General features: G+C 33.0%; 7 protein-coding genes across 12 annotated transcripts in view; 2 read left to right on the top strand and 5 right to left on the bottom strand.

Moving 5' to 3' along the window:
- Window positions 1-76417, bottom strand: part of LOC123705536 (probable cationic amino acid transporter) — a 109750-nt gene extending 33333 nt beyond the window's left edge. Inside the window, exons 1-4 of the mRNA XM_045654364.1 lie at window positions 76290-76417; window positions 12832-12973; window positions 3994-4147; window positions 274-401 (exon numbers count right to left, since the gene is read on the bottom strand). Coding sequence (XP_045510320.1) covers window positions 274-401; window positions 3994-4147; window positions 12832-12973; window positions 76290-76417 — 552 coding nt within the window. The remainder of the gene's footprint in view (window positions 1-273; window positions 402-3993; window positions 4148-12831; window positions 12974-76289) is intronic.
- Window positions 76418-87969: 11552 nt separating this feature from the next.
- On the bottom strand, window positions 87970-96643 carry LOC123705472. Of its 3 annotated transcripts, none has more exons than XM_045654251.1 (4): window positions 96608-96643; window positions 89751-89835; window positions 89272-89433; window positions 87970-89097 (listed from the first exon to the last, which is right to left on the bottom strand). In XM_045654251.1, the coding sequence occupies exons 3-4, from the start codon at window positions 89421-89423 to the stop codon at window positions 88224-88226; spliced, it is 1026 nt and encodes a 341-aa protein (XP_045510207.1). In that variant the 5' UTR covers window positions 89424-89433; window positions 89751-89835; window positions 96608-96643; the 3' UTR covers window positions 87970-88223. The 3 variants fall into 3 exon arrangements, with proteins under 3 accessions (XP_045510207.1, XP_045510206.1, XP_045510209.1); XM_045654250.1 differs by lacking the exon at window positions 96608-96643 and adding an exon at window positions 91645-91680; XM_045654253.1 differs by lacking the exon at window positions 96608-96643 and adding an exon at window positions 91410-91429.
- Window positions 96644-115766: 19123 nt separating this feature from the next.
- LOC123705395 lies at window positions 115767-123036 on the bottom strand. The gene has a single exon (XM_045654141.1). It carries the CDS (start codon window positions 122514-122516, stop codon window positions 119358-119360), a length of 3159 nt encoding a protein of 1052 aa, XP_045510097.1. The 5' UTR covers window positions 122517-123036; the 3' UTR covers window positions 115767-119357.
- Window positions 123037-140403: 17367 nt separating this feature from the next.
- LOC123705418 (neurocalcin homolog) lies at window positions 140404-217500 on the bottom strand. Of its 3 annotated transcripts, XM_045654175.1 has the most exons (6): window positions 217357-217500; window positions 149070-149163; window positions 148797-148949; window positions 148041-148159; window positions 147730-147918; window positions 140404-147379 (listed from the first exon to the last, which is right to left on the bottom strand). In XM_045654175.1, exons 3-6 carry the CDS (start codon window positions 148864-148866, stop codon window positions 147185-147187), a joined length of 573 nt encoding a protein of 190 aa, XP_045510131.1. In that variant the 5' UTR covers window positions 148867-148949; window positions 149070-149163; window positions 217357-217500; the 3' UTR covers window positions 140404-147184. The 3 variants fall into 3 exon arrangements, with proteins under 3 accessions (XP_045510131.1, XP_045510132.1, XP_045510130.1); XM_045654176.1 differs by lacking the exon at window positions 149070-149163 and having other exon boundaries at window positions 217353-217500; XM_045654174.1 differs by lacking the exon at window positions 149070-149163.
- LOC123705419 (neuronal calcium sensor 2) lies at window positions 149211-217106 on the bottom strand. 2 transcript variants are annotated; one of them, XM_045654178.1, is made up of 5 exons: window positions 216894-217106; window positions 154583-154701; window positions 154354-154497; window positions 154024-154152; window positions 149211-153406 (listed from the first exon to the last, which is right to left on the bottom strand). In XM_045654178.1, exons 2-5 carry the CDS (start codon window positions 154691-154693, stop codon window positions 153230-153232), a joined length of 561 nt encoding a protein of 186 aa, XP_045510134.1. In that variant the 5' UTR covers window positions 154694-154701; window positions 216894-217106; the 3' UTR covers window positions 149211-153229. The 2 variants fall into 2 exon arrangements, with proteins under 2 accessions (XP_045510134.1, XP_045510133.1); XM_045654177.1 differs by lacking the exon at window positions 216894-217106 and adding an exon at window positions 184410-184798.
- Window positions 217501-219936: 2436 nt separating the features above from the next.
- Window positions 219937-259654, top strand: LOC123705619 (activated Cdc42 kinase-like). The gene is made up of 26 exons (XM_045654504.1): window positions 219937-220109; window positions 220207-220285; window positions 220503-220680; window positions 220774-220953; window positions 230820-230969; window positions 231585-231733; window positions 231859-231999; window positions 232207-232366; window positions 233227-233358; window positions 233593-233690; window positions 233948-234044; window positions 234878-235111; window positions 238156-238339; window positions 244163-244263; window positions 244605-244706; window positions 245623-245685; window positions 246101-246181; window positions 248681-248718; window positions 248797-248931; window positions 249977-250104; window positions 250280-250326; window positions 250496-250680; window positions 252031-252079; window positions 252173-252779; window positions 253410-253522; window positions 254139-259654. Exons 1-26 carry the CDS (start codon window positions 220106-220108, stop codon window positions 254343-254345), a joined length of 3642 nt encoding a protein of 1213 aa, XP_045510460.1. The 5' UTR covers window positions 219937-220105; the 3' UTR covers window positions 254346-259654.
- LOC123705620 (uncharacterized protein K02A2.6-like) lies at window positions 240925-243339 on the top strand. The gene has a single exon (XM_045654505.1). The coding sequence runs from the start codon at window positions 241026-241028 to the stop codon at window positions 243003-243005; it is 1980 nt and encodes a 659-aa protein (XP_045510461.1). The 5' UTR covers window positions 240925-241025; the 3' UTR covers window positions 243006-243339.
- Window positions 259655-288358: the final 28704 nt, after the last annotated feature.

The raw sequence follows: 288358 nt of genomic DNA, 5'->3' as shown, positions 1-288358 counted from the left end.
TATTAATTTTTTTTCCCTTATTTCGAAGTCACTCTCATTGTCATATTATCTACCATAGGTAGATACAGCACCCGGCAAACTTCTTGGCCAAAAAGTAGCGTGGTGGAGGGAAGTTTTCGCATCATGTTTTAGTACATTTTATATGCGCAAGCTTCCCCCACCACGCTACTTTTTGGCCAAGAAGTTTGCCGGGCGCTATAGTATGTAATAGGTAAAACTAAAATTACTAAAAAATAAAATTTCCAAAGTCACAAATAAAAACAAATAGCTTACCAGATATTCCAAAAGCATGTTCCAGCCAATGATGAAAGCGATGAATTCGCCGACGGTCACATAGGAGTAGGTGTATGCGGAACCCGTGGTGTTCGGGACACGGACCCCAAACTCAGCGTAGCAGACACCTGGGATTATAAATTATGTTTTAAAACATATTTAAAAAATTACAATTACAGTGAGCCATACGAGAATTTTCTTTTCCTGTAGTAGAATATAGATCGTACAAAACAATTAGGTACCTATTTTAATTCTGAAGTTATTAATACATATATCATCTTAGTTGTTAGAAAACCATACAAACTATTATTTAATTTATGGTAATCACAGATTTTTTTTCACTAGAACTTTAGATTTAATAACTCGAATTCATCGGAAAAATGTCATAAAATGTTTACTATGATCGAATATAAAACCTTATAGTTTATTTTTAGATACGACACTGAATACTGAGTAGACGTTTAATTACTGTACCTGATAACTTGTTATAATAATTCGTAATTATAATGGCCTATGTGGAAATGACATGAAAATAGAAACCCCGATAACCGGAGGCAATTGTAGTCTGAATGTAAAACTTGTGGGATGAATGGAAGGGCATTACAATTTTGAAGCCTTTGTCGACTAGACTGGGTACCTACAGACAAAGGCGTCGTATTCAAGCACAGATAATACATTTTATCTGATAGAACACGAAGCTTTTTTATTTACTTTATTTGCAATCTTTTCTGAAATTCTTATACACGTATCCAGGTCAAAATTGACATCGGTGTGTATAGCAAAATGCTTTCCCATAAACGTGAAATTTGTAAAGTTTAAGTTTTGCAAATTTTATTATTTCGATGCAATAGAAAACTTACCTACCATGCAAAAGAGTTTCTTGCATTTCCATGTGAATTTATTTTAATGTAATAGAAAGTACTAATACAACACCTTTTATTATCTAATTTAGAAGTCTGAAGTTCATCGGAAAAAATTCTAATAAACTGATTAACTAACTGTTAATAGAAGATATTTTGACACTAGCAATAAAATATCTGTGTACCGTGCGTGTAATATATATTGTTAGAAAATTTATCTATTGATGGATGTGACGGTTAAATACAGGTCACGACTCACGACGTATTCCTGGATACCCATATTGAAGGAAACCTTAGCAAATATGTTCTCGGTTAGTCTTGACAACACACGAGTTGTATTGTTGGTTGCGTTACCGACTGTATAAGCATTTCAAATACTTCCCCTTTAAATGTGTCACGGCATTGAATAGTGAGGTGTATGAGCAATACAGGTCAGGCTTCTGCTGTAGAACTCTGAACCAAGATATCGTGTGAATGGAATAATATTTGAACATGTGACGGTTATGATTAAGATGGGTATAGACACAGAACATAGAAAAAAATGCATCAATATACGCAAAGGTTTTTTATGGGTAAAAAATACAAGTAGAAATATAAAAAAGTATTTACGTCTAAGATGTAAGCTAAGTTTTGTTAGTATGTTGTATCGCCATTTAAGCGAAGTGAAACTTCAAAACAAGATTAGAGCCAGCGCTAGGGAAACAAGCATTCATTAAGAAATTATTGAAAATATCCAGAATATTAAAAGCGGCAATATGTGGTTTTATTGATATGACATGATCGTTAGTCGCTCTACATGTCACGTCACCGGTATGAAAATATATTTTTTTCCATTTTTTTATCCGACAACGGTACAAATGGCTTTTATCACCCACTTTGTGTCGCATGTTTTACCGAACATGAAAATAGAAAACATGATTAAATATTGGACAAAGAAATAATAAATATTCAATTTCAATATTGTTCTGAATGTTGACGACACAGCGGGAAATTTGCAGTTGTATTTGCCAAATCGGAATATTTTCCTATTTATATTGTATTCCTATTGCCTTTGACATGTGGAAATTGATTGTATTATTATTTTTCTTTGAAGCAGCATATTTAAACAATCTACTTTAAAATTAAAAGGTACGAACAAGAGAACTATAGGCAACCTGCAATATTCAGAAAGTACGCACACAGAAACAAATTTGTAGTCTACTGTCTGCGAAATATTGAGATAGTATTCAAAGAAATAAAATGAAGAGTCAAAGCAAAGATGTAATAAACGTTTCAGATAAGCTCATAAAATGTTGCAATTTGTTAAATTAAAAATTTATTGGTTTTAAACGATTTAAAATTAAGATCCGTTTTGATATTTGAGACTAAGTTATTTGTAGCAAGTTAAAAATAATATTACAAGCAACAGGAAAAATCTGGTAAAATTTATGAAGAATCAATAACTTAATTTAAAGAAGACGTAAAAATCAGAAAACCAGAATCAATCACTCAGTTTGTATCCAAAAATAGGATGTTTGATATTATTTCTAATTATACGTCAATACGTGGCTCACAATATTCTTTGGCTATTCACTAGTTCCTTAGAAAATACAACAGATTGGGCATCTTCTTTATGGTCATCACAAATCAAAATTCTGTATTGTGCACTAAACCATTACAGTGCCTCTTGTAATGGTTATCCGTTATTATTATTTAATTAATGCCTCTTCTTGCCTCTTATCCATACATTACACAATGCGCAGCGTTGGCTCAACAAATGATGATGTTTGCTGCAATTATGGTGATTATGAATAAAAATATATAATGACAGTCAATCATAGACATTTAGGCCCTCTACACTATCGTGATTGACTCTACTCGCCAACTCTGCCCAATGTAAAGAGAACCCCAAAACTGATAAAAGTAGGTACCACAAATCACATCGTTCGAATTGTCAAACGTCATTGCATATATAATAATTTCTCCGAATATATAATTATTATTCACGTAGCGTGACTTGCTGCAAAATAACGTCTGGAAATAGGATTCTTTATTAAATATATTGATGTCTATTTTGAATTACAGCACGTCGTAATACGAAACTCAAGTTTATTTCCATTTTAATTGTTTGCCTTCCTTCTCAAAATGAAGGAAAATAGCCGCAAGTTAATACAGTATAAATTTATACTGTCTATTTTTTCAGGAAATCAATACTATTCCAATATTTTTTAAAACAATTCATGTGACCTTGAACTACTATCCAGCTCTAACTCCAAGTTCCAACGAAATTACTCAATGATTCTTAGTAATTGAGAACGGAACAAAAAGAAACGTGTCAGTATTTCTGACTCAATGCCTCCATTGTTTTTTAAGTACATTTTAGCAAGACGTAGCCAGAATTACTCTTATTTACGTGAAGACGTCTTGACACCGCCTTTTCTTTTGCTTGAAAGTCCCGATATTGTGATATCAATTTCTCTTTGCATCTAAAAGTAATTCTGTGAAGCATAATATAGTAAGATGTATTAATTCTCGGATTAAGTACTATTATTTATACTAATTTTAATTCATACTTTAATTGATGCAAAATATAAACCTTTATTGCCGGCACCGGCAAATTAAAATCTTAATAATGATCTCTACAGGTGAAAGGTGTTGAGAGGTACAGGTCAATATTATCAAGTAGACGTTTAATTACAGAAGTTTGGAATAGTATCTACTTAACTAATGAAGTAGAAATTTATGTCCCTTCAAATTTTATTAACTTTCATGGTGAACCAAAATCCCAAAATTCTTAAAAACTGAATGTTACACAGTAACTTAAATATTAAACTAACGATCTATTTTCCGTTAACAGCTTATAATAAACAGTGACATTTACCAGAAAAGATGCTCGCCACCGCTGCTATGATGAAACTCAAAGCCGCTCCCGGGCCCGCAAACTTCTGCACAACCATCCCGGCTACTAAGTACATCCCCGTTCCAACGCACGAGCCGACCCCCAGCGAGGTCAGGTCCGTGGTAGTGAGGCATCGCTGTGAAACAAGAGCTCAATTTAAATTTGCCATCGCTAATACCTCCAGCGTAACTGTTTGTGTTCCGATGCGACGTGACTGTCGCACTACCAGTGGACTTTTATATTTATCACTAGAAATGCATAGTAAATTAAATGTAAGTCATTTGCGTCTTAGTTCATATCTCTCGCAGTGGTAGTTGAAGCATGCTTCGGCACGAATTAGGTCAGCTGCGCTATGGTGCATCATCCTCGAATGCAAAATTCTATTTACGATGGAATTTTCATACAAATACACGTTTAAATTAATGATATGTGTGCTTTCAATTACATCGATACGAATATAATTGATTTGAATTTAATAAACAAATAGCGAACATTCTAGTATTGCTGGATACAGTCGAGCGCTATATCTGTAACCAACTCATAATTTGAATTACCCTTTGAACCAAGTTCTCAATATTGCTTAGAGTTGTTGCATCAAAGCAAACATATAGAGTGTTGCTGTGTTAGCAAGTATTAATCCAATACACTCTTGTTACGGATCTTCCATTCCCCTAATCTAGAGCTATATGTACTGATAATTATAACTTACAACAGCTTTAATTAAGGAATTTATAAGACACTTAAGATCTCTTTGAAAGTTCATAATCATCTGTTTTATCGGGATCTATTATTAAGATAAAGATTCGAAGTGATATAAAGGAAGAGATTTATAAATGTTTTTATTTTAATACGAAAGGTATCATGTTGATACTGTAATTTCATACCTGCTATAAGCACATTCTAGATAATATTCATATAATTATATTAGTCCCACTAATAACTAATATTTATTTGCAGGGGTAAGTTGTGTCTGTGATTGTTAATTGCAAATATAACATTACTTTATGTGAAACAAATAGGTTTTGTTCACGACTGTAGTTTGCGGTTCTTTCTTTCGTTTTCATGACTGTCAGTTGTTTGCTATAACGAATAACATGATTTTGAGGCGGTTTCGGCGAAATTACATTTCAAATTATAACAAGAATGGATGTTAAGTATTTACAATTTTTTAAATTTTGTCTCATTATTAAAAAAGGAATGTTCTTTAACAAAACGAAAATGTCAGATAATTTTTTATTACGTTGTTAATCTGAATCGGAAATTTTATCCATAGATAAATATTTAAAAAGAACTAAGTTTAATATTCCTACGTATCATTATTTGCACTTAATTGGATTCGCATGGATTGATACTATTATACATATACTGTTAAAAGCACGTGAGTCTAGGAAATCATTATAAACAGGATCAAAGGATGGTGCCGGGAGGGACTTAAGCGCAAATCCTCCAAATTAGCTTACCCTTTCATGGACTGGCCTTCCGCAATTCTTATGAAATCCCGTGGAATAATATTTGCAGAGTAAATATAAAAAATCTCAATCTTATCTCTGTAAATGAATTTCATTATTTCCTACTGGCTATTCACTATGACGTTGTTAACAGAATATTGAGACGAAATGGTGATGTTGTTGAATTGAAATAATTCACGGACAATATACAATATATACCCATTGATTAAAAAGGGGAACTCATGTAGGTATTTTAGGTACGTTTAATAATAAGATAGATTCAGTAAGTAATACAACAAATTAAAATATTAATTTATTTTATATTATCTATAAAAGTGGATACCTAGTTCACTTTCATAAAACTACTACGTACCGAATTTAAGAAATAGCTCCTTCGATGTTAATATGCAACGCTTCTATGAAACGTTCACAGAGGGCTTTGTACAACAGTCGACGTCTTAAAGTTGTAACGACGCGGACGGCGAAATATACATAAAGACTAATGAAATATTAAAAAAATGCTATAAATTTATAAATACCAACGTTGTTAATTTTAAGAAAAAAATTCATTATTATTTTATTAAGCAATTCATAAAAAAATATTTTTATTGCCTTTTTATTGGCTCTATCAACATATAAAGATTTAAACGAACCGTTTGTATCTACACTTTGTCAACCTTAAATGATCTGAACATCACAAATATTCATTTATATTTATCCAGACTATAGCTAGACAATAGAATGCTTGCGGTTAATGTGGTTAGTAGCACAGGCGTAACCTTCACCCCGGAGTCCCGACCAGCAGATTTCATGCGTAATTTAACCGACATGACTGTACTATTCAACAGGCCTTGAAGCGCATCCATACGACCCTATATACAGGCTGTTCCACCGTTAGTGTACTAAGCTCAAAGGAGGTTATAGTTTTACATACGCTGAGTACGTAAAAAATACTTATAAAATTCCAGACGCTTTTTTTTCAAATAGATGAATTCTTAAAACTCTATGTGTACACCACTGACAAGTGACAAGCAGCCCGCCCAACTTTGCCACCTGGCACTTGAGATATCGTTGAAGATTATGCTTTCATGGACAAAATGCTCACATTAGCGATATGCCTGTTGCGCGGAGCTAGAGAAGAAAACATGGATTTTAAGGAAAAATTTAGCAAAAAATTTTTGACGTACTTAATTTTGTTGTTTAAGTATTTTTTAGGTGATCAGTGTATGCAAAACTACAAGTCCCTTCGCGCTTGGTATACTAATTATTATAGTGGGACACCCTGTATACATAGTCACATATTATGAAGTACCGATCTATTTTGGGTTAATTGAAATATAAGGAAGACTTTTCCTCTTTGTGAATAGAATACTAAGGGTTAAATGAGAGGAGCATTTTATCCAGTCAGATATAATACATTTTGACAGTTATTAAAACGTTGATAAGTATTCGTATTTCAGAATGTAAAAATATTTTTAAATACGATTTACCTACAAGAAAATGTATTAAATACATGTACTTAATAGTTTAAAATACAATAGTCAAGCGTTAAAAATTCATAGAATAAAAAATTATAATACATATTCATATAAATTATTTATTCCTCGAACTCTCCTATCCACGCCTATATTATTATCACGTCCTATTACAGAGAAAATTGCTATGCAGAAAAAATTATATTCGAACAACGTCACTTAAAATATGATTTAATAAAATGTTTTATGAAAAACATTTTTTAAGTATTTATTTCATTTTAAGATAGTTTTATCAACACTCGATCATCAATTTCTTTTCGAAAAATTACGACTCATACCTAGGTACAATGTACAGGAAATATCCATATGATTTACATACGGTTAATGTTCCTGTTAACAGAACACGTCAGCCTGAAGCAACGTGGATTAAAAATGAAAAGAATTTGCAGAAGGCAGAACAAAAGCCAGCTTTTTCCTTAATCAGTTAACTTTCTAGAGATAAATGTGTTTTTATCATGTTATGCATCGAAATCGAAAAATTGTATAGTAACCATATACATTAGTTGATAAAATATGCTTAGAGTTATTTTTTTAAATACAATTATTTAAGGTATTGTTTATCCTTAGTACACATATAGAACGATGTAAAAACACTATCACCACACATGTTACAAATTAATATACCCATGAAATAAAAATGCGTTCCTAAGCTCACAAAGCTCCTACTTCTACGAAAATTAGTGAAAAAGAAATATTAGTACCTATTATAAATAAATACCAAAAGTAAGAAAAACACAATTGCCAAAATATTTTCCTAACTGTAGAGATAGAACCTAAACCATCTGTCTGCGAAAGTCATTAAATCACTACGCCATCTGCGTGTTTGGGGTTTATGCCTAACTATAATATAAGATCAAATAAACTACAAAATTATTATAAACCTTAAAGCACAGACCTCTATAAAATTGTATTCTGTATTTATAATTCAAGGAAATTAATAATTTACATTTCACATATAATTTAGTTTCGCTGGGAGTAAATTTAATAGGAAATTATAATAAATGGGTTATCATTTTAAGTGTGAAAACGACGTCGATTTTAGTTATTTTCGTGATATTTTACACGAGCAATGAATTCCAGAAATAGATATTACGTAAATTTAATTTGTTATGCTTTTCTACGGAAAATCAGAAATTAATTAATAAGTAGGTACCACAAATTTGCCGAAAATAGATTTGACAAATTAGCTAGAAACCATTTTTGTGTACATAAATGGACCAAACGTAAAGTAATTATTTAAAAATATTTCTCGATGAATCACTTTTACAAAAAAATAATAATTTTGGTATATTATCTACTAGCTTACCACCCGCGGCTTCGCCCACTTTGTCTAAAACCTTATAAATTATATACTAAAACCTTCCTCTTGAATCACTCTATCTATTAAAAAAAACCGCATCAAAATCCGTTGCGTAGTTTTAAAGATTTAAGCATACAGAGGGATATAGGGACAGAGAAAGCGACTTTGTTTTATACTATGTAGTGATGATAACGAATGTGGGTTGTTCTATAAGATTTCATCTGAAAATAATGAAACTCCTACGAGGAATTCTATAAAAAACGTATCCCACTCTGTTTTGCCAATGTCAGATAACTAAACATATTGTTTTTCAAACGTAAGTAATCAATTCGGAGACGACCTTCAAACCGTTATTCAAAGGAAATCAAGATTGTTATAACCTAATCAATAAGAACAATTCAGTTCTGATATTTCATTTCCAAAGCTCACTTTCGGTAAAGGCAATGCGGATGCGAGTGACAGATAAGTGGAGGCTTCTTGGCATAGCTATTAAGTTCATGACATTTTCCATATTACGTTATTTTACTCGTGAACGCATTTTAACACAGATGAAATTACTTACTAAATAAATCTCTGGTTTAATTAAAACTATGCGCATTTGATTAAATGTAGCTGCAGTTGACGATTGCATGTGAGTTTTTAATAAAATATTTTCCCATGATCATATATTTTAATGGCTTTTGCTTAAAAACAAACGTATTTTCCTAATTAGGTGCGAAAACGTTTCAAACAGAGAAGAATGTCGCCACTGCATGTTCTTTAAAAAGAAAATATTTTTACACCAAGAGTTTTCTACGTAAATAAGTACAGTATATCACTATAAAGGCTTTTCTTTGATATGGTTCATAACAAGTTTACAAGTATTTAAACCGCCACTTCAAGACTTTAACTTTAAAGCGTTTATTTTATGACTTTATAAAGGAACACAGTTTTTATACACGTTTTAAAGAAAGCTAAGATGTAGAAGAGACTTCTTAGATAATAATATATATAATATAATAATAGTGACAAAAGCTAAACACAATTTTCTTCTTTACAATCTTAGATAGGTAATTGAATAAAACATGCCCAAAAAAAGCTACCGTATTTATAATTCACTACGTTAAAATGTTTTTACAGTACAATTGTAGAGAAAATGTAAACCAATTTATATATTTTAACATTCGAAAGAACAATACTAACGCTGCAAAGCTCTTAAGTGTTTGTGTATCGGAAATAAAAATCTACATACTGTATTATGTATATATATTACTAGCTGCTCCCCGCGGTTTCACCCCCGTGGCTCCGCTTCCTCGATAATTATGAGCTTTCTAACACCGAAAGAATTTTTAAATCGGACCAGTAGTTCCCGAGATTAGCGCGTTCAAACAAACAAACTCTAGAGCTTTATAATATTAGTATAAATGAATGTGCCTATTAAAATGTATATTCTGTGGCTGTAAAAGGTTTACAATTGCTGCACGTGCCTATCCAGGATCCAGGAATTGTCGGACTTACAATATTAAAACTAAATAACATGTATGCTTCACTATACAGGAAGTTCTTTTTTATATATAATTGAGTGATCAACTAGTTTTTTAACAAAAAACTAAAAAAACCGCGTTCAAATTGTCAGAACTAAACAAAATTTAAATGGGACCATTTGACAGGAACTAGCCCATAAAAAAAAATCAAAATCAAAATCCGTTCACCCAGTCAAAAGTTGGGAGATAACCAAGCCAAACAAAAATACAGACGAATTGTCTCCTTTTAAGTCTCCTTCTTTTTGAAGATGTTAACAAAATTAATTCTCTTTATAATCATATTTTAATAAAACCACATAATACAATCCTTATTCGAAATATCTTATTGAATCACAATAAAAAAGAAGATAGTTTAGTTATCTTCAACATTATAAATGCTTCTTCAGTAAGGTCAACCGCAGGTATGATATCTCAAACGCTTAACTCATTACGGAACATCCTGTATAGTATGAATAGTTCTGTTTATGTTATCCGGTTAGAGGCGCCTTTGAACGCGCAAGGAAAGCATCTTACTTTCTACTAACTCTTTAAAGTTATTAAACTTTAAAGACATGAAAGGGGTAATTTAAAGTAAGTGGCACATCAAATTTGAAGTATTTCATGCTTGGATGATATCACATACACTAAACTTTGTTATCTTGTCTTGACATTAAGATATTATACAGGTAACTTATAAATATTTTAACATTCACAATATCGATTAAATATTCTAAGAAACTGAATTCAGCACCTTATCTTCATTTAATTGTAGGAATTTAGAGCTCGCTTAACACAAACAGAACAAAGAAACTATTATGTAAATGACCTTTCGAGTGTTTAAACGTATTTTCCTTAACGACCGCATTTGTATGGACTGAATCTTTCAACATTTGGATAGCTACATTCCGCTACACTCAACGGCTTAATACTAGCAGGACAATCCGGTAATCGCGTACTATTTGTCTATCAGCTTTCGCATACGTGCTGCCACATGCATAAATAATATGTGAACCATGTCCCAATTACACAGCTTAATGCGCCGTTATTACTAGAACGAATTTTCAGTGAGTGCAATTCGGAGGCATTAGAATGATAATAGCGCGCTTGAAATTCACTTACACGGGCATTGTGATTGGGACAATCACCCAATAGATCTTATATATCTAATAATATCCTTCTAATCAAATTCGCTGTAGACAACCTTCACTTGGCTAACAAGCCTTGCTATTAGTACTAGGAATGATTAGAAATCTTAGATAATATTATCATACTACATAATATTATTATATTGTATAACTTTACATTTTAATTGTTGTAGAACTCTCATTGACAGAAAGGAGAGATTATCTGTTATAATTGGAGAGGACTCGGCAGTCTGGTACAGTTTTTAAAACTTTATGGATCACAGGTATATTTTAACTGTTCGTAACTGCAGGTAACGTATTTTTTTAACTGTTAGCGTTTGGTGAGCTTTTTGTAAAACTTTTACGTTTTCATGTTTTTCAAGTTCAATAAACGTAGTTCAACTACGGACTTTACTGAGCGTTGTTGAAAAGAAACAACCATGTTTCTTTTTCATTGCCATTTCTACGGTTATTTTCATTGATATAAATACGTCTTCTTTTAAATAAATATTAGCTAAATATATATAAATTTATGCTCGATAGTCTAGTAACGATATAGTTATACAATTCCTAATTTTTACGGTGCACGTGGTCGCTACTCGCTAATACACTTTATGAGAACTTCGCAACATAATAGTTTTACTTCGAATTTATTATCCATCGCATCGGAGTACTGCGGTAATAGAATCATGGGCAAATTGTTTCTATAAAGGTATTTGTAACTTATCGATGTATCATTTTCTACCAGATTTTTTTTCTATTAATGTAGTTAAGTGCAGAAAATACGTAAAATCTTGATAGCCTTGTTTTGAAAGATATATTTAAATCTATAATAATACTAGCGGTTCGCCCCGACTTCGCCCGTGGTACCTACATGTTTATGTTTTTTTTTCATAAAAACTATCCTATCTCTCAAGTTGGATCGGACTGCACATGGTGTGCGAATTTTATTATAAACGGTTAAGTGGTTTAGGAGTCCATTGAGGACAAACATTGTGACACGAGATTTATATATTATATTAAAGATGTAATAATATCCAAGTGCATAAATCCATAATATATATCTATAATTCGTTCCGTTGGTTAAACATACATCATAAAACGCACACTATTAAGTTCATAAGTCATAACATAGAAAGTATTTCAAGCTTTTGAAAGGGATATAAACCCGAATGCAATCCATACTAATATTATAAACTAGCTTCCGCCCGCGACTCCGTCCGCGCGGATGTCGGTCTTCGCGTGGATGGTTTATTTCTCCATTTTGAGACCTCTGACAATAACATCTTATAAATATCTATATTCTATTGGACCCAATTCCCAAATACGGTTAGGTCTATAATAATACGCAACGTGTGTTCGCGGTTCTCCGGAACAACGTCTATGGATAAAACTGAAAAATTAAGATTAATTTTTTTCTACGTATTTTTCCAGGATAAAAAGTATCCTATTTTACGCCCAGGATAATAAGGTATAATTATACCAAGTTTCATCGAAATCGAACCGCTAGTTTTCACGTGATGCCTTCACATACAGACAGACAGACAGACAGACAGACAGACAAAATTTTTTTAAATCACATATTTGGGTTTGGTATCGATCCAGTAACACCCCCTGGTATTTATTTTTTCAATATTTTCAATGTACAGAATTGACCCTTCTACAGATTTATTATATGTATAGATGCGAAAGTAACTCTGTCTGTCTGTCTGTCTGTTACTCAATCACGCCTAAACTACTGAACCAATTTGCATGAAATTTGGTATAGAGATATTTTGATACCCGAGAAAGGACATAGGCTACTTTTTATTGCGAAATATGTACCACGGGCGAAGCCGGGGCGGACCGCTAGTAATAATCATAAGGAAAGATGCACGACCTATATCGATATATAAATAAACATAAACTCACCGAAAGTCGCTGCTTCCCCGGCCCCGGCAGCTCCTGACCCTCGATGTCCTTCGGGTTGCGAGTCCGGATCAGCTTAGTGAAGATGTTGTGTCCATCACGGCGGACGGTGACCCAGTCCACCGCCCTCAGGCGGTGTAATGCGCTGTAAAGAAAATCATACTATATCATCATAATCATCATTAGCCCATGAGTTCCCACTGCAGGGACACGGGCATTATGCATTATTCGATCGAGTAATTTACTATATTTAGTAATATAGCTTCACTCAGGTTGGCAAGAGATAAGAAAACTTACACCTTGTTAAAAGTCATAATTAATATAAACTCGTGAAATTAAGAAGACCATACTATAGTCTATATTTTTAGTTACCAGATAATAAATTTAGTTTAAAAAACACGCTTTATTAGGAACCCATTAAATTATTTTATAATCACCGATAATTGATAAGTGTGCGAACTGCGAAGTCGAAGTTAAACCTGTTAGATTAAAATGGGTCAAAATCGAGTCTTACACGTAAGATTCGATCGTTTACATACAAATATACATGTCATGACGATTTGAACATAGACATAACTTGAAAACATACAAGTGAATAAGACGTACCTAAAAACCTACCGTATTTATAATTCACTACATTAAAATAAAAGCATCTATGTTATTGGGTAAAGATGTTTCTTAATAGCAGCGCTTGTCTTAAAATCGATCGAGCAGTTTTTAGTTAAGTCAAGTTTTAGTCAAGTCACACAAATATGAACTCAAACTCAATGGCTGTTGAAGATAAGAGGAGTTACTAACAAATATCACTCAGCTCCATGAAAGTTATTTGTTATTGCAATTGTTTCTCTCGATCGATTTTATATCTACTATGTATTGTTCAAGACAACTTGTAATTTTAACAATTAGTATCCTGCGTCTTTTTGTTCTTAAATAAACTTTCTTATCTTATTCCTTGATACCTAGTATCATTTCCACGTGTTCTCGTATGTATGACATCATATAATTTGTTTGTAATTGTCACAGAAGCCCTTGATTTGTTTGATTATTATTGTTTATAATTTATACCTTCATGTAGAAAACAAAGAGCTGAATAAATAGCAGTTTTATAATGATATAAAATTACCGTGTCGTAATAATTTTCCAACAGCAACGTAGGTTATAATTTACCTATAAAAAAAAACAATCTAGAAGGACAAAGCCCAGTAATTACTCGTGAAGAAAATCGATTTATGAAGTTGATGTAAAAGCATCCACCCCTTTTTTTTTTTATAGTGGGGAAATCTTCCAAAGATACCCACGGCCCCCGGGGAAGGAGCCGTGGGTTATGTCGGATTCTTACCGACTAAAACCCCACTGTGTTCCGTCGAGCTGCTTTAATGATGGGGCCGCGGGTATTGATTAACCCCTGTCGTCTAAAGGACAAATCACAAAATAAAAATTATATAAAAAATAGATAATCCCCAAAATCATTTAATTTCTTCGGTTAAAGGAATTCTAAACTATTGTCTATTGTTTAACTAGTCTTACTGCATTAATAAATCTAATTCTGATGATTTGGATTCTGGAACGAAACGCTGAAAAATAAGCAGTTTTTACCTTATTACCAATTTAACGTATTTCATAAACCGGAGTAGTAATTTTACTGCCAAATAAGGGTTTAGAAGATAATGAGACTTAAACACGTAAGATAAAGCTTTGGATAAAGAAGTCATATCAATGTATCATCGTAATTATCGTAATATGGAGCGGTGAACTCAGAATCTATAACAAGTCGCCCATATATTAACATTACTTTTACCTATATGTCCATCCTTTAGAGTTTAGAGTCTGCAAATTGAAGATATCGAATACCGAAAAACAGAATCATCTCTTACTTTCACATATTATATACTATGTGCTGAAAATAATAGTTATTTTTATATACTACTAGAGGTCCGCCCCGGCTTCGCCCGTGTTACATATTTCGCAATAAAAGGTAGCCTACGTCCTTTCTCGGGTATCAAAATATCTCCATATCAAATTTCATACAAATTGGTTCAGTAGTTTAGGCGCGATTGAGTAACAGACAGACAGACAGAGTTACTTTCGCATTTATAATATTAGTATGGATTCTATTCAGCGATGTTTATGCGACCAGTCAGTGTAAAGTGAAATTCTTTTTTATGAACTGTAACTTTCAGGAGGTCTGAAACTTTTAGAAGTCTTATAAATGTGATACAAAAATTAAAAGTGTCGCAAGCGAGTTTATATTTAAAAGAAACCTGTTTAATGTAGAAAAGTATTTATCAAAGTGGCTGTGGCGTAAAACTTCGATATCGTTAATATAGGTAATTCTTGTAATTACTTTAATACCAATATTGAAATAGAAATATCCATTAAATAAATTAAACACGAATTGAATTTGTTAAACTTATTGATAAATTAACAAATATTTATTTTCGTACTCGTCAATATAATTTACTTTTGTGAACCATTAGCGTTTATTGTAGCAATTCATTTGCATCTGAGTGACGTTTATAATATTAATTAATATGGTTCAATTTGTTTTATTCGATTATAGAAATTATCGTTTCATATGCATAGATACATGCGGCGCAGTGCTTAGGTTTTTGTTCTACATAGTGTTTTATGCGTTTGACCGCGACATCGAAGGTATATAGTAGATAAGGTAAAGTAGGTAAAGTATATATATTGATTGTTTATTTATTTACTCATATTAACAACAAATTACCTGGCAAACATGAACTTGGTATACTTAGGTATATTATACTTTATTAAACACTTAAATGCAAAATACTTTCAGTACGCGACCACCGGTATTATATTCGCACATCCGATTTCGCGTGTTAGCGCGCAAAACACTATTTAAATTTCGTTGATTTTCACTTGAAATACAATTTTAATGCTGGATGTTGGACACCGATAAGTTTTAATTAACTTGTCCATCACTTTATATGTAGTTCAATAATTAACGTGATGGCTCAGAAGCTATAGGTCAAGTTGGAGTGTATGTAATATCCGCTAAGATGATTGAGATCTCACCTGTACACATGTGGCAATATACATATTGCTATGTATATTTGCTTTCTATGTATTTTCTTATAAGAGAATCTTTTTAATACCAATCTTCTTATATTTGTTTAAAATGATATAATATCATCTAGCACGTAATGCTTGTTTTAAAATAATAGAATGATGTGGGTACAAACTTTACACCCACGGTCTAACAAATTACGTATCAATTACTTTTAAAACGCAGAAAGCGTAGATAAATAAATCAACTCGTTTCAATAAAGAACAAAACAGATAAGGCAATAATATATCCACTGAACCGATAAATGTAGAAAACTAAACCCGTTTGAATACCACATTATTCTCTCAATCTAATGTTCCCACAATTTCTTGAATAAAAACAAAAAGAATATTTTTATTCACTAACAACGTACCTCCTCTCGCTAATAATTGAATAATTTAGAATGTCTAAGATTTCAAATCTACTACTACTACATGAGGCAGTTATAAAAAAAAATCCTTCAAATACCTGCTCATTCTTTTGTTCCGTAATTGATTTGTGGAAAAGATAAGTTATTTTCTTTTTATTAATATTAAAATGAAAACCATCGATAGCAAAGAGCTTTATCCGGCGATACATTTTTATATCGCTGCGTTCATCCTCAATAATATACTTTTGTCTCTATTTTACCTCCCACGTTGGAAAGTGCTATTAGTCTGATAATCCCTTCAATTCTCTATTCATGTTACAAGGTAGCCATAAGCGATGATAGCTTTCATCCGAATGATCTTCAATGGAAGTTTAGTGCTTTGACAATTTGCACATATCGACTTGATGCGAGCCAATACGATTCTCATTCCATGAAAGCGTTAGTTAGCTTTGTATACATAAAATTGTAGCCGTCGTATCTCTCTCTATTATCCTATATAATGGACAAAGACTATTAGCCTAAGAGGACTAGACTAAGAGGGCTGACGGGGTGTGAAAAAGCTTTTAGATAAAATATACGTGGAAAACAAATCCCACTCGCACCGGCACCAATTAGTCGAAGTTGGGTGACATTAAGAAGAATTGACGCAAAGGTCAGGTGTGCATTGTGCAGGATACGTAGAGGTAGACGGAAAATAACGGTTTGAGACTAAACGAATTAGACTTATCTGGAAAACTACTCCAATCCGAACTTCAGAAGCTTTCTCGTTATCCATTCGTATGTTTATTCAGAACCTTTTTGTAAATATATCCTATGACCAGAAATTTTACTTCCGTAAAATAAATGAAATGTAATTTTACTATGATGTTATCTGACTATATTTATAATCGATCCTAGTTTAATTCATTTCAAGTAGGTGCCTAGGTACTTTAGTATTGCGATATCTTTTTTCTCTTATTTCTTTTTTTATTTCCATTCCTTCATTAAGCTTTTAAGAGTACATAGTATATGGTAATATTTGAATTTTATCAAATGCAGAATAAAAATATGCAAATACTGTACAAATCTATAGTTGGAACAAAATATCATTTGAAATTTTAATATTTAACAAACGTTGAGAGGGTTGTTTTTGCAAAATCGGGGCAAATGTCGCCAAATCCTATTATAACCATTTTAATGGTCAGCTCTGTCAATTTCCATTACTGGGAAATATACTAAATCTGTATTTATTCATAACATTTTGAACAGTATAGTGGCAAGAATTATAAGTTTCTCGATTGACGAGACGGAATTGAGGTGTCGCAATATAGTTGAGAAATCGTTAATTTTAATTGTTTAGGATTAATTTTATTGTGAATAAAAGTAAATGCGGTCACTCTTAGCCACACTGACGCCCATGTCGTATGTCCACGACAATGCACTAAAATAGCCTTGTCGTTGCTTGCTGACACGCCCGTCGAATGAAGTCGTTTGTTGTTTTAGGTTCCAACTGCTCGTTTCTCAAGTAGGGCTTGGAGCGGATATATTTCATTTGCTTCAAACATCTATTGTCTCACCAGTGTTCCGAATCAATATTAATTCTTTTAATTCCCTATGAAGTGACGCTTTCGCATTAACGAATAGAGCGGAGGGCCTTTTCGATTAACATTATTCTGACATTTATTATTCTATTTGCACATCGGTATGTATGGACACTACCCATAAATAGCTTTTCATCGTTATGGAGGTATAGGTGACGTGAGGGTCAGGCTCGATACCTAATGACGTGTCCGTTTGCTTACTTTGCCATTTTATAATGACAATACAAACTAGATAATTCAATGTCGATTCACTTGGCACTATCGCATTATACCGGAATATACTATTAGTGTTGGCAACAAAGCAGTGTAATAACATTAATACTACATGTAGGTCACGCATCCACGTAATAATTATAACATCGATAATTCTAATTGATATTCATTTACCGGATGACATTATTACGCTTCAATGATTAAGGGCACACGCTTGTTTACTATGGGTTTAACGGCAAAAACGAGCTTCTAAATAATTCATGTTTAACTAATGTAAATGATGTTACGTGTAGTCACATTATTGAATCCGACGTGAAGGAAAGGACATATTCTTGAAATTTGTGTTTGCTCAAAGTTGTATATAAAAAATATTCTATAACTAGGTATACACTATACAGTCTGTCTTTGAGTTTCGTACTTGTCATATTTAAAGTACAAAAATAGACTTGTGTAATCGAATATCCCGCTTTCAATTAGTGAAAATACATTTTTGAAACCATTCCGAGTTACGGTAACAAGAGTAGGTAACAGCACCTTTTTTAATTTATTATCTACGTACCTTCTCTTAGCGCTCCAAATAATCGTGTTGTTTGTATCAGGACACGTATTACGGTATATGGTTAAAAAAAATCTTAATTACAATATTCATTGTAAATTAATTCTTTGAGTTTTATAGACGGACTATAACCTGAAAGTATTAAAACCGTAAAATTATTATCTATTTTGTATACCTATTTAATTTAGTACATTAATTGATTTTTCTGTAAGAATACCTACAAAATTAATTCCGTAAATTATAAATTTTACCAATAATTACAAAGAAAATATTTACAATGCAACTAAAAAAAACTATTAAATTAAAATAATTAATGCAGGCTACAGCAAAAGAAACAGCGTATACAAAGAATCAATAACTAAGGAGCATCTGGTAGATACAACCTGCGACATGGACAACCAAATATTTGCCAGTTTTCCTTAAGTTTGTTTTGTGCAGCGAATTTTCTGTTTGGACTTTTATTAAATAATAAAATATATGCATTATAGTACCAAAAAAAAAACAAACCTTTTTATAACCTTTTTAAAGATAGAATTCAATGAATTGTTAAAAACAAAAGCTTTCCATGTTTAAAAGAGTGTATGATTATTACCACAGATTATTACGCAGTTGATAAAATTATTTTGTGAGAAATTGAAATAGTGTCATAAGAATTGATATATTATGTTGTTGAAATAAAAAGCAATTTATTAGATTTTATTTTCTAAAACTAAAAATACATAGATTTTAACGAACGCACCTCTGCTAAGTTCGTTTTATTTTCTTCACCATTTCGTAATAGAAATGGAAGAGCTTTAATGGACACATTCCTTTATTAATTATCGACTCCTTTTATGATTATGATTATTGATTAGTTAGCTTATAGGTTTGTATTATTATAGAAATATAACTAATGGTGTGAAAATTTTCTGAAAGGTAAAAAAGAAATGTTTGAAATATAACTCCAAGAAAAGAAATATATGAGATAGATTGGTCTGGTAAAACTGTATATCGAATTATGTAGCTATTACAACAATATATATTTATATACTACTGAACCAATTACAATGATATTTTAGCACACATATAGAGGGTAACTTGGATTAACACATAGGATAGGTTTCATCCCGGAAACCCACGGGAACGGAAACTACGCGGGTTTTTCATTCAAAACGCGGGCGAAGCTGCGGGCGGAAAGCTAGTGTTTTATAAAAATAACTAACTTACATCTATACTTTTACATATAAGAATTAAATTTCTGAATATAAACGCAACTAATGCGCCACATTCCATGGAATGCACATTAAGTTATAACTTACAGTTAACTTGGACATGTTCACGGAACATGCCTTACATACAAGATAAGTTAAGCAGTAAATTAGCTTATAACATTTGAGTTGTATCTTACGGCTGATTAGTTTTGATAGACTTTATGAATTATGTAAAATCTATACTACATAATACTTAACTCAAACTGCTAAAATTTATATCTCTATACAATTATACATTTACAGAAATCAGAGCGCTAAATTCATTTATGAAAATGTATTCTTAGGCTGATAATATGTAAAGTAAGAATAGCAGTATTTGCTATCTTGCTATTAATATACATTTTTGTACTGCTTATATTAATAAATCTTCTTATCGATATTTTAAAAAATAACAGAAATAATCTAATAGCTTTATTATATTAAATTTATTCATAATCACGCTATAGCAAATTATTTTTAAACTTATTCAATATTCATCTCTACGATATTTCAAAAACACTAAAGCTTACACGAGCATAATATTATAACGTTTTACCAGTAATTTTATCGAATACATACGGCTGAACAGTTGAATATAGAAAAATAATTTCTTATCATGTAACAAGGAATGCTTTTTATTCCAACACAGCGAGCAATGTCTTAGAAAACTAGTAGAAATACAGACTAGGAAGAAATACATTCTAGCATTTACTTAACGTAGCGGTGTTTTTTATATTGCAATTGAATAAAAACATGAATCTTTCCAATACACTTTTTCAAGCGTTATGGAATATTTTTATTGAATGTCGAGGTAGAACAGAATTTACTGTCAACCGAGAAGTCGCCGGTCGGTTGATAGTTTATTTGACCGGGCTTTTTATACAATTGGCATATTATTTATTCTTCACATAATATTCAACAATAATAAATTCTGTGCAAAGAATTCTTACTGACAAATTCAAATTCAAATTATATTTATTTCCAAGAATGTAGTACAAATTATAGATGTAATTACAATATTATGACGTTTGTTGAATAAAACCTGACAAGTATATGAGTAATTTTTGTCCTCCATATTGTATAGATATTATACCTTTATCCAGCGCTGTAATCACTTTCGTTAACTATTAAATAGCTATGTTTGGATAGCTTACGCAAATTGGCTATTAGCATTTGGTGTGAAGCAAATGGAACCGGTAAAGAGCCGGCATGGTCACTAAACTGACGGACACAGGGATATAGATGATCTAATATAAAGACCATTAACCAGGAGCGTAGCTACCTTGATGGAATCTATGAAGTGTGAGATTAATCGTGGACCAATCAATGTAGGAGCAACTTACTCTGTCCCATCTAGTTATAGTTAATAACTCGACGAACAGATATCGTCAAAACTTCGTGTATTATGTAACAAATGAAGACCCAGTCTACCAATATTATCCAATTATTTCAAGTATAATGTCGATACGATTTAATGTGAAAAAGACGGCCCATCAAGACGGTATATGAGGATGATTTGGATTACAGTCTTGTTTCTATTTCTTTTTTTTTGTGAATTATATGAAGGTCTATTTTTATTACATTTAAACTATTAAAAATTAATGACTTGTGGGTCTTAATAAAGTTAGTTATGTTAGTTAAAATGTTAATACTGTATAATATTATGATCATTGTAAATGTGCAAAATCTTCATAATAATATGTCATGTAAAAATATGCAGCGAATAGAATGAATGTACGTCTTTTAAAATATTATGCAAATACGATATAGTCCATAAACCAACGCGTCTATGACAAGCAAATTTATGTAAATACACCCTGCTAACAAGTTAGCACCCTCGCTCCACTTTGGCTCTATAGTAAAAAGAAAAGTCATTAAATATTACCAGTAAACTGAAACCTGCCCGAGTATGTTAGTGCGTTTATATAAATCAACGTATTAATTCAGAGCTATTTTTGCAATACGGGTTATATGATCCAGTTTGTAAAAGGGACTTAGGTATATTGTTCTAAATTTAATTAATAAAATAATCATTATCAAAGGGTTTTATCACTTCGGTCATAATGCAATTCGCCAAGTGCGGGTTATATAAGTAAGTGCAATATATATGTGACACCGGACACGTCATCGAACTTTTTACTTCTTGAAATTGGTTCTGGTTTCCATAAGACTTCTGCATCGATTGTGCAACGTTGAAAATGTGCAGATAAATCAATTTAGATTTTGCACGTTCATCTTGAAAGTCGAAACTTTCGATTTAAGTTACAGATTCTAGCCACCATTGCTTCCAATGTTTAATGGTGAATAAGTTTAATATGATAGTTCAGTAAATATTGCAAAATAAGCTTCAACAGAAGGTTTGGTAAAGGTAGCAAAAAAAATACCTTAAATCCAGTATAAAAGTGGATCAGATACGTTCCAGCAAAGAAAATCGATCAGTGAAACGGATAAGATACACACCCATGAGCGGACACTGGATTCTCTTTATAGAAGAATGAGATGATATATCACGCTTTTTTAAATTAAACTTAAATTAAATTTAGTATAAATACGAGGTAATTTTAAATTTTTAAAACTTAATCCGTAGAACGACGAAAGTTTGTGTTTTATAGTAGAGGATTTTCCTAGATTTACTGTTTCGATTTTCATATTAAGTAATGTAGTGAAAATTGCAAGTGTATAATATTATGTACATTGTTTTATTGGAGTAAATAATACTCATGTTTGAGTGTCAATTCATAGATTAAATATTAAATCACTAATATAGATTCATTAACTATCGAATATTTAACGATGACAAAAATAGCAACGTCACTAAGCAACTTGTTGGGCATTAATATTAAATATAGGCTTATATTGGCTTAATCCAACAGCTTGTACGAGTATATTCAAATACAAAGGCTATCTAATACTGTTGATGTCATTCACCCCGATTGTATCACGCTGTACAATATGACTGTAGCCAAAGTTCTGTTTGTCTCAGTCATCGATTTACACAACAAGGGTTGTATCTCTTACGTACTTGAATAAACGTTAGATAAACACTCGCTAATATAAATTAAATGGATGTAAGTGTTAGTGCTTGTTGCAACCACATTGTGTACTGACTAATTATATTATTGCTTAAATGTCTTTTACCTATATGGGAGCTAATAAGTCTTTGAAATACGACATAATATAACTACAAATTTTTCATTCATTCATTTTTTCATACAAATATTCCTATTCAATAATTAATCGCATTTGTAAATTTTCACCGGCTGTGGAGCTTTTAACACCCTATGAATAATATCTCTTATATTTCCTTGAAGGAACATAAAATTTTATATAATTAAGGCCTTGCTAATCTTTTTTCGCTTTAGGGAAGACTCCGAGAAAAAACAGACAGTGACTATGCATTTTAGATCAATAATTCTAAAATCTAGTTATCCTACTAACATAAAGCGGTGCTGGATGGTTCGTAGTATTGCCTAAAAATACCGTAGTGCTGTCTAAAAATGCTGTGTCAAAGCTCAAACTCAAAAGTGCAATAGCCCCCCGAAGTGTACGAGAAAATGCATAGAGGGATAGTGCACTTTGCTAGTACAGATAACACTGCTGTAAAAAAGGCTACAATATTTTTAACTATATAGAGTAGCATTCTCTTTTTGACTATATAATAGTAGAAGAATAGTTAAAAATAGCGTAAAGGCTTGAATTTCATAAAACATACCAAAAGATTGGTAAACTGAGGTTAAAATTATATTAGGGCTAGCCGTTCAATTTCCGCTAACCCATAGCTTTCGATACAACAAAAACGACTCAGTACTTTATACTTTGTATATGTTACCTCTAAATCCTGTCCAAAATTCCAGTCTATTTTGCCTCACAAAGGATGTTTATCCTCATCAACAAAACAGTAGAGCTTCAACGTATAAACTGGACAAAGGCAAGTAATTTGTTACTTTGAATGATTTATATTATTTTATCCTCATATTATTTGGCGTTTAATTACCCGAGCTTTAATAAATATTTACAATTTGATCCGACGTACTTAATTAGACGCTTTATAAAGATTACAGGATTTTTTTTGTTTATTTGTATAAATTGATGTAGTATTAAGTAATAATTATAATTATAACAAATGGTATCAATCACTCGCCTTAGATGCATTAATTACTCGATGCAATTTCGATATTTTATAGGTTAGCCTATAATATCTTTCAAATTGCTCAAAAATATAATAATAGCCAAGTAAAGAAGCTCTTGAGCATTAATATACATAAAACCCGGCCTCATATCCGTTCGGTTTATTCTAGATTTACTTTGTATTCCTCGGATATTGTTTGGAGCCAATTTAACGTTAAAATCAAGATAGATAGGTTATCTCTTTATGTAAATTAGTCAGGAATAAAAATTATTTTCTTAAGGGCCGATTTTTCAATTCTTGGTTCAATAAAGTATTACACGAACATTTTAAAATGTCACCTGTAAACTGTCATATACGGACAATTAGAATACATTTTTGAAATGGTAGTTTAATACGTTATTCGATGAATATATTAATTAACCAAGGATTGAAAAATCAGCCCTAAGAATATAAATATGAATACTTTTCATTCAATTCTGCGATTCTTACATGCTTATTGCTTACTGTATAAAATTAAAGTATATACCAGTTTAATTCATAATATTTAAAAAATGTTACAATATAATTTCTAGTGTTGCTTCAATATACTAGATGTGATTATCACTATATACCTAGTATAAATAAAACAAAGTCGCTTTCTCTGTCCCTATGTCCCTTTGTATGCTTAAATCTTTAAAACTACGCAACGAATTTCGATGCGGTTTTTAATAGATAGAGTGATTCAAGAGGAATATTTTAGTATATCATTTATTAGGTTTTAGACAAAGCGGGCGAAGCCGTGGGCGGTAAGCTAGTTTATGATAAGATATGTTTGACTAATTTTTGCATAAACAAGTGTTAGCTCTTCAAGACCTTTAATGAAGCATTAGTTATGCCTTATGTAACTGGAATATTATTATAGAATTACACTAATGGATTTCAATTAAGTATAGAATTTCTAAACGAAGTATAACCTTGTTTTTAGAAAAACTCTCATTTTTATAACATTAAATCTTAGCTTTTAAGATGAAAAAATGAAATCCTGTTGTTACTTTGGGTGATTATTTAATTCCGTAGGAACTTTGTTATGTTTAATTATTGTGAGGAAAAAAATCTATTACGCAATTGGCCTGACTTTGAGGAGAGAGGCGAAGTTTAATAATTCTTAATGTGATTGGATGGAATGGACATTATACAAATTAATAATATATAAAAAATCATAAGCAATTAACAATATATTATATCTCCTTTGTTATCAGAAATAAAAACACATACACAAACAAATATACAGGAGTATTTTTTAAAGGGAAATTAAATGCCTTGTAAATGATTTCTCTAGTCCCTAGACATAGGCTGTATAATTCTTTATGTCCTAAGATGACCCTCAAGATTAATGTTACCGATTAGGAAACACCCACATCAGTTTTTCTTGGCAAATACTGATCGAAATGTGACACAATTGAATAACGTGACCTTCTAAAAGACAAATTAATAGGCAGAAGAATTGGGATTTTCGTATTAAATTATACAAATAAATAAAGAAGATTATAAGGACTTCTCACTAATTAACATATATCCACTTATTGTATTTTAATTTTCCCCAGTGTACATATACAGCTATATTGAAAAATATTCTTGTCCAGTTTATTTTTAGTCTCAAAATATATTTCATATAATATGATAACCACATTTTCTTCTCACATCTTTCATACTGAATTTTGTTGCTCAGCAAAATATTTGATCCTCTAATCAGACGTTGCTATAATCCGTATTATTTCCCCGGACTGTAGCCTGCGGTGCTTGTAACCTATGCAAGACTGTAGGAAAGATTTTATGTTGGCTTCAGACCAAGCAGAAAATGCAAAATGAGTAAAAATACCGTACTTTTATTAATAACTAGCTAGAATTCATTTTAACATGTGTGATATTCATGTAGTCGGCTCTTGTGATTTTAGAAAATCGTTTGTTTTTTTGATGTAATTGAATTCTTCAAGGTAAATTTACGTCGACTTTTCTTCATTAAGCAATGGATAAAAAATGCATTGTAGGACCATTTAACTTTCATGGTCAGAAACGATAATGTTCCGTGTTTAAACCAACTAGCCTTTGTTCAATATAAAACAACACAAAACTTAACCTATCACAATAATTATTACCATTAAATCTGTAAACAGAGACATCACATGCTATAGAAGGGAGATTAAATCTATAATACCCTGACTCTAATAAATGAGAGAGTAATTACAAGGTGTAGTAATTGCTGAAGCAAATATTATGCATCGGAAGTTGCGAGCTTATAGCCTCAAATTTCTCGCTTCCCCGTTCTACATTAGAATCAATTTAACGTAGTTTAGGTACACGCTGTTCACTGCGTTGGATAAAATAGCGGTAAATGGTCTCTTTTGAGTTATACGGTGTTTTTGATATCGATTCTTCCAGTAGTTTATGGTCCGTTTAAAATAGGTCACAATGAGTTATAGTGAGTGAATAAATACTTTTCAACATCATAACGTTAATTTAAATACGTAAACGTATAATATTATAATAATCTTAAATAATTAATGAAATTCTTGTTGGTTTAACGTACCTAAACAAACCATAGTAAAGTGCGTGTCAAAGCGTTATACTGTCTTTACAGATTTACAGACATAACTCAATATCGAGTTTTGGATGACACATGCAATCGATAAATCTGTGTTGTAATACGAAAACCATATATATCATAGCGATACGTGCAGTGGACCGCAGGCAAGAGTCGTTAGAATGCGAAGGTCGAATGTCGACCGTCGATGGGCTCTATATGTATACAACCCTCCTTTAGAGAGATATAGAGACAGAAAGCGTCTTTGTTTTATATTATGTAATGATTTAAAATATAATAATACAAGAGTTAAGGTAAATATAATTAGAATAATATTGGCTCAACCATAAAAATGTTCTATAATATCAGAAACAGAGTCCGCTTAGCGAGAATTAAAATAAATTCATTAGTGTCGCTCCCTGTTCATTTGAACCTATTTAGGTTCATGCAATTTACGTCAAAACTCGAGAACTAACTACCAAGTGTACAAAGCACTATTTTTCCGCCGCAAATTTTAATTAGCCACGTTTTTTGACGTATAATGTAGGTATCTGTTTATTTTCTACAAGTTTTCGACGTATTTTGGGGTTTACTTTGGCAAATAGGATATAGATAAGAAAAAATGTCGTGTCTAGAATTTCAACCGCTTCTAATAATTAGCTATTTCTGTAGTATTTTACTTAGATGTCTTTTACATCTAATGTGTCATTCGAAAATTAATAATTATTTTTTTATTACTATTACTAAGAAAAAAATCAATGTTTATTAGTTACTTAACATAATAATTAGATATTTAATGCTCTTAATAATGTTTCATGTTCCTCTGTCTTTTATATGCAAGGATGTATCTCGAATTTTTATGTTAAAATGTTAGCTAATTCGTAAATATTTGTTTACGGTTTCAAATCTGCCCTCATTTTTAAAACATATTTATTTTCTGGTGAGTTGCTGTTTAATACTGTACGATTAAACTCCAGTTTAATGCAAATTTATTTAAACAATAAGCTATTTTTCCAACACTTTAATTAAATTTACTAACGAGATATTGAAAGTTAATGAAAAGCTGGATGTAATGAATTGATTCGCGCCTACAAAATGTTCGGAGTTTATTAAAGAGAGGAGTTTCATTGAAAGAGATGAAAAGGGCATCCAGCAAAGGTAGAGTTCAGCCATTGTTTGATCATAGGTCGAAAAATTTAAAGCGCCCGCTTTTTGAAATATCAACCGTGTTCGTTTGTTGTCAGACTTGAGAACGAAAACAACTTCTCACGTACGATAGTTACAGAGTTTCAAAGCACTGAGGGTGTATGATGCTGAGATAACCTTTTTAGCGTTGTTTGTGAACTGGGCATTGAAGTATCACGACTGGTATAAGCAGGGCCTCTTTGATCGTTGTACGAAACATGCTCAATGTATTCACATATAACATGAAACTTTTAACTGCTGAACAAATTGACTTACTATTCTTCCGATACTAGTAACATATTCATTTCATTTTTACTTGTATAGAGACGCGTCGGGTTACACTCCACACTAAATAAGAATAAACTAATGTAAATATACTCCGATGTTCAACAAAATGGTAATCCGAGTGATTGAAATAGACCCACGATTTTACGTCATTACTGAAAAAATGCCTATCAAATTGGACTGCTGGTCGGTAAACATGAAAATACTTTCTTAAAAAGATTACCATCGTCATTAGAAGCGAACAGCAACAAGTGTTGAGAATGTTCATTTTTCACTGGATATTATATTGAGGTTCATAAGAATAAATAAATGATTGGATCGGGTGAAATATTACCCTATTATTTGTGTCCGTTCTGTAGCGATCCTATAAATAAAACGACTCGAAGGTGATATCGGCTTTATTGACATCGTATCACAGTTACTATCTTCGAGTCGTATCGTATAAAACAAATATTTGAATAATATGTACTAAAATGTATTTGTATGTCTTCGTATAGAATATAGAACGACTGATTTAGATGCGAATACTTTCAAGGTAAATAATGCTCTAAAGGATGTATTTAAATAATAATAATATCATATTATGTTTATTTAAAAGAAATATGCATTGACATGTATATAATGTATATTTTAATGACGCAATAACAATAACGTACAAAAAATATGTTCAATTAGTTTATGTAAAGTTCTAAAATTTTAAAATTTGTGCATCGATTGGGAGCTGTGGAGCGTGGAGGTCTGTGGGTTTACGTACGTCAAATAAAAAACAAATAACTTTACCCGCGTACCGCGCGTAATATGGGCACACATATAACAAACATTTTTTTTAATATTGCAAAAAAAAATTATATTGCAAAGGTTCTCCAAAAAAAATCTTGATTAACTGCTAGCTTGCACTTTATTTGAAAAACAATTGTAAAAGCTCTAGCCTCTGTTATTTAAACAATTAAGCAATTTAAACAGTATTTTTTATTTTTCAGCATGGCGGTGTGGTAACAAACATTTGTTAACTACATTGTGTTTGTATCTATGAACTAGATTCAGTTCATTTCTATTTCGAGTAAATTATACCTCACACACAACGAATTGAAACCATTACCGTATCAGAACTTTCTTGTGTTTTGTACCCAAGTTTGTACCACACTAGCAGGGATTGGTATCATTATAAATCCAGTTCATACTCATACATTTACGACTTAGGACCTTATTCAAGGGGCGTTACTAAAATAGTAAGCGCGCTTAATGTTGCTTTAATATTTTTTCCACTAATGTAGACGGTAGAGCTTTGTTTCATCTGTTATTTTAACTTGTCAATAGTAAAATGGATGAGTCTTTGCAATATGACGTGGTGCATTAGCGTGAATGTAAGATTATATCCTAGTCTATCTCGAACAAAGGAAAACTCAATTAGAGTGTCTTTGATTAATTGATGGATATTCACGTGCGAAGAAGGAATAATGGAGAATGAAAAATATTTCGTACTAGCTGTTGCCCGCGACTTCGTCCGCGATTACGTCGTTTTAGGTCATTCGTCGTTTAAAAAAAATACGTGACACTATATTTTTGAATGTTCTTAATTGTCTCTTATAAAATTTAACTACATTAAAATTGAAAACTCTGATAAGAAAATCTTAAAATCGGAGAAAATCGAAAATCTGAGGAAAACATGAATGAATGTGATTTAAATTCTACATTACTTAGTATTTCAAAATATAATAATCTAAATTAAATGTAGATTAACAGTTTGAGCGCACCGATATAGAATATGTAGCTAAGTATTAAATTACGTTAGTTTACATAGTAACAAAACAAAAAAACGATGACTTTCTTTCGCGATCGGTACCACAAACTAAGCATGTTAATGGTACGTGGCCCGCGTCACTTGACCCCCCGCGAGTTCCCCTCCGTTGCTATGCGAAAATACATTCGTCGCCCTGCTGTTCCTACAGCATGCTGTAGGAAAAATTGTAATACTGCACTGTGACCTAGGCGTTATAACACGCCCAGGGAGTTCCTGAGTACCGATAGACGTCCGTCTATCTATGCACCCTATCATTTGTCAAACGGTCTTCATATTGAGTAAAAGTTTCAGATTCAGAGTGTTATAGACAAATATAATCAGAAAGCTTCGAACTCCTAAGCTATCGGAAGTTACCGTGTTATTGTGAGTCAACCATAAAAGATAGACATTTATGATGTCGGGAGATATTTTTTTATATAATAAGGAGAACATTTCTTTCATACATGATTTCTGTGTAGCTTTATTCTGTGTACCATAAAGGTTGCACACGCGACGAAAGCTTAAAAATGGAGTTACTGCTCTGCTCAGGAGTATGAAAAATAATTGTACCAAGTTTCGTTTAAATCCGTCGAGTAGTTTTTGTTTCTGTAACGGTTATACGGACAGACAGACGGACAAAAATTTTACTGTTTGCTTCTTTAGCATCAGTGTCGATCCCTAATCACCCCGTGATAGTTATTTAGGAAATATATTTCATGTACAGATTTAATATAAGTATACATAATAGGTATATTTAGATTCCAATTTCCATGTACCTAACGTTAAATTCGACTATACAATAACTAACAGACAACGCAGGTTACTCTCGTTTCCGTAGGTAAGTTGAGGCGGCTACATATTCGGTCCTCATAACATCACTTTTAGTGAACGAAACGACAGCGCGGTTTAATTCGATGCCAACACCATAAGAAAAAAGGAAATATTTTTAATTGTGAAAAAATATTATGATTTACACTATTAACACTATTTTAATTTTTAATCTATATTATATTATTACATATAATAAATCTGTTGAAGGGTTAATTCTGTACATTGAAAATATTGAAAAAATAAATAGCAGGGGGTGTTACTGGATCGATACCAAACCCAAATATTATGTGATTAAAAAAATTTTTGTCTGTCTGTCTGTCTGTATGTGAAGGCATCACGTGAAAACTAACGGTTCGATTTCGATGAAACTTGGTATAATTATACCTTATTATCCTGGGCATAAAATAGGATACTTTTTATCCCGGAAAAATACGTAGAAAAAACTAAATCTTAATTTTTCCGCGCGGATGGAGTCGCGGGCGGAAGCTAGTATAAAATATATGGCTGTGAGTGTGTAAAAATAAATCCAGCTAGTTTCACATCACACTTATGTTTATAATTAGCTATACGACATGAAAATATACATATTAATTACCAAGCAATAATCATACAGGTAAATACTGAAGAAAAGTATTAACAGTCAAAGTTTATTTTAGTAATAACATTTAACAACATGTCAATGATGAAGAAATAATAATTATCAACGAACTAACCTTTTCTATAATACTTAACACAGCACATTTTTTAAATTATCTTGCTCAACTCTGCTCAAAAATTTGAGGGTTTTGTTGGAACTTTAATGTGTCAAAACTATGATATATCTAAACTACGATACAACTTGCATGCGGAAATGCTCATTACAATCAGTAAATTTAAAGAATAACTAACAACATACTATTCAATTTTATTGAGCTGTTGAATATCTTTTGCCTGGAAGAGATCACCGCCGCCAAGCCGCCGCCTAATAAATATACTGTGTTTTCTTATAAAATCGTAACATACTTAATTTCTTTTATCTACTAAATTTTAATAAATTTATAACTAAGTTCTTTTTATCTAAAAATGAGCTTGAGCTTATATTAGGCAAAAGTATACATTAACTTTTTATAATTTCAGGACCGCACCTTAAATGGGGCCTCGGAAAATATGCCTACGGGTTATTAATAGAGAAATGATACACAACAAAGTTATGTTGGTTCCATTTTATTTATAAAATAATATAATAAAAATGGACAAATATAAAACATATTATGTAAAATGATTAAAAATAAATAAATGAAGCAACTACGATTCAAAGAAAACATCTTTTTCAGTGTGAAAATGCTCTAAGCAATCCTGGATGATGAGTCATGTACTCTCATCCCAGTACGGTCGGTGCCTCGATAGCCTAGATAGCCTAGATAACGATAAATATTATAATCAGATAACAGCAAAGTCAGAATAAAAATCATAACTTGTACAGTTGTGAGTGCAAAATTTATGTTTCATTTGGCAATAACATTTTTTTCGGTACTAAAACGTAGTATGTAGTTTGATATATGGTTGGCCGCCCCTTCTCTCCTTCCTGAAAAATATCCTCCAAAATTACCCGAGATACTTCCAATGATTGAACCATACGTTGGAAATTAACTTCAGTCAAAAATTGACGAAGCGGATGATTACTAATTTCCACTTAATCCTCGCTGCCACTATCTTCATCATCAAATCATCAATTTTCAAGTGGTGTTGTAAAATTGTCAGCAGAAATAGTCTTCCAAAGGTGATATAATTTTATGAATATTGAATCTGTAAACAAAAAAATCAAAATTTAATTGTAAATCTATAAAAAAAAGCTACTTACAAATAAAGTTTTATCAACAAACTACTGTTCCCAACGCACCTCAAAATCTTGTAAAAGTCAAAAAGAATTCATCATTCTATTATTTCATTCTAAAAGTGTAATAAAATACTTTATAAAACCAATAAAATACACGAATTGCTATCATTATAAAAAATAAATACCTATAAAAGTAATAACTTACCTTTTGTATGGTGAAAATTCACAAAACACGAAGATTGAATTTGATATTTTTGGTTTTCTGACATTCAATTTATAAAGAATAGAAACATTCGATCACGAAATTATGCGGGTTCGAGTCCCGCCTCGTGATCGAATTTTTTCTATTCTTTATAAATTTATAAAACTCGAAGATTTTAAAAATGTAACCAATGAACACAATCAATGTTAGATTAATTGTAATGGTGTCTAGTTTGACTTAAAATAATAAACATCTACCTACCCTCACTTTTAAAAATGTAGTATATTCACACGTAATATAAGCGCACCTTATAGGGAAGGGAAGATATGGGTTAAAGAGTTAAATAAATATTAAATAACATGATTATATTTAAATTATTAATTTTCAACAGTATGTTCAGTAGTGATAACATGTAAATTGATTTGATTTTTACGAAATCTCATAGATGGCGCTGTTTCAAATTTGTCTTTATTATACTACTAAATTCATTAAACTGTTTCTCTGCCCAAATTACGTAAATGACATAGTTTTTATTTTGTAAAGCTAGATAATAGCATGGCTTACTCGAAACCAACATTGAAACATGAGTCTTTAGATTGTACGCTGTCGTAGTACACGTAATATGTAAGAAAAATAAAGGTTCACTGCTCCTCCCCCGAAGGTGATATCATGATAATATGTATAAACTATCCTCACCCGACCTCTAAGGAATATTCATGCAAAATTTGAAGTAAATCTATTCAGTACTTTCTGAGATTAGCAAGGAAATACATACAGACAAACAGACAAACAGACAAACAGACAAACAGACAAACAGACAAACAGACAAAAATTCTAAAAACTATGTTTTTGGCTTCTATATCGATTATAGATCATGGATTATGTATTCTTTTAAAAAAATATTCAATGTACAGTTTTGACTTTCCTACGATTTTATTATATGTATAGATTTCGGTAAAAATCTTATTGAATTTCACATAAACTCCAAGTTAATATTATTACGAATATACACCTTACATTGAAGGCTTAACGTTACAAGGCGTAGACGTAAATAAAATAAATCACGCAGATAGAATTTTCGATACTGAGCATTACTGAACAGATCGAGAATAAACCCTGAAATATCGTAATAAAGAAAAGTTCGTGTCGAATACAAACGTAATACCTACTACGGGTTTTGAATAAAATAAGTCTCTTTTATATACAAACTGTTCACATTTTAATAAAATGTCTTGACACGGCATGTTGATACATAATATATTAAGTAGCGAGATGAAAGACTGAATTTGAGTACATAACTCCACAATGCCTCCCTATGGGAGTGTTTTGTCTGGTTTGCGGTTAGAAAGCGACGGTTACATAATCTACTAGACATCTAAAATATTGGAGAGGCACACAAAAATGGGTCGTCTTGTACGTGACCAATTTTCAATCATTGTTTAAAACACTTGAGTTCTTGGACGTTCTATTCGAGCAATAATCAACATAATACACGTCCCCTTTCCAACTTTAACTTTCGTCTAAACTTTGACTTATCAAGTATACCTTTGCTTCGTAAGTCAAGATGTTTTCCTTCACTGTTTTGCTTCAAAGCAAGATAAATTCAAGTTATAGTATGACAGTTTTCTGATACAACGATTCTTAAATATTTTTTAATTTTCAATGCTTACAGATTGTAATTATTTTTAATACGATCCTACTTTATTAAATGTAACAATTTATATACAACCTTATTCTTCTTATATTCATTTACCAAAACAATGAAAAATATAAGTAGGTCCTTATGTGTGTTTATAAATATTAACAAAAAATTGTTTGTTTCAATAATATTTCATCTATGTTGTTTAATCTAATTATACGGTACTCATATGAAACGAAAACAATAATACACATAAGAAAATAAAAACAACAGTGGAATCAAATATTATTATCTCATATATTTGTAACATGTCTACATTAAACCCATGAGAAACATCGGCCTAATAAGGGTATTTTCCACCTATTAGTTCTGTATTAATTATGATTTGTTACCAATTATGGCACGACAAAAATCCGCTGCTTATAACATTTCCAAAATATATGTATCTATATATCGATAATAGTTGCTATTATCTTTTTCTCTATAATAAAGAATGTATGGGTTGGATTCTGGAGCTATTGAGGGTCAGCCTACAAATTAAGTTATTGAAGGAATGTAATTACTTGAATACCACGGTCCAACGATATATGTTAGTAATATTAGGTTTGCTTGCAAATAAACTTGTTAGTTGTAAGTTTGGTCGCAAAGCTTCCCTTTGGTATATTTAGATACGGTACGGTTCTCTTCCCAAGATTAAACTCCAGTTTAACTTTTTTAGCCTCAAAGAGCTTGAAATCTCATTTTCCATTAAAACTCCAGTAAATGACGTAGGTATATCTCTATTTTTCGGTGGCTGGAATATTGAGAGTTACAGCTAGCATGGATTTTCAGAAATGAGATTTTTTTACAATCTGTTTCAAAATTAATATTTATCTGAACCGTAACGGCATAACTATCTTATAAACATAAAATATAACTAATCATTGCCAATTTAAATCTAGTTAGTTTTATTATTTTGTAGTAATCATATTTTGTAAGTTTTTTACATTCGTGAAACGTTGTTGTTCTAAGTACCTATTGGACCTAGTGGCTAGTACCGAATCTATACCATATAAGAATGGTCAGAATCCTCAACACTACGCCAATAAAAGATTCAACATATCAATAAAATTTTAGATAAACCTTAGAATAGACTATTTCAAACTAAAATGAAAACAGGTGAAACATTTTTCGCGATTCGCTCAAATGTCCATCAATCTAGGTAAATTCGTTATCAATTTTTCAAGCACTTGTCGGCATTCTATGTATCGGATATTGGGCATAACTTGGTTACGTCACCCATACCATTGACAGCAGTACATGGATTTTATATATTTTTGTCATAGAAATCTGATAACGTTCGATAAAAATGAACTTTCAATTTATACCTATTGTTGTCTGTATTGATGTGGTGTACGAGAAAGATTTGTAAAATGCAAACAAATCAAGGCGCTTGTCTTATTATTAAGTGACTATATTGGTTTGCGTTTTTTTTTATTAGAAAACAAAATTTCTCATTTATTTAAAACACAATTTTGCGATGCGAAACCTTACCTACGAGGTTTGTAGCAACGCGAACGCTCACAGTCTTCATTACTAACAAAAGTTATAATATTAACTCAATCGCGGTATTTATTAGGTATTCAGTAACATAGAACAAAACGTTTTAATATCAATATTATAGATATTATATTTGAAAAATGTTTTTGAAGTTCGTTTACCTAATAGATTGTTGATTTTGTTAAAAATACGTTCCTAGGATATACTCAATTCAATCTATTATACAATAATTGAATCTACTAAACCTGATAGGTTCTCGCCACAAACAGATGGGATTGGAAAAGAGACATAAAATTAAAAGCATTGATATACATTCGCGCGAATTCCAATCTACTACTTAGATGTTGAAAGCGTCTCTCATAATAGGTAAAGGCGCTGTCTCTTTGTCAAAATAATGGTAAAGTGGTTTATTTTCCAATTATTATGTTAGTTTCCTTTTAGGAAAGTATATTTGTAGAATATTTAAATCAGTTTTGATATGGTGTTCGCAAGAACTTTATACAATTCATAAATAATAGATGTTTTCCGGGAAGGTGTTTTATAACAGTGGGAGGTAGGTATGTAAATGATCAACCCTCTCCGAAAGCGAGATTTCTTTCAACTGCAAGATAATACGTATATTCACTCTGCAATGTTAGAACTAATGAAAATGATTCGTGAGCACGTAATGACGGCGCTAAGTAGCTCATTTAGACTGCTAACCTCAATCCCATTCAGCCTGAAAGAGATATCTTCCTATTCCCACTCAAAAACCGTATTGCTGACTATTTCAAATATTTCTACTTTAAAAGAAACTATTATATTTCTCACAATCATTTATAAGATTTTGTTGGAATTGAAAGGATATCTGAAATACCTTTTATCTCTAGACAATACTGACGTGTATATTTGATGAATGATACCAGACGTATAGCATTATTCGTGTAAGTAAAATTCAATGAAATTTACAGCGCATTATTTTCTTCTCTGCGGTGAAATTATTAAAACGAAAATCATTTAATCTTTGATGTTGTTTGATTTGGCGACGAACTACCGTATTTTTCGTATTTATTTGCGTGTTATTTGAGCTGGTATAATCAACAGGTTAGAAAAACTGAATGGCTCGCGAAATGTCGACACTCCGAGCCTCTTCACAGCGTAGCTCAGCGAATCTAGTGTTAGTTAACTAGTTAGCCCTTTCCATGCAATTTTATTCACCCTATCGTCATTCACACACTGACCTATTTTAACAACTCCGCTAAGTGTAATGTTGTTTTGTTCCTCCACTCTGTATGCAATGGACATGCTTCTGACAAATATTTCACGATTTAAAGCTGTCGTATCCGATTTCAAAAATAACGGGTATCCGGAACACGATGTGATTTTTGCAATTCAAAATGTCATGTCAAATGGAGTTTTCATTTAAAATCGAACGGTTTTTGATAAGTTCAGTTATCTTGGCATTTGTGTATCGTTCATCAAAAATTTTATAACGGTATCCGTAAAAAATAAGGACCAAAATAAATTACTATTTTGGTCCTTATTTTGGCTATTGAAACATGTGCTAAAATATTCATGATATTAACATGGGACAAAGAGTTTAATAGGAACATGAAAACTATCTTATTCCAACCTTAAAACTCACATGCATAGAAATTTATAATAATCCCTAGTTTCAGCTTGTTGCATTGAGATATAAGAAGCTTTGAAAGCGATAGATCATCCTATTCATTGAAACACGTTAAAGTCTGGCATTGAATGAATCGATCGATATGTTAGGAAAGTAACTATAGTGAATCTTCTTTTGCGTCTTGAATTTTTAACATAATTCCTTTCCTATTCGTCCGATATCTTACGTAGCGATATCGAACCTTGTTAAGTTTGAAGGCGTTGAGAATATAGATTTATCTGATTTTGTTTATTGCGGTATAAAAGAGATGACTAAAACGTATTTATAGCAAAGAGCTTCACGTCACCACTTCACTTTAATTTAAAACGGCCAGATAAAATCTTTTAAAAATTACTTTAAACTTAAATATATTTCAAAACTATTGTAAAATTTTAAATATCACTGGAGTAACATTTAATCTTACATTACTCGAATATATTCCTTTTTTTTTTTTTAAGTGGGGAAATCTTGCATAGATACCCACGTCCTCCGGGGAAGAGGCCGTGGGTTATGTCGGATTCCTACCGACCAAAACCCCACTGTGTTCCGTCAAGCCGCATCAGCGACAGGGCCACGGGTATGTGTAGAATTCATCCGTGACACTCGAATATATTCCTAAGTTTCTGCTGCACTGGTAGTAATAATATTCAAAACTGTTTGATATGTAAATCTTAAGACTTATACGGAGATTAATAATTTATGATTTGACAAAATGCAAAGTCAAGACATCTACCAGTTAAAGGTTCATTAATATTTATCATAATATTTTTATTTTACTGCTTTATTTTATTATACTGATTTTTGTTTTCATAACAGACTTCTGTCAAACCGCAGGCAAAACAGTACATTAATGATCATCAGAATTCCACGAACATAATATTATCCCACTAATATTAAAAACAGATAACATTGTTGTGTTTGTTACCGAAACAAATTGTAATAATGTTTTTATGAAACTACATTATCCCTATTAATGTATAGGTACATATCTGAAAATTATTTGTTTTATTTGTAATAAATTTTCAGAAACAACGCGTTAGGGATAAATCGCAGGATTGAGTAGTGAGTAGGTAGGTACCTAATATTATAATAATAGGTTAAAATTGAATTAGTAAAATAATGAATCTAATAACACAGTTGAACGTATTTTTTTATATAAAGTAGGTTAATTTGAGTAAAACTAGTAACGAATAGTAAAAAAATATAACTAATAAAACACCTCGCAAAACGATTCGCGTATAAAGTTGGCCAGTGAAAGAGCAATATCCATTTGCTTCACTTTAAGGATAATTGAGTCAATTTTCATGTTTATTTCAAATATTAAATACTGTTACTATATGTAAAGTTCAAGAACCTAACTTTTTGATAAAATGTTAAAAATATACATAAATGTAGTTTTTTAAAGGTACAACAATAGGTAGGTATATAGTCAACTGTATTACATCTTATTTATATGTCATTTTGGACTTGAATACTTCTAATTCATAGGCTAATATTATAAATGCGAAAGTAATTCTGTCTGTCTGTCTGTTACTCAATCACGCCTAAACTACTGAACCAATTTGCATGAAATTTGGTATGGAGATATTTTGATACCCGAGAAAGGACATAGGCTACCTTTTATTGCGAAATATGTACCACGGGCGAAGTAAACTATATAAATATATTATTCTTGTAAATACTAAAATTGAGTTTCCCGTAATTTAGTATCATGCGTTAATGGCTTGTTAGCGGTACGAATATCACAGATTTCATGTGAATTCAGTCATATATAAGAGTTCATAATTAACAAACGGCAAAGCTAGATATCATAAAGAGCGGCGGAAAGCGCTGTGGCATTACCACAAAACGAATTATTACCGAATTTACATGAAACGCGTCACATTTGAATTGAAATCTGATATTGTATAATGTTGTTTATACACAACTAGGATTCCGTCCGCGGCTTCGCCCGCGCAGTCAAATAAAAACCAGCATAGTTTCCGTTCCCGTGGGATTTCCGGGATTGCGTCATTTTCCCGGGATAAAAAGTAGCCTATGTCCTTTCTCGGGTATCAAAATATCTCCATGCCAAATTTCATGAAAATTGGTTCAGTAGTTTAGGCGTGATTGAGTAACAGACAGACAGACAGAGTTACTTTCGCATTTATAATATTAGTATGGATTAAGTCATTAGATCGCCTAGTGTTTGAAATTCAACGCAATTATTATAACGTAGGTTACGTTCCTCTGCACGTATAACGATGAAACATAACATCGACAATTCTGCATTTCACGTTAATTTACGTACCTATAGAAGACACAATGCGTGTTAATAAATTGATATTCCGAGAAATTTCATTCAACTCTATTTGGGCACGAAGCAAAGCTTGTACAATAAATTGAACAGTTGTTAAACACGCTAAAACATGTTTGCAATAACGTAATTATAATATGTTTTTGAACATCTGAAAGATAGAGAGACAATATTTTTCAAAAAGTGTTGATTGAACCAATACTCCTGAGAATCGAGGTCAGCATCCCTTGTTCCACTCAGATCGAGTATTATACGTTTAAAATACTTTATCCAAGTAATGAAAATGATTACATACTTTATTCAAGTAACGAAATTGAAAGTAAAAGCCATTCAGTAACATAAGCATCTATTTGTAACACAAAGGCTTGGGAAATTATTTCTTTACAATACTGAACGTTACGCACGAGCATTAAGCACGTACAGTTCACACGAAAATCGAGTTTGTGTGATAATTTTCAATATTCAAGTACGTATTACGTACAATTATTAATAACTAGCGGTCCGCCCCGGCTTCGCCCGTGGTACATGTTTACATTTTCTCTCCATAAGAACCATCCTCGTACTTCAAAGAATATAATAAAAAAAGAATTATCGAAATCGGTTCAGCCGTTCTCGAGTTATGCGCTTACCAACACATTTTGCGATTCATTTTTATATTATAGATGTAGATACCTTTAGTACTTTTAATTACCTCTCATTTTATTTTCTCTCTTTAATATGAACATAGGTGTCCTGTAAAAGCGTGTTCCGTGTACTTTTAATCAATTACGTCACATTACGATAACATATTATTATAATATAAGGGTAATTTTTATATTCCATTAAATTTTTAATAACATTTAATATGGACTATTTTATATAATAGAGAGCGCATTTAAAAAAAATATTTTTTATTATAGGTTTATGTTATAATGGCTTTTGTCAATAAGTATTTACTATATTTACTGAATCTATGCATTAAAACAATTGGCAATGCAGGCATTGTATTTAATTATATAAATAAATCAAATGAAGGAATTAGAAAAGATTAATCTTGCGAACCTCACATAGGTAATATAATTTTATTTTACTTCAAAATTTAAATAATATAGGTATTCTGTTAGTGAAATTTCTATGTTAGCATAAATGATTAATACCATTTACCGCTTTAATGTACAATCTGCTTGAGACATGGAATTTAACACATTGCCCCAAGACATTGCCATTTGTCCGCCATGACAGTAAAGAATGCTGCTGGCATATTGCCGGATTTGCCGTATCATAGACGAATTACTTGGTAATGTGAATAGGTTTGCACATGAATACAATAATAACGTTTAATTGTAAAATATATTTGAAGTAAAACCGAGAAAAAAAAGTCGAAAGTAAAAAAGGTCGGTCGCGTTGCAATTTCGTCATGGCAATATCGTCACGTCATATAGTAAGGCAAGGATTTTGGTATCTTTGAATCTTGCCAAAGAAGTTTCACTTCTGACTAAGTGCTCGGCAACCTTTTTAGAATTCTGATTATTATGAAAAAAAATAAAAAAATATCGTATTTTTAATAATTGCAATCTAGTACGACTGTCATTGGTTTAAAATGTACCAGTAATTATTTATGCAAACAGGTGATGTTTCACAAAAAGTAATGGCTCCCATTACTGGAGGTTTGTATGTGGAATAAAATGTTTATATTAAATTTATATAACATTTTCAACACTAATTTGTAGCAACTAAATACGGTTATTAAAATGATGCAGTTTAAAAAAGAGACTAGGCTTTTAATTAAACAGCTGATTGAGTTACTATTGCGACATATTTATTTGAAAAACACAAAACCCAATGTTAATATCAATTATCATTTCCATACAACGAGGAAACTAAAATCTCTTCTATCTCTCTTATTGTTTCAATAGCTGACTAACAGCTAACTAAAGTGGTCTATCGTTTTCTGGATAGTTGTCCTTTTAGAATGTATTTTTAAATTCAATTGCATGTCGATTTTCCATAAAATGATTCGTGAAACGTGTTCAATTTAACTAAGGGGATCTCTCAGTATATTATAGGTACTTTTTATCAGTTTAACCAAATATATGAGTTTACTGGAGTAAAGAAGTTATTTTTTTAATTATATGAAGGGTATCCATACCCTTTTTAGTAACTCTATGAAAAGGCATGGAGATAATCTTTTAACAAAAAATTAAACGACATCTAAATGGGGGCCACCGCTTTCAAATAAAAAAAGAATATTCATAATCGGTTTATCCAGTCGAAAGTTCTGAGGTAAAAAATAAAAAAAAACACACAGAATTGAGAACCTCCATTTTTGAAGTCGGTTGAAAAAATATGTAGTTTTATATAAAATTCAAATGCGATTTGTGGCAGTATTCAAGTGACAAAGGCCAATGAAAACTGTGGAATTGAACCAACGTACGAACGTGACCTGACCTCCATTTTTCAAATACAACCACCCTTGTGTTCGTGTCAGGAATAATAATTCAACGTAATTACGGCATGCAAATAAAAATATATTTATCTTAAACGCTTATATGTGGAGCTGGGAAGGTCGGGAAAGGATCTCTCTCCTTGTTACTAAGAAGCTATAGGCTCTATGTCTCTACCATGCCAAAAATACTTGCAATAATACCCTAAAAGTTTACTTTCATGTCACCTTTAAGAAAATATTTCCATGGTAACTAGTACACAATTTGTTTTGCATAACATTTTTTTCATAGCGTTTCCAGCTAACACAAGCATATAAACACACACACACTGTGTGAGTCTACGTGTGAGCACACGTACGCACATAAACTTCAGCAAACCAATAAGTTACCTTAGTATATCAGCAGGTAATTAAAACAGCTAATCTGTACGAGGTGTCGCGAGTGTTTTCCTACTTACGTCGTTTATAAACGCCTATATGAACGAGTGACCTGAATTACCCACAATAATAGATTAGACAAAAACATTATGCTACAGTAAGGTCCGTTCCATTTCCTTTGACGTATATTCTACATTAAATCGAATTCTAACTCAACTTTTGTTCCGAAGTAAAATAACTAAACATAATATTATTTCACATTGTGGTTTTCAAACTAGGCGATTCATTGAGTTGCAACCCCATCGTGTGCATAGTTTGCTCTTTGAAAGACGTGTTTTATAAATAAAATATAAATGGACTTAAATTTCTGAGAAATTGAAAATTCTAATGAACATTTAAGATTAAAATATTATGTAATCAAGCTTGTTTGTTGTGTTTAAAGCGTATTTTATGTTGCTGTTCAAATGCGGGCTTTTAATTATTTCGTCATTATGAAACTTTTAAAATAATGGGCCAATTCGGACATCTTACTTTGTATCCATGTCAACGATCTAAGTGTTACTAAAAATAATTGACATGTTAAACACCGTTGTCCGTTAGTCTTAATGGGTTTTATAAATTAATTAAAAAAAAGAGAATAAACAAGGACAAATGAATCAGTTACCTTTTCCGAATGTAAAAGGTACAATGTAAAAATCATTTGTTTTTTTTTCTATTCAAAATATTTTAGTAGAAAGGAAAAAACTTATTGCTTACCATGAAATGTCTAAGATAAAAATAGACCATCCTAAAACTTGAAAATCTACCACTTGTAAGAGGTTCTATTTTACGTGTTCATTACTTTAGTAGGTGTAGTAGAGTAATAATTGAGTAATATGTAATTATAATATTGAAGCATTAATGTATCTGAAATATGTGACTTGTCGTTCAGAGATGTGAGATTTTTCTTGTGGTGCTAATTACCAGCTAACAAGTGAAACTTGTTAAAAATGTTTGTGGAAGTTATGAGGGCTAAATGTTGCTTGTTCACCTAATTCCTAATAGGAAAATAATTACTTCATGTACGCCCACACATGTACTTTTGCTAATTACGTAGTCCTTAGAGGGATTATTTTCTCTCGTAAAAATGCCCAACAATGTAGCATAAACTGTGAAACAACAAACAATATTTTTCCATGCGGAGCGAGAGTCATAAAACAAATTACTTTGCCCAGTAAGCGTTTAAAACGATGATATTTTTCATCGGTTACTTTTAAATAGTTATTCTAATTCTGTTTACATTCGTTCCATTTTACGGACGACAACATGCCAATACCTTTCGTGAAAACTAAAGATACTTTGACCCAGTTCTAATTTCCAAATCTTTTATAGATAGACTGTAAATTCTTTAATTGATTTAAAAGATACAAATAAAGCTGGGTCGAAAGACGCTTTTAAACGTGTCCTTTGTCACATTCTGTTGATTAATATTTTATATTGGTAATCGGTTTTATCGATACGTTGTGTTTTATTAAAATTAATTTTATTTTATAGCAAAGTTGTCCCAAATACGCGCAGTAAACTATTGTAGAGTCGATAGAATTGTTTCTCAGATAGTTATATGTTTCTCCAGTAAAAAAATGCGAAATAAATTGATATGTTTTTTTTAATATAATATCTATTTTGACGAAATATTAATTTAGTAAAATTATAATTTACGGTAGATTCAAGGATAGAAAGATAGACGGATTTTAGTTTAATAATATTCTCTTTAGATACTAGATAAAGTTTAAGTTATTTGTAATTCGTTTGCGGAACTTGAAAAACCGCTGACTGTTTACGGTTGAGGTTTTGCGTGTTTTCAATTACACGCTGTATGGTCATTGGTCAGTATCCTTGTTCCACAGTAACCGCACGATCCTTCTCGACTTTAATATTTTCTTCCCGAGATAAATTGAAATTGTTGCATATGTTCCAATTAGAACTTTTACATAATTACTAACCCATATTTCCTGAACATGTTTGTGTGTAACGATACTACGTGTTTGATAGAATCGATTAGTAATTTATTAAACTAACAACTAACAGTATTGAATGGGACTTCAGAATGTTCGCACTAGTTAAAGTTTAAGAGTTTCTGACAGGCTTCAGCTTGATTTTGCGTTTGTTTTTATATTTCTAAAGCAGTCTAAAGCAATATATAGTAAAACTAGTGGTCCGCCCCGGCTTCGCCCGTGGTACATATTTCGCAATAAAAGGTATTCTATGTCCTTTCTCGGGTATCAAAATATCTCCATACCAAATTTCATGGAAATTGGTTCAGGCGTGTTTAGGCGTGATTGAGTAACAGACAGACAGAGTTACTTTCGCATTTATAATATTAGAATGGATAAATGGTTACAATATTATGTAATACTATCCCCTGTGAATTTTACGATACCATCGTTTTTTAATATACAATCGAAAATTTACGTTAAAAATATTAATTTCCGCGCCTTATAACGTTCACCGCAACCAATTTATGTAGAGACTAGCCGACTGAAGAAATATATATGAGGAATATTCCTGTTTTATTAATTGAAAACATATATTAAATTTTGTCAAGCTTATACATATAAATACAGGGTGATTAAGTGATTGCAATACAGCTAGCATCGTTAAACCCGCCGCGCGCTGTGCGGTTTCATCATCTTAACTTGCATTTAAACCGTCCTTATAATCCCTAGTTTGAAATTTAATCAACAGAGTTTGCTTTGACTTGTTAGAGCTATTTAATTTTAACGTATAATATTTGTATTTAATCAGACCTCCATGTGCGAGTTCTTTATAGATCACAATTAAATTATGACTGCACTAGACTCTCAGCTCATTATGAAAATTTTACTTTTTAGGTTTGTTTGTGAAAAATAATTATTCTTACGTACATAGATTCAATAGACATTTAAAACAAATTATTTGTACTAATTAAATATTCTGAGAAAAAAAGATATTTATCGCCCTTTCACGCTAAAACTATAGTGCTATTTAATAGGTACCTACTAAAGTTTACCTTTAGTATGAATTACATACAATATTTATTTTTAATAATTAAAAATAAAATATTGTATGTAATTTATTTTTAATAATTAAAAATAAACATTGTATGTAATTATCCTACAAATATTTTTTAATAATTTTCTGGTGAAAGTAAAAAACGAAGCTAAGTTACGAGTTTCCTTAGACTAATACATTTTCAAAATATTTTCTCTCGTTATGTTTGTCATTTATTTCCAATCAATGAAGCAACCAGTATCATCTATAGTGTACATAATCTCCATAGTTTTCGTTGAACAACTATTCAATTAACCAACACATACAATCGAAGATTTACAAGCAATTCGGCTCAAAACCAAAATCAAATTCTACTAAGCCGGCGTAGATATTCATTGCTTTAACTCTCAGTAACGATGAAGCTTCAAGCCTATTCAGAGTTATTCTGAAGTGCGCTGTTAAATGGTTTTCAAAATGGAGAATATCTTATCTTAATCTTAATATATATCTATATATATAAAAGAAAGTCGTGTTAGTTACTCCACTTATAACTCAAGAACGGCTGAACCGATTTAGCTGAAAATTGGCAGGGAGGTAGTTTAGAGCCAGGAGAAGGATATAGGATACTAAATACGTACCACGGGCGAAGCCGGGGCGGACCACTAGTATATATATAAATCTCGTGTCACAATGTTTGTCCTCAATGGACTCCTAAACCACTTAACCGATTATAATAAAATTCGCACACCATGTGCAGTTCGATCCAACTTGAGAGATATAATAGTTTAAATCTCAAATCGGTTTAGAGAAAACGGGCGAAGCCACAGGCGGTAAGCTAGTACTTTATAAATGTTAGATGATATTTACATTACTCGTAATGGTTCCCCATTCTAAGTTTATTTAATGAGACATATCTCTAGGCGTTTGCGTGTTGCTCTTTTCTAATAAACCTTGTCTCTGTATGCGAAATACTTTTAATAGAGGGGGAATTTGGATTTGTTCTTAAAATGAAACCCGTTTTCTTTAGTCATGGCATCACTAGGGAATGGGTGGACCGATATCGATAATTCTTTTTTTATTATATTCCTTGAAGTACGAGAATGGTTCTTATGTAGAGAAAACGTAAATATGAACCACGGGCCATGCCGGGGCGGACCGCTAAATAATCATAAAAAGACAGAATGAAATGAATTTAAATTCTTATGGTGCGGGAACTAACTTCTCTTGTAAATTATTTCAACGATCTTCGTAATATGAAGTTCATTCGAATTGATTTCAGTATATTATTTCGTATTACTCTACAAGTACATAAAAAGAGAAAGGTGTACAAGAAGTATCGATATTATTCAACGAGCCATATACAGTCTAAAGCTCTCTCAAAATGAAGTAATCTTTGAATCATCATCATCATCATCATCAGCCCATATACGTTCCCACTGCTGGGACACGGGCCTCCTATGAGGGTACAGGCCATAATCCACCACGCTGGCCAAGTGCGGGTTGGCGGATGACACATGTCGTCGAACTTTTTAATTCTTCGACATGTCGGTTTCCTCACGATGTTTACCTTCACCGTTCGAGCAGTGGTGATGTTACAACATGCGCAGATAAATTGAAAAATCAATTTATTTCCTGCGCGCTCGCCTGGTCACGAACCACGGACTTATCGATTCGAAGTCCGAGGTCTCACCACTGAGCCATCTTTGAATATTCCAAAGTTAATACCCCAAAAAGTTTATATTTTCCATCCAAGAATCTGAGCGCTGGTAACGAAATATTTTCGTGTTAAAATTTTAGTGTATATAAAGTTTATTTCGATGGTCTAAGTTGAGCATATTTCTTAATTGCTTCGGCGCCCTGAAATCGAATACGTATCTATATTCAGTCTCACCAAAACACTTGATCATTTAAAAATTAACGGAGCAAAATTTAATTTATTGGGTCAATTTTGTGACGTAATTGGTAATAGGGATTTATTTGGTTTACATTGTTGATTAAACCGTAGGATGATATCAAAAAATTATATTGATTGCTATGACCACCCCTGCGTCGCCCAAGACCCGTGTATAATCAAATTTCCTCCATTTACTCTCTTTAAGTCGCCATTCCCTAAAAACCGTTATAAAAAAGCTACGTTGTCGGCCTTCTTTACTAACTTTATATTTAGCTTCATTCAATCACGATGAAGGAAAAAATTGTAAAGAAAAAAGTTACTAAAAATAAGTATATCGATTATTGTATTGAATCAACGTCTTAGTTTTTGTTGTCTATAATTTGAGAGAATCAGAAAAAAAAATCAATAGTCATAAAGTATTTGTAGTTAGAATAATATTATTAAACTTAAACACACATAATACAACTAAAGATAGGTGTTAAGCCGTATCCATTACGATCGAATTCCTCAACTTGCGGTTCCGATTTGTGGTTATATTCGTACTAATATCCGATCCTAGATACGGTGAGATTCAGGTAAGCGTAAGGTAACCAAGACGTATTTCCGATAATCATATCTATAATAATTGAAGATGAGATACAGTTAATAATAGACAATGTTATGAATTATGATAGTGAAGATAAATAATTGTGTACAATAAATTCATTTGCGAGTACCTAATCTACCAAGTTTTTAATGAGGATGGGTTAATTATAGAATAATAAAATACCGCGTAATTATATAACCTTATACGTCACAGTTGGAAAGTGTAAAAATAACTCTGAAATTGTATATTTGAAATGATTAAGTCTATCCAGACTTTAACGTGTTGAGCCTAAAATAGTTAAGATATCAATTAATTAAATTACAAGAATTAAATCATAAAGACGGTTCAAAATAGATGAGAAATTTCACGCAGAGAGGCGCCGTAATAATGTCTACAGAATAGCTATCTAGGGAAGGCTTGCAACGAATAAATGACATTGCCTACACGCTTGGTTCTGCAATTCTCTTGCTCTGTTTTTATAATCACTGATAAGGTACTAAATCAATTTCCATAGTCTTTTTATAAGTATTAATTAGTATGTTGTTTCATACACGGCCATTTATATAGTAAGGTATCGATTTATAGACAGGAAACTATTTTTTCCCTAGCAACCTCACATGATACATACGTATTTCTCAAAGAGGTTAGCAGAGGCTTCATAATTCTTGTACATGAGTTGAACTCAAATTTAATTAAAATTTATTAGATTCCATTTATATACATCCCATTTCATCATATGCACCTTCATAATTAAAACTTTTAGATTAAGTTCAAAAAATTAACATGATTTCTTATCAACTGACCAAATTAATGCTTGCTTAGCGCTAAAATTGTATTGATCTCTAAAGGTTCTATATATTTTAAAATAACAACTTTCCTTTAATTTATATTTGTATTCATCTTTAAAATGTTAAAATCTATATAAATTTTTAAAACATTTTTAACTGCCATGTAAATCAAAACAAAAAAAGGACTAGAGCAAGCGCAAGATTCAAGTATAACATTATTATACTAATGAAAGAATTGCTCTTAAACTTTTACTTGCTACTTCAGCTCCTTTCTATACTAATATTATAAAGCTGAAGAGTTTGTTTGTTTGAACGCGCTATTCTCAGGAACTACTGGTCCTTTCCGCAAAATTTCCAAGAAGTATTTAAATGGATAAACCGATCGCTATAATTTTATCAAATAAATTTTTTATTGAATTTGAATATAATTAATGATGAATATTTTTTTCAAAATCAATGAATGAATTTTCTTCTCAATTGTTCCTTCAAAGAATTAAATGAACTATTATTATATCGCTACTAAATATTATCCTATAACCCTAATACAAAATATTATAAGTTTCTAATGAGAAAATTTCAGCATTTATCGTTTAACGCTATTCTTCTATTTCTTATTAATTACTAGCTTTCCACCCGCGGCTTCGCCCGCGCAGTCAAAGAAAAACCCGCATAGTTCCCGTTCCCGTGGGATTTCCGGGACAAAACCTATCCTATGTCCCGGTGTAAAAAGTTGCCTATATTCTTTCCTTTCCGTCCTTTCTCGGGTATCAAAATATCTCTATATCAAATTTCATGCAAATTGGTTCAAAAAAAGCGTGATTGAGTAACAGACAGACAGACAGAATTACTTTCGCATTTATAATATTAGTATGGATATAGCTCTTATAATAAGTTAGAAAGAGTTGCTCAAGACATTTAAAATTGTATTGATTTAATCATATTGGAAATTATTTTCGAAGTGAAATAAAATCGGGGGCATTAAATGTCGTCTGCTTAAATATATTGTCAAACTTTCAAAGAAAAGCTCTTATAAACAAAGAGTCATAAAACTGTCTTACGAGGTTTCCCTTTCTCTTACTGAAACTCGTAACCCTAGAAATGATTTGGACAATAATATAATTGTTGATTGTACCAAAGTTTGGGACTAGCAACAAGTCATTGTACCTAGCACTTACTTTTTTCTAAAAACTTTGTAAAAATTAAGATTTTTTAATTGTGACTAATTTTCTTTGTAAATATATAATAAAACTAGCTTACCACCCGCGGCTTCGCCCGCTTTCTCTAAAACGATTTAAGATTTAAACTATCCTATCTCTCAAGTTAGATCGAACTGCACATGGTGTGCGAATTTTATTATAATCGGTTAAGTGGTTTAGATTTCCATTGAGGACAAACATTGTGACACAATATTTATATATATTAAGATGTTGTTTTATTTTATTATGTATTTAATATTTCTAAATGGTCTTTAATTTTTTTCCATTCGATTTATAGCACATTATCGTATTTATATGACTAACAAACGTAATTTTTCTATTTTGTCTAAGTATTGATAAAAATTATTGAATTTATTGGTAAATATGATTTTTTAACGTTTCCTTAAATACAAAAGATTCTTAGTTACTTAATAAAATGGTAAATATTTATTACATTATGATAAATTGAAATAAAACTCAATATGACGCATATAAAAATCGTAAAAGTTAAATAAAAACGATAATCAACATGACCTATAACAGTGAAAGTTGGCATTGAAATTCTTCATTGTTATCCGCATACATTCTGTAAACATGCGGCACGCTGCTGGTACTGTAATAAAATAACGTAGTTTAAACTGAAATCAAGACTCAACATACCATCGTAGGTTTAAATTTAAATATCGCCTCCCACTCCTTTTACTTACGCCTTTGTCGAAGAAAGTAAAAGTAGCCCAAACTGGGTGATCCTTCGAGCGTTGCGGTGAAATATTAAATTTAATCTCACCCACCAGACCATCAGCTAAACGTCGACGAGACCCTTAAAATTATTTTTAAATCTAAAACTTACTTCTGCATTTTTCCGCGGACGAAAACTTATCACCGATGTGCAATAATAAGATTCGCGGCAGAGTTCGGAACGCGCGTCGCAGACGTCCGTCCGAGCTGGCGTCGTACGTACGACTAGCCACTTCGGCTAAACGCTTCACACTACTTATCGACCCCGCGCGCGCCGCACCATCAACCCTCACTGGAACACCGCGCCGCGCCCGCCCATCGCGCACATTGCCAAAATATAAGGAACCACTAAACAATTCATCTGTCATTATTCTCGCTGTCTACTCGATCGATGACCATGTGACGCTGATTCACCCACTGAGCCACCTGAATGTATCGGTAGTCATAATCCCGCAACGCGCCAATTTCCATGATCGATTTTTTTTGAACCAGAATAAGACCTCTGAACCCGCTGACGTAAATATAATTAAGCGAATAAAATTACTATAACGGTAGCATGGCACAAAAGATAGAACTGTGGAAATGAGATTCATAAAACTGAAAGCAAAAATCTGAAGTCGATTTAGTTCTAAGCTTCCGCTTTACAATTTACTTATATTTGTAGAAAGATTTAATAATAAAGTGGAGATTTCATTTTCCGTGCCATGGAAGTAAAGTTACTTAATTTTAGAGGTGTTGGACTTAAGAAATAAAAATGGAAAATGAATTTTTATAATTTAAGATATATTTGCACGTAGAAGATAATTTTAGTAAAGTAAGTATCAAAATAATTCAAACACATAAAAATACATAGTTAAACACATTGTGCTCTACCCTACTCTAGCCCTGGTTAAGACCAAATAGTTGAATGTGAAGCTATGTCAATAGTGTTTGCTTAAACATTTCCTTACGCTTAGATTACGGGTATTGCGGTATCGGAATAAACACACTAGATGCTGTAGTCTTAGTTACGAACTATAGTTTGTTAAACTAATTGCTTATGACTAGAATAATGAGGCTTAAATATAACAAAATATACAACACACAATATTTCTGCATCTATTTTAATTTAAATACAATCATTTCATTAAAAAGTTTCCTCGCACACTTATTCGACAAAGAAAGTATTGTTACGAATATAAAAGGATCACTTAAAACTGTGTGAAGTGCAATCAACAGCTTCCAGTAAAACGATTAACGCACGTAATTAAGCCTCAGTGTAACACAGTATAACTGCGAAAGATCACACCTATAAACCTATTTTCATTTCATTCATACTCTGTTTACTGTCAAGCCCCGTTTGATAGGTTTCACCGATGGGAAAATAATCAAATTGTTAAACCGCTTTTTGTTTAAATGTGGTTCTGCGCGATCCGTGCTGACCCACTTTTCTTGTCAACTGCGTGATCGGGTTCCAGTGTCGTTCCGAAATTTTACACCTACCTTTTTAATATACTGCATATTTCTAACGGGTTCAAATATATCTCACGCACGTAAATCATTTTTAAGATGTCTAGAATCTTCGACGTGAGTCGAACTCCACACCTGTAAGGGGAGAACTAACCAGGGACCTCGAAACCACAAACGTGGTCACTATGATGTGGATAATTTCATAATTAATCAGCTCCAAAGTGCGCCTCAGCCACAACCTAAATTTTCGATCCAGTTCAAATTTACGGCTATTTGGCGATATTTATATCTTTTCTACTGTAAATCGATTTCTGAGTATTGGGCTCACAATTAAATATTAATTTGAATCTATTTTAAATATACCAATATGTGCCAAATAAGCTTTGTTTAGACTGACCTACCTGAACTATGGCTATGACCTGAGTCACCTGAGTGACCTATCTAGAATACTAAAATGAATCTCTATAAAAAGAAAATATAATTTTTAACACCTAGATCTAGACGACGAGTAGCTTTATTAGATTGAGGAGATTAGAAATTTATAACTAGTGTAAAATTTACCATATATTACCTAATTTACTCTTGTTGTTTCTAACACATGTTATACATATTGTATTAAAGAGTAGTTCTCAGTCATCACGTATATGCCGGTCGATTGAAGAGTTCTATTTAAAGGTTTAAATAACCGTTGAATGAAGCAAACCAAGAAATTAAAAATATATAATACTTATCGTCTGAATATTAAGGTACACAAAATTAAGATGATATTTAGGTTTTTCATACAAAAACAAAGAGGACTATAGTTATTGTACTATATTTAATAATAATTTATAATAATTCTCTGAAACATAATTAAAATAATTCGTACAGGAAATGTGTTATATCTATCTGAAAATTGATAAAACAATATTTAATTGAGACATTTTCAAATTAAATTAAATTAGGCACGGCATTTTCATAGTAATTACAGATATTTTACATTTACAATATTACATCACTTAACTATTAAAAAAGGAACATTTTAAAATAAAATCAAATAAATATAAATATATATAAATAAAAGTAAATAATAAAAGGTATCAATCGCTAAGTACCTTCTTTTGTAACATAATCTCAGTATTAACTGAACAAAACCCTATTATAAAATTCAATCTAGCGAAAAACCTTATTCTAAAAATATTATAAGGATAGTAAATCTCGATATTCATGTAACTTATTATCGATGAAAAGGCTCGTAGCTTTATCCATTATACCCCTTTTATACTCGTATTAATTCAGCTCATAGCTATTGTGTGTAAATAATGCTAACGTCGCATCTACGCCGTAGCTCACCGTAGTATTTCTAGCTACGAGCATCTACGGCGCTTTATATTTCTTACTGCAATTAACGCAATCACGGTTACGTGCCTACGATGTTTATTTTATTAAAAAGGTACTATTTTACAGTTTCATTTTTAAATAGTACAGCTTTGTTTACTTAGCATATTCTTAAGGAATAAGTTTATGGAATAAGAATAATAATTAATTAAAAATATATTATGAACCGTACTTATTAAATCTAAGTCTACTAGTAAACAGCTAAATGAGTATTTTTCCTTTTTACTATAAGATATTTTAAATTCTTAAAATTAAAAATACTTACAACACACCTTTCCACACAATTAAAATAAGTCTCTATTCTGTTTATGTAACTTCTTAATAAATACTACTAAAATCTGCCAGATAAAAGTTAAACATAGCTCAGTGATTATTTTGAAAAATTGGACAAATCATTCAATAGTAATTAACCTATTTGATACACTTTTACATATTTAACAAAGACGTTATGGATTATTAGCGCGTTCAAACAAACAAACAATCAAACAAACAAACTCTTCAGCTTTATAATATTAGTATAGATTTAAAAAACATACGTGTTCAAAATCTTTTACCTTCACAAATTCTACCGTCAGTGAGATCAAACTAAAAGAATGCAAAATAAAGTGAGGTTAGAAACTATGCAACGAACATACGAAATACACTCGAAAGAATTCTGCAGCGATGAACTAAGTAGGACGAACCACATATTTCTGGCTTTAAGTTATGTTCTCTAAGAAGACGACGTTTAAAATTTACTCCACGTATAAAATGTGCAAACGCGTATTTTCAAACTACATGGGTTTTCCATAATTCACGATTGAATTCCATCGAGACAGAAATAGTAATAGAATAGTAAAGAGTTTAAGTCGCTTATTTATGTAATAAAGTCACTAAAATTCACTTTCATAATACTTTAAATAATATTAATCTTCTTATATTATATAAAAGCTTCGCGATTAGCAGCTATTGTTAAAATAACTCACTCAGCGTTGAAATTTATTAAAATAATCAAAATAACAGTTACGTTAAAATTAAGACAATCCCTGCAATGTTTTAATTGCCCGTCCTTGTAACTACAAACCCACAACAAGAACAAGCTACTTAACGCGGCTGTATCTGTATTTGCAGACATAAAAACAATTTTTAAAAATAAACATTTACAATTATAAAGCTAAATAGCAATTGATTATACAATTGTAATTATTTATGTAACAAGAAATTTATAAGATCTATATTTATGATTCAATAATTTCATTAATAAGTAATAAAATATTTAAAATAAAATCAGTGACAGTAAATACGTTTTTTAATACTTAAATGCCAAAGTAAAACTTATTTAAAAAAGAGCGTGTGTCAGAAGATAAACTTTTTTGGCAAAATTCAAAGATACCAAAATCATTACTCCATGACGTGACCGTCTTGCCATGACCTTGAAATTTTACTCTCAATGGGCCTAAAAAAGTTTCACTTCAAAAATTGCGTCTTTTTCCTTGATAAATCTGTCAGTTAACGTAACGCGTCGAATAAGACAATAAGCCGGTGTTAAAAGTGAAAAGGCTCAAAGTTAATACTTCGTAATTAACATTCCTTTGTTTAGTTAACAGCTATGAGCAGCCCTGCTGTAAGAGATTACGTTATGCATTGAATGCCTGTATATTATAATGTTCGAGAAATCCTTTATAGCTACGATCGATCATAAATAAGTTATTTAGATCTCAATTGGAATATAATTACAACTTACAAAGGTTAATCACATAAATAAGAAGGTTTTGTATTGAGTCATAAATCACACATTTTTCAATATATCAAAAAAAAAACGTAAAAATGTCTTTCTTTTAGAACTAGGATTGTTTAGTTCTTTTATTTCACAGAAATAAAACAAATATTAATTCGGTTTGGCCCTTGAAAATGACTTTAAAATAGAGTAAAAGTAAAACCAAACTATAAGTTTTCTTAAAAACTTATTTATATTAAAATGTAATCTTAATCTTAACACGTTCACTGCGGCACAGAAATATCTGTACTTTCCATTACTGCGTTACGGGTCGTTTTAAACCTTGTCCTATACCAGAGATTGTGGCGGCACGAGGCATATTAAACCCCACCGCCCGTAGGAGACCAAAATCGTTTTTTTGGCGCCAAATAAGACAAAGTGTGCGGCTTTTGTCGTGATTATTATTAACAATGAGTTCATTAACCTAAATCTACCGTCGCCCGTGGTTAGATTAGTTAGTTTCGATTCTAGGGGTAAAATAAAATGTGGGGTCTGATGTACCCCATACCGCACTGAACAATAGCAGTTTTTCATATAATTTAGTGATGGGAAAAGAAATATCGATTTTATTTAATTGTATTTATTTATCAAACTTATGGATGTTTTTCATTAAAACAGGCCAAACAATAATATTGTTTGCAACCAGTGCATTCTATGAGAATTTTCTTTACCTTTTTCGGCCTCACGACTTCTTAAGAAGGTGCGGAGTTTTTCGTAACATCCTACACATCTACCTACTCTTCTTTGATCCCTTTAAGAGATGATGTGCCTTGTTTGTTGGCTTGTTGACTTGGGCAAGAGTTAAATTTTGATGAGCCATACACCGATTGCCGGGTGTTTTGGATTTGCCGCTAGTTGATTCAATGAACAAACACACTAATAGTAATCATGATTATCAACCTATTTGAAGAAAGTTACTCAACATGTCACATTCACGTTTCTATTAACGATATTTATTATAACGAGTAGTTAGGATGTTTGAAAATTACGTGTAACATTCAAGTCCTTATTTGTAAAAGCTTCAATAAGTTGTTCCACAAATAGTCTCGAATGCGTTGCACAACACTAACCGCGTGAAGCTAGCTTAGGGCGCGGTACGAGGTACGTGGTGGTACGAGGTGTTCGCAACCTCGGTCCGCACTGTGTTAGAATTTTTATTTGTTCAGTGCGGCACGAGGTCTAAGAAACCCGGTATTAAGGTCGGTATACCATTGAACTAGAAATCAATAGCACATCTCAGATATATAGATATCACTTTCCTACACTGAACCAGATGGAAGTTATGCCTCCCGCACGACAGAGAAGTTTAAGTTTTTTCCAACCGCTATAACGACGAGACACGAACAGGGTGTTTCAAGCCCTGTTTCGCAGCTAACGTGTTAATATATATAAATCTCGTGTCACAATGTTTGTCCTCAATAGACTCCTAAACTACTTAACCGATTATAATAAAATTCGCACACCATGTGCAGTTCGATCGAACTTGAGAGATAGGATAGTTTAAATCTCAAATCGTTTTAAAGAAAGCGGGCGAAGTCGCTGGCGGTAAGCTAGTATATACATATAAATCTCGTGTCACAATGTTTGTCCTCAATGGACTCCTAAACCACTTAACCGATTATAATAAAATTCGCACACCATGTGCAATTCGATCCAACTTGAGAGATAGGATAGTTTAAATCTCAAATCGTTTTAGAGAAAGCGGGCAAAGCCGCGGGCGGTAAGCTAGTAATATAATATACTAGCTGTTGCCCGCGACTTCGTCCGCGATTACGTCGTTTTTCGTCATTCGTCGTTTAAAAAAAAATACGTGACACTTTATTTTTGAATGTTCTTAATTATTGTCTCTTATAAAATTTAACTACATTAAAATTGAACACTGATAAGAAAATCTTAAAATCTAAAGACAACATGAATGAATGTGATTTAAATTCTACATTACTTAGTATTTCAAATAATAATCTAAATTAAATGTAGATTAACAGTTTGAGCGCACCATTATAGAATATGTACCTAAGTATTAAATTACGTCAGTATACATAGTAACTTTACTAAAAACACGATGACTTTCTTTCGCGCTCGGTACCACAAACTAAGCATGTTTGTGGTACGTGGCCCGCGTCACTTGACCCCCCGCGAGTTCCCCTCCGTTGCTATGCGAAAATACATTCGTTGCTCTACTGTACGAAAAATTGTAATACTGTGGCCTGGGCGTTATAACACGTCCAGGGAGTTCCTGAGTGCCGATATCACCATCTTGAGGAAAAGCTTCTAATGTCGATTTAAAACTGCATACATACGAATTAACCTGTTCTAAAATAATTGTGAAATGAGTTCAGTTTTAAATTTGAGAAATATTGATTTCTTGTATTCCACTATTCGTTGTAGTCGAATACAAAATATAAGTATTTAAACAAACTTAGGTTGGCCTTCAGGCAAAAGGGATCCTATCAAATGGTAAACTTGACCTTGTTTCTTAAAAGTAAGCATGAAAGGACCTTCTGATAATTATTGAGCACCAAAGGATCATTTGAAACGCACTACTATAAGAGCGAATATTGTCTAATAACAGTTTAGATTGCACAGTATGTTCCTCTAAAAGTAGTGATTTCAAAGGTTCCGGTGTATCTTCAAACGAAAGCCGTCTCCTTACTACACTTTAAAGCATGTAAAGCATGCAAAGAACATACTACGTTAATATCGCCTATACAGAAGATGATCTGTAATAAATTGTGAGGTTATAAGCAAACCCACTTTTATATTTGTCGGACCACACCACCGAATTCGTAGATTGTTTACCTCTAAGTCATCAAGACTATGACGAAATCGTCTGCAGTAAGACGGGCCTCTCGCTATTCGTCCGTTTTCAGAGACTGAATAATTTCAATTCTTAATCTTTCATTATTTGTTTAATGAAAGATTAATCGTTCTTGTCTCAAATAATTGTAATATTCGCGTCCCTACTCTAGTCATTGCTTATGCTCATGTTCATCTTCAAGAGATCGAATAATATTATGATACACCCTATCATTTGTCAAACGGTCTTCATATTGAGTAAAGTTTCAGATTCTCGAGATAAAATATGACTGTCGTGATCAGTAGTGAGACGTAATTCCCTCTCAGTGAGGGTTTCGGTCTAACGGGATAATAGGGGAAACCGGGTTTGTTTGTCTCACGGGTTGGTTGTCACAGCGGTCTTAACACAAAACTGAACTATCGAATAAGTCTGTTGAAAAGCGTGGCAAAAGCGATACAGTGACAACGCTGTCCCCACTTCGCGTCAGACCGCCCCGATCTGCCGTGAGGGCCTTTTTTTTTTAGTGGGGAAATCTTGCATAGATACCCACGGCCTCCGGGGAAGAGGCCGTGGGTTATGTCGGATTCCTACCGACCAAAACCCCACTGTGTTCCGTCGAGCCGCATCAACGACAGGGCCACGGGTATGTGTAGAATTCATCCGTGACTGCCGTGAGGGCCTCACAAGTGTTTATAGTTTTCGCACAGATTTTTAATGATGACCGAATATGGTCCTCATAACATCACCATCAGAAAAAAGGAAATATTTTTAATTGTGAAAAAATATTAATATGATTAACACTATTTTAACATAAAATATTATAAGTCTGTGAGTGTGTAAAAAAAAGACGGGTTGCACTCCGGGAGTGCCGGCAGAAGTGAAAACTTGATTATTAACGTTCAGCATGTTTGATATTTTGGAATGGTATCCGTCTTACGCATGGAATATAAGGGCTAAAAAAACTAACATCCGTCTTACGCTTTTTCGATGGTCACGTGTCCTGACGCGAGTTTAAGATTTTATACCCAACGCCGCTAAAAAAGTTTTCTCTTCAATAAATCCAGCTAATAACACATCAAACTTATGTTTATAATTAGGTATACGACATGAAAATATATTAATTACCAAGCAATAATAATACAGATAAATACTGAACATAAGTATAATAGTTAGTATTAAGTAGTATTAGTTAAAATATACTTTGACTGTTAGTCAAAGTTTATTTTAACTAACAACATGTAAATGAAGAAGAAATAATAATTACCAACGAACTAACCTTTTCTATAATACTTAACACGGCACATTTTTCAAATTATCTTGTTCAACTCTGCTCAAAAATTTGAGGGGTTTGTTGGAACTTTAATGTGTCAAAACTATGATATATCTAAACTACGATACTACTTGAAATAACTTGCATGCGGAAATGCTCATTACAATAATTGTGAATCTAAAGAATAACTAACAACATACTATTCAATTTTATTGAGCTGATGAATATCTTTTGCCTGGAAGAGATCACCGTCTCCTAATAAATATACTGTGTTTTCTTATAAAATCTTTACATAATTTATTTTATTTAGTAGTTTAGTTTTTGTTATTTTTATGTAAAAATGAGCTTGAGCAATGAGCTTATACATATTTGGCAAAAGTATACATAAATTTTTTATAATTTCAGGACCGCAACTTAAATGGGGCGCTCGGAAAATATGCCTATGGGTTATTAATAGAGAAATGATACACAACAAAGTTATGTTGGATCCATTTTATTTATAAATAATGAAAATTATATATTTATAAAATATTAGTTATGTAAAATGATTAAAAATAAACATTATACAACTTACATTCTTTAAACTATGTTTCTCTTCCCAAGTTACTTAAATGGCATAATTTTTATAGTTTCAATCTAGATATTGTCAAACAACATTTATATATGCGTCATTTAATTATTAATTTCCAATAGTTAATGTGTGTTTGATTTTTATAACACTGGCTATAGATGGCGCTGTTTCAAATTTGTCTTTATACTGCTAAGATTCATTTAACTGTTTCTCTGCCAAAATTACATAAATGACGTAGTTTTTATAGTGTAAAGGTAGATAATAGCATGGCTTACTCAAAAACAACATTTAAACATGAGTCTTTAGATTGTACGCTGTCGTAGTACACGGAATATGTAAGAAAAATAAAGGTTCACAGCTCCTCCCCCGTAGGTGATAGCTTGATAATATGTAGCCTATAGCCTCACCCGACCTGTTAGTAATATTCATGCAAAATTTGAAGTCAATCTATGCAGTACTTTTCGAGATTAGCCCAGACAAACATACAGACAAACAGACAAACAGACAAACAGACAAACAGACAAACAGACAAAAATTCTAAAAACTATGTTTTTGGCTTCTATATCGATTATAGATCACGGCCCAAGTATTCTTTTAAAAAAATATTCAATGTACAGTTTTGACTTTCCTACGATTTTATTATATGTATAGATTGATTATAAAGGTCGTAGAATGATAATACATTAATCTCGGTCGCAGTACAAAACAACGGATATACATACAAATAGCATCGATACGTGTGCCCAAGGGTAATTTATTGCTTTTGCCTTGGAAATGTTTTGCTATTGTATAATAATAGTGCTTTCAACTTCCAGCAACTATAGCTGCATCTGATTTGTCTCAACTTTGATAATACAAAGACGTATACTTTGTTATAGCAAAGAGTGCGAATTACATGTATTATATAATAATTTACAAATGACTACAAAAATAGAAAAAGGTTCAATCTCAATTCGACTGCTATTTTGTGTTTGTTACCACAGTACTTTTAGCTGAGTGAACCGATTTCGATAATTATTTTATTTGTAGTGGCTTCCAGTAAATCCCATTTTAATTTTATCTAGTTCTGAATTAAAAAAAAAAACAAACCATAAAAAATATTAATTTAAATAAAAAAAAACAGTTTGATACTGCTAAAGCCTTAATCCTTAAACTTAACTATATTAGGATATTTTATTAGAAAATATTGATCATGAGGACTTCGCTATCAGACCGATTCTCATGCCAGTAACCATGTATGCCTCTTAAAGCGTAAAGCTATCTTGTAGCGTTCCACCTAATTTCACGAAGGCTTATCAGTTTCCATTTCATATGACTGCAGAGATTTAACCTATGTATAACAGACAGTACAGTTTATGTTTACAACTAGCTTACTTTTACAATCACTGTATAGTATAAAACAAATTCGCTGTCGCTGTTTGACTATCCCTATGTAAGTATGCTTAAATATTTAGAACTACGCAACTGATTTTGATGAGAATTTAAATAAATTGGGTGGTTCTTGATTAAGGTTCATAATAGTTTATAAACCTATATAATTTGTTTAGTATTCTACAAAGCGGGCGAAAGCTAGTAACATATAAACATAGTTTACCAAAATTTAATTTCAACCTATTTGTTACTAATTTATTTGCATAACATACTACATTACATTAGATTACAGATTATAATTCTTTCTATTAATCGTAATTCGTTTCACTGTCCACCCACGGGCGTGCATTAAAGAATTTATTCATTTAGCATCTCGCTCTCGGCTACCCGCCTCCGCACACTTCAAGCGTAATTCCTATAGACGAAGAAACGCAGTTTTATCTTAATGAAAAAGATATATGTACATGTTACAAGACGTACATTCAATATTTGTAATAAATTTAATTCAAATGGAAAAAAACGAAGCTTATTTTTACTAATATAATATTATGTTTCAGCACCAACATGTTCAGAGTACATACGTCATGTCCTGGTCAGACAAAAAAAAAATTAAAGAATACTTCATTTCAACAAACAAATAGACTCTCCAGCTTCATACACAAGAGACATATACGAGGACTTTATCATCCATTCTCTACGTCGTAGCACCCGAACCGACGCGCAAAGCTCAATCTCAGTGTAGTCTATTAAAGAATTGATGGTAGACCACGATGAGAATTCAACGAACAACAACTTACTCGTCAAATACCGTGTGAGTAATATAATTCTCCCGAATTCAGAAGCAGACATGGGACGACAAAGCAATACCTACTGGATAATTTCATTAACCATGAACTGTGTACCATACCTATTATCAAATGTCATCCATATAGGATATAAATAGAATTGATATTAGATCTATTCATCTGTATTGCGTAGGCGCTAAAATTGCCTACAAATTTGTCGATATACATTATTAAAAATTGAATGAATATAAATCTGGGTAAAATGAAATAAAAAATTCTGAGAACTACAACAGAGAGCACTCAAATTACTTCTCTGTGGAACGGTTTTTTTCTCTTTGCAAGATTATTCAGTTATTCAAGATATTATTTCCAAAAATACAGGGTTAAAGCCGATTATTACGCAAAAATTGAGTGACCTGCACGCCTGCAGAGTAACTGAATAGTCGTAGAATTTACGCGTGCTTGCTGTAGAACGATAACGGACTTCAATGCGGCACTTAAGCCGGATATCCTTCTCGTATTTTACCCTACAGTCTACACACTTCAGAAAATATTACGTCAACATACAATTCCACTACAATCCATCCATACTAATATTATAAATTCGAAAGTAACTCTGTCTGTCTGTCTGTTACTCAATCACGCCTTAACTACTGAATCAATTTGCGTGAAATTTGGTATAAAGATATTTTGATACCCGAGAAAGGACATAGGATAGAATACGTTATCCCGGAAATCCCACGGTAACTTCTTTGACTGCGCGGGCGATGCCGCGGGTGGAAAGCTAGTTTTAGAATATTTTATTTTTATTTTTTCAATACATAATATTATCCATTAATTAATCGAACTCCATTAGTATATTTCTGGACATCTTGTTTAGAGTTAGCGATCTAAAAGTAACTTATTGGGTTTGGAGTTAAATAAACATTACCGTTTAAGAGTTTTTTGATATCTATTTTCCTTTTTCCGTGTTTATTTTTAGCCCTTTGTTATGATTCAAAATAACAAAAGAACAAATAACGTTAACTCGAGTCCATCTGTTGCTCTTAACGGGAAAATAATCGATATTTACATTGTAAGATGCTACAACTAATAAAACTTAAGATTGTAAACGTATTAAAGTTAGTCTGCAGCATGTCAGCGTTCACGTAACAAATACAAAACTAATAAATTACTGGAAATATGTTAAATTGTGTCACATATTATAGCTTCAATGTTCTTATATAAATTGTTATAAGACAATTTATTAAATACTTTTCCTTTTGTAATCAAAAGTTATTCAGACATCTATATCGAAATACGATGTAACTTTATTTATTAGGGGTACCATACAAATTCTTGTTTTCATTCTCGGATTGATATCGAGTTACTTAATCAAAATCGTACTTAATCAAGAGGTAACGACAATGCGTCGAAGGATAAGGCTTCAAATTATTTATTACACTTAAAATATAGAAATTATGAGCTTAACTATAGACTTCAAGTAAAGAGTTCTTGGATCTATCTGCATCTCACAAACATCACCGAATTAAAATAAAACATTACAATAATTATAAGTTTTAAACTAATCTTTGATGATTCACGAAATATACAATAGTCCGAGGACTAAAATATGACTGCAACTGATAGGGATAATACTAAACAATTAAACAACAAACTGATATAAACAACTTTGTTGAAAACACGGAACCAATTCGTATTTATTAATTCACCGATAGAGTTATTAAAGTACGACCTTATACTTGATAAAAGCACGGTATAATTTTCTATCAGCGAAAGCAACAGGTGATGTTCAATAAAATACACAATGCATAGGGGACGCTGTGATTATAGCTACATGCAATAGTGGCCGTAGACCGTCGGCTAGTAATAGTCTTGTGGTTACTATCTTAAGGTTATCGGATGACATATTGACAATTCCACGTATTCTACAAGATTCCTGCTATATCGTCGGTCCAATACAAGGCTAATATATTGTACACGGCTTATTAATGTCATTATTCCTATTCTAGTTATTCAATTGCTAGTATAGCGTATAATTATTTATTGACCTCTGTGTTATTTTCTTTTACGTTTTAAAGGACGATATAATATGTGAAGAAAGTCGTGTAGCATAACAGTTTTCTAGAATGTCGAATCGATTTTAATGAACTTTGCTTTGATGGGTTTGTCACCACTTGTACTTGTATTATTTAAAAATTTAAAATAAAAAAAAAATGACTTAAGTTTTTTATTAACGATAAAAACAGATGTTTCTTATATGGTAGATAGTAGATACCCATATGTATAGATAAGATATGTAGTTGAATTAACGTTTATGTAAGTAGATTTCTCTATACATACCTATAATTTGTCTCATTTTTTAAATTCACCGGTAAATGTTTTTTTTTTTTTATGTATCAACTAACTTTACTTTCATTGCTTTTACGTAAGAGACAATAAATCGGAGTGCTTTTCGCACTAAATACTTAAGTTAACTGCTCACCTCACGATACTTCTTTACCCTTATTTTAGTTAATTTTAAAGTTTTAAGGAATGAATTATAAAATTCTATGAACTTTCCGTATACAGATGGCGACGAGATAAAGATTATTTCAATATTACGATTCAGAAATGGAAATCTATAGAAGAGTTCGGCAAGAATTGGGTCACGCTCACACTAGAGGAAGTTTCAGCTTAAAGTCAGGAATATAGTGAAAATATGTTTTGCAGTATGCGTATGCAATATGCATGCATGTTATATAGATTTTTCTATTATATGATGGAGAGAGATCTGGCTTACCTTGATGGGATCACCCTTCACCCTCATCTTTGCTCTTATACAGAACGGCTTCGATTTAATTTAACTTAAATTGCAATTCTACAGTTCTACAGTTCAAATGCACCGTTAATCACCAAATAGAAGCACTGTTTATATTCCCGAATATATACAAAATCTAATAATACGGCTGCTAATTTTAAATATATCAGTATTAACGTCCAAACGTTAATAATTATTATTGATTTACTATCCTGACCGGCATTATCTAAGAGATTGATTTAATTTGTCCGTAATTAGTTGGCTTATTTTGCCGTTTCCAGGGTGTTGTTGTTACAAATGATATACATATTATATTTGTTGAATTAATCTGATACCTAAAGATTATTTAATGCGTACATAGTAAAACACTGGCTGTGGAATGTGGATGTAAACTTTAATTGGCTTCGTCTCTATTAATCTACTATGTTTCGAATAACATCCCGAATGTTTCTAGGAATACATAGGCACAAATATGATGTCATAAGATTTGTTTATTAATTATTAGTAAGATGAAGATAAGCGTTAGTGTGGAGGTGGTTAAATACCTAATGCGTCAGTGCGTAATAGTCATGAGACGTATTTAATTTAATAGTTTATCAAATAAACTCCACACTTTTGGGACGGAATCCCAGAGACATCGTCCGTAACATTGTCTTAGAAACTGAAGTTTCGGCTTTTCTTGTGTTCATAGTTAAGGAAAGTTTGGCTAAATGTAATTTAAATACAAATAGCTTTTACTTTTTTTTTTAATATAAATAGTAAATGATAGTCTTGTTTACTCCACCAAAGTCTAGGTAACTAACTAACTAATACCTAGGTACCAACGTGTATTTTTAAAAATACATAGAATATTTAATGATTAAAAATTATTAAAGGTACAAATTCTTATTCATTTTCGCTGGTTTTGAGTAACATAATTAATATAAGTTCAATTTAAATAATGCAAGTTTTATCAGCACCGTATTTAAGATATATTGCAGCAAAATAACATCAAGGTCTCGGGGTAAACTAATAATAAATAATTATATTCATTACACTTATTAGCGCTGGTAAGGTTGCAAATCCCTAAGCGAAGCGTGGGAAGGTATAATTATGCAATTTATACATAGGTGGCATATAGTGTATCCTTAATAAACTTATAATTTTTTGAAAATTTAATTATTTTGACTTACTTCATAAAGTACTTATATAATTTTAGCTTTTTTGTTTAGCTTTTTCTTTAAGCATTCACACAATATTCTCGATATAGGTACCTATTTATTAGTATACTAGCTGCTCCGCGCGGTTTCACCCCCGTGGCTCCTCTCCTGTTGGTCGTAGCGTGATGATATTATATAGCCTTTCTCGATAAATGAGCTATCTAACACCGAAAGAATTTTTCAAATCGGACCAGTAGTTCCCGAGATTAGCGCGTTCAAACAAACAAACAATCTCTTCAGCTTTATAATATTAGTATAGATTGAGAAAAAGCTTTGTATCATTCGGTTATAAAGTAGTTTACAGGATTAAGCTTTAAACTATTCCTGGTGATGTTTTATTTTTCTAAACAAACCAACAATATAAAGTCTATAATTATAAATTCCAATACATAAAGATACATATTTATAAGGAAATTTATGAAAATAAACGCAAAAATTGCACGCTATATGAGAAATATTTGTATGCGACGACCGTAGTGTTACTATATATTCATAAGTCATAATGAATCCGAAAATCCTTGACCCTTCGGGCTTCGATCTACAACCGGTGGTAGGGTCACGGTTAATTTTGCGCTGCATCACCAACGCTCATCTCACGTGTTGTACTTTCTTCTCGAAAAGCATTCCGTAACCTGAAATTCTTACAACTATTCAATGCTCGTAAATAAAATCCCTTCAATGTTGCTAGATAAGATACTAACCAATTAGCTTTCATAATAATCTTGGAGAGAGTTCGAGTGTGGTTCGAGGTTACTTTCAATAAGTAAAAGCGAGGTTTTACAAGTTTCAAGAGTGTATTTTGTTTACCCATAGCGGCCAGTATGAACTGATTTCAATTAAGATTATTGTGAATGAGATTCTATTTAGCATTTAAGTGTGTACTATTTTATTCTTATGAAACTGTTCTCTGAATAAGTTGATACTTCCTAATTGGATTTATTTTAATCCCTTTATAGGTTATGTATTTAGGACAAGCCTAAATATATATTAGGTAATCACTTTGCTGACCTGATTTGAAATAAAACTGAAAAATGGGCCAGTCAATATATTCCAGAAATATCGGGTCAGATGATGGAACTAAAGTCGTTATTGGATAACAATTAAAGTGGATGCATTTTAAATTCTATAGTAAATAAATAAGTTAGGAATATAATTCGATATTCTTAAGCTACTAGAAACGCGGACAGTATGCTCTTTTAATTTAAATACTTTGAAAGGGTCTGATATCCTTTTCAACTTTCAAGAAAACGTAGAGTAGAATTTACCTACAGAACAAAATCAAGTGAACAAAGTGTATTGGGTTATATTGTTGGAACTTTGAGACATTCGAGTATAAAGTAAGGACATTGAAAAACATTTACAGGAAGTCTACACTTATTCACTGGCGGATTTTAATTATTTATTCAACAATGCGTACGTTTTTAATTAACTAATATTAGGTATCTACGATATCCTAAACTTTTACATTTCGAATTAACAAAATTACTACATATTTTTATTTAGACACTTATAATTATTGAGACAATTATTAGTTTTCTTTACTTATTATCCTATAAAGATTAACCATTTGAATGGAGAATGGTCTCATTTTCCAATTAGAACAAGCCAATCAAAAACTCAAAAGTTTTATCCGTTTTTTATATTTATTTCATCCATGCAACCACGTGTCACATAGAGTGCATTGAATCAGGACAAGGATCAATTGTATATAAGTAATCTTAATATATATAAATCTCGTGCCACAATGTTTGTCCTCAATGGACTCCTAAACCACTTAACCGATTATAATAAAATTCGCACACCATGTGCAGTTCGATCCAACTTGAGAGATGGGGTAGTTTATATCTCAAATTGTTTTAGAGAAAGCGGGCGAAGCCGCGGCTGGTATATATTATAATTAAAATATACTGCAATTGTTTTCTCACTATTTATTCATATTAGAACAGACAGGTAAACAAAATGCACTAAAAGCACAGGCTTTCACACACTGTACCTATTCCATCAAAGACCTTACTTAGTTTATTTAAAAGCATACTTGATGTGTATTAAAATGGAGCACAATATTCAATAAATAAAATTAAGTGCTCTGGTATAAAGTAGGTAGGTGCATAAGCTTTATGTGAATGCACAATAACGGTATTAAATTTTTCCAACATAGCGAGTGCATTGAAGTTAAGGTTTGCTAATAGAGGAACGATGTCGCTCACAAAATTGACTATAATAATATTTAAAGGAGAGTAAATAAACCTGCCTAGTGCCTACGAGCTACATCTTACTGCCTACCTGAAGGTCTTAACATGTTGGACTTCAATTGAAGACGTTTCATATTTCAACTGATCATGATAGATATTATTATGCGTTCTGCATCCACTGTATTTTTATTTTCAGTTTTTATGCATTTTTGTACTTGCATATCAAATAATTCATTAAATATTATATTGTTTTTATTCTAATATTTCTTACAAACCACTTTATTATTACCCGACTACGGCAAAGCAAAAGGAGGGTTATGATTTTGACAGGCTATGTATGTATGTATGTATGTATGTAATATGTATGTATGTATGTTCATCTGTTCCCTCGTAACGTCTAAACTACTTATCAGAATTTGACAAATGACATATCATTAGAAGCGTCTTAATTGTCCGCTGGTTATAGGCTATATGGGGTTTCACAAAATCTAATGTGGCGTCCTCTATCGGACAAAACATACAGAGTAAAAAAATAAAGTTAAGATAAATATCCCGTGTTTGGTATCATTTGAAAGCGCTTTCCTTGTACATTTTGAATATATATATATATTACTAGCATTTGCTCGTGACTTTACCTGTATTCATGGGCTGATTGCATATAACATTCACATCTTTTCGTCCATAGCTTCTTTATTAGTTCATCAGTTTTACTTTTGTTAATATTATGCCCCCAAATACACTTTAACACCAAAATAGTACAAATAATATAAAGTGAAAAAACTAAAACCCAACTACGACAATAACCGGCGCTGAAAAAGTATAAAACAAGATTTCAGAATACTGAACTGAACAAAGTTGCTAATGTAGTTGCAAGTAAATGGACACAGTAGACTCTACCAAGATGCCTTCGTTGTAAATTGACAATAATGTCATACAATACTATTCTGAAGTATGCAATATTCCACTATGTAAAGATAAATTTTCATGTTTGGAAAGGCGTAGTCACACGTTACATAATATACCTATCTACCGTAGCACTTCAACAACGTGTGACTACGCCTTTCCAAACATGAAAATTTATCTTTACATAGTGGAATATTGCATACTTCAGAATAGTATTGTATGACATTATTGTCAATTTACAACGAAGGCATCTTGGTAGAGTCTACTGTGTCCATTTACTTGCAACTACATTAGCAACTTTGTTCAGTTCAGTATTCTGAAATCTTGTTTTATACTTTTTCAGCGCCGGTTATTGTCGTAGTTGGGTTTTAGTTTTTTCACTTTATATTATACAATACATAAATATGTAATTGTAGCATGTATTGCATCTAATAATTAATCATACTATTGTACTGAGAAAATGTATGATAAAGCTTACTTCTAGTATAGCGCCATCTATCGACGGTTGTACTAAGCGACAAGAATCAACACAGACAAGCGACAAGAAGTAACTCAACTTGCTTACTGAGTTTACGATAGATACGTAGATCGGCCATTGTTTCATAGATGGCGTAGCGTTAAGTGTTTGTTAAGTTATTAAAGTTATTAATGAAAAGGAGATAAATAGGAATCGTTCATTTTTTGCTCTTAAGAATTTAATTTTCAGAAAAATGTGTTCAATAAATATTATTGCTAATACTTATAACTTAAAAATATAGAGAAGCTTGTGTTGTACAATCATGTATCTACATTGAAGTAAGTCGGTAAAGTAATTGAATTTACATCACATATTTTCAGTTTTAATACAATACTATTATCACAGACTAATAATAATATACTACGTATACAACTATTATTATTATTACTTTTCATACCAATTTATAACCATAATTATTAGAACCAAACAAAAATATTGGGTATTGCATTATTAGTTATTTATAGTTATAATAAATGTAGGCGACTCTGAATATGTTCCTCCTGTGTGCCCTATATCCTCGACTATAGAATAAGCCATTATAAATTCCATATCAAATTCTGTAACCTTTACACATAATATAATTGATGTATTCCGTAGAGCAACCAATGCGAAATTCGAAACGTTTTCGTAAATTTTCCCATCAATAAAATATTCATGAAAATCATGTCTCCTTGACCGTCGAGAACAAAATATCACTGCATAGTCAATACGCGTTTTTTACAAACAATAAGTTCAAAATACAATCCACACACGTGCTATAGGTACGTATACACATAGGTACCTACATCAATGAAAATGCTGCATACGGAAACCTTGAATTTAATATTGACGTCGGATGTGTCTTTCATGTGTTCATTATTTTTACTTTAAAATCACTGCTTCTTATACATATTTAAACGATTTTTTAGCAGCGACGGAATCTAACTACGATACACCAACTTTATTTGAGGATTGAAAAGAATTTTTAAATAATATAAATTATTATTACGTAAATAAACAGACAGAATAGCGACAAGTAACTAGTGTTAAGTGCCATTCAATTCGTTGAACGTCTTTATTAAAAAATTCCATCTTGTCCGATCTCTCTGAAGTTCGATATAACTAAGCTCGGATGTTCGTTTAAAACAAGATTTTGCTTTTCTTGAAGGTACAATTCCTTTTTTCGGAACTTAAAATACACCCCTTTCGTCACTTTTCCAAAGTTTTCGCCCTGTTCCGAATCGTATCTACTTCGATATTATCAGAGTTTTATTCGTTTTGTTTGATTAATTTTCATCGCAAAAAACATTTAACGAACTTTTGGAAATTTGCGTACAACGCATTAAGAAACCATAACACTTTTTGGACAATTATTTTGATGACAATGTCGTTTAAGCGTTTTATGTAAGACCTTTAGATGAAACAGGCATTTTACGGCGTATTATTACGGCGTGAGTATAAAAATGTAATCTACTAATCCGAGCGTTGTGATGTGTGAACATAAACACTTAAAGCTCGTACGACTCGAATGAGTTTTGTGGGCAGTTTTATATAGGGGAAACTACCGTAATGAACGTCACCGTGGATCGCTATCTAAATCAGTACCAGAAAAAGTTATAAGTGTGTTGTGAAATTAAGTTTAATCGCTGCCAAGTAGGGGGTCAGTTAAAAAAGAGACTCAGTAATCAGGTCCGCGCGAGCACGCGTTACGCACTTACATAATGAAAGGGGGAAGTTGAGGCGTCAGGGGGAGACTGAGGCCCGTCATCTGCGTACACCCTGTCCGGCCGCCCCGATCGATACCTATACGTGTGGACTTTATGTAAAAAGCCTCCTGTACACCCGGAGGATGCCGACCATAAGTGTCGAGAAACGAGTCGCCCCCGGGGAGGAAGGCACGAAATATCTTCAATTTTCGAGAGAAAATTTTCCAATGCGGGGGCGAGTGCCCGCGGCGGAAGGGCTGGCTCGCTAGCCCCGGACGCCTATGTCCGAAATGTGCGCCCCTTAATTGAATTTACAGATTTGCCTTTCGGAACGCACGCCTAGCAATGTTTATTGTGGACGCCTCGTTATTGGTCTCAACAGGGAGAGTATGCTCAAAAGGATTTTCGATAAACGCACACAGTGGACAAAGAAACTTCCGCACAATCAATAGACTTTCATAAAAACCCCATTTATATTTGTAATATCACGTAGATACTATTTATATAACATTTATTGGGTACACAAAAATAAAATTATTTCTTTGAAACTATGAATCAAGTATTAAAACAATAACCATCTCGTAACAAAGTATTTTAAATAGGCTAATAAAAAGCATCATAGATTTATTCAGCAAGAGATAAAGACGCGTAATTACACAAGTGTATCGAGATGATTTATTATCACTAATCGTTGGCCGACCGAGATTGATTCTTGCCAGGAACAAAACTTCATAATACCTATTTCTACATACTTTTATTGTTTTTGTTTCATGAGACTTTTTCGTGTCTATTACAAGTAAATAAACATTTTTTTGAGTACAATAATATAAATGGTCAAAGTATTGAGATTGGTAGATATGGTTTTATTACATTGGAAAGAAAAAATTGAAATTTAATGTATTATTTAAAAGAGCTTACTTACAGGGCAAAATAGCTTCTATGCCATCTACTTTTAAAGTAGAAAATGGCTTAACTTTCAATATAACTGGACCACGCCGTGAAACCTAGAGTTGGTATAGCTTATTCATAATAACAGGTACATATTATATATTATATACTCAAATTTAGCCTTTTCATACGTTTTTCTTTTCTGCACAACTAATTGAAACTATGGATAATGAGTAATATACCTACAAATATTACACATACAAACCAACTGTAACACAGAAATTTTATAAAATGATAAATTTCACTTGAATAAAGTTTTATGACAGACTAGTTTTCCGCCTGCGGCCTCGCCCGCGTTTTCAAAGAAAAACCCGCATAGTTCCCGTTCCCGTGGGATTTCCGGGATAAAACCTAGCCTATGTTGCTCAGTGAAGATGCAGCTTTCTAATGGTGAAAGAATTTTTGAAATCGGTCCAGTAGTTTATACGTCAAAAACCATACATACATACATAATTACAAACCTTCCTCTTTATAATATTAGTAGATATAGATAGGTAGATACTTTGTTCATTTAAATTTTGTTACTTACAATCTAATTGAAGTAATAATTTAATCTAATAATTAATTGAAATATCTAACTAATAACTAATCTTTAATCTAATTGAAATATCTAACTTTAACACTTATTCCGCATAACGTTTTATGTTTTATTCTTTAGTATAACAATAATTAAAATGTAGGTTCCTTAAACTTTTAATTCAAAGATCCAAGTCGCTTTCTTTATCAAAAATAGCAAATAAGATCGCTTATAAGAGGTTCGACAACATCTAAATCTAATCATGAAATAATGGCTGATTACGAGTTAGAATGGAAATTAAAAAGGAGAACAATAACAATAAATAATATAGATTTGCTCATTATGAAACAAGAAACTTGAAACTATTTATAAAATAATTTACATAAAGTTCTAATTAAAGAAATCTCAAAAACATCAAGTAGGCTCCTTACAAACAAATTATTGCTTTCAAGAGTTCAGCTTTTATTTATAGAATGTAAAGTACAGCCACATCATCACCACATAGAATAAAACAAAGTCGCTTTATCTGTCCCTATGTCCCTTTGTATGCTTAAATCTTTAAAACTACGCAACGGATTTTGATGCGGTTTTTTTAATAGATAGAGTGATTCAAGAGGAAGGTTTTAGTATATAATTTATTTTATTATTATGAGTTACAAGACAATTGAATTATTTCACTATTTCAACTTTAAAGGAGAATTCAAAGTCAGTCCAATCAAATAAATTAATTCATATAATGAATACATTTTTCTACAAATATTATCGACACAGTGAAGAATAAAAGTACATCTTTTTAATGAGGGACAGAATATTATGTTATTGCTAATATAATTTACAATAAATCATAGCTAATAGATAAAAAAAATTACTAGCTAATAGAATTAAAAAAAATATAGCTTTTATACTACTTAAAAATAATGCACTTTTCTACTATAGATAATAACATTTATGGAAATTTTCGAAAACTGTTTGTCTTCGAATGTTGGATTATTTTGAAACTAGATGGCGTTGGGTGAGATAAATAATCAAAGAGCTATAAGTTTACTCTCGTTTGTTTCGATATGAATGAAAACAAAGACAAAATTGTAGGCACTTAGCGCGTCACACACGGTGAAGATACTATAATATTTTATGTTAAGATTCTCTGATATAAAACGTTATAGTATTTCGGGTCATTTGTAAGAGGATGGCGGTTCTACAGGGGTCTTAGTACGCAATGACAAAAAGAAAAATGATGGTCAGAACGCTGATACCGGATACCTTAAGATACTATAACGTTTTATATTAGAGTATCTTAACATAAAATATTATAGTATCTTCACCGTGTGTGACGCGCTTTAATCTTCTTGTAATATAACAAACAAAATATCCTTAAAGATTTATAGAATATGTCAGTGAAAAGAAACAAATAATTAATTATTAATCCATACTAATATTATAAATGCGAAAGTAACTCTGTCTGTCTGTCTGTAACTACTGAACCAATTTGCATGAAATTTGGTATAGAGATATTTTGATACCCGAGGAAGGCTAGGCTACTTTTTATCCCGGGAAAATTACACAATCCCGGAAATACCACGGGAACGAGAACTATGCGGGTTTTCCTTTGACTTCGACTTCGGTTCGGACTTTGACTTCGGTTTTTCTTTGTCGAGCGAAGCTGCGGGCGGAAACCTAATATTATATAGCTCAATTGTAATCGTAAAGGCATTTACCAAAAGTAACCGCTATTATTTTAAAAGCTGAAGTTTATATTTAGGGTGTTAATATAATAAGAATTTAAATTAGACTACACATTATTTACAACGTAAATAATCTAATTGAATATAAATAGCAAATTAAACAAGCGCCTCAATGAAGGACAGAAAACAAAACCTTTTGTTGATAAAAGCTCTATATTTGAAACAAACATGGCCCATTCCAGCCTAAGCCTTACAGAAAATTAAGACTGAAGGTTTACACGTATTGTGTGATGTGTCCTAGCCCTATTTGAAATTTATTATATCTGCGATATTTTGGATTTGGGTCTATCGTAGTTGATATTTTTAATACAAAATTAAAAAAATATGAATACCGTATTATTAGCTTATATTTAAATGTGAATATTTAATTGTTCTACATCATAATAATGTTGATAAGGTTTGATTACGAAATTATTGATTTATATCATAAAAAAAGTATTAAATATAAGACTTTTAAATCCGTTCATTAAGTCTAATTTATTAAATATTTATTTATTTTCGTCCAATATCTATACGCATGCCATGAAAATAATATAGCTCCATCCAAAAATCAATAATAACGACGTAATCGTAAGCACAAGTGGCAAGTGGCATCGCATTAAAATGCCGCTCGTAAATGACAAAGCATCAACTATCCAACAAATTGGCGTTTTAAAAAAGCACTTTCCCCGTACGTAGGGAAAATCGAACGTGATTTAAAGGAAGCCTTGGTAGAAATGGAGAGTGTTCCTATTTCGAGCAACACACCGATCTCACAAAATATATTCAGCGTCGCCGTTGGTTACCTAACACTGCCCTACCTACCGATAGGGCGGGCAGCTATAGGACGCTAGCCGTGCACATGTAAAATAGCTTTCACTTTCGTTCGACGTGAAGTATACTCTACTTTGGTATTATTTATTTATTTAAAGTGTACTGTTTGATATAGATACATATTATATAAACAAGTAAATTGTGTGTTAAATTTTGGCTTTTAAAGAAAATAGAACGTATAATACGTGCATAAAAATATTATAGTAACGCAAAGTTTAAACGTACAATCCGATTTCTTCTGACTGACTCACATCTGACTTTATAATAATGAATGTGATACTGCATCAAACAAGACATAACAATCTTTGTTAAAAAAAACACACTATCAAATATACGAATATATACCTGCATACGATTAATTTTCGTAAATATATAATAACATAATATTTCATTGTTGGGGAAATAAATCAATTTACATAATGTCGAACAATACCGAGCAAAACTTGGTCATCCAATCACTTAAAAAAAAGGTAATACCTACATAATATTTTCCTTTTTGTTTCTTCAGTAAGTTAATCAGACAATTAATATTGGTTCATTATGATGATCCATTATTTAGGACAAAGATGTAGATTTTGACAATTATTTTTGTACACACATCTCCCTGCTCTATACAAAATTGTTAGATTGCATCAAATGTTTAGTAATTTATTTTTTAAAAGTGTGTAAATAATCAGCAGATATGTGTTGTCATAACCCAGAGCTAAACAGAGCTCAGCACACTTACATTTCTAAAAAAAACAATCAATATCACACCATAAATACAAACTTTAAAACGAAGTAGAGCATCTTTCCCGCCTGCTTCTAAACTGGATTCTGGGGGCTACTTCTCTGTTATATCAGCCCGTTCAAGATACATGCCTCGCATAGGCGCACTCGTATTACCGTCCGCGTGGCCAGCGGGAGGGGGCCACCAATCCCCACCGCCTCCCACCCGCTGCCCTCCCTGCGTCATCTAGTGCGACTACTCTGCTAGGGTTAATTCAAACTACAACCCTATTTAAATATTTTAAATTTATAATTTTTTCACAAAAACTATTTGTGATTACAATTTTGTGGAGTGTTCTGAAAGTGCATTATGGGCGACGTATTGAAGCTTTGTTTTGATTTTAATTTACGTGTAATTTAAACATTATTTTACTTTTAAAATATTTAAACATTATATTCATACGTTAGATATATCTGCAACTATAGAATATATAATAAGTGGAAGGTATTAATAGTTTTTAATTTAATTTTATTTTTATATTTTATGAAAATTTTAATTGATCTTGCAAATAAGCAATTGTTTGGCAAACTATGTTATATTTTGGGCTGACTAAATATGAATCTAAAGTGACGAAATTTCTTGAAAATATTGTAGTTAAGAAATCGAATGTACACAATATCAACAGCGAAATAAACATATAACTATCACATGTTACACATGACCATAGAGAACATACGTTACAATTGTTTAATTATTATAAAATTCATAAGAAATAAATTTTAATTTGTAAAACATAGCTTGTGCCAGCCCTGCGTGTCCGGTCCACAACCCTGATTCTGTAGAACGAAGAACAGAGCCGCGTGCGTGCCTCGTCCGCTGTAAACAGCCTACCCTTGTACGTATGTAGGGCGGATGGACGTCCCTTGCCCCCTACCCCCAGAGAAAGGGGTGCCCCCGCTTCTTCCTTGTTCCTCCTTGTGCAAATTCCCCTGACGATGGAAATGTGCTCAGCCACATTTTATACAATTTCTACTTAGTGTATTCAAAGCCTGTCCAGTTATAACATAAAATGAAAGAAAGAAAGAAAGAAAAGAAATTTATTGCCAAAAAAAACACAGCCAAACACATTATAAAATTTATCTTACAATTAGGCAAACGGATACAGCCTCAGCAAAATGCTGCACAAAAGCAGCGCTGATTTTCAGGCTGTACCGGCGATTGCGGTTCGTCTTAGTATTAAAAAAGAATTAAGTCTAGGTACTTAAAATAAATATATACATAAGGAAGTATATAAATATTAATAATAAAAAAAATAAATGCATATAATTTATATTACGGCAGAAATATATAAATAAGAATAATATAATACCAAATATAATAGGAATATAAAATAATGTAATAGGTATATGAAAAGGCATATAATGTGTCATATATACATATACAATAAATCCCAGGAAAGTCAAAACAGTACAACATGTGATACGATATGGAAGCCAAGGTTATATAGGTATATCATCACGCCAAGATCAACAGAAAGGTAGCTATTGGGTTGAAGCACGCCAGTCTTCAATTTGCTTCTTTAACAAAGTCTCTTTTAATTTCCTTTTAAATGTTAAGAAGGAGATATCCTGTTTCAATTTTAAAGGTGGCGGTAAGTCATTCCAAATTTTGGACGCGGCGTACTTAAAACTACCCTTGAAGCCTGAGGTGTTATGCTTCGGTATTACCAACTGACTGTTATTCTTACTACGCGTATTGAGAGCGTGATAGTCGTCTATCCACGTGAGTTTATCGTAGAGGTATGCAGGTCGTCTTGCTTTAATCAGTCGAAATGCGAGTGCCGCTAGATGCAGTGTCCTTCTTTCTTTCATCTTAACAATTTTTTTGTCGTTTAGATACGGTGTGATGTGTGCTCGCCTGGGTATTTTGAAACAGAAACGAGCGCATGCATTTTGTACTCGCTGAATGGCTCGTTCTGTTTTCCCGTAAAGGCGTGGACCGTACACAACGTCACAATTATTGAAGAGTGAAAGAATTAGGGACTCGGTAAGTAATATTCGCACTTCTTCTGACAGATGCTCCCTGAAGCCATACAGAACCTTAAGCCTATAAAAAGCATTTCTAATTAATCCCTCAACATGTTCCTGATACCTTAGTTGGGAATCTAATAAAATACCTAAATTCCTCGATACATCTGCCCTACCCACTGCATTATTGTCAAGGACGATATGGACATTATTCATTAGTATTTGTTGGCATTGTTGCTTAGTTCCGAGTACCATGTATTTTGATTTAGCGGGGTTTAAGACTAAGGAATTCTTCTTCGCCCAGGAGGAGATCAGTTGCAGATCTTGGTTTACCTGATCTATAGTCGGTTGAACATTTTTAGGATCCACATCGTAATATATTTGTGTATCGTCAGCGTAGAGGTGCACCTTGCCATATTTAATTTCATCAACAAGATCTATTGTGTAAATAATAAATAAGAGAGGACTTAATATCGAACCTTGCGGACATCCGCGGTTTACCTCCTTTATTTCCGACTGTTTCATTTGGCCCTGCGAATCAATACTGACGTATTGTTTTCGGTTAGATAGGTAAGAAGTAAACCAATTGCACGCTTCTTCGTTTACACCATAGTGCATAAGTTTCGCAATCAACAGGTCGACGTCTATACAGTCAAAGGCACGAGTAAAGTCGAGTAATATTAAGAAGCTGCCCCTACCCTTATCACTATTTGACAGTATGTCGTCGGTAACATGGGCCAAGGCCGTTGCAGTCCCATGCCCTCGCCGAAAGCCAGATTGAACCTCGGGAAGAATACATTCATCCTCCATAAACTTGGTAAGTTGCCTACAAACTACCCTTTCTAATACCTTCGACAGAACGGGGAGTATACTGATGGCTCGTAGATCGCTATAGTCACTTACTGTAGACTTTTTAGGCAGTGGTTTAATTTTTGCTAATTTCCAGGTGTCTGGAAACTTCTGTTCTACGAGTGAGGCGTTTACAATTGAAGCGATTATTGGTAATGTTACCGGTAGTGTCATTTTAATCATAGCAGATGTTATTGTATCATGGCCTGCAGCATTTGTATCAATATCTAAAATAATTTTATTCACTTGATCCGCTGTGCAAGGCTGAATTTTAAAGGTGGCATCACTACGTCGAGAATGTTTAAAGTGATTGATATAGTTATAGTCTTTTCCGGTTTGACTTGGGATCCGCGTAAAGAAGTCTGCAATTTTATCTGGATCGCTCACATGATTCGGTAGCATGTAAGAATTTGAATCGCCTTTCACCGCAATCTGTTTTAGATATTTCCACAAAAATTTAGATTTTTTATAATTTTCGTTGATGCATTGAGAAAAAAATGCTGACTTTTCTCGATGTATCGCAGTATTCACCGTATTTCTCAAATCTTTGTAGTATCTGTAGTGTATTCCTAATTTAGTGCGACGCGCTTTTGCCAGAGCCTCATTACGGAGATTGATCATGGCTTTGACTGTCTCCGTAATCCAGGGTCTAGGCGATACGTTAGCTATTATTTTCTTAAGCGGTGCGTGCTTATTAAATAGCGTAACAATGAGACTGTTGAAGTTGTTCACCATTTCGTCGACATTTATTGCGTATTGGACAGTGTTCCACGGAAGAGTTCTTAAGTCTTTGTCAAACTCTTCTTGGTTAATTTTGTTCAACAGCCTTGCATATCTGTATTGGGGTTGAGGTTTTAGTTTTTTTATTGAAAATTCCGTTATAACCAATGCATGATCACTTAGCGATGGGTTGTGAATAACATTTAAACTTTTACATAACTCCGGGGCATCAGTTATCACTAGATCAAGAAGTGTCTCCGATGTACTCGTCACTCGCGTAGCTTCCTTCACCAGTTGATGTAAAATCGGTTACTTAAATCGGCGAGCCTCTACGCCTGAACATTAAGGCGCCCTATGAATGGTTTTCTCGAGTTATTAAGGTTGTTTGTTGGGAAGAAATTCCTCGGCCGTTGACTTCTCGTTTCATTCAGTCGACGCTTGTCTATTCTCACGAGTCTCGCTATCGTTATTAGGGCACCAGGTTTCGGCACAATGTTACACTCAGTTCAAAGAATTTTTCTTATTAAACAAATTTTCTATTTAGCGAAAGATTCTAAAAGAGAACGATGTTTCACATGACTACAATTTGTATGTGAATTTTTGTTCTGCATATATAATATGTTCTGCATAACATTAAATAAAACATTCGATAAAATAATCTGTATAAGTTAACAGCATAGGTTGGTATATTAGTGAGAATGTAAGGTTTATTAATCTATAAATTGAATAAAACACATTTATAAACATTAAAGTATACATTGTATTAGAATTTAGCTCATGCGAATCCAAATTTCTAAGAAAGATAACATCTTCGGCCTATTTTTTCCCCCAAACTTGAGTAACCTAAAAAAACTCATATTTCAGAAAAAAAAATGATTGGTAATTTTAATTAAAAAAAAAATCGATGAATAAAAATATTCGACGATTTTCTTTAATTGTGAAGAGCGAAGAAATATCTACCTATATTCACAATCTATGATATTCGACGTTCCGAGTAATAACCATTTTTATACTGTAATCAAATATTAATGTGAATCGTAATTTTATCAGAGCAATTTCTTAATGTTGTGATCTTTTAATAAGTTATACTAATATTAAATCTTATAGATAATTTATAATTATTTCATCTAAAAATACTCGCATGCACAAAAATAACTTACTATCCATCATTCCTCGACTATTATTCTATTACCACAGATAAAATATAATACTATACTAGTACTATACCTTCATTTATAAAATAACTAGTGGTCCGCCCCGGCTTCGCCCGTGGTACCTACATGTTTAAACTATCCTATCTCTCAAGTTAGATCGAACTGCACATGGTGTGCGAATTTTATTAAAATCGGTTGAGTGGTTTGGGAGTCCATTGAGGACAAACGTTGTGACACGAGATTTATATATATTATATTAAGACTTCTATGGAGCAAAACTTTAAAGCAAAGAGTTATTACGTCATGCCAATCTATTTCTAGAAGCTTCTAAAGTTAAAACATTTAAACCGAGCCAAAAACTTTCTGCATGCCAAGGATAACCTTCAAATTAAACCAATTTTGAAAATCAACCTTTCACAGCATCACAGGTCATGTACAATCTCTCTAGAGACGTAGGGGATAATATTATTTTCGTCTCTGGAGATATCTAAACGCATGAGAAATCATTTTTGTGGACATTAGGTACTCCTAGGCTTTCCTATGATACAGTATAAAATACCATTTATTTTAAGTGTTAATATGCCAATTTTTGTAAACACTAATATAATATTACATTTTTAAAATCAATGCCGAATTTACAAAGCGTAGCTTATATTAGCAATTTACTATTAACTATACATCATTTAAAATATATATTAATAAAATTAATCATCTTGATTTATAAAACGCAATTTGAATAGCACTCCAATGATATTTTTTTCATTACTAATTATCTAAATACAAATACTAAGAAAACGATTACCTAGAAAATTCTTTAAAAAGGTAGAAAGATGATATTAAATTTTATTCATTTAAACACGTTAGCGGACATTTTCATAGCAATTACATTTAATTATGAACTATTATTTATTTGTATCGGGAAAATAACATAAATTATACATATACTTTCTAAATAAAGTAATTACTGCATGCTAAATAATCTCAAATCTAAAGAAAAGATCTGCTCTTATTTTTAAATCTATGATCATTAAAAATTCTCATTAATATTAAATTTTATTTTCAGTAAAACCTGAAAGCCTAGCCTTGATTTTAACATCTGTCAGGTGCGCTAGAAATAAACAGTACAATCAACATGCCAGTAAAATAAGAATACATTTCTCAGTCTAATTAACACAAACAAAGGAGATAAAATTGTTAATTTACAGATATTCCATTACGTCGACCACTTTAAACACATAATATGAAAATACCCAAGCAAAATTTTAGTCTAAAACGTTTGGACTAAGCAAAATTCAGCTAGCACTATCAGAGGTCATAGCGATCGTTGTTGGAATACTTGTCATGTACAGCATTGCTGGGCTTTTAATTAAAGCTCGAGTAATTTAGAGGGCCAGGGAGAGCGTAGCAATGTATTAGGAACAGTATTCTGCATACTCATTTGGATATGTTTAAAGGTACCTCGGTGGTGGCGGGCGGTGGGCCGGTTAGTTCGGCTATAGATAAATTAACAATACCTACTGCTTAGATATGCGTGTAACACGCATGTCCGTATATAGAGGACGTTCAATGTTCATGGCGTTATTTTATGTAATAGTTTATATTCGCTATAATAAATAATTGTTATCTAAAATGGGAAGGCACGACAAAATATTACTTCGATGTGGCATTGATATTTTGTAACCGAACGTAGATATGTAAGAAACGTATGGATATTTTTATGAATTAATGTAGTAAAGATTATAATTCTACAAAACTTTTTCTTAAGATTGCTTCGTAGATTGAAATGAATCACTTTGTGTCAATGTTTATTTCCAGAAGGCAAGGTAGAAATGTCAGTTAGTTTTTCTCCGTACGGCGTGTACGGTAATAAATTTTCGTGTAATTGTAATAAACGTGTAATTGTAATAATTGGTAAATAACGTGTAAATTTTCCTTGAATATTTAAAGATCTGGAATATAATAAGTGTTCCTCGAAATGAAATCATCTAATTAATTCTATGCCATCTGTTAGCATAAAGATTACCTTAGATTGTAAAAACTTCTAAATGTGGTCTACACAACCCGACAAAAATGTAAAATGAATATTGAAATGATTCATCTAAACTCAATTAAGAGTTGTGTAAGACTTATATCCTTTGTTCTAAACAAAAGCCTAAAAACACATTCCATTTATAATTATAAATTCTATGTAGCATTATAAAATATCATCCTATACATCTGAGATGTGAAATGTAAAATTTGAGCCGAGTACGCTGCCTATTATGAAATTTGCACACATGGGAGGGGCACACACACATACACAACGTTATTCGGACTTGGCTATCAGGGAGGGTTCTGCCCGGCTTAAATTCTACTATTAATATGAACCTACTTTGCTTTGACTTTACAAGTCCGCAATATATTTCGACAAAATTCTTTGTTTAACATGTATTTTGCCTTGCTCATAATTCCCTTCGTATTTAATATTGTTTACTGAGATTGTGGAATTATACATTTGATATAAACATATTTTGTTCACTTTAATTTTCAATTATTATGTAAAACACAATTCTTAATAGCCTTTGTATTTAATATAAAGCATTATTTATTTCACGAAGATCTATTTTCAGTAGTTAGAAAGTAGAAAACTATGTAACTATATTCTATTGATTATTATTTTTTAATCCAAGCAGAGAAAGCTAAGAAAATTTGATAAGAAATAATATGAAGTGAATTTAAATAAAAACGCAATAATTTGAAGGTTTTTTTTGTTTTCCTTACGTTACGTACTTTTTACCACCGCTTTCATCAATCCTCAGGCAAGTAGGTACCAATTACCATTCCTCGAATTGAAATATGATATATAACCAATTGCAATAATTTGATTATTTGCATAGCGAAATATTAATTTTTTTGGACCACTCATCATTAGTAGTCATATTAATTACCTACCTTAATTCAATTCAAGGAGCTTTCATTTATAGACCAGTTATTATTTTCATAATATTAAATTCTTTGTGTGAATTTAACAATAATTGCAGGCATATAATAAAAAAAACGAAAACATACCTACTATAGTTCATTCAAAGTAAAATAAGAATTTGTTTTCACATTTACCTTGTAGCGAAATAATCGTCAAATAATAAATTATTTGTCGAGTGCAATTCACACTTTGTCATGAGTCACGACCTAATGTGGGTTTTGTTTGACATAACAAAAGTTCATTGCACCTCCGACGACAGGTATATTATTATCTATACATATAATAAATTTGTAGAAGGGTCAATTCTGTACATTGAAAATATTGAAAAAATAAATAGCAGGGGGTGTTACTGGATCGATACCAAACTCAAATATGTGATTAAAAAATTTTTTGTCTGTCTGTCTGTATGTTCAGGCATCACGTGAAAAGTAACGGTTCGATTTCTATGAAACTTGGTATAATTATACCTTATTATCCTGGGCATAAAATAGGATACTTTTTATCCCGGAAAAATACGTAGAAAAAAATAAATCTTAATTTTTCCGCGCGGACGGAGTCGCGGGCGGAAGCTAGTTAATAATAAAATAGCTGTTTTGCATCAAACAGAGCATAATACGTATGCAAATTAGTTTAATATTTTTACATTTACTGCACATTATTAAATGTCACGACAGTTGTTTAGGTGGAAAGTTTTGTATAATAAAACACTATAATATTATTTACTTTCGGTAAAAACACAAAGTTACCCTATGTAAATTATATCTGAATGAATATGTCGTGCAATTAATTATTTTAACCATTTAAATCGTCCTTAACTTCGAAAGGTACTAACCATAAACTACGAAAGTTTGCTACGAAAATATGATTGTACAAATAATTAAATCAATTATGTATTTTTTTTTCAGATATAATCAATTCGGATTTCGACGATCCTGTGCACCAGTTTTCGGAAAGGTCGATCTTCTGTCCCATCAGCCTATAAAAGTGATAAACCGATCTTGTTAAAAGTTTCACTAATCCAAAAAATTAGTTATTTTTTTAAAATACTAGCGGTCCGCCCCGGCTTCGCCCGTGGTACATTTTTACGTTTTCTCTCTAAGAACCATCCTCGTACTTCAAGAAATGTAGGTAATAAAAAAAGAATTAACGAAATCGGTTCAGTTGTTCTCGAGTTATGCGCTTACCAAACCAACACATTTTGCGATTCATTTTTATATTATATTTTAAAATATTACGACATACTCGTATACGTTTTGAAAAGTATTACGAGTGTTTGATAATCCAATATATGTAAAGTGATAAAATAATATTATGTGTGAAAATTGGAAATCGTCCACCTATTTTATGAGGAATAAATAGGAATGTGAGCATTAAAATGAACTTTGAAATTTCATTTCGACACGCACAAAGAAATATGTACCTAACAAAATCGAACCAGTCAGTATATGAAATCACACCCTTACACTCTCAGATTTTTTTTTAGACTTACTCAATTACATAATATTTTTTACTAGCTGTACTCCGCGGTTTTACCCGCAGTGTTCCGCTCCTGTTGGTCTTAGCGAGATGATACCTATACATATAGCCTTCCACGATGAATGGGCTATCTCTGTGGGCTATCTAACACCGAAAGAATTTTTCAAATCGGACTAATAGTTCCCGAGATCAGCGCCTTCAAACAAACAAATCAACTCTTCAGCTTTATAATATTATTATAGATAGACTTTAAATTCTTAAAGGAATGTCGTTTTAAGTTCCACCATAGGTACAAAAAGAGCATGGATTTAGAAGTCATGTGAAATAAAACAGGATTCATCTTTTAATATATAATTTTCATTGCATAATATAATGAAATCTACTGATAATAATTATATTACAAATTATTAAAAATTCAATTCTTAATATTACTGAAGTAATTTTTTTCTTGATTGAGATGTTTCTAAGTTTTCCTCCTACATCAGAACTTATAGATAAAATTCTTCTTATTTTCAAAAATGTATTACAAATTAAGTTGAATACAATTTAGGAATTGTTTAGATAATTTTTTGACCATATAGTGTGGTAAGATATATTCATATCAATTAATTAATTAATCCTATTGTATATTAATATTAAGAAAAATTAAAAAAAAAACTCGTATCTACATGTCAATTAAAAATGCTGCAAAACATTTGAGCACTTAGCCACGATGTTACGAATTTGCACACACGTCTAAATTAAGAAATTTACGTAAATAATTAAACAACGCAAAAAGGATTGTCAGCAAAGCTTGGACAGCAACCCCACTTTCAATGGGTAATTGAAAAGGGTTGTGCCAGTTAAAAATTCAGTTGGTTACTAACTCAAAGCCACGCGTCTATCTATTTCCTATTTAGGGATGATCATGCATTTCTTATCATATAACCTTTTTTAGACTTTGCTCAATCGATCGTTATTTATTTTTCATAGTGATATGTTTTAGATGCTCGCGAATATTATGAAAACTGTCTTCTCTGTAGAGTTGGTATCTAGGTACATGGTACCTACATAATGCTTTATATTAAAGGATTCAAGGATATTGTTTTAAATTGTAATTTATTATAATAACTTTAATGATGTCAACTTAAAAAATATTTATTTAATATATATAAGTATTTAAAAAACGAGGCTGTATTTACCGCTTCTTTATTATAATTAAGTAATGTAGTATAAATATGTGATACATTTAATTATCAAAGGTCTTAACAAAATATAATATTACCTAGTAACAAACTCATAAAGTCTTGAAGACAAGCTATCCAATCTAAATACACAAGATTTCATTAGAGGATCCGCAGGATATTTCCCTTTAAAAACAATAGTTTCAATATTGGAGCAAGGGATGTAATCCTTAATTTCTCCGAAATCACGTTAACGCTTAGGCCTGGTGTGCTGTGTGGAGACTGTTCGAATCCATTTACTGCTCTAAATTATGCGTAAAACGTCCATTTGACGTTCTCCCCTCTTCCCTCTTATCGCTTGGACAGAACGGGAGCCCCGGGCGGGGGTGCCGGACTAGGGCGAACCGGGGGAGCCCCCTAAGTGTGGGGGCCAAAGTCCACCTCACCCTTTAGCTACCCTGAAGTTCCATCTCTCACACCTATAAATTCAGCACACACACCCTATCGGGGGCGCCCATGGCGTACCAATCCTTTCGCTGCGGCCGTGTCACATTTGCCAAGGCTCTAGTGACCTCAACTACAAATTAATATTCAGAAACGTTTCCATTTTGATCGTTAATCATTGCTACTTGTAGCCTGCCCTGCGACTATGAACGTTGATGAATGTTTTCTTTTCAGTTCGATGCAAGTTGATTAAACTTCAAAATTTTACCGTTTATTTTAAGAATAATTATGAACCTAACCTAACACCCAGGTGATTACAGAATATTATTTAGGTAATACTTTATACAAAATAAGCAGAATTTCTCTTTTCATATATTTTATCGCACACCATAACATGCAATGAAATATACTTAAGTCGTAAGAGTTTTGCTCGGACCTTTATGGTTGTAATATAAACTATATTAAGGTACTTATAATACTTAATGTAAAACAAATTGATATACCTATAATTCGTATTGATTTTACAGTATAAGCTTTTTTCGTAACGTATTTATAAGCACTGATCAATATCAAACACCTAAAACTTCTATCAAGGAAAATTATAATAATAGTCCATTTTAATGAAACTATTTATCACTGACCATTTTATTACTCCTATTTTCAGATACAAAACTCGAGATTAAACGATACTTAAACAAACTAGATTGCGCATCGTCGCACTAAATCACAGGGTACGTGAAAAGTTTACGTCTAATTTTTTCTTCGAGAATGTACTCGATTCTCAAACTTTTGCCCAACTTTAGATCATTTATACTTAGATATACTTATACTAAACTTTAAAAAAATAATGATATAGCATATACATAAACATTTTATATTTTCAGGAAATCTCTTGAAAAATATTATATAGTAGGTATCTATATAACGTTAATTCGCATTGTAAACCATTCTCACAAAATAAAAAAAAATTGAAAACTGTAGGTACATACATTTAAACTACAAATTACAATTTGTATTTTATTTATTTAGATTAAATTTTCACATTCGTTAAATTAATATTGTTTAGAATTCACAGAAAAACGTTGAGAGCCGCATGTAGAAAGTAAGGGTGGCGCCAGGAGGGCGCCAAGATTCGCTCGCAGGTAATTTAAATAGACGTCACATCGGCACTATTTTGAAGAAAAAAATAGATTGAATTCTCTAAAAAAATGTAAGAGTTCTATTCGAAATGGAACTGTATGTATACAGGAAAAATTATTAGAAACGTTTTGGAGATTTATTTCTTAAAACATTTTTTAAAGACTTCGCTTTCCTCTCCGTTAATATTCCCGACCGGTCCGCCAACTTGAAAGTCTTACAAAGTAATGTAACTCGGGCGCCACCCGCGTTCTCATCAAGAGTCTTCACTGTATTCGTCAAAAGATATTTATTTGCGAAATGTGACTGTTTAACGTTAACAATTTCTTGTTTATTTTCTTCTTTCGTTTGTTTATCTTCGTAGTCTGACATAGTAGAACTAGAACTGTAATTGCACACGACGTCTACCCTAATGACTTGAACGGTAGCTGGGCTTTCTGTCCTCGATATTGTCAAACTTTTCCTTTTACCGCTTTTTTCATAAGTAATTTTTGCATCTTTTATAGTAGTTTTGGTTGCTCCTACCATTTCTTTACCTTCATCCTTGTTACGCTTAAATGGTTTCTTAAATTTTGTATCACTTTTGGAGGTTTTCCTCGAAACATGTTTTAGCTCAGTCTGTACCGCCTTGCTCTCTTTAGTTTTATTGTCCAAAGTATAAATGAACGTGTTCGACTTTCCTGTGGAAGGTCTAGAGCGGTCGTTGCTTAGTAAGTACTTGGCGTAATCATCTAAATAATAGCACGTAAGTTCCGAAAAGCGTCCGCCGTCATTCGAGTTATCTTCGAGAAGTTCTTTCACAAACATCCTGTGTTTTCGGTTGCCCGGTAAAGTTTTGTATTTAAAGCTAGTCCGTGGTCTTTTCCTTTGCTGAACTTCGCCTTGAAACTGTAAGTTTTGTACGGACAAAAATAAGTCCTGCGCGTCTTGTTGAACTCGACCGTGGTCATAAATCTGATTGAGGTCGCAGTGTTCGTTTTCATTACAATAAAACCTGTGAACAGGAAATGGCGCTAATGCTACAAAAAAGAAACATCGATAACTTTAGATTCTCAGTAATCCATTATATATAATTAAGTTGTACGGTCGTTTTTATTGAACTTTATTGCTGAGTATAACTTTTAAAACTGAAATAAGTATATTTATTTTATATAGTTGAAATAAATACCTTTCTAAGGCTTTGCCCGTCCATCTTTGATCCTCTTCGTGGTCCGGGTCTATCAGTCGTTTTTGACAAATTCTACGGGGCTTCTCAACTGATGCGTTTGGTTTGACTCCAGACTTTGTTCTCTCCTGAAGCTGAAGTTTTGCACACTGCATCTTATCTGAACTATAAGCATAAATAATGCTATAAGCATAAAATCAATATACCTCTAAACGTAATAACAATAATTGTTTTTATTTTGCGACTATAATATTGTACATACTCTAAAAATACTGATTGTATAGAAAGTTTCAATATAAAGTAAAGTAATAAATAAGCTTAAAACATATTTTCTTAATATTGTTATAGAGTATAGTCTAACTTATATTGTTTGATACAATAACTGATTAATAATTATGTAGTTAAAAATATTTGAATTAGTCTAGGAATTATATTCTTATTTATAATAATATACATTTTCAGCAATTTCTATAATATATTACCATTCACGCCCTCAGGGTTAAATGAATTAGGGATGAGAGTTTATAAGAAATCGAAGTCCACGCGTGTGAAACTGTAGATAAACGCCTGTAACATAAAAGTTATAACACTGAAACAAGAGTCAAATATAACTATATTTATATATTTTTTGTCCACTGTTTGTGCTTTTCCTGCTAGGTTTACAATCCACTTAAATAATAATAAGATACAACCATCGATATCAATTCGCAACAATCAAAAGGTAAATCAAGGTCGACAAAGGAAATTAGCTTAATTCAAAATTGTCGTGATCCAATTTGTATTCGTCTATGTATAAGTGCTCAGAGCTGTAAATTTATACTTGGCTTTTACGACTTTAACAACAAGGACATAAAAAGCCTTGCACATAATTTCTAACAAACTTCCAAGGAAACTACGTCTAATAACCTTATTAATCTGTTGTTTTATTACTTAAGTTTGAAAGCTGAATCGCTGGTTTAAACTATATTTAAAAAAAATTCATTTCTAAAATAAAAATAAAGACAGTTTCACAAATTAGTAATTATCTCATGCAAAGCGTTTGCGAAGTGTTTTGTCATTTCAAAGTGCATTGTCTAACGCTTGGTCTAACGTCTATTCATTTTGAAAGCGTCTATGTTTTGAAGAAGCTCTTGTGTCTTCTCACTCTAGCATTAGCAATGCCAATTTGAAATTAGAGGGAGATGAATAAAATGTTTTTTTGAAAGCATTGATATAGGAACTACAATGCCGGCAGGATGGTGTATTTGATCTAGCAATGTAGCGGTCCACATGTTCTTGGGAATAGCTTCGGCAACGATGCAAAAAATGTTTCCCTGTGAAATTTTGTGGTGCTCGAATAGTTTTGGTACTTTAATTGTAAACGTTGTATCAATTTTAGGGTCGAGTAAATGAATTTTTCAAAGAAATAATTTATTTAGTTTATTATTACACTTAGGCAATTTAAATCATTTATTATTATCTTACAAATGTTATGTACCTAATAAAAAAACATAATAATTGAAATTTTTATTATTTTGATGAATTTCCTTTTATATATTTTGATCACCCTAATAGATGCTACACGATCCATGGCACCATTATTTTTATCGATTTCTTTTCAGCATTGACAAAAAACTTCAACGAAATGGCTTAATCGTGACTTGGCAGTTTCGGTGGTTTGTTTTGCATAATTACTGGAACAAAATAAAAACACATTTCGCTACGTCTTGTGAGCCGCCATCAGCTATATTTTGATGGAAGTCAAATGTCAACCGAACACGCAAACCTGTAAATTATATTTTAGGATAGTAGTGCTATTTTTGGTGAATTCTATCGAACTTAAATTGAATGTTTGTGCGCAACGAATTGTTTAAAGCAATTTGTTTCGAATAATATTAATTTAGTTACCCTCACGCAATATTTGTATCGTAGATCATAAGAATTGTAATTTTAATAGTTTATTTTACCAAATTGTAGTTTAAACGAAGTAAGCCATTTAAACTAATTGGTAAAGAGAATACAAACTTAATCAATTGAATAAAAATGAAAACATAATCTGAACCAGCTATTACTTTAATTATTTAGTACATATTCATGAATTTGTGTTATTTCACTAAACTTTAACTATCAAAATGTGTTAAGTCATAGTATTATACACGCACACAATGTTAGAATAATAGGCACAGCTGCTACGACTAGATGAGCACACAGACAAACATCTTGTTGCACCGCACACGGACATCTTGGATAACAAAAAATGCATTATTATTATCCTGGAACCAGGACATCAATAGTTGCCACCGAAATATGTTCCATGACGTCTTTGAAAAAGGCTGATAATGGTATAACACTCCACCTGTAAACGATTAACTTAGATTTATCCTGTGTTAACAATACCATGAACGATTTTAAGACGTTTTCCCAAGGAGATAACCCTTCAGCTGTGGCGGCCATTTTGCACGGTTTCGCGCATCTGTGAAGGCCATTCTGCGTGGTCAGCGCGAAACCGTGCGAGTTATAAACAATGACGATATCTCTAAAATTTTGTAGGGAGCTACTTTGTATAACTAATATCGTTCGAATCGTTATGAAACAAGCTAATATATAAAAGATATCTTAGTCATAAATTACTTTGCAATAAATAAGTAATTCTAGCTTGAAATCAGGGTGAGCAATTTTTTTTAGTTCATTGTACAAAACTCGTTAAAAATAAATAAATAAATAATTATTCATACAAAAAGGTTTTATTGTATTTACAATAATACATATACAAACTCATTAAATAATAAAAACCATTCATTCCTATACATTTTTTTTAAAATACAAGGCTTACAAAAACATTAGCCATTCCGAGCGGCCGAGCGCCGGGCAAAAAATAGGGACCGTTAATTATTCTTCAATCCAAGTGGTTTAGGTTATTAACTTATATTAAAGTTCGGTTCTTATACTTGACTACAAAAGAGTTTTGGCTGTAAGAAGTTTTTATGTTACGAGAAATGAAACAACAAAAAAAGCACTTGAAAAAAGTACCTCTTGAACTTTGGATACCTGACAGGATGAATTCTGTTACATTTATTTGATGACAGATGTCATGATAAAGCATAGTGTTCATTTACGAATCGTTAAAACAATAAAAGACATATGAAACCTTTGTAAAACATTCCTAAAATCGATGACTAAACCCAATGACGCTGTCGGCGCTGCGCGCGAAATCGAGACGTTGGACGGTAACTTTTTAAAGCGCTAGAGACGCTCGTAGCTACGTTTTTGTTATGTAAACATGTGGATGTATGCCATCCTTGTTCTTCTGTTGATATTTTGTGTTAGTTTGAGTAGGAAAGATATAGTTTACGATATACAATTGTAAAAAATACGACAGAAGGTACGTCACGGTATAATCAAGCTCCAGGAGCGGGGTCCACAGATGCGATTTTTTTGACATCATTCTTCTAAAGATTTTATAACAGACAAGGGGATAAGGTATTTTGTCCTGTGCATCAAAAGGAATTTAACTTTTAATAATATTTGAAAAAACACTACGTATCTCACTAGGCGCCAAATGCACGTTGCACATCGAATATTATGAGTTTTGTGGAATATTGTAGCTTCGAACGTGATGTTTTATTGCGCATCAGTTATTATCGCAGCGATAACACGTGTTTGTTTCCTGTGTTTATTATCTGGATTTATTTTAAGATAATTCCGTGCTATGAGCGGTTTTGTTGAAATACTTATTCTATAATTATTAACAGGGCAAAAAGAACACTTACCAAATACTTACGAAATGTACCTACTGTCGGTATTTTAAAATAATTGTCTCTTAAGCTTTATAATAAATGACTTTGTAAGACACAACTTTTATTATTTTATTTATATTATTGTCGTAAATGATCATGTTATTCGCTAAGATGGCTTTTATAGTACTTAAGAATACGAAGAAAGTGATTCTATTTAAAACAAAGCCTCCGTGCCTCCGTCAGTTGTAAAAATCTCTTCTCAGAATTTTCTTACAACTCTTTCTATTTCGATGAATATAATAATGAAACAAAGGAAGCTTACTCGTGGAACAATTGTCGAATTAGATAGGATGTTAAACTTATTTCAGCGAGTTCTTTAATAAAACTTTGTTTTTGTTTTATTCTAACATTTTTCTTAGTTTACTTTTACTGGTAATTAAAACACCCTCTCAAATTTTATAGACTTTGGTCGATAAAAAATGTTAGGTAAACTAATTTTTTTTGTTCAAAACGAACTAGGTAAATCAAATGAAACTTGATAAAATATTTTGAACAAAACTTTACCCATGATTCGTAACCAATTCGAATGTTGTCCGCCGTCGTCTTTTGTGTCGGAAATCGCAAACCTTTGACCTGTCAAAAGGTTCACTTGCAGCTAACCAGCTCGTCAGGCAAGGTGACCACGACAATACAACCTGCCAGTGGGTCAAACGCGACAAAAGAGGGTCAGTGAGAGCATGTATTGATTACACTACCGCATCCTAATCTTTCGGCCGGCCGGCTCCGCATTACCATCACAAAAGCCGGACCCCCCCGCTGTTTTAAAGAAATAAAATCGCTCAGAACACGCCCATGCCGAAAATTATATTATGTTTGAGGCAATTTAAACAGTGACTGATTTATTTGCTCTTTTTATCTCGAGACAATGGAATCTTAATAGCGCTCCGTTATAATTACTGTTCTCTTCAACGCATCACATATTATTATTTATCAAAAGTTCCCATGCTGAAGCTCGTATCAATCTCTTGTATGGAAGTTGCAATGCTATTTCAATAGAAACGTGCACCGGCTGTATTCACGACCCCTTTGCCCTAAAATCTATCAAGAATCGGACAAAGCCGTGTGCGCGAATATGTAGCAGTGGATAAAGAAAGGGATGATATATTGTTAAGTCTGATGTTATTAAAAAAACCATTTCCCTTAGTGCTGTCAAGGTGCATTATCACTAGTGATGTAGGAAAGATGTCGGTAATTTTTATTCTTGTAACAAAAAGTTGATAATTTAAAATTTTAAATGCTAATAATAGCTATAATCAATCAAGAGATCTTGTTTTTTTTTATAATTCAAAATTTTAGTGTCTACTGACAGTGTCTTCGAGACATAATATTAAACATTACCTATAACAAAAGTTACTTACTTATATTAATATGATTTACTAGTGGATTTAATAGTAATTAGTCTCTTCTTAATTAATCAAATTTAAGCATGCTAAATAAATAAACTAAACCTATTTTCCGATCCCAGCCGTTAATAACTTCCCCGTTCTCGATAATATTAGTAGTATAATGTTTACAACTTTAAAGGAATGTGAAACTTTTGTGAACCACAATCACGCCAAGTATAATGGTGAAAACTATGCAAACTCCATAATAATAAATTTTATTTTCAACGCACTTGACGTAACAGAAAAACTTATAAATTCAATTGGAATACTCCTATTCCGTTTATCGTATTATCGATTAAAATAGAACATCACTATTGGCTTTCAGGTGAACGTAATCATTGTGGGAAAGAATGATTCTATCTCATTCAAAAATATATCCGTTCTATTCTAAAATTGCTCCCTAGATGATATATTTTAATATTGAATGCGATAGTCAATAGATATGCTATTATGTGATAAATGCATGATCTTAATAATAATAAAAGTTAGCTATGTTATGAAAAATTGTGTCTTGTATTGATTGCCTAGTAGGTATGTAAGGTGCACAAAGCAATGTAAGTTTAGGTCATTTTTGGGGTGTTTTAAAAATAAATTAACCGTGGTATTTGTATGAAGGTACCTACAAAAATGAAGTTAAATATTATTATTGACCAACGATCCAACTGAACCAAAGAGGATTTTAATTAGGTAAATGTTCAAGAAAATGGGTACCTACAGACACACAGGTTTATTTGTAAATTAGACAAAGTATACAATTTTACATGTACTTTCTATAAAGAGGATGGTAAGAAATAGATAAAGAGTAATTATCATCTTCATCATCAAAATTGTTGTGACTGATGCTTATGGATTTTACCTATATATACATAAATTGAAACAACTAATTGGGACAATTTGACTGTACATTATTAAACAAAGACGTGATGTTAATATACTGTAGTATAACCACATATGTTTTATTTTTTAAATAGGACTTTTGAAGAAAAAGAGCACTTCTTTCTTGTGCGCCCTTTCAGGCTATTAATGGTAATAGATTATGATCAGAATTGGCTGTGGACTGTGGACATATCGAGAAACTAAAAACCAATTTCAACAAAAATGTTAATAGTGAAATGATTGACCTATATTTTACTGAAAAGATGGTTTTATTTTTATTGGAAAAGACAGCGTAATGTGTAGCGAAAAGAGAATGGAATTTCCAAAATAATAATACAGTTTTTTGAAATGCCTTTCTCTATCTTATATGATTATTATCTTTTTAAAAAAAAATTCAAGATATTTTACTGAATATTATTGCGAGTAAATATAGATTACACTGAACAGAGACAATACGCTTTACAATGGGGCTAATTGTTGGCATAAACTTGTAGTTTGCAGTGTTTAGTGCTGTCAGTTATATCGGCCCTTTTGTCGGTTCTCTTTGTTCAACTCAAAGGTGCCGCTCGATACGCATGTTTCCTTGGTATTAAAAATCGATTTCTATGTAAAATATATTAGTTGCAAATTGACCTTCTTATGGAAGTTGGTAGCGCTTTTTGAACTTTTTGAAGCTTTCGTTATTTTTTTTTTGTATTTTTATTATTTTGTACTCAAGTTTTAAGAGCATGCAAGAGCATGAGCAAGGTACATTCAAGATAGCTTTAATACAAAATAATTGGAAATAGAATTACCTAGAGATTAATTTTAGTATGAAAAATGTTATTAATGGGTGGTCCTTCCTTACCTTTAGTAGTGTGCAAAGAATGACTTCAAAGTTCATTATTTTTTAATCAGAGCTCTATATTTATTGTGTTATAATGAGATGAATAAAATAAATTATTTGCATTTGATTACCTTAATGTGCTTGTAGATTTTATTGTAAAGCTTCCAATTTAATGCCAATTGTTGAATCAATAATTCGATTTACAATTTTGACTATTAATTTGTTGCGGTTGCAATATCTATGCAACCACATAATATACCATACTTATATTACGTACACAATCTACAGAACCCACAGCTTACTCTGACTCTTACTTACTACTTACTCTTGACGTACATACATATCTACAAATTGTGATACGGTTGATCTCCGAACAAGCCCAATAAACTCAACATTTATACGCAAGTGACAATAAAAGCAAAGCAAAGCAACGTGTAACGTGTAAAAACCGTGAGTAAAGAGGAGCAATAAATTACCCGTATTCAACCAGAGAGGAGGTGCGCCGCGCCACGGCCGCCGTGCGACTACAGACAACATCGTATCATAACATTCATTTGATTCTTGGGCCGCGGTTATCATGCTCCAATTTTAGTCTACTGTAAGTCAATAGTAATATATTTCTTAACTATAAATTAGGATACATAGAATTAAAAGCTACTCGTTGTTATACCGACCAAATGGTGGTAATGTCATTGGAACTACGCGATTCGGTTGTTACCTATGCCTTAGTTTTTCTACTTTATTATTTTTTTATATGATTTGACTATTTGACTATTTTTTCTAATAATATTTATTGTACCGATAATGAATAAACCACATAGGTGGTACCACGTAACCGTTTATAGATTAGTTATTATGTAGGTACCTTAACTTTGAATAAGCTGTTTAACAATGAACCCGAATGTTAAGAAGAATCGGTAAGGTAAATCGGAAGAATCAGATTAAATAACATATTAGTTATTATTTAATCTGATTCTTCCAAAGTTGATAGTTATAATTTTTTGTGAAAATAGTTTCCGAATATTCATGTGTCTATAATGATTCCATAAATACGGCCATAAATTATAAGCAAAAGAACTTCTGGAATATCAACAGTTTTATATGCAGGTGTAGGTATATAAATGGAAGTATATTTTAAATCCAATGTTATATTATAAATGTATATAATTCTGATACTTACTTTTGGATTGATCCACATCACCCAGGGTCAAATATAGTGAAGTGAAGCCAAAGCTACTGTGAAGCCTTAAGTGTTGAAATAGATAATGAAAGCTTTGTACGTAAAGTAATGATTTTTCTAATGTAAAATTTTCGTTTCTATTGCAGTAGATATTTATGCGGCGTGGAATACAGGAATTTCAGATATGGCATATATTATTCTTTTAATATTCACCAAACTATAAATTAATTACCTACAAACTCTCGTTCATACTACAGAACATTATAATTATATCTCTTTGTCTAAAATATAGTCACAAATGAATCCTGAATGTATCAAATGAATGTATTATAGTATAATTATTTAAATCAACCGTTTTTTACTCGGTAAACATAGGCCGACATTTATTGTGAACAAGCCTTGATGTTGTTCGACGCATTGTACTTAGAAGTATTAGCCCCTTTTACTTATAAGTAAACTTTTACATAAGAATATGTATTTTTTTTAAATTATATCAAGGCTATTTTGTAAGTAGGCATTATAGGTACCTACTAAACTATCTTGTGCTAGGGCACCATATGGTCTTACCCCGGATGAACCCGTAAGCAATACCTAGCTATTTCTAAAGAATATTCTGGCACAAAAGCTAAATCCCATAATATCTTGAAATCCATTTAGTAGTTTTCGCTACAAAAAGTAACAAGCATTCAACCCTCAATTTTACGTTTTAAATATTTTAAATGAGCTCGGAAATATAAAGTATGGCAATTAATACGAATCATTTACATTATACCGATTTAGAAAAATGGTTAAATCAAAATAAACTCTTTTAAAAACACACTAAAGTTCTAAATATTAATTAATGATAATAAGATATGCGTGGTTTCTACCGACTCCTACCATTATTATCTAATCTAATTGTTAGATCAGTCCAAAACACTTAACGGTTTATATAACCGTATATTTTCGAGCTCGCATATTACCAACAGCGCAGTGGAGTATCACAGATCGTTGCGATCCTGACGGCTGACACCCATCATCGCTGACCTCTCCGTAATCGATATTTCGAGAACACCTACACGCGATGATACGGACACCACTGACTGCATATTTGCATTATTTAACTTACATGCTAACCTTATCACGCGATCAAAACCAATCGACCGCTGTGTGACGTGAAAAGTCTATCGAACACCAAACGGCTCCGAAGAAGTTGTAAGCCATAAAAGTATTCCAATTGAAGGTGATACGAAATGCGGATTTTGTTTTTTATATTGTATCCAACATGGCACACATGACAATTTTACGACACGCGGTTTTTTTCCTGAATCATACGTAAGATTTATGAAGTAATAAAATAAAAGGATTTATTACAAACTTTATAAACAAAAAAGGTAACAACTCATTTACTGAAAGTTTCATCCGTGCGAATGAGTCTATTAATAAAATTAGTTAAAAATAATATACCGTATTGCTAAAGAACTGGTGACTCGGTGGGAGTTCCTGTAATTGTAACTGACCTTAGGTAATATTAAATATACTGACCTTGATGCCTGATCTGACCGAGCTTTGTTTGACCGCGGCTAGCTCTGTAACATATTGCCTAATGTTAAGCATGTGCCCACCCGACTGCCAATTATTTCAACAAATATACATATAACACAAAGACTGTATGTTTAGTATAATTAAGCAGTACTTTAGCTATTTTAGTAAGTATACAATTTTAATTAACCTAATTTTAAATAAGATAATATATAAAAGAATTCATTAAAATATCGTTGTTTCGAACTGATTGCAGCCGTAAATTGCGAAAAAAACGACACATTCGACCACCCATAATGCTTAGCAACAATATTCTGTCTCTTTTCAGCTTGTCCATCGTGTATCCCGCCTCTCTCTTTCAGCAACAAACTGTTTTTTCTAATATTACCATTGTTGTTTAGGGTGGTCTTGCAAGATTTAAACCGAATTGATGTGACAGAATCTTTATGAACTAATTTTTATTTTTAATTACAAGTTGTATAACTACTCGCCTTGTGTATTTTTTGCCCGCCTTAATGCAAATGACATTATCGGCACTCGTTTAAAATTATAAGTGAGCGATTTGTTTTATTTGTCTTTATTAGCTGTCGATTAGGTCGGCTGTCAAAAATGTACAACGACAATTAAATGAAATATTATTTGCGACTTGTTGCTTGTGATATCATCCGGTTTCGATTTGTGGCCATTTTGTAATTTACGCAATAACCTAGTAGAGGAAAAATCTATTGTCGATACAATAATAAAATAATAATATGGGAACATATTATAGACATATTGTAATGGCAACGAAGTTTTTCTTTTAGTTTCTCGTAAACTATTAATCTGCTACGAAACATTAAAATTGCAAAATGCATTTTAATCGCTTTACAGTTACTAGCGAACAAAAACAAAATTCTTTGAAAGTTGTTACAAAGCTAGCAATTATACCTTTGCAGTGAAAAGCCAGCGGTTTTCACAATAAGGCTACAAGAATCACGAGCTTTAATTATTAAGCTGAGAACAAATGATTTTCAGTGAATATTATTTTTCTATATAAATAATACAAGTTCCTGATAGATGATTGTCTTTTCTTATAACTAATTTTAAAATTTACGACATTTGCATTGTCTAGGTTAGTTTTCGAAATTCGATCAGATTTTAATATCGTACCTACTTGTTCAAAATTTTTACTTCAAAATTTCTTCATTTGAACCCAAACCTGAATTCAGTTAACAAGACGCGTTAACTAGGTAACTGTAACCTAATTTAAGCTAAGTGTTAAAGTGCAGTTGATAAATGTTTTTTTACAAAACGGAGCTTATTAGTAAAGACGTAAAGTTCATTATTAATTGGTGTTTCTAGACATTAATATAGTGGTTTGAGATTATGAAACGTAGGAATATGCCTTTAAAATCTGTGAATCCGTAAACCATCCGAGTGGCTGGTCATCTGAGAGGTAGATATAGAAAAATATAATATCTGATAAACAGTACGGACTATCATTTTTTACGTAATATGAGTAATTAGAATTACAAAAAAAATATAGTCTTAATAAGTCGGTAAAGTTTTGCGTCTAATGGTAAAAATTAAAACCGTTAAAAAATTTAAGAGTTTTAACTTACAGAAAATATTTTTTTTTATAATAATTATAGTATAGATAGTGTGTACTCAGGTTAAGCAGTGGTTGGCACCAACCTACCCCTTCGTTTTAAACCAGCTCTATCTAGACTACAGCTAAGTGTACAATATGCAATTTCAGTTAATTTACCCCGTGCTAGGCAAAGTTCATGCACATCATTTATTTATGATTTATACTCTGTATTAATGCTGCCTGTAACTTGCACCTTGTTACAAACAAATAAGGTTTATATTCTTTGAATATTTTCAATGCTTTCTAATTAAAGCATAACGCATTCAGTTTTCATTCTATATAATAAACACATAGATTTCTATATACTAGAATAATTATTCTTCTGACGAAATACGAGTTTCCAGAAGAGAAAAAATTGCATCCATTTCAATTAACACGCAAACTGCATTAAATAAAATAACTTATGAAAATATTTTATTGCTTTATAATTAGGTAAATGTTAATGTCAATGACTTCTCCGTGTACTTTAATATGGAATAGAGGTCAGATTTTAATAAAAGCTTAATCGAGTTAGCCACCGGCTCTGTTACTAAGACATTTTTCACCCCATCGATTTCGATAAACACGGATGAGAAGCATCAAGCAACTTATTTCTGCACCATTGCTTTATATCTCGTTTAATGTTGCGTCCACACAGATCTAAGAATATCTAAGATCTAAGATTATCACTAAGGTATCGGATGAACTCTAAGACGCTTTGTGCACAATCGTTTAGTAATTGCCCTAACTCCTTCCTGCGCACCGGTATATGTCCTAATAGCATTGCATACTTAACATTTTAGACAATATGACGTCAATAACAAATGAGGTCTTTATTACTCGTGTAGCCTGTTTAGACATGCCATGCTACCCCATGTTGCTAACGTATGGCTTCATATTGTGGGTGCTAATGTAATTCTCAGCGAAAAGCTATCATGAAAATTTCCTATAAACAACGTGTTTTAGTCACACAGTACACGCGCGTGTATGACGTATATTATGATGATCTTCAGGACTTGTGTTGACCTACCACAATATTACCAATACTAATGATAATTATACAGTATTATATTACACATCATATCAATGTTCTAAATATTAAACATTTGAGGTTTTGTGCAGTGCTTAAAATTTATTTTTTGTGATTTATAATAATGATTAACTGGTAAAAAATAATTACTACATGATTAATCATACACGCTTTTGAACTTGGTTTCCCACAGTTTTAAATGACACTGCTGTACAATTATTTTAATCACTATTTTTTAAATTAATGACGAATTTGGTTCTGTTTAATCTATTTCTATCTTACTTGAGGAATATGTATAGAAGAGCTTAAAAAATTGAAAGTTGAATTTAAATTTTAGGTCGCTTGTCAAATATACTCTTTATTATGAAGCTAGGTGATTTAAAATAACAAAGAAAATACCTAACGAATTCATTAATTCTTCAGAATTCTTAAATCCACACATAATAACGTGTAATTCAATTTATTAATATAATAATATAATTATTATCATTCCCTATCAACGCCTCGCACAAGCTATAGAAGTCCAACTTTTGGGTACGTTATGCAAATTTAAATTATGCGTGTGATTGTCGGATTAGACCCTCTAAATATGACGAAATATAAAATGCATAATTTTTTTTTAACTTTATATAGGACATGATTTATTTCCAGTTTCATTATTAAACTTAATTATGTACCTAATTATGTACATTCATATTTCATACAATATGAATCTATACTTATTGTTGTTTGCAATATTATTTATGTTTTTAAATTGGAAGCAGACCAAACATGACTGTTTTATTTTGAGAAAAATATAATTAATTATTGCGTTAAATCTAAGAAGCTTCTTGGTTACTACGCCAAAATGTAAATTTTATGTATACCCATAGTTTACATTATAAAAAATACATCTTAATAAATATTATATAAACTAAAATGACTGCATAATTAATTGCATAGATTATAATGCATATTTAAATTGTGTTCTTTAATAATAGGCCAATTATTTTTAATTCGCGTAGGAAAGATTATAGATGTGTACTTTAAAAGTTGTTTGGGATTATAACCTTAGACATTTAGCAAAGTCAAATAGCGGTAGAGATATGACTAAATAATGTTATTTGAAGGTGATTTTAGCAAGAGACAACCACCTGTGTGGTCCGAATATAGTGCTAATCCAGATTATAATTTCAATCACTATAAGCAACCGGTATGCTTTTCAAATAAATATATTTTTGTCGTGATATTTTAGCCAAATTTCATTCGCCGACTATTTAACATCGTCATGCACCAGGATCAACTGGCCTTTCATGAGAATTTAGTCTAAAATAGACAACGCTGGTCAAAAACAGACTGGTAGATATCGCAAGCATGAGTCCATGTTTATAGTTTTAGGTCCCGTTGATACCTTGACCATTTAAACTGAATCGTAGAAAATATAAGCCAAGGAAACTTGTACAGATTAGTAAAAAAGAATATTTCTTCTCCATCGCAAGCTTACCCTTATATTCTGGAATGAAGTTGGAAGCATTTGGTCTGGTAAAACGCTGCTAGGATAAACTTTAAACATGAAGTATTAAAAGATAGATAAAATATGTACTTATAAACGTTTAATTTTTTTTCCTAATATTTGTTCTGACCTACGATTTTAAAGTACCTTTAACCGAAAACGTTGTACCGAAGTTTAAGGTACCATTGTTTTGTTACATAATCATCATCTTTAGCCTTTTTATAATCCAACATTTTTATGGAAAATATGTTCCAAGATTTCCATATGTCAATATGATACATCGTATAAATTAATACCACTGTATCAATATCCAATTGATAATTACATATTCGTCCACCAATCGGTATCCGTTTGATCGCTAGACTAATATGCAAAACTTGTAATAAAATAATTAAACTTTATATCAGTACCTAAACAGATTTCTCGCTCCGCAGTTTTGTCGCTTCTTTTAACGTTGATTTATATGCTTACATAGGTATCGACAAAGCATTCCTTGTGGACTTCAATGACCTATGAGTAATCGCGATTATTCGCAATAAAAAAAGAACACAGTGTACAAACACCATGTCTTTAAATTATTTGGGAATAAACAAATGACACGAAAACAAAAGTTTATAGTTTGGATACAAGTGTGGATACAAGTAAGTAAGAGAAATAATCAGATACATCTTTCAGGCTAATGATAAATTATTAAAAGCACATTTTAAGTGGCATAGATAAAAAAATAATGAAGATTATTTCACAGGAACACAAGAGCTTCTAATTTATTCTATAACGGAATTGTTCTTTCATTTGTAAACAATTGGATAATTCATTAGCATATTTAGTTGTAGCTTAGCCCAAACTTCACAGTCCAGAAAGTTTGAAGTCTCCATCCTCTGAGCCTCAAACAGTACCAAATTGATAACAAATCAATATAATAATAATATAGTCCTCATATTTATTATCAACCAACAAATTTAGTTTTTTTTTTGTAGCTACATGTCAGATACAAAAAGTGAAAGATCTTTACGAAAATAATGTCATTATTGTACCCAATGATACGGACATGTTTACTCAACTCAACGTTGAGTTCCTGAATGAAGCTCAACCATCCAATTTCTGAAGACTTCAAACCACTAGCGAACCCAGGTAAAAGTCCAAAGTTAGACATTAGAGTTATTGTTATGTATATAGATAAAGCAATATTATATCTCAAATATTTCCTACATCATGGACAACATATTCCCGAGGAACTTGCTCCACAAACAGCTTACAGTATCGGCATCGGAAACGAACGAGTGCCTTACCGTGCTTTTAATAAGAATAACTTACCTCCAGGCTCTTGAACAAAGAAACTAATTAGAGTGGATCAAACGAATTGTGATACAAATCGAAAAAAATAATATTTACAACATACGTTCACATTTATTACATGCAAAATTTTATATTTCTCCTCTCAAAGTTTGGATAATAAACATCGAAAATTTTAAGTCAAAAACCAAAAGAACTCTCCCTACATTCTTTTGCGGTTACTTACCTAGTTCTCAGCTACTTTTGTTAATTGGAAATAGGAATGTCGTTTCCAAACATGTTAAAAACGACGGATTAGATTAAATGGTAGAAAATAAAATATTTATGTTTGAACATTGAATAGTAAACAATGAGAAAATGAAAAACAACGAATCGTATTTTATTGTCTAGACAAAACAGTGCTCTGAATTAATAATTGTCTGTTTATGACTACAAAAAATATGACAATTTAATTAAAAGATAATGCGGTTGTGTCTTGGTTGTGTGTTATATTTGTAAGTATTTCTGTGTTGCCTAGTTGGTGTAAACGAGATTTATCATTCATATTCATAGCCAGCATGTACCTAGATATACATGTAGGATTAATAACATACCTGAATATTTAAAAATTCCCCGATACATAGTTTTAATAGGATCCACTAAAAAGCAAAATCACTCGAACAAATATATCTAATCTTAGGCATTCAGCTTAACGAAAATAAGACGAAACAAATTATTTATATCCTATTGTTCAATGTCAGACTGGAGCAATGTTACTGGGAACTGCAGAGTTAGTAATTAACATCTATGTCCTTGAATATCAGACGACCTTAGAACACGCCGCTCGAGTTATGTATAAGAATCAAACGTTAAATTGGAGCTTAAATAAAAACCGGTTGAGTCGCTTCTACGGTGACGTCATCATCCTCAGCTTCCGACGAGCCGGGTTATTATAGAAAACGACAGTATTACAGTTCTATAAGAGGGCCAATGACTTTGTTTTCGAAGTGCATGGATTCAGCTCTGTGACGTCACAGTGAACTATCCACTTCCTTGGGGGTCTCGCCTTCGAGTTTATCTACAATCGTATTTTAAATTAATTTACCAAAAACATTATTTTATATATCTTATATATAAAAATTATTGTATATTATCCTAAAAAACTTGGCAACAACAGAAATAAGTCCGACGAATTATTTATTTTTGAAAGAAAATCGAATGCCACAAGTCTCAAGGTAAGGTGAGTTATATTGACCGCAAATCTGAATGGTATTCGGAAATACCACCCTTGCGATTATATTGTATAAATTAATTGTGGCGAAGAAGTTGTTCTAATAATGGTAATAAAATCATGAATTGGCTGCAAAATTAAAAGACTACCTAAGTACTACATGTTTGTAAAAGAGACCTATTTTGTTTAGTCTACAAATAGTATTCTGAATTATAAACACTGGGTCATGATATTTGTAAGTATTATAAGCGTTTATAAATTAATATTGAACAACCTTCAGTCATTCAAACGATCAGCACCCTTTATTTATAATTATTCACTCACAACATTTTATAGTGCATAAAAAATGACATTCAAATAATCTAATTCTAATTAATACAAAAACTCTTATAAATAAGTTTTACATGCATACAATATTTAAAAATATATTGCATATATTGCATCTTATTTTACACATTGAAACACGACATAGCTATGTTCAAAAAAGTGGATAAATGTCAACTTATAACATCTAACCTTTATGTCCCAATAGAGAAAAAATCATCTGTCATTAAAGTTATCATCATCTCCTTTAATTAGAAGTTAGTAACAATAAAAACAAGCAGCCGATCGAAACATTAATGCCATAACATGATCACAATAACCCGAACCTCACACTTAAGGCAATCAAAACAAGAAATACAAGTGTTTTATAGTTAAAACTTGCAATATATCTCGCAACGAATAAAATAAACGATTTACAGGAAAAATAGAAAAGCAAGAATTGTCACCATATACACAAATACAAATTGCGTGAGATGGTTGTGACTCTATATGGGTCAAGGAACGTTTCCCCTTGCAACCTCCTTGACTTGCTGAGGCCAATCACCATCAGGCGTGCTTTTTTTTTGTTTTTTTTCTTCCGAATGAAAATCATTTTATATTTTCGTATCGCTTGACCACTTTTGTTATCTTGTCATCAACAGGAACAAATTTAAATTATTTTAAATATAATATATAATATTGTCTGTAATAGTACTCTACGTAGTACTTACCTACTAAACAGATTTTAAAGTAAAATCGACATCGAAAACCACGCTATCGTTTTGTGAAAACAAAATGGAAATCGATGAAGTAGTTTTCAGGTTTATCGCCAACTAGAAAATTAGAAAATAAAAAAATGAACTTTACTAGCTTTAATTTTTGAACTAAAATCTAATAGGTATACAATAACGATGTGTTTGTAGTTAAACTCCTCCAAAACGGCTTGACCGATTCTTCTGAAATTTTGTGTGCATATCGGGTAGGTCTGAGATATCAATTAGGTATCCATTTTTCAGACCATTATATATAAGTGTAAGTCGTAAGACGGAACTACATTTGTCGGGACAGATAACACATATAACAGTATACATAATATCTTAATTTTTTCTTCTATATATTCACACGACAGCAATGATTTTATTTACTTATATTATCGTTATATTTTAAAGGTATCTAAATTATTATAAATAAAAAGTACATTTTTATGATCGTTTAGTTAATAAAAAAATGTTGTGTGGTTTTATGAAACCACGGTAAAAGTGAAACTTTTTCACACTATAGACATTTAACTAAAAATTATCGTATTTGTACGACAATTATCGTACTTATCGTGCGTCACGCGACATGCGCTACACAGACCCAAAAGTTTGAGACGATGTAATAAAAGTTTCACTTTAAAAATATATTTAATATTCAAAATTAAAACTTAAATGCAACACAATATTTGCTGATTTCATTGACGTTTCGCGCAAAAAGCGATGATGAAAAAACTGCAAACTGCAGTCAACGCTCGGCAAAGTTAAATGAAATAACGGTGAATTTAGTAAAGGATTCATTAAACTTTGGAATACACATTAGCATGTTGCACTTCCGTTAGAGTACTCTTAGTACATATCTGATAATCTGACGTGTGTTTTCCAATAATGTTTATACCTATACTAATATTATAAAGCTGAAGAGTTTGTTTGTTTGTTTGAACGATCTAAAACCGAAAGAATTTGAAAATTCGGTGTTAGAAACAGGAGTGGAGCCACGGAGGTGAATCCGCGCGTAGCAGCTAGTCTGTAGTATATATGTATAATAACCATGGACTTCAGAAAAGTCAAAAAAGGATTTAATTACCAAACAGAGATAGACTAAAGGAATAATTTTACTATATTCCATTCTTAAAAATACTATATTCTTGCGTTTATAGTAATTAGGTATATACACTTGCACGGTAAAATACCTACTCTTATTGTTATGGCCAATCAAAAGCTTTCTTTGCTTGTTCGTGACCAAAAGTTCATTTATGAATGATTTCATGAGGGATTTAACATACATTTGCAGACGAAAATTGGGACATTATTATGGATTTATAAGTTAATAAATAATAATACACTAAAAATCAATTAAGTTCTTTTTTTTCATGCCTATGAATGTTTCAGAAGCATCTTTTATTATTCAATCTATCTTAAATAAGTCATTGGATTCAAAAAACATTAACTCCCTCTTTGTAAACGCGTATAAATAACACTGAAATGTAAACGTAAAAATCCATGAACAATAAGATTGTTCAAGGTCAAGAAAAAAGAAAACTCATGTAAATTCGATGTTCGTACTGCATAAAATTTAACTTTAAAAACAGATCCTCGCTTTCTCGTTCGACATTGATTTTCAGTAATATATTTAAAATAATTGAAGTGTCGCGTAAAACTGCAATAATAATGAAAGATTCATGAAAATCCAGGGGCATACGTCATTAGGGCGAATACTGGAGCAATGTGACGGCCATGTACGGGCGCGTGACCACGCGTTACCGGGGATCTTTGCTCGGTTAGTCTAGGAGATAAAACGATTCCAAATAGCACAGATTTTAATACGCGACTTTAATGAATATTTTTTACAAAAAATGCTAATCAAAAAATTACTTGGAACAATTTTTTTTAAGTAGATCTCTCGCCTCAAATGGATCAAATTTTTTATTGTTATTTTAATTTAGATTAGGTATGCTTAATTAATTCAAGTCATACAATTAATAGGCAGGTAATTGCATACTAATAGCATACCTAATTCATACCTTATTATAGAAGATACACATTTATACACATATTCTGATAACAAATTAGTAACAACTCGAATCGATATAATATGTAATTACGTAATTTATATCTCATCCTTTAAATTACATAACAAAGGGATCCGCTAATTTGTATACTCATAACAATGGATACATGAACATAACAAACATAATACAAAATTGTGAAGAAAAAATAGTTATGTTCATTAATTCCACACAAAAAATTGCATCGATTTACATTCCGAGCAGTGTCTAAAATCGATATTTAGTGGTGAAGCAACCAGTAAAGTATGTTGCATACCAATCGAGTATCAAAAGTCGCGTTCTAACATAAAGTTGTTGACAAAACTGGCCATCTACTGGTCTATAAGTTGTAATTGTAAAGGAATGGCGTCAGCGACACTGACCTCCGCTGTCTCAAGTACGATGGGTCGTTACCTTTGCAATGCACTTGAGATGCAGAAACTAGTCTTTAAATTAAAATCGTATTAAAATATTTTATATGTATATTTATGTCCAATTATTTTATTTACGATTGGCTGTAGGTGTTTTTTAACAGAATGTGTGACTTATATGTCGTATAATTGTTAACTTTTTGTTACACTAATTTAATAAAGAACTAGACAATCATAATGTGGTAGAATTATTGTACCAAGTGAGCGCCAAAATAAGCTTTATCGGTTTCCTCCTACTTTAATAAATCCAGAAAAAAACACTGATTACCAAGTAAATTTACTACTCAGAGGCAGAGGAAATAGATTTTTTAAGGAATAAGCAGTAAGTATTCCTTGCAAATTTTTCACGGAAGAACCAAAGACTACTTAGCTCTAAATAAATGAAAAAGTTCAACAGTTCTTCAATCTTAAATTCACCCTTATATTTTGTTTCAAAGGTACTTTTATAATAATATACTTACCTACCTCTTTAGTCCTTATATACGGGAGGCCAGAATTTTTTTAATCTACATGTGAATACATATATCTATTAATAACATATCGCATGAATCATTATGAAATTTAATAAAGATAGTTTTCCTTCTTATAAATGTTATAGCGTGTTTTAAACTTTTCAGTATAGGTATCGTGTAATCGTCATCGCTTATAAATAATTATAAGTCAAAGAATATCAAAATCAACGACCTAATATTGTCTAACCTTGATAAAATACCAATGACCATTTAATAAGGCCACCGACCACGTTATTCACAATTATTTTTAAAAATTTAACATGCTCATGAAATGCATAATAATAATATGATTTATAAAATAAACGTTCATTTTAGTAAATACCTAATACAACGTGTTAATATACATAATATAATTTATACACATTTAATTGTAAGTAGATTTTGTGGAATGAAAATCAATGATTAAAGTTGTTATGATAAAAATTACATATAAGTAAGTAAATATTATGTGAGCATGAATAAAATAATACTATGAAATTAGCTGAATAATGAATATGCAGAATAATAAAAAAGTAGATTTCTAAACAAAACACCACGTTTTTATTTAAGAATCTAACATCTTGTATCTTCATATACTTATAGGTTATAACTAAGTACAGCATAATATAAGTTGTATAAGTGTATTTTCTAGGATTAAATTTTTTTTATATTCAATATTTCAAATGAATATCTGCTATCTATCTTCTCCAACCGTCTTAAATCTCACTTCATTCATAATAAGTAAAACTATTATCTGAACGAATTGGAAGTTTCACAGAAACGTAACCGCATCAAAGCCTCCGTCCGCGTCGCCCACACAACATGCGAATTATATATAGTTATACAAGACCACGTGGGAACGGAAATTAATTAAATTCCAAATGCATTACTTTATGAGTAAAAAAAATGTTTAAAATTAATGATGTGGTCCTCTCGGTTGTGAATGAAAGCATGGAGTGTACTTTTGAAAAGCAATATTTTTCCTACAATAATTTTAACAATCCAAATGTACCTATTCTTAACAATAATAATTAGAACTTATATATCACTAGCTTTCCACCCGCAGCTTCGCCCGCGCAGACAAAGAAAAACCCGCATAGTTCCGTTCCCGTGGGATGTCCGGGATAAAACTTATCCCTATGTCATTTCTCGGGTATCAAAATATCTGTATACCAAATTTCATGCAAATTGGTTCAGTAGTTAAGGCGTGATTGAGTAACAGACATACAGACAGAGTTACTTTCGCATTTAAATAATATTAGTATGGATTACTATCTTGGATTATCCTGATTTTAACTCATCTCTTTTCCTCTTTCTCTTAATAGAACACCTAAGTTATATTTTAAGATATTTAGCATAAATTCGAAGAAATCATTAAGACAAAACCAACTTGTTTGATCTGAAAACTGATAAGTTTTATTAATGAATACTAATATACTTAAATTAATATTTCAGTCTTACACATTTATCTCGGGAGGAAGCCATCGATGTATTTTTATAATCCCTGTTATGTTTTTAACTCGTATAACTTTTTATAAAGAATATTACCTAATTTAACTTCATTTGTCTAATAGAGTTGTTGGTGAATAAGTAGTTGTGTGCAAATTGCAATATGTGCAAAAAATGAGTTCTACACTAAGTGATTTGTTTCATAATATGGGGAATGAGGTTCACAATTGTCTCCTCCCCCATATACCTTACTTTCTTCTAACATTAAGTTGAAATGATACGTCATACAATTTTGCAAGGTTAGCTTCTAACCCTTTCGCATGTTCCTTTAAAGTTTACAGCAATCGGGATGTATTTACTCATGGTATGAAAGTGAATGTAGCCGCGCAGGCGCGTCGCGTTGACCCACACCGGTTTTACTTTCGTTCCAAGGTCATGACTGAATCTGAACCAACGCGTGCCACGCGAGTTGTTACCAGCTATCCATGCTAATAGTTACATCCTTTGTTGTTTAGTAATTTGCTGTATAATTCTGGATTTAACAATATACATTATACATACTTGGTTTTAAAGTTATAACTTCATACTTTTAGATGACGAACTTCAAAAGTGCGGAAAAACTTGAATGATTAAAGTTATTGCATTTTATTGATATATCGCTATATTTTGCTATACCAAAATCACATTATTATCACAACATTAGTGAATATTAAATTAAAGCAAGAAAAATATACCTTAAATATTATATATCCGACACCTTAAATATATAGACTCGTGTTTTGATTAACTTCTTGGTTTGTATAGTTTAATTGGCCAGAAAGTATAAGAAAGTATAAAGTATAAGGTATTATTTTCAATCCAACATATCTAAATCAGTCCAGTAGATAGACCAAGCAAGTATGTTCGATATCTTCAAAATATTACGTTTAGTAATTCTGATAAACATCATAATGTATTAGAAATCCGCTCGCGGCTTCGCCCTCAAAGAAAAACCCGCATAGTTCGCTGTGGGATTTTCGGGATAAAAAGTAGCCTATGTCTTATTCTATTCATCAGCTACCTACATACCAAATTTTATTGTAATCGCTTCAGTAGTAATTGGTGAAATAGTCACAAATATCCATCCATCCTCACAAACTTTCGTATTTATATTATTAGTAGGACTTTTTCGTTTTATTTTGGTTAGAATGCTCGTGATGCGGCGATCAATCTTCCACTGGCGTCTCTGCACCGACCCGAGCAGTGTATTGTAATATAAATGATATTATGATAGAAAAGAAAGCTTAAAAAGCAGAAATTTTCCTACACAAAGAAAGTTCTTCCTAAGGAAATAATATTTAAAAAGAATTTCTATAACGAAAAATTTTCTTCTTCTAAACCTTACTATTATAATAAATATGAAACAATATTATCAAGTAGGTATATTATATTATTTTGTCTTAATATTTGTCTTGATCAAAATTTAATGTAGAACCGATTCTTTCTTTCCCTATATTGTCTTTCAGTCAGATTCATATTTGTATTATATTGTAATTCGTAATATATATCACTTGTTGCACCTGAAGATGACGAAACGAAACCGGTCGTAGATTTTCTTAAAAAAAATGAAATAAACGTGGAACAAGTGCATTTTGTATTTCTTTACAAAAACTAAATTATTAATAAATGCAGTTCCATCAAGAGGTAACAATTCAAAGTATAAAATATTATTTCTATCAATTCTAATTACGAAAGTTTAATGATTGTTCTTCTATTTATTTCAAAATACATAATATTATAAATAATCATTCAGCTATACACACATTATTTTCTTTCACTTATAATTGAAAAATAAATACTTCAAATACCCAACTTTCTTTGAAAACGTGTAATATTTTAAAAACGCTTCCTTCATGGAGATTTTCATGGGTGCCCCAACTACTAGATACTAGGTTTCCGCATAGTTCCCGTTCCCGTGGAATTTCCGGGATTGCGTCATTTTCCCGGGATTAAAAGTAGCCTATGTTCTTTCTCGGGTATCAAAATATCTCCATACCTACCAAATTTCATGAAAATTGGTTCAGTAGTTTAGGCGTGATTGAGTAACAGACAGACAGACAGAGTTACTTTCGCATTTATAATATTATAGTATGGATTATCTACCAAGTAGCACCGCGTTGATGTCTTTTATACGTCATGTCTACAAATACTTGCAGAGTATTATAATTTAGAGTTTCTTGTGATTTACAAATATTTTTACATCAACTTTATGGTGTCATATTCAAGTTAATCATTTTTAAAATAAACATTAATTTGAATGGTGGTTTTGAAGGTAATGGATTACATACTCAAACCTTATTGATTACTCATACTCAAACGTTTTGGTAAAAATAAACAGTTTAACATTTAATTGTTATTGATAATTGGAAAATTTTGTATTTGTTGTAGTAAAATTCCTAGTATTTCTGACTTTAAAACTAATTGTACCTAGTTTCTCTGCACCAAATAAACCGATTTTAACGAAAATTTCTATAGTTAAAGAAATCATAATCATCTTCTCAAGTGAATTTCATTATTGAGTATAATATGTTATAGACATGTGATTATTAATATACCTACATTAATAAATTAATGACAGGATACGTTACCTACTCAAAGATAATGTTACAAATATCAAAATAATAACTTTCTTTTGTGATCAACTAACTACGTATGAGATAATTGTTTAATATTCACCAAAATCTAAATGTATTTAGTTTCTTAGTCTAATTAAGTATCTACTTATGTATTTTTTTATACTTAATAGTTTTTTTTATTTCTTTTATTGCAATCTGTACTTACGTTATTTATTAACTGGAAACTGGACCTCTGCATTGTGCCGTCGTGTGTGATAATAGTCAATTATTATTGTAAATAAAATGTTTCTTATTTTTATTAAAGAGTTATTTTAACAACAGTGAAAGGTTAATTGCTTATAAAATAAAAGACTGCATTATAAAATAAAAGACTTATTTTATTTTCAAATAATAATGGTATTTACCTTTCACTGTTTACGTATATATTATTTTCTCTTATTGATTTTTTACTTTGAAAATGTAATGCCATTGGACTTGAACATTGTATAAATTTGTTTGTAAAAGATAATTAAAATATTTTTGTAGATATTAGATATTCGTACCACGTCGGCTTATCTTTACTTTATTAGTTTTAATTTTTAATTAGAAATTTTTAAAGAATAGAAAGTATTCGATGGATTCGAACCCGCGTCTTCTGCCTAATCCTGCTTCGTGATCGAATTTATTATATTCTTTAAAAAAATAATATTAATAAGGCATTCGAATACCATAGAACAAAAATATTAAATTCAGTTAATTTTATATACAGTAATCCAAAATTAATAATGCGCATGCAAATCTTCGCTAATTGTCGTATTTCCGAAGACACTCGAATCATTGAATCGTAAGAGCCCTAAACAACGAACTTGCATTTTACACCTTGTTCAAAAGAAATAGAAGTCAATTCACAATCAAAAACAAATCGGGCGGTAGGTGACGGTAGCCTGTCAGTCAAAAAACTAAAAAATCCGTCAGTTGTCTTTAAATATTGGTGGTGACTGCACGTGTTTTCTCTGTGTGGAATTATATAGAGCTGCTATTACGTACCCTTCTTGGTTTTGTTTTTAAAGGTGAATTGAATTAATCGATGAAATGATTTACACAGGTGATGGCAGTAGGGAAAGTGAAAATGAAGAAGAGTTCCGATGTATCTAAAATGTCAGAAATAAAGATAATACCTGATTTTGATTGTTTTTATTTTTTTTTTTGTAATTGTCATAATATTGAAAAATGATCAGTACTGTAAATACTTTTGAACTGAGATTTTAATGATAAGATTTACATATATGGTTTAAATATAAACCTGTGTTTGAAAACCATACTTTATCTACACTAATATTATAAAGAGGAAAACTTTGTTTGTTTGATTGTAATGAATAGGCTCATAAACTACTGGACCGATTTTAAAAATTCTTTCACAGTTCGAAAGCTACATTATCCACAAGTAACATAGGTTAGGTTTTATCCCGGAAATCCCGCGGGAACGGGAACTATGCGGGTTTTTTTTTGAAAACGCGGGCGAAGCCGCAGGCGGAAAGCTAGTACAATATAAATTTTGTGTTATTTTAACCTTCTTTTCTACCATTATTACACCAGCTTCAGTAAGACACTTTAAAAGTACTATAAAATTTTCCAAGTAAATCAATCCAACAAAGATAATATATTCGCAATCGTGGGGTTATACTCGCTATTTACTTACAAGGAATTATCGAAACAAAATCCTTACTTACCTACAAATACATATTAATCTCTTTTAGCACAAAACATATAATTTGACTTAATTATGCATGAAGAAAATGCATTTAACCGCTCTATATAGATATCATCTTCGGACGCTCCGAGAATATGACAGTTGCCGAACAGTGACGAAGATTTCTATGCGCATTATTACTTTTGGATTACTGTACCTATTTTTTGATAATATAGATATAAAATTGTACATACAATGAGCAAGCCCAGAATTAATAAAATTGCCTATCGACAATTATTACTTGAAACATCGTGTCATTCATTCTCTTGATTCGTGTAGAAACAATTCTGTATTTAATTAATATTCATTGATAAAAAGCCTCAAAAATCAACCTATATGTTATATTGATTTAATCAAATATATAAGATATTATTAAGGATAGGTGAAACAGGGTTATTAAATAGGTACATGATACAATGAAATGCAATACAAATATATTCGCAAAGGCAGGCAGGGGGTAAAAAAAACAACAATTATTTTTTCACATTAAATTTATATTGAATGACAGATCTGACACCGGATACCATTTTTGCCAATAAACATCAATAAGGACATAAAATGCCAAGACTTTTAAAATGGTAGAAAGGAATGACATAGGAATTTCAAATCTGGCATTTTAGTCACTGGTAACATAAAACACAAAATATTAAAAATCGCTGAGCAGTTCACATATCAATTGACATGTTTGTGTAAAAATATAAAAAAAATAAAACACACATATTGCATATATTAATAAAATACATTAAAACGGCATATTATTTTTTTTTCGTTTGTAACAAAGTGAGCGCTGCTAGACTAATTCTCCCTTTGCTTTATGAGAGAACTAATCTAGGAACATTTGTAATGTTAGAGATTATAACGCTAATCTTACAAATGTATCACGCACCCTTTGTTAATTTTCTCCACAAACATATCAACGCAAAGCATATTATATGGAAAAATCGTTCGCTTGAGCGATGTACAGACCTGTCACCTAAACCTATGTATAAGTAATCTATGAGAAACCTTATTCTAAGTCTAGCTTTACCCATGTGATTTCCGAGGTTTAGTTTAGATGTCAAAAACACACACAATACCAAGTGATACCTGTTAAAGCAAGAAAATCACTTGAGTGAAGTTAGCAACGTTGTGATTTCGCACTAAGCTTATAATAAACAAATAATAAAAATTCAACTTATGCAAGCCAATGTTGTCTGCCATAAAGTTTCACTGAAAAGGGAACAATCTTGTAAAAAAAACAACATCTTATCATATTTAAACTGTTCCGATTTTACTCAACTGAATGTAACAGAAATCGTATGGTAACTGACAATAATTAAATTAACATAATATCATACACAAACAAAATCACTGGTTACAGTGTCTCAAATCTTATAATTAATATTAACTTGTATTACGTAAAACTTATTAAAAATAAGTCTATCGATGAATATAATTGAATATGATAAATAACAAAATTTATCGTAGATTTTGTATTTACATTAGTTAATATCTAAATACTACTAGTGTGTGCTTTAAACAGTGTGAGGAGACAAATGTCCGCTAAAATATATTAGAAGACGGGCGTCGGACCGCGCAACTCCAGGCATGTCAGTGTAAATAAAGGACATAATATATAATTATCTTTAAATAAAATGTGGAAGGCAAGACGAGGTATTCGGTTAGTTCGGCGACAGCCTCGAGCCCGAGGTCCGCGCCCTCACAACACATTCTAACCCTATTACTCGTTACTTGAGGTAGTTAAGTTTCATACTCTTAAATGTTTTACTATTACGTTATTGCTATATTGAAAATATGTTACACAAATAGTTCCTAATAGTATAGATCTTAAGTTTATTTTTGCATCCATATTTAATTAAATGTAAACACTGTATAATAATGTAATAAATTTTACCAAATGGTTCGTCAGTCAACTCGTTTATTACATTTATTTTGTACTTATAGTTCAACAGTCTATTTTGTTATTAATTCAAAACATTTAACCAAAATTAATGTGAGGTATTGTATATATCTTTTTCTATTAAATTGACTGACGAACTACAATAATTACAGTAAGAATCATCAACGATCAAGTCAAACTGGCAGTATTTTTATATTAAAATATTTAATATTATTATAAACTTCATTGAAATAGACGTGTATATACTTTATTATCTTTTTGATATGATAAAATATAGTCGCTGATGAGGTAGACATGTGTAATTCTATTTGTATAAAAATATTTCTGAAATATAATCAACATTCAAATACAAACATTATCAAAATTAAGTCAATACAATGTTCATATTGCACAATGACTCCATAGTAAACGAATAATCAGTATGGTAAATAGACAATCATAGGGTTTCCATCCACGAGAAAGCGAAACAAAATATTCTACTGGTTAATTATATTTACTAGCAAAATAAAAAATTTGAGGACATAAAGCTCTGTAATATATTTATTTGTAATAAATATACATAAGATTAGTTGATCGCTGCATTGTGTTTGATATTATTTATTCAACAACGAAAAAGAAATGAGACTATATCCATTGCCAAAAACTCAAAAACACTCCAGATCACAACCATTTGAATTAAATGTGAATAAATAACAAGACGAATATTTTGTAACGCCTGTGCCAAGGGGCCTTGAAATGTTTAATACATACTGTGTATTATTGTATTATCCTTTCGTATATTATATACAAAATGTGTATGTCTCCCATACCGCTCTCTACACGTACTCAATATTCGAAATATTTTATTTATTACTAGATATACAAAAAGAAAACATTTACATTATTATATTAAATTATTGCTAGAGAATTTCATTATCATTAGGCTAAATCATTAAAAGTTAAATCGCTTCGCAACAGACAGTTGGCGGAATTAATTTGGCAACGTTCAGGAAGACTACTTTCCTACACTAACGAAACAGGAATGTATAAACTAAATTCGTTCAAATAACATATTGGTAACTAAATAGTGGCATAAATACTTTTCAATTCCCAAAAGAATCAGAATTTTCAAAGTAGCTAACTAGCCTAACATTAAAACAAATTTCAACAGATAAAATAATAGGAAGCACCGGAAAATACAACAAACAATAATTATTACCACGATAAAAATTAATATCTGTAGAAGTTGGCTAAGGAGTGATGTTACGCACAATCGGCCACTATACATCATATTCAATTAATCGTTACAGAAATCCACTCATTAGTAGCAATAACTACTCACTCTCGATAAATTCACTAAAGACGTGCGTCTCGTTCACGCAATAAACCTACGTATTAATGGTGATAATATGATGCCAATACACAATTTTTAGCAATTCGTTGCCGAATTATTTGAATAATAGGTATATAATAATTTTTATTTGCAAATAATCTTTCAAAACTATCCAAATATTTTATCTTGTCAAACGTCCTTTATCCAGCCCCAAAAATAGAATTATAGTGGTACAATTACATAATGATATTATTATCTTTATCTTGTAGTATATTTACACTGAAAAAAATACTCTATGAACTCTCAGATTACACGCATAATTCTATCAACATCAACAATCAAAGGCAAACATATAATTTTAACTAAAATAAAACATTTAGAGTAAAAGGATATGTAATTAACATTAAAAAGATAGTCACTGGAATGACCTAACATATTGAATAAAGTGGTTCATATACAACTAATTATTATTTAATACTATATAAATTTTCATATGTAAAGTGATATGGATCGGTCTAAAATATTGCGGAATATTACTCCAACGTCATGTAATTATATGTTTTGTTTAGCGCCCAGACAACCAGACATGTAAAGTCACCTTGCACCGAAGACAAGGTTAGATTGAATGAACAACAAAAAATAAAACTGACGGAATGAACGCGTGCATCGGAATCGGCTCCCGGCTTCTCTATAAGGACATAACAGATATATAACAAAACATCGCGCTTCAACGTCCTAAACTATACATACATATATGAATATAATCAAATAATGTTTTATTTAGTATTGCCATCTAGTTATGATATGTGTATACGATACGCATAACTTTTATTTTTATCATCTATTTCAAAAGCGTGTTCACGAAGTCGGGGATGATGTCGATGAAACTGAGGATGAAGAGGACGATGAACGCAAATTCTTTTTAATGTGAGTATCGAAATGTTTTATCATGTGATCTTTTCGTATAAAGCCTTTGCCGCAGTGATCGCATGCAAATGGTTTGCAGCCCGAGTGCAAGCACATATGACGACGCAAATCTGTTTTGTGATTGAACGATTTCGGGCATTCGTGGCACTTGAATGGCTTGTTGTGAGCATGCTTCAAGTAGTGACCCTCGTATGAAACATCGTCAGAGAAGCGCTTACCGCATCGATCACACTTAAAAGGCTTAGCTCCTGAGTGAAAAGTTTTATTGTGTTGCGTGAGATAACACGCTTTATTAAATAATTTATCGCATTCGAAACATTTATGAACGGTGGTAGGTACACTCTTTTTCAATTGATTTCTTTCAGTCAACGGTGTACTTGGTACCGTTGATGATATAGAAGGAGAGCCATGGCTTTCATTTTCAGCTTTAGCACTCTCTGGACTAGCAGGTGACTTCATTTGTGCACCATAATTTTCTTTGTTTGCATAATCCATAATATCTTCAATTTTTAGAATTTGAAGCTCACTAGAGTCACTTCGTAATACGTCATCTTCCCTTTTAATAGTTTTACCCCCTACAGCGTAACCATACGGATAAACCTTTATGTTATCGGTATTATAAGTAGTAACGCTGTCTTTAATAGGTTTGGAGAAATAACTATATTCATAATCAATATCTTGTCCATTAATATCAATACTGTTGTACTGAGGAGAAGAATGGACAGGATCAACGATTATGTAACCGGCGGTAGACTCGTCGGTAATAACTTGACCCCCCACGTTAGGTGATGTGACATAGTTAGAAACATAAACGCTGAAGCTCTGCGTTTGGAGCTGCGAAAAGCTAGGCAAGCGTCCACTGGCAGGCTGAATAGACGTTTCTTGTTCCATAACTTCGACTTCTTCTGGTGTTGATTCACCAAAAGTAGCCGGATTGGCTATAGGCAGATTGTTGATAGCCATATCCATAACGTGGGGGGCCATCCCGTTTGGGTAACTCGGTGCTATAGTCTGCTGAAAATTCTGACCCAAATATAATGGGGTGTGCGTGGGGTCCGGTACCGAAGGCCCCAAAGGATCCGTAGACCTCGGACTGTATGGGTTGACACCCAAATGACTGAACGGCGGCAGGGTGTGCGCCGTAAGCGCTGGAGTACTCTGGGTTAGAGCTGGAGTTGAAATATTGCTGGTTGACACTGATAGCAGGCCCCTCATATGGTGATTTTGAGAAACAGAGGGACCTGCTTCCCCGTTTGGGGGATTCGCACTAGAAGATATTGATGCACCTTTGGACCCCTGGCTGTCACTCGGATTACCTATCCCTGGCGGTTGACTACCTATATTTATAGGATGAGAACCTACTTGATGTTGTAAAGGATGGTTTACTAAAGGATTATTACTGAAATTATTATCTAAGTTACCCTGTTGAAGATGTGTGTATGGCGGCTTGGACTGCATCGCGGCGACACGATGCGAGCGATCAAAACTCTGCGATGCGTAGGGTGATTGCAGTGCTCCGTCGTCGACGCCCCGGCTGTCGTCTGAGGGCACAGGACTCTGCGTGTTGGAGTCTGCGCTTTGCTGTTGCGCACGAGCTTGAAGAGACTCCCTCGTGGGATGATGATGACTCGAAATTGGCATTGTAGCTGGATCTGGCTGACCTGATGATCGTACAGCATTTTTGTGTAAGGTTGTATTGTAATGCCTTTTAAGATGCCCTGAACTTGTAAACCATTTGTTACAAGCTGTACAGTTGTATGTTTTTGGTCTTCTCGCTTCATTTGATTTCCAATTTGCTCCCTTTCCACCGATTGACGGTAATGCAGATGATGTAGGATTAGCAGGTTGTGTACTTGTTATCTGCGGTGCGTTCGGTGAATCATAAGGCCGGTACGGTGGTTTCATGTCGGAATTGGATGACGCTACGGGTCCTGCGTATTCAGACAGCGGTGGCATTTGCACTCCGGAATATATTTTTTGTTCAACGTGCATAAATTGTTTTTGATCGTGATGTACTGGCAGGAACTTATCTTGTGTGTATGCAAATTTCTGTTCAGGGTGAAACATTTTTACATCTGACGGGAATGGTTTTTGTTCTTGAAACATTTTTTGCTCCTTAAAGAGAGATACATCTCCATTTATTTGTGGGTTGTTGTATAATTTTTGCGTTTCCCACGGCATCATCGGGACCGTTCGTGTATTTACTTCTCTTCCTTGTGGTTGTGTTTCTTCATATTGATTGTTTTGTGGCTCGCCTTCGTTACCTTGGTATACCACCTTTTGTGAATCTAAATCCAATATGTCTGAAGACTCTTCATGCTCTTCTTTTACTTTGACGTTTTCGTTTTGATAACCAGAGCTGTTAAATTGTTTACCAGCAAATTGTTGGAACGGCATTGCTGCTGCCGTAGGAGTAGAGCTTGATCCTGCATGAGCTGAGTTGCAATGCTCATTGAGTTGGACAGCAGAGTCGCATACAAAGCCACATTTGTCGCACTGATTTGGAGATGGTGAGGGTGTAGGCTGATTTAATGGCTGGCCATATAAAGGGCTAGAGGAAGATACTTGTGATACTCGATCTTGTAAATTATAAGGGTGGAAGCGATTTGATTTATGATAGTCTTGATTATATTGAGATTGATCCCAGTTAATTTGTTCTGAATGTTGATTCTGAGAGAAGTTTGAATGAGAATAATTATTACCATATTGTGCTCCAGGTGAGAAGGTGGTTTGATCTGGATTCTGGTATGGTGATGGTGCACTGTGGTAGCTCTGTGGTGTGGCTGGGTGAGGAAATTGCGTGGACGTCTCCGGCGTAGCACGTTGTTGAAATTCAGGACTAGGTTTTGTAATCATGTTGTCACTGGAGTCTGCTGGGGCTGACACAGTTGTTTCGTTTTTTATTTTCGTGCCGTTGTTATTTTCAGTATCATTTTGTGAATTTTGTGTACCCCACTTCACGTATAAATTTTCTTTGTGATATTGTAAATGCACTTCTAAAGAATCAACAGTGTCCAAATAAAGATCGCACACCTTACAATGATAATCCCTCGACGGTAAGGTCGACGACACGGTATTGCTGTTAGCCATTTAAACCATTAATCCAAAGGAGAGCACCGCCTCCTCCAAAGAAAAAAATAAAATAAAAAACGGCACTCTGTTCTTCCACGCACATGTAGTCGTTGCTGCACAAATCAAGCGCTACAGGTTAAAGTCATGGTCGCATTCGCGGCGTCTCCCTCGCGGTCCAACTTATGCCACAGTAATGTTTTCAAAGAAAGTTTTTCGCGGCATCGCGCGCGGGCGGGCGTCGGGCCACGTGCGCGCTGTAAACACTGCCGCTGTATTCGTAAACAACACTAAACTCCGCTCAACTGTCCGAGTGCACAAATTTTAATTCGAAGTTTTACACAAGTAATATAGTTTTTAAAGTTCCAAAATAAATGTTCATCGTAGTTAATTAACGAAACTAAATTGTAAACTTTTATCGTTACTTTGTAATCACAGTGAATGTTAATTGAATATCTTGGCACTTATTTATTAACAAAATCGCGACGTGTTATATAGTTTGTAGTAAAGCGCGAATACGACGGGTCAGCCGCCGGGTACGGACGCTATGAACGTTTACTAGCAACTGACAGCCTGAGCCTTCCCGAAGTCGCCTTCGGGGGCATGACTTCAATAACAATTCGCAACGTCGTCCCCCACCGAGACGCGAGTGTGAGCGAGAACGGCACGCCGCGCGCCGTGATGAAGTTATCGCTTCTTCGTCCTTTTGTTCGTCCTTGGCGGAAGCGAGAGAGCTGCGTGGGGGAGGGCGGGGGTGCGGGGAACGGACCGGTCCTACTCTTTCTCAAAATTGAAATGCCCGGTCGAAATGTCCGGTGAAGCTGCGTCCGAGTGGGACAGCAATAGCACCCACCCTTATAATGCGGGCTGCCAGAACCTGCGACTAAATTTTCTAAATTTTAAATCTCGTTTTTTTTTTCCAAGGCTCCAAGGAAGTAGTTTTAATAGTTCAAAAATTTAATGATATTATTTTAAAAGTACTTAATTGTAACATAGCAATTATGATGCAAAGTTTATGTAAATATTGTTTTGAATAAATTGTTGATTTGAAGGTTGATGCAAAACAGGTTATATGAATTTAAAGATCGTATCCTACTATTTCATATTAGTACTTATAACGCCGATGTTGATTGTTTTAAAGTAAACATCTACTGTACCTGCATGCACTATGCAGTGTCATTGACCAAATGAAATATAAATATATAACCACATATGTACATTAAAATAATTAAAAGTTTAAAAGTTTAATTCAATTTTTTCAACTTCATACAAAATTTAATTACATAACAATAATAAAAGGGTTTATTTAATAAGTAACTTAACGTTTAATAATCGATATTAGTTCAGTACAACTAACTAAAATTATGAAACTATAGAATAAACACTAATTAAAAAATAAATCCGATCATTTAAATTTTTAGTCATATTATTAATAATCTACCTAAAGCAATTATAGCTGAATGGAAATTGCAATTCTAGGTTCCTTTTAACATTTAAATTGTAAGAATAATTTAAAAGCGGTTTTTAAGCTGAAAGCTGAGATGTGTATTCTGTGGCCGGTGGACGGTCATGCAAACTATGGGGAGTGTCGTCATCGATTTTCTCGGACGATGCCGATCACTTCGTCTCCCCTACCGTTTTACACTCGGACTTTCTTCCTATCTATACTATACTTATGTTTACCGGAGATTATTACGCAGCTTTGTAGTGGGGTTATACCTTAATATTGAGATTGAAAATGTTATATGGGTGATTATACAAAAATGGGGTAACTCAATGTCACCAGCCAATTTATACAAAGTCTTATTATATATTAATCAAATAACAATCTATTTTAAAACAATAAAGCGTCCTTTATTTGGTCACTCACTTTCACTTCTTTATTTAAAATACAAATTGATAAAAAAACAAAATTAATACTTAAATAATCAGTACTTTGGCATGTCACAACTCCGAAAACCAACAATCAAGTGACTATCTTATAAACATTATCATTGATTTGAGAAAACTTACTAATTCAGGACAATCTTTGATATGCATAGTATTATAAAGTATAACTTTCATAACGAAATGTTTAACATTTTATTTAAAAAATAAAAATAAACTTTGTCATCGTTTTTATTGGTCAGTCCGTTGTGTGTTTTTTAAATTTGAAATTCTCGCTTAATATCACCAAGTCGAGGTCAAATCCTTGTCTAAATACTAATGTTGGTAATGAAGTTACTTGTGCATCCCATATTTTGACGGCCGTCATAACTGTACCAGCGCTAGGGTTGTGTTTGTCCTCTAAATTCGTGCTGCGCCAGTCAACATTTCAGTCCTATGGTGAGTCGTTATTTTATTGTTAATCTGATTTTTATTTTCATTCATACATGGTTAACTATGATTTGTAAAAATATAGTTTGTTGATATTAGAAATATGGCAAAAAAACATAATTTGTGATTGTAATCTCATATTAAGTCCCTTTTTATCAATCCGCTGGCATCAGTCCTATGTCAGATATCGCGTCAGTGGACTGACGCGACCTCATAGTACTGACGATTCTATCGTTTTTGAGAACTTTTATCTTGATTGCTATTGGTATAAGCATTTCTATTTGATATTTCAGTTTAAAACATCATGCGCCAAGCTAAAAGAAACTGAATTTGACTAGGGAAGAAACATTTAAAAAAGAGTAGCAAAGAAAAGAGCTATTGAAAATAATTTTATTTAAAAGATCTTATTTTATTTTTAGTATTGATTTTGATGCTTTCAGGGCATATAGCTTGTTATATTTATTAGATAAATACGTATACGTATAATATTGGAAGTAAAATTACCTCAAAATAAGTTAAAAGTTAATTAATATAATAACATTATAAAAATGTCAAAAGGCTCTTATGAAAACTCAGATGAGACTTTCATTCAAGCCTTTGGTTTTTAATTTTATGAAAATTAGTACTTTTCACATAAATAATGTTAGATTTTTAGGGCTCCGAACCTCAAAAGGAAAAAACAGAACCCTTATAGGATCACTTTGTTGTCCGTTTGTCTGTTAAGACGTTTTTTTGAAGCGCATGGAGGTATCAATTTGAAATTTATATTGAATACTCAAGATTAAGAACCCTTGGGGCTGTAAAAAAATCAAACTTATAACGCAACGCAATTAAAAAATACCTACATCCGTTAATACTGCAAATTTCCGCAAAATTAAATATTCGCAAGGGAATAAAAAATACACAGGATGCTTGCTGTGTATACAGTCTTAAAATATGGTAAAAAGCAACGTCTTATAACACAGATAAAGGAAAAATAGCTAAAAGTGTAAATTTTAAGTTACAAACATAATAAAAAATAGGTTTGTTAGGAGTCCAACTCGCACTTGGCCGTTTTTTTTGTTTCTATTGTTTGTGAATTACTTGAAATATTAAGTAAAACTAAGTCAAAGTAGTAAGTTAAGTAAGAGAGTAAGAAAATTCACGTTGCGTTAAATGTCAGAAGGCTGTTTTGAAAATTGAGACATTATTTTTTCCCAGTATCACAATATATTATTAATTATCATTTTAAAATGAAACTAAGTGATTTTAATACTTAAAAGACATGTGCCATTATTAAAACTGAGAGATTTGTAGTAATTTTCATTGAATTTCTTTAAGAATATTACAAAATTGTGTTTTTTATCAGTACTATGTTAGCCTTGTCAGTCCCCTGGAGGCCAAATCCAGAAAATTTAAAATATCTCACAATCTACTTAAAAAAGTGGCTGGCCCGATTTGGAACAATATATTCATTAGATTAGCTATCATATACACCCTAATTTGTAATAATCTGATATAAAAAATATAGTAAACAAAATATCCTTAAAAGTTACCCCATTTTTGTATAATCACCCATATATATAAATGCAACATGAATTTTAATGAGGGTTAAAAATATTTAACTAAAATAGATTTTAACAAAACTTGTCTTATGTCTATTGTATCACAATCCCCTTGCAAATATATTATTAGTAAATTATTTCATTTTTTAATTTTATTCAGTAAATTTATAAAACACCGCCAAATATCATTTTTCGTTACGTTTTAACTTTTAAATAATGATAAAAATGTTTCAACAATTTGTTAACACTTTCTATGAATTTAAAACTGCGCATTGGTACTGAATGTAAGCATCAATATCCTAGAAGAAATTAACCATAAACAAGACAAATTATTTTTTATAAAATTAAAATACGAAACTAGGGTAAAAGATCATTAAATTGAAATGGCAATTTTAACATTGTTTTATTAAAATCTTTTAAAAATTAGTTATTTATGTGCCTAATAATTAGTGGTAATATATAATTTTTTCAGAAGACTCACATTAATTATAAACTTTTTGGAACTTATGATTAAATTACTATTTATTACGTAGAAACTCGTAATAAATAGTTTAATTTATTTATCAGGAGAAGCTTTTTATTAAACCCCATTGCTTTTATCTTATGACGGATTAGCAAGAGGTAGGTATTTAGGTCAAGAAATGATCGCATCTTAACAATAAAATCCAATAAATTTCGACCACATGATAATAAGTAACGGAAACATATAAGTATTTAAATTTATTTGACAAACAAAATATGAAAATTGGTGTTAATTTATTTAATCTGATAAAAAGTTTTAAGTTATCAAACAAAGTTCTATTGAGACTCAAAATTAAACATTAATTCATTCAACTAGGCTTCTCACGAAAGCAATCTGGTGACGTCAATTATTAATACAATAATTAAGTGCTTATCACCAATTCGGAAAGCAGTGCCAAAGATATTAATAACTTTTTCACCCTCACTGTCTGACAACAGGAATCTTGTTGTTTAGTCTGTGTTGACTGTTGATGTTTGTTGATACAGGAAAATATCCTTATCAGTTGAGGTATTTCAAATAATGAGTGGTATACGCAGATATAGATATTAGATATCCAGAAAAATTATGTTCGATCTACTTATCTACATAATTTTTAATTGTGACCAAAGTTTTGCAAATGCAAAATGCTCTCTAAAGTAAAGTAAAACCCATATACCTGACTATTACTTGTTTTATTTTACTAAATGTATAGAATATAGATTATAATGAGTCCTAATTTAATCAAGTATATCTAAGCGACACGTCATACTTTTTAATATCATTTTTTACTTAAATAAGTTAGTTATGGTCTATTACATTTATATTTATTAAGTTAATAACTTAGTAAATACAAATAATTACACTAAATACAGTAACTCAAAGGTCTGATAAGAATATAATATTATTATAAATGCGTACCTATGCACAGCATGTGTTTATGTATCAAAATATCTACATACCAAATTTCATGCAAATTGGTTCAGTAGTTTAGGCGTGATTGAGTAACAGACAGACAGACAGAGTTACTTTCGCATTTATAATATTATTATAGTATGGATATAGGGTCATTGCGCCTGTTCGCGTCCACATGCCTATTCGCGTCCATTTTGCGTCCACGGTGGGCGCAAACTATACCTTTAATGCATAACAATAGAACAATGAATTGTTTGTTAAAATATGCAATTTAAAATAGATTGTAAATTTTTGACTAAGACTAAAAGTTGATAATTTAAATTTTCATTCAAATTAACAAAATTTTATGCTATTTTTTCATTTTAAAATGGGTATTCTACGAATGAGACTAGTATCTTTGAGATTGTGAGTCAATAAGTCTGTGGTTAAGAAAATAATATAAACAAAAAAGAAATTTAATTCTAATTCCATTAGAAACTAAAAAAAATAGGGTAGGTAGGTAATTTTAATAGAACTAATTATTATTTATTTACATTTTAACGTAACTTTGTTTTTTGTTAATTTTTAGTTCTATTAATGATGAGAAGATTAATATAAATAAGTTTTTCCAGTTTCCTTACAGTGAATTATATTAATAATAATGTTGATTTTAGTGTTCCGAACCTCAAAAGGAAAAACCGGAATCATTGTAGGATCACTTTGATATCCGTCCGTCTGTACCTATATGTCCGTCTGCCGGTCTATCTTTCTGTCAAGAGACTTTTTCTCGGTAACGAGTAGTGGAGGTATAAAGCTGAAACTTAAATTGAATACTCAAGTCTACGGTCCCTTGAAGCAGTAAAAAAAATCAAACTTATAAGCCAAAGCAATCAAAAGACACAGCCGTTTATGCTGCAAATTTTCGCAAATTTCGACATTCGCAAGGGAATAAAAACCTACAGGGTACTTTACGTGAACACAGACACTTAAAGTTTGGTACAGAGCAACGTCTTATAGCACAAATAAGGGGAACATTGAAAAAATAATCATTTACATTTAAAACATATGAAAAAAAAACCGGTTAATGCGGAACTCTCGGTGTGCGAGTCCCACTCGCATTTGGCTGGTTTTTATCAAATAACTAAGTATATTCGTAAATAAATAATATATTAAAATTTAATTTTTATTTGCATTTATCTGATAAAATATCACCCAATATACTCTAAAGTCCTTTTCTAAGCTGGTGGACGCGAACTGGTCCACGCATACTGGAATTTTTGGACGCGAACTGGGTAAAACGCCTAATTCTGCTATTTTTCTAGGTTATTAAAACCACATGATATTTCCAACACAATTGAAAGTAAATCATAAAATAGACTATGTAATGAACACGTTACATAAATTTTGCGTTGAAATTTGTTCTGGAACATTTTTATTTTCTCCTTCAAATTTTCCAACTGCATATTCATCAACAGCTACATATTTCGCCGAAAATCAAAGTAAAATAATGCTCATAAAATAATAAAAAATGTAGAAAAAATTAACTGAAAATATTTTAAGGTTAAACAAAAATACTAAGCCCTTTTATTGCTTAGCATTTGGCGCTTTTGTTTCTGAATGCACTAAACTTAACAAAGAGAAGTTATATCGCTAAATCGCTTATCGGATTACAAAGAATTCAACACGTTGTAGTGGCGTTCATATTCTAAGTAAGTAATTAGTAGCGATAAGGGCATCTATACTACAATGTAACTATATAATTATATGGTAACAGTGCTTATCTTATGATCTATATTTTAAAACTATAAGCGTGAATGGCTTAGGCTTAGTAGTAAAGCCTTTCTGAGGCAATAAAAAAGCGCGATTTTGAAAATTATTAGATATTTTTTGTATAATTATTTTTACTGCAATTATGAAACAACACAAGGTACATAAATTGGATAAAATTGCATATGCAATGGGTACCTACATAATATTATATATCAAATGTAAGCAATAGTCATATTTTGGGCGTTATTATCTGCCTATTCATGTTCAATGAAAACTTATATTCAAATAATTTCTGATAATTGTTTTTATATTATAATGTCCAGATTAATTAAACTATAATTTGATAATGACGCGTAGAAGACGCGTAGGGAACGGATCACAAATAAATACCATAGAACCATTTGATAGCGTAATGAGTAAGTAATATAATATCATAATGAGTGTAATATAACTGCAATGAAATTTACTATTGAGTGATTCCGGAAACAGCTGATATATTTGGAAAAATCCGTAAATAGCCCTTATGTTGTTTGAAAAAGTCATAATTTTGAAGAAGGGATTAAAATCTATGGATTGACAATTTTGATTGTCCCGCTCGCGAATTGAGAAATTATGAATCGATAAATATGTACCTATATATTTCAAACTTGGTTTAAAGGAAGAGGGAATTTCAACAATATACACGCATGCATACCTACTGTATTCTATGGCCAGCAAAGCACTCTTTTAATGTGTATGTTTTATTGTTTATAATAAAATAAAAAAACAAGTGTTGCGTCCCGGTCTAACAGCAAACTGCTGACTACGTCCGCGTCGCTCGCATGGGAACGGAATGCGAGCGTGGTTTAGCTGTGTTATCTTTTAAGACTTCTTTAGAATAATTATTAAAAATGTACTTAAATTGATTCCTTAACTCCGGTCTGCACCGAGCAGACATGTGTGTAAAAGTTTCATTTTAATTATGAAATGTAGTATACAAAGTAAATCGAGTTTCATTTGGGGCCTCCGGCGCGGCTGTGGGAAATGTAGGTAATTCAAGTATAAATAATTAGGTATGTGCATAGTTTTTCGTTACTTGAAATAATGTTATTTTAAGCTTTGCAGAGAGTTGCACATTTTACAACATTATACCTACTGTGTACCTAACTATTTAGTTTTTCTAATAATTCTCACTAAATACTTCTATAATCTAATTAAAATTATCAAAAATTACAATTCTTCCTTGCGTTTCAGATTGTTTGTTATGAAATAAGTGAAATGTATCTCACCAGCACTTTTATCTTGTTTAACAGGATTGCCCATTGTTACCTTTTAGTCGCCGAAGTTGACCACGCTTCACCTTTAGTCCGGGATCGCTGAAACAATTTATAAAAGACTTTCTTAATCTCATTCCCGTACTCCAATGAGATGTTTTGCGTAGTTCTAGACGTTGTTTTATCAAAATTGTTGTTATACTCGGAGAAAGTTACCTTTAATGTGAGAAAAATGCTATATTTCAAATCATTTAATAGTTTTGATGATTAGTGTTCATTTAAAAAAAAAATAGCTCCGCCCGGCTTACTAGACTACAGGCCCATGTTGGATAAGTTACGGGCCATTTGAACCACCAGGTGACCTATCTAGAACGATTTATGAGCATAAAATAATAAGATTCAGCACTATGCCGTCACTTGTAAGCTGTCCAACTGAGTGCAGATGAGAATTCGAGAGTACAGATAGAGTGAGACATTTTATTCACATATTTTTGTACGGCATTCTTACCACCGATAGATCCATTAAAAACAATAAGAAAACGCACAGTGCCGTACAAAAATGGTGGTCCACAAAGTCGGAATATTTTTTTTATTTTCCGATAATGACCGGGGTAAAGGAGAATGGCGAAACTGGGCCTAACTGTTACAGAAATCATAATATATTTAAAATTCATTATGTTATTTTTAGTAATTCTTGGTAAAATATTTACTTCTGATTCTATGGGAAAACAAATCTTTGAAAAAAAAGATAATGTGTTCACTACCGGCATTGTTATTTAGATTTCTATGACTACCGGTCTTATCAAGCAGAGATTGTCAGTGTTGTCAGGAGTAAAAAAGTCGAATATATCGATTAATACGAATGAATGTCTATATTTTATTTTTAATTTTATTGAATTCAAATGCTTTATAAATCAGAAGCAAAACTTAACTTATTTTTAACACATATCTTAATTTATTTAGATCATTCTATAAAATATAAACATGTTTTACTTAATCAATAATAATTATAACATTTTATTTAGGTAGCTGGCCATTAATAAAATGTCAAATTATTAATCATAATTGTGTCAGTTATGTGTGATTTGTTTATGTTTGTTGTTTGACATTTGAGTGAAGTTTTAGGCCCTTCTCCCATTACGATACGCATAGGCGATTCAAGTATTCTGCAAGTCTCGGAGACTAGTCGCCGCGGAGTATCTCACATACATTTTTATGTAGGCTCGCACACTACGCTACTGGTATCCTACACGTCCGCGACTAGTATAGCACTACTCACCGTGTCGGTCGCTTTTGCATCGCGTCTCGACTCTCGCGCGTATCTCTTCGTTAGAAAGATAAAAATATCTAATCATCATGTTGTAGTTCTCGTTCGGCTACAAAAACTCTACAATTTATGTTTCTTTCAATATATGGATGAATCCAGTACTTCTTACTCTTACGTTGACGTCTTCTATTTCTATAAAAAAGAAAAACTGCAAGAGCTTCTTCGTCACTGGAATTGCTGATTGCTCGACATAACGACGTAACTGTTGTTGCAATAAATAAATGAATTATTATTATTATAACGTCGGTCCACAAAAACGAGGCACAATAATGATGAATTTAGTTATTTTTCAGTCGCATAATATGCGAGCATCGGGTAGCCAGCAAATATCTAAGTAGTATTCTACGCGAGTATCGTATTCTAGAAGTATCGTACCTAATGGCAGAAGGGCCTTAGTAACGTTATATTCAAAATTGATCTTAATCAATATCCCAATATCTCTGCTATCCCATAGAAAAGATCTATAATTATTATATTCATAAAGTCTGTATATTTTTATCTATTTAATCACCCATAAATCATCAGTGTAACGATCAGGCCCAGAGTCCTATGGGAGTTTGCCATTCTCCTTTGGTCATTTGATTGTGTACGGTATCTGTGTCATATGCCATGGTATGGCATGGTGATATGGTATGGTGATATTATAACACAAGTTATCAATGCATTCGATTCTAGATATTTCTTACTAAGCTAATGCTTTATAAATGAGAGTTTTTTTACGAATGGAAAAAATTCGATCACAAAGCGGGAAATTTCCCATCCCTAAAACTGTCAGATCCAGGTGAACGGCACCTTCCATCTGGATCACTACCCGTTGCACAGCTGTAAGATCTGCACATCATTTTTTCTAGCCTAAAATATTAACTCAATGCCCGTCGTATGATACCATAACAAAGTTTCATAACAAATAGCTTTTATAGGCGAGTAGTAATTAGATTCAGTCACCGTTTTGACTTTAGTGCTGAGGTCACATTGATGGAAGTAAATTCTGCGAACGCTCCCGTTTCAAGTCCGTATTCGAATTGGCCAGACGTGTTATTATTTAGCGATTACTAATCTTTATTTATACACGATGCTTTATTGATGTAATGCGGAGAGGTTTGTAATAGATAGCGTAGATTACGTCCTGAATTCACGCGATAGCTCTGACTTTTTAGCTAACGCATGGTGTCTGAAATAAAAGATAAATGTTTAAATTAATAATTAATTAATAATATTTTATAGCAAAACTTTTTGAAATTGGGCACTAGATGGCCCTCTACTGAAATTAGACAATAAAAAACTCCATACCATCTACTTATACTACAGATACTATAACTAATACTAACTAAAATATAATATAAGTAGCTAGGTAGTTACTACTAGAATTCATTGATAGAAAAATATCTCGTAGGATCACAATTCACACTGCCATCATATTGTGGCACTATGAATCGTTGTTTATGAGTTATAAACCAAAATTTTATTTATTTATTTCTTATAATACATACCTACTTAGTTACTAAGAAATACAAAACAAAAAAGAATTAAATTTTAATTGCTTTTTTATGTTAGGTAACTAACTATGTAAGTATGTATAATGTATATATATATACTAGTGGTCCGCCCCGGCTTCGCCCGTGGTACATATTTCGCAATAAAAGGTAGCCTAGTTATGTCCTTTCTCGGGTTTCAAAATATCTCCATACCAAATTTCATGCAAATTGGTTCAGTAGTTTAGGCGTGATTGAGTAACAGACAGACAGACAGACAGATTTACTTTCGCATTTATAATATTAGTATGGATTATATTTCAATAAAATTATTTTGTCAATAAGTGAATAAGTTTGAACTTCATCACAATAATACACAATCGTAATAAAATTCGTGTAGGGCAGCAAAAGAGAGATCTTGTGTCTAAACTAAACATTTGAAACCCAAGCGAAGCACCCAAATTGCGCGACGTTGTCAAATTTACCCGGTGCACAAAAAAATACAAATGCATCTAGCAACATCGCATTATCACGCACACAGACGCGTTTATAGGCAGTCACGCAGTATAAACGAAACGCTTCTTAGAAAATCACACTCACACAAAGAACATTTCTATTATGTGTTATAGAATAGGTGTCTATTGAAAAAAAAACTGAGTCGAGCATACAGATCACGAAAACAATGCAGCGTCTCTGCGGACGCCGCAGTCACGTGCAATTTAAAACTTTTCTCTGAGCGTGTTGGTTCGAAACATTAGAATAATCCACGTTTATGAGCTAAAGTATTTTTACATGTTTTAGATTAATGTTTCTCTACGTTAAGCATTTTAAGAGACGAATAAATTTTAGGTACTTACTAAAAACAGTGAAAAAAGTTTCGTCATGTTACCTAAAGCTTTCATTCTACAAGAAGTTAATATAAATATGCGTAGAATAATATTTTCTATTGGTTTTGTATACTTAGTTAGGCACATCGTCTTAAACTTTACAACGAATAAAACCTTTCTTTTATATCTCAATACAAGACCCGCGTAATTCATAACATCTCAAGACTGAGTCGTTTCCTTTTTATTTTTATTATTATGTCGTGTAAAGTAGGATTATATTAACTGGCAACAAATTATTGTAAGTAATTTCTAGCTTTATGTTTGAATAGTAGTGTACCAAATAGGAGCTTAAAAATATTTCGATTGATTCAATACAACATTCTCCATTTTGTGGTTGAAAATATTTAAAATACGAAATCGTGAATGCTCTCGATTAAAGAATTCGTTGCTTATAGTTAGATCTACTCACGTATAAGGGATGGGGTGCATAGGAATGCAGCAGATAAAAAACGATTTACAGTTAGCGGGGGTGCCGGGTGGCGCAACCGGTTTCTAAACACAACCACTGTTATTTCATCTCAAATGTTTCGTTGGGACCATGCGAACTATTGTTTTATTTTAAAATCAAACTTACAAATATGTGATGATAATTTGAATTTCATATAAAATCACGCGTTTTAAAGTTTCGTTGTGTAAACTATCGTTTCGTTGTGTATTACCTATCTAATATTAGGTACCTTAATTAACTTTACGTCTATACTAAATAATTATTTTTATATTAACAAGATACGAAGCATTAAGGCTTAGATTGTCTACTTAATACGATATATTATGTTAAATTTAAACCGATTTCCATGCGAGTGGCTGGTCATCAATTTACTGAGGGGTGGTGCGGGACGGGCGAGCTCAGCCTCATCTAACCCCTTATTTTACATTTCACACTCCGGGAAAATCGTTAGAGAAATCTGCGTAACGTACATGTCCGAGACATACGCACACACGAACAGCACCGCTGTAAGCGCGCGTCCGAGCCACCCCTGCTTACCCCCTTATATCGATCAAACTTCAAGAAATCCTCTTACCTATACGTAGTATACTGATTACATGTAAATTGAAATTTGGTATTCATCTGCGTACATCTGTAGGTAAAGTAGGTGTTTGATAAAATGCCGTCGTTATAGTAGGTCATCTCACACGTGCCAACTGCCAATTACGTTATTGCAAACTCCTAAAGCTTCTTTTATTAGCTATGAAACTTCAAAATATTTTTGTGAACCTAAAATAATTAAGAAGTAAGTAATAATATTATAAAAGTCTTTAAGAAAAGTTTCAATCTAGGACGTGTCGGTTGCAAGTAGGTATAATAAAAATAAGAGGTAATCTTATTTGTAAGCTATAAAACTGGAACGTGTATTCCGCAAGAAGACTCGGGGCGCAATCTAGGAGCCCAGGCGATCTATTGAAAGATGTCAGCCCAGGGAGCGGCGAGCCGAGTGGTCACATATATTATTACCGTACAATGTCACTATGCAAATGTATGTAGGAAGGCTTTGTGTGTACGCACTTACGCATACGGGGAGGCGGGTGTCGTCTCCACACAATCCGCTTTCCCCGGCAGGCTCGCGCCGACTCGCGCCAAAGATGGTTCTACGCATGTGAGTGTACACACGCGGCACTTTCTCTTGAAGCTCGCCACTGGCTTTTAAAGAGGGTGGAGGGTGGCAGGGGGTGGCCAAAGGGCGAATCGTTCCGAACGGGTAACCTCGGGGGGCAGCGGCCAGCGTGGACTCACGTGCGCCACGTACAATTGAAACCATGGCTTGCTTTTGCAGCGTAAGATCTAGCACTCTTGAGGGCTGCAACTTTGCGACGAGCTTAAATCGCAATGTCAGAAGCAACAGGTCTCCGACGAGAACCTAGCTATACCTGCAGCATCACCCGAAATACGATCGTATTACTCTTGTTTTACGATCTCCTATAAATAAATATTAAATTTACTCGATTTGTTTAGGCTACAAGCTATTCACCAGACTATCGAGAAAAACATGGTTGCAGTATTGTGCGCCAAGTGAGGGAGGTGAGGGTTTCGTTTTATTAAATGTACGCAGCACCCTCGGCAAATGATAACAAGCTTCCAAAAATACCTGTAATAGATGTTAATTAGCGCCGCTCCGCACACTGCAAGAAAAAAATAATAATTTGAACAAGTCGTAATTAGAGATGTTTACGTAACTGTTAAACAAATATTTACTTAATTTTTAATATTTTTTCCTCTTTCCGGCAGAGGGTCGGGTTTAAGCATATTTATTTTTCTCGAGGCAAAGGAAAAATTCTGAAATTACATCTGAACGTTGAGACTCAAAGAGTCGGATAAAATGTTGCGGATACCTACGGTCTTTACATTAATTTGTTAATATCGCCTTCAAATGTGGAAGTTTAATAACGTACTTACAAATAAATATCAGTAGGTCAAATGTCTTGCGAAAATAAGTGCGAAACTTTACATCTAACAAGCACAAATTTAAGAAGATTTTACTTGGTTTAGTTAGTATTTTAAGCCCATTGTTTATTGAGTGGGCATATACATATATATGTATATTAATTCAGGGATAAATACCTGTATGTAAATATCCATTAGGTATAAATTCATAGGAATAAAAATAAATTTTGGAATATTGAATACGATTTGCTAATATTAATTACTAGATGTCTACTACGAGCAAAATTCATGCTCATTACCGAGATTTTTGTTTTCAGGTAGAACTCAAAGAAGTTTAGCCGCACTGCGTCACCCCTTTGATAAGGCTGATCCACACACTCCGGTCGTATGACTTTCTCGATAAAACTTAATTAAATTCGCTCCCCTTCGCGTTCGAGCGGCTCTCGTAGTACCTGCACAACTTTCATGCCGGACTTACAAATAAACAGTTTAAACAAGATAAAATTAAATGATTTTCCAAGGGAGATTAGGTACGCTTTTTGCCACACTAGCGTAAGAAATAAATGTTTTAGTATTATGTGCCAATATGTAAGTGGGTATATTTATCCAAATATATTTTACTAGCTGCTCCGCGCGGTTTCACCCCCGTGGCTCCACTCCTGTTGCCCGTAGCGTGATGAAATATAGCCTATAACCTTCCTCGATAAATGGGCTATCTAACACCGAAAGAATTTTTCTAATCGGACCAGTAGTTCCCGAGATTAGTGCGTTCAAACAAACAAACAAACATACTCTTCAGCTTTATAATATTAGTATAGATATCTGTGTGCTATTACCAACTTTATCTAGCTGAGTTTGCATTTTTTGCCTCCCTCCACTCTTTTGTCCCTTATTGAACCAGCATACAAAATATTCTATGTTTTCCTCTATATTCAACCTTCCTTAAAATGTCAATAGGTAAAACTAGGTTTATTTTTATAATGCGATTTGTTTCGTTTTTAATATAAGTAATAAGTATAGAATTCCCAATTGGATTACCATACTATAGAAAGGATAAGGGTAGGTAGGTATAGTTACGGTCTACCTACCAATAATTAACATAAATACGCAGCATCATATACCTAACCTTTTAAGTGATTTCCTCCAAAACGGTGTAAGAGTCATACGTAATTAACAGCAAGCTGAAACAATAAAAGATTTTCCTTTCTGCTGGAGCATTTTAAATGAAATTTTTTTATTGCATTACTTAAAGTATTTTAAAACAAACGGAACGGACTTGGTGTTTTTCAATGACCTACTTAATTTTGCCGTAGTAAAATACTTTTTTTACTTATATAGTTATTCAAAAGTATAACTGGAGAAAACTTTAACATTACTTTCACTTAAATCAATTCAATGTATTATTATACTGCCATTATCTCAACCTTCAAAAAGTTATAATTTCCATATCATCTTCAATTACCTTCGTCCCAAAATAAAATCAATAATCTAGCTATAACGAGATGTCCAATATGTAAGCAAATTTCGAAGCGCCCTCAACCTGTTCCATTTCCTATGTCCGCATAATAGATAAATGTATACTCATATATGTAAATAAGTACCTCGAAAGCGTACAAGACCCGATATATAGTTTAAAGCTATACAATATACATACAGGCTTGACAATACTAGCCTCCCCCACACCAGGATATTTTACTTTATCTGGACGTGGCCCCTTAGGCGCGTCCTAAACACCACCCAGGAAGGTGGCGCACCCCACCTCCCTGCCCCGGAACCACCTCATAGTACACACCATACACAGAGAACTAATTCTGCGAACCTCCATAAACTCATATGTGTATATAGACTTATTTAAATACAATTTAGAGCGGTACCTCTGCTCAAACAACTAGCCGAGTGGGGCTCAAATCAATTTAACGAACGTACCTATTAGTTTCGATTAGTAAGTACGTTATACATATTATATTTTAAAAAGATTGACTGAAGTTCCTTCAATTACAAATACAGAAAACTTTACAATTTAAGTATTTAATAAATTTAAACCTCTTCCTAATTAAATCTTTTGCATAGTCGTAACTACATAAATAGTTAAGGATTGTTTAATATATATTTGATTACAAACCTAAGCATTTATTTATTTTAATGATTTTCTAGCTTCCTATTTTTATTATTTCAGGCAGTTTAGTTCAGGATACATCGCCCATTTTTGCAAGTGACTACTATTAAGCTAATTTTCCGTTTGTAGCTTTATTTTGATGAGACGCCCAATAATTTCGTGTACGAAAGTCTCGATTGTGGTAGCTAACAGAGATAACAAGGATAAAAAAATTTAATTTGATGGTTCTCAAATATTTATTACTAAGTGAATGAATTTTTTTTTGTTCAATCTCAAGATAATTACCTAAATTATTCGAAAAAATATTTGTCCTACAAAATCTATGGTTTGTTCAAAGAGTCCCCCTTTCCAAAGTGTATCGATAACGAGGTCATCACAAATGATTACTAACAAGCTGATTTGTTTGTTTTCACTTAGTTAATGTTTATATCAACAGACATATTGTCCTACAAATTGCGTAATAAATATTTCAGAACCATCAAATCAAAAAATTGTATCCTTGCTATCTCTGTTAGCTACCACAATCGAGAGTTTCGTACACGAAATTATTCGGTGTCTCATCAAAATAAAGCTACAAACGGAAAATCAGCTTGATAGTAGATAGTAGTCACTTGCAAAAATGGGCGATGTATCCTGAACTAGTTGGGTTACTGCTGGAAATAATGGAAAAGTAAAATCTTTGTTAATGTAAGTACCTACTTAACTAGGTGCGTTAGTATTTCCAAAAATCAATTTTAGCATTCAGCAAAAAACTTTTTCTTGATGTCCGGCAGTTCGTGCAATATGATAAGGAAAACAAGAAAATTACTAAAATAAATAAATGCTTAGGTACGTAAACAAATATTAAACAATCCCTCCTTCCACCCTCCTCTAATTCCGTATATTGTAACGGTCTTGTACATTCAACGGAATCTTACTATCCTCCATGGGTAATATGATTATGAGCACCTTTTACTTTTTAAAAGATGTAAATTGATTTTTCGCGGAATTTATTAATTGTAACTACCTATTCCCTGAACTCCTAGCCTGGTAAGGCTTATGTCTTTTAGCGAATAGGCGGGTCTCCACAGACCAAATTGCTTCTCGCGAGGTTGCTCGCTCTGTAGTGACGCGCCCATGTCGATACCTAATGTTATTTTATATATTTTGTTTCAGATTGATCGATATAATCGATTTATAATCGTTCGATTGTTATTTTTCAGTGTGCAATTATTTTTTGGCAAGCACGCCAAACAAAATATAAACATGGATCTAAATAACGCAGTTTTTTAGGCACTTCTCGATCAGCCAGATATAAACTATGAAAATCTCAAATTGGTAGCTGAATAATTATCTACTAATCATGTTAATAATTGGATAAAAATTAATAATTATCTACCACCCGTATAGTAGTTTTAATAAACTTTATTCAATAACTCTATGATCTATAGGTTATGGAAATAAAAACACATTTGAGAGAAGAAAGATTTAATAAATAGATACAATAACTTTACATCTAAAACAGTATCAGATCAAGGTCGTTTTGAAGAAATTAGGAATCACGAATTGACTACACAGAACAGTAAATTTATATAGAATTTCAAAAGTGACATCAGAAATGTAGAATCCGAATAAAAGGATTAATAATTTACGACATTTACAACACATATTACGGTTAAGTTCAAATTGCAGGGTGCTATTAATATGTTATCAAACTTCACAAAGTGAATATAAACATCGACTCACAACGTATATATATAAATTATTTAATAGTCCGAAACATTTATTAAGTAATCAGAATTGATATGTACCTAATACACAAAAATGGTGTCACTAGAAACACGAATAAGTAGATATTAATATTTAGAATTTAGAATTAGTTGTAGGTACACATTTATTGCTTATATAAGTACATGAAGTTACCATGATTTTGGTCCTTTAGAAAGAAAGATACGCTTGTAAAGATAATTTCAAATGCACTCCCGCCTGCTCCCCTATACAAAAACCAACCGACAATTAACATGACACTAGAACCACGAATAAAGATACTTTGGTCAATTGTCGATTGGTTTTTTCCAATCTTCCATGAATTGTTAAACTATAGTGTTCGACAAAACGGCTTCCATCAATACGCATTCGGGAGGCAATAGCACCCTGAGTTAAACGTAAACGCGTACGAAAATTCTATAAATAATAATAACCGGGTAATTCATACATAAACCTAAGAGACAATATAACTAATATAATCTCGCGGGGTATTCGTCGCACCATAGATTTAACATGTGTAATATTTAAAAAACAGTGAAGAAAAACTTAGCGAAGAGAAAAATATTATTTAAGCTTATAGTAGTGGAGCAAAATCATATCTATCTAGGTGTTTAGAGATAAATTGAAGCTATAGTTTGTAACTTGTAAGATATAACCGTTTAATATTATTGGTAATATAATAGTCTATGAATATATCAACTTTAGAATATGTTAATGAAGCATCCTCTATAGTATATTTCTTTAACGTAATTAATCAGTGATAGCACCTAAACATAGGTACCTACGGGATAACAAGATACTAGAAAATTAACCTCAAAATGTTCATTTAACTACGATACGAATAAAGGCCAATTAAAGTACTCATTAAAATGTCTACAGCTTAATATACTGGAAGACAAAAAATTAAATTTCCTTAATGAATCAAAATACTGTTAAATTTTCTAGCAAACGGCTTAATATAATGGCCTGGTGAATTTTGTGAACATTTTTATGTACTTACGAAATATTATCATAATATTACAACGTAAGGCGATTAGATGTATTGGCGAGATAAAATATTTTAATGGTATATTTCTTGATTATTCATAATAATTTGTATTATAAATTTCAACCGCGTTTGTATTTTTAGAATAATATGATTTTATTGGTAAGCTTTGAAATATTTTTAACGCACAGAATTTTATCTAAGTTGCATGCGACGTTGCCACGCTTTGGGTACAATGAATCTATTCTTCAAATCGAAATGCGCTGTTGCCAAACCGTATATACCATGCTTTTGTGCGCAAAATACGTACTTCAGTCTTCAGTCAACAAAATGTTACACAGACAGAATTATTTATTAATTTCAATCTCGCCTTTACCGCGTTTGTACGTATAAGCGTTTTATGTATATATAGTAACATTATTAAAGTGTAAGGAAGTTTAAACCTATTCTCTAGGTTAATTTTTCCTAGTAACTAATATAATTTAGACGTTGTTTTCGTGAGGTAAAGTTAGAATATTAGAAGTGAGCTCAAGAAGTGAAGTAGTGATACTTTAGAACCATTAAATTGGAAAGTATTTAGAACATTCTGATAACTATAATATTCATAAAATTTATCACGAACATCTAACAATTGATACGCGATTAAAATTATCTATTAAAATATTGATCTCTTTTACATTATAACATTAAATGATTTATATCATTTAACTAATTCGAATCCGTGGGTGAATTGAGATATTATAATACAAACAACACGCAAAGCTTTTTATAGCAAAAGCCTTTAAATGTGTATTTACTTAATTGTTTTGAATAAGTGATGTGAAGTATAGGGTCGATTATCATTTTAATTTCGTGTTAGGCTTATGTTGTTTTTTATCACATTTTAATAATTAAAGTATGAACCAAAAGAGAAGGTACGCTATATTCCGAGAGACAAAATTTAGAAAAAGCGCCCTCTAGGTAGTCGTCAAACAATGTTCAACACACATTTCTCTACACCAATTTCTGCGTTACACTATAGTTTATTAAATTTAACATTTCATATAATTATACACTCTTAACACGGTCCATTTTTCAATACATCGTCATATTCGTTTTAAAAGTATACTTAGCTATAGATACGTATTGTAAATATTTTGCTTGTAAATATAAATACAAAATAAAGTAACGGCTTATTATTTTTCAATACCTAACTTAAGAAGGATCTACTTACATTATTGCTTATAATAACAATGTACTGACATTTATTGCATAGTTTCAGCTATATTATATACAACACGTATAAACCATAATATTAAAAATAAATTTAGTTATTACTTTATAATAATTAAATTTAATTGTTACAAAATAAGATCAAATGAAACGTACGCAATGGCAGTGCAAGTGTCCTTTTAATCATAATAATCATCGAAGTGTTTCCAATTGAACCCTATACTTTACCATCATTTTTTGCCGAATATTTTTGTTAAGGACTAGATAATAAGATAACGCAATAGTAAAATGATATACACAATAACTAGAAAGACGCGATATTATGGAATTTAACTTTCAAACTTATAGCTATCAACTAATGTATCCATTGTCATAAAAATCGGCGCAAATACAATCGATAAACATGAAGCTAGAAAGAAATTATGGCCATTATTTTATTTTATTTTTTTTGTTTTATTTTTACATTCAATTAAATTGACATACTACCATGATATTTGAAATTTATACTATCGAATATAGATGAAACCTTTAATTATCCTTTTTTGGAAGAAAATGTGAGACACAATTTACATTTATCACATTAATCGTGTCTATATTACCTTAATAGAAATGAATTTATCGATGTTTTTAACATGTTTATTTTTGTGTTTATTTTAGTTAGGTTTGCACTACTTGATTTCTATGCAAATAATGAAACATAATTCACTTAAAAAGAATGACCTCCACATAATATATTATTTAAACAATATAACTCAGCGCTACATTATTATTAAAAAGAACTCATAATAATTATATTAGTTGTGCGAAAAATCAAATTGTGCATTACAGTACAATATAAGATTAAATAATTATAATATTAATAAAAGCGATGATAGAATTCATTTATTACATGGTTACTAGCTAAATTAAATATGAAAGCAATTAATATTCATAAGTTCTTTAAATTGAAATTATTTCTCGTCAAAACTTAAAAAAACAGCATACACGCAAAAAAAACATATTTAAGTACTTCTTGTGATATTTAAAAATCATTTTTGAATAAAAACTAAAAACGAAAATATTCAAATGCATCTACATAAGCTATTTAGGCGAAATCATATAAAATAATTGTAAAATGTGTCAAAATTGTAATTGATGAATGATGATTTTACGAGTCGACAATCACCAACAGTGCGCATATGTCAGGCCTAGTCAGAGCATGTCGCAAAGCGTTCCAATACATGAAACTGATTATTAAAATTATTATTAGATCTATTATATTAAAAAGCAGATCTAGAGCAAAACGAATAATAAAATAATTTATAAACATACATAATAATCGTTAAAAAATATTCATTAATATAATTATTAATCGATATTCTAAATAAAAAATCAATATATATATATTTTTTTTTAATTTTTGTAGTATTAGTGCCGTCGGACACAGCAAAGCTACGAAATTTTTAATTTCTTCAAGAAATGAATAATTACAAAATTCACACTCATAAGCAAGTCTTATATGCTTATTAAAATGTCTTTCTTCAATAAACGTTTGATAAATAACAAACATTAATAATACAAAATGTGAGCACATCAAGTCTATTCAGAAGACATTATTTAAGTTTGTATAAACGTACTTATTGTTGTTAGATTATCATTTTAATATTCAATTTCGGGTTTTTAAAGATCAAGGGTTTCGATATTGTTCAGATTTTGTCTGTTATGTATCTTCCATGTGATATGCCGATTTCTAAGCTATGTAAAATAACTATAATTAATAATTCTCTATACAATAAAGTATATATATATATATCTACGGCATCCAATGTTTTTTATCAGTTTTTAAGGCTCACATCGCGATGTCTACTGCAAATAAACGTACGATGTCGTCACGAATCAAATCTATACCTATCTAACTAATAATCGTTCAAAAATACATTTCAGTAAAACGATACTATCTTTATACATTTAATATTATACAGTCTACAAAAGTTTGTCAATACAATTTGTACTAAGCTTATTATCAATCAATTGTATATCTTTCGCGATTCCCTCGACAAGGCCCTACACAACAGCCTACGCACTATTCCCTCGATCGACGACTCACTTTACCATTCTTAAAATATATTTATAAAACTTATCGTACGCAATATTCTTACAAATCAAATTACAAATAATCGAATAATACTCAGGCTGACTTTGATTAGATTTAAACACATTAAAACTAAGCCTTATAATATCAGCTATGCGATTGAACGTCTCGGATCATAAATTAATATATTATATTTAACAGTATACTAATATTTGCATGTCATAATGTAAATTCAGGTCGTGTAGAAGGATCTGATTATATCCTAAATAATGTATAATTATTGTAATTCTGATGCATAAAATTTGTGTAAATTGTCAATTTAGTTACATTGATGGTATCGGTTATATACCAGGCACTCTTTTGAAGACTATATAATTAATTATATAGACCATAAAGACTAGCAAGATAAAAGCGTATTTATCAGATCCACGTGATGTATATCGTTACCAGTGAAAACAGTTGGCATGTACCTTAAGGAAGCTAAGGAAAGGAATCTTGTAAATTATATTTATGGACGTCGTGATAGTGTATGCTTATTTATATAATGAACACGCCCATCTCTACGCCGACACTAAGACACTAGTCTAACCGTGCCAACTGGTTTCACACAGGGTAAATACTTGCGATTTGGTATAATGTACCTATGAATGCAATATAATCCATTCATCGAATACGAAACGATTCTAATATTACAATGTATATAGAAAAATTACTCGAATTCTCATAAGAACATTACTAACTCTATGTCTATATATTGCTGACTCGCTTTCCGGAATACATTTGCCTCCGTGTTTAAATCAAACTCTGATAACACAGCATTGATATATTGTCATAAGTGTTAATTAGATACTGCATTGCCAACACACGCGGACACGCGGACACGCGCAGACCGCTACGTTATTATTTGCTCTGAAACTGCTACTTTAACGCAATGCACTTGTGTACATAATCAAATAAAATAAAGGTGCAACTCGTTACGTCGAGTTTAGAACTTTATTGTCTTGCTTAAATGATTCCGAATTTTCATATTATGAATATAACAACAACTATAGAATAATATTCGTTTTATGCAGGATATATTTCCTTTACTAAATTACAGATACGTAAGAAGCATCAATTTCAGATCTTTGTTTTGGTATAACTAAATAGCACAAGCAGTATATTATGATAACTTCGTCATCTATTGATAATATATCATAAAAAATATGAAATAAATCCTATAGTATTGTGTATATAAGCACTCAAAGACAAACACCGAAGAAACACGCCTTTACCTATTTTGACCGTCCTTCAGACTCTCGCCCAGATCTCCCATCATAATATACAGACTTCATCGAATACGCTAAAACAATTGCATCATACTATCGAATAATGTAATTATGAAAGAAGTATCGAAGACAATATAACGAGTGAACTGACCGAAAGATAAGCTGCGTTCGATAATGCGGGCTTTTAACCCAATTTTAGACCGCTAAATGTGGACAAAATGGTATCACTATCCTAACTACAATAATAATAATTGGGAAAAACACATTAAACATAGTCGCATTTCCTTTGTCCTGTTGACTGGTTGTCTTTTACTTAATTATATTATACTTAATAATAAAAATTACTAATGATATACAAGTATCGAGATATACTTTGCGATTCAGAAACAACACAAAAGCCGACCACGCCCTTCATTTGCATCGATTCACACTAAACCTGCACCTTTTTATTATCCCATGGCTAGAAGGGGAACTCCCTTCGATTCGATTACAATATTTTCTTTAACGAAAGTACTTATAAAGGAAATTAGTATTCAGCAACCACTTCAATACAGCAAGCACCGTTTGAATACAGTACCGTAGGAACTACTTTCTTATATTTTTGTTTAACTTTCCACGTACAACATATTTCATTACTCCTGGAACACAGCTCCTGCGTCATGTCCGAATCGCAAAAAGAGATAGTATAGCGTAACACGTAAAATTACTATATTTCACATTACCTAAAGTAAGATATGAATAAATCAGGCTTTAGCCACGAACACAAAGGAAGAATATTTGAACAGCCAAGCAGCAGGACAACGATCTGAAAAGATTTTATATGCAGTAATGCTTTACGCCGCGCACTAGCTCTTACAAGCAGTTAAGTGATCATGTACAATAGATTTGCTTAGCAATGGGGACCGAGGTGGTTTGGTTTGCTCGGTCGAATAGGTTAATATTTGAGGTATCACTGTGACTGCGGGTCGCACTGAAGAAGTCGTACAATGGAAGGATCGCTCTTGGCGCCCTCTATGAACTCTTCGAGCGACAATTTTCCATCCTTATTTCTATCCATTTGTCGGAATATTTTGTCCGTTCGTTTCTCGGGCGTGGATTCGTCTTCGGGCATTTTCATCACGGAACCCACCATTTTATAGATAGCCTGAAATTAGAGATATAAAATTCATACATTTAGAGTTTTGAAAAGATTGTTTAGAATTTAGATATCCGTTCTTTAAAAAAGTTAGGCATAGTTATCGTTACAATAATTTTTAATTATTTGAAAATGTTTCATAGAAAGAAAATTGAAAATGTTATGTTAAAAAACAGATTATTTAGTTCAAGAATTTATTATTTAATATGATTACGTGTTTCTTTTTTAATAATTCCTTTTAGTAAATAAAAGTCATAGTGAAATAGCTTACAATTTATAAATTGTTTAGTTTCATGAGAGGAAATTTGAAAAGGGAAGAAAATGAGGTTGTATAACAAAAAATAACGTATCATACGTACTGTGACAATTTCAAGCATTTCCTGTCGTGAGATGTAACCATTTCCATCCAGATCGTACATAGAGAATGCCCATTTGAGCTTCTGCTCCAATTTGCCCCGTGACGTCACGCTCAAAGCGCATAAGAACTCCCGAAAATCTATAGTCCCGTCGCCATTTGCATCAAACGTTCGAAAAACGTGTTCAGCAAACTGAAACATAAAGCTAAACTTATTAAAATTCAATCACAAAATATATATATACATAATACATATATTATACGACCAATATCACATGTTACATGAAAATCCCCAGAAAATTTGGTCACTTTTACCTTACTAGCATCCCCGTACGGGAAAAAGTTTCCATATATTTTCTTAAATTCCTCCACCGACAAATGCCCACTGGGACAATCCTTTAAAAATCCTTTGTACCACTCCTGTATCTCGGCATCTGAAATAATTTGGTCAGTTTCAGGACATTGCATGCTAATTACTGCTAGCCAGTAGGGGTCAGTGGTTAGGACTTAGGACCTCGGACTTCAACCGAGTCGTGGGTTCGAAACAAGACACATTACCCACATTACTGGTAACGCTTAAGGGACAATGTTCTGATGATGATATTGTTGTACTACGTATGATTTTATTTATATTTTAATGTCATAATTAAGCTGGCATATAGATTTATAAGGCTTTTGTTATAATTTAATATCTAGCCGAGCAATAGTGAATAACATAATTTTCAAGTACAAGTTTCCATAATATTAGAAACAGTAAGATTTTTAACTGAAGTATTTGAAAGATGAAGAAAGATGGATATACGTGGAATCAACTTTGAACTAGTATATAATATATAAAAATTTGAATACTCTTGTCGTTCGGGGATTTTCCTAATGGTTTTAATCTCGATCACAAACAAATACAATTTGTATTTGTGGTTTAATCTAGCGTGATCTAACTCACAGATTTTTAAATTATTGACAAATATTGACAAGTACCTTACTGTCTTTAGGATATTTTTTATATCCATGAATTACTAATAATTGAGGATATACATAATTCTAAAGACTAATAACTCTTATGTGCATTACCTGAAAATTCTGTGTTCTGTTTCAGATCTTCCAAAACCTCGGGTTTCAGTTTGCTATTTTGTTTTCCCATTTTGAATTGTAATGTTTCTACGCAGCAGAGATAATATGAGTTTTAATCAACCTTTCGTCTTTTAGTTAGCCAAATATTGTGCCCTAAAATATAAAATGGTATTATAAATCAACTTGTTATTGTCGTGTACAAATAAACTCACAACGCTTAAACGACACTTGCAATCTTTATCTTGAAATCAAAAGAATGTTTTAATTACAAACCTTGCTGTATAACACATGAAAAAGAACGCTCGTAATCATTACGAGAATACTTTTCACTTGTTCTAAATGATGAGCAAAATGTAAATAAAATAAACTGAAAAATACGTAGGATGGTAGTTGATTGTGATAAAAACCAGAAACTATTTTTATAATTTGTATATTATACATGAATAGGCAAAACGTGAATCATTAAAAATATGTATTCTTAAAAAATACATAGAGAATTGATGAGGAGCGATGGTAGTTTCCACCTATTAGAAGTGCCTATTACATTAATGACGCTCGTAAGAAAAATCCTACAACACCGCGAGTGATTCATTAAACAAACTGGTTTCAGACTTAGAGATTCATTGGAAGTATGTGCCTATAGTTTTGTCAAGACATCGTACTAGATACATAATAATTGAATAAATACTCATTTCTAGCTAGATGACGAAGCTTTTTTAACTATGTTTTCAGCAACATTGCCTTTATATCCAAGGTCTTATACTGTTTCATCATTTAGCTATATTCACCGAACCATTGTCACCTAATAAATAATTTAATAAATAGCTCTGTGTTACAAATTGACAACTCACTCACTGGTTTGGTTATTCTAAAAGAATTACAATTGTACGCGTAAATAAATTTCTCGTAATAATATACACAATAATTAAGTGACAATGATAAATTAATATCATATTCTACATATTGACAGATAATAAACTATGAACTGAAATATGTTATTTTATAAATAAATGACAGATAATAATTATTAATTAAAAGATGAAAAATTATTCTTAACATTTTTAAATGCGACGAACCAAACATGTGTTCGTTCTCTTTATCAATGATGCAATATTACGAATGTGTTCGATAAGAATAATTCCTTTAACATAAAATAATGCGACTTTTGAAGTACACGTTTAACCTTACGGTATACCTATTCTATGACACGTACTACATAAATAATATTATAGGTGTATAAAAGAATTGTGCTTGAAACTTCTATTACAATAGAAATTTATAATTCCTTATAAACTAATACATACAAATCAAAATTGTTAGATATTAATAGTGTGCTATTAAATATATTCGTACATGAATATTATAAAAGTTTAGAAAAGGAGGAATGTACGTTAGTTGTGCTAAAACACAGATAGACAGAGACTGGTATAAAATAATTATTTTCTTAAAATAGCATTTAGAAAAGTGATATAAAATATATGACTTTAGCTTAAGGGAGTTCAAACAATAATGCAACAATATTATAACATGGAAAAATAAAAAAAAAACAATTATGGATACAGATCTTTGGTAATTAATAAATTAATTCGATGGCACTATGTTCCTAAAGAAAATAATAATAATAGTTGATAGTTTATTCTCAGTTTGATGTAAACAATTAATGATGTAGTGGTCGAAGAAATTGATACAATTCCTTTTAGTCATTGAAACATTTTTATTTTAGTAATTTTAGTTCGTAGTTAATATGTATATTTAATACACAACTACAGAGATATTTAAGCAAATATGAAAAATGAAAGTCGATACCACATTCGATTACATGCCTAAATGTTTATATTTAATTTTGTGCGATTTTTTGTGACAGATAACTCTATTACTTTAGCACGTATATCTATTGAGCTACAATTACTTTCAATGTACGTTAAATTTGTGCTTTTAATTTCATATATTATCATTTAATATCCAAATTAGTTTATACTCATAACAAAATAAAGGAAAACAAATTGCGACCTGCTCAGCTACATCTGTAATTTTAATTTTAATTGAATTTCTTAAATGTTGTTAAACCATCTTCTTGTAAACTTATCTATTCCTGTCAAACATACACAAGGTTTAAGGTTGGGTTTGTTGAGAAAATTCCTTTTGTTGATATGTTTAACGACACCCTGTCTAACTATATACAAGAATTCGAATTGATTATTTTGATCCCTTCTTAGGTTGATTTGTATCACTCGTTGTCTTTCCAGCCAATCATTCTTATAATAAAATAAGGAAAAATAAAATTTAAGAGCCATTTACTAAACAAGAATAAAGTATTTAATACGTTACATTAATGTTTAAGTGGTTAATTTAATTTAATACTGATATTAGTCTTGTTCATTATTATTTACGATTTATTAAATAAGGGCGATGTTAAAGATGATAAATAAACAATATTTTATGATCAACATGAACTGAATAAATGCAATAAAGATATTAATAAAAATTCTAAATTTAATATTGAATAAAAATAAAAATTGTTTGTTTCTAAATTTGTTTTAGCTTATATATTCTACGTTAATAGATGGTATCAAATGTGGAATGTATTTAGAAAATCGTTGAATTTAGTTTCCAGTACACTATAGTTAGATAAATTACAATAAATGACTTTCACTTACAAAAATTCATTGTGCGTTAAATATTGCACTCAAATGTTAATATCAAAGTCAAAATTAAACATCTCTGTTCATGTATAAATGTGTTTAATTATTTATTATTTGTTTATTTTATAATTTATTTATAGTAATTCATTTATTTAAAAGATTCGGATTTTAAATTCATAGTGCACAGAAAACCACTCCAAATAATGTTAATGATTCGACCGCTATTATGTCATGTTTAGGTCAATCGACAAAAACAAGTTTTATTAATAAAAATATACTCTAAACTATACAAGTAAGGACTAGGGCACACTAAATTATTGGTTCTGTGTTAATTTTGTTAAATAAGGAGCTTATGGAATTGGAACAAAATTTACAGAAAACGAAAACTTAAAACTAGGACGAGTAATGAAACGAAATGAATGGAACAAACTATTTACAAATGGATTAGAAGGCACAGTAGGAAGAGGAAAGGAAAAGGAGTAACTTCTAAAGAAATAGAAGCTTAGTTATTCAGCTTCGAAATTGATAGTAATAAATGGAAATGCCTACATGAGAATATAGAGAATACCTTATACAAGTTACGTCGATCTACGAAGTACAACACCGATATCGATTGAATGTATAATGCATGTAATGTAAATTACTAATTATCCTTACATTAATACAGAATAGATCAGATCGTTAGTATGAGATCGAATGTGGGCCAAAGTAGTGTTAGGCAGATCGCTGGATGACCAAATCATTTAGAATTCCTTTGTGAAGTACCTTAATACCAAAATGTCGTTTAATATAAATTCATCTGTTATGTCTGAGAAACAATTGAAATTATAATAAGGCTGTTTGTGACAAAAAGCATTATGCCATTAAAGTGTTCATTGCATTTGCGCAGTGTTATTTTTCTTCCGATAATTGATGTGATAATTATGCCCAGGCTATGAATAAACAAAGCTCTCATAAAGGCGTGTTAAGCAAATATTTATCGACATAATCCATCGCTCTGTATATAGATCTTTACCAAATCTCCCCGTTAGGAACTTCACGAATCACTATTATTCACAATCTGCCTTAAAATTGCATCCACGGTTAATCAGTGCCTTTTAAGATTGATCAATAAGACACTTGGTTGGTCGCAATCTCATCGATTCTGTTTACACTAAGCTAAATGTATCTATATTAGTAATTAAATTAAGATTGACATATATTTTGTGCAGTACATTATATAATCGTACGTACTTGTATATCAGACAAAACTTTTCTGAGGGAGTAACTGCCTAATCGTGGATGGTTCGGATACAACACTTACAATAGAATAGACAATCCGACAGCGACAAATGCTAGTTAAGGAAATTATTTAATTAATATTTTAAGTAAGTATATTAAGTACGCCTATACCTACAAAATTATCAAAAATTCGGAAGCTTGAAAGAAAGACATTCGATTTGGACGTGTAAAAGCCTATTGGCACTAATTTAAATAAGTTGCGTTTAAATAAAGTCGTATTGATTGCCGCCCCGACACAGAAACGCGGATCTGTCGAGGCATGGGAGCGCGAGACGGGGTAGACTCGGCCTTATTAAAACTTTCGTACATGTAATGAGACAAGATTGAGGTCGCCAATCAATAGTTGCCGGCGCTCATCTTCGATAGTAGGAAACGTTGCGAAGCCAATTATAATAGCCGAATGGGTCTCAAAATGGCGTAGAGAAGCTAGGGGGCTACTATCGACGCCGTCGGGTTATCGTGTACACAACATATAGGTGAAAGTGAGCTGACGACTGAAACTGGACGCGCTTAAGGCGCGAGCATCTTGGAGAGCTCCTCATCCTGGAGGCATCCCTTCAGGAACTCCTCTTGCGTGAGCTGCCCGTCGTTGTTCTCGTCCATCTTAGCGAAGATGTTTTTGGCGCGCTCCTCCGCCGAGTCAGCTGGCCTGTTACTTGAACAGGCGCCCAGCATGTCATAGATTGCCTGGAATACGCGAATATCATCGCTTTAATCCTGATTTAAAAGTCTTAAATCGAATTCAAAAACTATTTACTGCTTGAAATGATCGTAAAGAAAATACAGAAAACATTTTATATTTTAATATTTCATCGCTGATATTTTTTTCCTCTCCGATTTAGAACAAGTAATTGGCTCGGAAGATTCTAAGACACGCCTCTGTTTATTGAATACGGAAATAACGTTAAGAAAAGCACTTCTCGTTATAGTTGAAATGGAAAATACTTCACCCATTTGCTAAATACTAATAATGAGATGTTTATTTTATAATAATATACAATTTTCCGCTGCAAAACATCTGATGGGTACTTCAAGTTAATGATGGATTTTCGTAGAAAGCGTAATGATATACCTATTGTTATCAATATGTTTTTGTTGAAAATATCTCAAAGCTTCTATAAAAATATATAATAGGAAAATTACGTCGAGAAATAAAATTCTATAGAAAACCTAATAAAGCTATTATATGATAAGCCTTCTGCGGATAGTAGGTACATATTATAATAACTTCATTGTACCGCTCCATCTTGGCTGATAAAGGTTTAAAAATAACAGTGCACCCGATGGAAATACATTATGCATACCTGAACTATTTTAGTCATCTCCTGAATATCGATCACCCCATTTCCATCCACATCGTACATGCGGAAAGCCCACTTAAGCTTTTCTTCTGGGGTTCCGCTGGACGTAACGTGAATCGCCTGCAGGAATTCCTACAACAATGCAAACACCGACGTGTACCAACACAAGCTTACTCCCCAACAATGCATACGAGGGAAGCCTTGTTGGCTCTTCGTAAGCTCAAACATGGTTATAGACAGGTTCATTCGCAAAATACGGAGCGTCAATCGCAATTGCATTAAAAATAATATTCGCAAATAAGCTCTCACATGTTACACCTTTCGTTAAGTTACCTTGAAGTCAATGTATCCATTTTTGTCCATGTCGAATGTGCGGAACACGTGGTCGCAGAATTCGACCGCATTCCCCGAAGGGAAGAACATCTTGTACATGTCGACGAATTTCGCCGGCGTCAATCGCCCGTTAGGACAATCTTGCTGCAAAATGGGAAAGATAATAAAACACTACAATCATTTCTAAAGGCATTACCAGACGCTTGGATAACATATCGACGTGTTTTACCTTGAAGCCTTTGTACCACTCCTTGATGGTGGTTTCGTCGTACGACGTGTGAGTCTTAAGGAAGTCCATGTCTTCCTTAGTGAGTTTGTCCTTGCTAACAAAGCAGCCCATTTTGTCTTCTGGAACAACGGAAAACATAACTTTAAATGCAATTCTTTTTAATTAGGTGTAACAGTTTTCGTTACAGAAAATGCAAAATTAATGATAACGCTGAGCTTCTTGACAATTTGTCACAATTTTTATTTGCAAAATTACACATAGTTTAAATAATTGTAAAACATGCAACTGTCGTATTAATCTGGATATTAATAAGAGCTACTTTTTGTTTACCATTCGCAACCTAGTGAATGGTATGTAAAATATTTATATTACCTCTTATCTTAAATGAACAAATGCAGATACATTGAAAGATAAAAATCGTATTTTATTTATAGTTAAGAGAACAAATCGCAAGCCTCCATACAGAATAATGAAATTGAAAATAAAAATGCCGTACAAACACATGTTTCCAAAGCTTTTTGCCATTGAATTAATCATCTTTTCCTTGGCTACCGCGTACAATACACCGCAATCCTAGTCAAGACATCTAATTTCATAAGAAACAAAACATGTAACCCAGAAATACGATATATTATACACGTCACGTTTTCTTGCGGCAAATAAACTTATCACACTGGTAAATACTAACGATAACCGCAAGGCAATACGTATGTTTTAATTTGACGTAACAACTTACCTATCAGTGTATATATTCGTTGCGTTATAACTAACAAATAACAGAATATCTACAATTATATCAAAATGAATAGGTACTTATAGAAGGAATTTTAAAGAACCACCAAAAGAATCGATTTCCAGTCAGCATTGTGTCCGATAGAATGTTGGCCTATTTCTTATTATAACCTAGTATTGGCTTGCATATAGCCCGCTATTAACCTATTTATTATTCAAGATTTGTATGCCTCGCTAAGGTCAAAGTGGAACCCTAACTGTGAATAATATAAAGTAATTTATATCGCATCCGATAGTTATGTTGCCGCGAAGTTGGAAAACATGATATATAAGCGTCGGAATGTGGCATCGGCTTCAAAGTAGTGCTGATTTACGAGTTTCTCTTCACAATTGGAAGTGGAGTATTGATGGCACATTTGACGCGGCTGACTTGGGGCGTGGAAATGTCACGGACGGAATGGCGATAAAGATAAAGAGTGAGGGCCCGCGGTCCTTGGCATCAGCACCCATGTTCCCAATACGTGACACGATAACACCTGAAGCTTTTATTCAACTTTTATTATTTGCTTCGTCTATTCAAATCACTATTCTTTCAGTATTGATTCTGCGTTTGCTAACTAAAATTTGGGTATCTGTAATCTAATGCCAATTCGTAACTGCCCGTTTACGTAATGCACGTATTTGTTATATTTAATATCAACGTTAAAATAATATTTATAATTATGATTCCATATTTAACTCTAACGTATGAATAGATTAAGAATAACTAAAAATTAATCATTAAAAACCATTATTGTGTAAGATAAACCTTCGAAGGTATAATGTAAACTCCAATTAAAAGTATTACATTAAATAGAGTGAAATTACCTCTACTTAGGATAAGAATGAACAGAGAGGTCTTTAAATAAAAATACCCTTATCTTTACGGGATTTCATTAAGCTAAAACGTTCGTAACAATTTATTTAGCTAACTTATAAAGTTCCCGATTGTCTCACTGCTATAGAACAAGAACAAAAGAGTACATTCCGCTACAACGTGACGCTTTAACGAGATCATATTTATTTACCGAAAGCTTTAATAATTCCCCGGATTTTAAATGTCACACTTGCGTAATGGACGTCCACTCCTGTGCATGTCCATTGATTGAATTTTCGTGTACCGCACACTAACCTAGATACGTGTAGGACGTAGGTATAAGCCAGCAGATTCAAAATTGAGTGATGTGTAAAAATAGAACATAGCTTTACCGCCGTAACCATTTTATATTCGACTTTTTAACTCTATTCCTAACAGGTATTAACTACAGACGAGAAACGTTATTAACAGGGCTGGATTTATTATAGACTATTCTTCATTTCTTAGAAACTCATTTCTTGCATCGTAATTATGATAAAGCCTTGAATTGAATTAATAATTAATTCCAATCAGTTCGTTCTTATGCTAAATAACTGGTCTGCATCTTATGATGATTTGTTATAATAGAAAACAAGATACCAATTAGCCTTTGAAAAATCGTAATTCAACAAAGATAAAACATCTGCAAGTTATCACCCGTCGTCTCGATTCAACTTAGTTACATGTTCGCTTTGTATTTTGTTAATTGGGAAACGAAACTGATTTATATTTTCTCGTAACTTGGAGATGTAATCCTTTAAAGTTAAATTTGGAAATTTGCACCAGTTGGGAAAAATAATAGGAAAAATAGCAATTGCTTTTTCAACGGAACTGCATTAAATCACCTCTCAATTTTATTTAAGTCAAAAGAGAAATCAGAAACGTTGGTCTGTCCGGCGAACGCTACCCGTGTCCAAACAGCATTTTACGCGGCTAACAGTCTTGACAACACAAAATCCTATTTGCGTTATTCCGTCAGCGCCAAAACTGAATTTAATTTACCTTTCAGCGACACCGAGACATTTTATTAAATGGACACTTTATTCAGAATATTGAAATAGCAGAGGATTGTTGTTTATAGAGATTTGCAGTCGACGATTTCAAAGAATTATTGTAATTATCACAATAATTTATAAGTAGTTACGCACCTGATGTCATTTGTTGAGCTTGTATAGCTACCTATCATGAATGGCACACTTTTATCTCTATATTTATCTACATTTAGATAACAATATACAAATGAATATTCCTTAATTAAGAAACATTAAACACGCAGTTCGCAGGTATTTCTATTGTCAATATAAATCAAAACAACCGGTAGGTAGCACATGTGCGACTGGAGTAAGCGCTTGCTATTATTTAATATCGTTCACATTAATCTAATGAAGCCACGCTTCTGATGGGGTAGTAGAAAAGGAAATTTGATAAATTTATACCCGACCATCGGCGGCTCTTTATGCACCGTCACGATAACACTATTACAAGTATATTTATCGATACAGTAAGTATAAGTCTGAATAATTGTAGCATTATCAAAGCCTAACGTGAATTAATAGGGTAGTGATTTCAATAAAATCAAGCATGCCAATCAAACATATTTTGAAAAGGCTAATCTTGATTTATCAAGTCAAATTGTATTTACTTAAATCAACTAGTTCAATGCGAATTGATTACATCCAGCTTATTTTTGTTAATCAATATCAACAAAGAGTATCCCGTCAGATTACGTTCCGTGCTTGTGCTTGAATAAAGGGTCTGTTTTATTAATTTTCCATTCGAGAAGTCACGCTTTGATACTTACGAACATACATACAACAGTACGAAACATAGCGGGGTTAGTGACATAAATTATGTAAACAAAATGAAAGACATACAATCTTCTTTAATTAGCAGAGATAATATTATTAAAACATGTAAGGCTACGAACTTTTAAAATGTTGAATAATGCTATTACATACTTCAATTTTCGCTCACTAATGCAATCATAGCCGACCTCCATACAAAAAGGGTAGTTGCACAAAGGCATTCAGCGGAAAAGTATCATAAAGGGTGACAGCGTCAGTGGAACACTTTGACCTGAATGCAGCCGACGGCTACAAGCAAATCGAATTACAGCCAATCACGTCGCCCTCACGAATTTCCAACACGTCGACACCTATAGCCGACACAGATGCGGCTATCGACGATCGGGCTACGTCATAGAAACGATACGTGAACAGTTATTTTCAGGCGCCTTTTCTGACGATACGCAATAAATAGCTTAAGTGATTTATGTACATTAAACAGTTGGGTTGCGATCGACTGAAATAGTACAGAGGAACGGTAAGACATCCTCTGATTACCTATTTGTTAGCCATGATAATACCGCATATCTATATTGTTACTTATTATTCTATGTTAGTATGACTGATGTCGTGTGATACATTTAATAAAACAGGTTAAATTTGGGATGTATCACCAGAATTTTAGTTATAACTAGCTTTCCTCTAAGTCAATTAAGCATAACTGACTAACGTTATTATAGAGGAGGGCCACACCAAAATCCTGATCGCTTATTATAACTGGCTAACCGTATTATAGCCTTATTAAACTTTGTGCACATCATCGACGCTGCGGGCTGTCGCATTAAAATTAGTTTCCTTTATGACGTCGCTTCGTGGCGTATTTTACTTAACAAAAGAAAATAATGCAATAAACTGCACTTACAGCTCGTTATTTATAACGTAATAAAATAGGAATTTCAATTGAATTGACAATAAAATTATTTCTGCGTGAATTATGTTCGCAGAACTAATTTTAAACAAGATCTCGCATAAAATAGAATAAGACGTGTAAAAAAATACAATAGGTATTACCTAGAAATAAATGCATTTCAATTACTTTTTATTTGTCGACTATCGGAAATATGGGGTGATATATCTTGGAATAATAAAACGAAGAAGCTGGTATGTTCACCGAATGGAACTGAAAGGAGAATATTAAAGTTAGGGTCCACTCATGTTCAAACAGTTACATTCACTTTTTAATTGTTATTTGAAATATTACCTACAAATCTATCACGATGATAAATAGTCACCTATAATGTTTGTGTTAAGTTCTAGGTACACCTCCCTATAGCTTGGATAGTTGTTTGTCGTATGAAGCAGATGTTTTAATTTAAGGTGAACATATCAAATTCGCAACAAATTGGTAATTGGTATCAGATCCACGTAGAGCATGAAGGCCGGCAGCCGCCAGCCGCTTTACAATTGAGGTCGACACCGTAGAATTGCAGGTCACGTCGCACCTAGCAGTCACAAGTAATCGTTGCAATTTAGTGAATGGACTGGACTGAGCCAATTACTAACTAACTGAATAGCGCCTGTTTTAAACTCAATTAAGGGATGCGGTTGATCCAATTATGAGCAACATAAAAAATATACTGGAGAGCGGCACAGCAAGTAAGTTCTGCAAAACATTCGATACTGAAGCCACACAAATGAGCGAGATTGCGCTAGTATTTATGAAGCGAAACAACTGATTCACTGAGATCTCAACTGAGATCATACAAAAAAAATCAGGTCTGAAACTCGTTTTCAACTTTCAACGGTTTTACTAGAAAATAAGTTTTAAACTATTACTCGAGCTAGCCATCAATTACCTCGCGTATTACACGGCTGAGTGCAAAATAAAGACTTAAAAGGCATTTTTCTCTTGTTGTTTTTTACACTTTCCGAAAAACAAGCTTCACGCCGGCGCGTTATTCAAAGGTGATATAAATTAAAAATATCTCAAAGCTTCCGAGAGTTGGATGAAATAAAGACTATATTATTCTTGTTTTCAACGCTCATAAAATAAGAACTATGAAAGATAATTTTCAAAGGTGATGGAAAAAAGTATTCAGAATATGTCAGAAAAGTAATATTGGAAGTACCTTGAAATTAAGTGCAATTTTATTATGGATGAAAAAGATGTATGGAAAGTTAGTTAGTTATTAGAAGATTTGTTACAAAGATTTTGTGTGCACAAATATAATTTGTACCTACCTAGTTATTACACGAGCATATTTTGAAGGATGTAATTATAATAAAAAGCTTAGGAAAAAATACACCAAAAATATCCAACGAAACCAAAATAGGAATGAAATATTTTACATATTATATTTCACAACAAAATAGTTGAAAAGGAAGAACCATAAAGGAAAAATCTATTCGTATTGAAATATAGCTTTACAAAAGCAAAGGTTTTAATTAAACATTGCATGTCGAACTGAAAGCATTCCGGCTTCTTTTAAAATAATTGAAAGTTTTCCATTTCAACACAATAAAGAGAGATAAAAATTCGATTAAATATTTCTCCCGATATTTAAAAGAGTGGAAACGTACCAGGAAATTTGAGAAAATATTTCCACAATTCCGTGTACAACAAACAACTGCTTAATTAATATTATTTTAAGAGGAAGTAAAATGAGGGTAGATACTGGGTTTATTTTTAACTGATAATGAGTTGATACTGATAGGTATCGCGTGTAGAATTAAGTACTTGCTATGATCAATATCCATCTCATAGTGTAAGTAAGCAGGTACTTTTATCGTATTTCTCTATACCTACGTATTTTAAATTTTAATTTGGAGGAGAAAAGTCCCCTAATTCCTATACTTAGTAATTGATTTAATAAATAGTTTTAAAAACATTCAATTGCAATTGTTTTTATTGAAATGGGGGTGGAATTTACCTACTAAAAATATTGTTAACAATAGGTATCTTAATAGGATTCTGGGAACTGGATAGTACCTACTCGAACGTTATTAATTATACCAACCTTTTTATTTAAAAATATGTTAATTTGCAAATGGTGGATACAAGAGATGAAAGTTAATTTTTGTAATTTTCTTACCAAATTACATTTCATTAATTCCTTTGTGCTGAATAAAAGTAAATCAATTTGCATACAAAATTACAATCGTATTGTATAAGCGATGATCTGAAATATCGTATTGAACATACACATTGAAATGATTAAATACCTACTGTGTTAAGTTGTTTTAATCGTCAACATTATTTTCAGTAGGTAAAATAAAGAATATAAAACCTATCTATTATTAATAATAACCGGGTCGGTTTTATAATACACTTAACTTTTCACGACATTAAATGAAGTGCAGAGCGCACTGCTGAATTATTAAAATCATATGAGAAACAACTTTATACATTTCGCTTGCGAATATTTTGTGCCACACTAATTAAGAGTTGGAAACAGGAGCTGCTGAAATAGTGATACTATATTTTCTTTTGTTTTTCAGCGCAATATGATTTCATTTAACGTGTAAAATCTAAAATTTCCTTGTACTGTCGTATATCTACCGTCCCTTCCTGTGTTAAAGAGCTAATCTCTTTTCCTTTTAAGCTATTGCATAGCTTCTATCGCGGGCCTTGAGCGCGGGGACCGAATCCAGAAATTCCGTAACGAAAAACCTCACGCTCCCCACTCCGACGAGCGCGGAGGTGTGGCTTGAAGGCATAGCATGCAATAGCTTTACCGCGGCAGTCCCCGAGTGACACACGTCTTTTTTTAATTATTGTAGTACATAATATTATAATTGTTTTTGATGTGTCATTTTCGTGTTAAGTGTCTGATGTGTCTACAACACAGATGAACGAGCAATTGAACAATAAATTGTTTACTTCGAGCTACGTTCAATTCAAATTAATATTGACGCATAACATTCTCCTCCGATTGTAGCAAAGTATCCTATAGAATTCATGTATTCATGCATTCATTATTCATGAGCTCTGGATAAACTGTTACCGTGAATACGAAGCTCGAGCCGACGGAGATTTTAGTGTCGATTTCAGTCACTTCAATATACGCTGGTAAGGTTTATCGGGGTCGATATCTAGGTGGCACACCGTTGCGCTATTTTTGAATAGAAATATCGCGAATATCCGGATATTCCAAATATTTATACGTAGTGCATGTGCAATTGCACGTCATCGTCAGTGAATGGAGATTTTTAATGATGAATTATTAATGCCGACTGCCTTTTCATAAAAAAATGTACCTACAGCATAGAATGATGATGAATTGAAGGGATTTTGTGACATAACCTGCAGGAATTATTATAATCTAAAAAGCAGCGCTGCTATAAATACTTTCGAGACCTACAACGGGTTTATCCATTAAAATTCTCTTTTCGTCCATAAACGTTTTCATAGTCAAGTAAGGCTTTATAGCTGAAATTGTGTGGTTTCGGTTTCAAGACTACTCCACTTTAAGCCGTGTTTTGTTTTTACATAATGCACTTTAGCGTTCGACTTTCGGCTATACAAACGATCTAATCGCTTTTCGGTCATCATTGTTGGGGAGCGCGTTAGTGCTTATTGTTGCTGTGCTTATTCAGCAGCTTTGTTTCGTACGCTAATGTCAATTTGGATTCTACCAATGACGAAACTGATTTGATGTTTTTACGTAACCGTATAAAAGATTGAGAATAAATTAACATCTATTTTCGCACTAAAGTTTTGCACGACAATTAAATTTCTCCAGATTCATTCATTCTACCGGATGAAAAAGAAACGTATGAACGCTGAAACTCTCTCTTATGTCGAACTGAAACCTTTGTTTCTTCAAGGTAAATGGGAATAGATATGCTTTTTCTTGGCAAGCGTGCCTCTTAGATAAAATCGCCACTCAACTTTATGTGAGAACACAGGCCGCCAATGACTCATAAAAGAGTTTATGCAATAGTAAGAGATTTATTATTTATTGGTTTCATAATTCAAATCACGTCTGATTTTTTTATATCAATATATAAGAGTATTGTTACAACAATCCATACTAATATTATAAATGCGAAAGTAACTCTGTCTGTCTGTCTGTCTGTTACTCAATCACGCCTAAACAACTGAACCAATTTTCATGAAATTTGGTATGGAGATATTTTGATACCCGAGAAAGGACTCTTTTATCCCGGGCAAATGACGCAATCCCGGAAATCCCACGGGAACGGGAACTATGCGGGTTTTTCAGATTTTTCTTTGACTGCGCGGGCAAAGCCGCGGGCGGAAACCTAGTATTATATAAGTTTGAATAAATTTTAATAAATGCAACGATTGTATTTGCTAGTAATATTGATTGTTATTTTTGAGTATTGATAGTTGTGTATTGATTGTTATTTTTGTCGTTTATCTTTCAGGTGAAAAAACGAAGTGAAAAATTAGAAGTATGCGATACACTATAAAATTTCATGTTTTAATTATGTCTCCTTATTGCCGAATGCAGCTGAAATTATACGTATACACTATACATATCTACACCCATCGTCAAAAAAACTGTTATTAAAAACAAATTAATATGTAAATGTACTACTAGATACATTAGAAATTGCTACATGATGATGATGGCTTGTTACCACAGCCTGTACCTACATCATGTGATAAGTTATAAGATTGCTCCAACTCGTTTACAACCTACTAACTGTAAATGTATTTCCGGTCCAGTGGTCTGCGGCTCTCTTCCTCTATCAGGATGTAGAGAACAATGGAACGTAGGTACCAAACATCAAACATCATGTAACAGTAGAACGTAAACAAATCTATTCAATAAACAATACTAGGTACACATACCTAGTGCTCACCAGGCTCCGAGCTGCAGGCGTACTACAATGAGAAATCTCAGGAATCTTTCACTGAATACGAACGCGTTCTACAAGGAATAATTTATATGGAGCACAGAGCACTGTATTCCTAGGCAGACGACGTCTGATTGAAAATACGACGAGATTGGTAGCGCATCTCTGTTAAATTAAATAGTATATTGCAACGGAATACCTATATTAATTCTGAGAATATACGGATTCGAGCTTATATCTAGAAAACTGATTACAATTCTACCTACCAATGCGGTTCTTAGAAATTTCATCTTATGGACAATTTTAATAATATTAATATAATATTTTCTGATTAGAAAATATGCTAGCGGTAAACTTTTGTTAAACTAAATAATTTTAAATTTCATATTGCATTTAAGATATATGTACGAAGCTACATAATCATAAACCGCCTAACATTCCACTCAAGGGTGAATTTCTGACTTAATCACTTACCTACTCAAAATTTTTCCATGCACTCATGGAATATTATTACCTAATAACTGTTGTGTATAAAACTTATACTTTATCTGAAATTGCGACACTTATAAATATTATTATTTATGTTATAATCCAAAGCCTCTTATTCAGAAAGTGAATTGTACTGAAAATGACAGCACACAATGCATCGTTTGAAAACCGTATTGACACAAATAAGTGAGCTATTTACGTTTTCTTTCTCTCTTGTATCGCAGTTACTTTCACTACCTACATGTTTAAAAACCGAGATAGATTGCACATTAGATGGGTAATTTACGATCGCTTAAGGGCAAGGTCAATGGTAATAAGAGGGAAACGTTTCTAACAAAGATTTAGATTTTATCGAGGAATGGAATTTTGTATTCTTTGTATTTACAATATAATATATTGATTTATTCAAGTAGCGATAGATTAATATAAGATTATTATTTTTTAATAACCCTGATTTAATTGCTGCTTCAGCGTCAGATCAGAAATAAGGTATAAGTTAATAAATTGTAAAATAACGCGTAATATTAAGGTGGACGTCAAAGAAGTTTTAATTCGTCGCTTCAGCCGTGGGATGTCCACTGCTGGACATAGGCCTCCCTCAATAATTTCCAGTACGACCGGTCACCGACGGCCTGCATCCAGCGGCTCCTTGCCACTCGGACCAGGTCGTCTGTCCATCTTGTGGGAGGTCGTCCCACGCTTCGTCGTCCCGTTCGTGGCCTCCATTCCAGAACCTTTTTGCCCCAACGGCCATCGAGTTTTAATTAATATTTGCAATTTTTTTTGCTTCAGGGTACCTATATTCATTGGGACAGCTATCATGTTTGATGGGGGAAATTGTGGGTAGCAACTGTGAGTTTATTAAGAGCAATGTTTCATTGTATTGGATATTATAACGTCAAACAAGTAGATATTATTACACTGACACACCTTCAATAATAAATACAGTAGGTACAACGCATTTTACCAACGTTTCTTAGACTATATTACATCATTTGTAGTATATATAGTACTTACTTACTTACTTAATTACTTATATATACTACTCGCATATGTAATACTTTTAATGATCTATGTAAGTCGCTGGGTGGCATAATAGACATAAATTTTGATTCAATTATAGTTTTTCGCAAAAAAATTACAAATTTCTTGTTTGGCACAAAAATTCGGTAGAAGAAATTGTGTTGAACGATTTATTTTTTCTATTCTTGTAATTAAATTTATTTAAGCACTTAAAACAACAGTAGGTAACGTAATTATATTATAAGTTTTCTTGTGGATACGTGTAATTGGTGTATACATCATATTAATATTCGATAGTTGTTTAGTTTTAATTGTGATAATTTTCATGTGTGCTCTGTTGGTATGTGTAAATTAAATAAATAAAATAAAATAAAATAAATCATTTACATGCATTTGTAAATAAAATTTCTGCAGCTATGCAATGACGTTATACGGGCTACGTCAATACTCTCACGTCGATGCAAAGAGTACTCGAACATTAAACTTGAGCCTCATAAGTACTTGTCTGTTTTCAATCTAATAAAAATAGCAATCATTCGATACCGAGTGCGAAATCTGAAACTTTTATTTAGCCGACTTCTACCCTTTTACTGCGATAGCAACGCAAAAATGATGCTTCTCTTTTTGGCGTTCCGTTGAATTCAAGGCTTTCACAGTTCATTAGTGTTACAAGGATGGTGATTAAGCTGATTCGCATACAAAAATAATGATTAAAGCTAGAACCGAGCGTTAAGCTTGCAGGTCACGGCAACTTAGCGTCTATTAAATAAATTTACATGAAATTATAGAACGTATAGTACCCATTTCTTATAAAACTGTAGTAAACTTGCGCACATAGCATAAAATCCGACTTTGAAATTATTGTAATATGCATACAATAATAATAATAAGATGAAACTCGGAAGATGTTTGTATGCATAATTGCTGTTGTAGGTTGAGATAAAAGCTTTCGCATGGAATCTTAACCTAAAAGTTTCTAAGTAAGTATAGTTATTTTTAAATTGTTTGGAAAAACAAAATAGAATAAGGGTGTTTATTTATGAAATCGTTTGAAAAAGGTGCGCATGTGTAACACTGTAAGTGTAACAAGTAACAAGTACGAACATTTTATTGGATAAAACATCTCTGCGGGAAATCGGTGGCCTTTCTCTGAGGCGTTCCCTGTTAACCATCAATTTGCAAGCTAATCACGAGCAAATTGAGCTCGAATATTAAACACGTGTCAAACCTTGACCGATAAAGTGTCACCTCCAGTAAAACGGATAAAAAGGTCGTAATACCTGATAACTTGTCACCGTCTATCGCTCGCTCGCCGGTTCTTTCCTCGAACCACGGCCATGAATGTCGCCGAGAATTGATATTTACCATCGTCACATGCTTGACACATAAACCGGCAGTAACAAAAGCTTATATTGCAAACGTTGTAGATACGAGCAACAAAGTTGGAACAAAAACGCAATTTACGCCATCACCCAAATACTAAAGCCGGTAATACAATGTAACGGAGCCTCCTAAATTGGGGTTAGAAACGATGATCACGTTATCGTACAAAAGCAAGAACTATGGCACGAATAGCTAGGTAGCTGTAGTAACTCAGCGGACGACCCAAAGCGGAGCTGCGGGCGTTTATAAAATTGTTAGCATGGCCTTTTGTGTAAGAAGGAAAACTTTTGTCTCTTGGTCGTTAAGGTCAAGACGACATAATAGCAGAAGTAACAAAGTATTCCAGTAATACCTACTACTGTGAATAAATTATACAATCTTAACATTTTAAGGCAAAAGGCAATTCTACCGAGAAAATGAAAACTCCTAAAAAAATATTGCTGGATTAATATCATCTTTATTGAGATACCTATTAAAGCAGCATTTTCTTATTAAGTTTGAATTTATATCTAACAAGCTAAATTGAAATAATTTTCCATGGGTCTTTATTTTTTTTTTTTTGTAACAACAGGAACATTCATTTCTCGTTTCATCCTTCATCCTTTGAATCATTATGTAGGTAAGTCACGTAGCAACCTAAAATTGTAACGGCAATGTGCGGTTTTATATACCTACTTTTGCTTTTAGTCGTCTGATGTTATAATATTTATATTATACATTGCTATTTAATATTACTGGTGAGAGAATTAATATAAACGAAAAAACATATTCGCAAACTGCAAAGCTGTATAAATTAGTAAGCCACGTGTATGTGCTCTAGGCGTTATACCAACACGGAAACCAGTAACATGGTAAACGTTGAGCCGCACGTAATTGCACGAACTAATAGCGTGACACCGAAACGCCGCTGATGCATTACAATTACCAACCCTTATACAGGGTGAACATTTTCAATGGGCCCTGGAGGGAAAGTACTGGAAATACTGGAGATAGAAAAATGTGCTGAAAGGAAACATTCCTTTATATCTTTAAAGTTAAATAGAACTGTAATTAAGGATTTTCGAAAATTCACTTGATGCAAAAGGGAATTGAACTTACTAAAAATTAAATACAGAACTTACTACAAATAAGGGAATGTTTCTTTTCAGAAAAATTTGCTTTCTCTATTAGGTATTTTAAGTGAATACTTAGGAAAGTTTCCACCCTGTATGAACATTTATTTATACTATACAAGCTATATAGTTTAGTACTAATGTTACTAGGAGACTAGTCTACACTTAGTGACTAGTCTCACTAAAATTTCAAAGTACTCGCTCTGGGTTAACTCTATTAAATGAACTTAGCAAAAGATAATAAGAAGATTATTTCAAGCGACTCTTAGTCTTTTCATTTCAGTTTACTGTTACACACTTTACTCAATTTACTTTGCTCAGAAGGATTATTTTGTGCAATGTGTCCTATGTGTCCAGCTACACTAAACTCAGTTATGGAATTATTAACATTGATTTCTTTAAGATTCAAGATTTCTTAAAGTTCGTTTTCGTGTTTAATTTAAAACAGAAAATTAGGCACAAAACAAATTTCTCTCTTTTCTTTTGGTCTTAAGTAGGTGGTGAATAGCTATCTATTGAACTACGGTTTCACGTATTATGTTTAGAAATTAGGATCCCACCAAAAACATTTTCATGTAAAATGTTGCCAAGACGAGCCCATATGACTCGCACTGTCAAAAAGTTATCAGATCTCATGTAGAGCGAAGCTTCTAACACTACACGCCCTAACTCTACAAGGCCTAACTTCACAAACTCTACACCTTAGTCAAAATATGTGGCTTGGCCATTTCGCTACATTCACATCGGCGTAAGGTGAAAAATTAATTCACTGTGCATTACTTTTGTGTTATACAATAGTTCTTGTAGTAACGAACGGCCAAGCCACATATTTTGACTAAGGTGTAGAGTTTGTGAAGTTAGGCCTTGTAGAGTTAGGGCGTGTAGTGTTAGAAGCTTCGCTCTACATGAGATCTGATAACTTTTTGACAGTGCGAGTCATATGGGCTCGTCTTGGCAACATTTTACATGAAAATGTTTTTGGTGGGATTTCATTTCTTTTTGTAAGTTGTTTGTAACAAAATTTTATAAGTATGTCGATTAAAGTTTTAATTTTTTTTTAACAAGGAGTACCTATACATATATATATCTAGGGGAACCAAGTTTTAGATTATTATATTAGACCTCTAGCGTCATCAAAATTTAATTTAAAATTACAGGTCTCATACAAACTCCCATCCCCTAGTTTAAGGGGTTGGGGGATGAAAGTTACAAGTTTTATAATTTTTTTGTTGTTTGTGTGCTAATACTAGCTTACATACAAAATTTCAGCTTTCTAGGAAATACTTAAGAATTTTGATGATCATCAGTGAGTCAGTGACGAAATTAGCGTTTTTTAGATATAAATAAAATCTGAAGTATAAAAGCTAATGTAATTAAAACTTAATATGTTCAATAAGTCCGCTATTGACAATATATCCCGAAAATTTTGTTGATCTAGCATAATCCAAACCCAAGTTATGAGGGTTCAAAAAAACGTCGAAGCGCTTCGAGAAAAGGTAGGTAGTGCCCGTGCTTGTTCGCTTGGCTCGTCTTGGCGGGGGCACTACCGTGCCCCCAGATAGTGTTTATATAATAGATAAAAATATATAATAGATAAAAATATAATAGTGTACTGTGTCTGTGTCTGTGTCGGTGTCGGTGTCTGTGTCTGTGTCTGTGTCTGTGTCTGTGTCGGTGTCTGTGTCTGTGTCTGAGTCTGTGTCTGCGTCTGAGTCTGAGTCTGTTTCTGTGTCAGTGTCTGTGTCTGTGTCGGTGTCTGTGTCTGTGTCTGTGTCAATGTCGGTGTCGGTGTCTGTGTCTGAGTCTGTGTCTGTGTCAGCGTCTGTGTCTGTGTCTGTATCGGTGTCTGTGTCTGTGTCTGTGTCGGTGTCTGTGTCTGAGTCTGTGTCTGTGTCTGTGTCTGTGTTGGTGTCTGTGTCTGTGTTGGTGTCGGTGTCGGTGTCTGTGTCTGTGTCGGTGTCTGTGTCGGTGTCTGTGTCGGTGTCTGTGTCTGTGTCGGTGTCGGTGTCTGTGTCGGTGTCTGTGTCTGTGTCAGCGTCTGTGTCAGCGTCTGTGTCAGCGTCTGTGTCAGCGTCTGTGTCAGCGTCTGTGTCAGCGTCTGTGTCAGCGTCTGTGTCAGCGTCTGTGTCTGTGTCTGTGTCTGTGTCAGTGTCTGTGTCTGTGTCTGTGTCTGTGCCTGTGTCTGTTTCTGTGTCTGTGTCTGTGTCTGTGTCTGTGTCAGTGTCTGTGTCTGTGTCAGTGTCTGTGTCTGTGTCAGTGTCGGTGTGTGTGTCGGTGTCGGTGTCGGTGTCTGTGTCTGTGTCTGTTTCTGTGTCTGTGTCTGTGTCTGTTTCTGTGTCTGTGTCTGTGACTGTGTCTGTGTCGGTGTCGGTGTCTGTGTCTTTGTCTGTGTCTGTTTCTGTGTCGGTGTCTGTGTATGTGTCTGTGTCTGTGTCGGTGTCTGTGTCTGTGTCTGTGTCTGTGTCGGTGTCTGTGTCTGTGTCTGTGTCTGTGTCTGTGTCTGTGTCGGTGTCTGTGTCGGTGTCTGTGTCTGTGTCGGTGTCTGTGTCGACTGTCGGTGGTCGGTCAGCCACATAATATTTTGACTAAGGTGTAGAGTTTGTGAAGTTAGGCCTTGTATAGTTAGGGCGTGTAGTGTTTAGAAGCTTGGCTCTACATTAGATCTGATAACTTTTTGACAGTGCGAGTCATATGGGCTCGGGTTGGCAACATTTTACATGAAAATGTTTTTGGTGGGATTTCATTTCTTTTTGTAAGTTGTTTGTAACAAAAAATTTTTATATTTTTTTCTTCTTTTTTTGGGGTGTATTTCTTGCACATCAGAGACGCCTTTTTTTATAGCCCACTCTCTTATTTTTTCTTATTCTTAATTTTTTTTTTATTTTTAGCTACTGTGTGGACGTAAGAGGCAGGAGACGTTCGCAACACTTCTATTCATATTTATATGATCTGATCTGAAGTATATGTCTCGATATATGTCGATTAAATTTTTAAATATTTTTTTTTAACAAGGAGTACCTATACATATATATATCTAGGGGAACCAAGTTTTAGATTATTATATTAGACCTCTAGCGTCATCAAAATTTAATTTAAAATTACAGGTCTCATACAAACTCCCATCCCCTAGTTTAAGGGGTTGGGGGATGAAAGTTACAAGTTTTATAATTTTTTTGTTGTTTGTGTGCTAATACTAGCTTACATACAAAATTTCAGCTTTCTAGGACATTAGGAAATACCTTAAGAATTTTGATGATCATCAGTGAGTCAGTGACGAAATTAGCGTTTTTTAGATATAAATAAAATCTGAAGTATAAAAGCTAATGTAATTAAAACTTAATATGTTCAATAAGTCCGCTATTGACAATATATCTCGAAAATTTTGTTGATCTAGCATAATCCAAACCCAAGTTATGAGGGTTCAAAAAAACGTCGAAGCGCTTCGAGAAAAGGTAGGTAGTGCCCGTGCTTGTTCGCTTGGCTCGTCTTGGCGGGGGCACTACCGTGCCCCCAGATTCTGAATCCAACTTAACAAAAAAGTGTAAGATGGTGATGGTGGATTTCCTAAAAGGTCATATTATACAGCTTTTGCATAGAACGTTAAGAATTCATACTATTGTGTGCAATGAAATTCTGTTTCTGTTAGATGCATGAGCTGCACAAAATAACCGCTTCAACTGTCCGCAACTTCGTTTATGTGTTGTTTTCTCGCAAAAGCAACAACGAAACAATTTTTAATTTAGCGAAGTAGTTTCGAGATAGTGAAGTTGATAAGCATATATTCAATGTGAATGGAGCGAAACAAAGATACGAAATATGTTGCTCTACCGATTTTTAGGAAAAGAGAAAAAGAAGTGATAGACGTAGTCAGTATGTAAAATATCAGGTACGGAAAAATAGATTTAGCTGTCCTTATAATTATGTAATTATTTCGCGACATCGCACTCTTATATCCATGTGCTATAACTTTATAGTAATTATTCACATACAGCTGAAAATTTGAAAAAATATTTAAAACATAAAAAAAATGCTCTCCGTAATCCGAAAATCTACTCGATTTTGAAATTTACCAAATGTTTATAAAACGTAATACACAAAACACATATCACATCCGCTAAACCCTAGTAATCCCCAATACAATAAGTTTAACCACAATATATTGAGCCGTATTGTGAAAGCCATCGTTGAACTCTCGCCGCAAATAAGATATAAAACATTTTCATGACTAGAGGCGATGTTCGATCACACTGCACAGCAAACAAAGAAGTTCAATCACAATTCGAAACTGCTCGAGCTGATATCTAAGGTTTCCTCTTCAATAACTAGTGCACACTTCCGACGTCGATATAATACCCCCACGATACAGAACGCGTACGCGAGACATTCTCATCCACTTTATTTACATTTATTTTTATCGTTTTCATCGGAATTAAAGTAATAATCCGTATTGCATTCGATACAAATAATTGAAACAATAATTTTATGTCGGCAGGTTGGATTGTACAAAATTATAGTCCAGTGCTCATTAGGTAATGTAAATTTGTTCGTTGGTAATGTAATGAAAATTAATTTAGTAGAAATGTATTCCGGTAATATTCCAATATACAGACAAATTCATACCACAATCTCGCTAAACATTTATGTCAATTATGATACGCAGAAGAGAATTATTATATTAATAGAATACCTGAACTGCATTGCGTTTAGGTACCTAGTTACTGTTGTATTTAAACAAAGATATTTACGCCAAAGTTTTTCATGATTATTTTGATTAAAAGTTGATTCATTGGTATAAAAATTGGTATAATAAACATAATACCGATATACTAAATAGTATAACACTTATCGAAACAAACATAATAGCCGGTAATACTCATTTATTACTTACCTTAAAAATTTTCTGCACGGCAACAAAACATAACTGCGTTAAAAACAACCGACTTCAAACTTGCACTTGCAAAATTCACAAATACCTACAGACAAAAATGCTCATAAAATAAAAACTACTGGGCCTATCCGAATAAAATTTGTATGGGACCAATTCGACACCATCCCGCATCGAACAAAAAAAGAATCACGTAAATCGGTTCAGAAACCTCGGAGTAATCGGTGTACATACATAAAAAAAAAAAAAAACATACCGGCCGAATTGATAACCTCCTCCTTTTTTTGAAGTCGGTTAAAAAGGACATATTATATTCACGAAAGTAGGATTTCTCGCAATAAGAATAAAAAGTTACACACGGTGGCAATAGCTAGAACGTTACAACAGCTTCTTTCTAATGGTACTTAAGAAAGGGTCCCGGGATTGTTGTCATCGACCCTACAAAAAGTATTCAAGTGGAAAACATCTAGTCTTTTAATATATACGGTATTTTCTGGCGAAAAACAATAAAATTTACATGTCGAGATCAAGATCCGCTCCACGCTAATAAATATTTGGCATCATGGACGTAGGTTTAATGTCTTAAGCTAACATGTTAATTAATAAGTATACATTTTGTTATAGTCTGTCACGATCAATACATTTCCAGTATACCTACTTATAATACCTATCATAACTTTTTTTAATAGTAAGAAATTTTAATATTCTCCTTTATTAAAAGAATTTCAAGACTGATTTACAATATTTATCAAATTGTACCCATTAGTCTAACAACAAAAAATGTTTTTCAAGACCTCTGCTAAATGAGCGCCGTAATTGGTCGTTTTTCTAGTTTCATCACGGACATTTACAATACCTAATAAAAAACCGAGCAATTAGTTTGCTTGTTATCCAAGAGAAAGAAGACCATTTTGTATTAGGTATTCATGACTAGGAGACTCAATTATTTTAAAATTTGCTACAAGGTCGTTGCAATTTTAAGTTAGAGATAGGACACGCTTACACAGATACATTGCGACAGTTCAGCCCCCCTAGCCAAGTGGCTTTCTGTTAGCGTAGCGTTCAATAGAATAGACTACGAATGTATGAGATTGACGTAAGCTGTAGATAACGTTTATCTGTCAGGTTATAGGTTCTGAATACAGACTAGGTAATATTAAACTATAGAGCACCTTGGAAGACTACTGAAATTTAACCAATCACACAAGAATTTGATTTTTAAAGCCATCTTCACTTCCCACTCATCTCACAGACGCCGTTATCACTTCCGTCTTACTTCCCGTGTTGAGAATGAAACTTTGCCGAGCGAGAAGAAAAAGTACTTACCTACGTCATAACCACAACTCGCCAACTTTATGATAGAAATAGTTTATAGCGCTAAAACTTCACAGTCAGCAATACGAAGTTACCAGCGTGACATTATGTTCCAAACGCCGAGATTAACATCTAGGCGTTTAGAACAACGTTCATTATTCGTGATGTGAAATTCTACAACACATGGCAAAATGTTTTTGAGACAATAACTTGTTACTCTAGTAAAAAACGTACGCGTGACTAACATCAATATTGACAATAAACAATTTCAGACAAACGCTGCATCAATATTTGCTCGTTCAACCAATGCATCCACGAGTGTGTGCAAGTAACTAATCACATAGAGTAAACGTAGGGCGATAATCGTAAGTCAATCTTGTCGATAACTGGGGTCAATTAACCGATGTCGTGTTACCAATGCAAGTACCTATGTAATTACGTCATTAGTCTATTGTTTTACGACCTTAAACCGCCACCTCGAATGTCGGCTAATAATTTAATTATTGTCTGACTAATTACTCGCATTTGGATAATGCTTATTTATGTTTGTTCATATAAACAAAAACTGATCTGTTTCTATAGATATATTATCATCAATCATATAATAGCATTATTAATTTTATTGTAGACTAAAAATTATATTTGTATTTGATTGTGAAAACAGAAAAGCACTCTACAGCTTCAGTGTTGTTTTCAGCGTATTTCCTTTTAAAACAAGAGACTTAAAAACGCTAAAAATGTACATAGTAAAACAAAACTCAATGCAATAAATTAAACTAACAGAGAGAAATTTTCAAATAAGAAAATAATTGAAATCCCAGTCTTATTAAATTTACTTAAATGCCTTTGGAGTATAACATTATTTTGACGTCAATTTAACTTAGAAGTCCGTTTGAAATGTATTTAAATAAAATTTACTGACCGCATTTCCCTGTCACAATATCTTGAAAAGTTATTTTTTATCATATCCAAAGCATCTAAATGTTGATAACAAAGGTACCGAATGTTGAAAGGAGACATAGAGAGGAGAATCGTTACTTATTTTTTGACTTTTTCGGTTAAAGGTATTTGAAATGATTAAAAATATAAAAATAAAGCTAAATTTGTTCGGTGATCGTATATATAACTAAAAAAGAAACACTTCATAGGCGTATGTGATAAATACAGTCCTATAAATATATCATTTTCACGGATGGAATAAACGCAAAACATAAGCAATGCATTTGTATAAAAATGTGGTATAATTTTAAAGTTTTGGGTCAGTAATTAAACACTGGCTGACGGGGTGTATTGTTTAGTGCTTTACATGTATAATAACATACTTCCAAATGTCAACAGCAGCGCTTGCTAACAACTAAAATATAATCATCGTGGAAGTGTACATTGTACATTCAACAAAACAAGTAACCGCTAGGTTCTTATATATAGCACAGCCATAAATTTAATTAAAAACTTTTTCATATATGAGTACTACAGTACACGTAAGATTTAAAAATAAACAAAATCAATAATTCTCAATATTTCTATTGTTATTTCTGCTATTTTAAAGGAATAAGTGAGTCCAATTTAGATACTTAGTTAAATTAAAAAATGAGACTTGCCTTTTGATCTTAGATAAATAATATTATATAGTATGTTTTATATTGTTTATTGTAACTTCTCAATCGCGGCTTTGCCCGTGTGATCAAAAGAAGTAAGGTATTGCGATGTAAAAGATAGGGAAACAAACAAACTAACAAACACACTCTCGCATTAATAATATAATATATGTTTTATTATTTAAATTTAAATTTATAATCTTAAATAGTAGTGTTTTATTAATAGTTTATTATACAGACAATCAGACGGTAAGGCCTTCCTAGATGCATTAAAAAGTCATGCGGTAGAATGGAAGCCGCCTGATACTAAATAATATTGACGGGAAACCGTATATGTTTAATTCACTATCTTATCGGAATAGGGAATCACGATCAGATGAACTGACTTAGATTCATTTGAACCAATCTCTTTAACTATTAACTTGTTCCGGCATTATAATATCAACGACGGTCGCAATTATCATCCGCCCAAATTCAATATTGTATTAGGTACTTACCTCTCTTACAAAAGAATAAATATCTCAATAGAACTATTATTATTTATTTTCCTTACATTGCGGTCAAAAGGTAAAATAATGATCAAAAATATAAGAAAAGATGAAGTAGGAGAAAAATATATTCACATCTTCCCTAGTTTATTTCCAGAGACGCTATTATACAAACAAATAGGACAATATTCTGCACGGGAATCTCTCTCTAAACATACTTGACTTACAAAGTATTATAAAAGTTCCATTCATACTAGAGAAAGCAAATAAGGCTTAGGGCGCGTTCAAAGGACATTTCTCAATGGCAAACCTTTAAATTTTTTATTACTTACAGATTTTATGTAGGTATGTAAAAGTTTAACTGCGTTATATTTTATTGAAATTTGTAAAAAAGATCGTTTATATCTTTATAGCAGTGATCTAATAAAAAATATAAAATACAACTTAAATTATATATTAGAATATATAATACCAATCAAGAATACCTAATACATATGTACAAATCAACCCAAGAGTATAAATTCGTAATTAGGTCTGTAAAGTGCAAATAATAAATATAGTTCAGGATACATCGCCCATTTTTGCAAGTGACTACTATCAAGCTAATTTTCCGTTTGTAGCTTTATTTTGATGAGACGCCCAATAATTTCGTGTACGAAAGTCTCGATTGTGGTAGCTAACAGAGATAACAAGGATAAAAATTTTTGATTTGATGGTTCTCAAATATTTATTACTAACTGAATATTTTTTTTTGTTCAATCTCAAGATAATTACCTTAATTATTCGAAAAAATATTTGTCCTACAAAATCTATGGTTTGTTCAAAGAGTCCCCCTTTCCAAAGTGTATCGATAACGAGGTCATCATAAATGATTACTAACAAGCTGATTTTTTTGTTTTCACTTAGTTAATGTTTATATAAATCAACAGACATATTGTCCTACAAATTGCGTAATAAATATTTGAGAACCATCAAATCAAAAAATTGTATCCTTGTTATCCCTGTTAGCTACCACAATCGAGAGTTTCGTACACGAAATTATTCGGTGTCTCATCAAAATAAAGCTACAAACGGAAAATCAGCTTGATAGTAGTCACTTGCAAAAATGGGCGATGTATCCTGAACTAATATTGACGGAACGTTCGCGGTAATCAGGACAAAAGCGACAAAAACATTAAAACGCAAGCAATAATTAATGAGACCATACAAAATCGGCGACACCAATTTACCTTCGAACGTTAAATGGTAAGAAAATTAAGTACAAGTATTTGTGGCTGAAGAGGAAAATTTAATGACATTGTGTAAGAATATAATCGCGACGAATAATTTCATGCCATAAAGTGGTTTTGAGAATTTATGGCGAACAGCTATTTTGATAAAAAAAATTTCATACTCGTTAAAATCAAATCACTCGTATTCACAATAAAAAATACTTATTGCGAATTGCAGATCAAACAAATTGTACCTTCAGTTTTTATATGCAGATGAATCGTTCTCTTTCATTTAAATTTTTCTTTCAATAAATTTTCCATTTTTTCATTAACTTTTAATCAGTCGGATCTCGATTGCTTGTTATTGACGCAAGTCATAGTTAATATAACTTTATTGGCTTTATTACCTACAACATAGTTTTTACTTTTTATGAATTGCTATGGGCAATATTTAATATTTCTATACGCCTTGTGACACTCATTACAAATGCTGATATTAACATTAAACGATACATAAGTTTACTTTTAATCGAATAATTTAAACAAAAATTAAGCGCTCTTCAATAACATCCATTTCAGCCCGATGTTAGAAAAACACATTCCTATGAGATGGTTACCTTAAAAAATGCTTAACATTTTAAAACTGTGGGTAGATTAAAAACTAACTCATTCATTATTTTGGTAAAAGTGCCTCTTGGTTTACATAATAACACTAAACTTTTGAATTTTGATTTCGAATAGCATTCGAAATCGCTATATCTGAAAAGAGTTTAAGCTTGTGGATTATAAGTTATAACCCCCCTCAAAAAACGTATTCCCTAAACTTATTCACTTGGTAATGCGAAATAGTACCTAGCCTAAAAGTTGCAGAAAGCACAGCTCTATATTCTGTCGCATTTTCTTATTTATTGCCCCGGAAAATGATAGTCTAATTTAATCCCTCGAATGATGATACCGAAATGAAATCTTATTACATAAACCTGTGTTGTCCTCTGATCGAAAAACAAATAAAAGCGGAACCTATAATTTTTTTTTAACAAATTGTGTAAATCTAAAAATCGAATGAATGTCAATCAAAATAAATTGAGAGAACACCGACAATATATTAGTTGGGGAGGCGAGGTAGCTAAATGGCGTAATTCGACGGCGCCATCGAGACTTAACAAAATCGAAAGATAAAATAATTTCGAAAAGTAAAGCTTGTATGGTAAAAACCATTTTAGCGGTGGGTTTGGCGTGTACGGTTTTTCAAAAATGTAAAATAATAACAGTTATTTGGGCATTCTCGAGCGTCGTCGAGCGTCTCGTCAGATATTCATACTACGTATATGCCCCAAGTGCCTCTGACAACAACGGTTAACAGATTAGTATATCTGCCGGTTTGCGTGGTGGGGCTAGGCATATAAATTAGTAAAAAAATGCACAAAAAAAAAATTACTCGAGCGCGTCAGATTTTCGGAAGGGGTGTTAAGTAGGCCCCAAGGAAGCTCCCCTTAAAAAAACTGACGATTTCGGTGTGACGATAAGTTACGATGAATTTTTGAAAATTCAAAAAAAAAGTATTTTTGAAATACTCGTGCGCATCAGATTTTCATAGAGGAGGTTTATCTCGGTCTCTGAAAGCATATTTTTTTAATCTGACAAAAATGTTGGTGGGTTCTCTTAATCTGACCGAAAAAGATTTTTGGGTTTCTTTTTTTTAATCATCGTTATTTATATTTATCGTTCGCGACTTATATACTGCAACGCGTTTTTCGGAAGACGAAATGACCGACATGACCGGAAGTCTGGAGGAGCAGACTTCTGGTCATGCGGAAACCGGCAGATTTTGTATTTTTAGTAAGTTATAGATTATAATCTTCAAAATAAAAAATAAAAAAATCGCGCTCGAAAATGCCAGGTTAAAGTTTTTTTTTACAAGTTCGCGACCCTATAACCCGGCGGGGCCAAGGATTTATCGTCAGATTAGTTAAATTTAGTCTTATAACACTAAATTCAACCCCCAATATCTTAATCTGATGCGCTCGAGTATTTCAGACATTTTTTTTTTTTACTAATCTGATCGTCTATCCTAGGCGCGAGTCACTACATATACCTAGAGCTAAATAGTTTACAAGGTTGTTCTATTAGGTCTAAGGTATCTCTCATATCTTAAACTGCCACGCTCGAGTATTGCCGAAAATTCCCCTATTCGCCTCCCTATCTAGTATCTATATCTATTTGCGTAGACGAGATGATCGCAACGAGATGATCGCAATATTACGTAATCGTGACTTGATTGCGATATTTTTACTACACAGCTTACAAATATTTATTTGCATCTCATTTGGACGACCTTATGGCTCACAAAGCTCTAAGTATCTCAAAAATAATGTATAAATTCTTTCTTTTTACACTTACAATTCTCGAATATAATTGTTAAGAACAATAACTTCTTAATGATACGTTAGTAGAATGACCCATAGAATAGACATGTATCCAACAATTTTCCTTATTACATACAGGGCCATATTTCAGAAAAGGTCACAGAGAAAATCGTATCAAATACGAAGACGAATCGAAGATAAAATCACTCTATTCTTCCTTGAACACGGAATTATATAATTATAGTTTCCTTTTTCTGCATCGCAGCTAATAGGCAGTAATTTATTAATTAGTTTCCGTCCACCCACACTTTGCAGTATAAAGCTATTAGGACCGCAAACAATTTCTTGAAACTAACGAATAGAGACGTGAAAATACTTTGGTTTTACCGCACAATGCAATAAAGATAAATGTCCACAAGACTGTAATTCGTGACAAAAACTGTGATCATTTTATAAAGTTATTCAATTAACGCTTACGGTATTTACTCTGTATGACGATGTCTGATGTTTTTCTCTTGGATTTATTATTATTCTTTTCATCTGTATTATTTTAGAATTCATACCAATTTATAGTGAAACCTGGGTAGAAAGAAGAATTCAATATACAAATCTATATTGTGCTTGTTCTTTTTACAAACAGCCCTTTTTACATTCACGAATGTAAAAATCATGTACTTAGGTATATTTCCGAAGTAATCCTATCGGCGATGTCAAAACGTGATAACGGATAATTGTTCATCAGTTTTGCTACCTATTAAATAAATCACTCATAATATCGTGTATCGTGTTGAACAAGTATTGAATGGACTGACATTTTCAATAGATATTGGATATGTTTTTATTTTCGACATTTTGTTTCAAATTCATAAATGTTTTTATAACAACAAGGAGGATGAGCCTTTAGGAACATAAAATGAAAAAGTAAAACGGCTTTTGAGAGGATTTGTTTCTCCTACTTGGTTAAGGCGACTTAAAGATATATTTTTTATCTTTTCTTTTTTGTACTTAGATAAAAAGTGAGTATCTATAGGTATGTAGTACTAGCTAAATTCTTCGGTTTTGCCTGACCATTTTAGTATATTTAGTTAGAGAAGAAGCCAACAAACCAAAACATCTATAAAATCGAACGAGACTGCCTTTTATAACTAAAAGAAGAAAATAAAATCCTCCTCTAATGTAATCCAACAATCCGCATATGATATGAGGTTTCAATTTTAATCCTACTGAAAATTTTTACTTTGCATAATTTTCGAACCAGATAAAGAATCGAATTGGACTCTAAAGTAAAGAGTATAACGCCCATACAAAAATCTAAATATGTTCATTCTATTATATTCGAAGTTATAGGTTTGCATTTCCACAAATTTTAATCTCGAATGCAATACGGAATAGAAATCTTACTACTTCGTTTTCGATCTTCAACTGATCACATCGCCATATTGTATTCAATTATTGCATTGTAAAATATTGAGTATCGTTATTACGCTTTCTTTATTAAATTATACACCTCAGTTGTTTATTGTGTAAAAGGAGTATTACGGTAGTTTTAATTACATGGTTCGACGGATTATCCGGGGATAAGAACACTTCGGCGCAAGTTCGTTTGAAATAATATTATGTTAAAAGTAAATACCTACGTATTTTTGAATGAAAATTCTTAAACGGTATTTACTTCATCCGTTAAAAGGAAGAGAAAAGTGTTTTTTGGGGTTCCGTACCGAAACAATAAAACGGGACCATATTTACTGAGATTTTGTTGTCTGTCTGTCTATCTGTCTGTCTCATAAACCGTGATAGCTAGGTAGCTGAAATTTTCACAAATGATATATTTCCGTTGCCGCTATAACAACAAATACTAGAAATTATAAAATATATATATTAGGGGCGGTCCCTACTCCCTATAGTACCGAACCCTTCATGCGCGAGACCAACTCGCACTTGGCCGGTTTTTTATTTATGGTTTTAACTAGTCGCATAATGGTAGGCGCTACAACCATCATGAACCTTTACAGAGTTACGCCTCTGCGAACGGAATCCCAACTCTTAAAGTTTAAGGAAGGGATTTGATAGGATAAGGAAAGTATTGGGATGGAAAAGGAATGGGATACCTACGGGACTCCGGTTCGAAACGGAACAGAGTAGCATTCGCATGCTACTAATTCACGCTAGTTTTTTGTGATGTAATGCCGAAGTTTGTTCGACTCACACATTTCAGAATTTCAGTGATTATTCATACAAAAACACGGAGCTCAAAGTGCAATCTTTTTTTTTGGAATTTTGTTCCTTGTTGATCTATTGGACAAAACCTTCGCACTAAGTATTTCGCTGAATTCAGTTAAATATTTCAGAGGATATTGGCTAATTGATAGCCGCTAGGTCTTCTACTATATAAAAATAAGTCGGGTTTTCCTTCCTGATGCTATAACTCCAGAACGCACGAACCGATTTCCACAGTTTTGCATTCGTTGGAAAGATCTCTGGCTCCGTGAGGTTTGTAGCAAAGAAAATTCAGGAAACATTTCAACAGAAAAGCGGGAAAACCGGGAAAATCATTTTTCACATACAGCGCCTTATGTAATATTTCGTTTAGTGTTTAAACTATGAAGGTGGTATTTAAACATAAGGTGGCGAAACGGAGTTCATTGCGTTTGCTAGTATTTCATATAAATCTATATCAGCGATCAAAATTAAGATATTAAAATCAAACGCTTGTTTGCTTTACGCAATACAGTAGGTAATTGCAAAATTGTAAATTTGTTTGTAACTTCTTTCTAACCTCAACGAACAGGAAGCCAGAAAATGATTAATAAGTAAATTTTTATATCCGCCGTGAAACATTTTAAGTATTTCAATGGGAACTTCCTTTGACCAACTTAATATGTTTTTGTTTTCAGAATTATACATTAGATACCTACAAAAGAGAATTGTATAAATGAAAAACAAATATTAAATGTTGTGACAATTCTATTAAAACATTTAATCTTATTATACAAAGGTATGTTCATAATATAATAAACATGTTTCAAACAAAAGTGTACTTATTACTTAGTATAAGTATACTAAAGACCTCTTTTATAACTGTATTCAAATTAAATTTTATCTATTGTGTCGTAACATTAAGTAGGTACCTACTGGCATGTTTGGAACTCATCTCATGGTGCTCATCGGCAAATATAAATGAAATAAATAGGAGAAAACTTGTTCTTCTCAACTTGTTAAGTAATTCAAACAATAACTTTATATGAAAACACATTTACAGTACCTGGAAATTTTATTATTGCAGAAAGACTTCAAAGTATTTGAATAAGGTCGCAAACTGTACACTGAAAGTTTCCGTTAATTGCATGGAATTGAAATATGGTAACTAAATTGAAACTAGTCTTACTGCGCAAAACTGTATTACGCTAGTTATCTCATATGATGATTAAATTAGTACCGTGTTAAGTTTTGAACTCATTCGTTAGGTTTCGTGAGCGGTTACAAGGGATGGGTCTTACAATAGAAATATAACGTATCTATGAATTTATGAATTGTTGAACGGTTTTATGAATTGTTGTCGTCTGTAATGAAACGAAGTAAAAGAGAAATACAGTAAATCGCTAGACGCCGCTCGTTCTCCCAGTTGTATGATTGGCATTAAGTCGTATAATCCTGTAATCCGCGTATGTGTTTGTACTTAACTTGCGTTATTACATTCGTTTGAATTCACCACCGCAGTTTTAATTAAAATATTTTTTTTTCTGAACTGAACGATTCATTTCTTTTTAAAAATATTAATCCTACGTTAACACGACATGTTTTATTTTAAACATACAAAGTATTAAGCCATTCAGCATTTTTTCTATTTTTTTATCCAGGGTTTGTCTTTAATACATTACATTGAACATACTTATTTTTATTATACACTTTTAGCCAAAGAAAAGAACAGTGAAACATTATACAGATATTCTTTCTTTACAATTATTAGAAGTTTCTCAAATAACTTTTTTACACAATTGGCTATTTTTCTTTTGAAAGTACCTATACTCGTAAAAAGGCTGTTAAGCAGTTTTTGATCCATGAATTTTAATAATACTTTTAATTTTATCCTATCTCATTGTTGCCGACCAAAAATGTTGTTAGCAAATTTTTTACAAGACGCCTCATTAAAATTTATTAATATGTAGAGTCCCCACTACATATTAATAAATTTTAATGACTTTCAAAGCTAATGTAAAAGAAAGCTTATACTTATTACATGGTATTATAGATCTGTTAAATATAATATGCGCATACTCTTTAAATAATTAGAATCTTAACTTATTTCTTCACAAATTTGGGAAGCTTATAGGTAGCGAAAGAACAATAAATCCTCAAGACATGCGCAGTAACAACAATAAGAAATACTAAATCACGTGACTACGGAATAATTTCACCGCTAAAATGTTTTTAACACTATTTAATAAAGGCTCATTTTTACTCATATGATTTTGACGCAAACGTAGGTGATTGTTGCGGTTTACGATTTTACAATCTAACTTTAGAATAATACACCAGATGGCTCACTAACTCTCAATAGAAATATTTTACGTACCGAAGTGCGTAAACATAAACCTTTCATTACACTTCGTAATTTATACAATTATTATTAATTTACATATAAAAATGTTAAAAACATTCGCTTAATAAGCTATGTAAATAAATGCAAGGCGACATCAAATTTATTTTATTAAAATACTTACCTAGATTTCTTCTTTGCTTGAATCAATGAAATATTCGAGTGGACCCCTGAATAAGCGCTCGGAGCACACAGAGTACCTTATATCACGTCTCTAATTGGCAAGCGCGAGCATGATCGAATAAAATAAGTTACACGGCGCGTAAACAGCACAGCAAGGCCGGCGCCGACGGCGACCGTTAGGCGAATATCCCGAGAGAACGTCGTGCACGAACGACCACACGTAATATTCAGATCGATACAGGGACTAACGCGCGATCTCTTCGAAACGTACGGAGCACGACAGGCGGACCGATCGACAAGTGGCTCGGGAGATGGCAAGAACCGCTGAAGACCTATTCCCAGGGACACCTCAACAAATTACTTGCCAGTGACGAAGCGACGGCCGAAATGACGCTCCTCCGCTCTGCATATCATTTTAAATCATGACGTAGGGGGAGTCGCATGAATCTTTCGGAGCATGCGCATTGGGGCGTAGGCGCGGCGGAGAGCGGCGGAGGTGGAGGCGACTATGGCGGACCGTGAGGAACAAAGCGAAGGCACGCCGCGTTTCCGCCGACGACGAGGGTCGCTAAGAAGCCGCACCGTACGCGCGGCCTTACCACCGGCTAAGACGCACGCAACACCATCGATCATCGGCACGCACAGTCGCGACCTCCACAACACTTCACTACACGAGTCAACCTCTTTAAATATATCGATTGTAGGCATAACATGCAACTGCCAACAAAAGCTAAAACCTAACTCGAGCTGAATAAAAACTTGACAATAAAGTGAGCCAACGGAACCGTCAAAACAATGGCAATCGATATTCGCCTTTATGACGACGTGGTAAAATTATTACGCGAACTTGGTTCATGTATTACCTTTGCGGCAAATTGGTGCTCCGGCTGATGTAATTTACGATTGAAATACACAAGTAAAATACATTTCAACCCAAATCGAATATAGAAATATTAAATTCGCTTTGAATAAACTAAGCATATTTGTTCGAAAGCAAATGAGAGTTTGATTTTATAATTGAATTTTATTTTAGTCAGCGTTTTATACGAACGATAAAGCTGTTTTATTTTCCACCACTAAAATAAGCTTTTAGTGTTAGTACATTGGCGCATAGTACGAGGTTTATATAGAAACTGCGTCACAGAAGGAAAAAGAACCTTTTTATTATATGTATTTATACTTTTGGATATCAAAATTTTTCAGTTAAGTAGTAACACGATTGTGTATGCAACAATTTTATAGGCACTAAATAATTTTATATAATAAATATGTTTACATTGCAATAAACATAAATGAATTGACATCTGAACGAGAGCAAGTATTGATTTATCTAGCATACCTACGTATGGATGGATAACGCCCAAAACGAATAAAACCAACAACGCAGACATTAAAGTTTCCTACATCCACAAATTATTCGAATTCAGCGCATTTACCATTTAGGTGCAATAAATGATTCTTTTATTTAAAAATAACATTGATATTGAAAACTTCATATACATATACATATATAGATACCTACTATTATATGAATATATTAAGGTTTAATTTATAAAATACATAAACTAAAAAGTGAAAGATTCCGAAAAAAAAAACATTCGAGATTTGAGATACATCATTGATAAACACAGAAGTGATCACGTAGTTCGCGTTTAACTATAATATATGTGCATTGCTTGGAAATAAAAATGTAATCTTCGATGTTATAAAACTATTTTTGACATTTATAACGACCGAACACGCAGACATTTTAGAACGCGGCTTCGGAATCAATAAATTTTGTATTGGAATATGATATCAATGAGTTGAAGACATTTATAAATTTAAAATAAGTTCATTTTCTCGTGTAGGCCTTTGCTTTATATATGGATGATATGGAAATGAAATGTCAGATATGATGACTGTGTACCTTTTATAAATTTAAGAAACTGAAGTAAGTTTCTATCACGATAACATCTAAAGCGTTAACGACAAGGCTTCATTGCTTACAAATGCTCGTAATCACTAAGTGCAAAATACACATTCAAAATGCTTCCATGCCTGTTCTTTTCTACAGAGATTCCCTCCATGCGTAAACCGAGTCAATCAACCCGTTACGTGGCCGGACTACAAGAACCCGAATTCGACGCAAATAAGACTTTATGATCTTAGACATTGCTGATTAATATTATAAATACCTTTTCATTTATAAAAAATCAGTAATAGTTTAATAAATATAACACAAACATTTTTGTCTAAATTTCCATTAAAAAGTACTTACTAAAAGATTTCATGGAAACAATGTATCGTCTCTCTAATGCGAATGCTTTCATCATTTCATCGTTCGACGTCGAAAGTAAGTGCTCTATAAGTCTATCTAATAAGATATAAAAATTCACAAGGAATACTTCAGAAATTGTTCAGTTAGGGATTTTATCGATTTAAATATACTTATGATACAATAAAATAAAAAGAAACACCTATATATTTTCTTTGTATATCAGGTTGATTTTGTTTATGGAGAAATCACGATATGAAATTCCATCAATCGTATGAAGAGAAAGAAAGTTTTTACACTAATTATGAATTATACAGGGTGTCCCACTATCGGTATACTAAGCGCGACGGGACATTGTAGTCTTGCATACACTGATCACGTAAAAAATATTTAAATAACAAGATAACGGTAATTTTTTTTTTTTATAATTTTTTCCTTAAAATTCATGTTTTCTTCTCTAGCTTTGCGCAGCCCACATATAATACTTCGCTAATGTGAGCATTCTGTCTATGAAAACATAATCTTTAACGATTGCTCACGTGCGAGTGGCAAAGTTGGGTTGCTTGTTAGGGGTTACAAAGAGTTTTAAGAATTCATCTATTTGAAAAACAAATGCATCTGGAATTTTATAAGTATTTTTTACGTACTCAGCGTACGCAAAACTATAACCTCTATTGAGCTTAGAATACCAACGGTGGGACACCCTGTATAAAAATAGGAGGATACAGTGCAAAAAGGTTAAATTGATTTTGAGATAAAAATACTTTGGATTTATTCAACACAAACACATATATCTAAACAAAAAAAAGCATACGAATCGAAATACAAAATCACAAAGTGAGTATAAGTGGTATGAAGTGTGCTGAGTACCTATTGTATTGGTTCAGCATACCTAAATATTGCGTAGCAGCGATGCTGTTATACACCCAAAAAATCTTAACGAAGACCACTCGGAAGGGATAAATAGTTGCAATGAAGTTGTTGAATCCCTTTCAATGTATCTGTAATGTATTTTATCACTGCATCTTGATCTAATACACATACACATTTTTTCCATTTTATCATTCAGCTATAGATGTAATAAGAACGAAAAATTGGAATGCGTCGTGGTCACTATTCAGTAACTAAAATCCGAATGCAGCTTTAGGTAACATCAAGTGTACTTGTCAAGCACGTAGAGTAATTGCTTGTCAAGCATTTTTGACCGCCTAGGGAGTACTTAACGTAGAAACACGACAGCAAAAAGGTCGCAAGTAACTACCGCACTCCTTCATACAAGTAAACGAAAAGCTGTGCATTTTCAAACCAACATTTTCTCATAAATTACCCTTAACATTTGTTATTTTAAAACCGCATGTGTGAGTGTAAAAGAAAAGGGACACTTCTATAAACACACCTTTATAATTTCCAGTGAATTCTTAAACACAAAGCCTTTCTGTACGTAATACAATGTTGCAACAAAAGAAACTTTACAAGGAAAAGCGGACGGAGTTGTTAACATTTTGAAAAGAGGGAATCTTTAACTAACGAGCAAAAAGTGCAATTGATATAGCAAAAAGTGAACATTACCGTATTCAATGCAACATCGTAATTTTTTTGCAGTTTTCAATCTATCTTCATCAACAAAATTTAAGAAAATTTAGCGTTCAAGTTAGTTTAAGTGAAATTTATGATATTAAAATATGAATTATTATACGAAGTTAATTGGGAAATGCATTTACGCATCCCCCTCAACAGTTTCAGGTAGGCTATTTCAATAATTGATTTTGGTAATAGGTATTCTATTCCGGGCTTTGCTACTGTATATAAATTATTTAGGATTTTGGAATATAGAATAGCATTAAATTGAATACAAGGCAAGTTACAAAGGCAAGGAAATTCTAATTCAAAGTGGAAACCTTTGGATTGTCAGTTAGATAGATCCTTGAAATGTGCCAAGATAGTGCCTCAAACGAAAGTCTAGTTACAATCAGAGATGCTTATATGCACTATCTAAATACCCAGTACCTCTAATAGTAGAAGCCTGAGCATTAAATACGAAGCCTTATAAAAGTAAATAAATAGTTAAAAATCTTCAGTTCAGTGTATTTTAAACATTACTCAGAGATAAGAGAATAATTCCTAGACTATAGCGCGTTGAGAAGAAAGAACATTAAAGTATTTTTATTTTAAAATGAACTTTATTTTATCGCGGTAGGTTTAGATTAGGGTCTGTTATTTTGTAATTACAGTCTTAACTTTTCATAGTTTTTGTTTCATTTAATTCGATATCAATTTATACATTCAGATCATTTTTCAGTGTCATTTTCAAAGACAAATTATTTCCTAACTTATTTTTCCTTTTGATCTTATAAAGTATACCTGTATACGAATTGATATCAAACGATCTAATTCCGATACAATCTCCTCTTGCTTCTGTAAACAGAGCGCAAAATCCTGATAGCTAAGTCTCGATACATATACTAAATCCAATCATCAATTTCCAACGGCTTAAACTTAGTATTTGCAACAGTTTAAAGTTACTTGCGCGGAATATGTAATACGTATAACCAGTTCTACATTTGTGGATCAAGTAACACGATTGCTGCAAGTTGAAACATTTAGATTGCAAATGTTAAAGCAAGTGTTTGCAATCATGTTCAATGTTCTCATATCACTCGCATACCTAGTCGAACAATACCAACATTGTTTAATAGAGAATAATTTGTACATTATGCAGGTACGCTGAAAAACCATTCTTTTATAATTCGTTGTGTAACACGGTCTTGAGTCTTTCAATATAAAAATGTCAAAAATACCAAATTAAATATTTTGGTACCAAACAAGGCTTTTCAATTGCAATTTAGTAATACAATATGTTTCCCCTACAATTAGTTTACTTCAATGAACTTACAACTAATTAGATAAGATTTAATCTCTCGATCCTGCAACACAAAATTCGTGAAGAAGAAGATCTAAGATACAATACAACGTGCCGTGGAATTACATTTAAACTTGTAAGATAAAGTTTTTCGATTGCGACTTAGAACTCCATCATACAATACAATATGCACATACGAAACATGTTTAAAAATTTACGGACCGTCTTCTTTGGCCTGACAGCTGTTGAAGAATACTTCGCGATTTCACAGCAAACTGATCCCTTCTAATTTTTACGTTTCCTGACAGTTATTCATTACGCGAATCCATCAGACAGCTACAAGCGTGCCTTCTCCTTTATGATTATATTATATTGCAATGTCTTGTAGATATATCGCAGTAGATATATGGATGGAATGAATCTTCAATAGATTTTCGGCAGATCAATTTCGAAAAAAAAATGACAGCCTGTTATCTGCATATCATCTAGAAATGAGAACAAACAGCGATGGTACTAGAAAAAATTACCAAAATTTTAATCATATGAAACGTTGAATCTCTTCAAATCACAAAGGACCATAGTTTTTAATTGCGAAAACCTTAATTGAAACGCGTATCAGGTGAGTAGCATTCATAAAAAATTAAATACCTGATTATTAAATAGTTAGGTACTTAAATTTTTAATAGTAAAAGAAGTCAGAACAAACCAGATGCTTGTGAACATTGATTCATATCAAATCAGATACACTAAATGGAAACCATTACACGTCACTGGATAAAAGCAAATAATATTGTGAGCTTGCCATGGAACATAAACAGTAATGAGGCTTTATTAAATCGCGGATACCAGAATCAATACCAATGATATTTACCAAAGCTAGCTCGACGTTTGCGGTTGTTCTGTACATGCTACCGACATATTAAAATTTAACCAGTCATTGAAACGATGCCCTTTGACGTCTGATTTGAATGGACCAAACAAATTCATCTCTACAATACAGAAAGCTTCACAAACGTCTATCATCAAACAAAGAACAAAGGAAAAGGTAAACTGAATGTATGGAAGTTATAAAACAAAGACGGAATATGGTACACGTATAGGTACCTACCTATAATGGAGTTATTAGTTGAAAACGTGCAATCTGCAAGTACATGCTATAGAGAAGATTTTAATAAATGATTTTCCATTTAAATTGAATCGATAGTTATTAAGCACAATTTCCAAAGGTGTTATTTCAGTAAGAAATAATTAATGAATATCGGTCGTGATCGTCGTATTATTAGACAACAGTGTAAATTATAATTATTCCAGTTAAAACTATTTCGGGTTAATCAATATCTGAGAAGCGTTACTAAGAGATCCTTTAAACAATAGCGAACTTAAAGCGATGCTTTGAATACAGTATCAAGAGTTAGATTCACGAAATATCGATTTGGTCTGAAGCACGGTGCCCGTCTGACTGCCTCAACTTCTTACCGCAAGCCTTACTTTTAACTCATTTTCATAGAGTATAAATACTAACATATTAGAGTATTATAATGCAAACATATTGTAATACTCTACTATTTTATCTTCAAAAGGATAAGTAAGTTTTAAACATGGGTAGATAATGTACAATGAGTTGGTTTATTTTATCTACACAGGGTCTCAAGGTTCAGTAACTTTCTGAAAGATTTAGGTACAGCCAAACAAATTTTTTGTTAACTTTATAAAGCTATTACTAATATATTTCTACAAGAAAACGCGATCTTGTAAAAAAAATGTAAATGACTGTAATGAGGATATTATCATAACATTCATTTGTTTCGTAAAACAAATGCAACGACTGTATTTGTACGAATAGGTATATCATATATTTTATACTAAAAACTGAAATAACAGCAACAACAAAGTTCTTATAATCTAAGTAGAATCTACATCCTTATAGTTTCCCATTACAATATAAACTATCATGACGAACGAGAGCTTATCTACTTGTTCACGAGCTACGAAACGGTCAAGTTATCTTTTAGTTTAATGAACTGAGGAAACCTAAACTATATAATAAATATACTAGTTGGTAGATTTTACCCTTCACACTTCAGTTCTAAATTTAATCTCAACACTGAGCAAATAAAAGTTGATATATATATATTCTTGAAATCATTTAACAAAATGAAATTTATTATGCAACTAACGGATGGATCTGGTTTAATAATTTATGAATTGCGCAATCTTTTATTCTCTTCTTAACAGGTAGAAGTCGTTATAGGTTTACAATATTGCATAAAAATGAGCTATTTAGCAGTTATTAACACTGTAACACTCGAAACGGTCGAAATTAATTTCTTTGTAGGATCTATCAACGAAATCAATTCGGCAGTATGATCCTGATGCCGAACCATATAATTAATACTTACTATTCTTACCTTAACTTATCACTGTTTTTTTATATATAACTGTTTAAACGAGCAGACACAATTTACTACCCTCTTAGATTAAAATTAAAAATAAATAGGTATATAAAAATTTCCCAGCATGTGAGTCAGATTTATCCCCCTTTGTACTTTGCAATCTAAATATGTTACATATAATAATTAAAACCCGTTTTCCATTACAACGCGTTAGTAGTTAGAACTAGGTATATGTATAAACCGTTGTTAAAACTAGTAACGTATTAAAACTAGAATTTACTATAGGTATTTTTGCAAGGAAACTGTCTTGTATAATACTATTTAGTCATATACTTCAGATGGACAATAGTTGTTATAATAATAGTTATTAATATTTCTGTCTATATACACATTTTCGATTTCAGGGAGTTTCCACCCCAAGCAGCACTATGGACCAAAAGATAACATCAATTAGTTACTTCTAGTTTTTATGGAATTTTCCCTAGTTAGAAGTTATTGTAACAAAGGCATTTAGTAACAACTAATTATAACTAGGGAATACAAGTGGTTACTTACGGAAAACTTTAATTGTATTTATACCTTTTCTTACACCTACGTTTAAATGACCTTTTCTTTAACCTATTCGCACTACGATTTATGGTACAAAAAATAGAAAATTCGAAGAACCTTAACAATACAAAACAGTCTGTAACACGGAGTGCATTCGTTTCCCCAGATGTTCCCGTGATTAATATTCTAAGTTAATTAAAAGCACTTGCATCAGGTCTTACAATAAGTAACAAGCGCACTGCAATATAAATCGAAAACGAAATAGTCTTCATCAGGCACGGTTAACAAAAGCTCTCTATTGTTGCAGCTGAACCTCTGACGAGGGACGACGTCTTTGAACGTAGCAACAATGCAATATAACTTTTTAAGACAAAGGTGGGCTACCTCACGCTTGTATAGTAACAATTTGTTGCATCTAATAATGGCAGTCTATCCTCCTCCACTTTATTACTTTTAATATCTTTATCTATCTAGGTATAGGTACTATCTAATAACATAAAGCTGAAGTTTCTTTTTGTTTGTACGAATTAGTCTCAGTAACAACTGGACCTATTTCAAACATTATTTCACTGTTATATACCTACATTGAGAGCAGTGGTGGCTCAGTGATGAGACCTCGGACTTCGAATCGATAAGTCCTGAGTTCGAGACCAGGCGAGCGCGCAGGAAATAAATTGATTTTTCAATTTATCAGCGCATGTTGTAACATCACCACTGCTCAGTGCTCGAACGGTGAAGGAAAACATCGTGAGGAAACCGACATGTCGAAGAATTAAATAGTTCGACGACATGTGTCATCCGCCAACACGCACTTGGCCAGCGTGGTGGATGGCCTGTACCCTCATAGGAGGCCCGTGTCCCAGCAGTGGGAACGTATATGGGCTGATGATGATGATGATGATGATGATGATGATGATGATGATGATGATGATGATACCTACATAGGTAGATGATTACTGAGTGCTACAGACTTTATATTTACGTACCACGGACGAAAACGGGGCGGAAACAGGTATGAACTGAATCGTCCTGTAACGGACAATCACGAAATGCAAACATTTCTTCCCCACTTTAATTCTTTTAAATTTTTCTTCTTGAAATTCAAACTAACGAAAAAATACATCTTTTGCAACACTCATCTGTACCAAGAACTATAACAATCTATGTACATAAATAAATACTTATAAACATTATACATAATTTATATCAAGTTAATGAATCAGTCGCACTTTGAGTAACTTTCCACCACCGACGCTGCAGATCATAGAATTTTCCATTTATTAAGATATCAAACCCTTATTACGTTCAAATGTGAAAGCTCTATTGTGTAGTTAATAAATAACCTCTGGCCTTCGTCATTGTTTTCTATTTTAAAATAACTTTCATGCTTATGACGACACTGAAATACATCATATCGATTTCAGAAGAATGAACGCCAACTTAAAGACACGTCTTTGATAAATAATAGAAACATTGGTATATAGTGTAACCTTATTTTTCATTTTATATGTTTATTTTATCTCAACTTACGCCAACATGTTATTTGTCGAGTGTGTGAAGTAGAACGGAAATTATAGACTGTCACGCGAATATGAAGCATAAATGTATTTTAATTATAGTACGGTGTTTGTTAATTATTTGCGCTCAACCAGTCAGTTTAATAAATTTTCACCTTTTGTCTTTTTAATTACACATTACAAGCATGAATAGACATTATTAATAGTGCGTCAATCATGAAATATTAATTTAAATGAGTACGAACAATATAACATCGTCTATCCATTATTCTGTAGTGAGAAACAATCAGCGTGTTTTAAAGTATTTTTTTTTTTTTTTATGTCAGAGCAAGCAAAGGAGCAGGTGGGCCACCTGATGTTAAGTGGTCACCACCGCCCATAGACACTTGTAACACAAGGAGTGTTACAGGTGCTTTGCCGGCCTGTATACATTGAACAAATGTTTTAGGTACATATGTTTTACCTATTAACAAAGATGGAACACAGGCATTATTACCTTTGTTACTATTAACTGCGACCTGTAGGCCACCTCATAAAATTCCTTATGTTTGGTTATAAAACTCAAGAATAATTCATACGAAAGCCAAGACGTCTGGAGAATGCGGTTTTTGCAGAGCATTGCTATTCTGAATTAAACTTCAAATAAAGCAGTTTGCAAGTAGGTACTCGCAGCTACGCCAAATACGAGAATAAGATTTTCACATTCACAAATGACTTGAAAAAGTGGGAGTTTTGTATTAATATGAACTAACGAAGGAGTTATAATACGTAGTAGCTTTCAATCTGATCGTTATGAATCAATAGATAATATAGATTTCTTACAGGTAGGCAAATAGACTAAACAGTAGCTTTACTACTTTAATAATTAAACGTTAATAAACTATTCAGGGCATTAAATTCACACTGCAAATTGGATTCCGGGTCAAAACGCATGAACAAATAGAGGATTACGCTTACAAAAGATTCTAGGGGCATTGATGTGTGAGTTGATATGCTATATGTATAAAGCGCACTGGCCAGTGGTATTGTTCACTAACGGTTTTGGGGACCAACGTACATTCTATAGAAACTCCTCAGAGTTTTAACTGCGACATCAAATTCTATTAAATTATTTGTTTATTTTAAATTTTATTGAAGTGAAACTTCTTTATCGGGGTTGGAAAAAAATTTAGCGTAACATTTTTTCGTTACGCGCCATCTTTTTCTTATCCCGACCACGCGTGATTCGACGTATTTCTGTAAAGTTGCATATAGTAAATTATTTTTTGAAAAAATAAGGTCTAGAAGTTTCACTTCTTACGTGTGTACACTAACTAGTACACGCACACATTTTTTTTAATATATAGCCCGAAAGTCTATTTTCGCTGATAGTATGTCAATTAAATTTGTCCCACATTTCTTATAAGTAATTACATAGGTAACATTATTTGAATATCATACACGCGATTCACGGTAGAGCATCAATGAAAAAAAAATTATGAATACTGAAACACCTAAGAAGTCTATTTTTGATCTAATACATCGCGTAAAGTACGTAGTACGTTCGTATTATATGTAGCTTGGCAAATCTCACGCGACAACAACAAACTTTTAAAACGATCATCTATTGACATAGCAACACTCTCCTGACACTAGTTATGTGACAACCCTACGCTATATGTAATGTGAAGCGCTGACGGTGTGCTTTCGTTCGTGAGAACGTTTTATTCCTTTAAATTATAATATTAGAATAAAAATATATTGTGAAGCATCGTGCTCATAATAACACGTATAATGTAATTTTACTTTTTAATTAAAATCATTTAAGAAATATGATTCTTTTTATTAATTCACTGGAAAGTGAATTTAACTGGCGCAGTCGGTAGGATACTCGGGTCGCCCGCGGGAAGATATCCGAAATGAATATCGGTTCCGAGGCCCCGCGCGGCCGACCGGTTTTTTTAAAAACCCAAGCGAGTATCCAGAACATCAGCAGTATCCAGCCATCGATACAGAAACCATGTCAATGTGAGTTGCACAGAATTATTTTATTGTGTTGCTTTCCTATATTATATTCCTATATTAATTTTAGAATAAACCTTCACGATTTTCCATCCTAGGAAATCCCGGGGTACCGAGGCTGTTAATACCCAACAGTCCTCGAGAAATAGTTTAGTTGATAGTATTAGAAGTATTGATAGTTTTAATATGTCGTTTGACACGGAAGAAATTTTTAAATGCTTAAGGGTGGTCCCAGATTTTGATGGTAACCCCCATGTATTAACAAAATTCATTAAAATATGCGACCAATTAGTTATTATAACCGTACATTATTACTATATAAAATTAGGGTTCAACATTTAAACGAAAAATTGGATAAGGCATCGTCCTTGTTAGAAGCTTTAAAACCAGTGTAAAACGTAGATTGATAAATGGTTTAGGTTCTATACAGAATTAGCGCAATTCCTAGACTCCTTAGACGATAATATTAATGATTTACTTTTAGTAATAAGAAATATAGAGGATAGTTTAGCTTTTATGCGTACATCGCGAGCGCACCATGTTATGTTAGGGATAGATATATTAAGTATTATATTAGTTACTTTACGTTCCTTTTACGATTCAGAACAAATTATTAATGTAGATCTCCGCGAATAATTCGCACTGGATCATACTTTAGTAAAAATAGGATAGTAATTATATTAAGATTCCCCATTATAACTCCTCACACTTTAATCGTACAAATCATATCATCATACCTCCCTATCCCTATATAGCAACCAATAAAGATATTTATGTGCACATAGAGGCTGAATGCCCGAAGTTCAATCGAAGAGCAATCGGTTTCTATCTGAAGTCGACCCTAAATCATCATACAAGAAGTTCACCCGACTGTATTGCAAAACTCATCACCACGCAAGAGATATCCAGCGACTGTGAATCCACCTGCCTAACATTAACTAAGCCAGCAATGGAGAAATTGGACGACAGTCACTACATCATTATTTTTCCTCATCTCACAAAGGTTAAATTATCCTGCAAGCGTAAGGAATAGCTTCATCTCCAAGGCAGTTTCATAGCAACGTTACCTACAAACTGCTCTCTACGTACTGACGACCTCACTATTACAAATATTAATAATGAAATTAAAGATACACCTACAAAAATTTTAATTGCACCAATCAGTAATATTCCGACGAGAACGCTAAAAAACCTTGGGACTGCACTCCATCTACCATACGACAATACCACTTTACATCTTTAGCTATTGAGCGCAGCGGCCACTTCAATGTTCCTGTGCTATCGTCGCTACAAATCAAAGAAAATGAATATTCAGAAAACACAGAAAACATCAGCCCCAGAAGTTGATCCTGCCGCAACATTTTCACTCAATGTCCTAAAATAGTTGCGGATCTGCGGGGGGAGGAGTTATGTGACAACCCTACGCTATATGTAATGTGAAGCGCTGACGGTGTGCTTTCGTTCGTGAGAACGTTTTATTCCTTTAAATTATAATATTAGAATAAAAATATATTGTGAAGCATCGTGCTCATAATAACACGTATAATGTAATTTTACTTTTTAATTAAAATCATTTAAGAAATATGATTCTTTTTATTAATTCACTGGAAAGTGAATTTAACTCACTATCATCCATATTCTAAACGCCTGTGTTGGAAAGATAACAAAGAGATATTCCTACAGTGCAAAGGAGTAGACTGGTCCGGGCGTTGGTGCTACCCGAGGTTTAAAGGAATTATATCTAACAATAAGAGAATAAATTTAACGTCGTCAAACAACAGATTTAAAATTTGTAAGATTCATATTAATACCTTGTTATAATACTCTATCCATAATACTCTATCCAATTTCAATTCAACGTCATTTCTCAGCCTTTTGAATAGTAAACATAGACTTCATCTAGCTTTGAGATGAGATCGATTAATAAGCTCCAGAGTACACAAAGGAAGACGTCTTGACGTTGTATTTACTGGGAAGTGTTTTTATTTTTCTTATGTAGCGCTAACAACAATAAAAATAACTGCGTTAAAAACAACCGACTTCAAAAACGGAAAAGTAAGAAATAAAAAAGATTTGATACCAATTTAATAAATACCAAAAGATCAAACCTATTTAATAAATAGCACATAAAAATAATATGTAGTAATTAATAATATCAAATCTTTTTTATTTCTTACTTTTCCGTTTTTGAAGTCGGTTGTTTTTAACGCAGTTATTTTTATTTAATACTTTTTAGTGTATTTTTCAACACGAATCAAACGAGCCCAAACTCGATAAAGTTGAGTCAATATATTACTGAGTTCCTATGGCCACCTTCCGATTCCATCATCAGATCAGCTCCATGTCATGATAATGTTTCATCGCTATCCAATTTACATTCGTATACAAAATTTCAGCTCAATCGGTTACCGGGAAGTGAATCAAAGTTACTTGCTACATTGAAATTAAGTCATCGAGTACAGACAAAAATGCTCATAAAATAAAAACTACTAGGCCTAGCCGAATAAAATTTTTATGGGACCAATTCGACACCATCCCGCATCGAACAAAAAAAGAATCACGTAAATCGGTTCAGAAACCTCGGAGTAATCGGTGTACATACATAAAAAAAAAAAAAAATATACCGGCCGAATTGATAACCTCCTCCTTTTTTTTGAAGTCGGTTAAAAAGATACGCTAGCACACGAAAGATGTACCTACCTAATAGATACGTAGACGAAGTTGCGGGCTTCAAGTTACATGTTTATTAATTTCATTTCTCAGAAATACGAGCCTCTTCGCAAGATTGGATGAGTTATTATTATTCCCTTTAGAGTGAATATTTTTATATGAACGCAATAGTATTGCAATTTTAATATGTAGGTACTTCCAAGTAAAATAATATTGAAAATATTTTGTTACCAGACTTATATTATTGCAAAATATCAAATAGGTCAACCTTTACACACATTATTCGCTGCATGCAACGAATCCTACGTGTATTAAATTCATATGTCATAGGTCATATCATTTGATTAGGTACTTCAAAATCTATTTTATGTAGATACGTAAGGCTGGTTTTCCTCTAGAGTTTGGTCAGCATTCAAGGCTTCATGGTATGGCATTATAAGCTTCGAATTCCTGAAGTGTGAAAATTCAAAAAAAATGGGAAACTTTACTGGCCGAAAAATTAACATACATAATATTATCTAATATCTATATACCTACGAATACGGTGTTCCTCTTTTTAAAAAATTAACGCGGACTGAAGAATGCCAAACTTGACCCATTTATAGTTTTAACAAGGGAAAAAATGTTAAATAGTAATATATTACACAAATGCATAATAGACTACAAGCCCGCATAGGAAAAAAATATGGGTCAAATGAACCACCAGGGGACATATCTAGAACGATAGAAGAGCATAAAATAAAATTAACTGCGTTAAAAACAACCGACTTCAAAAACGGAAAAGTAAAAAATAAAAAAGATTTGATATTATTAATTGCTACATATTATTTAGATGTGCTATTTATTAAATAGGTTTGATGTCGGTGCACGGGCTTAATACTAAGTGCTTAGTGTTTGGCACCGACTTCAAACCTATTTAATAAATAGCACATCTAAATAATATGTAGCAATTAATAATATCAAATCTTTTTTATTTTTTACTTTTCCGTTTTTGAAGTCGGTTGTTTTTAACGCAGTTAATTTTATTTAATACTTTTTAGTGTAATTTTCAACACGAATCAAACGAGCCCAAACTCGATAAAGTTGAGTCAATATATTACTGAGTTCCTATGGCCACCTTCCGATTCCATCATCAAATCAGCTCTATGTCATGATAATGTTTCATCGCTATCCAATTTACACACTTATACAAAATTTCAGCTCAATCGGTTACCGGGAAGTGAATCAAAGTTACTTGCTACATTCCAATTAAGTCATCGAGTACAGACAAAAATGCTCATAAAATAAAAACTACTGGGCCTAGCCGAATAAAATTTTTATGGGACCAATTCGACACCATCCTGCATCGAACAAAAAAAGAATCACGTAAATCGGTTCAGAAACCTCGGAGTAATCGGTGTACATACATAAAAAAAAAAAAAAAAAATATACCGGCCGAATTGATAACCTCCTCCTTTTTTTTGAAGTCGGTTAATAATAAGATTCATCACTATACCGTCACTTATAAGCTGTCCAACTGAGTGCAGATGAGAATTGAGAAGTACAGGTAGACTCGGTAAATTTTGGTCATTTGACCATGTACGGCATTCTTAACCATCGATAGATCCATTAAAAATAATAAGAAACCGCTCAGTGCCGTACAAAAATGGTGGTCCACAAAGTCGGAATTTTTATTTAGTTTCCGAGAGTTACCGGGGGTAAATTTGGTCATTTGACCATGTACGGCATCTGTGTCATACTATGCCTATACTGCTTTTAATCCATTATTCCGCAACGCCGTACAAAAATCATGGGGACAAGGGGAAAAAATCGAGAATTGTAATCCCCTCTCTTTCCCCACTCCAGGGGGTCATTTGACTAAGTACGGCTTCGGTTCCAAAACATTATCTAGCACTCAAAAGTACTATTAAAAGCAATGCCGTCAAAAATTCAATTCTCATCTGCACTCAGTTGGACAGCTTACAAGTGACGGCATAGTGATGAATCTTATTATTTTATGCTCTTCTATCGTTCTAGATATGTCCCCTGGTGGTTCATTTGACCCATATTTTTTTCCTATGCGGGCTTGTAGTCTAAAAAAATACCCTACAGTTAAAAAAGCTATACACACACTATCGAGCATTTGACACACATACGTGTCGATGGTCGAATTTCAACCACATTGTGGCTAGATAGATGCGGAAGGAGCACGGAAGGAGACGTGGGTTATGTCGGATTCTTACCGACTAAAACCCCACTGGGTTCCGTCGAGCCACTTGATGAGATGGGGCCGCGGGTATTGGTTCGAATTCTTCCGCGACACCATCGGCGGCATTTGGTCACCTGGCCAAGCACAAGCAAGAACAGCAAAGTTCTACCCTCCATTTGGCATGCGCGGAACTCAGTAGCTAGATACCTACTCTATAAGTAGTAGATACATATTAAAAGTAAATAACTACAGAACAAAAGTTTTTAAAAACGAGTTTAAAAATAATACATAAATACGGATAAACCTGCAGCTGCTCTCTACATTTGCTTTAAGCTAACCATAAAAATCTTCAGTCACTTAACGAATAACTTTTAAGGATTTATCTTGACCGAAGTTTTCTCGTGCCCAAGTTCAACTTTTACTATTTAGTGAAAATTTATTTATAATATCACTCCTATATTCGAGGAACATGTCAGTACCGTATGAATTTGTTAAGGTATATCAAATATGAATATTTGATCTCATATCCCATTCACAAAGAATAAAGAACACCCAGCAAAGTTTTTATTAAGAGACACACAGAAAGTCAACTTTCGGCAGACCTAGTAACTGGTAAGAATAGTTCATCGGAAATCTACGGTTGAAAAAATAAAGTTTAGAGAGTTAAATTCGTCGCTACCTAAATAAGTTTCGAAACTAAATAAGTTCCATAAACATATATTCAATTAAAATCCAATCAATTTCCACTAAAAATAATCCATTACTACTAGCGAGCCCTGATATCACTGCGGAAGCAGAATCATTTCGAAAATATTACATGCAAAGTGTAGCATCCATATTCTATTTGCATAAAGTTCAATAACTGCAACGTTAAATGTCAAATATTTTTCGGGAAACGATTGCATTTAACCCTCCAGGCGGCTGCCCTGTAAAAGTAGGAATATTAAAATAAAATATTGGTATTTTTATCACAAAAAGCATACGAGCTTTGTTTAAATATATAATGGGATAACTGGGCTGAGACTGAGACCAGCCAGTTAAGCACATCAGAAATAGAAAAGTAATTTTTAACGCTACGGCTTTTAACTATCTAAGTTCCTAAATACTTGTTACCTACTTAATTAATGGAAGCCACGCGACACTTGCGGAATTATTTATGTCGTTCTGCTTATTCCACTTCGATATCGAGGATATAAATAGGCCCATTTTAAATGGTAGAGCCAATACTATTCGTGAATTTTAGTATTGATTATCTACGTTTACGTATTTAGATTCATTCTGTAGTTGTAAATAGAAACTGCGGTTGGCAGAATTAAGATGACATTTACGGAGAAATAAATTAAATAGATCTGGGCATACAAAAATACCCGTTCTAAACAAATATTGCATGAATGACTATGTTATTATATTTACGTAACATGCAAAAGAGCAATTTGCACGTCGACCATATTCAAGTTGTTCCATTTTGCTATCAAATGGTTTATATGTCGACGCTAAAAATGGTTGTATGATACGTAGTTAAAATTTTAAAGATATTATTTTATTTATTTTAAACGACATTTCTTTAAGTTTTGAATTTATTATAACATCAACTGCTTTATACCGAATATATGACAAAATATCTTAATTTGGAGAAACTTGTTGAAGTATACCTTCCTACTTGCTTGCTTCGGTATTGAAGATGCATTTTTTTAGAAAATTATCTATTTCGAAGTTTATTTAAAAATTTATTGTTAAATGTAGATATTATCCATAGGTATTCCTAAATCACAAGCGAAGCCGGGATATTTATTAAAGTTCGAATGGAATTTTAGCATAGGTATTCGTTTTATCTCATTCACAAAAAATGGATAAGTAACTTTTACGTATACAAATTACATATTATCAAATTATGTCGTCAAAATATCATTTCAATTTCCATTTTGATTGAACGTATATGCAACATTGACGAGTGCGTAGTAAATTACCGTGGGAAACACACAAATAAATCAAAATTTAGGCTTGATGAAAGCGCAGCTTTGACTAATGAACTGCGATTCGTTTCTACTAGATATCAATATTGTTATAAAATTTTCCTCAATGTTGCTGTTTACTGTAAGGTATTGTAAAAATATATGATTTTATATTTTTGGACGCTCATGCAGCATGACAATTCACGAAATCGCATGTCATGCTGTATTAGGGCGACCATACACGGACCGCTTCAAGCAGTTGAGACAATTCACGAAATCGCATGTCGTGCTGTATTAGGGCGACCATATTCGGACTGCTTCAAGCAGTTGAGACCAACGGCTTCATGCCGCGACCGCGTGGTGAACTATAGACATTCAATCACTGCCGTGCTCGAGCAGTCACGACCGCTTCAACCCGTCAACTGCGCGGTTTGTAGGTACAGCTCGAGCAGTCAACGACTGACTGCTCGCTCCGTGTACGGCCGCTCTTATCGTCTAGGGACCACGCTATGACACTTCATTTAAATACAAATTTGGTTATTTATTATCGTATCCCCCTTGTTACACGGATACGATGTAGCCTTTAAATTGAACTTAATATTAGTATATCTTCTATAATATAAAAATGAATCCCAAAATGTGTTGGTAAGCGCATAACTTTAGAACAGCTGAACCGATTTCTTTAATATTTTTTTTATTATATTCCTTGAAGTACGAGGATGGTTCTTATGTAGAGAAAACGTGAATATGTACCACGGGCGAAGCCGGGGCGGACCGCTAGTCATCATATAAATTTTTCTCATCATAGAAATACCTACTAAATATGACTGACGCCTATAAAAAGCACAATAAGACAAGCAGAAAAAATATAAACTTCTTATTTTTATGATACTTTATTTTACATTTTCTTTGTAGGCTAGTTTGTAAATTACATCAATTATAATTTTATGAAGTTACTGCCAGAGTTCATTCACCTCCAAATCTGTTAAATATTGAAGAAACATTTATAATGCTAGCAAACTTCATCGCCATCTAGACGCAGAATTTAATACGTAGACACTAGACATAAATGCAACATCTACTGTATAAGAGAACAATAAACATAATGGAAGCCTGCGTGTATACAGGGATGAATTGTTATATGTACTCTTTTCCGATTTTAATATATGTGTACCTACTTATATACAACGTTCATTTGTTTTTAAGAATAAATACCTTTGCGAAACACGGCCACCAAAGTGCCGCAGGCCATAGGAACCCTATCGTACCTATATTTTAACGTTATGTCGCAAGGTAGTTAAATAATTCAAGCCAATTGCAATGCGCAAACTATAGCCATGTTTCTGCTGTTAAAAGTGAAAACAATACCTGCCGAGAACACCATATTCAACATTCGTCTGCACGAACATCAGAGCTGTCAATGGCATAAAAGCGCGGTACACAAAGGATTCAAGCACCAAAACTTATAGAACCGGTTTTTTCCAACCTGCCAATATCCGATTTTCTTGTCTAACACAAAGTTTTGTGCTGTACTTTCACACACACTTCAGGTCAAGCGTGACACAGGATTTTTGCTTTATTGTTCAGGTTTCTCAATAAGAGCGCTCGTACTTTAGAATAAAACGACCTGTTTAAGTGATATTGCCACAATTTTATAGCGATTGTGATTTCAGCCGAATAGCTGTCGTAACTCCTGTAAAAGTGGTGTCCAACTTTGGGCGACATTTTACCATAAACGTGTACATTTCCTGAAGAATGCAAGATAACAATATTGCCTTCGTCGTGTTCGAAATCATTTCAATATAATAATGCTAGGCAAGATTTATATAATAATCTGCGATAGCATAACTGTACTTTATTTTCAGTTCTAGAAATAAATGTCTTAATTCCCCGCATTTTCCCCACACTAACGCTCTTCCCTCATATTCCCCAATCGGGCTGAAAATCGCAGTTTGGGTAATTCCCCAATTCGCAAATCTTTGGCCGATCTCCCCATCTGTTAAGTTTAGTTCCACAATTATTGTCTGCGAGACATCTTTCGGTGTCTTTCGTGAAATGGACTGCTATTGCGACTATGGGCGACATCTTCAACTATTATATTAAAACTGTACCTTACTGCAGGTTGATTTACAAGAGATGGCGCTTTCAGGAGTTTATTAATTTTAATTCTAGTGCCATCTATTGGAAACTATGTACACTACAAGGAAATATACTGGAACAAAAAATATAATAATTTGGCTAAATTTGTATTTATAAACGCTAAATAAAAAGTTTGTAAGTATAATACGAAAAAGAACACTTACCATCTAATTAGAACCAGTTAAATATGTTTTATATTTTTGCGCTCTCTGCAATCAGTTTTTGACGCAGAATTCAGTAATGATTTTAGGGAATTTACGCAGATGTCGCTAGTCATAACCTATTCAGTATTCATACAATAATTTGCAATGCTGATAAAATTTCTAAGATTTTATACACATAACAACTACTTAAACTTTCTGATATAATTAATAAAGCCGCATGAAATGTATAATTACAGTACAATAGTCATTGCTCTTCAATAAATGCATTTTGTGTACACTTTCCTCAACCATTAGCCACAGGTTAGTTTTGGACGTAGCACCTAAAATCGTTACTAGGAAACAACCTTCAACGATCGTTCTTACACGAGTATGACCAACATAATATTGCTAGCGCATTTACACTTGCTGGTTCGCAGTTAAATTTGAACGCACAAGAGCCCTGTTTACAAAAATTGGGTTAAGGAGGTACTTTAGTGAATTTATACGAGCTTACCATCGAAAGCATAGAACTAAATAAATCTTGATATTTTTTGTGATTATTCAATAAAATCACACTACATACTTAATTATTTAGGTATTTTCATTTTAAATTGCAACTCAAAGATTTGCGCAGGGAAATGAAACATGGACATTAAGTATTTTTGTGTATCTGATTCACTTTAGGTCATCTTTAGTACCTAGTTAATTTCATGTCAATTACTTATAAAAAATTCAATTCAATTAGAAGTTACATCAATAGAATTACATTTGATTTTCTTACATAATAAATAGGTATGTGTGTATGTAGGTCGTTATGGAAATCTTTGGGGGAGGCCTATGGCCTAAATAGCTCTTTTTCACTTTATTTTTACGTTCCTACGTAGTAAAAATAAAGTGAAAAAGAGCAAAATTAACACACATTAAAATGTATTTCATATACCTAGGTAAAGACGACGACAAAAAAAAGACGGCTGTTTTTACGAAAAATATTGAATGTCTGTATCTACTATTACAGATTGTTATCTACTATATAAAAATAAGTCGGGTTTTCCTTCCTGACGCTATAACTCCAGAACGCACCAACCGATTTCCACGGTTTTGCATTCGTTGGAAAGGTCTTGGGCTCCGTGAGGTTTATATCAAAGAAAAGGTGTCTCTGGTGGCGAAACGGAGTTCGCCTGGTTTGCTAGTTCTAATGCATAAATATGTAAAATTTAGTACCTAACTATCAACGCATAAAAATTATACATTGTTAGAATTACTCCGATTACTGCGATTCTACACAGCTACCTAAATTGATGTAGGTAGTTGATAACAAAACGCAGCAAGTCAACCGCGAGTCAACGACTATTAGCAAAGTGAGGGTAGTTGGGTCAAACGTCGTAAAAACAACGTCCGAACTCCAGGCGCGATTCGTACGAATGTGCCAAAATTCAAAGGAAAGCGGCATTTTAAAGTATTCGACAGCTAAGCATGTTTTGACAGGAAATAGTGATACTCCAGTCAGTCAAGACAATCAATTCACAATAATTCCAAAAGTTTTCAAACTTCGGTCAAGTGAATGGTACATTAGGGCGACAATAAATCTCATTTTGCAACCTTGTCCGCAGTCCGGAACTGCAATTAAATTATTTTTTGCTGTATAGTCGTGAAAAAAATTCCAAAAGTTCTGCAACCTTAGGGAAGTTTTCGATATAATATTTCATATCACGTATTAAATTTGCAACCAATCTCAGTGTACTGGACACGTCCGCTGGCATCAAAATTCATAAACTATATGCATCGCGCGGCTTTTTTTTTTTGTGTGGTGTCTCCCAATGTTAGCAAGAAGATCTTGTACATTTTAACGCGGACGCGTGGGTGAACTGTAGGTTCACCCTGGACATCGCGCGGCGCGGTACGCCGTCCTTGGAGTCGGGGAGGCGTAGCGTCGTTCGGCCCGCGTGTGCCGCAAACGGTTCAAACGGCCAAATCCGACTTTCAACGCTACAGGTTACGGCGCTGGATCCACTGCGGGCAACGCAACGTGTGTTCGCGGTTCTACAGAACAACGTCAATGGATAAAACTGAAAAATTCAAATTTTTTTTCCACATATTTTTCCAGGATAAAAAGTATCATATTTTATGCCCAGGATAATAAAGTATAATTATACCAAGTTCCATCGAAATCGAACCGTTAGTTTTCACGTGATGTGAGCATATACAGACAGACAGACAACAATTTTTTTTAATCACATGTAAGTATTTGGGTTTGGTATCGATCCAGTAACACCCCCTGCTATTTATTTTTTCAATATTTTCAATGTACAGAATTGACCCTTCTACAGATTTATTATATGTAAGCAATAGATAATAATAAAATCGTTTTATGAAAACATTTCATCAAGTAACAAATAAGTTAAGGATACAATGATAAATGCACTCTGAATCGTGATCCGGTCTATTTATGCACAGACATGAATCACATGCGACAGCAACGGAAAACACCCTAATGGAAGCGTCGCATATTGTTTACAGTAAAGCTGATTTCTAGCGACGGGAAAGAAAATTGTTGAACGGACATAATATTCCATTCAACAACCAAAATAACGAGATCAGATCATTCGCCACCTTGCACCTGATTCTTCTTAATCGTTTTAGGATCGATTCAAGCATGGCATACACGGCCGATACTTGCCAAATGTATGATTTGAACTTTACAGTTGGCACCAATACGCGTCTGATGTTAGCTACATGAAAAATATACGGCGTCACGATGGAGTCACACGCTGTCTTTACTGACTGGCTGCAGGCCAGGTCACATCCGACATCATCGACGGGATTTACTTCGAGACATCCATAACTACGTTGGAAATGAATGGACCATGATAATACTGACACTGATCAATGGTGGTAGGCTCGAAAAGAGTAACATTATTTATACACAGTTATATTGTGACATTGTGATACAAATTGATTTCAAAATGGTATTATTGTTCAACACTACATGTTATTCCACTACACGAAATTATTTGAAATAATATTCCAAATAAGCTGCACCGATTGCAATTGAAATTATTTCAAGGTTATTTATTGAACATGAATTTGTAAGAAGTGTACAAAAATACAGAACAGTACCTACCTAATGGTCGATATCGACCATGCTCGGAAAAGAGACATATTCATAACTTAATTGAGTACGAATTTTCTATTAAAAAATGAATTCACTAGAGCGTTCATTAAAAGTGAACGTTCAAGTTTATATTCACCATAATTATAGTATACTTTATACTAGTGAATGTGTCGCAATTACTGACGTCGGTGCAACGTAATGACATAGACATTAGACGTGAGTAATAAAATATCAAGTAGTTAATTAAATATTCTAAATATGGATTACTGTTATTACCCACGCATTTCAAACAAAGCACTGTTTAAACTTTAAACAAACCAATAAAAATAGTGATGATTTTCAATGGTAAAGAAAAGGAGCTATAATAACACGAACTATAAATTCATTATGTTTATTATTTAAGACTATTTAACGTACTCTGACATTTTTTACAAAAAAAAGAAACGACCACAACGACAGTCATAACCAACCTCGTGGGAATATTAAAATTATTTACAAGGGGCCAATAATAATCAAGCTCATTTTTGTAGACTGGAAGAATATAAAAATCATGTGAATCATTATGAGAGGTGAGAACACTCATGATAATTTAGAGTCGGAGCGTATGACTGTGGCGGACAACACTGATGTCATACACGGGCGCGTGTGGAGTACGTACCACGGGTTTCATGACATCACATTTCAATTTATTTTTAGAGCTCGCTTGAGCCTTAAAATAATTTCCATGTAGTCGTCACTGAGCCAGACAATGCTCCTATTTCTAAACTATCTATTTACAATTTTCAACTCAACATCACCATTTCTTTTACATTTGAGCCGTATGTACGTTTAATTAAATTATCTTGAGAACCAAATGTTGGACTTAATATATTTTATTTTTAAGTTAAACAATACTTCGCCGATAGGTACTCATTATTCATACATCCTAAATATCCGATATTTAAAACCCATTATAGTTTTCTTTCAAGTAAACTTAATGATCATAAAAAGAACATTAGGTTTTAACAACGTAAACATTTTACAGCCACGCACTTTTATTTTACGTTATGAGTGATTATCTGAACGTTCCTAAAACTGTTATTATTTATGTAATAAAATTTGTATCATGTGAGGCCATTGTAAAGCGAAAGCAACGCATTTCAATCAATCGTTGGCGGGAAATACATACAGTGTAAAAATAAACAAAGATTGTTTACTAACGTACTACTGTACACTATCACTTACGAAATAATTCGTACATTTTAAAACGAATAATTCATATTAGTTTTCGACGTAGGCGACGCCCTTTATTTTTCATATTTCAACTAAAGTCTTTTAGGTCGTTACAATTTACAATGAACTGTTAACGTAATTTAGAAATAGATTCTGGGTTTTTAGAATCTCAGGCATCTATTGTCTATAATAAGAACACACAATAAAGCTACATCAGTATTTGAAGATATTCGAGAGAAATACTTGAATACAATTATATGAATGAATCTGATCCAAAATAATGAGCAATAACATTAATTAATCGAAAGCTCTACCTGCAATAATTATATTTAACAAGTTTGTTCTCAATAGTTATAACAAATAACATCAAAGGTCAATTTATATGCTACAATTGTCGTTGTTTGTGAAGTGAACGTTGTTTAATTTAGTTAAATTATATTTTAGTTATATAGGTGAAATATCGTTTAAGTTTATGGTAACGTATGAAAATCGCGAAAATTTTCAAAGAATTATTTCTTAAATCTATTTAATTTACTTTCTATAAACATTTTCTTCCTTCAATTCAATATAAAACAATTTGAAATGTTTTCAAAGTAAATTTATTTTAAGACATAGATTTATTTTAGTACGTAAGCCTTTCCGCAAGATATAAACTAGGTTTTCAGTTGGAGCATTTCTTGTGCTATCGATTTTATACAGTTCATACAATTGTATGGATACACATACAATTAAGAACTATCATTGCTTTGGTGAATAATATTTTTTTTAATATTATGATGATTAATATTGGTATATATAAGTAAATTATACATTTCATAACATGTTGTCTACATAACTAATTCTGTTTACTCTTAACGTTGCAAATAGTTATAGATTAATATTTTGATAATTATATTTAATTATAAACCCCAGATCAGGGACTGGACCCATTAAGTACCTAGTTATGAGGCCTATTGTATTCAATTACTGAATAACACTTATAATATTATGTTAAAGAAAGAAATTAATAGAAATGGAGGTAAACAAAAATTTTAACTTGACTTGGTGACTAACACTGTAAATTCAGTCAAGGTCAAAATATTATTTTACTTTTTGAATGAATATGCTGAATGTAAATAGATTTTTTAGAGCTTAACTAATGTTAATTGGAAGAGTTCTGGACACATACTAATAAGTGATAACTACTGATCAGTTCGTTTAAGTATTGCATCTTTTACAAAATCGAAGGCATCATCAGTACACAGGTACACAGAGTATCCCACTACCTATGTAATAAGGCTAATAAAACATCTACCTACAAAATTAATAATAGATTGACTTTGCCTTAATTTTCATCTTTTAAAATACATATATATTTAACATAATCTCAATGAGGGTACTCATTGAGATTATTTTAAATATATATTTTTAATTCGGAAAAAGTTTAAATGGGGTTTAAATTAAAATTTATTGATGAAATGGATGGAGAATGAGAAAAATGTTTACCTACAAATGAAAACGTACAAGTTTAGTGCACAATGTGTATGTAAAATGTAGTTAGAGTGCTACATTGAAGGAGCGGTTTCTTGGGAATATAGATATCTACGACGCAAAATTGATAGAAAAGGTTTCAACCTATTATTATACATAAATGGGCGTAAAATTGCTCCAAATACGTAACTATTGGTCACTAATTGGTTTACCATAAAACAATGAAGACAATTACTTTTAAGTTCTTAATATATTTATCTAGGTAAAAAAAAATTAAGTTACTAGATTTTTTTAACACTAGAGCTTTTAAGATGCTCCTCTTTTCCACGATAAAAAATGCAGTAACGTTGCGCGTTATAATCATTTCTTTTTGTTTGTTATATAAACGCCGAGATATTATTGCTTTTACAACAAAAAATAAAAAAATTGTGCATTGAATACAAAGCATTGCGGTTATTTCTTTTAACCACACTACTAATTAATCTTAAGAATAATGTTTTAATATCTGTATTCAATGCATATCGAATATATTCGTTTATGGGTATTTAACGTTATCAGATATGTCGAATCGTTACCAATAAGACTATATCAATAGATATGGGTAACTAAATAATATAAAACTGTTTTACCGACAAGCCCATGAATGCCATTAAGTATTCTGTGGTTTGAGATTCAAAATAATCCTCAAAATATTTTATGTAAAAACTAGTTTATTTAGATTTTTGGGAATTTTTAGGTCAAAAATATTTAGAAAATATATGCCTAGCCTGAAAATTATTAAAAGTATCTACGTATATTGCAATACACTAACTATAATGGCCAACATTCACTACACGCACTGCGAGCCGTACCCATCCTTGAACAAGTATCGCCGCACACGAGCCACCAGCGACAGCCACATGCGCTGCCAAGAGAAGTTTAAAGTGTGTAGCGTGTGGTGGCCACCAGTGTCAACCGTGTGCCGTGTGCGGCGAGTCCATATAAAATGTATGAAACGTACCTACAGGAAATATGCCGGTGGCAACGTTGTGTGGCCGGTGGCCGATGGCCTGTGAGCCCCAAATCCTTCATCGTCCACATGCTCTTGCGAGGCGCGCACCGAACCGACAACCATTTTCACGCAAATTTGTCTACTTACTTGTAGTCAGACGTCAGTCAGTAGTCAGTCAGTCGCTATAACAATTATACTTAATTATACATTATAGTAACAAATCCGACGGAAGGGTGCGGGAATTAATGCGGGTAGCCATTAAGGCGACTACACCACTTTTGGCCACTTTTGGCGGTAATCAAAAGTTCTCCTAATTTACCGAATGCAAAATAATGAAAAGTAATACCAAAAATACTACAAGTAATATACTAGCAAAGTACCGAGCTAGATTTTTTAAATTTGATCTGGTTAAGGAATAAAAAAATAAAATGTTCGGTGGCGCTAGTTTCGGTGGTGTAGGCCTCTTAAGCTAAAATCGCTTATTATACCGGTAACAGTTTTTTATTGATATTATGAGTTATGATTTAAAATGGTGGGCAAAATTGGAACCATTTACAAATGGTTTACATTAAACCAGTAGAATTTTAGACCAATACAATATTATGTCTCTTGAATAAGTCATAAATTTTAAATTTGCTTGCTAAATTTGAGTGAATACCCAAAGAATAATTTTAGTAAGTAGCTACAAATATTTTTATTTCATATCAAACTTTATCCTATATCAGTGAATATTCAGATGCACCTTAATTTATGCTTTAAGGGGAAGCTCCCTAAATTTTATGTGAATTTTCATACATATTCTGAAACAGGCACACATACAATCAAAATGGAACTTTAGTATATGATTAGTGTGTCTTTTTCTTTCGATCTACAATACAGTTACGTAATTGTAACATTTTCGCTCGATTCATTTTTGTTTAAGTAATAAGTGAGCTTTATGTATGTGGTGTGATGACCCCACAAAATGTTTTAAATTGGAAGGCGCAACTTTCACTGAAGTTACCGATTTGAAATCTAATCACACAGAGGCTGATTCAAGAATGTTCTGCCATATTGCAGAGATAATTATTATTCTAAGCCCTGACACCGATATTTTTGTATTAGGCCTTTATTTCTGGCATAAACTTGAAAATATACTCGCCATCTTTGAATGCTGCCCCCACTCCCCCATGCAACTATTTCACTGTACGAACTATTGAATCGTAAACAATGGACTATTGTTAATTATTTAAAATAATAATTTAAAAAATATATTCATGAGTTTTCAATCTATAGTGGTTTAAAGTTAACTCAAAAATGGAGCATTTTCGTAAATTTTCTAAAGAATCTTAGAGAAAGTGTAAGAAATGTTATAGTATGCTATATATTCGTGATCTACTCAATAAGCTCTTTCATTTGATACCCCACACGGCATGTTTTGGAAATTTTTATTTTTTTTTCTTTGTATGCCATATTTAATTAACGGGGTGGGGAGAGGGGGACCACAAAACTGGTTGGCAACATCTGTCTATAGGATGTCTGGGATCTATACAATTTATATCAGAAGTCAGATTTAGGTCCGCTATTTTTGCAAACGAAACTCCACTAAGAGTCTGGTCTAAGATCAATTATTACCTACTTTAGTTATAAACGAAATAAGAATTGAGACTTACTTTTCGAGCTCGAACGCGATCAAAGAGCGCACGCGATATTCAACTTTATTACGCCTGAATTAGCGTCTAGTACCGTAACCGGTCTCTCAGTGCCAGAAATGAGAAAGGGAGCCTCCTCTTAATCGAACATACACCGATGAATTTTAACATACACAAAGGATATACCTACAGTAAATCGTATATTTAGCGATTTACAATTTAAGTGAATGTTAAAAAATGACAGTGCTTGTTCGAAAAGCGGGAAAGTTTAACAAAAAACAAATGACGAATTATAATAATTTTAATAACTCCCAAGCCGTACTATCCAAGTAAAATAGACAGAATTCGGTTCTGGCACGTTTAGTGGTCAACCTAAAGGCGGATTCCCACGGCCTGATTTCTCACAGATCAGACCGTGCCAGGCCAGACCGACAGGCCATGGGAACCGGCGCATAAGATAAGACCCGTGGTGGCCTGATGACGCCCGTTCGATCCATCGGAAGTCGGTAAGTTCAAAGGCGCGGCGCGGCGCGATTCTGCCTGTCGCGGCCTGTATCCGCGCGTCTGCGTCGGTTATAATCGTTCATTTCATCGCATGCGCGTACACGTACTGATGGAGGGGACGAACGAGCTTGTTTTCGAGTTTTTAACTCTATACCAAAATGAACCAGCGCTATGGAATAGTTCATCACCTCAACACAAAAACAAAAATGATGTCCATGATTCGTGGTTACGAATAAAAATCAACTTAACACATGGAACTATCCCTATCGTGGAATTAAAAATTAAAAAATAAAATTTGATGTCTACCTACTCTGTATCACTTAACATGTTAGAATGACCGTCCACTGGCTTCACCAGGCCGACACATGCTGTGGGAACGTTCATTTCAGATCGCGACAGGCCTACACAGGCGGCGCAGTACCTGGGGCCTTAGACAAAGTAACAATTAAAAAAACGATAACGAAGTTAGAAAAGGAAAAATGTATGGGATTGACATTAGATAGACCACGTGATCTAACGCGGCGTATGTCAATCCCATACATTTTTGCCTTTTCTAACTTCGTTATCGTTTTTTAATTGTTACTTTGTCTACGGCCCCTGGCGCGGCCTGTCGCCTGGCGGTCTGTGAGGTAATCCGCTTAATAGTAATCTAGCCATTCCAAGTCTTAAAATATTCATTATTCGCTCGAATAATGAACATTACCAAATTGTTGTGTTGCATGATAAAAGTAAACAGTGAATTACCGATCTCGTCATGAAAAGGATCATTCACTAATTATCTTGGTAACCACCACTGTCCCAGAGTATCTTTACAAACACTACATTTCATACATTCACGGGATGGGTAACATACATACTATTTTATTCATTCAAAAAATGGGAACATTTTTATCACGAGTTCTCACAGAAGATGTCACTTTATTCCCTTGGCGTATAACTTTGTGTGTAGGTATGCGACAAGCAATGTCCTGAAAAGACTAGTTATTTCCTTTGGGTATATTCAACGAGTATCAAGTTTGGAGAATAATAAATTGTGCAGGAATTTTCGTCTTATGGAAACAGTGATACTACGGAGTACGGCGAACAAGCTAACAATATTACGTAAGAAAAACGTAGAAAAGTAGAAAGCATTTAACTTTTTAATTTGTCTGTCTATTAATTAAAAAGTTTATTTAAATGTTGATGAGACATTTAATGAATAGTTACTTAGTTGATTGCATTTCATTCTCTTATAGATTGCTTTCATTTATTTATAAGTCATTCAAAGTTGCTGTTCTGATATGTATATGTTAGACCCTGATATGGTCTCGTATGAGAAACTTTATATGGATATTTTGGTATAATATCTATGTTAGCATCTTAAGAATTTAACCAGTTCACGATTGCTCTATGCATTACGAAAATAACTATTAACTATCACCTGCCTAGGATACCATCGGAAACGGAAATCATGTCGTCGCGATTTCTGCGGATCTTGACTAATGATGTGTACATGTGTAGAGGAAAAGAACCTCAGTGCAAAACGAAGGTGTAGGAAGGTAAATTGCCTAAGCAATAGATATTGATTTGTATATGATGAATGCGATACGACGATACGACGTTTTAAATACATGAGCAAACATTTCAATTACTGCTTATTTGAGAATTTAGGGTTTGAATTCCTGTTTTCGAAAAATATTTTTTATAAAAAAAACATCATATCAAGTATAGTTTTACAATGTTTCTTTGTTCAAGAAATGTATTGTTTATCGAATTAGTATAACATTGTAATTACAGGAATGTAATGTAATTACTAATTGTTTATTAAAAAAATATATGTGTAATATCTAAACAATAAATTGAATTAAAATTTTAACAAACTGTCAAAATCATTTTCAAAGCATGGTTTCCTATTTATGATAAAAGATTGAAGGTTTTCCTAAATTATTTGAGATAATACATTGCCAAAGAAAACCAAAAAATCGCACTTGGCCAGTGACATTTTCTCTTCCTGTTCCAATTGGTTATGTTCCCTGTCCAAATACTACTATAATTTTTTAGTTTCAAAAATAATGGTATAATGGTAAATAGTGGTCTAAATAGAAAATCTTTAATATGTTATTTGGTAAATATTCCATACTTAATTTTGTAATAAAGTTTTTCAATTTGTGAATGCCTAGATTTAAGAAGTTTTTTTGTTGAAAAAAAAAACACACAATGTATTAGGTACAAAAAGTAAGTATGAAATAGCATTGATTATATATACCAATCACCATCAGGTTCATTGGTCGCAAATTATATTTAATTTTTGCAAAAACTTGCTTTAGTGTCAATATTTTTGCCTAATAACTATTTTTTATATCTAAAGAGAAATCTTAAATATTGAAACTGTTTTATTTATTTTAGAAACTATTAAATGAGATATTAAAAGACATTTTAATTTGATGATGATTAACACTATCTAAAAAAATTCTTATCTTAATCTTAATATAGTTATATAAATCTCGTGTCACAATGTTTGTCCTCAATGGACACCTAAACCACTTAACCGATTATAATAAAATTTGTACACCATGTGCAGTTCGATCCAACTTGAGAGCTATCTCTCAAGTTTTTATGAAAAAAAAACGTAAACATGTAGGTACCACGGGCAAAGCCGGGGCGAACCACTAGTCATATTATAAAAGAAGCTCAAAGAAAAGTCATAGTGCGTATGTAACAACAAAATGGTTAAACTATTAATTATTTAATGAAGACTGCAAACGAAATAGCATTACAAATCAGCATAATCGGTAGATTGGAGCTGGTAAGCTCCATTCATCAGCATGATTAAAAACACTTATGTACAAAAAAAAGACACTCTTACCTTATTAAGGTTTTACATATTTTAGAATAATAGATAAAATAAATGACTTACCCCAACACACAGCATGATGGTCGTGGAATGTAGAGAGCACACAAACAACAGTTCTCAGGTGACACAAATACAGGCTTAAGTCCTTAACTTAAATTCAGATTACAACTTTATACAAACATAACTGACACATAAATGTACAATGTGTTAAAAGTCTCATGATACAAATAGGTTACCTCCGAACTTACTTATAATTATTATATTAAATAAATATACAATGATATGGGAATCTACAACCAACTATTAATTATACATTAATTTATGTTGACAAAAGCTTTTAAAATAATTTTCTTTTACAAAAATAGAAGTCTTGACAAAACTAATATTATAAGAAGTCTGTTTTAAAGTTTACTTAATATTAGATATACCTATTTTTCTGTTAAATATTTAATGTTTACTAAAAATTTTAAATTACGAGGAAAACATAATCTTGCTTTGATTATAAGAATATAAGTTTTGTACCTACATAGCGACAATTCACAATTCACATTAACAGTTCTCTGTATCACTTTTACTTTTACAATGCGTCTTATTGAAAATGCATTTCATAAGTTTGTATTAAGAATCAGAATTGACAATTAAAGGTATCTCCAACTGCATTTTGTAGAAATCTACGCCATATTTGCAAATCTCAGGTGGTTGCCACATCTAAAATAAAAATAAAAATTCTCCTAACCTAAGTCACTCACACAGTCATTTACCAATTTTACAAAAATAATTAGATATTTTAAGAAAGTAGCGAATGGAATTTTTTTTTTTCTATCAAAGTACAAATCTGATTAAATATTCATTTTAGGAATCGAATGAATTCACAATGTCAAAAGGTCAAAAGAGTTAACAATAAAATCGATTCGAGTACAGCACTATGTACATATTTAGCTGCATATAGTTAAGAAATTAGGTTAAGAATATGATCGTTGTTTCTAATTTCTAGATATTTTTATAACACACTCATATCGTGATTTATTATCATAAGGTACTTGAACGAAATTTAATTAAATATAAACAAATTAAATTAAATTCATTTCATGCTTTACATTTTAGTCAAAGTTTAGTCGAACCAATCAAACTGTCAGAGCTGTCAGCCTACTAATGACTATGTTGTGACCACAGTATTGTGACCTTGGTTGTGACCAAGTTGTGACCATATCGTAGATTTCTCATTTCATGAAATGGTCGCATTTCATCGTGGCCAACATAGTTTGACCAGATCGTTAAATTATCAATGTTTCACGATTTTGTCATCCACGTTTGGCCAGATCGTATAAAATATAGTAAGTCAACAAAATGTTTAAAAAATTAGAATATTTTAAGAGCTTTTTATTGTTATTTAAATTAGTGCCGCGGCAGCGGCTGGCGAGTGCCAGAAGCGAATCGTTTTTTGTAATAGGAAACAGGTTAGGTTAGACTTTGATAAACGATGCACGAGCCGAGCGAGCATGCTGCGGCAGCGGCCGGCGAGTGCCAGAAGCGAATCGCTTTTTAGTAAAGAATCAATAATTAAAATATATATTATTATGGGATACATAAATATAGTTATAGGATTTAGACGTATTTTTTCTTGAATCTATATAATATGTATATATATATACTAATATTATAAAGAGGAAAGGTTGTATGTATGGTTTTTACGCATAAACTACTGAACCGATTACAATGAAATTTAGCACACATATACAGGGTGTCCCACTGCTGGTATACTAAGCTCAAAGGAAGTTATAGTTTTGCATACGCTGAGTGGTACGTAAAAAATACTTATAAAATTCCAGACGCAATATTTTTCAAATAGATGAATGCTTAAAACTCTATGCACTCTCAATATAACAAGCAACCCGCCCAACTTTGCCACCCGCACGTGAGCTATCGTTTCAGAAAGGTTTCAGATTATGTTTTCATAGACAAAATGCTCACATTAGAGAAGCGGTACATGCTGGCTGCGCGAAGCTAGAGAAGAAAACATGGATTTTCAGGAAAAATTTGGCAAAAATTTTTTGACGTATTTTTGTTGTTTGTATTTTTTACGTGATCAGTGTATGCAAAACTACAAGTGCCTTCGCGCTTAGTATACCAATAATGGGACATCCTGTAGAGGGTAACTTGAATTAACACATAGGATAGGTTTTATCCCGAAAATCCCACGGGAATGGGAACTATGCGGGTTTTCCTTTGAAAACGTGGGTGAAGCCGCAGGCGAAAATCTAGTATAAGATATCCGCAGTTTCCATAGTACCTTTTCGTCGTAAATTCTTTGCTATAGCATTTAATTACAATATGAAGAAAGTTATAAATTTCTTTATATTGTAATTAAATGAATTATGAAGTTTTTAACTGCGAATAATAAATTCATATCTTCACACATAAACACAGCGCTTACAGCGCCTCTACCATTAATTAATGAAGCTACTTCACAATATCATTAATTTATAATTTTGATCATTTCATGAAAAAAACACGCGTTTAGCTGCCCATATCGAGAAACAATCTGCTCAAACCACATCATGATGTGGCCAATAGACATTCAACGAAATGCATTTCATGAAATGCGACCATTTCATGAAATGATCAATAATTTGAATGAGCAAATCTATGATATAATTAGCCACGACAATTATATGAAGCTTTTTATTCAGCCTACTAAAGGTTATTGTGTTATTTAGTTATGAATATAATTTTTATTTCAGATTAAAATGATGGTAATATAAGATGGTAATCAACATAGTAGTAGAAGAAAAATTGACAACTTTAATTTGACGTTCAGCAAAACTATCGAGAAAGACGAATGCGGAAAATCGATATTAGTCGATAAGGAATATCGGTTATCCCACAGGGTTATCTAAATATTTAAAAAAAATTCTATGTTTTGTATTAATTGTAATAAATTACAGGAATTATTGAAGGATGTGTTACTAAAAAACATTAACATAGAATTTTTTTTTAAATAGAACTTTAAATTATATTTTTGTTTTTCATAAAGCTTATATAAAGGCATCTTTCGATTCCTGAACGTCAATCAGAGTGCATCCTTCCCTAGAAATCAATACACGTATCAAGCGGTGCGTAGTTTTCAGTTTTCAGATGTACCTACCTACTGTAAATAAAAAGATCAGTCGCTGTTTGCACTCGCGCTTCATCCGGTGTGTGTTAAAAAAATCACACTCTTTACCTACATGATGTATTGTGATAAATCATTGAAATAACTGAAGACTTTACGTGTTATGGGTTTGTGTGATTTAAGTTTCCGTTTTCACTATGTTTTGTTTTTTTATTTATTAATTTTGTTCAGGAATTTGCGTTTTGAGTTATTGATTATTTGTAGACAATATCATGGACGAATTCGAAGCCTTCAAAGAGTTTTTACTAGAATGTGAACTGCAACAATATTACGATTTATTCAGGTAAAGACTGTACCTACTTTGCTGGTGATGCGATTTTCAATATTGTATACAGGACGCGACCATGTTTGTAAAAGTTATGCTGCAATGCGAATACTGTTTAAATTTATATTAACGTGTTCTATGTATGTTATTGTGTGTGCTACACAATTTTCAAAGAATATGTAGGTACAATTCTTGTATTACGCTTTATTGTATTTGTGTCACAATATTTTTACAGAGATATATTAAAAATTACTAAAATATCACAACTTAAGTTTGTTGTGATTGAAGATTTGGCTCAGATTGGCTTATCAAAGCCTGAACAAAGAAGGTATAAAAAAATTTACAGCAAATATTTTCCAAACAACTATGTGGCTAAGATCAAAAAACTTCTAGGTACAAAAAAACAGGAAGCAGTAAGTAACACCATGCATTGTCAATTGAAAAATGTTTATAGAATTTAATTTATCCATCATGTTATAAGATCTCATCCTAATTTTTGTTTTTAGGTAAATCTTGCAAATATGGGGTTAAATTCGGATAATCAGCTTCCAGAATTTTCTGAGAGCAATGTTAAAACATCTCCTAAACATATAATAGCTATTGAAGACATCTCAATGAACAAAGAACTGGGCATGGGCCAGTTTGGTGTTGTGCAGCAAGGGACGTGGGCGACAGGAAATCAACGGGTAAGTACAGTAGGTTTTTTTAACAGGACAATATAATAATATATTATGTTTATAGAAATAGATTTAGGTCCATTTGGTATTGAACATCAAGGGATGTGGTCGGTAAAAAAATGACAAAAATGCTTTATTTATATTTAATTGTTAATTTATTATGTCATACAAGCAGTCTCAACAACATTGCATAGTTACAATAACCTTTCTTAAGGAAAGGCTAGAACTTTCTTTTCTTTTATTTCTTTATTCCGTTCTACAACTAAGCAACAGGTAGCCCACATGTAGCCTGTTGCTTGCTCTGCCAAAACACAGACATTAGTAATGGACAATGGACATCCAATAATTTTTATATGCAGAAGTACTTGCCAATACATATAGGCACAAAACTATAGTTTATACCTTACATCTGCAATGTCTCATGTCATCCCTCACAAAACAGAATTTGTTGTCTAATCAAAAAAATATAACTGTAATGGCATCTGTATATTAAACCTCAATTGTTAAGTACAGTACCAAGTCTATCCAAAGAGATGAAATATCTTGGGGTCTTCCTAGATGACAAACTTAATTGAAAATAACACCTTGACAAGAAGACTGAAAAAAAATTTGTATACCTATCTGGAAATGCCACAAATAAACACCTCTTCTAAAGAGACACTCGATCTTTAAAAATTGATTGCTATCTTAGAAGTGCCAAAGCTCTTAAATTAGTCAAAATTAGGCACTTTGGTTATGAAATATCATAAAATAATGTGTAAACATTTCATAACCAAAGTGCTTTATGCTTTAACAATGTGAAATACATATAGTCCCATTTATCTGATAATATTGTCTACATATTGTCCAGGATACAAAAGGTTATTAAATCTCTCTTAATGGAAACTTCCATTGCTTACTTAAGGATATGAACTTTATCCACAAACAACAAACAAATTATAAAGCTTGCAGCGATTGAAGTGCATCTCAAACAGTTTTAGTACAACACTAACTGTAATTGGAGCAATGCTCTATCTAGAATCTGGCACTATAAAAATATTCTGTTTCTACTTGCCACTAGAGGAACCCAGACAAAAAGGAAACCCCACTTCAAAAAGAATCATGTTCAATAATAAGTATAGCTGTCCAGACTTGTAATGAACAGTAGATGCTGATATGGTAGACAACAACACAAATCTAAATTAAACATTGGCTTGGGCATTGTTTTATAACACATTTTACTAAGATCTTCATCTTCTCTTCATCTAAGTTAATGGCTGACACCAATGAGCATTGAGTATACCTGGCAGAAATATTATCATAAAACTTTCAGTCCAAATATAAGCCAACATTATTTCTGTACAAGTGGCTGGATGGTTGAAAAGCTATTGATCAACCTGGGCATCAGTCTTATATTTTAAGAAGGTCAAGGGATATAGCAGTAAGGATGCCGCCAATACTTTATCCAGAATCCATTGTACCACAATATGGATCTTCGGTTCTTTAGCAATCTAGTTCTATACACATTGGACTGCATTAACTTAAGCGAATACATACATCCGTAAACCTGAAATACATATTTCGCTTGAAATATAGAACATTAAGCAAAACTTGGAAAATGTTTAAAGAAAATGATCCGCGCTAATCTAATGTGTGATGAGCACTTTATGTTGATTTCCTGTTTTATTATTATTAAGCCGATATAGACTTTTTTGCGAAATATTCGTTTCCACTGCAGGAATACAGGCCTTTTTAGGCTAAGACCTAAGTCAATGACCAAGTGTTGATAGAAACATGCATACTGTTGTTAACTTGTTAAATACTGAGACATTCTGGTTGCCATCTTATGTTTAGGCGTAGGAGCATCTTGGAGTTTTCGTTATGTTATCTATTATATGCAGATTAATAAAAGAAGCTCATAATAATGCTCTCTCATCTTGTTGACACATGGATTGATGATAATTAGAGTCTGTGGATCTGAAATCTGATCTGATCTATACATATAATAAATCTGTAGAAGGGTCAATTCTGTACATTGAAAATATTGAAAAAAATAACTAGCAGGGGGTGTTACTGGATCGATACCAAACCCAAATATGTGATTAAAAAATTTTTTGTCTGTCTGTCTGTCTGTCTGTCTGTCTGTATGTGAAGACATCACGTGAAAACTACCGGTTCGATTTCGATGAAACTTGGTATAATTATACCTTATTATCCTGGGCGTAAAATAGGATACTTTTTATCCTGGAAAAATACGTAAAAAAAAATTAATCTCAATTTTTCAGTTATCCATAGACGTTGTTCTGTAGTAGGTACCGCGAACACACGTTGCGTATTATTATAGACCTAGCCGTATTTGGGTCCAATAGATATTTATAAGATGTCATTGTCCGAGTTACTCAAAATGGAGAAATAAACCATCCACGCAAAGACCGACATCCGCGCGGACGGAGTCGCGGGCAGAAGCTAGTCTCTAATAAAAATAGACAATGAAATTACATTCATTTTATCTCAATGTGGTATGACTTTCAGTATACAAATAATTACAATCTTTAAAGTAAGGCATAAAATTTTGCGGAAATAGATTACTTATTTTATATTATACGCTTTTATTAAATTTTATAAATACTTAAATTCCATTTAGGAAAAGATAAAAAAATGTCTTAAACAATATTAAGTATTAACAGTACGGACTAAAATATAGTATATTGATGGCTTGTGGTATGTATGTATGGCTATGCATAAACATTTTTCTCATTTGTGCACTAAAAAGTAAAAGACAGCTTGGACCCATGGTTTCAACCGCTTAAATATGTTTTTCTTTATAATCTTAATGTACTGTGAGGACATCAGTATAAAAATTGGTCAGGGTTTCTTATTGTTGCATGAGCTTTCTGTTAGTGGAAGTTCCGTCATAATCGGCCAGCCATTCTAGGGCTTAAAAGTTTAACAAGGCTATTTTTTTAATATAGGTTTATAATTTCCACGTTTAATGTAGTTAGGTATAGATATGCGAGCGTATATTTTTTTTATATATTTTTCTTGTCCTAATATTTTAATGCAAACCGATTTAAAAATGTATTAATAGATCTTGATTACAGGGGAGGGCTCTTAAACTTTAATAATGCTATACTTGGGGAGAGGGATGACTAAAAAGTGTTTTTGTTATTTTTCCAACCACCCCAAATCAAGTAGATTCTTCTTCTGTAGCTTATATTATGATCTTAATTAATTCTACCAGCATTATAAAATATTTAAAATTATTATTATCTTTAGGGCTAGCGCATATATATTATATATACCTATAACTCTTAGGGCCGATTTTTCAATGCCCAGATAAACAGCTAGATATACTTTATTCTTCAGTTAACAAAATATTCAATTTTGCAATAGACGAATAGGACTTATCTATCGAATAACTACGTTATTTGAGGAATGAATCTATTTGCCGCTCCAACGGCCAGATAGCGCGCTATTCGACAATTAGGCGTTTGAGTTGACAACTGACGCGTCAAATTTGGGATATTTTCGTATGTAATAACCACAGAGTAATAACATAGAGCGTAGAATTATTAACAATTAGGGCGGCCGTACACGGACCGCTCGAGCAGTTAACGGCTGAGCGCCGTACACGAACGGCTCGAGCGGTCGGCGTCAACTGCTCAAGCCGTCGGTTGTTGACCGCTCGAGCCGTCGCTACCAACCGCTCGAGCCGTTGATTTTTTTGACTAGTCAAGTCATTGATTTTCAGGGGTATAGGGAGCCGTCGACGGCTCTAGCGCAGTCAACGGCTCGAGCAGTCAGTGTATGCCTCACGACCGCTCGCGAGCCGTCAACGTCACAGTGGAATTTCGTCATGCAGTTGACGGCTTGAAGCGGTCGCGACGGCTCGAGCCGTCACGTGTACGGCGGTGCATGAATGCCTATAGTTCACCGCGCGGTCGCGGCTTCAAGCGGTCGGTCTCAACTGCTTGAAGCGGTCCGTGTACGGCCGCCCTTAAACCTCTTTCTACATAATTATTATCAATTAAAATCATATTGAAATTGATGTTTTTGATAGTACTGATGACCATGCCATTGAAAATTTGCCGAACGCTGCCTTTATGTCGTTTCCATCGTAAAATACACTGGTCATCAAAAAAATCGACCCACCTGCATTTTTACGGAAAATTGCGGTTTTCTCACAAACTAAAGTAAAAATTTGTTTGTAAACTGAACTAGTTAATTTAACTTGCATATTTACACGAATATAAACACATAAAATCATTAACATCATAAAAAGAATTTAGACCGGGAGATACTGACACAAAATTTCGAGTCATTTGTAACAGGATGGCGGTTCTACAGGGGTCTTAGTACGCAATGACAAAAAGAAAAACGATGGTGTGAACGCTGGTACCGGCGGCTTAGTCGCGTGGGCGTTAGTCGAACTCGTCTGGTCCCGTCTCATCCTCTTCACGCAGGCGTCACTAGAGATCTACACCAGACAGATGTCGATTTTGTAGAGTTGATTACATTATCTAGGGGTCGTCCCTTTGAGTTGCCACCCTATTTCTTGCAGATCAATATTTTCATCGATACTGCCCAGTCTCTAGAAACCTTTGGTAAACTCATCGAACAGCAAAACAGCTCAGATTTTACTTCTTAGCCACGGCAAGTTGACATAACCCCTGTTTTAGTAGAGCCACAGCTTGGAACCCCTCAGCTACAGTAGTATCCATTATTTTGAGACAAAATTTATCAAAACTACAGCATCAATTATTAAACTTAACATTATGAACAAGAGATCCCGAAAAAAGTCATTTTTGAACTGGGAACACGGGCATAATTTGTCCCGCCGTAAACCGTCAAATCAACACTGTACAGTATTTCTGTATAAAAATTTGTTAAGATTCTTTAAGTGCAGTAATATTTACGACAAACATGATAAACATGTTATCAGACCCTTACAACAAAATACAACAAAATAAGACGACTTATTTGTGAAATAATCGATAAATAGCAAACATAGTGTAGGTGGGTCGATTTTTTTGATGACCAGTGTTTAACCAAAACTCTTCACTCGAATCAAAGCAACAATCGACAATCATAGAACACAAGAGCAATAAATAGTACGGGAGCTAGCAACGTTTAAAAAAAAGTCATTTTAGTATAGTTGGGTTTTTGATATACTGTTTCTCTTGCTATTTCGGTTAGAGTCCGGGCTGTCTGGCTGGCCGCAGTGGTTGCGTTTATTAGTGCGCATCTTTTCTGCACAGGAAAATATACTTAATTTAAAGTCATTTTTTAACGCGTAATTTTTAATCTTTTGCCTTTAGATGGATCCATCAGACATAATTTTTTTATTGCAAGACGTTTTTTTCGTTGTAAAATAGGTGCCATACGCAATTTTTATTTCAAAATAACTAAAATGTCATCGAAATAAGTGAAATTACATCAACATGAGTCCGCTTAAAAGGTAAGTAATAACTTTATTATTTGTATTATATTATCCTTTTTTAATACTTATATTGAATAATTAGTAAACTAATATTTTTAATAGATGGTTTCATATTTATTACACGTTTGGGTATAAATATGAATTTGATGATATTTGTATTTTCTAGTGTTTGATTTTACGCGAGTATTATACATTTTGAAATTAAAGACTTGGGAAAATAATACAATGAATAAATCGCGTTTAAAATCCGTTAAAAAGTCTTTAATTTCTTGATGATATTTGGTTTTTATCAAGTTTACATTAACGTCCTATTTGAGGTTCGTTGGGAAAAAGGAGGCGATATGGTAGATTGTTGCAAAAAAACTGTAAATAGTAAAATGAATATTATATATAGTATAAGTAACACAGTGATTACTTATCCTTCACTGGGACTCATGTTGATGGAATTTCACTTATTTCGATGATATTTTAATTATTTTGAAATAAAAATTGCGTCTGGCACCTATTCAACAACGAAAAAAACGTCTTGCAATAAAAAATGTATGTCTAATGGATCTATCTAAAGGCAAACGATTAAAAATTACGCGTTAAAAAATGACTTTAAATTAAGGATATTTTCCTGTGCAGATAAGATGCGCACTAATAAACGCAACCACTGCGGCCAGCCAGACAGCCCGGACTGTAACCGAAATAGCAAGAGGAACAGCATATCAGAGAACCAACTATACTAAAATGCTCACTTGTCAACGTTGCTACCTCCTAGAATAAAACAAGACAAACTTAAAATGCACTCTTGACGTGAGACATAGTGACGGTTGTTGACAAATTGCAAGGGTTGACTCTATCCCGCTCTAACCTGATTAATTTAATATGTTTGTTTCGCCGCTCCGAGATCAGAGCTGCCAATATGGATATATTTGGCCATATAGTTATTAATGGAATAAATCACGATTGAAAAATAGGCGAGCCGTTGTGAGTTAGATAAACAATTGAATAAATCTATTCGAGGGGTAGTTATTAGACTGTTTATCTCGGGATTGAAAAATCGGCTCTTAGTTGACAACTATTTTGTTGTGTCTCATAAGTTAGAGCCAGCGCGCACGAGCAACTTTGTCTCCGCAACTATTTTGTCTCTCCCATCAATTATTGTATGGGGAGTTGCGTCGCTACGTGCGCGCACTTTCATACTAACCCATGGGTGGAGAGACAAAATAGTTGCGGAGACAAAGTTGCTCGTGCGCGCTAGGTCTTAAGGGGAAGCTCCTTAAATTTTATGTGTTTTTGCATTAATATTCTGAATCAGGCACACATACAATCAAAATGGAACTTTAGTATATGATTTATTGGGTCTTTTTCTTTCGTTGTACAAGACAGTTACGTAATTGTAACATTTTCGCTCGATTCATTTTTTATTCAAAAATTATGCCTTTTTTAAGGATTATTACATTTTTTTAATGATTTACTTGGACTATGTCTAAAATAAATGTTAACAGTAAGAAAATAGGGTTTACTATCGAATGCCAAGATATTTTTTCTCTAGATCAATTATTACTTTAGTTATGAACGAAATAAGAATTGAGACTTACTTTTCGAGCTCGAACGCGATCAAAGAGCGCACACGATATTCAACTTTATTACGGCTGCATTAGCGTCTAGTACCGTAACCGTTCTCTCAGTGCCAGAAATGAGAAAGGGAGCCTGCTCTTAAGTATATAGCAATAAATGAACGATACAGGCCGATTAAGGAAAGCTGGCATCTTCACAGTACTCACACTTATGCAATTTTAATATAGAGTATGTTCAAAAATAAATGCGACTCTAGTTTAGGTGTAGACTTGAATTGTAAAATAGGTGCGTTGTAGATAATAGGTATGAAAGCTCTCATAATTTATATGTAAAATTACAATTTAAAAGAACGAAGTATCTCGTCCATAGAAATCTAAAAAAACAGTTGGAAAAGTAAAGAAAGCGGTACCGTAATAATTGGGCTATTTTTCTTGTGGCCCCACCTAAATGTGAAACTGCGCAGGTTTAAGGGACTGGCTACCAACTTATTTTTTTAACCCTTGGCTTATAGTATAAAGAATCGAGTTTATAATGGTGAATTTTGAGTACACTATAAATATAAAAAAAAAAAAAAAAAAGAATATAGGTACTTATATAGATATACTAAAATTATGGAGAATAGTCGATATTTTTTTTTTGTTTATTTAATAACAATTAAACCACATCGAATCAGACCCTGAAAAATGAAAGGGTTCTATTCCTGAGCATACTCAAGCGTAAGAGAAAAAAAAAAGACTCGATTAGTAAAGTATTTCGGTCGCTATCGTGTTAACAAGAAAATCCTCCGCACATACAGACACACGGACGTCCAAGACAGAACTTTTTTAAACTGTTTTTTAACTGTTTTTGTTAGTTTAAATAACAAAAATGACAGCAAAAATATCATGAATGTTAAAAATAGTGTTTTTTCTTAATATGTGTTTGTATGTATTATCTTACAAGTGCAATGTATGATACATAAAGACATTTTAAGTTTGAAAAATCAGGTGTTTTGCGCGAAGTGACAGTAGTACCCACCTCAACGCTTCGCTTATGAGGCGTGCAATAACTTTTAATTTAGAATTCTATGATCTCGTCGGATATAGCTGTTAGTAGTATACCTAACGTCTTTGTTTAAATTACATCATCCTGTAATTATAAACAATTGCAAAATAAAAACAATAATTACAGCTCTTCTTAATCGGCCTGTACCTACTATCAACTCGATAGTTGATCGATGAAAAAATCTAAAAAACGTATCGATTTGCTTTTGATTCAAAAGTTGGATAACCATTGATCACGCGCTTATTGTGTATTGAAGTGCGCATATAATCGACTAAACAGTTGATCAATCTATTATTCAAATTAATAAAAACGGTTAATAGTTGCATCCAAAAATAACGATATATGATATGATAAATGATATGGGTCATTTGGACTTGATTATCTGGACTAATCCAAGTAGAGGCAAATGCGACGAACAAACAACTAGTCAAATCTGTTGAGTCGTTCTTTAGAGTATACACAGGATACGTCTTTTAACTAACGATAACAAGGCACAGACTAGAACTTTTCTGTTAATTGACATTGTTTGTAAACACTCTAGTGTTGCTGAATTAAGACTGGTTGATTTGAAGAGATAAAAAATCGAATGTATGCGCATAATCAGTTGATGAAGGTTCATCAACTGTTTAGTTGAGAATAAATCACGAAAAGTACACAACTCGACAGAACTGTTTAGTCGATGCAAAAGTTGTATGTATGCGCGGGCCCTTAGTGCTTGAACACGTTGACTCGCGGGCGCGGTGGCGGGCGCGGTCACGAAATATCAAACATATGACATGATTTCCAAGTGTTCATGTTCAAAACGCACGTGCGGTCTAAGTAGCGAGCTAACTAGCGACAGGCGCGGGCGGCGCGCTCGCGGCAATTTCAAACGCCCGAGACGTTTGTGTGTGTTCATGTCAAACTAGCGGCGGCGCGCGCGATTCACTCGCGACGTCAGGTAAGTTCAACCAGTTTGAACTTGTCTACGTCTACTGATAGCACGTTTTTATCATGTCGTTCAATACAGAAGAGTTTATTAGTGCTGTTCAGGCTAGAACTCCTATTTGGCAAAGTAAACACATCATCTCATCCTGGTATATCTAAAAAATCTTGAAGGATGTTCTCTCAAATTACCATATAAAGTATGAATTTCCCCATACCGTTCTCTTTCTTTATTAATTTCGTGCACACCAATTCTAATTTCTAGCATCTCCCACTTTAGGTATGCATTTTCTGTTAAAAATAAGATCGTGGTCCATATTTGCGACCTCTGACAATACGTCACACTCGCGCGAACGCCTGGCGGTTAATGTGAACACGAGATCGCAACGTTTTCCGCGCCCTCACCCGCTCCCGCGCCCGCGTGTACCTACGTGAACGAGCACTTACTGTTCACTGTAAACGTCGTCACTTCGATTCACCAAGTTCTAATAACCCATTCTGACTTCTAATATTTCGCTCTCTGCTCAGAACTCATAAGTTATCGTTTTTAAGAACAGAATTGCAATCTATTATTATTAAGCTGAAAAGTTTGTTTGTTTGAACGCGCTAATCTCAGGAACTACTGGTCCGATTTGAAAAATTCTTTCGATGTTAGATAGCCCATCCATTGAGGAAGGCTTTATAGGCTATATATCATCACGCTAAAACCAATTGGAGCTGAGTCACGCGGGTGAAACCGCGGAGCGCAGCTAGTAATTTATATATTTATCAACTTACTGGAAATAATCAAATACAGCGTTCAACCCAATTAATGACAATATTTTAACAAACTCCCCTATTTAGGTCAAATAGGAATAAATGTTTCGTATTATAACTACAAAAAATCAAATCCACCTTGCTGCAATTGTAAAAATGTTTGCAGATACAAGTAGCTATAAAATGTCTCGGAAATGAGCGTATGACTTCGAACTCTACGGAATTTCTGAAGGAAGCCGCCGTGATGCATAGTATTGATCATCCTAATATAGTAAGGCTTTATGGGGTTGTATTACACCTAGATTCGTTGATGTTGGTAAGTTATCATTCTAATATCAAATTTATGCGTATGTTTTGTAATTATATACCTACTTTTGCTCACCACAAACACGGTAATAATAGAGATATTATTACCGTGCCACAAATAATACAATGCTGCTTTTAGTACAGTATCAATTTGTATGTTCACTGAATTTGTTTATTCATACATTTTAATGAATAACTAGTCGTTCGATACACGTGTGACTGTGTGTAAAGGATGATTCTCGGTACCGCGCGACCGTCTCGCGACCGGGCCGTGCCCCGTCCTTGCTCCGGCCGGGACACGTTCAAACATTCTTGTACCTATACCTTTTCTATGAGTGAATCATGTTTAAATCCAATCATTTTTCCGTTACTCTGAAAATAAAATACAGTCACATTTTCACATGAACTTTAAACATGAAATATGCAGACAAAGCGAAGCTTGTTGCGCAAATTTTATAGTACTTATATCAATTGAATTGTTGAAGTTGGTTTTGTTATGACTTGATACTTGATATAGGATAAAAATATAAAACATTTCTCCACTATTTCGGCGCACAACTCACTTTATACAAATTATGATGTTATTAGGGTTGACTGAGAAGGTTTAATTAATCAATTATTTTAGGTCACAGAGTTAGCACCACTGAGATCCCTATTAGAATGCCTCCGTGAGGTTACATTCCGTACGAATTTTCCAGTGCTAAATCTTTGTGAGTTTGCTGAACAGATCTGTGATGGAATGACTTATTTAGAAAACAAAAGACTGATTCATAGGTGAGTAATCTATTTGGTGATTTTTTATTTACCTTTGAATGAAAGTTATATGGGTAACAATGAAATAAATATCCGTCATGAATTTCTAAGATTTTCCGAACACTATAGCATGAATAATTTTACAGAGATCTAGCGGCAAGAAACATATTAGTGTTTAGCAAGGATCTAGTTAAAATCTCAGATTTTGGATTGTCACGGGCTTTGGGGGTAGGGAAGGATTACTACCAAACCAATTATAATGTCAACCTGAAGCTACCCGTCGCTTGGTAAGTTAATTATAATTTCATAAGAGTTGATGTTATTAATATTTCCCTGTTGTAAACTAATATTTTCCACTTAAATGCCTCAATAATATAAGTAGTCTACACTTACCTCAATATACAATTTTACCTTTTTTCGAGACTTTCCTCAATATATTTCTCATAAAGAAATTCACCACAAAGGGCTATTTCTAAATATAATTTTAACAAAAGGTGTGCTCCGGAATGTATTCTGTATCTGCGCTTCACTACATCGAGCGATATATGGGCGTACGGGGTGTGTTTGTGGGAAATGTTCACTTACGGGTTTCAACCGTGGGCGGCCTTTTCCGGACAACAGATACTTGAAGCCATTGATGCGCCTAACTACCAGGTTGCTATTTTTATTATATATTCAATATTGGCTGAAATTTTTTTTACGTCGTTACCGTTGCTATGTTATGTACGATTTAACACCGCCCAGTAAAATTTTGAATAGTAATTGTGTAAATTTCACATTTTAGGACTCGAAGAAGTGTTCTCACCTCTTATAACTTTTCACCTGAAAACTTTTACATTCATATTAAAATATTATACTTATCACAGAGCTTTATAATCTTTCATGTTGATATTGTAACTTCTGCGTTTTTATCATTTCAGCAAATAAAATAACATGATTTTATGTTTATTGACTCAATATTCCATACAAACAACTCCCACTGTAACAGGATTATGATTGTTTTGATCTGCGAATGTCACGACCTCTCACCACCCACGCTCCACCTTGTTACATTAATCAATACCTTTCATTGCATAGAGACGCAATATATTTTATTAACAACCTTTACAATTGCTATGCTTTTAATAAAATTGATATTCAATCGGATTAGCTTATGATATTCTGTAAGAGTTTGTTATGATATTAATCCGATTAGAGGATAAACTAATCGTACTGAGTAATTTTATTTTGTTTTCGTAATACTGGGTGGAAAATTTACAAATACCTACTTACCTTAATTATTAGAAAAATTCTGTTTCTTAAATAAAGTCAGTACGTTTTAGGTAAACTATAACACAATGGCTCCCACAATTTCTTTATAGGCATTTAGTTGGTCTTAATGATCATTTCCACAATCAGTTCAGATCAGTTTGGTGAAATACTTGAATAAATCAATGATAGAGTTTCATTTTGATGCATATCGTAGGGCGTAGTACGGGGGATGGAAACAGATTTAATGTTTATTGACTTTTCAGAGATTGGAGCGCCCAGAATGCTGCCCTGAAGAATACTATGCTTTGATGTGTGATTGCTGGGCACATGATCCCAATAATCGGCCAAAATTCAAGGACGTGAAAATACGATTGATGGAAATAAGGCCTCAAGAGGTAAGTTCTAGTCAATATAATGCAACTTTTTTACAACAGGCAAAATCTTATTTTTGAAAAAACATAGACATACACATAGTCTTTTCCCTGTTTTTTTTTCTAAATAGGTAGTGTTATGCTGCGTTTCATGAAAGGAAATCGAATATCTACTGGAGTACTTAAATATAATTAAAGTTACAGGTATCTATTGATCTTAATTTAGATACATGGTCATGTATTTTCTTCACTTTTTAGGTAGAGGCTACTTGCACCTATGTAAAACCAGAGGATGGTCGACGATCAAGTTTCCTCGAATACAAAACTGGCCAAAAAATAACTGTGCTGTCCAAAGAGTGAGTGTGAACTTATAAAATAACGAAATCAATAAAAAAAAATCTCGTGGTATTCACGTTGCAACCAGAAATTAGTTGTAAGCAAAAATACAATTTAAGGTATCATTATGTTAAGGTATCATTACCTTTCATTATGTATATTTCAGCAGTTAAAAGTTAAAACGTTCAGGATTAAGATAATAATATAATAAATTATATCCGATATATACGGAAACATGATATTGAACTTTAAAAATATGAACTTTTTTTTAATACAGAGACTACACTCATTCGGCCATGTGGTATGGAGTGTTGCCAGGAGGCACTTGTGGACTATTTGATCCGAAAAATACAAAGCCATGCGTAAAGGTTGAGGTAAAACTGAATAATAAAGAATAAAACAGCAAGCATGTCCATTCAAGTTTTACTCATTACTTTGCTCCTTCCCCTGGACCATGCATACATTGACATCTTTTGACTAATATTTCTCCTCCTCAATAACAGATAACTCAATCACACTTAGGGTCAATTCATACCGAGACGCGACGCGACGCGACGATTCTCAAAGAGGCCAATGATATCGCGCTACACCGCGCGTCGTCGCGAGACGAATCGCAACGTCGCGAGGCGCATCGCAACGTCGCGAGGCGCATCTTAAAATCGTAGCAGGACGACGCCTCGCTGCGCAGCGAGATGCCGCGAGGCGCAGCGGAACGTATCTACTAGCCGAGGGCGCCGCGCGGCCCCGCCCGCGCCCTCACGCAGTCCTCTTCCTCTTCTGCAAGAAGTCCGATTATAACAAGATCCCAGTCTATCATTATATTTTCAATCGAGCACTCGACCGAACTGCAATAATTCTAAACAAAGTCTGAACGGCGGCACCGTGAGACGCAGCACCGCTCTTGCACGCCGCGCGTACCGGCGATGCACCGCTGCGTCACGATACGTATATTCTGAGTATTCTGAGTCTGATAGTGAATAAAGTATATTCTGAGTCGCTCTATGAAAAATGTGCGCACAGCGTCGCGCCGCGTCGCGTCTCGGTGTGAGCTGACCCTACGGCATTATCATCCCATTCTTGTTGACGACCAGACGTATAGAATTAACGAACAGTTTTCGAAATTCCCTTTTTTATATTTTTAATTCCAAATTGTTAAAAAAAAAGAAAAAGAATAGCTGGTCGTAAACGAGACACGTTTGTTACCCAGAACGCACGCTCATTCGCGTCCGGTTCGTACACGACGCACGAGTCGCGCTCCGGGAACCGCTCGTTCCGCTCGACGCTGTTGCGCTCGGACGCCAAGCGGCACACGTACACCGGCAAGCGCTCGCTACAGCGCTGCATGATATCGAGCCCGCAGGGCGACGTCAAGCACACGGGACACGTGGGCCTGGACGGCGCGTTCTTTGGCGACATTGCGTTCCTGGATATCGCCGGATGCGTAAGTGCCGTGGCTTGAAACGCGATGTTTTTTTTTAATTGTTTTTTTTCTTTTTCGTTAATTTCAAGAAGATTACAACCACAGTTGACAGATACATACAGTTAGGAACCTTTGCCCCTGTGATGAAATTATGACGTAAGCACTGTTGAAGCTATAGAGCTTTTACCTTTTTGATATTTAACCGACTTCAAAAATAAAGGAGGAGGTAGTCAATTCAGCCGGTATATTTTGTTTGATTTTATTTTCACAGTTGCATTTGTGGTAATTTTGAGATTGAAACCCGTAAAGATACAATAATAGTTTTTATTAATACTTTTTTGTGCCTAAGATATTAATTTACAAGAAGAAATAATCCACCTGCATACCTGCTAGTAATGGACGCTGAACGCTAATTAATGTACCAATTGTTTTAGCTCCATACTTGTAGTTATATTCAATTATTATTTTTAACCAGTATTTACATTAAAATTTATAAGTATTATGTAAACTTTATTATTTTTAAAACGAAAAATTAAACCAAATTTGTAAAATTAAAAATGCAATTAATTATTTTTAGGGGAGCGTAGAACATCTTCGTTTTTGTTAATTTATTAAGGATGAATAAAGAAAACAATATGTCAGGCTAGCACAAAGTGGTGATGTCACGATTATCGATAAAAATACATATACCTATTAAGTATATATATATTATGTACAAATCATATGAACCCAGATGTACTTTAAAACTAAATTTAATAATTAAAATGAAGCTTTATAACCATGTCTGCACGATGCAGGCCGGAGTTATACAAGAATCGTTATACATTTTTAATAATTATTCTAAAGAAATCTTAAGGGGAGTCCTTCAGCGAAGCGGAGTAAAATTGGTTTGCAAGATCAAATTTTGCATGTCATTGCAATTATGTGACGCTTTTAGAAAAAATAATATCAAAACACTTCAAGATATTGCCTAAAAAGTGTGCTAATTTGTTGCACAACCATGTGTATTTTGCTCGATCATATAAAATCATAAAAATAGGTTAAAATGAAAATCGAAAACGAGTTATTTAATAATGAAATTTCTGATTTTGCTAATAATTTTTATATAAAGATATGTATTTTGATGTACTGCAGAAAACGTGCTAAATTTTGGTTTTCAACTGAAGCCCCGTAATTATTAAATACATATTATATCTCAGAACCTAACGTTGCTACGCGTTTTCTTGACAAGCCGACGCGACGCTAGGAGCGACTCGCGCAAACGGCGCGTTGAAATACCTCGCCTTAAAAGCTAACACAGCAAAACCACGCTCACATTCCGTTCCCATGCGAACGGCACGTAGTTAGCAATTTGCTGTTAAGGCCGGGACGTAACAAGAGACACATCATCATACAATTGTTTAAGCAAGAAACTGTTTTATACTACCGTATATACCTAAATTAAAACAAGATTTTTCAGTTAGAATTTTTTTAGAATGATAAGAATGAACATAGTCGAATTGACTATCTGTAGCTAACATTTTGATGAAAAATATTTCAGTATAATTTGAACTCGTTCTTTTATGTCTACAGAAATTAAAAATTAATCTCGTTTTAATTTGTCGTCACGTCAGGGATTTATATGTATATTTATTGAAAGGCCTATAAACGATCGATATTTACTTAATGTGAGTGTCGTTCACATTACTTACACATCGAAAATATTACCAACACATACAATTTTTTTTCTATAGTATGTATCTTTGCCTTTCAAAATCTGTGGATGTGTCGTCCGCTACTATCGATCCCCGTCAATACCCTTATAATTCTCGTAAACACGCTTGCTTGTGTGCGTGAGCCATTTCGAACGTTTTGTATGAAGTTTCCTTACTGTAGCTATCTGTATATTGTATTACAACGATAATGTTAATAGATTGCAGAATAGTTTACTATGAGTTCTAATTATTTTTTTTCGTATTGTCCTAAATTGTAATTTCATTATTTTCAAATATCAAAGTCAAAGTGCGAACACGAAGGAGGTTCTCAATTCGAATGTTTTTTTTTTGTATTTTGTTTACTCGTTATTCCATAACGCCGTGGGCTTTCAAACGATTTATGTGATTCCTTTTGCGTTTGATGGGATTTAGTTATTTGCTCCAATTTTAGAATCTTGAGCTGTGTTTCCCTCTTCGGCAACGTCCGTGATAATATTATGTTTTTGGAGAAAAGAATTATAAAGTATTGACTACATAATTTGTATCTTGTAGACTCGCAGGAAAGAAGTTGTATATTTATTTTATTAAATCCAAAAAGGATTTTTTTTATTGAATAGTCCTACCAAGTTAAAAGTTTGTCGGCTCGTAGTATTCAAAGTACACTAGTTGATCTAAAGTACGTATATAAGTGGCCTATGGTTCTACCAGAGATTAAATTAGTCAATTACAACATTTAGTTAAAACTGATAATGTCGTTTCGGTTCAAGAAAGAGAGAATCTTAGATCATTACATTATTTTCAGCATAAGTTCATTATGTTTACAAAAATAATGCTATTGAAGGTTTTTGTTCAACTTTTATTCATTCTGCACCCATTTACAGGTGGTTGCAAAATACGTTTGTGCATGAATATATTTTGTAAGCTTTCAGTTCTTTACCATTTCTTATACATTTTATCATTACTTGTTTCCATGACACCCACAGTTTTATCATCCCTCGGTATTACAAGCACATAGATGAATTTCCCAGTGTAATTTGCCTTTCAAGTTATATTTGGTTATCATAATAAAGTAAAGCTTAACATATTTGTACATTCGTTTATTTTGTAACAAGAGCAATATTAAGTAGTACCTACTACCTACTACGTATTTTAGAAAGCCTCGTGGAAATTTTGAACATATGAAATGAAATAAAAATCACGCATTAGTATATTTATATCGTTTAGCTTTAGAGCAACTTCCCAATGTATTTTCAAGTTCAACTAATTGAATAGGTACTAAAAGTTTTAACTCAATAATAGCCTCATGGCTCGTGGCATTGGGAACGTATATACTGATGATGAAGTCAATAATAAAGCAAACATACACAACAGCCTCCGCGCCAGATCGTGACGCCATACAAGCCGTCGGACGACCTGGAGCAAGTGCCGCTGATCAACCCGAACTCGCCATCTCACCTGGTCGGGACCACGTGCATCGCTTACCCGCTGCTGACGTCACACAACGTGCCCAGCGCCTGCTCGGGCTCCGGCTCCGGCGGGGACAAACGTGACAATCGTAAGTTAATACGTTTATAGTTATAGAATGTATACAACAGCCCCCGCGCCAGATCGTGACGCCATACAAGCCGTCGGATGTCTTGGAGCAATTGCCGCTGATCCATCAAAATTGGTGCAGCCGTTACGGAGGAGTATGGTAACTGATATAAGATGATGATAATAGATTACTAATTACACTAATTAAATAAGTTAATTAAATTGAAAAAAAAAATGTATTTATGTGTCAACGGCTATCTTTTACCGGTCTTCATCGAACAGTCACGAACACTTCCGTGTCCGGAATAATTCGACATTTATATAATATAATAAAAAATAAATGAAATAGGTTTATACGTTCGGAAACGACGATGCCATACACAGACACGTCAAACTTAAAAGTTGTACGTTTAGGATTGTTGTTAAAGTAATCTTGATTGGGAACAAATGTTTCATACATGTTTTGAAATAAATACTTAGCAGAAATAAATAATTGAAGGAATTCTGATCAAGTAAACTATATCTTGTTATGTATGTAATGTAATAAAATGTATGTGTAGGTAGACTGAAATAAATTATAAAAGCAGTTTTGCATTGATCTAGCGTGTATCATTGACGTCCCTTCCATATTTATCATTGGCGACGAGGAATTTTTACCATCACGCGTTTAAATTATTCGGTAACAAAATGCCTATCGGTCATATTGAACCCTATAATATTAACAGTAACAATTGGGACGCTTATGTTCGTCGTGTGAACCAATTTATAAGTTTGAATAGTATCGACGATTCTTTAAGAGTAGCCATGTTGGTTACCGTGGTCGGCGCCGAGTGTTACGAATTGATGTGTGATTTGTGTTCACCCGATACTCCCGAGTCGAAAAGTTACGACGATTTAATCAAGTTGGTGAAAGATCATCTCGAACCTGATCGCTCAGAAATAGCAGAAAGACACGTGTTCCGACAAAGAATTCAGCGTCAAGGGGAGAGTGTGAGAGAATATTTGCAAGCGCTGAAATATCTCGCTAAAACTTGCAACTTCGGTTTATGTTTGGAGAATAATTTACGCGATCAGTTCGTTTCGGGTCTGTGCAATGAAGACATGAGATCAAGAATATTTGCGGAAAAGAGTATTAACTACAAGAGAGCGGTGGAGTTGGCTTTGGCTTTGGAGGCGGCGGAACGGCATGCGGCGACGGCGTGTGCTCCGGGCGCGCTGGCGGGCCGCTCCGCGCCGCTCGCGGACGACGGCTTGCATCGCATCGCAGGCGCGGGGCCGCGCGGTTCGGTCGGTTCGGTTCGGTTTTAAATGGTAAGAGTAAATCGCAGTACTTTCTAAATGATTCTTCTTCGGACGAATGTAGTAATTTTTATAAGATGGTAGTAAACTCTGACGGCGACGGGCCGTATTATGTTAATTTAAGGGTTAATAATGTTTCATGTAAGTTCGAAATCGATACTGGAAGTAAAATTTCTGTAATTTCAAAAATGTATTATGATGATAATTTTAGTCATATTCCAATTCAAAATAACTCGCTAATTTTAAAGTCGTATACTGGTGGTATTATTAAGACGATCGGTTATATCGTAGTAAATGTTTTTTGTGGAAAAATGATGGCCGAAAATGTTAAATTATATATAATTGAAAATGGTGGCCCCCCATTGATGGGCAGAATGTGGATAAAACATTTAAAATTAGGAATTAGCGAGTTATATAACATGTGTGATAGCGAATCCGTTGCAGTTTCTTTACGTAATGAATTTCCTGAAGTATTTGCAGACGGGTTAGGAACGTTTAAATCAAAATTAAAATTATATTTAAATGACAATACGCCTATATTTGTTAAATCGCGTCCATTACCTCTTGCGCTTCGTAAACCTGTTGAGCAAGAGCTAGAAAAACTGCAACGGATGGGTGTCATTTATAAAGTTGAGAGATCGGACTATGGCACACCGATTGTACCTGTTGTTAAGCCGAACGGTACGATAAGATTGTGTGGTGATTATAAGGTAACTATAAATCCGTTGTTAAAGGATTTTCATTACCCACTTCCTCGTATCGAAGATTTATTTGCTGTATTGGGTGGAGGTGAACAATATACTAAACTAGCGGTCCGCCCCGGCTTCGCCCGTGGTACATATTAACGTTTTCTCTACATAAGAACCATCCTCGTACTTCAAGGAATATAATAAAAAAAGAATTATCGAAATCGGTTCAGCCGTTCTCGAGTTATGGAATTACAACGAAAAGTGGCATTGATTTTTATATATTAGAAGATTAGATTTATCAAATGCATTTCAACAATGTATTTTATACATGAGGATTCACAGCCGATGACGGCAATCACGACTCACATTGGTACTTTTGTTTATAAGCGTGTTCCATTCGGTATAAAATGTATACCTGAAAATTTTCAAAAAATTATGGAAGAAACATTAAGTGGGTTGCCTTCGACGGCTGTGTTTGCAGATGACATTTGTGTCACTGGTAAGGACAAATTAACGCATTTAAAATATTTAAGGGCGGTCCTACAAAGATTGCAGGAAAACGGGTTAAGAATAAATTTTTCTAAATGCCGATATTTTCAAGACAGTGTAAATTATTTAGGATATGAAATAAATAAATTCGGTCTGCATACGGACAAGACGAAAATAGATGCAATTGTGGGAGCGCCCCGTCCTACTAATACAACGCAACTTAAAAGTTTTATGGGTCTAGTGAACTTTTATTCTAAATTTTGTATAAATATGAGCGATATACTTAAGCCACTGTATGATTTATTAAAAAAGAATGTTACATGGGAATGGACGGATATGTGTGATAGGGCATTTGCAAAAATAAAAAAGGTGCTGAGTAGTTCTCCTGTGCTCGCGCATTACGATCCTAAGCGTGCGTTGATTCTTTCAGTGGATAGCAGCGCGTACGGGGTGGGCGCGGTGTTGACGCAGCGCGACGCGGCCGGCGCGGAGCGGCTGCTGTGCGCGGCGAGTCGTACATTAAATTCAGCAGAGACTAATTATTCACAATTAGATAAAGAAGCTTTGGCGATCGTTTTTGGGGTCACGAAGCATCACCAATATTTGTACGGGAGGAAATTCACTCTGCGGAGCGATCACCGTCCCTTAAGCTATATTTTTGGAAAGAATAAAGGAATTCCGATTACAGCGGCTAGTCGTTTGCAACGTTACGCCGTTAAGCTAGCAGCTTATGATTTCGATATAGAATTTGTGTCATCAAAAAATAATTGTTTTGCTGATACTCTTTCGCGTCTTCCTCTTAAATTTATAGATTGCAATTTAAGAAGTGAAGAATGCAGTTATCTTAATTTTGCACAAGATAATTTTCCGATTAATTTTAAAGATATTAAAATTGAGACGGCTAAAGATTCTTTGCTAAGCAAGATTTATGGGTTTATACTATACGGTTGGCCACCTAAAAGCGAATTAAATAAAATAGAATTATGTTATTCTAATCGTAAAGAAAATCTGCATATAGACCAAGGCTGCATCGTTTGGGGTTATAGAATTATCGTTCCTAGGTCTTTAAGGGAAATCGTTTTAAAGGAAATTCATGATGGACATCCGGGTATAATTAAAATGAAACAGATTGCTCGTAATTATGTGTGGTGGGATAACATAGATAGTGATATAGAATGCATGGCCCGTGAGTGTGCCGCTTGCCGCGAGACGCGGGCGGCGCCGCGTGCTGCGCCCGTGCACTCGTGGCCCTGGCCGAGCGAGCCATGGTCGCGAATACATATCGATTTTTTGGGTCCCTTTAATCATGATTACTACTTAATTTTGATTGACGCTCATTCAAAGTGGATAGAAGTAGAAAAAGTTAGCACGACGTCCGCGCGTTTAGTGATTAATTGTTTAAGACAATGGTTTGCACGTTTCGGGTTACCTAAAAGATTAATAAGTGATAACGGGCCTCCATTTTCGTCATCGGAATTCGCAAACTATTTACAACGAAATGGAATTAAACATACGTTAATCGCACCTTATCATCCCTCTAGTAACGGAGCCGCTGAAAATGCGGTGCGTTCTATAAAATCAGTACTTAAAAAAGCACAGGTAGATAGAACTGATACTAGCGTTGCGCTTGCTCGGTTTTTATTTTCGTACAGAAATACGGAACAATGCACGACAGGAGTCGAACCTGCAGTGTCTTTGTTAGGGAGACGTTTACGTGGGCGTCTTGATTTGATGCGACCCGATACGGCTGAACGAGTGCGCGCCGCTCAGATAGTGGAAGAGCAACGTCGACCAACGCCTTTGCGAATTGCTAAGGAAGGTGATCGAATATTCATGCGAGATTATTCAAAAAATAATAGTAAGTGGGTCGACGGGATTATCACTGATAGCCTTAGTCTCGTATCATATAAAGTGCAAACGAGCGATGGGCGGAAGCATAAGCGGCATATCGATCAATTACTTACTAGAAAATCGCGTTTTTCGTTAAGTCAGGCCGTGTCGGAGGGTGAGAGTAATGAGAGGAAAGAGGGAGGAGGCAATAGTGTTGAGGATGATGAGTGTAGTTTGAGCTCGCAAGGGCAGCAAGGTGTGGATGATGTGGAGGGTGACGGGGAGCAGCGGGACCTGGCCGCTTCACCAAAGTCCCCGGTACATGAGCGTATCTACAGGAAAGCTGCGTTGCGCTGCATACGCAAACTTAAACGCATGTAAACTATATGTAATATTATATTGTCATTTACGTGTAATTGTGCTATTTTTGGTGTGGGGTAAATATTATTTTATGTAGGTAGTTTTGTATGTTCCTTTTTATACGTCATTACTATATATACAATATGTACATGACAAATAGTAAACTTTAAGTTATAACAGTGTAAAATGTTGTTTTGTTAACATTAAGTTATTTTTAGTGGGAATCAGACTTATTGAATACTAGTTGAATATATTATAGTTGTTTAATTAAGAAGGGAAAAGTGTTATGTATGAAATGTAATAAAATGTATGTGTAGGTAGACTGAAATAAATTATAAAAGCAGTTTTGCATTGATCTAGCGTGTACCTATCATTGACGTCCCTTCCATATTTATCATATCTATACATGTATGGAAATAAAGTCGTGTTAATTACCCCACTCAAAGTCATGAACCAGGAATGAATTTAGTTTTGTATTGGATAATAACTTAAATATTTTAAAAACATTTAAAATTATGGTCACCTTTCTTGATTTAAGATAGATTTCTGTAACTGTACACAATAACGTTTTAAACATTGAAATACGTTAGTGATATAAAATATTTATGGCCAAAGCTCTCTCGATATGGAATTTTCCTATTATGCAGTGTAGACATAGGTGGACCTATAAAAATATTACAATTATTATTTTTTCATACATGTTTTGAAATAATTTGTGTGCTTACGATTAATTTACTTACTTACTTACTTACTCCTGTGGCGCTGAAACCCCGAAGTGGGTCTTGGCCTCTGAGACGAGAACTCTCCACTTTCTCCGGTCCTGAGCGGTCACCTGCCAATTTTCACTGGCTTGAAGCGCACTCAGGTCCTCTCCACTTGGTAGCGCCAGCGATACTTGGGTCGACCAACCGGCCGACGGCCCGAGGGACGGCCCAAGTATGTTCTCTTCAGACCTCGCTCCTATTCGCTCTACATGACCGAGCTAACGCAGGCGACGCGCTTTTATTTCCCCAAGTATATTTGGCTCGGCCATGAGTTTTTCGAATTCGGCATTCTTCCGGATTCTCCAACTTCCATCCTCTTGTCTGATAGGACCAAAGATCTTCCTAGCTTTCGTTCGGTGACTTATATTACGATTCATTTAATAGTTAATAATTAATTTAATATTATGATTATAGGCGATTCAAAGGATTCAAAAGATTCGAAGCCAGGCAAAGCTTCCAAGAAGAGTTCCAAGTCCAAGAAGGAAGAGTCAAGCGGCAAGAGCCTCTTAAGCAAGGTAAAAAAACATTGATTCGTTTTTACAAGTGAAACAACGTTATTGTTGTTTATAAGTGAAACAACGTTATTGTTTTTTACAAGTGAAACAACGTTATTGTTGTCTACTAGTGAAAGAACGTTATTGTTGTTTACAAGTGAAAAAAAACTTGTATGCTGTTTATGAGTTAAATATTGTTACAATTTCGAAAATCGCTGTATGTTATTATGTAGTGACTTTTAGTAACTTATAGCAGGATTAGTAGTAGAGAGTTAGAAAGTAAAGTAACCAAAGTTTTTTTAAACACCATCTCCTACAATGATGTTTATTAAATATTAAAACATTTTGTTTAATTTTAAAAGGTGAAATCTGCTACTCTTGGGCGTTCCCACAAACAAACTGAGGATACTGCAGCCAAGAGCTCAGAGGCCCACGAGTACCATGAAATCTCGGACACTGACACTGTAAGTACTATTTTTGTTTACTAATACTACATTATGCTTCTGTGTATTTTTACTTTGTTTATACAGACCTTTTCATATTTAAATTTTCAACAATTATCATTGATTTCAGTTGATGTGTCATAGTATAAAACAGTCGCTTCCCGCTCTTTGTCTATCTGTGCTTAAATCCTTATAACTATCCAACTGATTTTACTATATTTTTAAAGATAGAATGGTTCTCGAGAGAGGTTTTAGTATTTAAATTGTTTAGTTTGAGACAAAACAAACGGTCGAAAAAGCGTGAGAATGATATTATACATTTTTAATTTAATTTTTTTATTTATCTGTGTTCGTTTAATCTGATCGAAAAAAAAAAAACATGCAAAACTGGCAACGATTAAAATGATTCAGTGGTTTAAATATGTAGTAATAACTTAACTACTTTTACTTTTACATAGATCATATTAATGGATTTTGGAACAAAATTATAATTTTAATTTACATGAATTTTAAATTACCTTACTCTTTCAAACAACAAAAACTAACAATCTCAATCGACTTCGAAAAGCCAAACTGAGACATTATCAATCCTGTTCCTTTTCATTGTGGTATTGTTTGTTGCTTCTTTTTTTGTGTTATTTTTGTTATTTTTTGTTGTATAACGTTAGAGGTTCATGAAGAGCACTGGATGTAAGCTGGTTATCCTTATAAACTCAAACGTTTGTAAGTATGAATGGATGTTAGTACATTTAGGCTCAAACAGCAAACCTGGACAAAATTTGGCCCAGAGATAGATTATATCTGTGTGCCAAATTTCGTTTTACGAGTACATAGGCTATTCATCCGGGTACCGAGCGAAGTCGCGGGCAAAAATAGTATAATCATGGTCTAGTTTGTCTTAAGTTTAGTCTTATGGTTATCTATATTATATTAACAGGAGAGTACAGCAACAGATAATGCTAGAGCTGAAGTAGCAGCGCCAGATAGTCCCGGTATACCAGTGGGTATCCATTTTATTTATACAGCACGGTCTGAAATTAGCGGGTTTGGTGAAAATATATCATATAGCTCACAAAAAGTTCGTGTTTCGAACAATCCTAGCTTAGCGTTTGTATGCTTGCGCTAGGCGCTTTTTTTTGTTTTTTTTTTTATCAGTATAAGTTTGATATTTTTAAATAGTTATTTTAGAGTAAAAAACAAAAATCACCATAGTTCCCTAGCCTAGCATTTAAACGATTTATAAGAAAATTGTTTAAATTCCAAAATGTGAGAATTGCTTTTCATTAATCCCAATTTAAAACGGTAATTTGTTAAAATTTCGCAAATATCACGCAAGCTATGGGAATTTTTGTTCTTTAAGTTAGCTTAATGCGTTGTAAGATGTAAAATAAAACTTTTATGTCCTAATTTTCCAGAAAACATACACTGACTTCAGTCAAAGTCTTCTCAATGAAATTGAGGTGATGTTTCGGAACCATGGTCAGCGGAAGGAAGACGTGAGTACCAATTTAACCATACCACAACATACATTGGCAAAAAAACAATATATATATTACTTTCAGAGCTACGATGTGGAATATTCGAACTATGAAAATGACTCAAATTATCGGTCGTACTATATTTAGTATCGTGGCCAATAAAAAACAAAAGTCTTTTAAAAGCGTGTGTATTCATTTTTAGCAGCTAAAACCCAACGGTATGTAAGTAAGGTTGATAAGTGTTTTAGCTCACCTATACGATTTTTTTTAGATCGCACAAGTTAAGAATGTTCGAAATATACCTCTAGATATAACGTTAAGTGTAGTATAAGGTTATGGGTTAATAAATAGCTAGTAGTTTCTGATACTGTACTTTAGTAACAAAAACACTAAAATGTTGTTTATTTATTCCATTTTATTTAACATCCTTAATTACTTGATCTACAAGATATATCTATATCTATAAGATATACGAGATATACTATTAGAAATACACCATTTTCATCGTCGTTTATTATATCGTGAGTTCCATCACCAAATTTGGAATTGTATAGAGAAGTACATTTTACCTTTTTCGCCAGCACATTAAATGAACATCATCTAGTATCAAATTTGAGATTAATCATTTTTAAAATTGTAACATTGTAACATCTTATAATATGTAACCATCATTTTACTTTAGAACTTATTCTTAGTCTAAATATGTAATTATAGTTTGTATAAAATTGGTTACATAAAAATAATATTTTTAGAGATTGTATCGATAAAAAGCAAATATCGTTAAGAATATATTGTTAAAAAACAAATTTATAAAGTACACGTCTTATTATGTACGGTTGTTTAGAAATTGAAGAATAAGTTTTGCATTAACTCGTTAGTCCGTTAATGGTTAATAAACGAAGTTAACTTTTCTACAAACGAAATAACTTTTAATTTAATCTCACAGATTTTTGACGGACTAATTAACTTCATTTAATTTTTCCAAGTCCGTCAATTGCCAATCGTACTATAACAACTAGAACAATCGTCTATTACATTTCGCTAAAAATACAGATTATTATTAGAATAGTAATGTTCTGTCTATTATACATTACTTGTATATATTCCTATCACTGGACATGTTTGTATAAGGTTGGGTTGAATAGTTTATAAGTTAATACACAAATAGCGTTACTAAAATCTGTCTATAAGCTGTCGGCCATAAGTAAAGTAACTTTTTTAGTGCAAGGAAACGAATAGAACAGATTTGATGTGTCGAAAAAAATTATGTTGAAGCTCAGTATTTTCTAGATAGTTATTATTTGGGCGTTGCGCTCAACGCATAAACTTACATTAAAAGTACTTCTTTAAATTTCAATAAGGGAAATGAACTTCGAGGATGATACACTGGACGCCCTAAAAAGGAGGTAATAGGCGAAAAGAAAAAATTCACAAAACAATTTTAGAAGACCACAAAGTGTATACAACTAGATAGCTGAGACTAAATATGTCAAAGGAAGGTGATTCATCTATCTACACGAAGCTCACATTCAAAAAGCCGACATCCGAGTCTTATGATGTTCAATCGACTCCAAAGCATGCAAAGACAGAGCAGTAGGCTGGCAAAGTTCAGGCGTCAATATAATATTCATCGGAAAAGAGAAAGTTTAAATAGAGACTATACCATAACATTTGTGGAGAGTTTGAAGCATGAAACCCCTTAAGAAGCTCCAATTTTAAGAAAAAGGGATTGTTGTTTTTTGAGGTTTATCAAGGCAATGCAACGTGTCCCAAATTTGGCTTTGAATCTTTTTCCGAATCCATCAATTCTTCAGATCTGGTGTCCAGAAAGGTTTTCCTGTTTTTACGCTTCAAGAAAATGATCGCTGAAATGAATGTACCGTCAATATATTATAAATTCTATTAGGGTTATAACTGAAACCGATGCCTTCTTACTGTCTAAAGAAAAATTGTGCTATAAAAATTATATAGAAAAATTATATCACCGCAATCGTTGTATCGTCCTCGAAGGCAACTACCTATATTGATTAATCAAATTAAATTAGCTTTCTTTGTTTGCCTACCAACTTTTCAGCCCATCAAAGACAATTTAATTAATTTCATTATTACAAGAGATATATTTGCAGAATGTAGCAATATTTTCTTTGTTAACAAGTATAGCCGGTTTCTATATAAGATGTATATTTATTATACATATCTATCTAAACCTAGACGACGTTATTGTGTATTTGTGTTTGAATTATCTAAGATGCCAGATTGGCAGGTAAATATGATCTTGGTAAACTTTTACGATGTAGGGTATATGGTATACAGATATGCAAGTTTCTGGTAGATGTTATATATAGATATATTATATTTAGTTCTAAAATACCACACTAAAATGTTATCTAGTCCTGGCACTACCGTGTGTACAAAATATTAGCTTGTTGTTTTGTCATTTGTAGCGTTATATAGATGTTTTATTGATCTGTTTTAGTATTGATTGAATTAAACTATATCTACATTATATATTTTCAGGGACAGTTCCAACAGGAGGAGGTCGAAACGGCTATCAGGTGTGTCTTAAATTATTGAAAATATAAATATGTAGATACGATAATTAGGGGCAGCATAATATTAAATGTTTAATTTAGAAATGCTTTGGGCAGGACTCGTACACTGAGTAAGTCGGAGAAGAAGAAGGTTTACACCACCATGAAGCCAATGTCGCCACAAGACGAGAGAACCCTGGAGACAGCCTGCGCTATGGCAAACGAGATAACTGCCAAGTAAGTTGTTTCTTTTTCGAACCACTTTAAACTGGGTTTACTCAATTTGATATTTTGTTTGGTTTGTTAGCTGAGAAATATCGACTGGGTGAACCGATCTTAATGATACTTTTTTTATTTGTAAACTGGTGTTGTCCTCATTTTTTTTTTGTCACCAGTAGTGTACATAATTCGAAAGGCTACCATTCGAAAAATACGGATAACATTCGCTGGCTTATGTTTTTCTATTAATTATAAAAATTAAGCAAACTTATGTTGATGGTAAATTTTTCTAATACATATATGCAATATCAATACTACCTGTGACTTAATATTCAAGTTAATTTAATGATAATAAACCATGAAATATTATTACTAAATAATAGTAATACATCTTAATATACTTATATAAATCTCGTGTCACAATGTTTGTCCTCAATGGACTCCTAAACCACTTAACCGATTATAATAAAATTCGCACACCATGTGCAGTTCGATCCAACTTGAGAGATAGGATAGGTTTTATCCCGGAAATCCCACGGGAAAGGGAACTATGCGGGGCTTTCTCTGAAAACGCTGGCGAAGCCGCGGGCGGAAAGCTAGTAACATAATAAAATAATAATATAACTAACTGTGTACTGACATAAACAGCATTTACATTTCATTTCATAATTTATCATTTTTAAATTCATTTCATAAATAATCGTATCATTATAAGCTAAGTACAAATATTATTATAAAGGCTACACATCGGATCATAGGATTTTCCTGTGAGACCATATTCTTTGTAAGTTGGTAAGTTAATACCTACTTTGAACAATATATTTCATGTAATGCAGGACTATCCAGGACATTTATAATGGAGCCTGGTCTAATTTTGCATTTGATTAATTTTAAAAGATCTATGAAAGCCTAGTCTAATTTTGTATTTATATTTGTTATTCGTTTTACTCAAAGGTTATCTCTCCTGTCGGCGATGTACTTATGATGGATATAAATTATAAACATAATGTTTAATTTCCTAATTTATTTTTTAGATGTTTTAATATATTTTTATGACTTTCAGATCTATGAATGATTTGGGTGAGGATAAACAACCGACGTCCCCCAGTGAAAAGTCAAAATTCCACTTCAAATTCCCGCTAGTGTCGCTGCATCATAACAACCACCATGAACCCGACAAGGAACCGACTGGTAATATTCATCTGAACTTGAATTATAATATTAATATTTTGTATAAAGTATTGAATTTTACATGGTCGAACTATCAGACGAAACCGTCGTTTTTTTTATATTTTATTGTAAGTATATTAAATATTTTAAAACAAATTAACATTGAAATAACACGCGCATTAATTATTTCTTACAGCTAAACGGAACTTTAGCGAAGAAGCAAACAGCGTTCCTGACATTCAAGTAAGATTATAGAGTTGCTATCAACACAGCACTTTTTATTTTTTCTTTATTTTTTCTTTTTTGGTTACTATTATTATAATTTACATTTTATCAAGTATTTTTTTATACGCGATAAAATGAAAATAATAATAATTTTTGTTTTGTTTTGTTTTTTGTTTGTTTTTTACAGGCGTCAATAACAGAGGAATCCAAAATGGTATACGCGAGTTTAATTGAAGAGCCAACTCCCGCTCTATCGGTGATTAGTAGGTCACACGATATGTTGGCCAAGCCATCCACGATACCAAAAGAATCACCTAAAAATCAATATACACAATCACACTTCAATTCGTTACAGAAACCTGTATCGGGAGGGTATGTAATCTGCTATATCACCGTATTAAAAGAAACCAGTAGTCTCTACGATTACTTGACTAACTTTAACCGCTTATTATCAACTAACACGCCTATTAATATTTATGATACTACTTTAATATCAAATCTTAAAAGGGTATCATGGACGTCGAGTCTCTACGACTACTTCATTTGTATTATAACCGCTTGCAAACAACTAACAATCTAGTACTTTCCAGTGTTTGATTTTACGCGAGTATTATACATTTAGAAATTAAAGATTTTTTAATGGATTTTAGAATAAATCGCGCTTAAAATCCGTTAAAAAGTCTTTGATTTCTAACTATAATCTATTAAAATTCATAGTACTTGTCATATCAAATGTTTCAATTATTGATAGGGGAATATGTACGCCAAGCCTCACGACTAAATTACACATCTATTAAAATTCATATTATTACTGTAGCATCAAATCTTTAAAATCGACGCAAAAATTTGCTCCAACCGGATAAAGTTAAGTTCGATTCACCTATCCATTTTGTAACTTAGTAGACTTCACAAATTACACTATAACACATTTATTTATTTTGATTTTATTTCTGATTTTGTTGTGCTGATTTGATAGTAATTAACTTGATGATCTTGCCTGAATACCTGTTAGATGCTGAAGTAACGCTGTTTTCTTGTTTAGCGTCGAACAAAAAAAAAACCACGGGATTCACTTAAAGCGTCGACTATATTAATTCCATACTATAAATTAATGTTAATATTATAATTCAAGTACAGATGAATATTACCAGTTGGTTCTTTGTCCGTTTCTTGGTGCTTGATATAATGCAGCGACACCAGAGGAATGAAATGGAATTATGGTTTCTCACTACGAGACGTTGGATGTTTATATTATGTATTGATGTGACGATAACAAAGATTATTTTTATAGTCTTTAAATAAAAAAATAAATGTACTTTATTCATCATTGTAGAAATTATATTCCTAATTAAGGATATCGGCTTAAATGAGAAAATTGGCATTATGTTTATTCGACAGTGAGAAAAAAAAATTCTTAGAGTTACCTATTCGAAAAGAGCAAAATATAAAACTAGCAAACGAATGTTATCTGTAGACTGTAGTCTTATTCTATTTTCTACACTAATAAAGAGTCCAGTTACCTTCTAAATAAGTAAAAAATATATTTATGTACATTTATTTCCTATCCATTATCTTTGTAGTATAATATGCGTTATCTCTTTGTTGGTTTAATGGTGCATATTTTAATTACTGGAGGAGGGCTTATGTCAGACTGATAATAAACTCATGTTTCTTTCTACCAACTTGTGACTTATTAATTTATATTACCTGAATAAATTATAGGCTTGTGTTCGGAGACCCGTCGGCATCGATAACGACAATCGACAGCGATGTAAGTATAAAGCTATGTTGACTTATCCATTATTTTACATAAAAGGAAGTATTTACGTAGACTGAAACTAAATAAATTTTTATCAATCCTCAGGGTAATGAGCTACCCCTGCCACCGCGGTCAACAAAACCGAAGCTGGTTGACAAGCCGCGCCACTTCAGGAAATACCCACTACGATTACCGGGACGTGACATCCCAGGCCCCATTTTGAACACCCCGGCTAACGTCCAGGCGTGTGCTATATACCAAAATACTAGAGCTCTGATGCGAAACGAGGAAAGAGAGGCCAGAGAAAAGGCACACCGTGAAGCAAAAGAAAAGGCACTAGCGGAGGCAAAGGCACTAGCTGAGGAAAAGGCACAAGCAGAAGCAAAGGCTAAAGCAGAGCAAGTGATTGCAAAAGCTGACGCAGAAGTGCAAGTTGAGGAAAAGGCACTAGCAGAGGCAATGGCACCGCCTGAGACACGAGCTAGGACACGAGCTGCAGCAAAACCAGTAGAGGAGGAAAACGCTTCGGCTCTGGATCCCAGGAATCCGTTCGAACTTCCGACTTCGACTTATCCAGATATAGAACTGCCTGACCTCTCTACGAACCCATTCAATTGTTACATAAGTAACTTGGACGCTAGCCTTGAGGAGGGGGAAGACCAGATATTCGAAGAGGTCTACCTTAAAGGTGAGGATCGCGACTACAAGCGTGGTAAGTAAGGTGAGTTTAACTTTCTAATACTACTAACATTATATACCACTCTTCATAGAAAAGATTAATTTGAAACTCCGACAACGAGCTCATGCTATAATAATGTAAATAATGAATAGTCAAATGAAAAAAAAGTATTAAATATTTAGTTATATATTATATAGGCAGTGTAAACACCCTGACTTATTTTAATAATGTAATATAGATAATCTTTTCTATGTTACTTTTGTTAATTATTATGGTATTATTATTCTTATTACATATATTCTGAATGCAATCGCAATTTTTTTCTGCAAGAATTTATTTTTAGAAATGATTTGAAAGTATATAAATATTTTTGTATATATAAAGTATCCGCTGTATAAATTAACCGTAACTAACACTATTTACTTAGTGCTGTAAGGCGAATTACATTTTTATGCACGTGGGCGCATGCCATTTTCAACCAAAATTTCACTTTTGTGAAACCGCTTGGGGTCTGTCTATTACTAATTTTGATATCGCTAGTGAAAAGAATAACAAAAAGAAAAACAATTAATACAATCATTAAAAGATGAGATGGTACAGATTCTGTACACCTTTGCACCAATGCGTCGTAAAGCTACGTTAAAAAATAGGTTTATTTTCTAGATCACGTCTCAGTGGAGGATTTACTTCAATTCGCAGATAAAAAACCCTCCTCAAAACAACGCGGTGTCGAGTCCGACGAGGTCAGAATTATGAGCAAAGTTCTTAAACAGCAGGTATGTACAACATTTTTGCTAGGACGCAATAAGTAAATAAATTTAAGCAAAGCTTATACAAAACTAGACTAAGATCCAATAAGATTCACAATATTTCCAACCAATACAATAACCAACCTCTCAAAAGCATTACTTGTTTAACCAGATTTAAAGTAATGCGTACCTATAACCGTCAGCTACACAGCTGCGTACGAACTATAAAAATCCCAAATGTATATTATTACTGGATAACACCCACGGCTACGCTCGTGTAGTTAAAAAAATATTAGTTGTCATATAACGTTAATAAAATAGCGCCATCTATCGGAATTTAAAATTGTGTTGAGTGTTTCAAATGCGCCTAATAGTGAATCTTCCAGGGGATCCTATTGGGAGTTGGGAGAGGTACTAGTTACTGAGGTAAAATGTAGAGGTAGCCTTTATCACTCACATACGATAAAATATCTCCCTTGCAACCTGAATGAAAGACAAGAAAATATACATACACCATTTCATATTTGTAATATTGTAGGGAGTAAATATTTTATGGAAAATGTTAATAATTTAATATCGCGATCGTTAAAGAGGCTATCAATTTACTTTTATCCAGTTATATAAATATATAATTTTGTTACAGGCATCTCCAGAGGAATGTTTAGAGGCTTTAGAGTTTACAGACTGGAATGTACATATCGCTATAAAGTTATTGAAAATAAAGACTTCTGTGGCGGACGATATGGTTGTGACTTTTGATGAGTGCCTTCGGGAACTGGAGAGGTTCGATGGTGATGTTGCAAAAGCATCGTCGGCCATTGTGTTGAAAAAAAAAGAAGATGATGGATAAACTTAGTGTGTTTTATTTGGACTCAAATATGATTGGACGAAATGTTCGTTTTTAAATGTAGTGTTTCAACTCTGGATGTGTTATTAATTATTATTAGTTATTACTAATTTTAATACAAAATATTATGTATATATAAATAATTAATATTTTATCTAGTTCTAAGGATAGCCCGAATGCATAGGGTACTACTAACTATGTTGATATTATAACATTATGAATGTTGTTATCGATGTGTAAGAATTTAGTAGACAATTTTTTCAAATGTTATATAATAATAGTGTAACTATCTGTCCAGCTCTTCTACAATGATGCGCTTTCACTTATTTCATATAAATAAATTATATTGGATGTTATATTGTATTTAATATATATATGTAAATAATATGAATGTATGCAAACATAAGGAGTAGGTGGATAGCAACGTAATTTTACTTCGAAATTTTCTAAACAAAAAATGTGTGTTAGAAACGCCTAAATGTAGTCAAATTTATTCGCCGCCGATATTGTCGTTATTAATATATATAACCTGTTAATACGAAAAAATTAAAAAAAAAGAAACGCGTAGAATTTTGACAAGCAGGTGTATACATAAGAGTGTATTGAACTTTTAATATTAATCACAGTGGTAAGATACCTACTGCTAATATTGTAAAACCAAGATGATTACACATTTATCTGAAGTATGAACAACATATAATATAATAATATATCACAAGCATATATACTTACGTGATTAATATCAAAAGCTATTTTTTATGGAGAGAACTTTCAATATTTTATAAAAACATTTCACATAAAAGCGTATATTTTATAAAGAATATATATGTGTATGTACATATCGTATTTTCGGAAATGTTAGGCATGTTCTGTAAATCAATTTTATATACATATATTGTATATTTTTCTTAGTAAGTATCAAAATTTTATTATATATAAATCAATGTTAGGAAGAAATGTTTTACCTTTATCAAAAATAAAATAAGATAATCTAGTTTTCTGAATGTAATGAAAATTGCCCTATAACGGCTTACATATATAGCCTACAAATATGTTGTAGGCTATAAATTATGATGTTGACCACATCATTAAATGCGACCATTTCGTGAAATGATCAATCATTTCATGAAATGAGCAAATATATACCTAATATGATCGCTATTGCAACATTCACGTAGTTTTACGGCAGATACAATTATTGTGCTTACCTATTACTTTCCCTTTCACGTTTGAGGGAAAAGGTAGTGAAAATCTTATTTAGCGCCCAATATGGGCCCCTCGTCCATTTATATATAAATAGAATACAATTAAGCTTGGGTCGTGCACACATTCACACTAACTTTTGACAATATTTCCCAACGTTTAACGCAACTATCTAACGTAAATTGACCCCAGAACCTTACGTAACCGTACTGGCATCTACATTTGCCGGAAAGCAGAAGGGACTTCCAAGGCCCAAGTTACGATCAATAGAATGTTGATGAATCTCTATAATGTGCAACGCCTCCAGCTCTCTCTTTATAGATACGTACGGTCTAATCAAAATAATGCATTTATGTAACTTATGTTCTTAAATAAGTCGATGGTATATTTACTTAAGGAATAGTTTTTTTGATAGAATTATTACAAAAAAAGAAGTAATTAAGAGACCAATTATGTCCATAATGGACATAGTTTTTTTTATGATGGTTATGTATTTTGTTAAATATAAATTTCTCCAGTGTTGTTATTTAAGACTAAATGAGTTTGGGATCATGAAACAATAAGTGAATTCTAATATTATAATAATAGTTAATAACTAAGGTTATTTACCTAAAAATATTTTATATTTAAAAAATATCCACATGTATATATTATACATTATACAGGAACAGGGTTACAGAGTAGGTAAGTCGACCAGTTCCCGTTATGGGTGACATCTGCATAATATTATTACAGTTTACATCGTTCTGACTGATTTGACCATACTTATCTAAATATGAGTTTATATGAAAGCCTAGTGTCGACTATTGTGGTCGCTAATTATAATATATAACAAACGCGCTCAATGTATTAAAAAATAATAACAAGTAGGTAACACAAACCAATAAAATAAACTGATAATTCAAGAATTTTTATTTTTTATTTTTTTAATAGTTATGCGGGGCAGCGTGATATCGATAATTTTAAATAATAGCGAAATAATATTAGACGATGGACATATCACACTATATAAGACCTGAGTGCCGACGAACCTACCAGTATGATGGGAAATTTTAAATTGTTATTTTGAACCAATTTTGACTGGATGACAAAATTTGTCGTGGTCGTCGTCGTCGTTGGTAGTGTGACCGAACCATTACTAAAATATCATGAGCTTATGTCAAAAATTTGCGATAGCAGTTTCTATTCCTCAGCGTTGATTCCAGTTGACTCTATTCTCTGACATTAGACTCGGCCTGCTGTTTGGAACTTAGTTTGGAAAGTTCTTGCAAATGAAGTAAGGTCTATTCTATTTTTACCGAACGAAATGTTTTGAAGACAATTACAATTTTATTGATGGGCTGAAGAAAATTTGGAAATTTAAGCTTTTTCTCGGATATATTTTGTAATTTAAATGAATGTTATTGTATCAAAAATAGTGAATAAAACAAAATTGATCGTAGTTACTTATATAATATTTTATCAATTAAAAATATTTACATTGTCAAAGTTTAAGTTTAATTTTCTAATCATAACATTAATACAATGCACTTTATAATATGTAATTCAGATTCAAATCGATAAAATACTCATGCAAACTTCAATCGATATATCGTGAGTGTCGAGTACCGAGTCGTATGTAATTTACATCACTTATTACGTCTTGCAGACGGAGGATATTTAGTCCATTGAAAAATTACATTTGGGGTCGCCTTTTTTAGAGGACGCTATTTTTTTATGTGTAGGGGGGGGGGGGGTCAGTGTGAAGCTATCACCAAGTTTGTGGGGTCGCCGGTTTTTTTATCATTTTACGAAGAAATTATATCAGACCATTTTTGTGGATTGTTTTTCGAGGAACAACTTTTATAAACAACATTTTTTCATTACGTCAATAGCTTAGGTTTTACAGCGCTCCGAAGTGAGTACTATTTTTCAGTACTCTTAACTAAACATAAATTGGCCGGTCCAACAACTTCTCATTCCACAGACCAGTTTATTTTTTTCCATATCAATATGCAATAGTCCTACATCAGCCGCAGACTGCCCAGGACTGTATCTCTATAGTGCAGCCATGGGCAGTCTGCGGCTGGTGTCCCATAACACATAAAGGTTCTCGAAAGGGCCTCTGTGTGTTGGACAAAAACAATTAACTTCAAATGTCTATGTAACGGTTAGATTAGGTTATGCCGTTAGAGTATTAAGTATATGATCAAATCATTCAGAAACGATGTAAACTATGCGCTCTTCGGGAATTGGGTCGACAAATTCCATACATAGTAGCATGTATGCATAATATACCTATACCTACACATACAAGAAATAGGTATACAAGAGTTTATTATAATATATACTCTACTTCTCGTTTACAATATCGAACTATACTAAATTTTAAAATTCGAGTCAAAATCATTCATTAATATGGCTGAAAATGTTGATTCAAGCGGAAATATGTTATAGTTAACGACAATGAAATGGATTTAATAGTAAATAGACGCAGTCGTCAGCGCATGCGCGCTTTTTGGCCTAGATGTCGGACGAGGCCGTTATACGTGTGTGTGTAGCTTCTGTAGGATACTAGGTCTAAACGTTTGTGTGCGTTTGGCACGTAGGACGCGCCTCTCGACCTACATTCGGCAGAACCCCGTTTATTATTGACGTCCTAGACGACGAATTTAATATGACATTCTTGTTGTTGTTTTATATCCTGGAAAATTAAAGATCGGCATTGGCCGCAACTCATTATATTATAATATTATATTATAGAAAAGTTTCCATAGTCAATTAGCTAAGTCTAAATAGATTTTAAATACACATGAGTAAAATGTAAAATTGTTGGAACATGACTGGGATACAATTACGGAGTAGTAGATTTTTATGGATATACAAAAAAAAATGTTAAAAAAAAGAATATCTCTGTGAGTAGATGATGATGTAATGATGTTTCGAATGACGATACTCGTGCATCATTTACAATAATACCTACTTACATGTTTATAGGGCACTATTTTACTTCGTACCTACTTATAGCTGTTATATTATAGTTGTAAATATATTATGTAAAATTTAAAATTGTATTCGTGTCAAAATACAGTGCAAGACATTAGGTACAATGGTAGACTATAATCGATGCTGCATGCGATTATTATGTAAAAATAATGGATGGATACGTAATAGACATAGTAGGTCCTAACAAGATTAAGCTTCAATTCCCTTGAAGAAATGATAATCCCTGCATTTCCTGTCCTCATAGAGTTCGCGTGATTGCAGCGTAATTCATTGAAATAAGAGGATGCACTTCCACTGTGTACAGGGAAGCTGTTATCTCCACGTTAACGGAGCTAATTTCGTTTTAATGATTTAGCCCTTGAATGTTTAACTAAAGGTGGGGCAAATAAAGTGACCCCCATTATATAGATAATAACTAGGTATTTAGTATTTAACATTACTCATTGTACATCTATGTAATTAAGAGGGTATATACTATATAGGTATATGCATGTAATTTCAACGTTAATTACGTAAATGTCAAACAAAATCTAGATTATAAGTTGATTAACTAAGGCTAAGATTTGGTGTTTTGTTTTATATAAAAAATAAAACTTCTCTTTACGAAGAAACAAAAAACGTTATAAGGTAGTATTATAATATAACTATAGCTAAGGTTCTAAAATCAAATCGCTTTAGAAATCAATAGAATTTGTTCTTTAGATATTATGTACAGAAAATCGATGTCTAAAATATTCGTGTGTAATGAAAAGATTTTATCATATTTATGTTTCAATTATTATTATAATTTATAGATAACTAGGTATACCTAATATTCTAAAATTGAATCGCTTTAGAAATAAATGAAATTTGTTCCTTGTAAATTGTAATATCAATCTTTACCTACTGTGGTAAGACATGGGTATAAGACTGCACTGGTATAGAAAATCTAAAATATTCGTAATGAGAAGATTTTATCATATTATTTACGTTTCAATTATTATTATAATATGTAGTTATATAGATAACTATAATGTTCTAAAATTGAATCGCTTTAGAAATTAATAAAATTAATTCCTTATTATATCAATATTTTCTGTGGTATAGAAAATTAATGTCTAAAATATATGTGTGTAATGAAAAGATTTTATCATATTATTTTTGTCATAACAAATTGTTGTAATACCTATAAAAATCGCTTTAGAAATCAATAGAATTTGTTACTTAAAGGAAAATAATGACTAAAATATTCGTGTGTTATGAGAAGCTTTTATCATATTTATGTAGGTACATACTAGATTTCCGCCCGCGGCTTCGCCCGCGTTTTCAAAGTTAAACCCGCATAGTTCCCGTTCCCTGTTTTAATCTTAGTTACACTACAGGTATGCGTGCTAAATTTCATTGCTGTTGGTTCAGTAGGGAGTACCTATTTGCTTGAAAGAGTAGTTATCAAACATACATAAATACACATAAATATACGTACATCCATCCTTACAGACTTTCGCACTTATAATATTAGTAGGATTATGTAAACCTGAATTAAGTAGATCTTGATGTAGATTATTTGCATGATACCTACCTATGATTGTACCTATAGGTACTTTTTTTTGCTATATAACTTTTTATATAGGTCCCTATTTTACAAAAACCTCGGACCAATCTTTTCGATGGTTTTTGAAGAAAAATCTTCTCCGTTTTTCCGAACCTCAAAAGGAAAAACGGAACTCTGATAGGATCGCTTCGTTGCCCCCTGTTTGATTGCATGTCTATTGAAAAGAATACTGATTACTGAAGTCTACGGCCTAAAAAAATAAAGAAGTTTATAATTTTTTAATTTTATAATTTTTTTCTTCTAAGTCTTGAAGCTGAAAAAGTAGAATTCATAAGCCAACACAATCAAAACATAGAGCCGTTTATGCTGCAATTTCCGCAATTTTTTTATGTTATACTTCTAATCTTACTAATCATTCAAATAAAAAAGAAAACCATGGACAAAAAAATTTAAACCTTAACCGGAAAAAACGGAACTCTTAAAGGATCACTTTGTTATCCATCTGTCTGTCAAGACCCTTTCTCTAAAGAACGCGTGGAAGTATGAGACTGTTATTTTTATTGATTACTAAATCTACCATCCCTTGAAGCTGTGAAAAAATCAAACTTATAAGCTAACGCAATCTAAAGATTTACTGGCGTTTATGCTGCAAATTTTCGCAAATTCAAAATTCGCGGCCTCGGTGCGCGAGTGAGTCCGAGCACTTGGCCAGTTTATATTTAATTTGTACAGTACCGTTAGAATTTTTTTTCTATTTTATCGAGTAGGTATTGGGGGGACCCCCTCTCGGACCACGCCTTTACTAGTAGGTACTTGGTCCGCTTCTGTTTATCGACGTCACATGGCATCATATCAGTCACAGATACCCACGAACAACAACCAACAAAACCACCAATAACCCATATCTTGCTTCTTAATATTGCAAACTTAATTTTAATCGGCCATTGACTTGACCATGGATGTACAATATAATTTGGTATGTTTTGTATCCCGGAAATCCCACGGGAACGGGAACTGTGCGGGTTTTCCTTTGACGTGTAGTCAGGGCGAAGCCGCTGGCGATAAGCTACATAGGGAAGTCGAGAGGTTCGCGGGATGGCGTGGGGATATCAGGATATGGTAGCTCGCTTAGTGTCATACTAATTGAGCACTCATAATTAGTAATATTTCAATGGCGCCTACGCCCTACGGCGCCATTCGTTTACGAGCACTCGCCTGTTGAACAGGTCAATCCGGAAGCAAACTGCAACTATTTAGCAAAAACAACAGCGCGTCGACGCGTCTACCTATTCACTTTTTGGAGGCGTGTGGAGATGAACCTGTGCATATTTTGGACCGGATTGTTACTGGAGATGAAACATGGGTTCATCACTTTGAACCTGAATCAAAACAGAGAATCGACTGGAAAGTTGATGGACACTGTTTTTTGGTATTGTGAGGGAATATTACTCACTACCAATATAACCGGAGAATACTACGCAACAACATTGGAAAAGTTGAAGAAGGCAATTAAAGAAAAACGTCGAGAGAAATTGGCCAAGGGTGCTTCTTTTGCAAGACAACTAGGCGGTTCACAACGCATTTTGAGCAATGATATTATATATACAAATAAAATATCATTGCATATGAGGCCCAAAACAAAAAACACTTTTTCGATGGTTTAGAAAAAATTATTCATAGATCGAATAAATGTAAGTATTAGTCTTAAGGGTGACTATATTGAAAAGTAAAAAATAAAATTATTGTTATATTTTATTAACAACCCTTTCATTCCGCGAACTTTTGGACCTCCCCTCGTAGAAGGTACACAATAATCTTCAATTAAACTGTAATAAGCCTATCATTATGCTACGTAAATGTGGTAGTGCCCTATAACAAATTAACAATAAGGTAGTTACTCAAAAAATGTATAGTCGTAAGGTTTAAATGTTTTTGACTTCCGGGTAACAACAGAACCCAAGAAATACCTATGTACAATGTCATTTGTCAATGTTTTACGAACATTAGGTTCGAGAGAATTCTAGTCGTTAATAGGGCTACTAAAATTAAATTGTACGTAAATGTATTTTTCTTTTAACTTCATGATTAATAAAGTTGATTGTTATCATAGTAAAATTATTATGTTAATTGAGAAGAAAGATTGTGAACTTGGTAATTGTCTTATGAACCATCGAGTATTAAAAACAATAAGTAGGTACCTAGTTAATATTGTGTAGTTCTTTGATAGATTAATTATTGTTGTTATTATTATAAGTATCTATTATATGTAGTTGTTGTACAACACCCATGTACACTTTTCGAAATAAAGTATATTGATTGGAATTTGTATTTATATCGGAATACCCAGCCAAAAATTGTCCATATAAGCTTTAGAGGCACATGCAGGTTTGTATTATCTGAAAAGATGTGGGTATTTTGGACTGCTATACTTATAATTTATAATTATAGCAGTCCAAATTGTAACAATACCTTTATAAAGGTAACGGTAACAATAATTGAATAGGTAGGTGCACCAGATTCTTCAAAAATAATTCTGCGTCATTTAAAAAAAAGACATTATCGTAGCCATTACGTACAATACAATTCCATAAGCACAATATATAAAGTAATTTAAAAAGAAAGAAGTCGATTTTCCAGTTAGACAGGTTTGCGAGTTAACTTGATTCAATTGATCATGAATGTATCCAGTAATTCCGGACACCTATCGAATAAGAGGAAGCTCTACGTTTTCGAATGGCCGAATCTTTAGTGCAAAAGAGAAAAAGAATAAAGGGTCTAGACATAAGCTTACAAAAGAAATAGCTACAAAATGAACTTCATCATTCATAGTAAAACATTAAGAATAACGATCGGGTAGGACGCGTATGAAATTAGTTAGCATAGCTAATAGGATTGATAATATTATCTTCGATCTAGCTTGTAAGGAGTGCGTAAAGAAACTACATATCTACTTAGTTACTAAGTAAATAAACTAATGAGGCAATAATATATTTTATAGTAGGATGTCAATCGATATCTACGATTATGATTTGAGGTAGGTAGCTATAGATATCTAGGTATATCTACCGAATGGCTATTTGTTTCATCGACTTCTACAACATGGAATTCACTTATCCATTGACATTATTTCAGCACATCAAACTAGCGATAGGTGGGTATTTATATGATGCGGGTATTTTGTGGTTGCTTTTTAAAATACCTAACTACATATAATATTTTTTAATATTTAAAAATAATTATTTGTTTTATTATTAAATTCTACAGATACCGAAATATTTTATCGTAGGGAAAGTTTGTATCAGGCGATATTAGAAGTTAAGCGTTTAGTGTCTGTTTGGCATTCAATCGATTAGAAACAAAACCGATGTAGAGAGTGTTACAGATCAGGATTGTCGAATAATATTTCATTAGAGTGGCGAGGAGTTGTGCAGCGGTTCCGCTTGTAGGGCACCTAGTTTCACGACCTCTCACCCCACCCCCGCCGGGAACGCGAGGCCCCATGACCTATTTATTTGCTGCTTTATGTAAGCCTCGAGTCGTCTTTGTGTTTGTTCGATATCTAACTGCAACTTATTTAGTTTCGCATTTATACAACAGGAAATGACCTACGATAATTACTTGTAGTTTTTGTCCAAGCGTTGTTGTGTAAGAACAATGTCCTAGTAAGTAATAATTGCCTTGATTACCTACGCCTATTAAGTAGGTATACCGCAATACTTGTTATTGCCGTATAAGTATTAACTTCGAAGCACCGATTAATTATATTATTATAGTAGTATTCGATTACAAAATGTATCTGGAATAGTTTTATAAAAACACTAGCTGCTCCGCGCGGTTTCACCCCCGTGGCTCCACTCCTGTTGCCCGTAGCGTGATGAAATAATATAGCCTATAACCTTCCTCGACAAATGGGCTATCTAACACCGAAAGAATTTTTCAAATCGGACCAGTAGTTCCCGAGATTAGTGCGTTCAAACAAACAAACTCTTCAGCTTTATAATATTAGTATAGATCTAAGAGAAAAGTGTGAATTTTTAATCTTCCAATGCATGACAAATGTTTTTATGAACCATGAAAATGTTAAAGCGGATTCTTATGGACTATTACATGAAGAAACTTTCACTTTTACACTATAGGTACTTGTCAGATGTTTAATGATGTTAAAATTAAAAAAAAAGACGTGTGGCACTCGGGGACTGCCATACAAAGCACATACATAGCATGCCTTCAAGCCACACCTCCGAGCCCGTCGGAGTGGGGAGCGTGAGGTTTTTTCGTTACGGGATTTCTCGGTCCCCGCGCTCAAGGCCCGCGATAGAAGCTATGCAATAGCTTAAATAAAAACGATAGGTATTGGTAGGTAATTAAATTAGGTAACTAAATATATTATTTATTTATTGACATAAGTAAGTAGGTGTGATTACTGATTAAAAACGTAAGTAATCTGCTTATAACATTATGTGAACTGTGTCAAGAACATTAGAGCGCATTAAATTATAAAAATTGTAGGTATAAACATTTGTTATTGCCACGTGCCTGACCTAGAAATTCTGTCCATTCAATTGTAATTAGTCTTATCAGTTTTAAATTTTATATAATGATTAGTTTCAGTTATTTGTAAATTAATAAATGAATATTGTTATGGAATGTTTTTAATAATACACACTGAAAAAAGAAACACTGATCATCGTTACCGTCATTTGCTTTTACTAATTATTATTTGTTATTATTTTATTGTAAACAATAGGTAAGTAAAAGTTAACGACTTATCAAACTGCCTCGTCGAATCGGGGACAAGAGAAAGCGCCAAACTTTGTACGAGGTAAAAATTTGGAATGCTACAATAACATAGAAACTTTTCCTCTCACACATAGAGTGAACATTAAGGTTATAGGTGTCGATTCTAAGGTGTCGATATTATCTAACTTTTAAATATTGACTAATATAAAATAAACTGCTAGGTATCTAATAATTATCTAATAATCTGGGGGCACGGTAGTGCCCCCGCCAAGACGAGCCAAGCGAACAAGCACGGGCACTACCTACCTACCTTTTCTCGAAGCGCTTCGACGTTTTTTTGAACCCTCATAACTTGGGTTTGGATTATGCTAGATCAACAAAATTTTCGGGATATATTGTCAATAGCGGACTTATTGAACATATTAAGTTTTAATTACATTAGCTTTTATACTTCAGATTTTATTTATATCTAAAAAACGCTAATTTCGTCACTGACTCACTGATGATCATCAAAATTCTTAAGGTATTTCCTAATGTTCTAGAAAGCTGAAATTTTGTATGTAAGCTAGTATTAGCACACAAACAACAAAAAAATTATAAAACTTGTAACTTTCATCCCCCAACCCCTTAAACTAGGGGATGGGAGTTTGTATGAGACCTGTAATTTTAAATTAAATTTTGATGACGCTAGAGGTCTAATCTAATAATCTAAAACTTGGTTCCCCTAGATATATATGTATATGTATAGGTACTCCTTGTTAAAAAAAAATTAAAACTTTAATCGACATACTTATAAAATTTTGTTACAAACAACTTACAAAAAGAAATGAAATCCCACCAAAAACATTTTCATGTAAAATGTTGCCAAGACGAGCCCATATGACTCGCACTGGCAAAAAGTTATCAGATCTCATGTAGAGCGAAGCTTCTAACACTACACACCCTAACTCTACAAGGCCTAACTTCACAAACTCTACACCTTAGTCAAAATATGTGGCTTGGCCGTTCGTTACTACAAGAACTATTGTATAACACAAAAGTAATGCACAGTGAATTAATTTTTCACCTTACGGCGATGTGAATGTAGCGAAATGGCCAAGCCACATATTTTGACTAAGGTGTAGAGTTTGTGAAGTTAGGCCTTGTAGAGTTAGGGTGTGTAGTGTTAGAAGCTTCGCTCTACATGAGATCTGATAACTTTTTGCCAGTGCGAGTCATATGGGCTCGTCTTGGCAACATTTTACATGAAAATGTTTTTGGTGGGATTAATTATTTCATTACCAATTCAGAAATAGGTACCTTTCTACATAATATTATTAAATACTAGCTTCCGCCCGCGACTCCGTCCGCGCGGATGTCGGTCTTCGCGTGGATGGTTATTTCTCCATTTTGAGTACCTACCTCTGTCAATAACATCTTATAAATATCTATTGGACCCAATTCCCAAATACGGCTAGGCCTATAATAATACACAACGTGTGTTCGCGGTTCTACGGAACAACGTCTATGGATAAAACTGAAAAATTAAGATTAATTTTTTTCTACGTATTTTTCCAGGATAAAAAGTATCCTATTTTACGCCCAGGATAATAAGGTATAATAGGCATGACGAAAGATTTTGAAATCCTCTTCCATAATGTGTGTATACGTTTACTATACAAGAAAAACCCTATATTTCGGTAATATACTTAAATTTAACGAAGATAAAAGCCATTTTTCAAAAAATATTTAATAACTGTGCCAAAACAGCTCGCAGGTGTCATGGCGTAGACGTGACGTCACTCTTTAGTAAATACGTAATTATTTGTACGCATTGCGAAGAAAATTAAAAAAAATATTTATTTAATATGTGTTATAGAAACGAATTTCAAAGTTTATAAGTGGTGTGCAGTATTGCAGTGTGAATCCACATAAAAATAATTCTCAAAAATGTGTTAGTAATTATTTCAAGCGAGAAAATAATAAGAAATGATTGTAAAAGTTTGCGCGAAGAACCCCGATACCACGTATTTGTGAATTCGCAATTATATTTCTGTTCTGAGTCGATAAAGCATACGTGAAACAATAGAAAATAAATAAAAATACGTATTCTCAACATATTCATAACAACAAAATACATCTGAAGTGAGTTGTTTACTTAAGCGTGAATTCAATGTTTTATTTTATTGATAATCTCATTAATCTTAATGTTTTTAAGATTTTTAAGTCACTATACTTAATTAATTTATTATACATTTTCCCTTAAAAACACTAATACGATCATTTATGGATACTGTCGTCATGCCTAGATATTATACCAAGTTTCATCGAAATCGAACCGCTAGTTTTCACGTGATGCCTTCACATACAGACAGACAGACAGACAGACAAAAATTTTTTTAATCACATATTTGGGTTTGGTATCGATCCAGTAACACCCCCTGCTATTTATTTTTTCAATATTTTCAATGTACAGAATTGACCCTTCTACAGATTTATTATATGTATAGATTACGTCACATAATATTAATATTTTACTTTCTAGTGGTTATCGGTTACAGTGTCACGAAGGTAGAGAGATTATAATATTATATCATAGGTATCTATTTTTCCTTACAAAAATATGTACCAAAAAATACCAAAGTATTTATAAATTAATCTATTTGAAAGTATTGGCACAAGTTATGAAATTAAACGGAATATGGGCAGTAACTAGCTTAGGTACGTAATTACAATGATTAAATCCTTAAATATTAGGACATAATATGTACCTAGTGTGTAGACTATACAATGTGTAGATACATATATGGCTTCATCCATTCCGTATAAAGCTGATTGCGGGCGAACGTCAGCACGAGCTCAGATGAGCTTAACTATATGAGTGACAAAGGATTATGTGAGCCCGTATCTTCAGTTCAGCGGCTCTTCTACCTACGCTAACAGGATTTCAATTATCTGGAGCTAGCACGCGAACGCTGAATTACACAATGCATTTGTTACTGACACTTCTGGATAAATTCTTTTGTTTTACGTTTCTACCCCGATTTATAGTATTAAAGCGCTATCCGTTGAACACATTTCAAATGCATCATCCTTGTAATACTCTCCCTAAGAATTATTTTTATATAAATTATGGAAGATCAGCAATGCTACAAAGTGAAATATAAATATAAACGGTTCTTTTTGACCCGATTTTATATACGCTGTTAGTTGGCTCATGGCTGTGAGTTTTTTTAGATTTCATGGAAAGCAGAGTATCCGTTAGCATTTTTCTGAAATGCCCTTTTTACGATAAAATTTCCTGTCGTAAAACCGAAAATACAAAGGTCATTTTGTAATAACATACCGATTTTCTTACTTTTGTTGTATTGTAGATATTATGTCATTAATTTATTTTTTGAATAGTAAACTTATATGCTACATCTTCACCAAATTCAAATATTAAGTCCATTATAGTATTTAAGTAGTTATTCATGAACATCACAAAAAATATTTATGAGTGGGTATATTTTCTCTATAGATCGCGAATCTATCATACCTAACTATATAAAGAAAGGACACTCAGATAAAAAATTTGCTCTTGGATGACAGCGCTCGTTCATAATTATGTAAAATATTTCAAGTGACGAACACAATTAATTTTGGATGCGGTCGTTGTTTATCGGAGCGTGGTCGGAGCACTTAAATCGGTGATTTGAATATTGGTCGCCAGTAGCCTATGAACTGGGACGGATTAAGAACAGAATACATAATTTTCTACATAGCTAGAGTACTTAGTGAAAGCTTTCTGTTATGTAAAAAGCTAACCTAGTGATTATAAGCTAACCTAGCTTTTTAGACGCGGCTTCACTCGCGTGGTCTACAATATTTTATTTATTACTAGCTTCCGCCCGCGACTCCGTCCGCGCGGATGTCGGTCTTCGCGTGGATGGTTTATTTCTCCATTTTGAGAAACTCTGACATTGACATCTTATAAAATATATCTATTGGATCCAAATACGGCTAGACCTATAACAATACGCAACTTGTGTTCGCGGTTCTACTGAACAACGTCTATGGATAAAACTGAAAAATTAAGATTTTTTTTTTCTACGCATTTTTCCAGGATAAAAAGTATCCTATTTTACGCCCAGGATGATAAGGTATAATTATACCAAGTTTCATCGAAATCGAACCGTTAGTTTTCACGTGATGCCTTCACATACAGACAGACAGACAGACAGACAGACAGACAGACAGACAGACAAAAATTGTTTTAATCACATATTTGGGTTTGGTATCGATCCAGTAACACCCCCTGGTATTTATTTTTTCAATATTTTCAATGTACAGAATTGACCCTTCTACAGTAGGGCATGCACCCGGGTTTACCCGGTTCCGAAAAACCCGGGTAAACCCGGGTTTTTTGAAGATCTTGAGAACCGGGTCTGAATAGCTTGAAACCCGGTTCTCCCGGTTCCGACCAAAATATTAAAATATAAAGTATTATTTATATTTTGCTGCAACGTCAGACTCACGTGCATCGCGAATTTTCGTGCCACGCCTCAAGCGTGGCTCTGATTGGTTGTCTAACCTTAGATGCTATAAGTTTCCTACGGATGTATTACCAAAAAAAATTAGGCTTCAAAAATGACAAAAAATAGGCTACTGAAATATTTTCATTAGATTTGTCGTGAATTTGAAATGCTATTTCATTACTTAATGATCTAAGGTTTCATAATATATTGATCCTGTCATGTCTTTGTTTTTGGTATCAAGCTGAAATTTATATCGAATACTCAAGTCTTCGGTCCCTTGATGCTGTAAAAAAGTCAAACTCACAAGCCAACGCATCAAAAGATACAGACGTAAATGCTGTAAATTTTCGAAAATTTCGACATTCGCATGGGACTCTAAACCTACAGGGTACTTCTCATGAACACAGAGCCTCTAAATTTGGTAAAAGTAACGTCTTATAAAACAGATAAATAAAAAATTGCTAGAAACATATATTTTCAAAGTTACAACAATATAAAAAATAGGTTCGGAGCGCGAGTCCGACTCGCACTTGGCCGGTTTTTTGCTTTACAGTTTACAGTCATGGGCGTAGCTAGCCATGGGCTCAAGGTGGGGCAACAATAAAAAAATAATATGTAACTAGCAACTGTATGTACCCAAATTCATATCCAGGTCTTCGAACCTCAAATGCCGGTGGCACGGCCGGCGGCTGCGCCGCCGGCATTTGCGAAGGCATTTGCGAAGGCATTTGCGAAGGCATTTGCGAAGGCATTTGCGAAGGCATTTGTGAAGGCACTTGCGAAGGCATTTGCGAAGGCATTTGCGAAGGCATTTGCGAAGGCATTTGCGAAGGCATTTGCGAGGGCATTTGCGAAGGCATTTGCGAGGGCATTTGCGAGGGCATTTGCAAGGGCATTTGCGAAGGCATTTGCGTAGGCATTTGCGTACGCGCTTGCGAACGCGCCTGCGAACGCGCCTGCGAACGCGCCTGCGAACGCGCCTGCGAACGCGCCTGCGAACGCGCCTGCGAACGCGCCTGCGAACGCGCCTGCGAACGCGCCTGCGAACGCGCCTGCGAACGCGCCCGCGCGAACGCGCTTGCGAACGCGCTTGCGAACGCGCTTGCGAAAGCGCCTGCGAACGCGCCTGCGAACGCGCCTGCGAACGCGCCTGCGAACGCGCCTGCGAACGCGCCTGCGAACGCGCCTGCGAACGCGCCTGCGCGAACGCGCTTGCGAACGCGCTTGCGAACGCGCTTGCGAAAGCGCCTGCGAACGCGCCTGCGAACGCGCCTGCGAACGCGCCTGCGAACGCGCCTGCGAACGCGCCTGCGAACGCGCCTGCGAACGCGCCTGCGAACGCGCCTGCGAACGCGCCTGCGAACGCGCCTGCGAACGCGCCTGCGAACGCGCCTGCGAACGCGCCTGCGAACGCGCCTGCGAACGCGCCTGCGAACGCGCCTGCGCGAACGCGCTTGCGAACGCGCTTGCGAACGCGCTTGCGAACGCGCTTGCGAAAGCGCCTGCGAACGCGCCTGCGCGAACGCGCTTGCGAACGCGCCTGCGAACGCGCCTGCGAACGCGCCTGCGAACGTGCCTGCGAACGCGCCTGCGAACGCGCCTGCGAACGCGCCTGCGAACGCGCCTGCGAACGCGCCTGCGAACGCGCCTTTTGCTAATTTTGCTAATTTTGCCTTGCGCAATTTTGCTCAAATTCGGTAAATGGGAGTCAATTGCAGTAGGATTGGAAGGATCTCCGGATATTTTTATCATATGAATAAAAAAATAACATTAGGTAGAGCGAAACGTTTAAAAATAATTACATAATATTTCGCTTACGTTTTTTCATCATTTAACTAGTTAACTATAATTCAATTATTTTATCATTTAACCATAACATTTTGCAATGGTGCTTATGTTTTAATTATACATGAACATTAGTTTCCGTGCCGGCTGCACAAATTGAGGCAACGTTGAACGTTAAAGTGTTGAAAGAAATTTTATAGCGACGGTAATTGCGAGTACTTGAATGCTAGGTTTTACAGCCATCCCTCGACATGCTTCAGCCTGCTCCGTATTTCAACATGAAATTGGGTTACTTATATAGGACAGTGAGCCCGTTCCGTGCTCAACATTTACGTCAATAACGCCAGTTCCTTATCGCTGGCGCTAAGGATGCCGCTTAGGCGGTTCTACTGTGAAGATAAGATTCCATTTCGAAAACGAGAGCGATATAACCGTCTAGTTTGACTCGTTGTACCCGAAGCGTACTTGTGTCATTTTGGATGTAGGTTATGAATTTTTGGTAGAGGGGCAGCGGGGTAAGAAGTTCCAACGCCCATACGTATACTCGTATAGAATACAATGCGGCACGGCTCTGCGTCGACGTGGATCCGTGCGCCAGCGTACTAGCTACCGCAACTGTAATAAATATACCCACCATGCCGACCGTTCGTGACACAGCACCACGAGCCATGGCGGCATCTGGCGTTCCGGGAGGTAAGTGACGCAGCGCGAATATATTGTTTAGTTCCTTTGCGATTTTCTTTCATTAAGTGCTTGCGATAATTTTACGGTACGGGTTATCACGCTCTTATCAGTCCTCGTGTGCACTTCTAAACGCGTCACGCGTTCGTTATCCAATCGTGTTGTGTTAAATATTATAGTAGGTATAGATTCTATTTTATATGAAGTAAATCTAAATGTTTCATGGATAATTATTTATTATAGGAAAATTCTCTTTTGTTGTATTGTAGACAAATATTTGGATTCCGTAGATAGTGATATCTCAGTGTTCCCGCCAAAACATCGATTCATTGTTCACTTCTTAGGTTATAATAATATTGATATGATATTGTTATAGGTACCTTCATATTGTTTAATAATTTAATTAAGTACAACTATATATTTTGTTCAGGATCAATGTAACTACATTCATAACATAATATTATAATAGTAACAGATTTCTGTTTCGTCCTAGAAATGACCACAAGTACCTGCAATCTTACATATGTGATGATAATTTAGTTTACTTTAGATATTTATTCATACCGAAAGCATACTTCAAATAATTTGCGTATATTCCTGTAAATTCGCTTCATGGCATATGGGGTGAGCGTAGAACCTGAGGTTGCATACACGTTCTATCAAAATGCCTCGGTCTGGCAGATTACAGAAGGCTGATCATCTACTTCTCTGCAGAAAAAATTGATGAGTGAAACAGACTCATAACCCATCTAACTTATAGAAAGGGACGCAAGAATTCATATTTTTTAAATAATTGTTCTATAATGAAAAATATTTTCAAACTTAATTGTTAGATTTGGATGTCTAGCTATAATATAATGTCATAGAAATGAAATAATATCTGTCTTAAGTAGGATCTGGGGGTTACCGTTTACATGATGTCAAACTAGATTTCTGCCCGCGGCTTCGCCCGCGTTTGCAAAGGAAAACCCGCATAGTCCCCGTTCCCGTGGGATTTCCGGGATAAAAACTATCCTATGTGTTAATCCAAGTTACCCTCTATATGTGTGCTAAATTTCATTGTAATCGGTTCAGTAGCTTTTACGTGAAAGAGTAACAAACATCCATACATCCATACATCCATACTTACAAACTTTCGCCTTTATAATATATATTAGATATTAGATTGTCAAGCAGTATTATCCCCAATGTGGGAAAGTGATGGCGCCAGTCGACCTCTGCTCAGCTCTGTCCTTGTTTCACACTGGAATTAATATTGCTTTAAGACATAGCGGGGGCTGAAACACACCAAATACCTAACTTAATACTTTCTTGTGTTGGATTTTACATAGATAGAGTATTATACGTAGTTTCCTATAAGTAGTCTTTAATTTCTAAAAATCCCTAACTTTTATAAGGTTAACAATTTTATGTCACCTTGAACACAATTTATCATGTGTGATGTGTAGATTTATATAATAATAATAAATAATAAATAGATATATAAAAACAATCCCTACATACTTTAATTCACAAAATTAATATTATGTAGGTAAACTCTTGAGTTCGATCGTAGAGTCCTTGGACTTTACATATTGCAATATTAATTTGATACTTTAATAATGTTAATACTATCTTAGTATACAATAAAAATACATAACAAATAACATAAATAAATATACATTAAAAATTTCCAAAATTTGTAAATATGTGTATCAAATGGTATCAAATAATTGCTTACTTGGTTCCATTTGATCGCATTGAAATCTTGTCCTTGTACCGTACAATTATGGAACAATGAAACTTGTATTAAATATTCGTTTGTTAGATAAAGGCCAAGTAACGAGAAGTCGGTTACAGATTCGTCATAACAATTATTTATTGTTATTCAGGTTCTTTGTTCCATTTATCGCGTCACTCGTTTGTGACGTATTTTATAGTTTCAGTTAACTTCAGTATTTATAAAACAATTGTTTTAAATATAGATACTTATTTAAATATTTATCATCTTGTGTTGGAATAAAGTACCTATATGTACACAACATTTGTATCCAACATCTAAGTTCTGACCTATGGTTTTCAAAGCTGTGATAACCTGTGGCAACGCTGTTGAGAATTAAGCAAAATAGAAGTAGATAATTGACGTCTTTCATACTATTTCGATAAAATTATATATATTCAAACAAAAAAAAATTCCCTGTATACTTTTATTCCCTTTAAGTATCCCCCTATTAACCTATGCTATTTTTGTAAATAATTGAAACGCTCAGTTATCGAATTCTTTTAAAGTGAAATGATAGTAAGTGCTCTACATATTTTAATAATAGTTGGTAAATTATTATCCAGGCTACAATATTGCCTGGTAAACAGAAAATTAGACAAATTGGTACTAACTACTAACGATACAATAACAACAAGATAACAACCTATTCCACTCTATTATTATATTTTAAAGCTAGTTAATGGTTACCACTATCCGATTCATAGAAAACTCCTTGAAAACTCCATATAAATTATTTATCGATACTCATTTTGCGCCATTACAGTGCATCGGGTCATTATATTGACTATTGTATGATATAATTATATCATACATACGAAATGTATAAAGTGACGGTTAGATGTAGCAAAATTATCACAAAGGCGAGTTCTATGCCTTTGGTGCTACATATATTGAAATTTTCCTTTTCTCATTACTTGCTTTACCTAAAGATATAGATACAGGAAATTATTCTAAAATCTTTAACTTAATAATCGCGTTTGACCTTTGTACCCAACAAAGGCAACGACAAAGTAAAACTCTCCATAACCAGATGCCGATTTCAGCATCTCTGCAACCACCATAATTTGAACTGTAGTTACTTCACAAGCTCTTGTTGAAGCGACCGATTCTAATATGTTTCGTCATCCCCAAAGACCGCCTTAGATTGGACGCCGAAAAGTATTTAACTATATTGCGTTAGAGACTGCGTAGTAACGGTGCCCTAGTTATTTCGGGTGCCGTGCTAGATACAAACGAGGTCGCCCGAAGCGTGGTTTTCATCATCAGCAGCAACTTTTATTCGATGGGGCCGCGTTAGGCCGTGCGACCTCGTACATCGAATTAGATACCTACTTGGTCGACGGCTCTACGACAACGTTACTGGTCCCTGTCCAAAACGGTGGCATTTCATGTGCATTTTCGGTTATCTGTATCGTTTTTTATAAGGTTTTTTTAATCATTGCTTTAATACGTCATGTGTGAATCAAAATCAAGATCAAAATCATCAAAATCAATCATTGTCATCTTTCTTTCTTCATTGTGAAGGTGGTGTCATCAGTTCAATAACCGAAAATCACCTCACCACAATGTCTGGATAGACTAGACACAACAATATTGTAATCAGCCTTTGTTTTATAAAATATAAGTACTAGCTGATGTACCTACTTATATTGTACATGTTTCTGTGAATGCGCAATTAATTTATAGCCACAAAGTATTCAAGTGTAGGGTCGACAAAAGTTTAAGAAAAATAATGTACCTATTCAGCTAGTATTTACTATTTAGTAAAGTGCGCAGAGAAGGGGAGGTGCCATTTGGCCTAAACTAAGCCAAGGCCGTCATGGTGGGGATAACGTGTACACGTGTGACCTAGATAGAAGCCGAGGGTTCACGACAGTATCCGAACGTTGACAAAAGTTGTCTTTGATCAATACAAAACCGTTTGCAACACAGTTGAAGTTTAATTTAAATAACGTCATTAATCCTAGCCCACAATCTAGAGAAAAATGCTAGATGAAATAAGTAAATCTCTTACAACGCTGATTTTTTAAATTAAGCGAGTTGCTAGTAAGTCTTTGTTTCTCCGGTGGGGAGGGGGACAGTGATAACTGACCTGGAAAAGTGGTATCAAATAGTTTCTACGTAATCCAAATATTATCTAAAATTTTGGTCTCAGTATTTGCATTCTCGTTGGAAATACTTAAGTTACATATAAATGTTAAAGAGCCAGAAAACGACGAGGATATTTAGTTTATACATGATACGGTGCATCGATCGCTATTACATCACATGCGTCCTCTCTCTGCGCGCGCAGGGCACCTCGCCTCCTCCTCCGGTACCCTCCCCGACCCTCATACCATGCCCCTCTCGCATCCGTAGTCACTACGCCATCGTTCCTCGCCACGAGCTGCCATTCGCTTCTCGGTCGTCGACAACTTCGGTCGTTTCCTCTTGTTCCTCCAGTGTCAGTTTGGCTTCAGTTGAATTATTTAACTTAGTTTTTTTTGCCCTCTCTAGTAGTTGAAGTTAAGCCTTCATGAATGATAGTAGTGTGAATTATTTTTTAATAACAGTGTTTCAATTTAAAGTTTACTTGTGAATTGTTCGCGGCCTACTTTTAAAACTTCCGCAAAGTATTTCAATACTTTAGGAGTTCTTTTTTATTTTATCCATTTCCTATTAAAAGGAACTTGCACGTTTTTTTACTACGTTTGATAACTTGCCAGTAGTTAGCAATTATAAAAAATTTTTCCTTTTGTCACGTCATGTGACTGGCGCGTTAAGGAACGTTTATTGGCGGGAACTGAACAAGTTATTAAGTTGTAATTACTTGCAGTCGGGATGAAAGAACAAGTTTTCAGATGAAGATTCAACAAGGAAGCAAGAAGATAAACTGTCAGTTGTGTCGGAGGGAGAATTCGACTAGACTTGTTATATCAGTCAGTCTTTTTCTCTCTCCTATATGGTTGGCATAATAAATCTTCGGTTGGAGTCGGCCGGCGCCCGCGTGTTCTACAATCGGAAGTGTCCGCAGTGACGTTAGAGATTTCGCAATCTGTTCAAATTTCAGTTGCGAGATCCCTGAATTTTCTGCATTGGACACGACCACTTATCGAGAAGACTTAGTTTTTAGTATCTAAGTTTTGTCTGAAAATATCATGTGTCGTAATCATTCTGTTTGAGTCATCGCGCCTACATGACGAAAGAGCGTCGGCGCTGGCTTGCGGCAAGAATTGGGCAATCCGCGAGCGAACGGATGTGCGCCCGTGTCCCGCGGCCCACTCCTCACTCCGCGCATTGCCTCCAAATTCAACTCTTGCGCCGTTGATTTAAACCGTTTGATTACGTTATCAACTATTCTGAATTTATCTATGTTTTCAGTACGGAATAAAGACTTTTATGACAATATGCAATTATGCGACTTGCTTTAAAATATGGCGACTTACCTGCGATGCGATTTATGACTACTTATAATTTCTTATACTAACATAAAACATTTTTATTATATATTTAAGCAACAACTTATTATTTTCCTGCCCAATATCCTTCCTTGAAATAATAATGATTTAAACTGACTAAACTGTGTGGGAGATAAAATAATAAAAAAATTGGTTGGGTAAAGCATGGGTCCCGCCCCTATACGCCTCACCCAATAGCACGCATCCTTGTCCTTGCTTCCTTTCAAATGCCTAAAAAAATTTTACAAAAAAAAGAACAACCACACTGCATAGGCGAAAGATAACCGCTCATTATACTAAAATATATAACACTTTCAACTATCTAAATCCGCTAACAGCGATTGTTCAACTAACTAAACAAGTTGATACAGCTTGAATATGGTATCCTTATTACATTTATACTTTATTTTCTATTACCATTTACCGGTATCTTTTCAAAATTTTTTTTTCCAAATTTAAATTTGAAATCGCAACGTTCCAAAAATAACGGATTTATGAATTTTACATAAGAAAAAAATTAGAACTAGTCTTTAGTCTTTATATATTCAAAAATATTCTAAATTTAGTCCAGAATTGCCATAACATAAAACGATACATAATATTGGGTCAATGTATTAACACAATATCCGCATGTAGAGCCAAATTCGTCTCAGGAATAAGAATATTATACGATTGATTTAATCTAAAAGTACTTACCTACTTTTTAGGACATCCATTCAAATATTGATTTACACATGTGTTTACACAGAATAAAACTCTTTTTCAAATAATCGGATACTTAGATAAATAATTTGGTTACTATTCAGGAAATTGGTGAAATTATTTTTATAAAATCGATATCTCACACCATTTATAATAATAAAAAAAATAAACTATAAAAATGTCTAGAAAAATATTTGAAATAAATTTTCAATGTAATAATATATGTATAAATGTGTTATTTGTAAGGTATGGTTTGAAAATTCCTATAGAGAGCTTGTTATTCGAAACTATCATTAGAAAATAATATACCTACCTAAATGGCTAAATACTTTGGGGCGCGGTCAACTTTATCCTTTGTCTTATTCTGCATAAATTTAACCATAATAATTAAAAATCGATAAATATCATTTCACATTTACAAGAAATATCTAACTGTTACTTAAGTAGGTATGATCCTGCGACTTGCAGGATTGTTCAATGTTCATATCGTATTTCGAAACATAAAACATAAAGATGGCGACTTTAAAAAAAATAGTTTAATGTATTACTGACTGGCATCTTTTATCAGTATAGAAACACAAATTTGTACCGCGGGGCACGTGCACTATGAAATTCTCATTTCCAAAACCGAGCAACGTTCTGACGTTGCTCGGCCCGGCCATTTGCAAGGCACATCGATGTATTATGTAGGTAGGTGTAAGGAGACGTACTAGGTCCAACACTTATTAATCTCGATCTTTAATAATTCGAGCCTTATTTTTTTACATACCTATACCTACGTCTTTCAGAAAAGGTAGGTATTGGATTGTACAATCAAATACGTAATTCACGAAAATGATCTCTAACTTATGTTCACAAGAATGAGAATTATTGTGTTACTGTTTATCATGTAACGAAATTTAAAACTTAATGCGACGTTGCAATCAAATGCATTTATGAAGCGTTTACTCTATTCATGGCTTATTTTTATATGGTGGGCTAAGGGCTTTCTAACATAAGGGGCTATACTCTGTTAGCAAATATAAATTAATTTTACATACCTATTAACAGTACTTCAATCTATATGTATAACCTATATAAGCTGAGAAAGTTAATGGACAAATATTTTTATGTAAGTGTGGTGGTAAATAAATAATCAATAAATGTACTTTATTTTTCCCTTTTTGCCATACAATAAAAATATTTTTTTTTAAATATACTTAATCCTTAAATTGCCATGATGAATATAACAACGGTGAAAAAAACAGTGTAAAAAACACGTAAAAAATATGTACTAATGACATTTCAAAAGTGCTTCTAGAAGAAGTCTAATTGAATAAATGTTTGAGATTGTTTGAGTTTGAGTTTGAATATCAACAATTTTTTTTTTACTAACCTTGTCATTACTATATTAAATCTGTATAGCAAACTGTTATTAAAACCATATGCTGCCAAGTATATAGTGGTCAATTAACATTACCCTTTATCGTGGTTTGGTCCTGATGTTCGCCTATAGGGCTGTAGAGTAATTTCATAGAACATTTCAAATCAATAACTTGACTATGAAGGAGAGGATCACTAGGATTGGAGTTCGAGTTTGAGGCTGAAAAGAATATTTGTCACTACACTAAACTAAAACATGTATTGCCTAAGACATGTATTTACGGCAAATAAGGCCTTAAATAGCACCATACATTTCAACGATCTTACAAATCCTTACCCAAAATTAATTAATAAAAGCAGTCGATGTCAGCCCTGCAGCTTTTGATGATTGGATAAATGGACACCGCGCCAAATGGGATTGTTAATTGCGATCTGGTTCGATTATTGCGACGCGGTCAAGTGTTAGTAAATCCTACTTGGACTATACTGTTGGTCTTGAATAAATTAATCTGAAATATTTCGCTTCAGCTCCTCTATTGTTATTTTGGACAGTTCTTATAACGTAGAGAATGAAAAACGGTTTGTACATTAAACAAAATATTTCATTTTCGTATTTCAATGTAAATTTTCAATTATTTTATTCTATTATTTAATCGTTTCGTTTCTTCTATGATATTGTTGCCATTGTTGTTGTAAATTGATTTTGTACAAGCATGTTTGCTTCGTGCGTTGATAATATATTTATTTCTCTACCGATTGAGTAGGTATTGTATGCCAGACCTCTCAGTAACTTACATACAACATTCAACAATACCAAGAAGAATACTCAATACTCATGCAGTAGAGAAATGTATTTGACAGCGGAGATAGCTGCAGATAAAGCGCAAAATATCGATATATTTACTAATAGAGTTGTATGCCTTTGTCGTGCTTTTACGAGAAGAAAAAGAAGCAGATAGAAACTGAAGATTTTATGTAGGTATATGAATTTATTATTTAAACAGTAATTTAATTGTCAGAAGAGTTGTATGCTAAAAATAAGCGTTACATTTTGCTAAAATGTAACAATCTGTTTTTTTACAATTTTAAGTATCTGAAAATGTAAAATACTAAATATCATCTAAGATAATTTATTCCATACTAGTTTAATTCTAATTTAGGACATTACTGAGCAAAATTTATATGCAAAATAAGTTCAAGTTTTGTAATTAATGAACATGCTCCCTAATTATCTTGAATTTCTGAGTTACGATAACATGACACGCATTTAAGATAGAAAATTATATATTATGTGACTTCCGGCGAGACTTAGATAGTTTATTAAATCATGTAGATGCACTACTAGTTTTATTTTATTGATATTCTTGAACTAAAATTTAATTAACATCATGTGAAAGGCTGTTTTCCAACAAAACATAGAGTTCTGTTTCCAAAGCTCTAAAAAATTACTTTGACTGCACCAGTGTAACCTCGCCTTTGATACCCAGTCATGTGTCATTGCAGAAACTGCAATAAAGCTTTGTTTAACTTCGTGGGATCATGCTGTTGGAATTGTCAAAAATTTATTGGATTATATTTTTTGTTCAGAAATCCTCACTTTATTGAATGCACTTTGCCTTTCTCTACCTGGATGAAAAAGTAATAATTACCTACATGCCCTGCCACGCTCGTGATTGTCACGAATAGTGAACCTTTGAATATTGAAAATTTCTGTAGTCATCCACGGTCCACACAAAATATTTGCAATTTTACGTAGGTACTTAGTAATTAGTAGAGCAAGAGTAGCATATCCTCCAAATGAACTTGTCTGAACTGTTCATAACCCTTAATTATATTCTTATAACATATACATTGATAAGGATGTTGTTACTTGCATTAATTAATAGTACACAATGTATTAGTTCATAGGTAATAATTTAAATAACTCATTGTCCAAATTATATTTTACAATGAAATTAACGGTGTAACTAACATATTAACTTTTTTGGTGATATATACTTATTCTATAGAATTATATACAAATTTATTTTATCGACACAGAATACCTAACGTTCTATCAAAACGAATTACCGAATCGAAAACTCGCTTCTAACGTGCATGATAATGCGTTATCAGCCTCGGGTACAGTTGATAAGTGCAAATAAAATGTTACATCCAATTATTATGTTTCTCAACCTCATTTTCCGTTTTCCTTCATTTTAACTTATATTTTGAGGAATTTTTGATGCAGAATACAGATGATTAAAAAATTACTGCGGGGTCCGGTCCTTTGAGGAAGTATTCCTCCTATTTTGTAAAAGTATGATAAAATATTTATTAAATATTTCAAGAGAACTGGAAGTTTGAAGAAGATGCATTTACATCAAACGAACATAGAGGTAGGTAGAGCTAGAGCATTCTTTCGTGAAATTTTTGTGAATACGAAAATTGAAACTGTGTTGTCCTGTGTCCAGTATTAGAACATTGCTTAGAATCTTTTCGAACGCAGTAAGAACTACGAATGAATGCTCTACGCCAGTTTACACAAGAATTAGAATGAACATTCGCTCGATTGATCTAAATGCATTTGAAATAGATCTTCTGCAAAATATGAATTTATTGCATATGTTTTTATGACACACTAATAAATAATTGATGTATTCTACTATAAAAATAAAGAAGATAATAGTAAAATGGCGACATAAATTATATAAAAGTGCAGTAATAGGTACTAAAATCTTTTTGCCACATATACAATTCAGTTAAACGATTGCAAATGTATTACCGGTTTTCAATATTCTCTTTTATGAATATGCAAAATACGAAGCACACGAACCTTTATTTAATTACAAAAGGATTTTCAGCTTTGAAAAATATTTAACTCGCTCGTTCCAATTCAGTTTAGTTAAAAATGAAAAACCGGTAAGCTTTGATGCAGAATATTTTATTGTAAATTCGTTAGGATATTCATTTTTTATGTTACATAGTTATGTTTTGTATGTACTGCTTTCGTTTAATATTACATACGAAATTAATAGACTTTGATTTGTTTAATATTTAACCATCGATCAGCAATGTGACAAATATTGTGATTATAATGTATTAATTAAAATATTAAAATAAATTAATTTTTGAAATAGTGTTAATAGTGTTTTGTGTTGTTTTGTTTAGTTTTTTTTTTACTACAGTGGCTCCTGGGCGAATCACAATACCGTTACTTACCGTTGATCCAAAAATCTGCGCATGATTTACGCCGTTTCGATGCCAAATAACCTGTTCTGAAAGAATGCGACGGACCTATTGACGATTTATCCCATAATATCTCCCATATACAAGGATAAATATTTAAACATATTTTAACATAAGAGGTAAATATATCATATTCTTTTTCACATTTTCACATACCTATACATACGATAATTTATAATATTAACTCAGGCCCCGTATCTCCGTATCCGTATCTAATCACAGACACAATAGAAAATCTATTGTGTCGTGGACCGATCGGGCCGCTCGGGGCTCAATGGGATATGAGGTAGAATATTTTATCAGAATAAAACTAGCGAAATATAATTCACTAAAATGCGCTTTGCGCGCTCACAGTATGAAAATTGTATTATAAAATGACTAAATTCTCATATTCATCATTTAAATAAACATTAATTTTAATGATTATTAAATCTTTATTCATATAATGCACACAAAAATCAAATTCCGCTCATATTTTATAATATTTATTTGAAATGAACGTAAAGCATTTTCGGCTTTATTTTAAATCGATCATGTTTTACGTTGATGATTTATATTATCATATAGGAGGAAACTCAAATGAATAATAATAATTGTTTGTGGGAGCGTTAACGAAATTTTTATAGAACCATTTCTCATTTATTAGGTAGATAGTTTACGCTAACAGAGTAAAAAAGGCTATTTTATAAGAAATACGATATTCCAAGACTCTTGAAAGTATTTCACTTTACGAAGGCAATAGTAGCTGGTTCTCGTTTGCTATGATGAACCACACTCCCACCATATTAAAAAGCCCGTGACAAAATTAGAAAGTTGCAAAAATGAATAATTTAAAAAGCTCGCGCTTTGAGTGCTAAGTTGTGTAATTGAATAAAAAGTTATTGCTACCTATGTTACGCTTAATTTGTTATAGCATTCTATAACTTCGTTAACATCTTCAACAAACGTGATAATTTAGTATTTACAATAATGAGATTGTATCTTAATGTACAATATTTAGTTTTACAAAATATCTATCTACTAAATGACATACGGAGGTACGCAAAATCGGCCACGTTAGACACGTCCATGGAACTTAGTTGAGAATTCCTCGAAAAAAAATCGCACGATTCTTCTATTTTTAGAAACCTGTCCAACGAGTCCAGCCCTGTCTGGATAACCGACTGCCGAATAGCATTTGGAGGTGAAACGCGTCAGAGGGAGACGAAATCAGTAATCTAATAAAGGTGAAATAGGATGGGCGATCGTATAAATTCTTGCATGTCAATATCTGCCAGATTTTGGTGCGGCTTGCGACTGACAGTTATAATGGTTGACGAAATTTTGTACCGCTGAAAGTGGAATACCGTTGCAGACATTTTTTCCCCTCATATAGTTTGATATCATCGACCTTCACTGTAGATTTTAATCTATGTATGATGAACTATGAACAGATCTGATTTTATGTAGAGCCCCTCGTATTCCTATATTATATATATTATAAATATTATGAAATAACCTTAACCACTACAAATTTCATTTTTGAAGCTTTTAATAAAGCTTCAATCATGTTGTCAGGTAACTCAAGCGTTTGATTGAACACGCGATCTTAGTTTCTTTTTACAAAAAACCCAACACACCTGTTGCCAAGCGGCCGCCCCACCTCTTCTAAACTGCGGAGTATGGTAGTGCCAAAAATGCCCGTTCACCAAGCGACACCAACTTTCACTCCAAAGCCACTCGTGAAAAAATGTACCGACCTTTCTAACAAGTCAGCCTGCAACTATTGTGTCGCAATCATGAGCCGCGAGCAGGTTTCTAATGATCCCACATCCACGCACCACAATCACAACGGTACCTTTTAGTACACGCTTCTATAAAGCATCTTCTAAATTAGGGTACCAGCCGTGAACAAATGAAACGTTGCCACATTGCTAAACTTTAATAGCGGCCGGATGAACAACCATTGCTGTGCACACATAACATGCACGAATTGAATCCAACACTGAGTCTGCTTGCATGGTGATTTACGCAACTGTACGCTGGCTTCTGAATTATTTAAAATAAACCTGTTTTAAGTTAGAAAAATAGATAAATGTAAAAAAAATTAAAACTAAGCAAACTTTCGAAATGAATATTCATTTCACCTTTACCAGCAACATGCTCATTTAATTTCATTTTGTCCCATTTATTCAATAGTATGTATATCGTAATCATCTTTGATCTTTGATGCTTTTCTTAGAAATAGTTGATGTAATTCTATACCTTGAAGTGTAGATTGTATGATCGCGCTTTTCCGACCATCATACAATAACCCAATTACACTGAGACCAAGTGATTGTCACTCACGGGATATCTTCATGACTGCGAGCACTTGTATGTAATTTGTACATACTAGTTCAAATCAAGATCATAGAGGCGCAAGGCGTGTATTCTTAACACTGTTATAAATGGTACAAGGTACACTTTTATATCATACAATGATACAATATAATATGGTTCGAATATCTCAAGGTTATGTAGGACTACATAATATTTTAGCCTTCAAGGGCCATCAAGTCTTCTAGATGTTCAAGAGTTATTAATTACCTAGGTAGTTCATTTTGAAAGTTAAAAGGTTACATCGTATACATGTAAAATGTACATAAAATATCGATGTATATGTAAACAATACATAAATTAAAAGTAATGCAAAAAGGAAAAAATACAAATCTTAAATTATACTGAATTATATATGTTTGGACACCTACACCGTACACGGTATATCCACACAATGATACTAATCATGTTATGTAACAAAAGTTAGTATTATAACGACTTTCAAGTGAGTAATTTAAATTGCAAATTAAACTAATTTAGTTTGAAATACTATATCATGTAGCGAGAAATAGAGGAAAAAAAACCATAGCAACAAATAGGTAGGATATTATACATAACTACTATGGCACGTTGATTGACTCAGTACCGCAGTACGATATAGGCACTATTATAGGTATGTAAAGAATGTTATATCCGCCATTTTACTGAGACGCTACTCGAACAACGTCCTAAAGATCAATTTTAGTATCTACCTACATAAACCTCAACAATACTTAAATACTAAACATCTCTTGTAAATACCAAGTAGCTTATAGTAAAGACACATAAACATAGAGTCATTTGTGACAAAGTACATCGGTGTTTCTTAAAAATTAAGCGAGATAGGAACTCATATAGAGTGGAATAATTTCGTATGTAATAGTTTAGTTTCGAACGTTACAAGCTGATAGGAGTACCTAGGTTAAATAAATGAATGGTTAGCAAATACCGTATCTACTATCTGACCACCGAATAGGCACAGAGTGTCACGCTCTTTTGTCTAAAATTGCCGTAGGGCTACCATTTATATTGTTATGATAATTAATTAAAGAAACGCTTTACATTGGCCTAAGGTCCAATAAATGTATTAATGTATTCGTATCATTTGTATTTATTGAACATTTCAACTCGCAATAAGTATTTATTTATTTATTGCAATTCTACTTTCCTGTTTGATGATAACTATTTTATCCGAAAATCACTCAAATTTTGATTTTGACATTTATGACGGTTAGTACATAATTATTTATACTTACTTACTTACTTAATATCCTAAGGCCCCTAGGTGGGGCAGAGGGCGTCGACAGTACATCGCCATGTATCCCGATTTTTGGCAGCATGTTTTATTTCGCTCCAGCATTTTCCTATAGACTTGGCCTCTGCGATGACAGTCCGACGCCAAGTTAACTTTGGACGGCCACGTTTTCGTTTCCCCTGGGGGTTCCAATCCAAAGCTTGCTTTGGTATGTGTTCCGGTATGTCTATAACGCACTCGAAACAACCTTTAAGACTATAATTATTTATACTACGGGAAATTTATAAATTTTGAAAATTTACATTTACTTTTTCACATCGTAACTATCAACTCAATCAATAAGTAGAGCGTATGCATTCTAAATAAAGTTGAATTGATCAAAATAGAATCAGGGATTTAACCTTACCTTCATCATTATATTTTTATTCATTTATTTATTTCCATAAGCTTATTCAATGTGAATTATAATTTTAGAAATGCCCTTCCGTTTTTAACAAACCAAATGTAACAAGTTAATAACGCATAGAACATAACTTGTTTTTTTAACATGAAAAATAAATGTTATTTCAAACATTATTCGTAGCCTCCTCAATGTCTGGGGAAAAGCATAAAATAGTAGGTAAGTATTTAAATTCGAGAGATATAAAAGGGGAGTCTACAATTGTATTCGCTTAATGAATATTAAACAGTTTATTAATAACTCTTTATGTAATGAATCGAAAGCTCTAAATCTGGAGGAAATGAGGCAATGCGTCACTGTCTGAATAACATTTTTAACTGATGTGACATTCATAGAAGCTACGATGAAATAATTGTAATGATTTGAAGCGTACAGTAAACAAGACATTTAAATTTTTAAATGAAGCCAGTGCTTTCGTACATGTTGGCTTTTAAGTTTTTAACATAATACGTTAGTCGTCATAACATTATGAGTTACATTACGGGTTATATGGAACACAATATAAAATACAATGCTATATTGTGAGCGGTAACCCTAGTCACGAGTCGCTTACGCCGAAAATCGGCGATGTCATCGCACTTGAGTAGCCTAGTTACAACGATATTTCGGTAGAAGTGGCCACGGACGCTGACCCTCCGTACCTCTCACCCCTCCGACGCCCGCTATTTAGTCGCTTTTCTTTTATATTTTCAAGGATACTATAGCTTTTAACGCTTAATTATTAGTTGAGTATTCAGCAAATGAGTACTTTTACAACGTAAAAATTAACAATATCGTACACGTTAGACAAGTTTCAATGGAATAGAGCTTGGCAATATCCGAAATGGAGTTTACTGTGTAGCTGTAACCTGCAATATTTATTATGCAGCGTTATAATAAATGGTTAATGTTCATTTGTGACCTTTACCACTTCGAAACAAATAATACAATGTACTAACTACCTACAAGACACAAGTACATAAGACGACCTGAATATAGCTTTCAAATTAAAGCAAGAACACTTTATGAATAAACAAAGTATTTTCTTAATACCTTTCTTATGAAAACATTAATTTTCCTACTCTTTTCTAAGTCCCACTTAAGAGGCATTTTACTTTAACGAGTAAAATGTTTTATCATAATTGGATACTTGAAGCAATTCATTTCAGATTTCCAATGATAAGATAATATTATAATGATATTAATTTAATGAGATTACACCCGTATGACTTCGGTTGGGACTCGCCATACATTCGACTGTGACCATATAGGGAATGAAACCGAAATGAGTAGGTACTAGTAGTATAATTATAACATGTTATGTATATATGAGTTATTGTTAAGTATGTAAAAATTGGAGAACCCGGGCAAAGGATCGAGATGTCTGGAAGAAAATACTAGATCAGGCTAAGGCCCACTCGCGGCTGTAGAGCCTCAGATGATGATGATGATGATGATGATGATGTATATATGAGTATTTCATTAGTATAAAATACGTAGGTACCTACATAACGTAAAAATTATTAGTTATTGATCGGTTTGTTTCAATAAAACAATTAGTTTTCAATTCTGTAGTAGCAAATATATTTTGCATTCATAAAATATGTAGTGAATACGTTACGTTTAAAGTACCCAATACTTGAAGTCCATAGATAGGTACCTAGTCACAAATTATATGGTATGAATCAACTATATCCTTGGCGCTACATCGGGGGGTGGGTAGTGACCACCGCAGAAACTTTATTGCCCCCCTAGAAAACCAAATTGAAACTATATTATTTAAAAATATCGATTTCCGATAAATTCTCTGGTCGTTTTGTCCAACATGCACAGCGTTTAGTAACGACTGTATAAAATTGTTGCTTGGAGGTCTTTTGTTTCGCTACCTTTTAACTAAACTTATCTTTAGAAAGCTTCATGCAAATTTGACCAACCGACCTAATGTAATCAAGATTTTCATTAAAATTAAGTATCTAATTAAAATCTGGTTATTTTATATGAAGTAACAAATTGCATAATGTTCGCTTATAAAACGGTGGTCTTTCTATTTAAATACTAATGTCATTTTGAAAT

The sequence above is a fragment of the Colias croceus genome, chromosome Z (genome assembly GCF_905220415.1).
Source record: "Colias croceus chromosome Z, ilColCroc2.1".
NCBI lineage: Eukaryota > Metazoa > Arthropoda > Insecta > Lepidoptera > Pieridae > Colias > Colias croceus.
This window is presented reverse-complemented; position numbering and strand designations above follow the sequence as displayed.

Bases quoted from the DNA above. Each gene is read 5' to 3' on its own strand.
- LOC123705419 (XM_045654178.1), bottom strand. From the start codon at position 154,693: ATGGGCTGCTTTGTTAGCAAGGACAAACTCACTAAGGAAGACATGGAC. The intron at 154,498-154,582 runs GTAAAACACGTC...CCCATTTTGCAG, and splicing joins AGTGGTACAAAGGCTTCAAG to CAAGATTGTCCTAACGGGCG. The intron at 154,153-154,353 runs GTAACTTAACGA...GCATTGTTGTAG, and splicing joins ATGGATACATTGACTTCAAG to GAATTCCTGCAGGCGATTCA.
- LOC123705472 (XM_045654251.1), bottom strand. From the start codon at position 89,423: ATGCAGTGTGCAAAACTTCAGCTTCAGGAGAGAACAAAGTCTGGAGTC. The intron at 89,098-89,271 runs GTATTTATTTCA...TCCTGTTCACAG, and splicing joins ACGGGCAAAGCCTTAGAAAG to GTTTTATTGTAATGAAAACG.
- LOC123705395 (XM_045654141.1), bottom strand. From the start codon at position 122,516: ATGGCTAACAGCAATACCGTGTCGTCGACCTTACCGTCGAGGGATTAT.
- LOC123705620 (XM_045654505.1), top strand. From the start codon at position 241,026: ATGGGTCTAGTGAACTTTTATTCTAAATTTTGTATAAATATGAGCGAT.
- LOC123705418 (XM_045654176.1), bottom strand. From the start codon at position 148,866: ATGGGAAAACAAAATAGCAAACTGAAACCCGAGGTTTTGGAAGATCTG. The intron at 148,160-148,796 runs GTAATGCACATA...AAATTATTTCAG, and splicing joins ACAGAACACAGAATTTTCAG to ATGCCGAGATACAGGAGTGG. The intron at 147,380-147,729 runs GTACGTATGATA...CTCTAATTTCAG, and splicing joins AAATGCTTGAAATTGTCACA to GCTATCTATAAAATGGTGGG.
- LOC123705619 (XM_045654504.1), top strand. The intron at 234,045-234,877 runs GTAAAACTGAAT...TTTGTTACCCAG, and splicing joins AGCCATGCGTAAAGGTTGAG to AACGCACGCTCATTCGCGTC. The intron at 246,182-248,680 runs GTGAGTACCAAT...ATATATTTTCAG, and splicing joins ATGGTCAGCGGAAGGAAGAC to GGACAGTTCCAACAGGAGGA.